Below are 282,581 nucleotides of genomic sequence, written 5' to 3'. Positions count from 1 at the left end.
AGGCACGGAAACGCTGATTTACATCTCTTAGACCCCCTCTCCCGTGCTGAAAGCTTGTTAACACATCCTCTCAGCAGGAAAAAAAACACTTATAAAAAACCAGAAACATTTTAGACGCTACAAGTTTGCTACAATTGTAGTCATGTCACCCAACTAAAGCTACATAGAGTTGATGCTAAATCTATATAATTTAGATGCTGCGACATAAAGATGATCACATATTATATTGTGTCTCGGTGAATTAAAGTATGTTGGAAAATGTATTTTATTTGAGTGCAGATTCATTCGAAACGTGAAACTCATATTTTGATTCACTACACACAGTTTTTAATAGATAGGTTTGATGATAACATTAATAAACACGCAAGTCTCCAAGATTGTTTTTTCGATCTGATAAATTTGTGACGTAGTGGGCTCCTGAGAAAGTAATTTGTAAACATATTCGAGCATATCAAATAAAACTCAGGACCTGACGGGACAATAGCACCCATTCGCTCCGGTGTAGCGGCATCCTTTTGGTGTCTTTTGATTTAACGTACACTTGAAATGGTGAATCAAATTACAGTACTATACTGTAGTGGTTTTCAGCATACTGGTGGTGCGTATTCTTACCACTAGGTGGTAGTAAAAGCTCAATAAAATAGAATGCAACCACGGTGGGGCGAATTTGCTGTCCACGTTATGCAGGCTACCGCGTTCTAATACGTGATACCACTAGGTGGTAGTAAAAGCTCAATAAAATAGAATGCAACCACGGTGCGGCGAATTTGCTGTCCACGTTATGCAGGCTACCACGTTCTAATACGTGAAGACCGATATACGTGTATGTGATCTATTACAAGAAGGAATGATACACGTGAAGTTATATCAAGGCATCAAGCAGTATTTGGTCGACTCCAGACACTTCTATCTGCAGCAGTCTCCTTGCATAGCTGACACAGCCCTGGACTGGCGCCGATGTGAATTGCAGATAATTGCTGTAATTGTCATGTGTATTTTCTTTCACTAAAGATGTATCCTCATTTTCACTTGGCTGTTGGCTTCATGCAGAACGAGTCGCGGCTTCGTTTATTGCAGCCATATCACTTGATTTATTCGCCCGCCATGTAAATCGCTTTTAATCCGTTTTAATTAAGTTGAACAAACATGTTGAAGAAATTAGAATGTATTTTTACTACTACATCAGAGTCCTCGATTTTGCATTGCAGATCGTGACACGTTATAGTGTGTTCGTGTGTGTGCGCGCGCGCTGTCGTCTCAGTGGCGCCACGAGCCTTTTTGGGTTGCTAATTTCGCTTAACGACTCTCCGCTCCACCCTCAAGTGGCAATAGCAGCCTGATCGCCTGAAGGCTGCAAGGTTCAGTCCGGCGTCAACCTGGCTGCCGGAGCAGGGATGACGCTGCAGGTACAAACACTAGCCACACTTTGGTGACAATCACTCAGCGATGCAGTCAAGCGACTCAATCCGGCGACAACATACGAGCAATGTTTTACTTTGCAATTAAATACAACAATGACGAAAACATCTTGATGGAGAATGACTTTTTCATTTCCAGAGACACGAAAAAGAGAGGAATTTGCATTGTAATATGTGTCAGGACTTGCAGTCGAAGGCCATCATTGGTGCATAACACTGGGAAATAATTGAAACTAAAGTAAACTTTTAACATTTGTTTACTTAAATGATCACTTAGTTTTGTTTTCTCAACAATGAAACTAAAGTAGTAACTGAGCATTACCCACATTTCCCTATCATAGGGAATATGCAGTCACGGAAATTGTCACTATTCAATTAAGCCATTGTTTAAACCACCACCCTTGGGGAGAAAACACATGCTGGCATGCAGCCTTTGAATAAAATATCCAAAGCACGAAAATAAAGTGAAATTACTTTTTTTAAATGTTATTGCCCAGAAGAAGAGACCTAATAAATTCAGTAAGGAAGCAGGAGAACCAAACTGTTCTAACCAAAAAACTTGCAAGGGTACACTGGAAAAACTCAATGAAAGCACTAACAAAGTCACAAAAATATCAAAATTCAAAGTACCAACAAAACATCAGCAATTAAGACACCACTTCAACAGAAACAAAACAGCATGTCACCAACACAAGTATGTGACCGTGAACGGTTGGCGTGGCAGTCCTTTTGAAAGAGAAGAACTAATGACACTACGAGCAACAGGTGTGACGCTGTAGGAGAACCCTCCATTGCCACCTGCTGGTCACAAAAAGAACAAACATGACAGTACGGATGTTTAAGGAATGTGGGATCAAGCTGATGGACCCAGAGAAAATCAAAACAACTAAGGGGAATATATGGAAACACGAAGGAAAACTGAAATTTGAACACATAATCTCATCCTGCACAGGAGGATCTTAGAACATTTTTTTTGTTTGTTTTTCTTTTTTGACCCAGTGCTTTATTTAAAAGCAAATTCTTGTCATCAATTGATACCTTCACCCAATGGATTGGTACTTGAATAAAATGACTTTATTTTGAAAGGAATGCACTGGGTCCAAGATATTCACAAGCTTTCCTGGCGTGTTTATTATTATTATTATTATTATTATTATTATTATTATTGGGGGTATTTAGCATAAAAGGTATTGCACCCACGCACATCATGAATAAACTGACTTTATTTTGAAAGGAAGTAAACGTGCCTGAGAGACTGACCAATCAGCTTGAAGAGGCGGAGTTCTACCCGACCACAGCTATTTCTTCTGTTATATCTTGACTACTTTGAGTCCGTTTATACTGTCTGACAAAACGGGATTGTCCCTCATTTCAACATATTCTCCATCCAGGAATACTGAGATGATGCTTCAACGCTATTGATAACAGAGAAAGAAAGCTTAAACGAAGGACCAGCAATTTGAGCCACATAATTTGACACGCTTCACAACAGGAATATATATTTTTTTCTTCTTCTTTGGACTTGAAGTATACGCCGTGCCTTTTGAGTCAGTTGAAATGCGGAGCAGTTTTTAAAAGCAACTTTTTTTCACCCCTTTCTACTGCTGGCGGAATTGCAAGTTGACTTTTTTATGAGTAGGAATAGCCAGTTTATCTCCGCAGCTCAATGTAAAGCGTGTTATTTGTTTATTTTTCCACGTCCGGCTCTTGGCTCAGGGAGCGACAGTGCTGTTCGTTGTGGACACACAAGCGCGTGTCGCGCATCGACGTTGGCGTCAATGGATCGTCACTTCAGTCTTATTTCGATTTGGCTGCAACTGGAACTCTGCGCCATGGCTATTCTTCTCACGAAAGGTATATATCTTGCGCCTGATCTGTGACGCGCTTCTTCTTTGCAGCTCCCTATTAAAAATAAAAACAAGTCTGAAATCCACTGTTAAATGCTTAATTGACCGTAAATGCTTCATTGGTGACCAATAACATTTCCCCGAATTCAAACACTCGTAAAACATCTCAGCAAATAGCCTTGAAATTATTTGCAGTCATAATCTTTTTTTTTCTTTTCATTTTTACAGCCGAAAACAGTTGTGATCCCCACATCTGCTATTAACAGAAAACTACAGTGTAACTGCAATCTAGCTAACTGATAGTTGTTACACTCGCAATACCATGCACTTTTCTACGTTAATGCATTATGTTTGATAATAAAGAGTCAATGTAGTATGAAGTTGCATTGTCTCCCAAAGGGTTCCTTCATTGGAACTCTGTTTTAAAGCTGCCATTCATATAAAAAGTGAACTGGGCCAAAAAGCTTCCGTGCTCAGGTCGACTCCCCCTCCTCTTCCACCCCCTTCAGCCCACAAAGGGGCCTCTCCTCTCTAATGAAATATTCTCCAAATGACCTGCCGGGCCCTGCTGCTCCAATCATTCCCAGGCAAAACACTGATCTAATGAATGTGCGCCTGCACCGAAACTTGTTGCATTCAAAGAGGAGAGAACTGGCACTGAGATACATTGATTTTTTTCCCCCTTCGCTTGTTAACAACAGTAGGTCACAATCTGTTATAATCTATTGAAGATGAATACAAGAACAATAAAAAACTGTGCAAAAACACAGTCGGATGTATTACTGTGTCACCTTCTGCATCAGTGGCATATCTACAATATATACAGTATATTGTATTTCATTTGACAGTGTAGTGTAGATAGTGGTGGTACAGGAAATGATCCAATTTCACTTACTTGGTCCAAAACTTTGGTAAATACATCTTTGATCATTGATAGTGACACACTAGATGGCAGACGTTTAGATACAGTTATGAACCTATGTAGCCACTTTTTGTGACATTTTTCTTTGGTGGTGTGCTATGAGATTTTTTTTCCATTTAAAAATGTCATTTGAAAACGTTCCTTTGCTCAATAAAGTTTGGGAAACACTGGTGTAGAAACACTAATGTAGCCTCTGAGTGTATGCTGTGAAAGGAAAGAGGTCATAGATGAACTAATGACTGGGTCTGGTTTAGAAGCAGCAGGCAGTCGTAATGATAAGTTAGCTGCACACTCTTGAAGTCGGGACCTCACTGTGTCAGTCACCCCCCACCCCCGCCTTCTCGGCAAGGAAGCCACAAGTGAAGCTTGGTTGCGTGCAAATGGGAAACCGAGTCTCTGCCGCCACTCAGAACCCCCCCCCCCCCCAACTCCCTTTTTATGAGTTTCCATTTGAGTTGAAAGAAATTGACTTTAGTGGACAAACCGCTAATTATATACTAGCTAGTTCCTGTTTGGTAAAAATGCCACATGCAGCTTAATTGATGCAGAAATGTAATATAAGGAACGGGGTGATGTCAATAGAGTTCTGTTGGAGCCGTGCTTCCCAACCTTTACTGTGCCAAGGCACATATTTTACATTGGAGAAAATCTCGGGTCACGCGACCAAAAAAAGTGGACGCACGAGTTAGGTTGTGTATTTTCTGCTTGTTTGTGGAAGAGCATTTACTGTAAATGTACTGCCTGTCTATACAGTACGTCATCACTGGCATTAATAGTTGAACAAAGATGTACTAAATAAATAATTGTTCGCACCAATTAAGTGAAACCGGATAATTTTCAGCATCACGGTTAGGAATTACTGCATGAGTGTGTACTATTGAATTCCGTCAAACCTCCAAAGTCAAACAGTCAGTTGGTGAGGGTGGTTCTCGTCAGGTCAAACAATTATTCTCATAGGACAATGATGTGGAATGACTTGTTACTTGAAGGAACATTCTTAACTCTTATACAAGTGCCTTTCATACAACTGCCACTGTAAAGTGAAATGAAGAAAAGCGACTTCCCATTTGAAAGGTGCCTGACAGGCACATGACACGGAGGGAACAGGAAACAGTTTGTTGGCACTCTGAACTCAAGTCATTCTAAATAATGCTTTGAAGAACTGGAAATGATGCGACTTTGGAGGACCCCGTGACTCAAGAACCCTGAGAAATGTTAAGCTGCCGGATGTATCGTACATCCTCAACCAACCCGTTCTCTCCAATTTCTGTCACCACCAGGAGAAATAAGGTGTTACTGCGACGCGCCGCACTGTGTGGCCACAGGCTACATGTGCAAGTCTGAGCTGAACGCCTGCTTCACCAAGGTGTTGGACCCGCTCAGCTCAAACTCTCCCCTCACACACGGGTGTTTAGACCCCATCGCCAACGCCGGCGACATCTGTAGCAACCAGAGGGGCGCAGACGCCCTCGCCAATGCCGGCACGCTGGACTGTTGCCATGACGACATGTGTAACTACAGAGGCCTGCATGACCTGGCACACACGAGGGACTCCACAGGTAAGAGGAATAGAAACACTTAATGTTCGACAATGTGCGTTTGCCCTTGAGGGGGCATGTTGTGACAACAAGCATTTACACAAATGCTCGTCATATGTAATAAGATTCATTTCATACACGTCCCTGTGTAAAAGTCAATGGAAAAAGATGATCACCGGCTCTTTGTTGTGAAGCGGAGGTGTCACCATAAAAGCTGCTCATCGAGTAACACACGGGGCTCTACCATATTCATTTTCCATCTCTGTATGCAGATCACAACCGCTACCAGCCGGAGAGCAACAATAGAAACCTGGTGACGCGGGTTCAGGAGTTAGCCTCGGCCAAGGAAGTGTGGTTCCGAGCAGCTGTCATCGCAGTGCCCATTGCGGGTGGCCTCATACTGGTGCTGCTCATCATGTTGGCGCTGCGTATGCTGCGCAGCGAGAACAAGCGGCTGCAGGACCAGCGGCAACAGATGCTGTCGCGGCTTCACTACAGCTTCCACGGCCACCACACCAAGAAGGGCCACGTGGCCAAGCTGGACCTGGAGTGCATGGTGCCCGTCACGGGTCACGAAAACTGCTGTCTGACGTGCGATAAGATGAGACAGGGGGACCTCGGCAATGATAAGATATTATCCCTTGTCCATTGGGGGATGTACAGCGGCCACGGCAAACTGGAGTTTGTATGACTTACTGTCCAGGAGTGGCCCTCACGTGTTGCAGACTTGTTTTATTTTAATTTTTTTTTTTTGCTCTGGGGGAAAAAAAACAAAAACCATTCCCGTATTTTTCTCCCGTTGGACTGTTGCGTCTGTGTTTTCATTTATTTTTACCAGTGGCAAAAAAAATACGAGACTGATCTCATGCCGTGTGGTTTTTGCTAGAGGAGCACTTTACTTGAAAAATGAAAAGGCAAAGCAGCGAGGAGCAATGTTTCAACCCCAGAGGGCGGGACTGTGAGGTGCAGTGAGATCACCCGGGGATCCTGGACTTGTACACTGAGCGCTGACGGATTCCACGTCAATCCGAATTTTGCACATTTGTATAAAAAAAAAAAAAGTTGTTGCTGACAAAAGAAAAAGAACTTTTAACACTGACACCAGGGTACAAGAACTTGTTTGAGGAGTTAAAAATGGACTGTAGGTGCTCACACTCCTCTTGTGTACATTCAAGTTTATTGTAAATAGTTTTTAAAATATATATATATATTTTTTTCTTTTTGTCTGATTCAAAACTGACCAGTGTGTCTTGTTTTAGATGAATGTTTGCATCGCTCCATGTGATCAGACTACAAGCTTGATTGTGAGCGTGAAAGACTTCATTAAAAGTGACTTTTTATTTATTTGACTTAATGGAGTATTTTTTTCTCTTTTTTTGTGCATAGCTCCTTCCTTAAAATGTTAAAGTTGTTGTGTAGGGGGTTACACATACAGCTGTGGTCATATTTTGGCAGGTCAAGATGTGTGTAAAGCAGGATGCAAAAGTGTGTAGCAGGATGATGTGTGGGGGGGCGGGGCGGGGCAGTCACTGAACAGTAAGGCCTTGTTTTGTGGTGAGGCTGCTCCTACTCAGTCTCTTTGCCTCTCAGAGGTCAAGGATTTTTTCCTCCTGTACTGCTGGCATTAGTAGATATTTGTTCGTCTGTCGACTGTCCCTGCTATTGCAATATCTGCGGCTAATACAGTTTCTGACCTCTCATATGAGATGTGTATTTATTTATTCCCTCGAAAAGAGAACCCGTTTCTCAGGAAAATCATTAAGCTTGGCTCAGGAAGGCTTTTTCAACAGGAAGTTTACAGTTCTACCTTGAGGCTTGTCACAGGGTATTGCTTTTATGATCTTGGGACCGTACCTAAACTTAATTTACTCTTAAAAAAATACGAACTGAACTCCAGCCGTCAGTCATGCACCATGGCAAAGAGAAGTGGGCCTTATTTTTGTGAATGTACTACATGGAGTTGTTTAATTAACTGAAAAGAAAAACACAAAGAATCTGTCGGTCACAATTGTAAGTTAGTCGGTCATTGAATGTTGAGTCTCACTGAATAGTTTTCTTATGTGCTGAGAACTGACCCTTGTTTCTTTCCATTAGGACAGGAAGACTCTATTAGCAGGTAACCACTTAAGCGTCAGCTTGCATTCGCAAAGGCTCAGCCGATAGTCGGGGCCTCCCGCAGGACTATTACACATGTAATCATAACAATGTCCTCTGCTCGGCCTGCCTAATGTGACTGCTGTTTGCTTTAGCCTCAGTCCACTTTGCTGGCTCAATCTGAGGTGTTAGGGTGGCACTGAGACGGGACAATGAGCGGGTCCGCCTTAAGCCGGGTGTTACGTTTGCATGATAACAGTGAATTTAAACAAGCTTATTTTTTCCCCAACATGCAACAATTTAAAAACAACATTTCTTCCGTCAATTCCCGGAAGAAATCATGATGCTGTTAGATCATTTGTGTGTAACGCAGAGGGCAAACCACTCTGTTCCGATAAAGGCCTATCAAGTCAAGCTTCTGTGAGGCAAATGCATCCTATGAAGAAAGCAGCTGTTAAAAAACGTGTTACTGAGTAACCCTCTAATGTGACCACTTTTTTGGAGGGGGCTGGGGGGGGGGGGGGGGCGCGACGACTAAACATGTTACTATTTCCAGACGAGTGTCTCTCACCGACTTCCAGCAGTCATTTGGGTTATGACAATCGCCCAAGCCAGCAGCCACGGCGAGGTCATTAGCATCGACCATTTTGTGCAACACTAGGCAGTCAAGCTGTTTGCATTCACATGCAAATTTAATGAGGTAGCCGACCGGCGGCGGTCAAAAGACCCCCAATTTGTTCAGAAGCGACACCGCTGTGCCCCACCACGAGCAGCACGGCACTTACTGGTGACTGAATTTGCATTGATGCAGATTTTAAACTCCCAACCCAACCATTGAGAACTAGAGTGGGAAAACTCAATTGCTCAAAAAACTCAATTTTGCAGGAGAAACATTTTCAGTGCTATGGCTGTGAAAAGCTCTGAGTTAACTTCTGCTGTCCTTTTTTCTTGAATTCTCGCTATATTATATTAACTACCTCAGGACTGTATATTGAAGACTGAAGACTGTTGAACTCTTTAGGCAACAGTTGACCGAGCTCAAACTCTATCAATATTTCATGAAAGATTATAAAATAATACTAACCCCCAGATGTGTTGGCACCCAGGCTTAAAAACAACGTAATCTCCGAGTCTTCTGTCGAACTCACTTTCTGGGATGTTTTGTAGCTGCGGCCATCTTGGAAACGGGAGTTGGCTCGATTTTTCACTCAATTAGGAAATCCATTGAGTGCAATAAAAGGATGTCCCCTGTTTGTCAAAAAATGGAGCTCAACCATTACTTTGAGTAATATTTATCTGGAAAATGTGCCTATTTTTCTGTTCTTTTCAGCTCAGCACTAATAATGTCATGGAGACAAGTTGCTCTGCGTCGTGCGGCAGTTTGCATTTGTAGCGCAGGAGAGGCCTTGTACCCACTCTGGCTGCAGTTCCATGTTGGAAGAGTATATGAGGTGTAAACACACATGGAACCTGTTAACACTTCCATATGGGTAGACTCGTACAACTCCCAATGTAGGCACATTTGTTCTTTTTTGGACCTGACCCGAATGTAACCGATACAAACAGTTACCTTTGAGTTTCGTGAATTCTACAGTGTGGTAGATTGCAGTCTCGTGTGTACCCTTATTCCGAAAACAGTGCTGGCCTTTTTAATGTCCTCCAGGCAAGAGTTTCACAATTCTAGGAAATCTCCTTAAAGTGTCTTACAGATTTGATGCAAATCTTGATGCACTGTGTATCCCTTCTTAAGTCAAAAAAGCTTTCGACATATCATTAACAAACCTCCGCACTCATTTGGTACAATGGTTGCATTCTGTTGAGGCCTTCGTGTGAAGTATCTGTGGCGTAAATAATATCGCGGATGCTCTAGGCTGTTTAGCCATTCCAAGTTGCAAACAAACAAAGAATTCATGGATATAAACAGCTTGGAACAAAAAGTACTTATTCTTTTTGTCAAAATCGCATGCCTGCAGAAATAAATATTCCCCTGCTCAAAAAAGACATCCACCGAAAGAGGATATGCTCTAAATATTTAGCTAATTCACTTCCTTCCAGGGGATAAAAAGTGCCTCTTCAGTGCTCGTCCTCCATCAGCTCATCCCACCCGTCGCAACATTCACCCCAGAATGCTGCTAATGTTGGGAATGTTTACCAGCCGGTAAACTCGTCAAGCAAAATGTTTCAGTATCATGACGTCCAACGGCTTAATACTCAGTTTTGGTTATCACTGTGAGAAACGTGTTTACGCAACGATATTTTGATTCCGGAAAAGTTGTAAGTGCAGGAACAAAGTTCCAAGCCTGAAACGGCTTTGTTAACTCCGCAAGCATGATTTAGTGAGAACACGACACCGTTAAGATTTTAAGCGCATTTTTCGGCTTGATACTTGGCAACGACGTCCGCAAACGCAAATCCACCATGGCAACCTGAACACTTGTAAACTTGCTCAACTGACATCCCGAGCAGTATGAAGGGCACCCAGAGGTGTGGTCACCTCCCAAAACTCGTGTGCGTGCTGGAGGCCGATGAGAATAGCTTCCACCAAGACATTTGGCTTGGCAGAAGGCCAGCGTGCCTTTCTATGGAATGGAGATGTGCACCTTGAGCTGACAGCCTAGCCTTGGGACGGGATAGTTGCCTGTTTACTCTGATGTGTGTTCATTGTGGCTGTAGATCCCAGGGATTACTGGGCCTGGAGCAAAAAGGCTCTTATCCCTTCATACACAAGCCTCAAGTTACATTTGGATGCGAGCGCTATTATACAACACCCTTTGCTTTACGGGGGATTACCTGCAATTCTAAAGTGCGGTCCATCTGAATTCAGGGTCATCTTTATCCTCTGTATCATGTGTTCAGTTATATATATATATATATATATATATATAGACAAAAGATAAAGGCTACTGTGAAACTTTGCTTGTATAGTCAATGACATTTTACGATGGAACGGATTCATTCCGTTAAAAAAAAAAAAAAGAACATTTTGATTAAATGTACCTCCAGAGACAAAGAATAGCAGGCTAAGTATGGTTTGGATTAAAAACGGTGTGATTCATCGCCGCGTGCATTTGTATGCCATGTTCTTGCCTTACTAATTTTTCATCTAAAGAGGTCAGAGGTTCAGAACAGATCCTATTTCCAAGAGCAGGGATGACGACAGCCAAGTATTTACGAGCCTCAGTTATCTCCTGCAGCGCAACTCTGGTACGTTTGACTACAAGAACCCCACAGACTAAAGAGCAAAGCCTGACTTTGTTTCTACATATTTTATAGCCCCCCCCCACCCCCCCTCGCTCCCCCTCTTCCTCTGATGTTTATTCTGGCCTTGTCAATTCAAGCCATACAGCATGTTGACATATGTTGCCAGAGAAGACCTATTCCTAGTTTGTATACGATAAAAGCAAGCGGAGCACTAAAATTCCCTGTTCTTGACAAACGCAATGGCTCTAGTTGTTGATGTTCAAGCCTTCGTTTAGTGACACGGCAACCGCATGTTCAGTGTCTTGCCCGGGGGCGTGTAAATTCACACATAGGAGCCGCCGTATGTTAGGGAACGTTGGGTAATTACTCCTTTGCTGGAGCGCTTTACATGACATTTCCTTGGGAATGTTTTGGGAAAAATGTCTCGATGGCCATGAGAAATTGGGGAGAATATTTCAGTGTCTCCTGACAAATAACGAAAGCAGAATGCGTGGAATATAAACGGGGAAATTCAACAGCCATGTTTGATTTGGCGAAGCTGATTTTTGTATTTTACATTTGAACTTCACCTGCAAATTACAAAGACGGACAACAGCATCATTCAACTCTCCATCGTGAGAAAGCATGGCTCCCTTTTGGGAACTCCCAGATACGTATTTAAAATATTTACTATCAAAATAAAATCATCTGGATCCAGATACATTTTTTAAAGTAGACTATACATCTGCTTAAAAAATATCAACAAATCCAGATGATTCTATTCCGTGCAGCCATCTGATAAACTTGAGTAAATTCAACACATTTTTTTTTTCCGATGTGGATCGATTAGGTCTGATATAAACCCAATGGATAAGCTCCCTGGAGAGCCTCTTCTTTCCCGAGAGGTTCGGAAATGGACTTCCAGATGTAAATATGTTAAGGCAAAGATTTATCTGGGAGGATTTCATCTGAGCAGATCAAGCAAAAACAAAGAAGTGCTTCCTCTCCCTGCTCTTTGACGTGCTCCGGCTGAACTGGAAATACCAATGTGATCTTAACAAACAATGAATGTACTGTGCGACGGGTCAAATTGGATAGTAAATGATGCCATGCCAATAAATCACCTCTCACTGGGGCGTCAGACATAAAAAGGGAGGAGACAATTCTGTCTCGGCTAATTAGGAGTCGTCGCAGACAACATCTTGGGCTCCAGTCAAACATAACTTGCATTGTGTTTCTTTACAAATGGGACACGCTATTAACCGACAAGTATTCATGATGTAGCAGTTCCAGTGAACTCTTGATCTGCTATTCATCATCAGGTGGGAACATTGTTTAGTGCTGGGGGTCAAGGTCTCAGGCACGTGGTTCCAGGCTCTCTGAGAAGAGCCATTGTTGTTCCAACGTGCTGTGTGCTCGCCACGGGTACGGTGAAGATCATCTCGAACAGGGGCCATCCGCCCTCAGGCAAAAAATGTCCCGTCCTTATCAGATTCGGAATTTCAAGCCACAAAAGAATATTTAAAGCACTTAAGAGTTCTCAGATAAGACATCCGCCACGCTTTGTTATCTATCTCCTGGAGCTGTTTGCGCTTTTCGGGCTTGTTTGTGCTGAATGGCGCCTAAATGTCACTTCATTTGCCCCCAAGAAGTGAACATCACATTTTGTGTGATGCATCTGCGGCTATTTTGTACAATTCTTTAATGTATGATCTACGGGTTTGATTGGTTGTGTCCCCCCCCCCCCCCCCCCCACTGTGGGGGATTCTGCGGCTGCCCTGACTATTTTTTTTTTTCTTGATTCTCCCCGCTCCACCATTAAAGAGATCTTTGTGATTATTTCCCCCCAACTCTACTCGCTTGGCTCCCCCGTGCACAGGGAAATGTTTTTACTGCGGCCTGTACTTCTAGTTTCTTAAGCCGTCACTTTTCTACTCGACGTTGTCCAATTGAAACTTTTGGGACCGCAGACCTGCTCATTTCAGGAGCCGGGAACGTCCTGTGTGGTTGAGGCGACTGTGGCGTCCTTCATCTGTGGAGCATTAGAACTAGAAGCAAATTAAGGCTGTCTCCTCAACACTGGGCAGACCTCTGCTGTCTGCAGTCAGGACCGGTGGGGGAATGAGGCCACAGTAAAAAGAGCTACATTTACATTCCTTATTTGACCAAGGATATTTTTTTAGCAGTTGACATAAATGTTGAACATTTTTCTGCCGAGTATGCTGAAAATACTTTGCTTTTCCGAGGCAATGTGTCGTAACCTATAATTTTCACACACCTTTGTATGGAAAAAAAAAAAGTATGGATCTTTTGCATAGATGTGCCCATATAAGCATTTAGATATGTTTTATACTTTAGTAAGGTCTGTTTTTCCCAACTGAGTCTTGACTTGCCATTACATATTAATGAAAGTAGGAGATCAGTTGCAACATGTTTATTGTCTTTTTAGCTCCACTGTGGGAAATGATCCCAAGTGTACCTCATCGAGTGGGGTATCTGGTACTCTTTAGGGGCATTGTGACGGGGTGGAGATGAAGGCAATGTTGGCAAGAGGGGAGGGGGGGGGGGGGGGTTTAGTGTGGCAGTCTGGGACATGCAGACATAATTTGGACCAGAGGTGGAACCTGAGAGCCCCGCAGTCTTACAGGAAGCACTGGCTTAAATCCCGTTCCATTTAGATGACAGGAGGCCCGCATGGCCCAGCCTGGAATGGCATGGCTTATAGCTCAAACCTAATGGGACTTAACTCCTCACTAATACCCCCTGCCCCCAAGATATTCTTCTATTTTCTGAACATGTGCGACTCAAGATGATGTTTTCTATAAGGTTGACTTAGTGTTGTGTTGGAGGACATGATCAGTGAAGCCCTTGTTCATACTTTAGAGCTCTGCGATGTTAATGTCAAACAGGCTGGAGTCTGTAAAGTCTATTGTCTCATTCTGTGACAAACCAAAGTAACGTCTATTAAACCACCTCTGTTTAATATGGCGTAGCGGGTCCAACACAGTCCTACTAAATTAAAAGGCTGCTATTACAACCTGAGCTGAATCCATTCCAAAGACTCAGGGGTCAATTTGGCTTCAGGGATGCCGGAGTTATATAAAACGCGGTTTGTGAATGTAAGTGGAGCTTTGTTAATGTTAGACGTTCGTATAAATGCTTCCCGGTTGACAGCCCTAAGCGTGATGTGATGTTTCCTCCTCTTTAACTTCCTCGCCTGGTGATTTAATATTTATCAATGGAAGTGTAGAAAATGCACAAAGGGCCTCAAATCTGTAGAAGCACATTCATCATTCAGTCGGCTTGTACAGCGTGCGCTTGAGCGCTCTACATCTGCGAGGGAGAACTTTTCCTGAACAGATGAAAAAGACATCGCGTGCCTTTTCACACCGCATCAACGTTACGTTTCACACAGCAACGGTCCAGGAATTTGTCATCACCGGCTTCTCGTGACTGACACATTGCGGACACGTTCGTACCTTTTCATCCATTTTCTAATCTGCTTTTCCTCACGAGGGTCGCGGGCATGCTGGAGCCTATCCCAGCCGCCTTCACGTGCATCCACTTTCAGATGAAATGCTTGACAAACCCGCTTGGCCCCGCATGACACATGCACATTAAATGGACAGTACACGCTACAGTATTACAAGATTCAATCTGATCCGTCCATCGTTCATTAAACAGCCGACGGAGGCCTTCCAAATATTTTGTTTACCTCATTTGGCTACCCGCCCCCCCGGACCTGAGATGTGTGCGCTGAACTCCATCATGAGCTCCACGAACATCTCATCTGTTTGCGTTTGAACTCAATGAAGACCACATTGTCTTGAGGTTGTCTCTGCGCGTTTGCTTTGGCTCCAGGAACGGTTTTAACTGCATGAAGGCCCCGCGTCCTCTTGTGGTGTTCTAATGAGAATGCATGTTTGTGCAGGCAAATTAATGTGTGTATGGGGGTGTGGGAGAAACCGTGCGTGGGACATTGCAGCAGGCTTCCAAAGCTGCAAACAGGAACCAGATGAGGTGCGATTAACATGGACAGGCTGAAAGACAGGCTTCCCTCTGTGTTCCTAAGGAGAGAGGAAGTGCGATGTGGTCTCACCACAGACCTGAAGCCACCCCCTTTAAAAGACTTCATCTCTATCTGATCTCCCCGACGAGGAACACATTCGTTAAAATGAGGAAGTCCTTTGATGGGGATGGAAGGACATTCTATGAAGTAGCAACCTAAAGCCAACGGTGTTTCCCTTGCTTGGAGCTCACAAATTACCAACGTGAAACATTGCATTCATGACCACAGTCTGGATCAATTTCCACTTTTTTCCTCGCAGTTCCCATGACCTTGTTACAGCGAGGTTGCTGCATTCTCTGAATGGTGCAGCAGTTTCACAAAGAGGGGAGCGGGAGTGTGGTCCAAAGTGCTTGGCTGGACGGTCCAAAAGCGAGAGCTCCCGCGCAGCCGGCTTCCAATTCATTCGATTTGAGAATGGGGATAATGTGACTCTCATGACCTGCTGCTCAGATCTTGTGGTGCGTAATCAGCAAAGTTGTTTGCTGATTTAAGATCTAATGGATGTCAATGGCGGTTCGGCCGAAAAATGGACTCTGAAAGGACAGAGGACTTTCTGTCTCGTTCGACTGCATTGCAGCTCCTTCACGGGTCTCCAAAGTGAAGTGGCTGAAAGTGGTGAATGTGCACATTGACTTTGAAGCTTGTTTTTCTTGCCGTGTTGATGATTAGGCTCCCTTATATTCGTCTCGTTCTGCATCGGCGGCAGAGCAACTGACAGGGGCCTGCTGAGTGCTCAGCTAATGAAACTCATTCCCCTGCATGTCTGTCTCCACGGTAGCATGACCCCCACCAATCCACCAGCTACCCCCCCCCCCCAATTCCCTGACGAGACGGCATTTTAACCCAAATCTCCTCAAATACTTTCATTTGTATACAGACAGTGTTTAGTCACTGCAGGTGGTACATTCAAATAGGAGCCTTTTGCGCTGTCGCAACTTGATTTATACAAGTTGGACATCTAAGGAACACGTGTACCGTTTTAGACCCGATATTTTAGAGTCAGTTCATCGGTGGTGTGGGGTCCATTAGGGTAGGTTACACCTCAAGGGACAGCCATGGATCTTTAGTCTACCTGTTGGTCTGTGACATCTTTGGATCAAGTTCCTTTTTTTGACACCGCGTAGTTTGTTTACACGGAAATAAAATCCAGAAAATGAATTGCGTGCCAAAGAAAATGTTTCAAATAAAGTAAGAGGAAGGCAAACGAAGCGCTTGCGGTAGCTTCTCTGAGGCAGAGCAGAGACAGGAAGAGATGCCCGGTAGGAGGGCTCACTCATTATGATATCCGGTTACCGCCCGAAGCAGCCTACCACTTACAGTTTAGTTAACGTTTACATCTCTCTCCTTTCCCCTCCCTGTGCTTCCTTCGACAAGGGACACATGCATGCCTGCAAACATTCTAAGAAAAATATGATGAGAAACAGATTAAAGGTTTCTGGGGTCTGTTTCTTTTTCTCAACATGATGATTCAACATCACAGTCGGGGCCTGAGCTGTTCATTTCCTCACAGCTCGGCAATGCTCATCAAAGATGGGCACGGGAGGAAGGGCAGACTCGGGGACAGATGCATCGCTTTGGTTACAGTTTGCTCAACTTGCTGGTGCGGAGGAAGCGAGCCACAGGAAAGCTGACGGGGTTTTTTTTTCTCTGACCAAATGATAAAAGGCAGTCTTTTCCAGACATGACATGCAAAATGGCTGGTCAAAGAATGCAGTAAAAAAAGCCTAAACCAGATGTGGGCCTTATTTCATGTATTTCTTTATTTACTTTCAAGCAGCAGACGCGCCATCTTCTTTCGTTTTGAAAAAACAAACAAAACAAAAACAAAAACAATGACTGTGTACAAAAACATGCGCCGAAAAACTTGAAGATTGACATTAATAGCTAGAATGGCCTTAATGACTCCAAGAAAGCATCACTAAATAAATAATTTAAACCAAGAACTGCTCAAAGGCTAAAAACCCCAACAACTTTATGAGTTACTACACGTTGGGAAGGCGGTGGACTTTTATAGTGTGTGTTGATCCGTGCATGTATTTGGAATAAGTATAAATTCCATTCTGCCTGCCCTCATTTGTTACCACAGACGCCATGCTGAAGTATAATGGCATTCACGTTTATGAGAGGATTTGGCAGGGTGGATGATTTAGCGGCAGGATTGCAAATGAGTCTCCTTACGCAAATCGAGTATGTAACAAGCTACTTTGGATTTAATGAAGCCCTTATATTGTGAAAGAAGAACTGTACACTTTATACCCACAAGATGCAAACCACTCATCAGCAAAAAGAATCGGAAGGCCGGATTGAATCTTGCAAAGGAGGAAAGCAATGAGCTGTTGACGTTTCACAGTCAATGGCTCTGGTAATGCATGGAGATGACAGGCTAGGTTGATCGTTTGATTCCTTCAGGCATGAAGCTCTGCGTTCTCGATTACGCAAGCCACAATTCCACTGCATAACGCATTAATGTCACATCGGCCATGTAGATGCCAGTTCTTCACTCCGTAGGACATGTTGGTGTGCTGCGGCCACTGACGCGTGGCCATATAAAGTCACTCTTTCCATTCCAGCGGAGTGGGATGATGTCATCCCGAAGTGCGAAGCATAAGCATAAAAAAAAAAAAAAAGCATTCAATCTTTTAAATCAATTAGAACCCCCGAAGCACACGTCGGCCTCTGACACTCAAACACGGAATCGCATTAACACTTCCTGATGGAGCACACGTGACTTCATATTGAAGTCATTAAAAGGTCACAGCGAAAGACTTGGGACAGTGAACGCGATGCTGCTGAAGCAACCGAAATGTAGTGAGGTGCGCTGAGGAATTTTTGCCTCTGGAATTTTGAATGGCAATAGAGAGATTTCACCCGGGAAAAATGGCTGAAATCTTGCATAGTTTAATAAACTGAGGGGCATTCAGTTTGAGCATAAAACGTTTTGGGGTTCATAGACTGGACTATTACTGTCAGGTGACCACTACATATATTTGGTGGCAAGAGCCGCCGCATAGATCAGAAAAAGGTAAGTACCATAGTTTATTTGACTCCAATTATGTTAACGTTTGCTTTTCAAAGTCATTCGTTTTTCAACCCTGTTGAGAGAAAAGCCTGTTTTTGATGGTTTGGCCTTTACGATAGCCTGCGTCAGACAACATGTTCTTTGAGCATTGTCAGGAGAGCAGCTGCGCTACATTTGTGTATGACGTGTGTTTTGTGTTTGTGTCTGTTGTGTGTGTGTGTGTGTGTGTGTGTGTGTCACCGACAGTACATCTGCGTGCGTGGCATGGATGCTCGCTTAACAAGCAGCTCTTTAAATGTTTACCTACAGCGTTTTGTTCGCCCCTGCCGCCTCGTCGCTTTCATTCTGTGTTTGCAGTAGAAGGGAAGACGCAGATGGTGGGATGGGACTGGAATCTTTGGGGTCGGTGTGGGCGCGGGTGTGGTGGGAGGCGTACGACGGAAAGACCAGCATCGGCTTGTGAGAAGACAGAGATAAGGAGTAAATATTTACCGGTGTTGTCTGGTCGACTCCCCAGGAAGTGTGCTTCATGAAAGGTGAGGGATGTTTGGAGAAGGGTAAGGGGGCCCAATTAGCAGACAGTAGCGTGTGTGTACGTTGTGTACAAAGACTCAGCTTCCGAGGAGGGGGTTTGTTGTGCAATTGCTGGGCGGGCGATGGCGTTGACTGGCAAAATCTGTAAATCTTGATCGCCCCTCGTACCCGTGTGAGAGTACGGCAGACATCTGGTTCGGGTAGGAAGCCAACAATTAAGGAAGAAAAAGTCCAAAACCTCTTTTCAGTCCCTGTTCTATGCAGTCATACGGAGATCTCGATGTCAATCATTATGCGGCGCACCAGATGGTTTAGAAAGGTGTTTGCGGAGAAAGTTCCACAGAGCCCAGGGTAACTGGAGTCTATCCCAGCTGACTTGAGAGGTGCGGGCAAAGCAAACAAAAACCTCAAGAAATGAAAGAGCGCCAATCCAAACGAAGCACTCGAGGCACAATTTGGAGTCCAGGTCTTGCATCTCACCTGATTGTTTAGGCGTAACTAACCGTCAGGGCTTGTTGTGTTCGAACGTCCGACTGCATTTACACTCCGCTGTCATTACCTTCAAGTGAACGGCAACACAACCTAGCAATTGGCACCAGAAGCCAAACAATGTGCAGTGTGTAATCAAAGGCACCCTGAAGCCAGAAGCAGCAAATGAACGGCAGCCAACATTTGAGGAAAAAAAACAAGAACAAAGCGACTGGACGAGTCATGTCATCGCCTCGGGCCACATTTTGACATCACATTGCAGCATTTCCTCTTGTGGTGATCATTTTAGCAGTTGTTGCTGTTGTTGTTGGCACTCACGACAAAGCAAGGTGACATTCATATCAAGAGCGAAGCCAGAAATGTTCATTTTGGAGTTCTTGAAGGAAACACTCCATTGTTTTTTGTTCACGTTCCTGGAACGCATTGTTTGTCACTTACTGGCATCATGAACTCTTCTTCCTTCCTCCCTGAAACTTGAAAGATACTGACTACAACGTGTTTGGAGATATATAGATATATTTTTTATGTATATACATACACACACACACTTTTTTTTTGTACGTGAGTGACTCAGCGGCTCACAGACATACAAAATACACATTGAAAAGCGCAGTCTGAAGCCCTCAGGTACTCCAAACACACACACGGCATGTTGCGTGCTCTCAATGTGTTTAGTCTTAAAAAGTGCAGGAAACACCCCTTCTTTGAAGCCCGAGTTTGCCTTCCGGCGCTTCTCCTGCTCTGACTTTAGCGCTGCTGTTTCCTTTATGGATCCACTTAAGAGCCGCACTGTTGCAATGATCATATTTTATCTCGACAGTCATGTTCAAAATACTGTTTATGTGAAGAACGCACCACAAATGGTCAATCAGACATCGTCGTCTCCCTTGTACATCTCCATCCAGCGCAATGAATAAAACAAAAACCTGATGTAGCTCCTCATCTCCGTTCCACTAATCAAAGGCGCTGCGTGGGCTGAGAGAATCACTTAAGTGCCTTGAAGTGGATTAGTTGTGTTGAGCCCAAAGGAATTTTTCTGCTAACCTTGAAAAAAAAAAGAAAAATCAGTGGTGTAATTATATGGTGTGATAGTGAACTAGAAGCGGTCCGCACGGCATCAGAAATCCATCCAGGATTTGTGGGTGAGGCCAGGGGACCTGGAAGAACGATGACCTCAGATTCACCTCTCCGTGCGCAACGCTGGGCCCACTCCATCCCGATAATGAGATCATTACCCACAGTTAATTAAAAACTCTGCGTCTTCTAAAGCTATGCCCCATATCGCATTGTGTCCAAACAATCACGTCCCTTGTGGGTGTCCGACGATGAAAGGGTGAGCCAAATGGAGGAGAACACCCATTGTCCTCCTCCTGAGAAACTGTCTTCCCCTGCCCGTTGCCTTTCAATGAATGCTTTGTTTCAATGCCGGGGTCCGGGACGGTCCGACTGAGTTCTGATGGACAGCACTGTAACCGGACGGAGATTCGCCAGGCTGCATCCCCGGTGCGGAGCGTGCGGATGAACACTTACTGTGGATTGAGACCAACATTTTGCAACCCAGAGAAGGAGTTTGCCAATAAGGGTTTGAATCCCAGCTCGGACATTCTGTGTGAAGTTGGTATGTTGACATTGGACCAATACTCTCAAAAGTGACACATTTGAATAACGATCATGCTGTCTGATGGACATTAGTTGGACTTGTGTTTACATGGTGCATTTTTTTCCCCCATTATGTGATGCAACAAAACCCCTCTAAAATAAAAGAGCCACGAGTTCCCCAAGGATATAATTATGATTTGTGCTAGAGTTGGTTTGCAATTGGTCTCATTCCACTTCTTTGGTGTGCACTAAGATTCAGATGGTTGTCTTCCTGCGAGATCAAATTAACTGCTATAAAAACTTTGTTCACCACGAACACACAAATGTGAACACAGCATACCACACTTTTTTTTTTATTTAGCCGTGCAAACCTTTTCCTTTTTTGGGTAGTCCTAACACTGTAATATCAACATGATAAAAAAAAAAAACAGTCTCATATCAGTATAAAATATGAATGCTAGCTTGGAATAATTAATGCTCACTTGATGTTTGCATTGTAGACCTTGGACACATTCTGCTCATTTATTATTTGCTTTGTGTACATTGTTGATCTCCAAAAGAACTTTTAAAAGGCTAACATGCCATCGAGACAGTTATGGGCCGCCACCACTGACATGTCTCGGCTATCCTGTGTGTATAACCTTTAAAGGACCCTGGAAGGACACACATACAGTATGTGCACCCACGAAAATGCTATAAGCAGCAGGGGAAAAATGATCACAAACCAAGCGATGAAATAGTTCTTTATTTTGGACAAAAGCTTTGGCGGTTCTTCATCAAAGACCGGCATTATTTACATTTGTTTACCTTGACCCGTTTCATATTTTCACATTGCAGTTTTGGTGGTTGACATAAGCGTTCAGGTTTTGGAAGGAAAAACTTCCCTCCATCCAGTGTCGGGTCAAAGGGAGGACCGAGGCTTAAGCCGCTTTATTTAGGGTAAGAACACACTGGACCGATCACATGTCGGTCAAAGTCCCGGAAAGGATAAATTGCGGGCAAAACCAGATGGGGGCTTCGTGGACAACTTGTCCTACGAGCAAAGGAACAACAATCTATTGTTTTCATTTCGAACGAACGTTGCGTTTGTCACATCACCCAGCCTGTTCCTGCCTAGAATGATGACGATACCTCCCTCGTACCCTTCTGTCGCAGACGTTCGTCATTCCTCGCATTCTTCTTCATTAGCTAAATGGACTCGAAACTCAGCTTGGCGCCTCCGCGCCCTAAATGGGTCTGTAGGTGTGTAATTACCGCTAGGCTTAACCACCATTAAAAAAAAACAAGAACTGCACAACATGCACAATGATATTGCTTTACAACAACACAACACACTCGAGTAATTAAGCTTAAGCTCGAGTTTGTGGGGCGAGGGGGGTGAATAGACAGTCTACTTCTTTTTTTTAACACATTTAACAATTTGACAACTAATTTACAGGATAAACAGAGCAAAATATTTTAGTACGAATATGAATACTGTACACTGTTAGTATTAGTACATTAGTCTGGAGGCAACTTAAACGATGTTCAGTGAAATGATTTCCACTGTTCTGAAGTGGCCTTCTATGAGCCCTGATCCAAATCCGATTAAGCATCTGTGGACGGAGCTGAAACATGCGATCTGGAGAAAGCGCCCTTCAAACCTGGTGGATTAGGTCACATGAGTTCCCACTCATGTCCCAGGTTGAAAACTCACCGCATGCTACTGATCGAAAGTATATTTCCCCCTTCAAGACCCGGCAAGCCTCTCAACTCTGTCTCAGTGGGCTAAGGGATGACATAAACCACGTTATTCTGAGATTTACTTCCAGGTGGGGAGTGGCAGCCGCAAGTGACAATCTTCAAATATGCCTCGAGCTGGTTTGATGAAAGCCAAAAGTAATCCAAACCCATATTTAGAAAAACAATGAAACACAGAAGTAAACATATTTTGTGGCCGTTTGGGACAGAAAGTTCTCTTCTTGTTTCATTTTATGTTGTCCCTCGTCGAGACTAAACATCCCGTTTTCATACAAATACCTTTTTGTTGAACTTTTCAATTAAGTCATTTTTGTTGTTGTGGTTGTTGTTGCTGCTTTTTTTTTTGTTCCTTTTTGAAAAGCACATGTGCGTTCCATTACTTAGTCTCCACAACATCTCGAATTGGGCAAAAGACAGCGTGCCCGAGAGTCGGAATAGGAGGTCACGTGTTGCGTTCAACGTGACAAGATGGCGACCATCCCGCATCTGTCATGGTTTGACCCTGTTTTCACACCCAGTAACCGTTAGCAATTTGCCATGTAAACAGACAGACACTGAGAGAGCTTTGTGAATCATATTTCGGGCTTTGATGTTTGCCAGGCCAAAGAACGATGTCATTATTGATGAGGATAGGCTTGTTCATGAATTAATTGGAAAGTAGTTGATTTGAAATGAAACTGCACTTTCCTGATCTAGTGCAGTCGATTGAAAACCATTCACATTATTTGATAGTCAACACAGACGTTGGAACTATAATCACAATAGTCACTGCACAGTACAGTTTGAGTAAAATGCATTTGTGTCGTACACGCCACTCCACCTTTACCCTCAAGCCCAGAAAACCTTTTGGTTGAACCCTGAATGTGCGGTTTATGTTCCGAGATCGCGACTGTAGTTACAGTTTGACGACGCTGATGGCAAAACAGAACTCAAGTCGGCGTGATTGATCTGGAGAGGCACAGCAGACAGCTCCAGCTGGAGATCAAAGCGCATCGTCTCCTGTGCAGAAGAGGGGGAGGAAGGAGGGAGGGAGGTTGGAGGTGCGTTACCCCCCCCCCCCCCCCCCCCACCTCCACTCGTGCCAGATGTTCTCGTCTCTCAGTGTCCCATCATGCTTGATAATTGCAAAGGGCACCCTCGGCTCTGTTCGTGCCCCTTTGACATTAAAGCGCAGTGCCTGGCGGGATGCTCGGTTCAGCACGGCTTTGAATTAGTGCGGCAGTTACACAAGCTCCAGAAATTTGTTGCACACATGTACTGTGCGCTACCACATCCCTGCTTACCCCCGCGAGTCTGCTGCAAGTCCCCAAACACAGCAGGCCCCATCCTCGGTCATTTACGAATGAGCACGGTCGATGCTTGCACTTTGCTCAATGAGTCTGTGCTCGCGTGATTTGGTGCCACTTTTATGACCTAAAGTCCAGCTGGGGTTGCGTGTTCAGCCCTGGTTTTTGTACGGTGAGTCACCATCATTGCTGGCCCCAGGGCTTGTTCCACTGACATCGTCCCTCCTCTCTGCCATCATTATAGGTATACTCGGTGCGTGAAGCCATGGGGGCTGAAATTAGTGCATTCGGGGACAGATAATGACAAGGTACGGAGAAGCTGCAGACATGACACTAGCTTTTAGTGAGGCAAGCTGGCTCCATGTGTCCAGAGTCGGGCCCACAGTCTGCAGCGTCCGGCTCTTCATCACCTGACCCCCTCTCTCGAGGATGTCTGGGCGAGTCAGGTGCCTCCTCCCGTCTGTCCGTCCTCCCGGGCCCAGATGAGAGATAAGCGACCGCATGCAGCAGGTGGTGCACGTCTGCAAACACTGGGCTCCTACTATCTGTAAGCACACGAACGCACACACACACACACACACACGATCTTCTATCATCAGTAACCTTGGTCAGATCCAGACAGGAATCCTATCTCCCTCCCTTTGACCTTAACCTGAGTGCACCTGTTCTGCTGAGGATACAGCAAGATGGCCAACCTATTTGTTCATTCATTAACTCTTGTGTGTGTGTTTATGTGGGTGTATGCATGTGTGTGTGTGTGTGCACGATAGGAAGGAGATGGCACAATTCAATTTTAGAAGTCATGAGCCAAAGCTCAAACATGCAACCGGTCGTTATATTTATCTTTCATCGAGGGCGATACAATATTTATTGTGGAGAAGCTGGAACTCTGGCAATTTGGAACATTTTAAATTCAAAAGTTAGCTAAATAATTCATTGATTTGCAAAAATAATGATTGATGAATTTGATAATTGATTAGCTTTTGATTATTGGATTTTGACAGATTTGGAATGTGCATCCCACACAACTCAGCCACATTAGTCTAAAACGTTTGTCAATACGTGCACCGTGATTGACTGGCAACCAGTCCGGAGTGTAACCCGCCTCTTGCCCAACGTCAAATGCAAGGGGCTCCAGTATCCCCGAGACCCCGACGAAGTCATCCGACTTGTGCTAAAAGACGACGGTAGCCGTAATCCTTGGGGTCAGGTCAATCGGAGTTGTTCCACTTCTTTTGTAACATCACGCCACACGGTGTCACCTACAACCTGTAACCATGATCCAACTGTGTGAGGAGGATGTGTTGACATAACCGCTCTACTGGAGTTCTGTCGTGATATTTTCCACATTTCCCGTATTGTGTTCCCAAGGTCATACACCCCGTTCAAGCATTAACACAGACCATAAACGCTGGCTCGGAATCCGGCGTGAAAACTGTTCTGCCAACTGTTGGCACGTTGCTCCCTTCCGACTCATGAATGGACACTAATTGAATAAAAAAAAAAAAAAGACTTCGAAACAAGCCTCCCTTCACGCTCATCCTGTTCGCTTCTTTCCTCCCCCTACACACGCCGTGCTGACTTTTGTGAATGGCAGAGGTGTGAGGGGAGCCAAGCATGTGCCAGCGGCCGGAAGAGCTCTATAAAGCCTCGTCTTCTCTGACATTTCCGTCCGAGATTTGATGATGTTGTGCTGACGTTCCTCTCATTGAGCGCCATTGACAACAAACCCCGTAAATGGCGGTGATTCGACATCAACGTCTGAACGCAAGTTATGCAGGCCAATCACTACGATGGCAATTCCGTCAAAACGACAACCAAAAAAATGCTGCTTTGTTGTGTTTTTCCATGCAAAACAGAGAGCGAAAGCGAACCAAATAATATTCAATGCCTTAAACCTCTTTTCAACATACCCCGCTTCCAAACGGTTCACGCCTTTAACCTTCACATTTCGACATTTCAATTTCACGTCCTTCATCCAAAAATGAAATGTCACAGTCACTGTCACATTGAGAGCGTACAATTTTTAGTCGGAAGCATTTTATTTGTCTTTGTGAGCGCGTTCAACTCCACCGCCGTTTGTGTCCGACACCCTTTACCTTTGACCCAATCAGCGCACAGACATTATCTCTCTCGGCCGTTGGCTGTCTGCATTCCATACACCGTGGCGTCGAATGCTTTGCTGTTGTACGTCACTTGTATTGTGGAGTTTGTGGCGCGACTGTGTTTTTGAAGCGGTCGGAGGGGAGTTGGGGTGGGGGGTGGGGGGCGGTAGTCTCTCTGATCTCACCATAATCACATTAGTGGCGTTTGAACTTTGTTTTGCTTCCCTTCGCAGGGAATGGCTCTAGGCAAATAAACTTCTATGGAATATATTTACAGAAGATGACAAACTGATAGACAGAAGATAGAAAACAGGGAGGATTTGTTTCATGTCAGCCACCCACCTTTGCTAACTTTGTCTTTTTCCACTACTTATTCAATCAGTCGCCCAGTGTCTTTTGTTGCTTTGATTTTTTTTTGGTTTTTTTGATGTGTGAAGTTCACAGCAGAAAGACACGACCACAATTGTGGGAGACATTTGAGTCAAATGTATTCTCTCCTTAAAAATGTTCATTCACAACATTGCGTGAGGACGTGAATAAAATGTTGTCAAGTGGCCGCACAAAATAAAATCATGGCGATTCAGATGCAATTTTAAGTGGATGTATCGTCTACTTCAAAAAAAGTTTTCTAAATGTTGATGAAATAAAACGGGGTAAAATTAACCAAAATGCCCCCCCCCCCGAGTGCAGATTCGCAACTTTTCACGAAATGTTCTACGAACTTCTCATAAGATTATTTTGCAGTTTGATACATCAACCGGGAGCCGCCCATAATTCCCTCCCCTCTCCAAAGAGCGGGGATACAATATCAAAAGAGAAACACACCCACACAGTTATAATTTAGCCTTCAGAACAAGCCCTGCTTTATTTACGAAGTAGAATAAGGGGATGGGGAGGGGTGGGGGGTGGTGGGGTTGATGGGGAATAACAGTCAGGAAGCCAAAAGCCTTTCTGAATGATTTAGAAGTCTCTCCATCTTGGTGTGGCCATAATTATGGCTGCGTGAGATTGAAGGGTAGGAGGTAGATGCTGGAGCCCAAACTAAGATTATAGTTCAGAGGGACAAGAGGGAGCGCGGGTGAAAATGAAAGAAAGAATGGAAGGCCGAGGGCTCCGCAGCACGAGAGATTTAAATAACATCATTTGCCTTCAATTTTTCTGCACCCTTTGGTTACTTTCTCTGTACTCTCCCTCTACTTTGGCACAAAAAAAACAAAAATATCCGGTCGAGGAGATTTAGGCCGTGGCAGGAGAATGTAAATGATTTCGCCATTCATGGCTAAAATGAGATGGTGTCAAGCGAGTGTGGTCAAGGACTGCTTGTATAACGTTTGCTCTGTGAGGGCACTCCGTCCCACGATCCGCAAATTCCTGGTCCACAATCGCACACAGCAAATGGAAGCTACGGCGCAAAGAAAATAAACACACCAACGAACAGTCTCACACTTCTTCTGCCTTATGTTTTCGGAGATTTTGGACTGATGTTCTTTTCAAAGAAGGAGCGGCTTCCTTCTGATATGGCCTCCTATGAGTTCAGGTTTATGAAACCCAAGAAGTCCCCCCCCCCACCCCCCGAATTCCCGTGTTTCTGCAACGGGGAGGGGTAGGATTATCCTTGACTCTGATGGGAGCCAGGAAGGCCTCCTGCATTATTTCGATTAGTTTGGACAGTGAAACGGTGGCCGATTATCGAGCTTTCTGACAATGAAGGAAGACTGCGTGCGCCAGCAAGTTAAAGAAGAGGGGAGACTTGGAAAAATGTGAGAGGAGCTTCCTGGAGATCATCCTCAGATCACACCCTCAAGTTTCATGTGCCACATATTGAAGGTCTTTTTCGAAAAAAAAAAAAAAAGCACACACACCTTAATATTAGAATGACCGCCATGTGCACTGGCTGCTCTTGGTACAATTTTCATTATTTTCATACGACTCATTATTATTGCAGGCATGATAAATGCACCCAATTATTTACAGTGAAAGTTCCACAAACCAGAGTTCTAATAGTTGTTTATTTTTTTTTCTTTATATATATATCATGGTTTAGTTTAATTATGACTAGTTTTAGTACAATATTGCTTTTAACTTTTTAAGGATATTTGTTGAGTGCAAGATTTTAAAAAGCTATATCAAAATAAATGCATCTAAAGACAAAAACAAAGGACCTATTTTCACTCTATAATTTAGTTTCGTTAATTTTCTAAATGTAAGCTGTACTTTCAGTTCGTATTTTAAAATATATATTTTTGTTCGTATTTTATTTCTTTCATGAAAATGTTTTTTTTCTACTTTCAATTTCTTTTTTTTTTTAGGGGGGGGTTATTTTTTGTCAACCATAATAACCTTGCCACACACTTGATACATCTGTTAAGTGGAGGGGTCAGCAGGTCTCAAAACAATGTCCCAGACAGACACAAGACGATTTGCACCCGTGAAATTCAATGTTGTTGACATGCCCAAGACCAGCCCAAGACCACAGGAGGGAAGACGATGGAGAACGTTACCAAAAAGAAGAAAATTGCTCAAGGCCCAGGACAAGGGAATTACCAGAATTGTGAAAATCCGGAGAGGCCCTGCAGGTAGTTGCACGTGTTTTTGTCAAGCATAATGGCCCATTAGTGCTGTGTGTGGCTCTAGTTTCTGGCTGAGATTAAAGTCTTATCCGAGGGATACCTGAACGACAGCACTAAGTCTGCATTGCGCGGAAGGGAACGGGCCTGAGGGTGGGATGGCATCTGCACGGAGATGTAATTCGTCTTCACGTTACTCATCTCTGCCCGGAAATCCAATTTCAATCCCAAACAATCCACGGGAATCCATATTATTATCCTGGGTGTGGCCAGTACCACGAGTATCACGTGGTGGTACGCGCAACGTTGTTTGTGTCCGTTATGACTTAAAAACGCCACAAGTGCCGTGTGACCCACTCAGAAGGATTCATCATATACCGTTGGTTGCCGAAATATATAGCCTTTACTATCGCACTTTTCAGTCTGCTTTCATGAGGGTATCTTTTGAAGGGTGGCCAGAGACACATTGATGCCCGGTGATCGGTCAACGGAAAATCATCGCGACGTCACGACACATTGTCACTACTCGATCACTTCCTTCGGCAACCATTCAAGTAGGTACTTAATATTTACAGTTTGACGGTAGGTGTCGAGTTTTGCTTTTTATTTCATGGGGTGGAATTTGAGAAGTGGCATGGACAAACACAGTCACGCGATTCTTTCCTAAAACTTCATCCTACTAACCTGATATTAAAGCAGCAGCGTGGATTACTGCACAGATGTGCCCGTTTGCGCGACACGATGTCAAAAAGAGAGTTCCGGCGAAAACTGCAAACATTCATTTTGAGACCACCATTCAAACTGCATCATTAAGTGTGTCAGTGTGAGAGAAGGGTGTGTAATTTGAAAACGCTTGCGTTTTTTTTTTCTTCTGCTTTTGTTCGTGATCCCTCCAAAAAGAATTTCAGACATATTTTCCCAAGGGCAATAATCCCAGTAAATCTTCGCATTTCAGAGATGTATTTGTAGTTCATACATGCAGCAAAATCCCCGTTTGGACCTCACGTACTGACTTTTCCTCGCACCGTTAGCATGGCTGCGAGGGAATTTGAGTTTGTCACTGGCAGCTCCTTTGTCTCGTACCACCAGATGAAAGCGAACTCCCTCTGGCTCCCCCGCATCCTGCTCCTGTGCGGTAATCCTCCATAATCCCGCTCCTGCAATTTTCACCCAACAGCTCTCCAACTTCTATTTGCCTCTTCCTTCTTGATGCACCCTTTTCCCCTTGAGACATCTACTGTCTGTCCATCACTGCATGTGTGCAGTGACCTGTTTGTAACATTGATGCAACAAGTGATTTTAAGAGAGCTCATTGTGCCGTAAAATGTACACTGAGTTTGTTGATCGTGGGGGGCGGGGGGGGGGGGGGGGGTTACATGTTCCAGACTCATCAGCGATGAAAATCTGGGATTTCTAAACATATGAAAACACCCGGCGGCCCGGTAGTCCAGTGGTTAGCATGTCGGCTTCACAGTGCAGAGGTACCGGGTTCAATTCCAGCTCCGGCCTCCCTGTGTGGAGTTTGCATGTTCTCCCCGGGCCTGCGTGGGTTTTCTCCGGGTGCTCCGGTTTCCTCCCACGTTCCAAAAACATGCATGGCAGGCTGATTGAACTCTCTAAATTGTCCCTAGGTGTGTGTGTGAGCGTGCGTGGTTGTTCGTCTCTGTGTGCCCTGCGATTGGCTGGCAACTGGTTCAGGGTGTCCCCCGCCTACTGCCCGAAGACGTCTGGGATAGGCTCCAGCACCCCCCGCGACCCTAGTGAGGATTAAGCGGTTCAGAAAATGGATGGATGGATGAAAACACCCATACACCTCAAACACACTTTTTGGATCGTGTTAAGTGCAAAAACACTTATTCAACAGACTTTTAGTATTTAAAAAGATGCAAGTGACACAAAATAATTTCAGGGAGTTACGCTACGTGCCGGATTAAAAGTTTTGTTTAAGTTGTTTATATGAGTGGTCAGGATGTGGCGTTGAGTGATGAAATGCTGGCGTGGTTGTGGCAAAGATGATGATGCGACCCAGAAGTCAATCTTCTGTGGCTGCATGCCGTGAGAAGACTTTGAGAGGAATTAATAAGGCTTCACCTTTAATGCGATGGTCACTTGTCTTTCAGTCACGGTGTTGTGGTTGACTTGGGAATTTAGCCATCGGGTAGGGTCCGTTTGCGCAACGGCAATCAAGTAGAACGGTCTCTTCATACAGACAGCAATGTGTTTGTCAAAAGGATTCCCAAAAACTTGGGGCCAAAAAATACTGTCATAGTACATGTATCCAAAATATTTTAAAAATGCCCAAAATAAAAGTGTCAAGAAATATAACTGAAGTGTTGGTTCAAATAAGTGTCTAAAAATCCTTGATATAATACAGAAGCTATACTGGAATGAGAGATCTACATACGGTTGTAACAATCTTGGTGAGACCGGATACATTCATTTCTTGATTTATTTTTTAAATCAGACGTGAAAAATATGCCCGTATATAGCATGTCAAGTGCTGTGGTGGCCACTTTGAGATCAGAACAGGAGCCAAGAAGCTGCACTGTCACTACTGGAAGAGGCTCTCCAATAGCGAACCTTTGTAATTAGACAAAACAAATAAAGTGGATACCATTAGCCGTTTCCTTGTTGTGTTAGCAAATCGGCAACATCTGCTCCTTCTCCGCTCCTCCGTTTCAAGTGCTCTGAGCCTAATAGCTAAGACAGACAGTTCATGTTCAACTCTGCCTTAACAAGCACTGATGCCCTGCATGTACGCAAGTTTTTTTGTTTTTTTTTTTGTAAATGTGTTGAATTTGTGTCAGAAATTTAGCACCACAATAATTGTATGGCTCCATTCTAGAGAACAAATTTTGAAGACATGTTAAATCAATAATGACTTGGTGATTGGTGACTGGAATCAAACCTGGTCTCATGAAACTCTGATTAATTTCCCGGAGATTTAGAACACAAAGGTGTGTCATTACAAGTGGGTTGTATGTGGTCTCACAAATCACAATGCCAGAAATACCCAAATACCCCCAAACCCGACCCTGCACACACACGCGCACTTGCTGTTTCATCGCCATACCTTCCTGTCAATGCTGCATTTCTCTCTGACTCTTCAAGGCATTCAAGCCCGCATGCTCTGCATTCCCAGCTGTACGTCTGCCCAGAATGAAGCCATAACACTGCTGTCTCCAGCAGCCAGTTAGTACTGGAAATACTGGCTGCGTGTGCTGGGGTTGGGGGCGGAGGGGTTGGTTGGGCGGCTCAAGTGCGGGAATGTATGCGCATCTCTATCCAAGTTCTTGCTTGTGTGTTGATGACTTCATCCTAACTGCAGTCCCAAGCATTAGGGCATATTTTTAAACAACATGAGAACAAGTGTGTGCGTGCGTGACTTGTGAACGAGAATTGCCGTTGGTGGAGGTCATCGCTGTTTCAAATTACAGGTAAGCTGGAGTTAATTTCCTGATGACGGACGGGCTGGCGTGTTGATAGAAATGGGATCGAGATGCTCAGCTGTTAAGGAGGTAAGACTAGTGGGTGAAGTGTTGCATTAAATCGGAGGGATTAGGACAACCGTGTCTACAGGTAGCGGCGAGAGTCGGCACAGCCTGAAAAATGCTTTACGATATATCGGAAATGGTTCGGATTGCCGTTTTGCTGAAAGGATGATTTTCTAATGGTTCCGACAAATGGCAAATTTCTTTGAGGCTGCATCGAAATGGTAGCTCGCCACATGTCAAGTAACTGGAGTACCTTGAGAAACCCCACGCATGCAAGTACATGTAAATTCTATGGAGCCACCAGCGCCATGATGTGGTAAAAGGGTGTTTGATGGACAACGCCGTGCGGCTACGGGACGTCTCCCGCGATGACAATGCAGAGCCAAACAAAAATATGAAACCGAAACGGTTTTGTCGAATGTAATGGCAAGCCACATTAGCATCATGAGAGGCTTTCAAGGCTAAAAATCTTCATCGGCACTTCCGTTCACTCCATGCAAACACCAACCAGGAATTCCCAAAAGGGATTGAACTTTGCAAGCACAGGCTGCTCACGTTGAAAAGTCGGACAGGACATTGCACGAAGGGGACGGGGGCGGTTATTATGACCATGTGGATGACGTGGTTCTTTGCAGGAACGCCGTAAAAAACGCTGACTGACTGGCCACTTATGCGCTCTAGGTAAGACTTGAGTTGAGACTTGAACCCAGGATCTCCCGACTGTCAGGCAGGCTGTGTAACCAGCACCGCCGCCGCCGCGCTGCCATATGATCCGTATTTATGGAGGAAAGCGTCACCGCTTGACACAAGAAAAACAGTTGTCCAAAGTTATGCAACTGTAAAAAGGAAACCTGGTGCAAGGATTGATATGTTTGGTTTATTTTTACAATGATGATGTTCAAGTTGCCCCTTCTGAGAAACTACGCAACCACTTGAAAGGATATTAAAAAATGGTCTGCTATGAATCGGTTGTTTTGCAACTTTTGGCAATGGAAACACTTGCAAAAAAATATGTCGCAGATGTACCAAGGATAGAAACGGGCTATAATGCCAACATATATTCTGACATTTTTCACGGCATTCATCACTTTGATGTGGGCCCTGGCATGACGGTAACGAATGTTCCGCGGACAGCACAGAACATGCATGAATTTCTCCCTCGTCTGTCGTCTTGGAGACGTCGGAAAGGAAAGAAAGAAAACAAGCTGCTCAAGTTCTACTTTATTTTCAGGTAAGTTGCAAATCATAAAAAATAATGACCCGGGTGACTCACATCAAAGTTCGAATGAGGTTGCGTTTAAGTGCGTGAGCGTGTCTTTGCACGGCGTGTGAAGCCCCCGTCTCCATCCGACCAACGGCCTTAACCCACAGTCTCCGCCACAGTTGGCCCGCAGTCTTTGCCTTGCCCCCGCAGTAGCCGCCCCGCATTTCTTATCCATCGGCTTCCGCCGCTTCCCCCTCATTCCGGCGTCTCTCGGCCATAAACAACTATTATCTTAATGGTTACAAAAATCATTAAAGACGCAACATCTGTGCAAGCGTTGTGGCCAATCAGAGGGCTGCCCACTCGGGGGAGGGAGAGTGTGGTTGGCTGCCTCAAGTGGCTGCACCCAGTTTAGTCCGTCCCACGATAATTGTATGCTCTTTATAGCTGGCGTTATGGGAGGAAGAAGCAGTTGGACGGCCTGGAAAAAAAACATAAAGCGAAGGCAGGGTGGGGGATTGAGTAAAGACACACAAACACATGGAAATGTTTAGCCTCTCCATGGTGGCAAGGCATCGGCCCACTCGCTTCTCTCCCTCTGTTCTTTTGCTTTTTCATTTTCAATCTTTTTACATCCTAAAATAAGAAACAGATTCTCACTGCTTAATTTGGTCTCCGTCACCATCTCCGGAAGTGACAGGAAATTGAAGTGGAAAACATGAAGGGCTGCATTTAAATGGGAACAGGTAGCGGCGAAGAACACAGCGTAATTACAGGCATGAATGCTACCTGCAACATGACTTCTTAATAATGACGGTTTGAAGTACAAGGCTGTGTCAAGTATCTGCCGGGACAGCGATAGCTGGCAAGCCACATTCATTTACACTCATTATCTACTGGCGACTAAAAGTACAGATCTACACTTCACACTCAGTATGAGTGTAGTGCCAAAATGGATCTGTTTACACATTGTGCCCCATTCCACAGTCAATCATTTAAAAAAAAATAAAAGCAACGTCCCAAAAATTAAAAACATTGGTAGAGTTGATGGCGCAGGAGTCAACGTATGATATTTTGATAAAAATCTGAATAAAAGATGCAGCTTTTTTTTTTTTTTTTTTTTAACTCTGATTGGCACCCATGTCTGTTTTTCCCATCCTGGATTTACCAGCATTGTTTCCACTTTTATTCATAGTTTGGCCTTAGCGGAGATGTCTGTTACACCATCAGCTATTTTAGTTGAGTTATAGTGATAGCTCGCAAACCACGGACCTCGGAACGTTTGGTTTTAAGCAATCTCGCCACCCTTGAGCTACTTGGGAATACGACATGAAAGGTCAACTCAATGAAATGATTACAAAGGCAGCGCTGTTTTCATGTGCAAGGGACCCGTGGCCGCCACTGCTTTCCCTCATTGCAGATTGGCTCTGACAAGCCCTTTGACTCATTTTTATCTTCATAACAAGTGTCCCACCAAGGTCTGAAAGCATTTTCCACCTTGCATAATGTACGAGACAATAATATGCGTACTGTGGAATTGGAGTGCTGAAACATTAGAAATGTGTGAACAAAGAAGCGCTTGTGCGAGCCTCAAAGCCACATCCTAAAAACACGGTGCGAGGTGTTTCCTCGGACCTGAAGCAAAGGGTAGAAATGGTGTCCATTTTTCCCGACTGCTTTTAATGATGTGTCAGAGTCGCTGCTGCAGGTGAGGACAGCGCGGGGAGGAGCGGGCTTGTGTGGGGCTTTTTGTGTGACTGCGTGACCGCCGATGTATACTCTTGGTGGTGAATGAGTACGTGTGAGCGCAACAGTGTTTTCTTTCTAACCTCCCTGCTTCGTTTCAGGGTTCCCACGCTGCTGGATAAAGACTTTCCTGATGTGTCCGATGGGAGAGTTTAAAGCGGGAGAATTGAAAGCGCGCTGGAAAATGGCAACTTCTTTCACCAACATAAACAGATCATAAAATGGCTCCTCAGTTAGACTGTGGGAGCTGAGTGTAGTTTAGGGGCAAGTGTGTCACCCCCGATTTGGGTCACATGTATGTCAGTTTCAATGCAATACATATATGCAATTATTTTAAAAAAATTGAAAATTGATCGGGGGATTTCCCGCATATATCTACTTCAACTCACACTCCCAAAACATTTGCATTTCTAGTTTGGTTGTACAAATAGCAGCGGAAATGCTGTTATTGAATTATATCCATTTCATTGAATTTAGACACACCATTAAATTGCTGAAAAGAACAATTCACATCACATTGATATTTAAATAAACCTTACCTAAAGCGCGGAAAAACGAAAATGCCGATGAATTTTGAAATGCAACTGATGCGGTTTTGTTTGTGCCAGAAATCCTCCAGCTCTTTTTTGGAAGTTATACCAATGGGTTTTGTCATTGCTATTTAGCTCGATGAAAAACAAATTGAAGCAAACCACAGCAAAGAGCCAAATCCACTTTGATTGACAGAATTCTGAGGTGGACACAACCCAAAATGTAATTAGATGTGGTGAGGAAATCCAGCGGGTCAGGACAACACGAAGGCCTTCCACGACACATGACATCACTGAAGGAGTCAGAGTCTTACACAGGACATTCGAAACGTCAGTTCAAATGATGCTTGCTTGCACATTTGCTGACCTTGATCTTTGATTAGACATTGGGAAGGTTCATCTTTGTAAACACATTCCATGCAAACTGTTCCCGAGTGTGCTCTACGGTTAAGTCCTGGATGGGAAAAGCAACACGGTTATGTTTGGAGCTTTCCGCTATTGACACTGGCACCGTGAGATGTAAAAACTCTGCCGTTAATTTGGAGATTTGTATTTTGGAAACTTGGATATGACATCCACTAAATTGCCCAAGAGCATCTGTGTGTGGGGAAATGGCAGGGGATATGTAAAAGGTCATAAAAAGCCAAGAACTGCCCCATTACAAATAATGGAATCACTTCAACGACAGCAGCGAATGACAAAGTGGCGTAACGTTGTTTTGAGAAATACTAATACAAATATGCCCATGACGAGAGCTTGAAAGCAGATTTAATTAGTCCCACGTCCATCCATTTTCTTTCCTGCTTGTTCTCTCAAAGACGTGGCGGAGTCAACACCAGCAGGCAAGAAGCCGAGTACACACGCCCTCGACTGAGTGCCAGACAACTATCGAACACACACACAGTGATTTAACTATGAATAGGTTGTCATCAATTCATATTAATGCCAGTCCAGGATGTCGTCGGGTGGCGCGTCACCCAAAGTCAGCTGGGATCGGTTCAGCGCGGGATTAGCAGGATACAAGATGGAAGGAATATTTATTTTTAGAAACATTTTACCCTCAATATTCACGAGCCGTTTCACGGAAAAGAAGCAAATGAAACTCAGTGAGGAAAAATATTTATTCGCCATCGTCGGCTTGAAATGTTACACGCAATAAAGGCATGTCCGATTTATGGCATATGTCATGATCGTATCGGAATATTTGAGGACCAGAAAACACAAAAAAGCGAAAGCCGTGCTCTGCCATCCTCTCTCAGCAGCAGCAGGAGACTGCTGAGGAGCCGTAAAACATGATTAAGTTAAGGCGCGGCGGCTGTAAAGTTCGTTCCAGTCACTCCCGGATGAAAAATGACAGTGAGCTAAGTTACAGCATGGGAACGTGTCTGGAATCATTGTAATGATTAAACCCCTGTTTTGGATAAGCAGTAGCAGACGGACTCATAGATCTGTGATAACGAGGAGAACCGAAACATCTGCTCCATCCTGACCCGCATCGTTGGGTTTCACAGTGAATGATTTCTGATATACAGTACACGGAGGTGGTACAAAAAAAAATAATAATAATATATATATATATATATATATATATGTCAGTCAAAAAAAAGTAATATACAACAGGAGTCAACGGGAAAAGCTGTCCTGTTAAAACAAACAAACAAATAAATCAATAGATAAATAAACGAACATGTACATTCATGTCTTTGATCTGAAAAAAAAAAACTCCATAAGTGGTTTAACTTGTTTTAAATACATTTTGGGAGAAAAAAATGGTGGTGTGCCGTGAGGTTTTTCTCACTCAAAATATGTGCCTTGGCTCCCTAAAGGGTTGGGAATCACTGATGTGGCCAACAATGACTCATTTAGACTTCACGACAGTAGGGGGTGCTCCGGAGTAAAAATAAATATCCCCTCACAGAGAATTATTATAAATATAACAACTTCATTCAAAGCGGGACTCAAGGTTCAGCTCTGCAACCAGAGCAATCAACCCCTAACGGGTGCTTATAATTTCAATAATCCCGAGCGGCGGTTCTCAACCACAAATTCATGGCAGCCAAGAGCAAAACAAAAGTATCGTCACACTCACTTATAACTACAAAGTGCGATTCTGCTTTCCGGTTTCCATGTATTCCAACACCCGGTACGGTAGTCGGGCGCTGACCTTTACAGCAAATCGTTTCGAATCAGATTAAGAGCCGGAGGTGGCGGTTCTTTTGTCAGGCTTGGTAAATGGCAGGAATCATCACGGATAATTGGTCGGACAAAAAGCCGATGGTGCGTGGAACAGTTGAAACAAGGGCAAGGCTCGGCCCAGCCTACGACTGGGGGAAACACCCTTACCTCACTCTTTATTTGCAGTCACAATCCAGTGGTCAGAATTAAGCGAAGAATAAGATGTTTGTGGAAAGGAAAAGCTCCGGCACATCAAAATCACATCACAAGTGCAGGCTTCGTTTCCCCCCACCCCCCACTTCAATGTTTATTTGCTCGCTGCCTCACCATCGCAAAGCGTTTTATTACAATCAGTTCGCTTGACGAGAAAAATAGGTCATCGGTACGGAGCCAAAAAAAAGTTTGGGAGCCAGAAGAAAATATTCAAAGAATTGCAGGTACAACGTCTGAAACGGTCCAATTATTCCATTTGTTCTTTTTGGCAGCGCGGCAGTTTCTTTCCTCACTGTCTCACTCGTGGTTTGCAGTTAAGAAAACAGGAACGCTGATGTTTTTCAACGATGAACTGCTAAAATGGAACATTGGCCACGCTCCGCGTGTGGGAAGTGGCTCAGGAAAATGCATCTCAATCGGAGCACATTGATTGCTTTGCGGAAGGGCATACTGGCACGAGAATATTTACGTTTATGTCACACTCGCTGCGATTTCCTCCCTCTTCCCGGAGCTTTCGGATTTTGGCGCATTTAGGTCTGCCCTCACATGACTCAACACCATACAGCAACTTCTCTTGTGCAAGGTGATTTTTTTTCCCCAATCCCGTCATTTGAGGTCTAGTCTTACCTCAGCAATGACCTTTGCTCTGACACATCGCAAAGCCCCAACTGACGACCTTTCTCCTCAGAGATAAAACCCAATGCTGATCAATCCCTTAGCACGGTGTTAATGATTCGTGAGACGGCACATGTTTGACCTTCACGTTTATTGATTTTGATGATTATTTCGTCTCGTGATAAAATGACATTCTCAATGCCTTCCTCCGACAGTAGGGGTCACGCTGACAAAAACATGGGATGGATACGATAAGTAAAAAGTCGCCAGAACTTCCCTAAAAGCAGCAACTAACATGCCAGACAGCGTTTTGTATTTCAATCTTGTTTAAAAAAAAAAATCCAACATTCTTCTTCATCTGGTGCTTTACATGACTGTTTATCAATATTTTGACGAGTAAATTAAAAAATACAGCTGTTTGCAGTCTGCATGGTGACATCTTACACTTCAATTCAATGAATGATGAGGGTGAAACATTTCCTTGAGTCGTTACCCCAACAATGTGGGGAATACTTTGACTTTCGTTCAAAAAAAACATTTCTGTCCTTGAAAACTGGGAAATGAAATATAGAAGACTCATTCAGTGCGTTAATCATTTCAAATTCAACGTCTGCAAAGAAGAGATGAATAACTGTTTGACCGCCAGCCTTCATGCTTTCACGGTCATGGATCAGCAAAGCCAATGGAGACGGTCGGATAAGGAGACGTCAACGGCCGTCGGGGCGATTGGTCCTTCGTGACGTAAACAACACGCACACAAATAGAGCCACGCAGCCCTATCGGAAGCTGAAAGGTCACGGTGCGTCGTCGCCGTCGCCGGTGAAATGTCACCAGTTTGGGAAGTCCCTCTTCAGCTTGTTTATCTGTCACGTTAATTTCCTGGGAACAAGAACGCTACAGTTTGGCCTCTGAAGTGCATTAAAGGCCGCATGCGACAAGCAGAGGTGAACGCGTCTTGGACAACGTTGCTTTTTATGTCATGACAGACAACACGGCACGCGAAGGGGATTTGTAAATGACTGCAGTGAATAGAAAGCACAGAAAGTCTTTCATGGAGACACTTTGTTTACTGAAATCAAGCGCTGAATAATACACAAAAAGCGCTTCTGTCCCAAACGTCTTTGACGCCGTCGTTGCAGCAATAGCGAGAGTGAAAAGTGGGAATGAAAGGAGCCCTGTGAGAGCTGCGTCAGAATACGGCTGATAAACTGAAAGCTATCTCTGAACATTTGGAGTCGTCTGTGGGAAAGGGACAGGCCTCAGTGTGGGAAGTGCGGGAAGTCACTTTCTCTTGATACCAGGCGGCAGATCAGCAGTTTGCCATTGTCTGCGACGGAAAAGATGAGCCTGCTTTATAAAAGGTCAAATTTGAAACCGAGTGTTTTGGTCTGCGGCCGTTGACCCCTCGTCATCGCCGTGGGCCGGAGTCAGAAGCGTAGCCCTCGAAAGGCGCCTGATGAATTGCGCAGATAAGTGCTTTGATACAGATCTCTTGCCTTCTCTTGGACTGGAAATCAAATGAATAAACGGAAGCAATGTTGCGGCTCGTGTGTGTCTTTTCCCACTGTCTCCCGGTGTGTCTGCCTGTCTGTCTGTCTGTAGCCTCGAGTCACATGGTTGACTGATCAAGTCAGGGGTGTTGAGGCGAACTCTGCGGGCGACGCGCAGGAGCTCAGGCTGGGCTGAAATGAGTCTAAGTAGGCCAAGCCTTCATACATAAACACCCCCCCAACTCCACCCCTCCCACTATGACCCACCTCTGCCCTTCCACCATCCTCCTATTTTGCCGTGACCTTCAGCCCCCCCCCCCCCCCACCCCTTCATCACACCAGCACGGATGGATGGATTGACGGAAGGAGCCCGATAAGCAGCAACAAACAGTTCTGGTTAAACATTGTGACAGCTCCATTCATACGGACACGTCTTGTGCTCTTGGTCTTTAAATTCTTTCTGATTCGTTTTTCTTTTCGACCGACGGTCATATCCGTTCTGCACTTTGCTTACCTACAAGGAACCCCTGTAACAACCTGCGCGTGCACGCAGACGACACGGGTAAACAATGACAAGTCTGTACAGAAACATGGACAGCAACAACAGAGACGCAAACAAGCATGAAAAAAAATTCTACATGGCGTGGTTTGATGTGCATCCGTTGTTCAAATGGCAGCATGATGTCATTTTAAATGACGAATGCACCACCGAGCACTTTGATGAGGTCTGGCTCGCCATTTTGCTACCGTTCTTACTCAAGAGGGCATCTCACCTTCATATATTCACCATAGTGATGAGATGTCACAAAAAAAAGTCATAAGAAATGGAGGAACCAAGCATATGCTTAAGAACTTGACCTGTCACATTGTCATCAAGAGAAATCCATCAGTGGCAAGTGTGACATTTTCGACCTGCATTCCAAGTTGGTCTGGTTCTTGCAAGGAAAGGACAAGAAAGGGGGGGATTCGAAGGTCGTCCTTGTCTGGCCACCCCCACCCATCCAGGCTCATTAACTCACTTCATAATCACCCCTTTTGCCCCCGCCGCCCCCGCCCTTTCTGCGGAAAAGAGGGGTCGTGGGGAAGCTGTTGTTGGTAGAGCTCATTAGCACCACGGCTCACCTCACTCAAACGAAATCCGTTTGCACGGGCGCGGGCCACCTACAGCATATTCCTTTTCCACATCGCGCCTTCCTGCGGCAACTTTATTTTCTGCTCTTTTCCCCCCTTTTTTTTCCTTCTTCCTGGTAGCTTGAAGCTGAGCGACTAAATGGAGATAATTGGGGGTAAAACTATCTGCCGCTTGTCCGACCAGACTTGTAGCACAACAATCAGCAGATTGTTCCATAGGACCAGTGACACGACAAAATGTAATTAGCAGGCATCCGCCAACAGCCATGTCAGATGTTGTTATGGACATCGAATCAATTCAAAATGACCTCCCCTGCCTGTTTTCGGCCAAACTCAGACTTCACTTCCGCGGACTTGGCGTTCACACTCATGGGCAATTGCAAAGGACACTTGATTCATGTCGTCACTGGGCTCCTTTTGTTTGTCGGTTGTCTCTATTCTCTCACGGGCATCGGAATATGCATCCAAGATATTTCTGTCGATTTTCTGAGATTTTGTTCTGAGATCTTTTTTTTTTTTTTTTTTTTTTTAACCATAACGTCCTTTTTGGAGCAGGTCAAAGACAAAACGCGAAGGTCAAACTTGACTCGTGTGATTAGCAGGAAGCAACTGTTCAAAATACGAGGATACGGTTTTGGCAAAAATGTAAATCCTTGCCAGTTTAAATTTCAATTCAATATGAAAATAGTCAACTCATGGGAATGCAGCAAAAGAGCATAGATTGTATAAAGTATGGACAAAACTTTCCAAAAGTAATGTCACCTTTGGAAAGAAGTTTTCGTTTGTTGGATTGTGGTGGCATCAGTTTGAGATAACTTCCCTTCATAATATTATGAGTTTCTATTTATATCTGTTCTTCTGTTTGTGTGTCAGTGCATGACCCTCCACGTAACAACCGTGTTTGTTTTGCATTCCCAGCAAACTTTTCTTTAGTCCCACCGATTCGCCATCAGCGGGTGGCTTGTGCCACTATTTATACAAAACGGTGCAAAAATATAAAGCACTCTCAGCGAACCACAAACACAGATGATGGTCATTCTCTGATATGGAAACATTCCCATTCCGTACCTCCGTCTGTACACACATCCCAAAAAAAGATACATCGGAAAGGTCAGTCTGGCCCCCGAACATTCTAAATCATTTCTTCGAAAGGAGCGGCTTTTATCGTCGCATGTCGTGGAGATAGAGAGCAGACATGACTGAAAGTGAGATAGCCATCAGTGGCTTTGTGAAGTGATACTGCTGAGCTGAGAGGAGAATGTCTCGTGTCCTCCTGGCCTGGAAGCGATGACATTTTTGCTCCTTTTTCTTTTTTTTTTCCTTACCTGCAATGTAACCTTTAATGGCAGTATGGGAATGACCTCCTGACAAGTGAATGACCGCCATTAACAAGTTGCGCGCTTATGGTTGAGCAAACGCAATTTTACGAGTTTCACAGGCGACGAAAGGTTGTGTTTGTGTGTGTGTGTGTGTGTGCGCGCACGTGCATGTGTGTGCATGTGTGTGTTTGTTTTGAGTTTGGAGCAGTGAGTAGGGGAAGCCAAAATATCAAAGGCCCAAGAGTCAAGCACCGGTCGCGCAGGAAGTCGAACATGGAAATCAAACATCCCATTAAGTTGTCAGAGACGGCCAAATGCAACAACACAGCAGCTGCACCTTGGTCTGTCCGAGGTGAGTGAAAGAGACGGACGGACATGCACACTGTACTCCTTGTTGAGCCGCAAAGGGGTCCACAGTGTCACTGCCCAATTGGTTTCAAAAGACTGCTTTCATTATGCAAAATTAGGGGAAATTTACACATCTCTATTCACATTCAGAAACACATTCAACATTTATGTCACAGTTCAACTTTTCGTACAACATTGAAGTGTAAATATGACCACATTTCCAAACTTCCAAGAAAGGGATCACTTGTTACGGTGTATTTTTGAACAATAGAATGTAATGAATTTAAAGAGTGGGTGCACACAGTTCTGGGGGGGTTGGACAATTGTTTACATCATTTTTGTTGTAGCCTGCTAACAAAAACAATCAAACCAACATAAAGACAATTGCTTTCTTCTGTGACAGAGTGAGATTATAAAAACGAATAAATAATAACCCAGACAAAAAAGAATAGGCAAACTCATTTGGAGTATCCACAGACCAAGAAACTTTGCTCAAAGCCATTTAAAATGCTTTTTAAAGCTTCCAAAGAGACTGGCTAGTCCCGAGATATATTTACATGCCTCTTTACCCAGATTTGTACGGTGCTGTGGAACACACAATCAAAACAGGCCCTGGGACAGACGACTGTAATTTACTGCTTTCTGGCAGATATAATCTTGGAAGATAAGACCGAAGCCGGCCCACAGAATTGCATGCGAGCACATGCCGGCGATTAAGTCTCCACGCAGACAAAAGTATATGAAACGATGATTAGTTTGGTCTTTAAAATTCATAAAAGCCAGTGCCCCATAAAGTACGCCAATAAGCACATGGAGGCGTTGAGAATATGCCTGTGCATGTATTTTGTCATGGAAAACTTCTCTCTTCAATGGCAGATCGCTAAGAAAAAATGCATGTGGATAATCGCATTTGACAAAACAATAAAAAGAATCCACGGTGTTCTCTACACCTGACACCTCGGGGACTTTGGTCGCTCCCCACCAGGGAGTCATGCACGCTGCACATGGAAGGAATCGGGTGAGCCAAAACACTTGCAGGGTCAATTTTGCATGTGACCGATGTTCCGTATTTAATGAGAGCCGCTGTCACATCGCGTCAAGGCAGTCAGCGTAGAGAGCGAAACGAAGAGAGGAGGAGTGAAGGGAGGGAACGAAGGAGGTCGACGAGACATTCAAACAATAAAAAAGGTTGAGCATATTAGAACTCAACTCAAATGTATTTATTGAGCAATTAAATAAAACGGATAGACGGTGAGTGAAAAGAAAAGTGTTGGCTGAACTCAAAATTTCAACAGGCTGTTCACCTGAGTGGTTTACGTTTTGGAGCTGTGAAAATTGGTTTCCCCGCATTTCACAACAAAGAAAAAAAAAGTCTTTTATTGAACCTCAACTTAACGATAGAAGCAAAAACACAATGTGCTTGCTTTGTCGCACTGCCTAAAACTGTCACCATCGAGATCAGTCATTTATACTCTTCGGGTTTTCCATCTTAAATGACTGTTTTCGGCCAAAAGATACAAGTGGTGTTTTTTTGTTTAGTTTTTTTCTCAACAGTCTGTCGCCACACCTTTAAAATGTGAATATGTTCCAAGTCTCAAAGGCCTCTGCTCACCACTGCATAGAAAGTGTGCCCACCTCCTCCCACCCACATTCCCTCACTGGACCCTCATTAGCTCATGTGTACTCAAACCGTTTGCTCTTGCATCCCTTAATTTCCACTGTTATGGGGACAAAGAGAGGCACAAAGCGCATCGCGGCCCCGGGTCCTTGAACTCGACCTCATTCACTCATTACTGTCGCCATAGCAACCCCCTCCCCTCATCACCTCCCGACGAACCCTCCCACAGTGAGACAGGCGGATTTTATGAATCACGTGTGTCACTCATGATGGACAAAAAAGGCTTGTAATATCTCTTCTGGTTCAACCCAAAGTAGTTTGATGGGCCTTGAGGTCAGGGCTTTCAAGTTCCTCCACACCAAACTCATCCAAGCACATCAAATAAGTCAAATAAATACAGATACAAAATTAAAGAATGTGCTGCAGTGTGAAAACAGACACTTTTTTTCCAAGTACTTCACATCCACTCCGTAAAATTTATGACCATCTGGGGACAGCCATCATTTAGTCACATGAACACACACACACACACGCCCACGCACACAAATGCGGGCGCACACACACACACACACACACTCGCACAAGGGCTCCCTCTGCTGAGTTGTGAGATCATAGCTTCCAGCCAGACCGCAAAAACATCCCACTCATGATGACACAGAAGCATAGGACAATGAGAGGAGACGGGGGTAGTGATTGAGTGCATGTAAATGAAAAGTATATAAATGGAATCAATGTAATTTGGATGTGATGTATTTTTTTATGAGGCACCAGTTCTGCAAGGGGTGAGAGCAGAGTACAGAGCGGTTATGGGAGCCAGTCAGGACACTATTGATCACAGGGCTGATGGTGGGAGGCCGGCACCATGACCAGGCCACGGCGAGTTTCAGCCAGCGCAGCCTCACTTCCTGTCATCAGCTGCCCATTAGGAATACTCCTTCGTCATAGCAGCTATAGACCATGACCCTCCAGAGGAAACACGCGTTTAAACACTTTTAAAGTAGGTTTCCTTCAGCCGAATGAGAGAAACTCCAGAAGTGAATCAGTAGTTCCAACTCTCGTCTCCTCAGGTGTGATCAAGACATTCTTCACGGCACCTGAAGTCTAACAGCATATCAGCACAGTGACAATGGAGGGTCAAACCAGAACAGCGGCAGTAAAGCACCTTAGGGTGGATTCTTGACTAGTGTGACCCCCAGAGAGGGTGTCGCATCCTCTAATCATTAAAGAAGCAGGAAGTTATAGTCATAGTGACGTCCACCTCACAAGTGCCGTCACCATTCAACCCCCTGGTCTAGCTCCCTGCGTAGCCTCCAGCTTCTCAAGCTCCACAGTCCCATTGCAGCAAGCTTTGCTCCCACCAGTGGAGACAGACCAGTGTCTCCACTGATAATCGATGTCTGCGGCCCCCTTGCGCCCTGAGGCTCAAATCTGCCTCGACAATTCCCGTTAAAATATGGCCGATACAGTGAACATAAACGTATGTGCATGTAGTCTTATTGAAAGTACGGAACGATCACGGACATGACATGAATCCACAACGTTTGGGTGCGTGTATAAAGTGCGTGGTGGGCGTCCTTTCTCAATGTGCAGACGCACACATTGACGACTGGATCACAACCTTTTACCTGAGTCAATAAAGTCCCTACAGAGCATCGATTTGGCAGGGAAAGAATGGGAGTGGGGACAGGGTTACGGAGGCCAAGCAACGGGACGCCAAAATCCATAGATGGATTTTTACCCGCCTCTGACTCAACTCGACCGGTGATTATAGACCACGGCCGCACAGTCGTAAAAATGACATCACATTGTTCATCTCCTTTCACCCCTATTTAAAATGTTGTACTTTTTTTTTTGTTTGTTTTAACTTTGAAGATGATCTGTTATAGTTCTTCTTTCTAGGAAGTATGACAACTTTATTCAACATGCTACACCCTGTGCTTTTTGCACAATGGATGATCTAACAAGAAGCTGAACGGCCAAATTCACAATTACATAATACAGCTCAGTATTATCAACAGGTTCCAACTGATATTCGAAGAGAGACTGGGAGAGTCACAGAAAGGCCTAGAAGTGGACATCCTTGGAAACCTTCAGGGATCAAACATCTGCTCTGAAATTTGCCGTTCAGCTTTTTGCTCGAGAACAAGTTCACGTGGGCGTCCCTTCAAGTCCTTGATTGTAACCCCTGAAATGACTTTACGAGTGGCGACAGCTTATCTCTCCCCGCGGATGCGATCAATACACTGGCACTCTCGCGTTCCTTGTTGACGCAAAACTTCAGAGAACGGTTATCGTGTGCACTGTCGTCCGCCTGCTTTTGGGTAAACAAGTCTCCATGATACACACTTAGGAGGTCACAAGGGCCTGAGATGTGGATGATTTTGATGTAGCAACACATTACTCTCTCTGTTTAATGCATAACGTGATCGCAGTTGTCTGTCTGGTGGGGAACCGCAGCGGAGACAGGACGGCATCTCGGTTATCAGTCCATCACAAAGATGAACTATTGTGTAAACAGTCTGAACGGCGCGTTGGCTGCAGGCGGCTTGTTCTCTCTCTTGTGTCGCAACTGCGTGACCAGCAGCACATGTGGGTGTCAACAAGGCCCGCTAATGATATTATTTTTAGTCACTGTTGGGAAAAGTATTTTGGACGGGATCAGTTTGCACACCAGAGCCATTAATAACAGCGTATCGAGCACAATGGTTGCTATATTTCTGGCTCGTGCAACTTGTTGGAACAGTCGTACTGTTTATTTAATAACAGCAATATTGACACGACTGAAATACACCAGGATATTTTGTAAAGCACATTTTTCACTCTGATGCAACGGTTATATCTTTGAGCTGTTATTTGTGTGTTTTATTTAGGAACCAAGCACAATTTATTCGGGTGAGGAAGAGTGCTGTTTTGTACTGTCTGGAACCATCCATCCATCCCTTTTTGAATCCGCTTATCCTCACGAGGGTCAGGGGGATGCTGGAGCAGTCGGCGGGTACACCCTGAACTGGTTGCCAGCTAATCGCAGGGCACACATAGACGAACAACCATATAGACACCACATACCCCATTTACAGAGGTATGTGTTGTTGTTTTTTCTATCAGCATCGCTAAATACAATCATGAAATATATATCTGTATGTGTGTGTATACGTGCGTGTGTGTTGTAGTGTGCTGGAAATCATCCCGTGCAGCTGACTTCCGGCAGAAGGCAGACTGCACTCTGGGCTGGTTGCCAGTCAGTCACTGGGCACATAGCGACAGACAACAATTGACGCTCACATTCACACCCTCACTAAGTGGGAGCCGAACCACTTATGTATGTTACATGCACAGAAGTCAGGCAAATGAACACCGCCTATCGGGAATTCATTTTAAAAGTCCCAGATGAGATGGTTCGGATTTCCCAGTATTTCACCTTACATCCGTATCATGAAAAATAAATGTCATAAAATGCAGATTTCCACACATGTGGATCTGTGAAATTAATGGTCACTGGTCGATGGTACGAGAAAGGTGAGGGACCATCGGGCTGTCAAGACTTAACATCTCCGATGAGCAAAGGCTGGTAAGAAATGGGGTTGCGAGGGGAGGCTTACAGGATCACTGTGGGTTAGTTTTCATGGTTACAATAACAACACAAACTTAAATTTAACAGCCGTCTGTTGTCTCACGGTCTCTGTTATTTATAACACTCGACTTTGCGTGGAAACAGTAGCTAACAGTCATCTCAGATCATGTCTCAATCGTGGCATGGTGTCACGTTTGTGCGAGTCATATCTTGACTTGCGGTGAGATTAGGCGACATTCTATGCAAGCAGACAACATTCCCAGCAGACAAACGCGGCGGAAAGTCTCTTTATTGGCTGGAAATGACAGCAGCTGCCATCGGGGACCAAACAATTGCCTCCTGCTGTAGTTTCGGGTTGATTTATGCAACAAATGTTCCCACCCACTGTGACTTAACCACGTCATGTTCATATCTGGGCCTGTTACGAACGCTTGGACGCTTTCTTCTATAAACATATAGTTACTCATTCAGAGATTGTGCACAGAAATGACGAAAGGTATTCCAACGATGATATGAAATATTGTCTTATTCGCCACAATAATGACTTTAGAATGCCATATAACGTTAGTCTATTGTAGGGGGCGCAGTGGCCAACATATAATATAATAATTTTCCAGAGTGGCCGGTGTATCGGCGCACAACCCGATCCATATCACATGAAGCATTGCGTGATAGCACAAAAGCAACACTGATAGAAACTTTATTGCGTGAGTGGTCACAGAACCTTTGTAGGTTTTTACTCGATTTTTCCACACTCCCACGCAGAGACACGAAATCACCGGCGACAAGGAAGAGTCACTGTGACCTCTTTAAAGCACACCGAAGTAGACTTGCGTGTTTACACAGACGCGCATATACCAACAGCCAAGATAAACACATAAAATGAAGAAAGCTCTTGTGTTTAAATGCGAGCCATTTTGTCATGCTCACAATGTCAACCCGAGGTTAACAGTTCTGGTGAGTGCTTACTAATTTATAAGTGCCCTTTGATTACGTTAACTTGCTTTTTTTTTTTGCCTCCGCATTTGGATGAGAAATTCTGGACTGTTTATCTTTAGGATTGCCCTCTCTGCTCTATAATGTCCAAACAGCATTTGTCATTGGCTTTAAATACCCCTTTCAACTGAAAACAAGACGGCGAGGGATTTAAATTTCTTTCCGCGATCGGCACAAACAACAGATGTCGAAGCTGTTTTGACCACCATCATGAGTATTAACATTTTACAAAAGCTTTTACCTGTAATGTACCTGTAAAACCACTTTTACCTGTAATGCACCTATAATTTGGGTGTGCATGCTTACAACGGGATGACATACCCACTGGAAATCATGGTTTAAAATGTTGGCAAAGGTAGAAAACGTCCTTTACCAAAAGGTCATCCTCCAAACTGAGTTGAGGTCCCACGTTCAGCGCTGTTGCACTTCCCAGTATTCTATATGTCCCTTTTGTTGACATCACTTTGTTTACCCCTTGAACATGCCCACTCGAGGTCATGTTATTGTTTTTAGGGTAAATAAAGCTCACGTATCTTTACTTCCATCATGACAATGAAAGGGAATTGTTGAAACAACATTATGCTCGCGTCCATGGCTGTAACGCCAAATCCAAACACTGCGGTGTAGCCTTGATATGGCAAATTATTTTTCAAACAGAAGAGCCCACAGACATGACAACAGAACATTTTTCACTGCTCCCAACTCAATATGACCCACACAATGTGCCGGAAATTTTACGACCCGTCGTCCAATATCAATCGCCTCGTCCCCAAAAACGGAATTCTTATGCAATCAAACGCCACCTGGTTTTTCTGTGTCAATATTGAGCGTACTGAACTTGTACCCATTATCTTGCTGGAGTCCATCCAGTTGACTTTGCCACCATGCCCGCGTTGCCAGTCAGTCACAAGGCACATCATAACCACATTCGCATTCAGACTGCATGTTTTTGGAATGTGAGGAGGTTGGATCAACCCCAAGCAAGCAGAACTTGCAAACTCCACACAGGAAACTGACCACGCTTCCACTGTGCTGCCTCCATTTTTTATTTTGATTTTTTGGGTAAAAAATAATATCACATCTTAAGCACAGCCAGACCTTGTACTTCAGTCAGGTTTTAAGCAGTGTAATCCCATAAAAATATTCATATAATTTATTTTTAGCAGAAAAGCTCATTTTCCAAGTGAAGCATTATACCAACTCATTAACTCTTGCAATATTCCTCTCACATATCTTTTCCACCACATCCCAAAGTGGCACCATGAACAGGAGTTCTTTTTTTTTTTTTCTTCTTCCGTCCTTTCCTCTGGGACAGACTGGTGCCAGGGAGTGCTGCGAGGGTAAACCTCTCGTGCCCACACCCCGCCTGCAAACAAACCACAAACACACCCAGCAGGCCTCCAGGCACCAAGACAACCACGGGCCCTGGCCCCCTCAGACTGCTGCTGGAGTCAGCTGGATGTCTGCGTGGGCCTTAATATGTTGCTCATTGTTCATTGTCATTCATTGGGCAGCTCTCTGTGCATGAGATGCACGTGTGTATGTGTATCATATACACACATAATATATATGTGTCATTTATTTTGTGTAAGCCTGATAACATTTCCTCTGTTATCTACGTGTGGAGTATGAGTTTGTTTTGCCTGTATGCTTTCTCAGCAGCACTTTCAAGGTGACTCTTCAATGCCCTGAAAGGTTGTGTGATTGAAATTTGAATGAGAATTTTTTTTAAAAAAAGTTTGAGAAAAAACAACCAAAAAAAACAACGGTTTAATTTCGATCTCATCACGTGAATCCTTTGCATATCTCATGAGATTTCAGCTCAGGCAGAGTGCCCCATGACTACAGTATAACAAGTGTGTTTTTCTTTGTAATTGTTCGGGTTAATGTACAAGCAGTCTTGCCTCCAACAATTCCCCTGCTCTGCTTCCATATCAGAATGAGTAATTTAATTGTACTTGATAAGATTGTGAAAATATCTCTGTCTAAATATTTGAAACAATGAAACAGGATGAGACAACGCTGTTCTACGCCATCGTAAACTACAAACAAAATAGCATTGGTAATACGACTGCAGTACTTCTACGTAATGTGTTAGATTTGTAAAAGTGACACATTTTACGACACTTGCAGTATTTTGCATGTCACTTAGTTGCACAGGTATCTCTTAGTCTTGAAAATAATGACATGCTTGACACGGTCGGGTTTTTTTTTTTTTTTCTTCAACACAAGTTTTCGCAGCGTGAATCACATAACACGCCACAACTGGCAGAGAGACTCCACAATTGACGATTACCTCTGACTACCGGTTGGGGTAATTATCTTTAATTACCATTGACAGTTGCTTGACACCTTCTCTTGTATGGTGAGAAAAGAATCAAAACACTTGCAATGATGTTTGCTCCTTAGGCAGACATCACAAGCGAGCCCCGGGGCGCTATAGGCTTGGAAAGTAACGCTCACTTGGCTTCCCTAATGGGAATGTAGAACAAGCGTGAATCATGGAGCAATTACTGTAAACTGCGATCCCGCTTGTATGAGCGAATGGATCCCGAACTGCAACGGGACCTTCAAGGAGTCAAGGATGCATGAAGTAAGGTTTAATGTCGAAACAAAACAACAGTGTTTTTGTCAGCACAAATTGTCTGTGATGAGAAGGTGGAGGCCAGATATGCCACAGTAATAATTGCGTTTTGTTTGCCTTCACCAACAATCGTGGGAGGCGCAATACAAATCCAGGCTTAAAAGCGCCAGAACCGTGTTTTAAAAGCATTTGCAAGCAAATTCATACGTTTTCCACCATGACCTTATGTTTACGTAGTGCATATGCGAGGTGCTAAAACAACAACGGGCACATTGTTGTGATTACTCTTTGACACATTCCATCATTTTGGACATAATTTGTGTCGGCCCCCAGCGGCACGTTGATCTTTACCTCACTCCAATGGAACCAAAGCAGAATACATCAGAACATATGGAAAAAGAGCTTGCTAACACCGTCTCATTGCCAGGAATATTCAAGCAGTGACAGACATCCTAATAGGCACTTCCAGAGTTTGTAGAGGTTGGAGTAGATTGTTTTTTTTTTTTTTTTTTGCTGGATGATTTCTGCACTTCATGTCATGAAAGGGTATTGACCAAGACTTATGTCTTGATCACTTTTATGGTAGGGAATGAAAATAATTAGTAGAATAAACAACCTGGTGCCCGCATGTGGGGCCATGCAAATGTGATACGAGCGTTGAGGGAACGCAAACATTTGGTACGTACACTCTATTTAATACTTTTAAATACCATTTTCCATATATTAATGCATTAATATGATCATATGACTAAATCGAAAGCCTCAGGCTCGCAGAAGAATATTTAGGCAAGTGACTTGAATTATCTAATGAAGTCATCAGCGGCCACTTTGCCATGATTATTGATTTATTTTTATTTTTTTTCGAAAATGAAAAATGACGTGTGTGGGCCATATTCAACGGTGTGGCATTTGTAGGTTTATCTCTGGCCTTTTACAAAGATAAACATCAGGACTTTTAGTGCTGAGGACGGCTCTCTACTTGCCAGTCAGTTTTTCATTTGATGTTTATGTGTTTGCAGTGAGCGGCAGCGTCACACTCAGCTTAGCTCAGCGTGAGCACGGAGCCACTCAACTCTAAAGTGCTCTATCAACCACATTAATGCGCCTAATATATATTTAGACAGTGTGTTACTTTTGGAAAAATCTCTGCTCTGATGTATAACGAGGGCCGGATCAGGCAAATATTTAGATTTGGATCCACAAAGTACCCAGTTGCTGCAAACATCCACTGTCCTAATACTGGCAAGAGCCCAATAAACTATCCTGTCATCTCATAATCATATTAATGCAAACATCATTAAAAAATGTCGATCTATTTATATAAAATTGCAATGGACATTGATGAATGCTGTCTGAGCCAGCTCTTAATTCATCATTTAAGGAGATGCTGCAGTATCAGGCGTTAGACATGAATGAGGCGGGGCAGCCATGGCTTGAAAACAAAGGCGGTGTAAAGTCGCGAATCAGTTATCGGCTCCGGCTCAGCTATGCGAGGCCTCCAGACAGGCCTGCGTTGATGTGAAATTGTTGCCCCCCCCCCTTCAGTGACCCTTGAACAGAGGGAGGCCACAAGGGGCCGGTGGGGCACACCAAAAGCCCAAGGTGCGATAGCTATCTCTGAGGTAGAGTTACAGCCAGTAGTCAGGGGGTGAGTGGGGCGGACGCACCATTTTCCCTCCTTGTCCGTGAACAGAAGGAGCCACTGTTCCTCCAGGGGTCCTGGCTTTGGGCTTGTGTACATCCTACAACCATTTCCACTCCCCTACCCGCCAGACAACCGCAGGCTGCTCTGGGGAAAAGAAGAATTTGCATTGGCAGCAGGCTTCAAGCAGTGCCACTTGTCTGTCATTAACAAACTCAACATAAAGTCTCCGTTTAAATGTTGTCATCGATGCCAAGGAGAGATGTACAACAATGATGTGTTTGCACAACCGATATTGACAATTTCGGCGTCATTTTGGAGCAAAGTGGTCAGGGGCAACAAAGATACATTACGGGTCCAGATCTGTGTCGTGGTGCAGATATACAGTATTCCTAATTTTGTGTTACAGTCTACTTGCATTGGGGCCAAGTGAGATAGTGACCCAACAGATTCAGCAGATGGAGCTGCCGTGAAAAAAAACAAAAACTGACTGTGTGTGATTGTTGACTGGCGTGGAGTGACTCAGAAAAGGTCGAACAACCTTCCCATGCCAAATTCGACCCCAGTGACGTGTATTCAATGTGATGATGAAGTCTGTTGTATGGAAACAAAAAAAGGGTTTACATAATACACCGTTAATAATAAATGTCAAATACCAGGTGGTCTTCGTGCGTTACTCGACATAAAATTCCATTTAGCATATTCAAAGGACTTTGGAGTTCCAATTTATTCCATTTTCAGAACTGCTGTCGAGCCACCAATCCTGTTCCGCCACAATATTTTCTTGGTAGGTGGGTGGAGGTGAGTGAATGTGTGTTAGGTTCTGTTGCGTGTCAAGGCCTGTCCAGTTGGCCAGTTGTCTGTGGCGTCTGCATCATCCAAAGGAGGCATTTTATCTTTCTCATCACGACACTCCTCAAAGGAAACTGGAAAGGGGAGTGTGTCATACACGTGTTTGGTTAACCCAGCCCAGCAAGCTTCACCATGCAATGGTGCTGTTGATTGTTGAGCAAGCTACTTGGAAAGTGGAGCAAGTTAAGTGACAATAAAATAGTCAAAAGTTGCTAAACTACATGGAAGCTACTTAAATTGGGTTTAGGGCTGGGGAAAAAAAAGTGTGTGTCTGTGTGCGTGTGTGTGTGGGGGGGGGGGAATATATACTTTATTGCAGTGCCGTTGGTACGGTAGTTTTATCCCAATTAATCCAATAAATCAGCGTGCATATCCTTCTCCAGTATGCCACCACAAAACACACATTCACAGACACACTGGCTGCTTCTGTGACCCATAAGCCTCCACCCGTGACCAGAAAGCAGTGATCTAATAAAGCCTTACGCTGCTTCAGTGGTCAGCAAGAGAGTGAGGGTGACAGAAAGGCCATCATCTCATTGACCCGCATTCCACTTTATACAGCAACATTTACTCGGCTGACATTTACAACAAGCCATTGACACCAACGCATTCACTTCTGGACGTTCCTGCTTACCTTTCATTCATAGTTTGAGCAGGAAAAACATTATTCACTCATCATGCCCGTTCCGCAAAGAAATTGCATGTTGTGCCAAAGCCTTCGTGTTTAATGAGAGAAATGTGTGTGTGCATATATACCTTTGCCATATCCAGAGTGTGACTAATGCCGCAGTGTGATATTGTTTCCAGAATTCTGACAGCAACCATACCGGCAGAGTATTCAAATCTAATCCGTCTAAATATGAGAACGGAGCCAATACTTAAGCAGCCCGTCGTTCAACGATAGCCTGCAGATAGAGAAGGTTTGCTGATTAGATACGCCGAGAGTAAGTGCAGACTCAGCTCAACACACTCTGGCGCCAAAGTTAGACTCCCAAATGGTGCATGTTTAAAAACCCAAAGAGGAGATACGGCTCTTATGGGTATCTGAATAACAGACTGAGCTTGTGTCCCTGATTCTTTCCAATATGTGAAATAGGAAGTGAAAGTATGTTGTAGGACAGTTCATCCTGTAGAAATACCCCAAAAGAGCGTGTGTCAAAGTGTTAGATTACGTCAAAATGACATCACAGGTGAAAAGCCACGTAGCTAACCCTGGTTCATACGGAACAATTTTGAAGATCTGAACCTTTTTTTAAAAATAGGAACAACACCACACATGACAAGAAAATGATCTGCAAGTTACTGCCCCCCCAAACATGTGCAACGTACTCGAGATGCCCAACACACACACAGACACACACCACGCACATTCCGTTTTCTCAACTGACAATCGTGAGTGTCCTTCCCCAAACCAGATGTTTGTTGTCGTATTGCAAGAAAAATAGAGACGACGCAGAAAAGCTCAGGCAACTGTTAGCTCAACGCGACCTTGTTTTCACCACGCTGGCCGATTATTGCTTGGTAGATTTCATGGGCGCAACCATATAAACATCCCCTGGGTCAATACAAGACAATGTGCTAATCCCACGAGGATGTCTGAAAGACAAACTACATGCTAATGGTGCCATGGCCCTGGACAGAGAGTCATCATGGAATAGGAAATCACCTCAAAAGTCGATCAATGAGCGCCCGGTATGACAGAGGCAGAGAGGCGGCATCACATTTGTGTGTCTGAAAATACTTCGATAATATGAAACAGCCCGACAATGATGATGAATACCTCTGATGCTGCGTCGCCAGTGAACCCTTTTTCACATTTTTTTTTTCCCAGCCAGACAAATAACAGTTGGAACTTTCCACGCACAAACCCACACGCACACGCACACACGCACATATGCTTTTGCCCTTATTTTGTGTGGGTCTTTGAGCTGACCTGGCCCTGCGGCTGAACTTGTCAGAACCACAACTCTTAAGGGCTTTCTTGTTTTAAAAAAAGAAAGAAAAAAAACTCCCTCCAAACGATTTGATTTGTTCAGCCACTTTTCTACCTCATTTCCTTTCAGTCTTCTCTGTAAACTGGGTCACCAAGAAAATCGACTGCCACACGCCAAAGAGCCAGCACAGGCAAGAGTCGGTATGTTCGAGCCAGTCCATTCACTCCTAGGTATCTAAAAATGGGGATAGGATCGGACACCAGAATAGCAAGAAAGCGCAGGACTGCCACCAATTCAAACGACTCCATTCAGCATAATGTGTGCCTAATTATGACGATTCTCATTCGGTTTCTCTTATTTTCCATGTCTGTCCGTCAAAATATGTCTTACACGTAGGGGTGGAGGTGAATGATTACAATCATGACTCGGCCAAAGTCTTGTCATTCAAGGCGGGGCTATATGACAGCTCACCTCATGCGGTGCCACTCGGACACTTTCACGATTGCGATACGAAGAGTAATGATAGCCATCGCGCAAAGAAGCATGATGGGCTATTTTCATGTTTGTTTTCACTGGCTCTGACTCCCCATAGACAGTTTCCATGTCAGGATGCGGAGGTCCTCTTTGTTCCCTCTCAGTATTTAGCAAGCCATCCCAGTCCTTTAAATAAGATGCCTCAGATTGGTTTTACTGTGGCCTATCATCTCTTCTTGGCAACGGCCGCAGAGGTCTGGATTTTGCTTTGCCGCGATGAGGCCATTCTTGTGGAGATTTCGCTTCTCCATCTTCTCTCCTTTTTTATTGGTTCAGAGGCCGCAGCAGCTGTTTCAGGAGGCATTCGGTCATGTGCCTGAAATGGATTTCCAGGGTATGGTCTTCCGACCCCTCCCCCTCCAAAAAAAAAAATGTATATCTTTATATGACACATCCGTGAAAAGCCGTTTTCCTTTGCTGTCAGTTCTACTCGTAGCACTCCCTGTATGGATGTCAAACGCTGAGGCCCTCATTAGAAGGTGAGTGTGATGGACGAGCTGGAGAACGAGATGCAGCAAGAACCTTTTTTTTTTTTTGATACACATATTCTAGGCAGATCTTTAAACTTGGCTTTCATGAGTGTAGCTAGGCAGAGTGAATTCTGGGATACACTTTATTGCCAGCGGTAGTTTTATATGAATAACTGATAATAAAGGTATAATAAAGTAGACCAGATAAAGAGGATGTCATGTCGATTGCATTGTTGGTTCTGGAGGGGAAAGAGAGGCAAGACAAGGGGTTGCGTTCACTTGGCTGCCGCTGAACTGCAGAAGCTCAGTAGCACCTCACAGTAAAGACTTTATCTCGAGTCCCCCAACCCCCCCTTCAACAAACATGATAAGCACGCCTGCGAGACATGTTTCAGACATGCGCATACATGAAGTCATAAAGAAAAAAAAAAAGACTTGTTGAAGCTCAACCATTGTTTGGAATACAGTATCACAAAAAAGCCACTAAAAGTCAAACATGCACACACTTAGTGCTGTTTGCTAAAATTGTAATGCAAGACCTTGTGTTATTTACTTGTGTGGCAACGTTTTGAATTCAGAGGTGCCAGTGTTTGTGTGTGTGTGTGTGTGTGTGTGTGACCTCAGTTGCTCCCGACATCAGAGGCTCCACTCTATAAAGGTTGGAATGTTCGAATGTCCAAGCCATGATCAATGGTCTCTTGGTATATTGATTGTTTTTCCCCTCAAACACTGAGCTGAACTGTACATTTTCCCCTTGAGCTATATGTCACCTTAAGACTTACAATGCACCCAAAAGCCATGGCATTAATAACATGACTGACATGTATGGAGCAGGGGATAGACCGAAGAATTGTTTGCGCTCACGCAGCTGCTCTCTGACTCAACGCAAACCAAGGATGCAATGATCCAGGATTAACTCCTCACGTCACTCTCTATCGGACAAAACGTGCAAATTGGTCAAAATCCAGTAAAACGGCGGCCATTGAAGGGTTTGCCCCAGTGAAAGTGGGTGCGATTCAATGAGTTAAAGGGTCTGCTCGTCGATTAAGAAATGTATTTGATTTCATCATTTCTGCAAGAGAACTGAAATGTTTATTTGTTGCAGACATAATTACAGCTGCTCTTTTAATGCAAAAATACCCAAAGCCCCTATTTGAATACTTGTTTAGAGATGTTAAAAGTACCCCCATAAGAAGTTCCACAGGCCCCCTGCTTGTCACTTTCCAGTCCGTATGAAAAAGCAAAGGCTACACTTGAACCATTGCATCACGCCCGAGCTGTCAACTTTGATGATCCTGGGCTTTTTTACATGTTTTTTGAGACTTTAAAGCTTGGACGTTGGACATTTTATGTTCATTCATTCAAATGACAGCAGTGGCACCCTTACGTCTGTTTTTAAAACCACATTTATGTCCAAATGATTGAGGAAATGACATTTCTATTTCAGTTTAAGTGCCAGATTGAGGCTCTTGGGTTTTGGGGCCGAGGCGGAAACTTGGCTGGAGCGTCCAGTCTGGGTGAGGGAGTGACAGGGGCTCAGGGACCCGCGTGGCACTAAGTTGGATGAATCTGATATTGGGCATCCGGCCCACTCCGTCCTTCCCTCCCTTCCTCCCAGCGTTGTCTCGCTTTGTTACTTGGCGAAGCAAGAGCAGGAAATCCCACAGACGGGATTTGAGCAAGGCTTAATGAACACGTTGGCTTGAGAGAGCGTTCCTCTTCCTGTTTACTAAAAGGCAGACACAAAATTACCAGTAAACAAACATACCCTACAACCTGCCCTTCTTATCTTGGCATAGTTGTTCTTTAAACAGAGTATCGGTCATCTGTATCATCTTTGATTTGTTTTCAAACAAATTCTCCCAGAAAAACAAAAACACACAAATAATCCATTCCAGAAAAAAAAAAATTGTCACTATTATTGACAGCGTCCGAACACAGACCAGGTAGATCCCAAAAATATAGACTCAGATAAATGCCGATACAAAAATATTTATTTCAAGAAAAGCAAAAGACTGACAACGTGTCAACACAAACGTTGGCGACAAAAAGACAGAAAAACCAAATGAGAACCATAAGTGCTTGCAAACAACGAGGCAAAGTTGTTGACAGAAAATACATGTATCAAAATGACCAAATGGTCCAAACACACAAAAGTAAAACGAGTCCCAAAACAACTTGATAACAAATACAGTTACAAAACCAAAATCTATTGAGAAAATAAAGCAACTCTAAGCGAGAACATGAGGTCTAGAAAACAGCACTTGGGCACCAACAGCAAACAAGGTGAATGAATCATCCAACACAGCCCTTAAATAGCCAGGAGCTTGATTGGGAAACGAGACAAAGGTGCGCCGCTGAAGGGTCACGCCCAACACCCCAGCTAGTGCTGAAAACACAACAAAAGGAAAACAGAGCAGAACATGACAATTATGAAAGATTTAATAACTGCAGACAGCCAGGCTTGATTTATATTGCACGACTCCGATGAAACTTTTTTTTTTTTTTTTAACGTTCCCAAGCATGACAATGTGGATGTCAAGTCCATCTGAATCAGGCCCATTCCATATGTGGCTAAAAATATGATGTGAAAATTATAATTCAACCCATGACAGAGAGTTATTAAACAATGACACCTGATGGGGGGCATGGGGGTTATGTCAAATTCTTTTTTTTTCCAAGAACATATTTCAGTGCTTATGTTTGTGTAGTGTTGCACATAGGCTGCAGTGTATCACAACAACTGGGGTCCTTTGCTCTAAGGGTGCCCAAACAGGTGCCTTAACTAAATGCAATGTCCTAACAGTTACGACCTAACTGGATGGACTTTAAATATGTTTGCTCTAAATTAGGGAAAAAAAATGAGACGATAGGGAACATATCATACATATCCAAAATCTGCGAATGTGACTGCACCGTGAACGCACAGTTTGGATGCGCACCATCAGTTTGAGCCTGATGTCATGGATCATACACACATATGGAACAAACAAAAATAAACACATAAAAAAAAAGAAAACATCCGTGTGGATCATTAAATAAAGAAATGACGATCATTGTTGCAACTTGGGTCTGTACTTTAGTGATATTTGCTCCACTTTAGCGTTTCTTCTGTTCTCTTTTGAGTTCATGAAATGCAAGTGCTGCAATTCATTAAGGAAAAAAAAAAAGCAAGAAAAGCACAACCTAAATGACCTCTTTAGTGATGCACAGCACATACTTTCACAGGTTTAAATTTAGCCAGCCCAAGTAATTGCCTTCCCTCCTGCATCCCTCCATCCTCCAAGTCCAAATCACTGAGAATGAAAGTAATTGGTGGTCTCACCTCAATTTCTGAATGGAATGAAGTCTGCTTCGAAGAGCCACAGCTTCTGGCAGGCTTCTCCGATCTGTCCCCGCACACTCTTCGCAAGAGAAGATTTGACCAAGACAGGGTAAACATGCCACACATTTGACCGATTTCGCTATCTCTTCCGATATCTCTGACCAAGTTCAACCAGTCCAAGCATAGACATAGAATCTGAATTTTGATACCCAGTGACATTATTGAGAGCTTTTCAACCATAATCAGGACTTTTGAATCTTAAAAAACAAATAAACAAACAAAAACAGCAACACAGACAGTTTCTCGATCATTTCTCCACACACTTTAAGACAAAACGTGTACTCTTTGTTGAAGTGGTTTTGAATAAACTGCTCAACAGATTAAAAAAAATATCTTAGGTCATCCAACAGTAACTTAATTTGATGTTACTTTCTCAAAAACATCCAATTGGACGAGGGCTCATATGTGGTTCTGTTGATTGGCAGTTTTATTCTTTCATCGCTTCTTTTGTTTTTTTAATCATTAAAAAAAACGATTTCTTTGCATAATTGCATTAGGTCTTGGTAGGTTCTGACCCACAAAACTTAAAGTGAGTGTCAGTGAGTGATGGCGATACCACCACTAGTAGATTTTGAAAAATCTCCTGTATTGCCCAAGCGAGTTCACTACCAAGCAGCCTGCATGCGTTCGTGAAAAGTATGTAGCTCGGTTGACCGGCGACCATCACGTCTCTTTTGGCCTGCTGAGGAAAAGCCTCTGGCAGCCAAGCAGTCTGGGGTTGAAATTTCATAATCACGTGCTATCAAATGTCCTCCATTGAGGCTGATGAATCACTGGGGAAACGGAGCATTGTTGTTCCACTGCTGCCACCCAGCCGGATCCGAAAGCCGTTCTCTTGGCCACTACGATCCCGTTGGAGGTCACGCCACCTCACTCTCTTCCCACCTAGGTGTCCCCGTTTCTGTCGAAAGACGTCTCGCCTCCCTTCCCAGACGTATTTGCTGCTATAGATCACGGGCTGCAGCGCCACAGTGACAATCTGTGAACTAACCTCCGCTCCCCGGGCCATGCTGTAATTAAAGAAGTAAATCAGACAATATTCATTAAAGAGCACATGTGCCTGTCAACCATGTTTCTACTGGAAAAAATGGAGCGTTACGAGCCAGGGACAGTTCTGGGTCAGTTTTTTTTCTGTTGTCAAATTCTGCGAGCTATTTCATTGTCAACCAGGCGCACAATTTCTAAGCAGATCGCAATTTGCTTGTTGTAATAAATACACGTCTCCTGTGTTGTACATGTCAATGTTATGGCGCTACTTTTCCATTCAGTTTGGGTCTTGAACTGAAAATGTTTTGTAAACATGCCCTTGGTAATTCTAAATGTTTATTGCAATGTGCAGTCCCGACCTTCAATTTGCATGTTTTGTTGGGAAAAGCCTGAGAAAGATCCTCGTCAGAAAGGGGAGATGACTCTGATTACAGTCGGCCTCCGTTCACGTTGCTAGACTTCTGCACGCTGTCAGTTGACTGTCCGCTAAGTCAGCTCAGGGCTTCTTCCAGACTAGTGCTGCTGTTTTGTCTGCTTAGCGAATGTAGAACTTTCAGCAATTAGGATGGATCATTGGAGTTGTGGTTTTTTTCACCCCCTAAAATAGGCAATAATATAACACAGACTGTTGAGTGTAGACAATATGAAAGAGAACGACACTCAGTAAAGCACAGAACTCGACCAAGGCTGAACAATTCTGAACTGACTCCTCCGTCTCTGCCTCTACTGACTGAAAAAAAACCCCTCATAATGTGCTGAGTGATATGCTTATGCGCGGTGCCAACTGTTTTTTGCTGTCTGAAGCTCCATCTGCTCGATCTGGTGGCTCACTGCCCTTAATGCAAGAAGGCTGACACAATATAAATTCTAATTTAGAGGAATACCAAACAAACTAGCAAACCAATAAACAGCAATTTAAAAAAACATTTTGCCAACTGTTGTTTACCCTTAACTAGAGGGATTTCATTATTGGACAGTATTATTTTCTATACAGAGAGGTGCACTGGTTTCTTTTTGATACAATCTGACAGGTTTCGTATTAACAGTAAGCTAAAAATACCGGTGCAAACAAAAGAGATGAATTTTCGAGAAGAAATAAAGTAATCAAAATCGACGTGAGTAGTATTAAAACAGAAGACATACATACATACATACATACATACATCATTCACACGACAAACCTGCCATCTTATTTCTTGTGAATTATCTTCAAAGTGTCTAAGCTAACACCATTGTAAAGGATTTTTTTTCTCGTGTTAGTGGTTCAAAAAAAATACGTCTGACTGTGAGCTCAGCATTTTCTTTATTTTTATTCTCTCTCTCTCTCTCATATATATATATATATATATATATATATATATATATAGAGCTAGAACATGTTTTTGGGGGAGTGGGCGGGGTTCTGGGGTAGGGTGGAAAAATTTTAATAGTTCATAGATTCTGTTACACAGCTCAGGAAATATCCCGTGTAGGAGCATTTTGAAAGAAAAACAACCAGAAAAAGTCCCATTTCCTTGTCACACAGCACGGCCGAACCAGTTTGAAGTGAGTTACATGATCCACAAGCCCCCCCTCCCAGTTTCCTACTCCAAACAGGAGTCTATATGCGGGTGGCAGAGAAACGGAAATACTCAAGCAACTGCTTTCTCTCACAGTGAGCTATGCTGGCGTTGTAATATTTATGTGCCAATAGCGCATGCCCAATATAAACCACCGACTCAGCGTTTTCTGCCAGTTCAAGACAGCTACAGCTATATGCATTTCAAATGCAAACACGCTGGCCACCACATGATGTATGTGTCCTCTAGCTATTATCCTAATGGTTTGTCCACACAAACAATCGACTTCAAGACATCATCCAGTGCCTTGCACTCGGTGGTGACATGAACCGGCAGGCTTTTAAATTGGAGGTCACATGAGGAGCTGAATTAGGGCCCAGAAGCACACATGACACGGAATTTGGAAAGGAAAGTCTTTTATCGACGAAAATACAAAATAACCGCAGAGAGCAGGGCTGGCGGCCGAGGACACGGAAGGGAGCTGACTCTCTGGCCGGGAGAAAGCTCGACATACTGACGCAAAAATATGCAAAAATTGCTCCAAAGCCTGCTGAGCTGTTCATCATTACAGGAATTCTGCCAAAGTCAAACTGTTAAATTTCTTCCAAATGTCCAAACTCGCAAATTGGGCTTCTTGTCAGTCAAGGTGCCGATGCACCTTGTAATCCGATTGTTGATCCAAACGTGTGTTGTGCTGATGGGCAGAAAAGGCCGACACGGCCATTTGTATCATCGGCCCTCTGCTTTGTGCAAGCACGCAAAGTCTGAATGACTGCACATGTTCATCAACGTGTCGATGCTATTGCCAATCCCAGCCTCCCTTCTGAAAGGCGCTCTGAGTAGCAAAGCGGCCCAAGGAAAGCTCCCCTTAGACTTTGCTTAACATGGGGATTGATTTCGTGACTATCGAGGAAATGAAGGGAAATCACGCAGAACTAAGTCTGCGATTTTTAATTGTGGGACGCGCGAGAGGAAGGGCCGATAGACGGGCCGACGATTCGGAGACGATGGGGGCTCGGGGGAGCTGTGCCGCCTCTGATCGCCTTCGGCGTCCGGACCTCCTCCCTCGCCGCAGGAACCATGAGAAACAAAGACCAGTGTTTTCGTGAGGGAAACTTTTATATTTCAGACATTGTTTCGAGGCAAGAGTGGGCTCACTTCAGCGCAGCAAACACCATTTGGAATGTGTACATAGCTTATAAAAACATGCGAGGAGTTCACTTGGCTGCAGTTTGAGTCCTTTGTGCGGTTTTCGTACACAATGCACTGTGATTTTAGTGCTCCGGGAAGAACTTTCCTCAACCTTTCCTCCGTATCTATGCATTATTTTTGGATATTGGCCCTTAAATTTTCATGACTTAGCCATTTTGGTTTTCTTGGAGAGAAGGGATTCAGTCGCTAGATGATGTACTCTGTTCTAGTTCCATTTGTTGTTGTATTTTTTGCATAATCTCCGTTGTTTTCAGAGACTGACTTTATCATTCACATGAAAAGATTTTCTTACGATTTGGCAACCGGCTGGCAAAAATTCAAGGTGGACCTAAGGTCGGCTGGGATAGGCTCACTAGCGATGTTAATGAGAGCAAGCTATATCGGCAATGGTTGGTTGGATTGCATTTCAGGCGGCAAATTGCCTTTGTCATTTGGACAAACTTGGTGCAAACTTTTTCCATCTGTTTCCAGTTAATTGACAGCCTCGTGTAAACCGAACCCCGTGTCTGTCTGCCTTAATATTTTGGCGTGGGTTGCGTTTGCTCGAAACATTTTGCACACTAGCAAATGTGTGTGACGAACCCAAATATTCTGCTACGGCCCCAAAAATCTTCACCAACTGTAAAGTTTGCATGTCGACATATTCTGACATGCTTGGACCCAACTTCGACACTTTCTATGAAGACAAGAGTGTTCCCCTGTCCAGGCTTATAAACACAACTTTTATGTACGCAAACTGCAGTCAGGGAACAACAAGACAGGCAATTGACTCAATTTTACAAATGGGGTGAGGAAGCTGTGATCTCACAGCGACTGAAGCCAATTAATGTGACCGACGAGGACTCAAACTAATGGGGGCAAGGTATGCCGCAGCCTCTTCATCTTCCCCCCTTGAGAAATAAAGTATCACAAAGACACGCAAGCATGCAGACATGCACCACATGCGCCATCGCCGCCACGACTCGGCAGTTTGGCACCAGCAAGGCAGCGGGGAGGGGGCGGGGGGATTGGTTGGAACGCTGCACTCCATCTTGCTCCTTTTTTGCTCTCTCGCTCTGTTTGATTCTCTTGCTCGTTCACTCCCCATTTGTTCATGGGGAGGGCGGCTCAGGGCTCTGCCCGGTGACACAGTATTGGGGATGCTTGTGGTCGTCCGTGCTGACCACCACTCAGTCACGCGGACGTCAGTAGGAACAATTTTAGGCTTGTGTGTCACTCATTTGACCTGAGCTTCAGTTTTTTTTGGGGGTGGGGGGACGTTGTCCGCGTTCCCATTGAGCATTAAACAAAATTGCTTGATGTGTGTTCCTCACCCAGGACAGACTTTGGCTTGTGTTGCCTTATTCCACGCACAGTCGAACCTCATTACAATGTACCTCGAACCAGTAGTTCGTTGAAACCATTTCCAATAAAATGGCCGCCGACTCTGACGTACGATACAGTATGAACATTCATAGATGTAAAAACATGGAACATGTAATACAGCACGACATGTTAATTACATGTACGTATACAGTAGGAAGAAAAAATGATTTTATAAGACAATATTCAGTCAGCACCTTCGGCAGTTCAGGATGTGCCGCGCCCCAAAGCCGCTTGCGATCACCTGTTGGCCTCGAACTCTGCCGTAATTTTGTCACCAGATTTGCTTCCGTTTACCGGACATGTTTTCAGACATTGCGCCCAGGACCACGCCGTGTCTCAGGAAGTACAACAAAGCGGAATGTAAAATTTGCGCTATGGCAGAAGTCAGCTGATTACCACTCCACAATTCAAATGAAAATGGTCTCCAAATGTGTTTCAATGGTGCAAAAGAGAGGAAGATTTGGCCTTCAACAAAACTAAAGCAGATGGCGTCTTACCAGGCGCATAACAAGGAGCCAAAAACTTCACTTGACAGGAATGCAGAATGTAATGTTGCTCAAGTGAAGATGTTCATGGCAGGGAATATTTTCATGAGCCATCACAGGAAATGGGCCAATTTTAAAAGAAGTGATCCTGGGTTTTCGGGCTCTGCTTGTTTATTCAACAATTTAGTTCTTGCATAATCCCCCAGTCAAGCATCAACCACATTGAAACATTCTGTGTGAAGATTTTTAGACGGTGTCTCCCAGAGTCATAAATGGTAACAAGAAGTATTTTTAAGATTTGTGCTGGCGAATCCACAAAAGTTGTTTTAGGCCCAAGTCTCTTATGATGCTGGCCTTCCTCTGCTAAATTTGCCAACATCCTCATTTGAACACAGTGTGCAATTCTACCTCTGAAAGGAAATTGTTAATATTCTGTATTTCATTCAGGTTTCTTTTGTTGTTGTGTGTTCTGAAATATATATTTTTTAAATATGACTGAGGGCATCATTTTTACAAGGTGCCTATGGAGTAGAATCCAAAACTTTCTAACCATACTGGGTGCACGGCGTATGTATTGCTGTGAGTGCTCTGCATGACTCAGTCTCGTCAGCGCTGACACAGCATGTGAGCATGGAAAGACAAGTAAGCGAGTTGGCGCCATGTGGAACAATAAAGCAGCAGCCTTGATAAAGATTATTCATTTTTTTTGACCGCTACTCTGCAATTTATTTCCTTTCCTGTCAGACTTTGTCCCCACAGAGGGATAGATGGGTTGAGTGACCAGCGAGGAAAATTTAAAAAAAAGCATATTCTGGTTCCAATTGAAAAAAACCTTTATGATCTGTTTTGTTTTTTGCAGACAAGAAGAAAATGGAATTTGTTGAAGGAACTTATTTCAATGCATCACTTTGAAATCTAATGTGTGTAAGAGACAGATCTTGAGAAAAAGCACGCCATCTGAGCTCGTACTGTAATTCAAATTCATGTTAGAATTTTAACCCCTCTCCAAAGTAAATGTAATAGGTATGCGCTGAAGAAAAAGACACAAACATCAAGCTGTAGGGTCACGCATCTTCATGAATAAAACCAATGACGTAAGCCGTCTGCGGAGTAATCTTTATGAATGGAGCATGGGAGCTGGACAACTGAGACACGGATATTTAATCTAATTCATTCAAAAAGCCGCCTGCAGAGAGAGCTCCATTCTTCTTCTTTTTCACAGGAACACTTTGTCCAACAAAACAGGCAAGAAAAAAAAAAAAACTTGACACGACTTGAAGTTCATAAATCAAATCAATAAAGCACCCGCGGCCCCAGAGCACTATATCCAGTTTCACTGCTTGTTATTGTATAGACAGACTTTTTGGGGCGCATGCAGTTCTTTGGAGGCAATCGCTTCCGACCAGGGCGTTTGGATATCCATGTCAGAAATGTTGAAGTTTGCAAAACTACCTTGTCGCAATTCCAGTGGCACGCCTTGTTTACGGTCTGGGGAACAAGTGAGGGTCACCTCACTTGTTTTTTTCTGCCGGCTCAGAATCTGAAGTTTTACACCGTGGGTGCGCGTATACATAGAAATGAGAAAACAAGGCCCCAAATGGTCTCCATGTGTGCGTGCGGTCAACGGTGGCAAAGTCCCAGTGAACGTGGCAAATGTCCACACCAGGAGGACGCCATTTTGTCCCCTGCTGATAAATAAGAAAGGCAAGATATCAGAAACACCTCTCAACGTGTTGCAGTTTAGGTCTATTCCACATCACAGTACTTGCACCAAAATCCCATTCTTCAGTGAATACCCAAGCTGTTGCACGTGCACTGAAAAACGTATGATATTAAGAGCACATTTTGTCCAAATTTCAAATCGCATTGTTGTCGTGCATCTGGTTAAGCATCACGTGGGCCCATGTGCACCCCCGGTAGCACTCATGAAAAATTGTGGCCCCTTCTAGCATTTACTGGATCTGTTGTTGGCGTCATTCTGGTCCTTCAGACAATCAAGTGAATTCACAATCAAACGCTTCGTGTTGGATGATGCTCCCGTGACCTAACTGGTTGATTAAGTGTATGGTGCAACGGAAACGCCAGCACATTTTAATCCTGTAAGAAGTCAAGCAACATCCTGTTTGTGTTTCTGGGAAAAAATGCAGCCAGGCTATATTGTATCAGATGCCTGCACAAGGCATGCTGGAGATATCCCAAGCATGTGATCAAGCTTCGTGCCTTGATGAGACATCTTTTGTTCAGTTTTCATCTTTGCGTCACAGACATCAGGCTGTGGGCATAAACTGATAAAGTATTTTGTCTGTTAGTGTACGTTTCATACAGGCTCGCGATTCTGGCAAAATACGAAGAAGCGCTCGGAATGCACGAGAGAGGGTGACCGTGGTGGTACAGTTTGACGAAGACAGGAAAGGAAGAATGTGAAAAGCACAAATGTTTTGGTAAATATTGTGCTCTCGTGTGCGTCACGTCAGATGCAATCGGCAGACTTGAGTCGGTGCCAAGTCGCACGGAGATAATGGATGGTCCTCCTTCCTGTCCCCCCCCCCCCCCCCCCCCGGCTCCCTTTTTCCTTAAAATCTCCAAATTAATGTTACAGAAAGAGTCATTGGGTAGAAGGAGCAAAAACAACAACAACAAAAAAAGGGAAAATAAGGCTACGAGAAAAGTGCATGTGTGTGGAGGTGGTTTCCGAGGAAATGAGGCCCTATCTGCTCGTCTGCGCTGACAAACACGCTGCCAGGTCGAGGCCTGCTCCTCGGCAAGACCCGCAGAAGCCACATCTTCTCCTCCTCGCTCCGATGTTATTTGAGGCTTTTCTTGGCAGCGCTCAGGCGCAGGATGCAGTATGCTACAGGAAAGTACAACCGCATTGTCTGACTTAGGACAGCCTAATCGGCCCACAACAAACACCAGTGTAAACTGAAGCTGATTATAATTTGGGCCCTGGGCCTCAGCCTGTTGATTGTAGGGTGAGGGGTGGGGGGTGGGGGGTGGCTTCCAGCATCGACCCCATTAAGACTCTGGGGCCACCAGACTCTTGGAGTAGGAGCTCCTATGAGATATATTTACCCACATTTCTTGTGCCGTGTGGTCAAGGAAAGGAAATCACTTTTTCTTTCCGTGCGCTGCAGTAAATAAGTATGTCATGCGAGCGCAGCCGCGGACTGCGAGTTATCCAGCGGCGTGCAACGTGTGCGTCCAAATCAAGAGGCGATAAAGCCAACGACAGTGTCGGCGGCGGCTTGCATGCTCTTATTACTTCTTCGTGTTCTCTGCTGACAACCCCGAGCTACATTAGAGGAGTAATTCAACCAAAGATTGTCAATAAATTCCACCGATAGCGCTCAAGTGTCCAGAGAGTAAATATCGAAGAGGTCAGGCAAGTTTGAAAGCCTCACCTAGAGCGGACATGCCTCTGTCGTGTGAGGGCTTTTCCTGCCATCGCTCCAATTCTCTCAGGGGGCTATTATTGGTCATCATGTTATTACTCAAGCCACATCGAATCCCAGCTCCTGGACCAGATGAAAGGTCTGCCTCCGAGTTCCGCAGACAACAGGACAACGGATCAAAGCTTCGCTCTGGTAATATCTGCCGCTGTCTCGCTTTGATACTGTCCTACACAAAGGCAAGCAGTCCCCGGACTGATGACAAAGTCTGATTATTATTTTAAACCGATACCTTTCTCGCGATGCCGGTTTTGTTATCATGTGAAAGATCCTGAAATGTCTCTTCAAACGTGACACAATGGAGACAGGAAATTGTGCCAAACAATACATCACATGATGGCAGATTTGAGTTGTGGAAAACCCCACACCGGCCAGGGGGGGAGAACATGCAAATACTATTACGACGACTTCTACTGTCCAACTACGAGGTTGGCCGTTGTAGCAAAAGCAGCAATAGGATTTGAAGCCTTTGAAAATATGCAAGCACGATTCGCTCACAGGAGTTTGTGTCCCAAAAAGGTTTTTTAGGGGGCGAGGGGAGGAGTTTGATACCCACCGCATGTTTTGGGGAATACAGTGTTCACAAAGCCCGTTAGCCCCGTTAGATAACAAGGAAGGCCGCGTTCTCCGAGGTGCATACTTCACCGTCTAGACTCCAGACAAACACGATACCTGCTTTGATATCGTCGCTCTTGTCTGCTTTCTTGTGTGAGGGCTGTTTGGCTACCGGAGGCTCGCAGGCGGGAGAGCGCCTCCCTCCCGAGGTGCGGCGGTGTGAGGTGTGAATGAGCCTCTGTTATGACCCGCTGACCTCTTCCTGTCTCAGGACCTGCAGTCACTTGGGGGTCAGAGGTCATCGCTTCCTCGATAAAAACCCCGGGGACACAGCGTGAGGATTGGCTGCCTTTGATCGATCGCACTTTGAGTTTAGAACAGGAAGCGGGAGAGAGAATTAAACTGTAACTGGTCTTTCAAACGTAAAAAAAGAAAGAAAGAAAATGACAATGATCATGATTGACACTGCAAAGTCTAATTACAGAAGCAATGACATGCCAGGACACGGTCCACACGATGTCTGTTACGAACAACAGCAGTCAGCCTGCGAGACAGGCATGTCAAATCAAAGGGAAATCCTGCGTGTAAAGTCACACAAGTGATGTGGAGGTTGAGAAATTCCCTTTGTCTCTCACTGCCTGAGAGGCACGAAATCCTCTGTGCTTATGACTGCCCCCAACAGGTGGGAGATTTTAATTGCATACGTAGTGGGACACTTGCATTCCAAAAAAAAAAAAAGAAAGTCAAACTTATTTTCCATGACATTCGTTTTTTTGTTTTAATTTCATTAAATTAATGATGTGAATGGTTCACTTGTCTGACTTCTTTGCAAGCAGCGGGGTTCAGTTCCCACTCAGCGAATGTGATTTTTCTAATTTCTTTTTTTATCCTTCTCTATATGTGCCCTGTCATTGACGGGTGACCAGTTCAAAGTGCAGACAGGGGGGTGGATTACGTTTAGCAATGCGATAAAATTGATTACTTTTGTGATACAGATTTTGTATTGGATGTCTTTAGATTTGAGATAAATACATTTTTGGTGTATTTTTTATTTTTTTGGATTGTTTGGTTTTTTTAAACAGCAAGATGAAAAAAGCGGATTCACTCCAAACTGTGGAAGATTAAAAGGCACCGCCATATAAATGAGAACTTCAACACTGCCGTTTGCACATGTGTATTAATTTCCAGTGAGGCAGTGATAATCCAACAGTTTTTTTTTTGTTATTTGACTACGACAGAGCTTGCGAGACAAAAGGGGGGGGGAGAAAAAAAATTCCAAGTATGATACTCAGTTTGTTTCCTGAGGAAGAAATGCAGAAATGGAAATGATTACTCTTAAAGCAAACACATTTTGTTTTCACCTCACCAATCAAATAAGCCAGACAACTGACAGGCTGTGTGGTCAGCCTACTTTGCTATCTGCTCAACATCAGCTGTCAAATACGGCAGCAAGCGAGCTGTCGAATCAAGTCATGAATATTAAAGATGTGGCAAAAAGAAATAAAGCGCCAGTGGTGGTTTCCAACGTTTTCCATGTCAAGAAATACGACCCCAAATGGACGGCAATCTTCCTCCCGTGATGTTATTCCAATCATGCGATTGGTTGAAACGTTTGCTCTTATTGACAAGAAATGGAATTTGAAATGGCATACTTATGCGTTCATATTATTTAAAACATGTACTGCAGCTTCCAAGTACACCGCAACAGAATGAGCCATCCAGGCAATTGAGAGACGACTGACATTGTTCCACATCAATGACGAAGCGATACGTTGCTGTCGGGGATCCCCCGCAAAGGGCTCCCTTGTGGCAGACAAAATTAAACAACTTTATCATTTCAGGCACACGCAGGCACAGAAAAAAAGATGAAAAGAACAAACGTGATATTCATTCATATGTTGATGTGGCCGAAGTTTGTTGTCTCTATTTTTCTGAACCTGACGACACGACTGCAATATTTTAGAATACATTTTTTGGTGGGGCATTGTTTCTCTTCAGGCTGTTGCATAGGGAGGTGACTTTGGTTAAGAGGAGGGACACCCATTCACAGTCACACTCAAATTTTCCATATCTATTCCAAAATCACAAAGCAAGTGAAAAGTTTCTATACTTTTCCCAAGAGGAATAGTATAGATCTCAGCCAAACCGGCATTTGGCCGGATGGTCATCTCTTTGGACTCCTAACTGCTGTGTGAGATGAAGACAGCCCTTGTCTGTCCAAAGCCCTTATTTGAAAAGAAAAAAAAAACACAAAACACACGCGCACAATGACACGACGCTGATGGAAAGTCACAGCAATGTCATCACCAGACTGTACAATTTACTTTCACATAAAAGCGGCACACTCATGCCTCAGATCTTCTTCATCTTGATAACCCTCCGCACTCACTAAGGTCATGATCCCGCACCCCTTCCCCCTTCCGCAAGTCTTTTTTTCCCCTGACATGTTTATACGATGTGGCACTGTGACTTCTCCACTCGACGGTGGAGGCACAGCAATGACCGCCAGAGTGTTGCCACGAAAGCTTTCTGGATAACTCGAACAAGGCCGATTTGTTCCCAGTAGTAAATGAGGAATATCGGCACCGAGCTGCTGCCAAAGGGTTTTCTTGTGAATGGGAGGCAGCTGCACCGTCTGCACTGCACGCAAGGCTTGTGTGTGGCACAGCTGAAAGCAGGGCCGGGACTCAGGAAACTCAGGTGACCATGTAGCAATGTATATACACCGATAGACATAAAAGCATATTCTCTCTCTGACACACACACACACACACACACACACACACACACACGGTACACACACACAAGGGAGTCAACGGTATGGGTTGCAGGGGTTGAGGCAGCCCAGCTGCCAAGGCCCCCAGTGAGGTGAGGAGGTCAGGAACATTACCCACCATTTGTAAAGGAGAGAGCAGGCATGTCCAACAAGTCCCACCTGCCACTATATTTATGAAATTACTCATTGGAGGCTTTGGCTTCCATCAGGCTTTACGTTGGGAACCCAAAGCAACTTTTTATTTGGAGCCATGTCTTGGGAGCATTCTGGCAGTGAAGAAACTTTAGAAGTCAACCCCTCCCAGCTTTACAGGCATGGTGTGATATCAACAACAACCTCATCTGCTCCAGCAATACAGTATAGTTCTGTAATATTGTAGAGATAGCCAATTCCCCCAATGTTAGGGGTCTCTTACCCTGTAACAATGTGTTTTCCAGAGGTTATTCTAATTGAATCCGTGCACAGTAGGTGCACGGTTGGTATTGCTGCTAAATTCCCACTAATACAAGAGCTGCCGGTGTGAGGGGGGGCTATTCACATACTGATCCTATTCGAGTCTGCTTAATTTAACAGAATCACTAAATGCTTCTCACACATGTACACACACGCGCACACACACACACAGGTTCTCACAGCGTATATTTAGACATGTAATCCTCTGCGAAGCTCACCGTGGACTGCGCAGCTCAAAGACCTCTGGCTGCGCGTACAATAAGGGAGACTTATTGAAACAAGGCTGGCACTGAGAGCTCAGCGATGGTGGGGGGGGGGGGGGGGGGATTTATTTGGAGAACAGCAGGCCACTGGCTAAACTTTGATCAGCCCTTGTGCTCTATCAACCTCCCTTTTCTCTTTCTCCCTGCCAAGGACTGGCCAGTGAACACCGAGGCTCCTGGGGGAAGCATGGAAGGGGTTGATATTTGTTTCGTGGCGACAGAGACAAGCTTGACTCTAACGTCGCCAGAGGGCAAGCAAAGTTATATTTTGATGACCGTGCGTATTACTTTGCAGTTAGTAGGGATTGTCTAAAAACGATTAGAGGCAAGGGTTGTATTGTGAGGGTGTGAGGGAACATGATGATCTCAATAACTGACTTCGACCATTAAGACAACGACTTTTGAAGCGGTTCGAGATACTTCTTCACCTCTTGACGTGGCTTGAAAGGGGACAGACCGCGAGAGAAAAAAAAACAGTTCGAAAAGTACAGAGAACAGGTACAGCAAATCCATATTTTATGATAATGAGCCAACCAGCGCTTCCAGTGTGTGGTGGGACTGGTTATGACACGCCATACACCGCTCTAAAGAATTTGAGTGCAAATGAGAGGACAGTTCAGGAAGTTAACATCATCGTAAGAGCTCTGCGTAGCAATTAGAGATTGGCCCTGCCCCAAGCGACTGGATTCCATATTCGTGCCTCACTGAGACCTGCTTTTTAATCAACACATGCATATCCGCACATATACATTAGTGATCAGTTGTCCAGATTTGCTGTGCAGGTACAGTGAGGACAAACAGACACCACCCATGGCCGTGGAGGCACCACAGAAGCGCGACACAAGCGCCCTAAAAGGGCCCCTAGTTAAACCTATAGGTTGAAAAAAAAAGTGAAACATGAAGCCATCTCTGATTAATGTTTGCTGTACCTCACCCTTCCCCTATCAAAAGCCAAAGAAAATGTAACCTCACCCATGTCAGTTTTGCAGTTTGTGCAACTTAATTTTTTTTCCTGAAACTCGGGTCCAATTCCAAATTCCGAAAGTACAGGGGTAATCGACTGCACTGTACTATATTTAACCTTTATGGCAGAGATTGTATGGCATCTTCAATCATGGCACCCCACAGAGAGACAAAAAAAACTCCACCGGCACATCAGCGTCTCTTAACCTCCCTGAAAAAAAAACCTATTGTGCAAACTTGACCTTGTGGGTTCTTAGTCCTGTAATGACACCCAGTCTCTTTGTTGTGGGCCAGACCTGGCGGTGAGCTTAACCGGAATGATACTTATCAGACTGCGGTCGAGATAGACACTTCATTTGGAATTTTCCCTCCAAAGAGAGCAAAGGAACAGAGGCAGAGATCAGAAGGTCAGAGCACTTTGCAAACTCCTAAAGCAGCATCGGAGATGAAAGTTAGCCTAAATAATCCTGTAAAGTGCTCAGACGGAGCAGAAATTCCCCCGAGGGAGGTCTCCACAATGTGACCTCCACCACGCAACTCTTCCCCCAGCGGCTCCCATAGACACAAAGACGCTTCACTTCACATCCATTAGAAGAATTAGCAATTAGAAGACAAGTGAACGTAGCCAACCAATGTTCATTTCGACTGGAGATCATTGGGGGGAGTGTGTCACGGCCAAGAGGCTTTCTCTGACATTTTCGACAGGATGGCTTGTCACTAATCGACTGCTGAGTGACTCGTTCTGGCATGCTGTGTTTCATTTGCCCTCCTTTCTCCCAACCCTTCCCTCTGTGTGCCCCAGTCAACATAGATAAACACTCTCAGACATATAAAGGGCCAACGTAAGAGACTAATGGAGCTAAAAGCCCCAATGAAAAAGAACACCAAGCTAATAAATGTCATGCTATAATGAGTCAAGCAAACAACGGGCCATCGACAGTTGGATTGTGTTTGCTTACTTCTACTTAGGGACAAGGGATGCATGCCGCAATATGGAGTCCCTTTAAAACTCCTCGTAAAGCGTGCCTAAAAGGTTCAATTGGAGGATGAGTCCATTGGTGCCATGACTGGGATGACTTCATTATTTTGAAGACCAAAGGAAGCCACTGCCTTATATCCAGTTGAATCCTTCAACTTAGAAGCCATTTCAGAATTCAATTGAAATTCAAACTCAAGTGCGTGTGATCTACTTTACACACATTGTTTTTCTGGCTTTTGCAGATTTTCTTTTGATGATCCAAAATAAGGAACTCAAAGAGGACAACTCAACAGTCCTAAAATGGTTCAGGCCCTACTTGGAACAAAGGAGTTACTTTATGACGATTGGAAGTTTTGAATCTGAATAATTGACCATGATGTATGGGGTCCCTCAAGGGTCAATGTTTGGAACCTTTTTGTTCAGTCTTATTTGTTACATGTGGGGCAAATGCTTCAGAACGACAATGTGTCTCTACTTGTGTGAAGCACATTGAGTTGCCCTATGTATAAATGCGCTATACACTGAAAATAAAGCTGCCTTGCCTTGTCTAGTGCATCATGGGGCCATTCCTTTCCCACAAAACAGGGTACAAAACCCACCCTGGCCTTTGTTCCCAGGAGCATGTCTGTAGCCCAAACAACTCAACTGCGTTGTAGCCAGTGTGGTTTTAATTACAAGCTCAAAGGATAGTTCAAGTTTATGTGGACGGGGGGTTAAGAGGTACAGAAAGAGGGGGTTTGGGGGGGGTTCCTTGAATCACTGTCAGATCTGGGCGACCTGTCTATTTGATGTGTGCCAGGAAGGCTGGTTCTGTCACTCAGCCTGAGTAGGGCGTCCTCTGAGAGGGGCTCAGCTTCAAAGACACTCATTCTGAAAAGACCACCGTGGAGAAAATGGAGTGGGGGTTTGTGGGTGGAGGCACGATGGCACCACAGGTGAGATTCAGCTCACTCCCCCTATGAAACTTTACCAGAATGATCGTCCGTTTGGAAATACTGAAGGTTCGATGTTGGATTGGATGGCAGAAATGGTGTTGATGGAAAATGTGCTAGATTCTTCAAACCTCAGGATGGTGACGACGGGCTCTTTAAAAGGCCATGTTTATAAAACTAGTCGGCTGTTTAGTTTTAATATCTTTGGATGAAACACTTTGAGACATGAACAAATGCCAACACTTTTTCAATTTTTCAAGAATGGAGATTCTCAACTCTGTACTCTTTGTCCGAGCTCTCAAATCTCAGAGATATTGAAGCGTACAACATTTTTTCAAAAATGTTATCAGCTGTATGGGATTGCATTTTTTTAATGGAATAAAAGGCCAACCTGAAGCCTGAAAACTAAACCAAACGGTGACATTTTCTCTTCCCAGACTCCCAATAACACGTGCACACCGACTGGCCTCAACAAACGGCACACACAATGGGCACTTTCTTCACATGAAAGGATGGCAGAGGATTTAAAGGACTTGCGCGGGGGGATGACAAAGTGCTGCTTGGAGCATGTGTCGTTTTGGGGGAGGAGGGTGGCAAGCACCTTTGAGAGATAGAGTCAAGGCCTGCGCAAGCCGCACTTTGAATGGAGATTTAGTTACATTGTCTATGACTCCCAAAGAGTTCAGAGGGAGCATTTATTTTGCGAATATATGAATGCCTGGCTTGTTTTCCGGATAAAAATAGACGTTTTTTTGCTTCTCTCTTTACCATGGGTAAAAGTTTCAGAGTGATAAAATTGACTCCTCCGCCTTTCAAGCCACATAATAAACCCAGGATGAACTTGTATGTATACACACGACTTCTGTTCTGGTAAAAGCTTTTTTTTTTTTTTCAGGTCAGCAGCAACCATGAGTAGACTTTTCCTGATGTGGGGAGAAGATAACGCCTCATATGGCAAAAAAACACAACGGCAACATTATTGGACAGTTTCACCTCTTTCCCTCTGCCCCTTTGAAAAACAATGACTCTATTCATTTCTTTCTGTGTTCAAAGCAATGTTGGTCACATATGAGCTCGACAAATGAGGAGAGACATTCCATGTAACGCGGGAAATCAAAAGCCGGGATTTATCAGGGAGATATGGACGCATTCCTCAACGAGTCCGTGTATGTTGTTTTTTAAGCACAGGCGGCGAGGGAGGCTGATTGCGGCGCGTTCATGTTGCGCCGACGAGGTATATTCAATATTATTTGAGTGACTGCTTAGATTAAGAGGGTGGGGGAAATGGTTTGATCACATGAAAGGAGGGAGTTGTTCTAATTAAGTGAGAAAACCTGACGCAGACAAGCTGCTCTTTGTGTAGAACTGCTGCCGTTGTGGAAAATTGTTTGATCATTGCCGACAAAAGCGTGAGATGAGTTTGATGTGCACATGACACTGTAAGAAGGATTAACTTTCCAAAAATATGGTAATATTTTGCACTGGCATTAAAGTGAAGTTTACAGCGGCATCCTGAAAAAAAATACGTTCAATTCAAAGTTCCTGATGTTTGATCACAGGAATTGAAATAGTCACTGCCCTTCTCACCTGACTGATGTTTTACTGGTAATGAAACATGTTGACAACAAGTCCCTGGAGCAACAGGCAAAAGTGAGTGAGAGTGGATATGAATGTGGACATATCGTGTGCTGTATTGACGTACGGTATTTTCCTTTCCAGGCAAAACACAGCATCGCCAAAAACCCTTTGGGCCTTGGAAGATTTTAGTGGTCCAATAAGCAAATATGAAGCACAAATAATTGTGTTATTCATTGTTTGAGAACCTGACCTGGCCTCGGGGGGCCATCTCCTCCTGACACCCAGACAAAGATCTTATTAAAAAGACTGGGAGGGTAGAGAGAAATGAAGGAGACCCCCATCATGTTGCGGAGACAAGCCCAGCTGACGCCATCACCCAGGGGCATGATTCCATTTGGACACGTCAAGTTGTTCATGCAAGAGTGTAACTTTATAGCTTTTGTAAAATTTCAAAATGGAAATGATCAGTCATGTGTTATGTATATCAGTACTGACCATTATCATTATAAAAGCATCATCTGTCTTGTACATTTTTCAATGGGAATTAGTTATAATGTAGTACAAATGCAAATTTTGTAGGAAGAAAAAACAATCGTTTACACAAACCGACTGCATGTAAATTTTCCCTACTTGCATTGTGCATCTATCAGCCACATGCACGCATTTCTTTATGTTCATTTTTCAAAGACTTGCATTTGCAGTTTAGAGCAAACAAACTTGGTCACCTCTCAGGCCTGGCTTTTCTTTTTCTTTTTTTTCTCGGCACATATGCCTCTGCCACAAACACTAACGCTCAAGAGTGTTTTTTTTTTTTTTTTTAATGCCCAGTTTTCAGTGGATAAACTGTTTTTAGCGTGGCTAGACTGCTGTTCCGGATTGAAAAGATGACTGTACGTATTATGGACCCAAACCGGTGTATTTACCCTAAGTTCTATATGCCGTGTGTGCATTTCTTTGGTTTTTACTGTCACTGGCCTCTCTGTCTCTGTCTGCCTGAGACACTCGAAAATACACATGACAAAGCGAACAGGGTTCTTGTCCCAACTTAGATTTATTTCATACTTGACTATGCACTAAAACAGCATCACTGAAAGCTCCTAATCACATCCATCTGAAGACTCGGAGAATGTATTTGGATCATGATCATCATTTAACTCCGAATAGATTTTAGTACCCAAAACGATTGCACTTGAAATGTGGTTCCTTTGAGGAATAAGACAACTGGAGTGTTTTGGTTGGACTCTGCTGACTTTTGTATCCGCATTAACTTTCCCCAAAACACCAAAGGAAGACCTGATATGGAAGTGAGTCATCCCAAAATACACACAGCACAATGTCCTGAGCCAAAAGACTTCCTGTCCGTCTTGTATTGAGTACTCGCCTCATTCAAGCCACTCACACTCCTCACAAGGGCTTTCTCGACGTGTTCCTGCGTATGCCCAAGACACGTCCCTTTTAAACATCCCCTTCCCCTCTTTACCCCAGCTTCCTTCCCGAGGAAAACAGACAAGCCTTTAATAAAACATAGTCTCTTGTGGTATTGGGATTGACTGAATAAACGAGGCCATGGTTTCAATCTCTGACCACACACATTCAATCTTTTCCACCCAAATTGTGGACTTCTTGGCTGATAAACTCAATAAGCACTATGGGCGATGTCGTGAGATGAAGTGGAGGAGTTGGCTCAAAAAAAAAAACCCCCACATGAACGGTAACCATTACATATATCTCATAAATGTATATCCATAAATTAGAATATTGTGAGTGGAAAACAATTTGTTTTAGTAGTTCATTTCAAGACGTATCCTCACATTGCAGGGTTTGATTCTGGTTCCGGCCTTCCTGTGTGGAGTTTGCATGTTCTCCCGGTGCCTGTGTGGCTTTTCTCCGGGTACTACGGTTTCCTCTCACATTCCAAAAACATGCACGGCAGGTTGGTTGGACACTTCAAATTGTCCCTAGGTGTGATTGTGAGCACGCACACCCGCGACCCTCATGAGAAAAAAAATATATGTACAGTATACATACATACATTGAATCAACTGGTCCAAAACTAGCTAAGGTACTGCACATGAAAATAGAAGTGGAGCCGACTGAACGAATGACTTCATCGGCTGCCTGGTTTTCCAAAAGAAAACACACGGAAAGAAAACACACGGGGACCACGCTTTGCTGTGCACAGGCGCCAGTTGTTTGCATGTACACATGAGACAAACAGTCCTGTGTGCTGTCACATGTGAATGTGCATTTATGCCAGCAAACAGCGGGGAAAGAAGACAGCCTCCTCTGTCAAAGCCGCGTGACCCTCCTCATACTTGAAATAAAAGGCAGGGAGTAGCATTGTCAGGGGAGGTCACAACCCTTGTACAAAAGTGAAGTGAATGTGCCGCTGTGTGAGCTGAACGTTTGCTTAGAGGGGGCGGGGGGGTGGAACAGGGAGCACCTGCATACAATCATATTTTGGGTTGACCAAACCAATGAAAAACATGTCAGGCAGACAAGATGGGAACCTCCACCGATGGGAGGAATTTTCTCACAGGTTAGCAGAAGATGTTTTTGGGGGGTTGCAAATCCTAATGGCTAACAGTGTGCCATCTATTCCGCCATCAAAATAGTCCTTGCGATTAAAAAAAGTCAATGAGCAAGATCCTGAGTGCTCACGACATAAGTCTCAAATGCTGCCGTGTCCGCTTTTAAAAAGTAATTTCAACATAATCAACGGAAATTAAGGCTGGCGTTTTGTCTCCCTCAGAGACCATTTTTTTCCCCGAGTAACATTCTTGCCGAATGACACGTCACCATGCCATGTGGCATTATGAGACCCGTCACAGGTCGATCTTACTATTATGGCAGATGGGTTTTATAGCTTTTATGTGCGCAGTGCGTTAGCCATCTCAAGTACAGTACAAGAGCAGGAAGACGTTAGATGCATGGGTGATGTTTCTATTTTAAGAACCGGTTACACTGCGTAACCGTAACGAGTGAGGATGCAACAGTTTGTGTACCCGCAGTTATGTAAAGACTGGAAACAAGTCCAAATGAATGTTTACTCCTATTTTATCATTTGGTCCTGTTTTCAAAGTGTGCCACTTGGCGCTTCATGCCTGGCTGCTGGTGCTGCCAACCTTTTGGGGAGGTGGGTCAAGATAAACGGGGCTGATGTCAAGTCCGTGTGGGTCGCGCCCTCCTGGTCTTTGTACCTTTCGGCAAATGCCGCAGTATATTTTTCCTGCTCACCGTTTAAAAAAAATAGCACATTTTCAGCCGGTGTTGAGGAAGTCCTCAGACGGCAGTTGGCAGAATGAATCTACAACAGCGTGGTGTTGTTTAGATTTCTCAACTGCAAGAGCAACATCACTCCAAAAGTAAACCTAATCTGTCTGCAATTGTAAACAGTCTGTCGCAGTAATGGCCACCGGGAAGAAATGAGGACCTCATGGTGAGGCCTCAAGTAACTTACCCCACTCACTAAACACCCTCAAAGGCTTCCCACCATCCGTCCTTGCCTCTGTACATCTAAAAACCAACAACCTTCATGCAAAAATGCTTCCTGTGTGTCTTCGTTTGGGGAAGGAAGGAGCTCCCGGGAGCTTCCTGTCTGCGCAACTCTTTGGGAGGTGGCTATGAATAAAGTGTGAGGCGCCTAACTTCAAGCGCCCCCCACCCCACCCCGACTCTGTCTGTGTGTCTATCTGTCTCTGCACAGAGGGGGGGCGAGAAGAGGTCTGACACCGAAGTAGGCCAGACTCTTTGCACGAGATAAGGCAGGCAACAGGAAGGAGACAACCCAGAAGCCCACACTCCATGACATGACAGAGCCACTATTCATTTTTCAGGAAGTACCAAAGAAAAACAAGATCAACAATATCAGATGCTGCTTCGGAAATGGGAAGCAAAAGTTGACTTCGCTTAATAAAAAAAAAGGATTCAACTCTTTAGAGTCTTCGGATCTCAGCGTTTCGAGATCTCCTTTCAAATGTTTGCTTTTTTTTAGGCTCCAAAAAATTGTTGACATGGACTGTAAATGAACAACTAAAAACAAACAAACAAACAAACACACTTTTTGACAGTTTTGAAATCTAGTTGTGAAAATAGCCCCGTCGTGCACAAGCACCAATCTAAGGCTGATGTCAGGACGCCAACTGATTCGACTAAAAGAAGAATCCTATCGGCGCCCCTTTAGCCCAAACACTTGTTGTCACCGCACACATAAATCACTTGTTTCTCCTCCATCGCCACACAGAAGCTCAGAACAATCGTGACTGAACGAGGATGACAGTGGAAGAAAAGTCTGTTTGCTCAGCCCTGTCCTGTCCCACACGAATTCCAAACAGCCTTGTGTGTCTTGCAACGGCGCGCGTAAACGGTGGCGGCGGTACCGCTCATGTCAGCACCAAGCAAACACGCCGGACAGACAAGAGCAATGAGTCGCATCGCACACATGCAAATACAAATAGTCACCACAAGAAATGTCAACAAAAGAAAATGGAGGTGGATTACACCCGAGATGGAAGTTCACATCTAGACAGACAAAACATTTCTATCAGAATTGGAGTGAAATGTGCACCTTTCTCCCCATCCAGAACTGTTGCTGTGGTCATTGCGTGATGCCTAATGAGCTGTGTAGGACACTCCTTGTTTCAGGGAAGGTAATTGCAACCACCTGGGAATGGCCAATTGCAGCTCTGACCTGATTGGCTTGCAGCTCAGGTCAACTCCTTTGAAAAAAGGGATTGCATCCATATTTTCCATGTATGCAAATGTTTTTGAAGTATATTCACTTGAACTTGGAAAATCACATTTAATACGTCGGTCGCATATGATTAGCGTAGACTTGTGTGATTTTTTTTTTCTGGACTTTAGATTCAGAATATAGAAGAGTATCAGTACATTTTTTGACCAATTTAAGTTTTAATTTCTTTTTTATTTCTTGAATAGAGGATGAAAGAAGAATGACACAGAAGGATGTTTGAATTGCCCCGCTGGCACAGCTAGACTCCAGCTCCAAGACCCACCTTTGAAGTCACGCTCGGTGGCCCTCATGCGGCGAACACAGGATGTCAGGAGGGCGGCTAGAGAGAGACAAAGCGGAGCGGTTGGGAGGAGGACGTCTGCATTGTCAGCAGCGGGGTTATCTTCAACGCCACATGGGTTCAATATGGTTTTGGTCCCATGTGTCATGTGAACGCACCCTGAGTGGCAAGATAGAAAAGGCACCACCTTGTTGTGAGGTCAAGGGTCAGTGGAGGGCTAAATGCTCATTTATGTCCAATGCAAGGATGTGATTTTATAGCCCGTAGTAATTGACAGCCCATGAAACAGACGGACATAAAAGTGGGCCACAGAATCAACATTTGTCACGAAAGAAATGCCATCGATGACTCCACTTGATTTCTTGAGCACGCATGGCTACACAAAATATTAAAATAAGATGATCCTTGAATTATCCCGGGGGGCGGGGGGGATTCATATTCTCACTGCAGCAAGATTTTCGGGGGTTATGAAGGCCAAATCGAGCCGAGGATGCATCGACTCTAAAGGATTGTGTATGACGGGGCATCTAAAAACTGACACATGCAGTATAAGTAGCAATTTGGTCAGGCTCAAAAACATTCTTCCATGAACGCTTATTTTACTAGCGTATTGGCGAATAAAATATCTCATTGGGGTCTTAATAATAGAACAGAAATTGAATTTCAATGACTTATAACAGCATTATACAAAACTGTAGACTGAATCTAGTGTCGCGTTTGCTTTGCAACCACGTTAAAAGTCAAAGTACTACAGCGCTCTCTTGTGGATGATGGTGTCACTTCAGCTTGCCGTCTGGTTCCAAATTCCAGTTGCATGACTTTCTTAATTAAGTATGCCAAGTGTTGACTGTCTCCCATCCACGGGGAGGAGAAACACACACAGGACATTTTTTTCATGCAAAGACTTTTATTTATGAATGGTCTGTAATACTGTACAATAGCACACATTTGTCTCTATGCATGATCATTCTAATTGATCTATTTCAATGTAGACAAACATTGTGCCTTTTATAATTAGTTCCCTTTTCACAATCTAAAAATACCATGTTCTGCTTTAAATATGTAGAATACCTTTTTGAAAATAAAATATACATTATATGAAATATAACAGTTGTTTATTGGGTAGACTATATATGCCATAGTACCAAATTAAAGTACCGGTACTTTATATTCAAATACACTTTTCCGAAACTTGTTACGCGTTTCACGTGAGCGCGCGCGCACACACACACACACACACACACACACACACACACACACACACACACACACACACACACACACACACACACACACACACACACACACACACACACACACACACAAACTAAAGATGTCACACATAAAAAAAGAAGCTATACATATATTGTCTGTATGAAAATAGAAAATATCAAAGCAAGATGTGCACCAATCAATCTATATGTTACAAGTAACTTGCAGTACAAAAGATTAACGAGAATGACCTGGAAACAGGAGGGACAGGTGTGGAGCCGAAAACAAGACCAACTTCGGATTGAGCGTCCATGGGCTTAGTCCAGCCAAAGCCACTTTTCCATATATGTCTCAAACCAGACTAAAATATCATGGATCAAAATTATCCTTGTGACAAAAGCAGAAAAAAACCTGGCAAAGGCCAGACACAAGAAAAACTTTGAATTTTGGTATGTCGATGTCCAATGCATAGCATAAAGTTTGGTTTGGTATACAATATTCCCAAATGTCTTGTATTGCTATCCCAAAAGCAAAGTTACTTCTGCCCAAAACCTGATAAATAAGCACTGATATGTCAACGTAAAATGATTGAACATGTTCACAATGTTGTGTACATTATCAGGAATTGACAAAGAAGTATTAGGGTGACACCGAAGAGGAAAAAACAATTCAGTGACTGAAGTCTAAAGTCGATTGTCAAAAAGAAAAAAAGTGGCAATGTCATTGTCAATGTCACATGAGAATTAAAAAAAAAAAAAAGTTCCCCCGAGTAGGCTAACTTTCTCCCTCTCGTGGCTGTAATAGTCATTCAGAATGATAGGATTTTAGTTTACAATTCATTGTTAACGTTATTGCCAACACCGTCACACCAGAGTAATTGATGCAAACGTTTAATTCATGGTAAAACGACTGATATTTTTACACATAAGTTAACCAAGAGAAACAGTGTGAACAGGTCACCTTTCATTCAACATAGCTTTCACATCATCATTTCCTGCAGAAAAGCACTTCTGAAATCACCGATTAACAACGGCAGTCCAATATAAACCTCCACCTGCCCAAAATATACAACACGAGTTTTATAGTGGTTGGCAAAGTGGCACTGAAATCAGACACTTGTGATACGCATTGTGTGCCATTGGTTAATGCTGATGCTGAAAGCGACGGATCACGCCACGATGGAAAAAAACTTTCTGTATTCGAAGTGATTATCGGTACTCACGAAGACGACACGAATGACCTCCGAATTTGCAAAATCACACGCGCGTAGTGTAGACATTGAACTGAGATCACCTCATTCAATTAGAGACGTACCACTCTAAATTTGTCCCCGAAACAAAACAAACAAACAAACATACAGTCACTATATTGCTCTTGAGTGAAACTATTCAAAGACCACAGTGTTTCTCATTGCAATCCAGACTCGCTGAGTACATTCGCTATCAGACACGTAGAAGAATAAAGACTACAGGGGTCCATATTAGCGTGACACTCAAATATCAGATTAAAAAAAAAAACTTTAATTTTCCGAACATATATAAGAAAATATACATTTCTTAAACTCATTTTTATAATCAAGATAAAATGGTATACTTCTTTCAATATATATTTACATTTGGTGAGGGTTAATACTGATTGTAATGCAATACTGTTGCCTTTGTTTTGAACTTACCTGTTACAATTCTTTTGAGGAGCAGAAGCACTTTTACATTCATGATTCAACACTGGGCCGGATGGCCGAGTGCAGGAGGAAACGACGACATGCGCGCTAACGGAAGCCAAAAGAAGAAGATTTCAAAGGAAGGCAGTTTACTTGGTGGAGCAAAGAAACATTGGAAGGGTGGCGGGAGGGGAAGGGCAAGACTTGAAGAAGGCTCGGACAACTGACCATCCATCCTTCTGTTTTCTCCATCGCTTGTCCTCCTCCAGGTCGCGAGCGAGCTGGAGCCTCACCCGGGTGGTTTTGAGTGAGACCCTGGAGTGGTCGCCAGCCAATCGCAGGGCTAGGAGAATTGGCACCACTTTTTTATTTGGCTGGGAAAAAATGTTCCCGCAGCACCAGGAAAGTCCGATTTGTGAGGGGGTGATATGTAACAATTCTGGAAGCGTCACGGCCGACCGAGGCCGCAGGATGAGAATGGCCGGCTTTTTGTTTTGGTTTTTTTCTCGTGCCGAAACTTGGAGAAGGAAGATTTCCACAGTGTTAAACACAGAGTCGCAGGTTACACTCGTTCCACTCGACTGGGGTCGTAGGAGTCTGATGAGAACAAGAAATGACAACACAGATTACTTTTGCACCGAGACAGACAACTTATTTTTTTTTTTTTTTATTATGGAATATGGGGTAAAAATTAAAACATAAATAAAATTGCCCCCATTATCATACCCTGAGACGCACCTGAGATACTCAGCATCTCCTCTTCCTCCATATTTGAGGGAGTCAAGGTCCCGGGGCTGAGACCGAGCGGTAGAGTTATTTCTCTTTTGGGAACACTTCGAGGTTTAGGGAGCAGTGGAGGCTTCTGGAGCTTCGTACGAAGCTTCGCTTTGGGTAGCTTGTCTACCTCAACATCATTTGTCATTTCACTCGGACTAACTTCTGCCGCTTGCTGTTTGTCCGCGTTGTGGCCAATGTCAAGCTCCACTTTTCCTTCTGGCTCTTCCGTCTTTGCTCCGTCGACTTCTCTCGCTCCTTCCTTTATTGCTTGTAGTGCAAAATCATCATCAGTCTGTTTTACCTCCTTTGATTTTCCGTCTCCTTTGCATATATTTTCATTGTCTTCACCGGGTTGACAAGCTTCTTTGGGAGGTGCTACCTCGTCCTCGGTTACACATGCATGTTCACGCTTCACGTCCTCTTCTTTCCTCCTGAATGCCCTGATCTGGGCATTCAGGCCTTCTTCGTGTTCTTGTTTCTCCTCAACCTCAAGCGTTGCCTCTCCTTCAACTAAGTTTTCCCGTCTGTCTCCGTCTCTCTCCTCAGAATTACAGTCTCTGCTTGAATCGGAACCTTTTAGGCTGAGGCGTCGAATTCGAGACACCGATTGCAGTTCTTTGAGTCGGGCTATTCTGTCTGTGGTCGACCTGCCCAGAGATGTCCCGGATATATTCGCGGAAGAGCTTAGCTTATCTTGCAGGGCTTCAATGAATTTTCTCGAAGGCTGTGTTGTGCTGCACTTCTTTTCTCCTTTCCTTAGTGGTCGTTTCTCATCGGGGCTGACGGGTAGGGACAGTGAAAGACGACACGGTGGGAATTCAGGGAGGTCCAGCACCACTGCTGACTGAGTGACGTCCTCTTCGCTACGTTCGCCGTCATGTTGATTGTTATTGTGCTTTTGTTTGCCATCGTCATTGCGGTCTTTGCCTAATTTTGACACCTGGACCTCTTTCATCTGTGTTCCCAGCAAAATTGCCGATTCCTGTTCGACTTGATCGGGCCCCTCAAACACATTGCGTTCGCCTTCACCTGGACCGTGGGGTGTCTCATCTACGGGGGTTTCTGCATCATCATTTTTCTCCGACACGCCCAAGGTTTCCATTGGGACGGGAATACCCAAAATTCTGGCAGCTCTCTGCTCAATGGATTCATTTTCAGGTATTCCCTTTGCACATTTAACTTCGTACAGGCTACTCAGGTCCTCTGCGGGTAATGCGTTGGCTTTCTCTTGGGTAAGCAAGGTCTCAAGGTGCACGTCTGCTATTGTCGACTCGTTTGTTTTGTATTTTAGAGGCTCAGAGTGGCAGTATTTGTCATGACCATTTTCCTTGAACGCATGGGAAACCTCCTCGGTCAGCTGGGTGACAAGTGGAGAACTATGACTCTTGGACAATTGGAACATTTCGCTCCTGCTTCCGTTGATGCTCAAATTCAGCTCACTCTTGCTTTGCCGCATTTTGTCCAACTGAGCCCTTGTCTCAGTCTCCACTTTATCTTGAAGCTCCAGATCAGAACTGTGCTCTGCCCTGTCACAATTTTTCACATGCACTGCGCCGCACTCGCTTGAAAGCTGAACTGTCAGGTCGGTGTGATGCAGCGAACGCGAAACCGGGAGCGAGCGCTGCGTCGTCTCCCCGCCACCACTGGGGGTCTCTGTGTAGACGGTTAGCCCAACATCCCTTAGCAATGACTCCCGAGGGACAGGAATATCCTGCCTATAAAGCCGGTTTGAATTACTGTGGTGAGGCAGTGAGGGCACGGCTCGTCTCCCGCCTGGGCTGGGGATTGCACATATCTCATTTGTGAATTGTATGTTGGTCTGTGGTCTGCAGAAAGTCTGCCGTGTGCCCACCGATTCCAAACCGTTGGCAGAGGGAAAAGATTTTGATCTGATTTTCATCACAGTTTTTTCTGTGAGCGTGGGGGGAAGACTCCTTGCTTCTCTGCCTGCTTCGAGGCCGGTTCGAAAATGCGTTCCTGATCTATAGCGGCCATTTCTTTTATTCATCCCATCCAAATCGTCAACTGACCGACCGACGTGACGCCTCTTGCTGATTGTGTCTTCCATCTCCTTATTGATGGTCTCCAGCTCACCAATGGCATCAAATGGCCGTCGGGTGACCGGCTTGAGGAGGAACTGACCAAAGGCCACTTGTTCGGGACACTCGGGAGGACTGGAGTTGCTCTTCTTTGGAGAGGATGTGTTCGGGTCTCCTGAATCGTGTTTGCTTGGGGAGGATATGCTTTGCTCCGACGTTTGCGACGCTTGCTGTGGTGTTGGGCTGCTGCCTAGTCGGGAGAAGGCGCTGTTGCTGGAGGGATGGAGGTTTTTCTGGCCAGCCATGGGATAGCCATAGGAAGAACCGTTATTGGTTCCTACGCCGCTGTCGGTCGGTGTGTCCGAGGCAGAATGGACGGGCTCTTGTGCTCCCGGTGGGCTTTGGAGTTCTGGACTTTTCACCACTGTCAAGGGTGAGCCCGTTTGGGTTTCCTGGTTACGGTATTGGTTTCCCGGCCAGGACCCCGAATAACACATCTCCTTGTCCTCATTGGCTTGAAGCGCCCAGGCATCGATGATCTCCTTCCTTAAAGGAGCCCTCTTGGAATTCCGCAGGGAGGAGGTGCTGGTGGTATGAAAATGCGAGTAGTGGACACTGATGGGCATCTCATTCACTGACTTACTTCGGAGGCTGCGGGTCTCTTTGAGGCCGACGGCAAAGGTTTCTGTATTGGTCCTGGGCAGACTTCGTGCTGTGTCGTTGTTGTTCTGATCTGCTGATACATCTTTGTTAAGGTTAGTTGGTGTGTGGAGGGGAACGGACACAAGGCAGAAAATGGTCTCGCTAACTCTTCTCTTTGTATTTCTGTTGTTGTCCAACCCTGATTCTGGGACAATTTTCTTGACTTGTGTGATGGTTTCTGCAAAGACCTGATCTAAACTGGACCCCTGGCGAGACGCTGCTCTTCTGACTGGGGCCTGAAAGGCTGAAGATGGCGATGGAGGAGGACGTCGGTTTTTGGAAAAAATGTTGCAATTTTGGTCAGTTGCTGAGAAGTGGTCGACAGTCGCTTTGTGCAAATGGCTGCGCCACCTCTTATTGTCATTGTCAAAGTCACACGAAGACGTCTGATTAGCATCACTGGCCAGTTTGGCAGCGATAAAAGCCCCCCCCGGCGGGGGCAAAAAGGCACTGTTACCGGATGCGGGCTCCGGCGCGGCGGTGCTGGGGAGTTCGTTGCGGATGTGACGTATCTTGTCAGCGTCTGTCAGGGAATTACCACCAAGAGCTGAAGAAATGTGCCGTATGCGGGGGTCATCGAAGGAGATATATTGCACTTTTCCGCCTGGATGCTCTTGCGAAGTACATACAGGATGGAGCTGCTTGTGGCCTGCAATGCACCTCTCTCCTGAACCTGCTGGATGTCGAGCGATCCAATGAGTTCCATCCGGAGCCACGTGTATCTGCTGGTACACGTCACCTCTGTACCTAAAAGCAAGACAACACCGTTGGATCGCTACGCGGGGGAATTAGAAACAACTATGACATCATGAGGAAATTTTCATGGATCGTATCGTGTCAATATTGTAAAAATCTATTTGAGATCCAACATGTGTCGACACGTGGCTGTAGCATTTATTTCAAGCGGTAATAGTCTGACGTGTCAAAGAAAAAAAGATGGTCCAAAAGAGTACGGTAAGCTCAGCCGTCCACTGCTTAAGGTGTGTCTTTGAAAAAGTCATTCGTCTGGGAATACGGATGTTCCCGCGAGGACAGTCGCAGCCATGATTCTGCTGTCATTAACTGTCATTTAACCTGATACGAACATCGACAAGGCAACCCCTCAAGCAATACTGAATTTGAATGAAAAACAAAACAAAACCCAAACATTGTTTTTTGATTAAATCGCACATACAGTGTGTAATCTAGCATTGCTCTAACACTGCACTGCACTTCTTTTTATAATACACTGAATTTAACCATCGAAATGGGACACATTACCTGTAATCAACTGCAATCTCACCGTATCCCCGGCGCCCTCCGATAATCACAGGGGCTCTCTTATACGATGGGGGAGGGATGTATCCTGGAGGTCCAGAATCCTGTGCAAAATAGTCTAGTGGAGCATCACCTGTCCGTATGATGGGTATGGGAGTCCTGTCCCTGGTATGGGAAATAACCGAGTCTCTCCCAGACAACAACTCACAGCTTCCCCTAATCTGCTGGTGCATTTCATAAGAGGGAGGTCTGGGGGGTCGAGTGAAGCGGGGCTTTGGCGTTACTGATAACTGGTTGGCACTCGCTGGCCTGCCATTCTCCGGCCAGCGGGGTGCCCTGTAAAGGTCCTGGTGTGACAGTGGGTGGCCATTAACCCGCCTGTATAAGTCCTGACCGCACGAGGCCATGTCCACATATTGCAGGCTCTCAGGTCGCAGCATCCTGGGCATGGACTGGGACTTGGCTTTGGTCCTGGAGTGGACTACCATTCCCTCCGGTGTCCTGGCGTGGAGCCGCTGCTGCTCCTGTGCCCAACGTTCACCCTCACTCTGCGACATCTGGCGACTAAAACTGACAGCTGGACGCCACTCCTCTGTCCCCAGGCTCTGGCACTTCCTCTCGGTGGCCATTCTCCACTGTTTGAGAGCCGCCTCCCTCTCTTTCGCACGAGCCTGTACCTGGGCCGCCCAGCGTTGCCGCTCGTGGGCTACTCTCTGACTCTCCTCAACGGGCAACTCTTGACCTTTTGCTTGTTGAGGTCCCTCTGGTCTGTTATATTCCCCATGCGCTCCCGCGCGGCACTCTCTGTGGTCAGCATAGTCCAGCAGCACGGTGAAGTCCTGGCCTCTCCTTCTCCAGAAGGACACGTCTTTGGACTGCATCTGTTGACCTCTGGTGCCATCACAGAACCTAGGAAGAAAAGTCAAAGAGTGAATCGAACAGAATGGAACACGGGAGGAAGGTTGGCATCAACTAGAATACAGAATGCATTGATGAGATACATTCTGGATTCATTGATGGAATTCAACTTCCACTAGATGGCGACAAATGTATTTTTTTTCATGGAGACGCACTATGACGAACATGTTAATCTTATTAGGACATTTATATTTAGCAACATTCGATTTTCCCTCCCAAGAGATTCAATATTTCTACATTTCACAAAAACAATCAAATTTGTTGCTGTCACAACTGTTTGGGGATGTTTTATGGCTGACACTGGGTCCAAAGACAACTCCAAGGGGTCTTATTTGAGCTGTTTTCAAAATGACCGTAAACAAGATGCAAGTATATGTGCACCCTCCCTAAGGCTGAAGCCATTGACCGCCCTTGACATTTTGAACTATGATCAGACACGTGCGCTGCGGGACAGGCGGCGAGATCCATGCCAAGCTGCTAAATAAAAAGGCATAATATTTATTAGGAGTTAGAATCATTAGTCTAATTGTGTCACTGCCTAATGGGAGAGCAAAGACAGGCCATTTATTATCCAAACTGAAGCTGCCAGGATAAAGTCCTGTCATTGCGTCCCACACATTGACAATTCCCAGGTTCCCACTGGCCAAAGTCGTGGTATGAATATGCCAATTAGCCCTCTCAAGGGAAAAAGTAAAAACAGTTACTTATTTTAGTCAAACACGTGACAATTTTACAAGATGGTGGCAAAAGAGGATTTAAAAAATACCAAACAAAGTATAAGGACAGGAAAAACAAATTATGAACAAACATATCTAATTGTTTGGACATAAGCTGTATTGTCTTTGTCTATGTTACAGCACACTTGCTAGTGCAAATAGGAAAAGAGCTCTGTTTAAAATAACAAACAAGCAAACAAACAAACAAAAAACCCTCCAACTGCATTATCTGCAGACCTATCATACAGTCTAACTGTGCCTACCCAATTAGGCCCTCAATTGCATAACACCAGACTAAGCTAAATATAGCCCATTCTCCATCTCCATTATGTATTAAACCCTATATATATGCTACATTATTGATGGAGGGTGTAATCTATAATGAGCTGTAATTCCGGAGTTTTCATGTAAGACAGTCGGCCACATGTCGTGGGCTCCACAAAAATGACATCCCTGTGTGTATGCTTAAATGAAGGCACTCAGGCGTGACCCTGAGCTGTTTTGATTACGACTAGTAGGAGTCCGGCACACATTGAATCACCTCCTCTTAATAGCTAAAATTGAGTTCTGAAAAATTGCAAAAGGTAAAATAAAGGCGGAACACACGAGGAGAAAAAAAAACCATCGAAGTGATGCAAAATGAAAGTATTGAGTGGCGAGTTAGTGTCATGGATTTGTTTCATCAAAGCACTAGAGCAAATAATGTGCCGTCATTATTCGCTAAACGGTGAAGTGAACAAGAATTAGGACGCTTGGCAGTACAATCGGTCAGCAAATCACAGGCGTGATGTGACAACACAGAATTTAAACTTACCCGCTGTCTGAGGTCAGCGACTCTCCAAATGACGGCGTTTCAATTTGGCCCTGGATTTCACCCTCCTGCCTGGATTGGCTCCTGTCCCCGGGTTGGACGTTGTTGTTGGGGCAGCCGCTTCCAGTCACGTATGCTTGAGGGCGCCTGCTCCCGCAGTTGTTTGCGTATGTCAATCTCGAGCCTCGTTCATAGCCATTCACTGTCCTGCTACTGGGCCTCTCGTGGTGTTTACCGTAAGATGGAGGTGAAGAGGGGGGCGCCTGTCGGGATGTGGATGCAGGGGTTGGGGTCGGGGCGGTGGAGGCGGTGCTGGGCTTGGGTAGCTTATATCCATGAGAAATGAGGAGATCCTCCACGCTGTACATGTTCGCATTTGATTACGCTGGTGTGTTTCCTCTGCCCCCACCCCCCTTCCTCCACCCCCTCTGTGTTTTTTTTCTCCACGTTTTGGGGGGTAGAGAAAGGTAGGTCAGTTGTCAAGGCGTCTCTGCTTCTTCCTTGTATGCAGCGGCAGGATCACCGGCACAACTGTGCAGCCGAGGCCATCACTGAGTGGAAAAGAAAGAAGAAGATGACATAAAAAGCCAAAAGAGAGAGAAATCAATCTTACGAAGACCAGATAAAAATGCTCCAATCGCAGGTGTAACACAGGAACGGGTATTTCATCTCCATTTGTCTGTAATTAACTCATTCAGTACCAGCTAATTCTAGACCAAGTCTGAAAAGACGTTTAAAAACGTCTTTGGGAGTGAATGAGTTAAACAGCAAAGTGGGATGCTGCCACAAATGTGTGCCCTTTTTCAGGGGTCCAAGTTTACAACTTCTCAATAGTCTTTCCCTCCCTTCTCTTATCCATCTTCCGTGCTTCACAAAATGGTCTACATCCAGAACTCTGGTGGACAAAGAAGTAAACAAATGTTCCTCAAAAAAATAAAATATAAAAAAACGCCATCATCAGCAAACTGCGGGATGCTAAATGTCAGGGATGAAACTGGTGCTCAGGAATATCACGACGACAAATGAGGGCTCGTATTTCTCTCTGCTCCACATCCACATCCTCCGTCTTGGTTTCTTTTTGCATCTCTAAAGCATTTCCTTCATCTTGAGAGAATAAGCAGCATATTTTAAAACTAAAAACTGGAATTCCCCAAGAAATTGCAAGAGAGTGCCCAGAAATGCAGTCACGGAACTGAAATGTGGAAGAAAGAAAGGAAGTGAGGATGTGGAACTTCACAGCAATCCCAAGATATCATGCAAATATGTGGAGCGGCGTAGTCATCATGCGATCATAATGCGGTTGCACAAGTGTGTACACCCTCTTTGAACTGTGGATGAAACTGTGTTCAGAACGAACCCATTTGGATTGCCCCACCGCGTTCATGCAAAAATCTCATTTCCGTCCATAGCGGATGGCTGTATGTGTGCGAAAGTCCCACTGATGATACGCAGGGTACATCTGCTAATGACGCAATGCCCTTGATGAAGTCATACTTGCTGCCGTGTCAACGGGACAGATGCTGCGGCCCATTGACTCGATATACCCTCCGGTGGAGCCGACTGCCAACAATGTGGCTTTTCCGGAATCAAGAAATGGCATTCGGGAACAGCGGAATGAGACTCGTTGCAGTCGTCGAATGCCGTTCAGAGAGCTTAAAAGCCATATGCACTTTGATTGTCGTCGAATGGCGAGGCCCAAGAACTCATTTTCAGTTTTGACAGCCGCATCGCTGAGCCAGCCAAATCCGAAATGTATTCATCTGCAACTCATGCGCGTTTGTTTTGCATCTTAGCATTTGTTTTGCCACGATAGTCTCACAGGGATGAAAAACAAGGATTGACAATAAGAGAGCCTTGACTTGGGGGGGCAGCATGGCTCTCCTCACTGCATGTCCTTGGCCCATCCGTCCGTCTCTGTTCCGTGTACCTGAACCTTGGAAGAGCCGACTACGCGGTGATTAAGAGCATCCGAGACCATGAAATGCCGCTCTTTGTATGCGTGGTTCCTTAATAAGATTATTTTCCCCCCACCACCATTTAAAACCTTAAACCTGTTAGCTTTGGCGGATTGGCCCTTGGCTCCTACCCAGTTAATACTTTCGTTAAGTTTCACTCCTTCCATTTGCGTAATCTCCTCAAGGAGAGACGAGCTGCAAGTTAGCCGGGTATTCTGTCGCGAACAATGTCAAAACAATGACACAAATCATTGCGTTTGGCTTATTTATGTGGCCCAATCCTTTTTCTGTTTGAAGGTCATGATTCACACACACCACAAAACAGTAAAAGTCACTGTGGTACAAATGTGAAAAAAATATATATATATAAATAAATGGCCTAATGGCTTTGATGATGTGCACGTTTCGAACTGTTAACACAAAGCGTTTCTGAATCTCAACATTTGTTCGATCGTTAAAAAAAATTGGAACCCTCGCTCAAGCTCTGTTCTTCATTTTCAATGTTCGGACTGAAAGAATATTAAGAGCAGATTTAATATGTAAATGAGGTCATTAGAAGCGTGTCAACCTCCACTTATGAGAATCAGGCTATTGCTTGAGGTTCTACATTCAACTGAGACGAGGATTTTCAAACAGAAATAGGAAGGCGGTGTCGGAATATTTCTGTTTCCTTTCGGGATTGGACACAGGGGGCAGTTTCAAACGGCGTCAATGCCGAATTGGTCAAACTCAGAAATCAGAGTGAGCTCATGCATATGATATTTCATGTGATAATCCACTTCACCTTGTGATAATGTTGTATTTGCATATCAACCTGTTTTAAGTGAACCGTATGCTGTCTGATCCAACCGAATTCTTAATATGAGGCAATTGCTCTTGGTGACACCAGTAAATGAGGATAATCTCCATCATCGGTCAAAGTCAGGATTTCCCCCTGTAAAATGATCTGCCTTTGCGCCAACCGCGCCCCAACTGCTCCTTTCCCGTGACAAGCTGCATTTAAATACTGCTAATGCCGTTACGCAACGGAATTACTCATTTTATATCAAGTAAAACCTTGGATTGAAGGAACGCGATGGCAACAATGGCGGCGTTCATCCCCCGCTACACAAAAACATTGTGTTCCGTGACAATACTCCTCTTGTGTGGAAAATAGATGGCATTGTGGTTGCTGGAATATGGAAACGGGGTGGGGGGGGGGGGGGTGCAGATCTACTGTGTTTTTCTCGAAGGCGCTCTCTTAGGAAGGGGGAAATTAATGAAATAGTTGATATGGATAACATACGCTGCGAAGCGAGCTAAAAATAAACAGAACCACATGAGGGCTGGCATTTCCCCACAGACGACCCTCGCACCACCCCCACGTGCTCTCATATCATCAGCCACTTCGTTTATACTCGCTACGCAGTCAAAGAGACGTGTCTGCTTTTCAGGTCATATGGACTAATGTCAAGGCCAAAAAAAAAAAAGGCAAAAAAAACAAAAAACAAAAACAATTACAAACATTTTGGCTAGGAAATGAAAGTGCACACATGACTGGCTGCAGGAGCGTGACGGCTTGCGGGTTGACAGTTTGGTGTCACCTCCTGACTGTATTTATGGCCAAACTAAGATGAGGGAGAGCAAGGGTGGCACACAATACCGGATGGAGTCTTTGTTCAATTGGCCATGTCACAGGCGTTACAGTCTAACATGGAAAAAAAAAAGAAGAAAAAGTTGCACAGAAATGGTTAGTAAGCGGCTAGATTGTCTACGAACACTTGGCAAAGAACTGCTCTGTGGTCAAAACAAAGTCAGTGAAAGTGATTTATGTTGCCCCGAATGAGATGCAGATGTGATCAAATGGCACAAATCACCCCAAACGGAAAGGAATATGAAACACCCCCCCCCCCCACCCCAAAAAAAAAGTCTACTACACCGAACCAAAAAGACAATCACCCACCCTGTTTCCGAAAAATATTCCACCAGAGCCGCACCTCTACACATTGTTCCCCAGTCTCCTCAAATCTAAAAAGAGAGTCCCGAGCCGGGTGTGTACTTGGCTGTTCTCTGGTCCCGGATCTGTTTGGCCCATCACATTCGACAAACAGCAAAGATCTGCCGATTGTTTATCTTTGTGACCACACCGTGTTCATTGAAGGGCCCTGGTCTTCCTGAGGAAGTGCGCGGCTGTGGGGATGGAGGTGTGCCGACTGTGTCCCAAATGTTTCCAATCAGTCTCTCGGCGGGCTTCTGTTTGTCCAGTGAAAACATGTCAGAGGCATGTTTTTCACACAAGCCCGGTGGACAAACAACCAAGCAAACTTTAAGGCTTATTTTCACAAATGCCGAAAAGCCTAATGCCGAACTTCCCTTCACGTGCACGCTAACTCCACAATGCTAAGCTTTGACGTATCTCGCAAGTACCCCACCTCCCATCCACCGGCAACAATCCAGTGGATCAGGAGTCACACGTCTCTAATTCAACTCGTTGCGTTCTTGAAAGCTGCTCTCCATCTCTTTAATTGTCTGGAAAATCGATCAGGAAAAAGGACACCGGCTTCGTGCATTTTAAGGAGACATTAGATATTGCCGGAAAATTACAGTCCTTTAAACAGTGAAAGGAAGATCTGCTACATAAGGAGCCGTGCTATCAGTGGGATTGGTCCACATCCGAATTAGATTAGAATAGAAATAAACCAACGAACTTGGTTTTGATTAGAGATTCAAAAGTGCAAATAAGAAAGTGCCCACAGTCCCACTTCCACCAAGAAATATGGTTCGGTCCACTTCGGTACTGCAACATAACAAAGTCCCCACTTCTGACTATGTTTGAATCAAACTTGTGTATGGTGGGTTGACACACTGCCGCCCTTTGATTGGTCCTCACAGATTTCAAGAACTGTTTGCAACTTGTTTTTCGATTACGACCAGCTGCGTGTGTTGATTGTTTACAGAGAAAGTCAGCGTGCAGCAAATCCTCGCATCATGTGTGTCTTCTTTGATTTATTGGTGCGTCAATTTCTTCATCTGTAGTTGACATCATCATCCTGCCTACATGTGGCGGAAATGCAAATGTGATCAGCATTTATAAATCCGGACTATATCTGAACTCAGCGACTTGGTGGAAACATGTCTTCATTCAGCGCAACCATCGACTTCGAATGTCATGGCATCAATGCTTCTCGTCTGCGGTCTCCTTTGACAAAATGTCGAATCGTTCATTGCGTGTTTGGATTGCTAAACTGGAAAGCTCACCAGTGCCAAAGCACATTTTGTCCTCGGATTGAATTTAAAATCAGTTGAGAAACGGCAAACGACATGCAGCTGAGAAGTTAGTATGGACTTTTTCGCCGCGGAATACAATGCGAATGCTCGACCCTCTGAGCATTCGCACGATGATAAGAAATAACAAGAGCACCGACAACAAAGCACATCACCACATTGCACGGCAAACGTGCTTTCGCTTGCATGTTGGCCTTCGTTGCCCTCTGCATTGTGAGTCAATTAGCTCATAAAAAAAAGGTTGGCCAAAAGACATACACTTGAATTATTTTGTTAATCATGTCCCATGGCAACAGTTGTTTTGCACTGGCTCATGCGTGGGCTGCTAACATATTCCCCCTTCGTTGCTCCAGTTCAGAACTTATTTTAGTCGGACTCCGCTGGCAGCGAAATTAAAGGCGGGAGACTATTTTATTGTTTTAATTCCACCAATACATCACAGGGTACAACATTCTGGTCTGGCCCCGATTCTTTTCGTACTGGGTCTAGCCAAATAACTGTCCTCCAGGCTTAATGTATGACAACAGCCCAGTGCAAAGCTGCGCAACAACTTTGAACATATCAATGAACTAATTTTACATTGCTGACCTCATCAGCCATTGCACGTCATGAGATTTTCGGCTGAATGCACTCACATGTAAAAGGATGTTCAGGGCTGAGCGTTTGTACCGCAGCCAGCATTTTAAAATGAGAGCGGGTGGGGGGGGGGGGATAAATACAAGGTCATTAGGCACGCTAACCCACGGACACACTGTTGTGCTACACAGTAGGCTTCACCTGTACTTAGCTATTCCCAATCCATGTCGTGTCCTAATTAGTGTCTGTCAAGGTCCGGGGCTTGCTGGAGATGACAGCGGCATGTTTAGCGGCCAGAAGCGGGCTGATCAAAGGGTTAGCATGCTCTGGCCTTTCGCATGGCTCTTGCCCAGTGACGCAGAGGTCAACAACAAATAACCACCCATCCATCCATCTATTTTCCAATCCGCTTATCCTCACGAGGGTCGCGGGTGTGCTGGAGCCTGACCCAGCCGTCTTCGGGCAGTAGGCGGGGTACACCCTGAACCGGTCGCCAGCCAATCGCAGGAACCACATCGACAAACAACCGTCCGCGCTCACAATCACACCTCAGGACAATGTGGAACGCCAAATCAACCTGCCGTGCATGTTTTGGATTTGTATAGTCTATATATTGTTTTCCTTCAACGTTGCTGCAAGATACAATCAAGCAGATTCCTGACAAGCAATTCAATGTTTAATCTTCTGCAATTCTTTGGGGCTATGTATGATACCACGGCATCGCAATCAGGCGGGACGATCACCCCTCCTCTTCTGTGCCCTGCTCACTTGCCTGTTTAAACATTCATTTGTTATACAACACTACATTACATTTACTTCTCGTTTGCAAGTGACTGTTATCATTAGCAAGTGGCCAGAGGACTGATCACATTAGTCATAACACGAACACACGTTACCGCATGACTGAGCAGGATGCAGACTTTTTTTTTTAAACATTAAATTATTTCTGGTTATCCCGCTCATTTGTGATTTTGAATTATAGGCTTGCGTGTGTCTGTAAGTGTGACTGTGCTTATTTGTCATTACTGGCACAAATACAGTCAAAAGAACAAAAAGACACTCTTGCAAGTTTCGACTTGTAATTTTCATCAGATTGGACGACCATCAGGGTGTTCACGTTTCGGAGATTCCACAGCATGTTTCTTAAACAGCCAGAACTGCATTAGGAGCTCGGTGCATACATTTCAATGCGGACCGAATAACAGGTGGGATGAAAGGATTCTCACACACTCATGAGGCATAGCTGTGGAAAACTGCGATGTAAACAAGTGAAAACAAATAGTGGGTTATCTCACCAGAGCCTGATTGCCACATTGGAATAAATTGACGCTAAGGAAGCGGCGAGCAGGCAGATGGCCCAAACATATGGCCGGCATCCAATCAGAACAGAACAATATACACACCAAACGTTTCACATTTCATGCCGCGACACTCGCTTCTCACTCTCAAGAGGCACGTTGGCAGATGTCAGTCGCGTTCACATGTTTCTGCTTGGCTACATCCATGAGCCTCGTCCTGCCTGCCTGCGTCACCTCCCCTCTGACATCACGCGTGACATCAGACAGGAGCTCCGAGGGGATCCCTGTAGCTAGGCAAACATCCGGTGACTTTGAAAAAGACGACGCTTTCAGCCAGCCAATGGCCAGACTCATATTCTTTGTGCGCTTGGCCTTGAAATAATGCTGAAGACAGACAAAGTGAGAAGGGGGGGGTGGGGGGGGTCAGGGGGCTGGGAAATGGGATCGTCTGACAGAATCCTCAATGAACCAAGAAAAAGTAATAATCTGACGGAAGGGGAAGTTCATGGATATCACACCGCCTTGCAAAAAAAAAGCATGAGGTTCGCCCACCCGACACTTATCGCTGGCTTGGGTTTGGCCCACTCATAAGAGTTGGACTGTGAAGGGCCCCTCCGAATACGCTGAGCAAACCTTTCCTCTGCTGCTGGAAGGAATTAATGAGCAGCTTCCTCCTTACTGCCGCCCCTCCCCAAACTCACCATACCTCACCCCCTGAGGACTTCCAGTAGGGCCTTCACACGCCAGTGAAAGACCGACAACATATGCCTGCAGAACCGTACTTCGGATTTCTTTCTCCCCTGTAGCTAGTCTTGGAATATTTGCTGACATTTACTAACTAGCTTTTAATACGCACTCACTGAGCTATGAAAGGTCAAAAACCAACAGCGCTTGTTCTAGGGCAACAGCATAAATACTATGTAAACAACAATACTGAAAGTAACAATCACACCTTAGGCCACGCGTGGCCAACTCAAGAGAGAAATATTTGCAACATTGTAGCTGAACTACTGTACACTTTACATACAGTACAGTGACTCCGTACGCAGACATGCACTCAAAGGAAACATCTTGACTGCGACAATGTTTTGTAAAGGTCCCAGACAATTTTCAGAATGTGCAAGAGCCTCTTAAATTGAAACCATTCAGCACATGCAAACATAGTACCGTGAATTATAGCCAGGCAAAAGAGCAAAGTACAGGACCATGACATTTGAATGAATTGTCTATGAAATAAAACCACAAATGAATTCCATTTTAATTCAAACAGTAGTTAAGGATGGCCTCACATTGCAAGCTGCTTGAGAGGGAAGGTCATCAATACCAGCATGCTTGCAGGTGAGACAAAGTGACAACATGCAAGCATCAAAGCAACCATTTGTCATTAGCCGAGCTCCATTTCATGCATTTGGCACTCCACGAGAAGACTGTGAGCTGCACATGCACGAATCCGTGTGTTGTGACTGCTATGTTATGAAATGGACTGACAGGCATCTCTGAGGTTGCTACTACAACACTCGTCCAGCTGAAACGCGCACGCACCAGACTCCCTTCAACGACTGGCTATTTTGACTTTTATTGATGTCTGGTTGAAATGCATTTAAAGCGTGACGCTGTCTGCAAACGTTTAACTAATCGCGGGTGTCCTTGGCTAAATTCGGCGTTCACGTGACCCATCATACACTAAGTGATGGCTCAGTTGGTTCAACTCTCCTGTCGCCCACCCACTGTGGATGAAAAATCACTTATGCAATTGAACAACTTCTACAGGTTCCTAAGCAATATCTGGGGATGCACTGCATTTCTAAAACAGAAATTGGATTAGTAGAGTATAAAAACAATTGCGTCACATTCCTTTGTCATATTCGTTGTCTGTGCGGGGGTGCTTTCGGACAGTGAAAATTGCGTAATTTGGATGGAGTTTGGCCTCTCATCCACGGAACAGAACACGAAGATGAGCTAACGTTAGCCTGGCTAGCTCCATCACAGCAATCTTTAACCTTCAGCTGATAGGAAAAGAGCGCGTCCCCTTCGATAATAAGAATAATAAAATAATAATAAAAATAAATACCGCACGGCGCCCGTGACTCCTCAAGTTAGAAATCCAACGAATGCATGCTGTGCTCGTCCACATGTATGTCAAGTCTGAAAAGTGACCCAAAAACTGAACCGAATGGCCCCCTCCGACGGTACGAGCTGCAGACGAAGCCGGGCAGGAGAGCGTGCAGGCGGCTAGATTGAAGTTGAAAGGACCAATGGAAAGGTTGACTGATGCGCTGATGCGACTCAGCTTTCGACTCTTCCAGCGAAATAATAAACGCACAACATTCATATGATGTAACGCACTTTTTTGGGGGGAGGGGGCGGGTATTTACCTGCGGAGCGTGTCTTCGCGTTGGCGCCTGGATGCCAAGCTCTCATCCCTGCCGCTGCTCCGGACGGAATGAGCGAGCTCGGATGTGCTGAGGGAACAGCCCCCTCACCACGAACGGCGCACAGCACCGAGGGAGCATCCCGCCTCCGCTCCAGTGGGCAGCAGCTGGATGCAGCGGCGCTCACTCTTAATGTCAATGACTGTTCTCTCAGCGTTTCACCTCATCCATCCGTGCTGCAAATGCTTATAGTTCACCTTTTCCAGCTACTGTCGTGCAAATCGATTCACAGTGCATCGGGGACATCTTTGGAGACCAACAGCGGTTAATGAATAATTAACCTCCACACATCCTTGACCATGAAACTAATGTAGCCAATCAAAAGGTAGCCCATAGCTGCACACGCATACAATCTGGGTGAAAAAGGTGCCTTTACGGAGATGAAGCCTTTCATTTGCTACCCTTGCCAATGTAATCCATATCGAATTACCACCATCATGTTGCAAAAAAAAAAAAACATCCTTAAAGTGAACCCCCACCTAGTCGTTATTTTGGAGGTGTTACAAGTGCACGGTATTCACTGAAAAAAAAATGACCTACTCGCTCTTTAGGTGCTCAGCCTTTGACAAAAAATAGTTGGTGCCAAGCATGAACTGAGAGGAGGAGGCAGAGCTTCATATCATCAGGCCATATCCTTGTCTAATTGAAAAAAGTGCATTCCTGCTGTTTGTTCAGTTCCTTCACCCCGTGACGAGCAGGGATTCACTGCACAACAACAGCACACAATTGTTGCACGTGCTGTAAATCATCCTAGAGCAGCTCGGAATCAATATTTATTTTGACAAAACAAATAAAAAACATCATACTCACCAGAGATGGTGATTATTTCATGTTATTATATGCATATTGTTGTTGGCCACAACAAGTTTTGTTCCAAACAACCAGTCAGATGATGGAAAAATGTGGATGGCATTGATTGGAAAATTTTCAAATGTGATTGGTTAAAGACATAGTACAAATGCTCATATAGTCTAAATCAGATTGGCCAGAATGAATGAATCTGAAGGCCCTGGGCAGATCACACCGACATGGCATCACATCAATTGGATGTGATGCCAGCGCAACTAGAATAAACACCGTACTCACCAGACAATATCCACCCAATAATCACATACAAGAGCTGGAGGGTCCGCTATATTGAAAACCCCCCTGTACTACATCCACAATAGTAAATGTATTCTTAATAGCAATCAAAAAGAAGCATCCTAGCCACTGTGTAGATTATTTTTATGCAGCTCTTGTAATGGATCTCATCAGAATCTAATGATGTACCCAACATTGTGGTCGCTGAGTGTATGTCTGCATGCAATATGTATTACATAACAGAATTAATCAATTGTGACATCTTTTAAGAATTCACAAGTTCCTTTCCTAGACTCTTTCTGCTGTTTCCATATTGTTGCTGTAGCTGTGTCCTTGTCAGTATGATTTATTTCACATTAAAAATCAATTCACCAGCAATTTTGTGTGAGTATGTGTGTGTGTGTGTGTGTGTGGTGAGTTTTTTTGAATCCGATATCCTTAATTTGTGTAGGAGGAGTTCCTCCATCAGCAGAGTGTGTGGGGGTTAGCATATCTGCTTGTCTTACTCTGTTGAGAGGTCCCAGGTTCGAACCTTAGTGCAGACTCGCCTCAGTTTTTACATGTTCTCCTTCCAGCTTCCTTCCATCTTCCAAAACATGCAAGTTGATGCTAAGATGAAGACTCTACATTGTCCATAGGGGTGAATGTTTGTCTACATACTGTATGCGCCCTTTCGTGCCCAAAGTCAGCTGGGTTGGGCTTCATATCACCAGTGACCCGAATGGAGACAAGCGCTGTCGAAAATGGATGGACAAACGAAGTCCATAATAACCCGTCGTCGTCTAATACATACTGTAGGTCTATTTTATGTTGCTTTGGTAGTCTCCCTGAAGACTGGCCAAAACCCTTCTTTTACACTTCTGGCTGTGTGCCTTTCAAGCTTATCCTTTTACTCCCTATCCAGCTCTTAAAAAGAGCAAGACCCTCCACCTCCATAATATTGACACAGATGTTACATATGAGTGCATTCCCCTGAAAGCAAAGGATTGGAACCTACTCGGTGCTGTCAACTTAGGCCTGCAAAGTTGAAATTATTTCACTATTTTCCCCTTTGAAGTCAGTTGACTCTGTAAAATGTTCTGTCCACTTTGCACAATGACCGCATGTTTACATGATTCATGTTTGGATTATCTAATTTAATCGTTTATTTCATTGAATTTTGGGTTGGTTTTTTTAACAATAAATCAGTCAAAGTGTTGACAAGTACAGTATATTAAGCGTCCGGATGATAGAATTTGGCATTTGAACACGCCACAAAGCATTTTAATAGAGTTCAGGTCATGACAAGACAATGAGCAAATTGGGAAAGAACGAGAAGACTGAAAAGCACAAATGGGCTCTGTGAGGAACAGTGTAACTTTTGTTTTTATAGTTTTTGGCCGTAGACTCAACAGCACCTGCTGAGTGTCACGGAAGGTCACCACTTCTATCCTCCTCCTGCTCTCTGTTTGAACTTCACTGTTATTGCTGTAAGCTTGGACAAGTCTATTTTCCAGGAGCCATCCATTAGCCACTCAAAAGCAGTGCGATGTGGTGCGGAGACAGTGATGTCACCGCTCCACTTGCCAAATGTGGTTTGGGGGTTGAACGTTTCTTCGCTTGCAGAGTCGTCATGACCAGTGTGGGCCGCTGCAATTGGACTACGCGTCCTTCAATTCTTTTAATTCACTCTGAACGCGTGGGTGAGGCTTTGAGAACATTGTTTCATGCTTCAATACCGCCAAAAGAGAGAATCGCTCTAAATTGTGTGAGCAAAAAAGAGAAAGGACAATAGTCTGTTTCTCGGGGTTTAAACAATGCCAAGACACAAAAGTTGTCGTCAAAATTCATCATTCATCATTTGACTGCTGTACCTACAGTATATGACCCAGAAGTGCTTTGTGTACAAACATTTAATGTAATTATGCCTTTACGGCCGTGTGAGTGTAGGTTAGTGAAAGACTAAAGCGCATTCGATACAAATTCGGGTTATGTCTCTGTTTTGCTTGGGATACGGCTGATCATACATTTAAGGACTATTTCAATTCGTATGAGAAAAAAAAGTCCAATCGTCAACGTTCGTTGCAGGTGAAAGGAGGCATGGTGTCATTGCTTTGAATAGATCATCAAGTCACGGGCTTAGGAATGCGCTAATTGCGGCAACCTTTGTGGATCAAGTGCAGCCCCCTTCTAAGTGCAGCTTGCTGATGAAGCTTGGCATTGGTCAGAGGTTCGGAAACCATTTCCATATTCTCTCCAAGGAAATGGAATCAACTTTCTTCACTTTGGCTTGCTTTTTCGCAAAATGCTTTTTTTTTTTCTTCAGACAGAAAGAATGTGCTAAACTTGGCGGGCCTATAATAACCACACATCTGTGGGCCGCATAAGCCCAAACCGTGCATTTCCCATCAGACTCCATTTGCAAACCTGTAATTAGAATTATTTTAGGAGTATCGAGTGGTCAGTGCATCCTCTATCTATTCTAGCAGAGCCACAGGAGCTGCAGTGAAACCCAAACAATTGCACCAGAGTGTGACATAAACACAGGAGCGGCTCAAGCCGTCACCACCCTGACCGCCTCAACATAAAAGGACTGAATCAGCATCAGGAACCTGTGGTCACATTTCGCAACGTGCACTTCTTTAGTACATCTCACACGTTACGTGAGAGGTCTTTGGAAAACAAACACATTGACGGTGGCGATTACTTTTTCAAGATACTCTGAAGAGACGTGAGGGTACAACATCATATCCCAACATTGGTTATCTTATTGACTCAGTTTCTTCCTGCGGAAAGCTTGTTTTTTTTTTTTTTAAAGCTGCAATCCGACTGCACAAACCATGAAAGAAAAAAAAAAAACAAGAGTGAGAAAACAAGCTCCTTTTCCCATGGAAGTGAAGCACCTTCACAAATGCGATCCTAAGTTCTATTCCGATCATGAAAAATGACCACGATCAAACCAGCTCCACGTCAACAAAGCAAATCCTCGGACAGCTGGGCTCTGGCGTTGCAAAGTGCCTACCGTAACTCGGCACAGATGTGGAAAGGTCTTGACGGTCTGAGGTTTAAGCCACCCTGGTAGTACACCACCCAGAGGCCTCCGCTCAGGAGATCTGAAGTGTTTTTTGTTCTGCCACGGAGCACGGTTATTGTTATAACGTAAGAGATCTGTGGGGAAGAGGGCACGGAGGCCAGGCGCAACACATGAGAAACATGTAAAGCCCCTTCACCTTTGAACCAATGGTGTGAACAGCTGCCCGATGTTGACGCTGAGATTCACTTTGATCCGCTCATATCGGGATTCCAGACAACGGCTCGCATTGTGTCGGCGCCTTGCTTTCGGGAAATCGCACCTCCTTTCGATACCATCAACCCGTTTCAAATAAATAGCCTCCGACCGGGGTGGGATTGTTTTGCTTCGAGCCGCAGGGCAAACCAGTGAGCCGAGGGCCCCCGTGAAGCCGCCCTGCTCCTCAGCCGAGTGTTGACAATAAAAACAGCTTCCGTTAAGCTTTTTATGTCAGCAAATTACTGCAAAATGGACCGATTTTCCACAGAAGAAAGACGTTTCCCCACCTGATATCAGCTGCTAACATTCATAAGCACCCGCTCCGAGTTGCACAATTGTGATTCACCCACAAGACCCAAGGTCAGCAAATATGCATAAATGAACACCTTAGAGGCTTTGTGGGGCCACATTTCACGACAACGTGAGGTGTTTAAAGAAGATTAATGTGAGACGGACGGCAATATATGGCGCGCGCGTCTGGAACGATTCAATATCCTTGATTTCCAGTTTAAGACCCATTTAAGGCCAAAACAATTCAGCTGGCCGCCCCATCATCAGTAGCCGCGTTTGAACAGTATTTATTTTTCGTGGATAAAGTCTACCCAGAAGCTCCCTAAATTGAATGACGTTTGAGAAAAGAGAGACTCCAGTGTGCTGAGGAGGCGCTTTGAATCTCGACAACCCTTCTTGTTTTATTGCTGCTGTCAGTGAATCTCGGATATTTAGCAGAGGGCTGCAAAAGAGTGAGCCATCTGGCTGCCAAAGTCTTCCCTTCGTCGCTAATTCAGCTTTAAGCCACATTGAAAAAATGTTACCGTAATTGGAAGAATGTCAAGATACTCTGTCTTCAATCTAATTGGTGACTGAATGGATTCCCTCTGATAATGCCAGATAGATTGAAATACATTTTTGACATCTCCTTTTCATTACAGTGAATTTTCTGATCCAGTGGCTGAGGCATTGACATCTCACACAAAGTAGTGAGTGCCGATACTGGTCTACGTTCACTGAAAAAAGTTTTTTTGGATTTATACTTTTTATTTTTTTTTTGTCGATGTAACACTTTTCTAAGTCTGAGGTGGGGAATTTCCCACCTCCAAGTTGTCGGGCCCACAGCTGCAATTGTAATTAGAGCTACCATGTGTTCCGTTTTTTTTTTTTTTTTGAGTGGCACGTAGTTGCTGACATACCTAGTAATGAATTGGCGTATGCTACGGATTACAGCACACCACTATTTGAGGACATACTGCAGTAGTCCCTTTATAAGCATTTCATTCATGGCAGACTCTTGGATGATGAATAATTAGTGTTTGTTTGCTCCAAGGAACAACAGCGCATCATTGTTTTAACCTTTGATCCTTCCAAGTGAGGCTGGTGATGCACACCCCGTCACAAGTCACAAGTCACACCGTACGCAAAAGTATGGCTTTTATCAGAATAAGATATGGGTGATATGGGAAGCTAGGACACAGAGTGGCCCTGGGTGAAAAAAAAAAATCTCTCTGTTTGGCATATGAGTCAAACGTATCAGCGCTTTCATGCAGACATTGTCGCTAATTTGAATCGTCCACGTCGGGAGCGCTCAGGCCAGCCGTGACGGGATAAAGGCCGCATGACCGATGGCTGTCGTCTTTCATGCTTTAACAGGGAGAATGTCAGGAGGTTAACAGCAAGGTCGCGATCCCTTTCCAAGGGAGTATCTGCGACCGGTTCAGCGAATGAGACGGTGCGGAGCGGTTGACTCAGTCGGTCACATATTTGGACCATGGATCTCTGACTACGCACACCCAGCGCAACGCTCGCGATACTTCGCCGAGCGAATGCGTACGTGTGCTTCTGATGTCGTCTCATTGTCATATTTGTGCTCGTCCAAAAATCACCGGCTTGCGATACGGCAAAACATACAATTCCAGTCGCACACAAAACACACACGCGCACGCTTGGCTGGAACAATGTAGTCTGTCCCAGATTTCTCACGAGACCCAAGTGGAGTGCAGCAGACAGCCACGGCGAGGCATGCGGAGGGAAGGAGGATGGAAGCACGCCAGAGGGAAAACACAGAATCTTTTTGTGTGTGTGTGTGTGTGTGTGTGTGGACAGCCCACTATTTGCAATGCGCAAGAAGTTTATACGTTTGCAGTAATGTGCAATTACACCCCTGCTAACCTAATTAACCGTCTGACAGTGAAAGAGTGTTTTTTTTTCCTTTTTAGCTTCAAGTGGTAAATGCTACACTGCAGACAGGGGCGAATAAGTCATCAGAGACACGCTATCTCTTGTAAAATGGTTGATAGAGTGTAGGTATGTCTACGCAATCCTTTCTGCAAATGCGGTTATAATGCTTCGAGTCCTATTAAAAAGAAAACCTCCATTTATTTTCTGAATGAATGTTCCTCTGGATGCCTTTATGTTTGCTTTCAAACTTCATGACGCATTTCTGCCTCGCATCTGCACAATGAATCTGAGATATAGCAACTGTGGAGGAATCATTTATGGTGAGTAGTTAAGATTACGTATGACCACGTGACTGTTGTCAGCTGTTAGTTTGCCATCCTCTGCTCAGAATGCAAAGCACACATGGCTTAACCATAACGGTCCGATGATTGTTTTTTTTTTCTTTTGTGGGACTTCAAACTAAGAAACAATTTTAAAAAATGTCTGTCCAACATTCGTTCATTTTCTATTCTTCTTATCCACAGTAGGCTACATTGACACAATGTTGCAGGCAGTCATGGCAGCCCCAATTTGCGCGGCCGGGGATTTGGGACATTTTTGTCTTTTACTCTCTCTTACACGCACACACCTTTCGGTGAGCTTGTGTCTGAGTCCAAACGCGTCCAAGACACTTTGGCTAAAGAGGATGACGCAAGCAGCACTGGGCTGTACCAGGCATCTCTCTTTTCCAGTCACCCCCCCCCCCCCCGAGTTTAACCTCCTCCCGCTGCATAGCATGATGATGATGTGCTGGGCCTCTGACACGGGATGAGATAACACACATCTGGAGCCGTGGACAGTCTGCAGCATGAGTAAAGCCCTCAAACCGAACTTGCCTTCATGCTTTTCCTTCCTCCGCCCGAGTTCCAAAAGAAAGCGGGGCCGCGGTTGTGTTAAAACAACACAACAAGCAACGCTCAACATGGAGGAAAACCACAGGATCGCGGAATGGTCTGTGGAGTCAAAAGTGAAGTGGAATTCCGTACAAGTGGAGGACGTACTAGAGTGAAACCTGCGGGCTTTTTTCGTGCCACTTGCTCCCGACAGACGGCACGTATGCAAAAGAAATGAATTCTTCTGCCATGCGTGCCGTCGAGCCGAAATCACTTACGCACGTCGGCATGCGTGCGCGCAAACGCGCGTAATGGCGTCCGTCGCACGTCGGCGGTTTGATGTGCTCAGTGGAAGCCAGCAGGCATGAGAGATGGATGATCCACGCACACACACGTGCACCAGTACGCGCCGTGTGTGTCACACGCGCACACAATCATGTGGCAGGGGTTCCTCAGCAGGTTCCCTTCCCTCTCTCAGCGTGCTACTCGGGGATAAGGAAGTCTCCTCATTCCTGCGAGCCGAAGCTTCGCAGCAGCCACTCGAGATTTTTTAAAGAGGGCCCTTCCAACGGCTAATTATAGTGCCAGGCTAGCCTCCCTCCGACCACACTTTTCCATACACAACACAGCGTCAGGAACAAGACGGAAACCGCATTTGCTACTTTATTTTAATGGATTTTATCTGTGGGGTATGAGCCGGAGCCGACGGCAGGAAAAGCTTCTGATAAGCTTACGTAACGCTTGCTGCACTTTCAAAAAGTGCCCTACCTGTGTGTCCAGCTGCGAGCGGTATTGCTCTGACACCCTTGGCACGCTACAATGCTGAAGTTTGCAAGAAACTCCGCCAAAAGAGGAGAGCGTTAAATGGAACGAGAAAGTGATTTGAAGAGAGACACGCGGAGGTGAAGCGTGGAAGGAGCGAGCGAGCGGATCAAAACAAAACCCACCCAGCGTTTTCGAGCTCCATCGGACGACAGAAATATGACACGGTGTTATTTTATCGCCGAGCTCTCGTGCATGCAAGTTGAAGAGGGCGACTGCAGGAATTGAGCCAAGAGGTCGTTTTACGGCACGTTGATCTTGAGCGGGGGTCAAACCTGTCCGTTTCGCAACGGTGGAGGTGTGCGGCGGCCGAGGATAAAGTTTAAGGTTCAGTTGAGAGCTCCCAAGGGCCGCGGTTGCCTCTCATTCTTTCGACTTCCTCACTGCGCTGCGCTTGCCACAGCTCGGGAGGGAGTCATCTGCGTCCGATTCATAATTCATGCATCTGGCTGACTGCTCCTCTCTGGCACGTGTAAACAGCGTGACAAGCCCAGCAGGTAGCTCGAGGTCTAAATCTGTCTCCTCCGTTGTGCGACCCGATTATTTCTGCTCATAATCAACAACTTAAATAGAGCCTCAAAGAAGCAGCTTCGTTTGCGCAGGACATGTTGCACCCTGTTCCAGCTACTAATTTGTTCGCCTTATCAGCAGTGGCGCAGTTCAGAGCGAGTCCATCGACGAGGTAGGTCAAGCATGGCGTTTCCGCATTGAATCCTTCTTCCAGTTTCCCAGCATCGAGGCGAAGCCTGGAGAATACAGATGGAGTCGTCCTGAACTTGTGAATCTCCAACCTCAAATTCAACTCTTCACTTTTTCAACTTTTAAAAGGTTCCCACGGTGTTAATCAATGTATACGATAATAGGGAAGTACAAAATCTGTTCTGGGATATTACGTGGAGATTCTGGACCCGGAGGTTCTGCGCTGTGTCAATAACGTTGCATCAATACTTTGATGATCTCATTACACTTGCAAATGTCGGCAGGTGGAATTATAAAGGGCGGTATTTGAACAATCTGACCTAAGAGTCAGAGTGGCGTGAGGAAAAACAGTAAGCCTAACCTCTGTCCTCTTGTTTACGCTTGAAAGTAATGAGTCATGTATTACCAAACTTGACTTGCCAGAAACACAGATTTCAACCCCATCAAACACCTTTGGGAAGAACTCATCTGTGACTTCTAACCTTGCAAAGCTTCTTGAGCAAAGACAGACACTCTCTAAAATCTTCAACCATATTCCCGGGGGAGTGGAAGCTGTTACAGCTGCTAATGGCAGTTCTCTGCTACATTTTCGTCCATTTCATTTCCCGTAGGTGTCCCAGTTCTTGCCCGTGCGCGTTTACAGAATCATACATGATCGCCTGTTAGGTCAAAAAAATGTTTTTCCATTCTCGGTTGAAAGTGTGACAGGAGTTTATGTTCAGTGCCTGCAGATGCCTGGCATGATCTGCTGTGTTCTGTGATTTGAAGCCAGCAACCAACAAATCAACCCACTAAGCTGGCGGCCAACTGCCCCTCTTCATTCTCTGCAAACAGCAGTAAACTGCAGTCCAGGTGCAGCTCAGTAACAGCAGTCACGGGCATGATATGGGCCTTTTAGGACCCGAGCCAAATTTAGACTTCACGATATTTCCTATGAGACGGCCACCGAGAACTAGACCCCTTTGTCCCTTTTCACACAGTCCACTGACGGATCACAATCTTATACTTCCATCATACCAAAATGTAAATGAATAATACTGTAACAACCTTTTTCTGAAGTGGTTGTCCTACTTTTACCCCAGCAAACTGTGCTACAGCAAAGGGAATCAGTCGCTGGCTACTGGCTCTGCATCAACTGTGGGAGGTGATGTCTGCTTCACACACTACCACGATTGGAAGTGGGCCCTTACTTAAATTAAAGACCAACCTTACTTGTCTAAGAACGAAAGCGCCTAGCCATAAAATCAGAGGGAGGCAAGACCACCGACATAGCGAGGCCTGTTACATGGCTTGTTTAGCACCCAGTTTGTCTCCGCCGCCTATTCGCCAGCTCTTTGCCGAATGGAAATTCACTTTCCATCCGCATTCACGTCACTGCTATCTGCGAAGACAACTTTAAGACAATATTGATCTAAGTGCTTCTGGCTCGTGCTCCACAGCGTGCGGGATTTCTTGCTTCTTGCTCGCTGTCCTCCTCTCCTTTCAGAAGCTTTACTGTACAAAGTCATACTGTTCTATGAGAAAAATGGCAACATGCCTCGCTTGCTCGTTCTTGCACATTCAGCACGGGCAGTCTGACACGCAGGCGTCAGTGTCACCTTGTAATTTAGCAGGTAAACTGTGTTTTTTGCACTTTTTGTTTGTCCTGGGCAGCGTTGCTTGTGGGAGACACACCCTTGTGTCAAAGTGGAAAACGGCCAAGTCTCGAACTACATTCCAAGAGATAGCAGCATGGGGAAAAAAAAAAGATAGCATGTTCTCGTGATTGCATTCCTACACAGACCTGATAGTGCAACATGAGTACAAGACGTCAACACAGCTTGCTTTTCTCACTAAAAAGCACAACACAATCAATGAGTGAACTAGGGGGCGGGGGGACATTTTGGCCTTTTTTTTTTCCATAGAAGGCGTTTTTGTAGAAAGAAAGCACAAGCATGTTGTTGTAGTACATAGAAAATACCCATTAACGAATCCATGCTCACCATTGTTGACGGCATCTCTTCCAAAACTTTGACCGCAGTTTTGACAAGGCCGGTTGCTTGAGAGAATGTGGAATTTTATGTCATTATTTTGGTGGTGACAAGGCCATATCACTTTTTTGGAAGACACCTCGAAACATTTTTCATCGACACATGATGACTCATTTTTTGTAAACAGCGTAGTAGTCTCAAGACCACACCAAACAGCCTGTCACCGCTTCTTATTTTGAGAAAAAAAAAATCAATCATCTATGTGATTTAACTGTTGCTTTGCTTGGTTATGAAATGAAACGGGATTGCTGTCCCAGAAGAGGAGTGGAAATTGTACAGATAAATTGCTCTGGGACGAACAGCCCGAGTCAGGCCTTGAAGAAAGTGGCTCGTGCATACACAAGAAAAATGGCGTGCTTCCCTCGAGTGTCTGTTAATCAGACGGGCTCCCAGAGACTCGCTCATCTGGACGAGGCTCTGTCATGTCACTCTGGGGGATGCGTTGAGGTCAAAAAGTAAAGGTGTGGGTCAGAGGGTAATCTAAGAGCGCTTGGCCGGTCACTCATGGGTCAGCACTCAGACTATCTGCATGCCTTGGGGGGGGGGGGGTGAAAGCGAAGGGGGTCAGACTCAGGGGGGCGGGGGGGGGGGGGGGTGATCAGGGTCAGTAACTTTTGTGATGGCGCAGTGACGTCCTTTAGAAAAACAAACAAAGAGGTCACTGGACATCATTGCAACATGTTGAACATTTCCCCTTCAGCATGGAGGGCAAATATCTGGAAATTCCTCAAAACAGCAGACAATAGCTCTAGCTTGTTCATCTACACATAGTCGTCCCGACTAAAGTTTCCGTTTTTGGTTTCGTGCTATCCAGTCAACAGTCTTTCATCTGTATCACAGATCAATAAAATGCGATGCGCATCCAGAGCAAGAGAGGCTGAGTCAGTACACAGCTGACTGTTCCTGACGCAGTAGGAAGCAACATGACAACAAAGACAAAATGCATCACTGTTATGTTCTTCCCCGACTTGCCAGGAATGATGCACACCGACAGTTTTCTCCTGCTCGTGCTGAAGCATCACGAAATCCTCAAAAGCGTCGTTGAAAAGGTACGGGAGCTCTCTACTGCAGCTCTTGCTATAGGGCACCAAATACACTGACCCACCAGGAACACAGACTTGATTTATTCTAATAATTTTTCAAACAATATTCAACAGTGATGATAAATCGATTGAGAATGAGGTGTGTCGCAATATGTGCTACACGAACAAAAAAGGAAGGTTTGGAGAGCGCAAATGCCACGTTACAGAAAAACCTCCTTGCGTCCTCCACGGTTCATCCTCCAGTGACCTTCTGTGTGGTTATTGATATTGACTGCTCAGAGGCAGATGGCAGTGTCACCTCCTTGAGTCTGGAGAGTTCAGGGAGAGGACACAGCAAGCTGCGCGGCGGCTCAGACAACACCAAATCTTCCCCAACAACCAAAAAAAATACTCCCTTTAGTCTTGGCTCAATTATTCGAGTCGGTGTCTGCCTGTTACCCTTCTAATCCTGGCCTTGATTGTCTATCGCCTGCTTTTGTCACCACGATCTTGCGACGTATCTCCCACACGCTCTCTTTCTCTTGATGATGCGGTGAGTTATCTCCAAAGTTGGGGAGGAGGAGTGAGGGTACGTAGCAAAGACAAGGAAAAAAAAAAAAAGAGGTTTATTTTCTTGGCTCCTTCACTCCTTGACACACCCGTGTTTTCATTTGCAGCGCAGGGTGGAGAACACGAGTTGGCCAAACGGCAAGGAGAAGGCTTCATGCAACTGAAACTGCTGCAAAGGGGCTCTGAGTCCCGCTCGCCTTGCTTACTGCTAATAGCTCACTGCGGCAAAGTCAAATGCTGCGCAACCATAAAAAGAACAGACTGTCGAGCGGTTATTGAACCCAGAGGATATCCTTTCCTTTCCTTCGTATTGTATTTCAGAGCGTAAACCAACTCCGTCGCCAGATGCCATCGGTCGTCTTTGGAGGAGTTTTTTTTTCTTGGATCGTGACACGGGTGAAGTTGCGATGTGGCTTTCAAACTGCAGTGGGGCCACCAAAGAGCAACGCGGTCGGTCACTTGTTCTATGGTTTCAAAACTATTTTTTTCCACGAGTAGATACAATGAATCAATAAGTTCCAGACCAATGCCAAACCGATTTTACACAGACAGGGTACGATTTCGATCATATCGTAAGATTCTAGAGGATGGCTAGAGGATAGCTTTTGGACAAAGAAGAATAAAACAAAGTAGAAATTCATTTCCGTATGAGATGAATATAGAATTCGTTGTATTTCTCATATTGTACCGAGGAGACAAATTATTTTGGGTTACTCAAATGTTATCCTTGGTACATTTCTGAGCATTCGACATCGGAGGTTTGACTGAACACTTGTGGGCATAACGCCAATTCTCGATTTCGTTGTGCAGATGTCATTAACTGAAACAGAAGAAGCCTTTCAATAGATTCTTTATCAATTAGTGCTTCAAAATGAGGCTTTCTCTCGGATTTTGTGGGCGGGGGCGGGGAGGCCTTTGTAATGAAGATCTTTTTGAACGTCGATGTGGTTATTATTCCAGAGAATGGGAGCGTCTTTTCTCGCTATTGGAGCTCTGAGAATAGGAGGCTTCATCACTTGTTCCCAGTTTCCAACATATCAAAGTGCGAACGTAATTACTATTTCAAGTTGAAGGGACCCCACTGTTTCCCCGCACATCTCCGCCATTTCTTGCAGGAACTTCAAAGGCCTGCGACACGGATGTTCTTTTTATAACCCAGATCTTTCTTCGGCAGTTTGACAAAACCACACCAAGGAAATAGAGAAAGAAGAAAAAAAAGGCAGCGCCAATAAAACACTGCCACTGATCTGACATAATCTGTCAGATAATCGGTGCTCTCGCACAGATAAGAGAGAAGAGGGCCAGTAGGATGAATGACAAGCTGTTTTGTGGCAGATAAAGAAGGCCAGCCATTCTTTTCAAACTGTAACTGCGGTCTCTAATGCGGCGGGCCGAAAAGTCTTTGGAAAGTCAACTCGTCGTGAGGAGCCTGCTGGGAAATCATTCTCTAAATTAGCGAGGGCGGAAAAGGAAATCATGAGCAGAGATCATTTAGCTTTGGAATATGAAAGGGATCGTCAGTCCATCCTCACTGCTTCGAGTTCTCCCCCCCTCCCTCTACTGTCACTCTTCCATCGTTATCTCCCACCCGAACCCCCCAAAACAGAGATGGGCACCACATTTGCTTTTGCTAAGACAGCAAGCAACCTGTTATTTCAATCCCATAACACCCCCGGCTTTTCTTTGCCTCCGGCGATCCTATCGGAGGCGAGAGCGGGGGTGGGGGGGGGGGGACAATTCCACTGAGGTAACATAAATTCACCTCTTTTTGAAATTAAAAGCATGTGTGGAATTTCATGCCAGTGCTCTGACAAGGAGAAAAGATGTGGAAGGCACGGATGGGAATATAGGACAGGAGTCCCAGAAAGAAACAGTCTGCCTTCCCCCACTTCTCCAGTTCCTCTCGCACCTCATCTTCCTCCATCTTCCCTTCATCCCACGGTAAATAAAGGCATCGTCGAGGGCTCAACTCTGGTTGCGCATGCCTCAAATGCCTACTTAATCAAAAGAAAACAATCTTGGCCGTATCCACATGTTGTGAGTCGCTTGGAGAATTGAAACCTGCTGTTGGGAGTGTGGAGGCACATTTTGTGTTACCTTCACGAAAGCTTCTGAACACTGCGGAGGAAGGCACGCCCTGCTACTGACTCAAGAGTATCGTTAAAAAAAGATTTTAAAAAAAATGGAAATGAATCTTTCAACACAGATAACTTATTCACCATCAACCTGCAATGAAAGACTTTTTTTTTTAAATAAGCAAAAGTCTTGGAATAGATCCACTGAAAACAGATTCACGTGAACAAAGACTTCATATTGAAGGAGTTGTGACATGTGCCGTAGACAAGGAGTGAAGTGGCAACCGAAGCAGTGCTGTCATTGCGATTTTATTTGACTCTATGTTATCTTTTATTTTCAACGTAAGCTTTGATAACATTAGCGCTACCTACGCAGCCAGCTCTATGCTTGGGGGAATTCACATGGCGTCTCGCCGCGAGGCCTGGAATGACCATCTTGACTCAAGGTGAAGTCACTGAATATGCCCTGAAAAATGTGGAAAACTTTGCTTGAGGTTTTGGCGTACATCCCGAATGTTTCTCTCAAAGTTTCTCCGTGCTACGAGTAGCCTACTTATTTCCGAGCTGGCTCTCGACCTCCACATCAGCCGAACGCATACAAAGTTGACACATGGGCGAACGTTTGTGCCTTTGCGCGGAGCCACAACGCAGCTCTCGGGCTGGCTATTTGCGGGAAATGGCCTCCGTCCAGGATGGAGGCTACTACTTCACGCTGCTTTCAGCCTTCGACCGCGTGGCCTCTCTGCTCCATCATCCCAGACAGAACTATCATGTTACCATAATGAATCCCTTTAGAGTAAAGACCCATCACACTCGGGCCTCTCAATCCCCTTAGCACTTCGGTCTCATCTCTCTAATTTTTCTCACCGCTTGATCCATTTTCTCCAATCTCTTTGCAGCCAACGGTGCTTGCAAAAGAACTCAACGCAGTCATCGGCAAAACATTTAATAATAAGAGCCATCAATTGTTGGTTCCGGTCCGCAGACGGAATGCCCGTTCACGAACGGGGGGTACGAGGTTAAAACTCGAAACGGCAACGGAGGGCTAAGGACTGAAACGAATAATAAGGTGCTGGTTAATACGCTTGTTTGACACGGAAGCCTCGGGGAGCGTGACCGTCATAACCTTTCTCGGTGTGACCTATTGGCTTTGCTCGAGGGGTGTTTTCGAGAGGGGGACTCCAAATTGATTGCTACTATCAAAGAGTAGCAGCAGGATGAAGTGAAATGTGAGTGTGGTGGCTTGGCGTCCATTGGAAAGGGTTTCATGACATGGCGCTAAGCACATCAAGCACGGAGTGGCGGGTTGAGTCATTGCGTGATTTTGCAGGATGACCTTGAAAATGTGAAATTGAGTGAGGCTGAACAGATACTGTCATTAAGTGGTCGCACAAAATAAAATCATCCGGATCCAGATACATTTTTGAAGTCGATTTAAAGTATAGCCACACTAAAAACATTGAGATTATTTTATTTCATACAACCACGTGAGAATATAAAATGGAATAAATTCAGCACTTTTTTTTTCGGTGTATATTCCAAATACACGACAGTTTTTCTCGTAATATTCTAACATAATACTCACGATCTTACAACTTCATGCACATGAAAGTAAATGTAACTTTTTTTCATGAATATGTATTCTTTCATTATGACAGGAGTGACTTTAATTTTAACCACCACCATTTGTTGTGGAATGACTAAGTGTGCACAAAACTGACGACAGCACATTGGCCGCAAAATCGAACACACTTTTGATGTCATTTGACGAACAAAGATGCACAAATGATTAACGACGGGCCGTTTTATCTCGGCTTTCCAGTTTCCCCATTTGTGACTGTAGCCAAGGAATGAGCTTCCACTCACAGCCTGGCTGCTCCAATACATTTTCCACAGGCATGAATGGAATCCGAATGTAGGAGATGTTCTGGAGATTATATTTGTGAGTATTTAGGTGACTCATATTTATTTGAGCCAGATGATACAGTAAATGGAACGGAGCATTAGGAAGTTGACTATTTGGGCCATTTGTATCCACCAGACAGAAACACACCGACGTGATGGGCTATTGAATACATAATAACGGAAATAAAAAAAAACATGAAATCACTTCATTTTAATGCACATTGCATTAAGACGACTTTATCCCCGACCCATCAAACAGAAACAGACCTCAGCGCATGTGCTAGTAAAGTGCAAAGTACCATGCGGCGAGACGTAATGGGCCATGGAACAATGCGATATGAGACGCTGAGAAACACTTCTCGACACAGTTCCTTTTGAACATTTTCCATTCGTTAAAATGTATCTCATTTAGACATGTTTCAAATGGATACAAAGTGACTGTCTGGTTGCTGAGAAAAAAAAAATTGCTTTTTGTAAAGATGTCTTCTCTCCCGATGCGTGGCAGAGAGAAAGAATGGCCGTTTCTAAGAACTTTTGGTTCCACGCATCATCGAGAAAACGGATTAGTAGGTCTTTGCATATGGCACATTGGCACTGGAAGTTTTTTTTTTTTTCCTCTGCCAAGTGCAAAAGCACGAGGTCGAGAGAGGTTGCTCTGATCGCATTTTGTTGTCTGGTTCGTTGGCAGGATTACACGACTGAGTTCCAACTGAACCTAGTGGAGGGGTGTCACGAATGGCAGACGAAACCCCGGAGCGACACATTTCAGGTTCTGAGACTCGAAGCCTTTTTGAAGCACAACGAACACCCTGAACTGGTTGCCAGCCAAAAACAGAGCACACAAAGACAAACAACCATTGACACTCACGATCACACCCAGTGTCCCTAACCTCACAGTCATGTTTTTGGGATGTGGGAGGAAAGCGGAGCGCTGCACAGCTGTACCGTGAGGCAGACGTGTTAACCAGTCAACCACCGTGCCGCACAATGCCAATATTATGGCCTAAAATGTGTCCATGAGATTTTCAACTTCTAATGGTAGGATCAACTCTTACTTCCTCCACACTGATCAGGGTTACTGAAGATGAGCATAAAAAACACCACTAATGGTCTGTGGGATTTAAAAAAAAAAAAAAAAAAAAAAAAGCATATGCCATTAGAAAGATTTAAAATGCACCGGAGACCCATAAAAAACTTGACAGGAAAGCACTTTTTAATAATGAAAATAATCCTTGCTGTCTTCACAGACTTTTGACAGTCAGTCCAAGTCGATGATTATGTGTGCCTTATCCTCACTTGCATTCCTCGGGAGGAAATGAAGAATACACGAAGCACGGCAAACGGATACAAATAAGTTGAGACAATCAATCTGCCGGCGTCACTGTATCCACCAGCCGCGCTCCCGTGTCAGTGGGTGGCAATAGATGTTCTCTAATGAGCTGGAAACCTCTGATCCATCGGGCCTCGCCGCATTCCAGCGCCTCTAATAAGACCATGGCCCGCTTTGCACGATGATCGCGGCTTGATTAACCACAAGATGAACCTGCGCAGGAAGCCGATGTGGCCGCCTTTCCTGGGGTATTATTACCTGAGGACAACTAGGACCGTTTGAAATGCAAACAACCAGTAAAGGTGCAAGGTGGGGGCAAGTGGGGTTCATCTTCTTTGCCTGATTTTGAGGAAATCGGAAGGAGGAGATGGATAGAAATGTGCCCCCAAAAAAAAAAAAAATAAGTAGGACAACACTCAAGAGGATGAGCTTAGGTTTGTTCCCTTTTTCTCATTCTCACTCAGCTAACCTAAATCCTGTTGTTCAGATGTGGAGAGTATCGGCTGTTTCAGGTTCGACGTTGAACCAAGCGGGCCATCTGCATTTTCAGAGGCGAAAGCAAATTGGCTTGATTCGATACATCATTGCCATTCTTGGATCGGGTTCTATATTTGGCCTGCATCTTGGTGTCGACTTTTTTGTGTCAGGGTGCAAGAGCGGAGCCATGAGATCAGCACCGCCAATTTTAGCTGCAAAAGATAAAAAGGACTCGTAGGCTTATTTGACTGCGATAGCGGGCATTCCCACACTCGCTGCAATGACAGACACGAGCGTGACGGTGCTTTCTTTCAACAAAAGTCTGATTCCCGTATTTGGGGGAATCCACGCGACATCGTGGGGGTGCGACCGAACATCCTATCGACGATGTGCGACAGCAGACATGCTCAGAGCGATGAGCTCCCGACATGGAGCTGCTTTTTTTTTTTTTTAATCCCACGCTCGCATCCAAATTGTCCTCATGTCAGCCCACCACGTCTGTGCTTTTTGTTGAATTATCGAAATGTTCTGGGATTTCAGGGGTGTGTGGGGTGGGGGTGGGGGGCAGTGTTTGACATCACCACATCCATTGGAATCTCTGTCAGCTCAAGAAACTTGTTTGTATGGAGTAAGAGAATGGACTTGGGTTGAGCATTCCTTCATTGTTCCTTGTCTCCCACCCATGCGCAGCCGGTTGCTGTGTTTAAAAACGGGGAGTGGGTCTCGTTTCACTTTAGTGGGTCTCGCCTACGCACTGATCTCCAGTTTGTACATCAGTGCGAAAACAATGCGGAGGACAAAAAACCTCCAGTGCCTTTTGGAATTCACTCACCACCTACAAGTGACATCTGAAGTTAATTGTGTGCGGAGGAGTGGAGGGTGGGGTGTTTTCCAGAAATGGGAATGGTGCGGAGGTTGCAGTCGATATTGCGTGAGCAATCTCTCAGAAGGAAAACAATCTTTTACAGTCAGAGGAGAATGAATTACTTTGGCTTTGATTGGAAAAATAATGGAAAACCGAGGAGCCCATAGTTTGTGATGATAAAAACAGAGCCCTTTGAATGGTATCTGAATGATTTCCTGGAATGAATGTCATTATGTGGGAATGGATGGGAGCCAAAAAGAACCCAGACAGAAAAGAAGAAGGTGCCGGAAAGTTGTTAAAGGGCAATGCTCCTCACATTACGCAGCTATGTGTTGGAAGTATGGCTATGCACCCCCAAAACATGAAATAATAAACTCACGGAGCTGGAACCCCATTCTGAAAGCTTCTTTGGGCACTGTGAGGCCAGTACAGTACTGTTTTTTATTTAATGACCTTAAAAGCATGAATCTCCAAAGAACACCTCCTTTCAGAGAGGAGCGTGAATACGAACTAAGCTTGTGGTTAGGAATATGCACGCCGACACAAGTGCATATTTCCTGTCCAGCCAAGCGACCCAAGCCTGGAGATGACATGTGGGCTGATAACTCCGAGAGCTGCTGCCTGTAGATTAGGCTCTTATAGGGAAGGGACAAGAAATCTGGCTCATGAGGATGAGGGAGGGAATGTGGGATGTTGAGTGATCACCCCCCGCAACCCCGGCTCCCCCTTTCCAGGCGCATTGTTTACCCCCTCCGCACATATGCATGTGTGCTATCCTGGGAAGGGCCTTATCTACAGTAGACTGGCCTTTAACGGGCCACCTGACATTCTGGACGGGACGAACGTTTCAAGATTACCTCCACGGCATGAAAGGAATTGAAAGGACAGCCGCACGGGACATTCATATTACATAAGAGACCAGTGGACACGTACACCGGCCAGCCACAATGTTCTATAACATTATGATAAGTAAGCAACAGCTCAATTAAATATTCTGCCTTTGCGGGGCTAATGTTGACTTTTGATTGACAAGGTCAGAAAATACTTATTGTGGATGGATAATAAATAAAAATGATGTTCGAACATACTAACAGCTCTGACAGTATTGCGCAATACTGCGGTAAGACTTCATATATCCCGAAAGAATTTCCATTCAGAATCAAACAATGCCGCGTGGAAAATCTCATGGTGGGACATCAAGTTTGACATCTCCACAATGCCGGTCTGATCAAACTTTCAATAGCGTGCATTTCAAGCAGGACACATCAAAATGCAAACAGTGTTTGTGGAAGACCTGGGTCCGCAAAGTCTGGGTCCACAATGGCGTCTGCCAAAGGAAGCAAGTGGAAGGACTTCTTACCACGTTGCTGGGACAATTAGTGGAACTACAAGAGGAAATGCTTTGGAGATTATTTCTCTGCGGCTTGGTGGAGTCAGACGAGGTAAAGGGAAAGAGTGGTCTGGAGTGGGGAATGGGGGTGATCAAATGTCGTGATAAAACAAGTTATGAAACTGCCGGTCGATAAGGTCTCCACATCAAACACACACACACACACACACACACACACACACACAACAAAACAAAACAATGTGCTCTCCCTTAATGCAACGAACACGAACAAACTGCTATAAACAGTTTATGGTCTGTCGCAAATGTATGCCGGGGTCTCTTGCTTGTTTTTTTTTTCCTTCAATTATTACCCTCTCTTTTGCACTCTCTTTTCTCAAATTCTGTTTTCAAATACCCAAACCACCTTTTTACATTGCTTTGGGTTTTGAAAGAGCCCTAGAAGGCCAAAAATTAAAATAAAAACACAGAAAGACACGAACATTGCTTCTTGTATCCTGTGTGCCATGTAAAAAAAAAAAATATATATATATATATAGATTCCTAATGGTCTGGCTGGATCATGCTCCATCATCGCCACATAAAACCTTGAATTTTCATTAAAAGCAAGATCACAAAAAAGTCTTTAATTTAGCCCGTGGCACAATTTTAGTGAGAGGTCAGTTTGGGTTTAGCACCGTAATTATGCAATTGCTGCGGAACCTTAGACGTCTTACAAAATCAGTACCACAGGACCGCCCAAACTCCTAGTTGGGTAAATTTAGAAAAATGTTAAGGAGGAACTGTTTCTGATTCAGTTTTTCCCCTCTCGAATGAACCGAGCATCACCCAGCAGTGCCATTTCATCAAATACTCCCGAGGTGTTGATTCTCCACATGCAATGCTTCACTAACCGCGGCATTTCATAATTGCTCTGCTGCTCTACCAGCGCCGGGCCCATCAGTCAGAAAGTCACTCATCGAAATAAACAAACTCTGCAAACATCAAAGAATATTCTGAGAGGAGAGAGATGACGGAGACAGATAGCGAGGCAGACTACTTGAGTCAAAAAGAAAAAACGAGGTATTGGGACAGTGAGACGAGTTCAAAGCTGGGGGGTGGCACGAATGGGCTCCGTCGACCCGAGGGACATTGTCTGCCATCTGTGCTGTGGCCCTGTGGTGCTGTATGGCAAAGGCTGTACGGGTGGTATAGGAGGTTGTTAAAAGTCGATACCATCGCCCTGTGACCTTGCACAGCAATGAGTGGAAAAACAGCTGTTGGCTGCATGCACATCGCCGTGCCATGGGCCTCAAACATTCACAGGACGCATCCCCGCACTCTTCAGGGCCTTTTCCCTTTCCACTCATATTTCAAGGTTATGCAACCCAAACAATGGATATTCAAATCCACTTTGGAATGTGTTCGGGTTTTTTTTAATAATAATAATAATAATGCATTTTATTTAAAAGCGCCTTTCATGCCACCCAAGGACACTGTACAGACAATAAGAAAATACAATGTAAAAATTAGTAAACGAGATATTATATAAAAACAGGACATAAAATCATAAAATCATAAAAACATAGGAAATGGAAGAGCTATGTGTTGTAGGCAATCCTGAACAGGTGTGTTTTTAGACGGGACTTGAAAGTGGAAAGAGGTGTGCAGTTTTGGAGGTCCGGAGGTAGGTTGTTCCAGAGCTTTGGAGCAGCGTGACTGAAGGCTCTGGCTCCCATGGTGCTCAGTCGGGCAGGGGGCACTGACAGGCGGAGGGAGGACGAGGATCTGAGGGAGCGAGAGGGGATATGCACCTGGAGAAGGTCGGATAGGTAAGGAGGGGCCAGGTTGTGGATGGCCATATATGTATATAGAAGCAGTTTGTAATTGATGCGATGTTGAACAGGGAGCCAGTGAAGCTGTTGGAGAACGGGGGTGATGTGCTGCTGGGAAGATGTTTTTGTGATGATGCGAGCAGAGGCGTTTTGGACCAGCTGGATTTTATGAAGGGACTTTTGAGGTAGGCCGAAGAGGAGAGCGTTGCAGTAATCAAGGCGGGATGTGACAAGACTGTGGACAAGAATAGCAGTGGTGTGGGGGGTGAGGGAAGGGCGAAGTCTGGTAATATTGCGGAGGTGGAAATAAGCAGTGCGGGTGATGGTGTTGATATGCGAGTGGAAGGTGAGCATGCTATCCAGGATGACACCCAGACTCTTAACCTGGGGGGAGGGGGACACTAGGGAGCTGTCAATGTTGAAGGAAAAACTGTTTACTTTGGATAAAGTGGATTTGGTGCCAAGAAGGAGGACTTCAGTTTTATTAGTATTTAATTTAAGAAAGTTTGTTGTGAACCATGTTTTGAGTTCGGAGAGGCAAGAGGTGAGGGAGGGGGGTGGGAGTATGGAGTTTGGCTTGCAGGAGAGGTAGAGCTGGGTGTCATCAGCAAAGCAGTGAAAGTGGATATTAAATTTGCGGAGGATATGGCCAAGAGGCAGGAGGTAGATGATGAAGAGAAGGGGACCTAGGACAGATCCCTGTGGTACACCTGTGGTGACTGGGGAGGGCTTTGAGGTGAAGGATTTGAGCTGGACAAACTGAGTGCGGCCAGTGAGGTAGGAGTGGAACCAACTGAGGGGAGTGTGGGAGAGACCAATGGAGGAGAGTCTATTGAGGAGGATAGGGTGAGAGATTGTGTCAAAGGCAGCGCTCAAGTCTAAGAGGATGAGGATGGAGACTAAACCGGAATCAGATGCTATGAGGAGATCATTCACAATACGGATTAGGGCAGTCTCTGTGCTGTGGCGGGGGCGGAAACCGGACTGAAAGGGTTCATAGAGAGAGTGAAGGGACAGGTGGGAGTGGAGTTGAGCAGCAACAGTTTTTTCAAGGATTTTCGAGATAAATGGAAGGTTGGAGATGGGGCGGAGGTTATCAAAGTTGTTGGGGTCAGAGCCATGTTTTTTCAGTGTGGGGGTGATAGCAGCAGTTTTGAGGAGTGATGGGACAATACCAGAAGAGAGTGAGGAGTGGATAATAGCAGATATGAGAGGAAGCACAGAAGGAAGGCAGGATTTAACAAGGGATGAAGGGAGGGGATCAAGCTGGCAAGTGGTGGGCTTGGATTTGAGTATGAGGTTGGATAATTCAGCAGTCGTTGGTGGAACAAAACTGGAGAAGAGATGACAAGGAGAAGAAGGTTCAGATGGGGGGGGAGCAGGCAGGTTTTGATGGAGTTGGTGATGGATCTTAAGGATTTTGTGATTGAAGTGTTCCATTATGGAGTTGCAGGTTGCTGTGGAGTACAGGTGGAGGGGGAGAGAGTTTGGTGGCCGGAGGATTTTGTTCATGACGGAGAAGAGAGTTCTTGAATTTCCTTCGTTGGAGAGGATGAGGCCGGAGTAGTAGCTGGATTTGGTTTGTGCAATTTGGTCCTTGTATTTAGTGATATGGGTAGTGTACATGTCCTTATGGATGGTGAGACCGGTTTTCTTATAGAGTCGCTCAAGTTGGCGGTTTTTTGATTTCAATGATCTAAGAGCGGGTGTAAACCAGGGGGCAGATGTAGAGAATGAAGCAGTCCTGGTCTTCAGGGGGGCGAGAGAATTTAGAATATTTGTGAGGCAGGCATTGTAGTGAGCGGTGAGGTCATCCGGGTTTGAAAGGGCGTCTGGGGGCGGGGAACGGTCGATAATGGAGCAGAAGGTGTCAATGTTGATATTTTTGGTATTACGAAAAGAAATGAGGCGGGAGGTTTTGATTGTAGAGAGACGGAGTACGATGTTAAAAGTGAGGAGGAAATGATCGGTTTCAGGAAAAACATCAGCAGCGGGCTTGGAGGGGGAGAAGCCAGAGCAGCAAACCAAGTCCAATGTGTGGCCTTTGATGTGGGTGGGGAAGTCAGTAAGACAGTGTATCGCGAGGCTCTCCAGGTAGGATGTGAAGTCTCTTGTGAGTGGCAGGTCGGGGTTGTCCATGTGAATATTAAAATCTCCCAGCAAAATTAAATTTGGCGAGAGAGTGGATAAGTGTGTGATTAAACTGGAAAATTCATTGATGAAATCGCTATGTGGCTTCGGGGGGCGATAAACTGTGGCAATGATGGTTGGCGTGGGTCCAGGGAGTTTAAACACCATGCATTCAAAAGAGCTTGATGCAGGAACGGAGACTGGTAAGACTTTCCACTTCTCGCGGTGGATTACCGCGAGGCCTCCTCCACGGCCGTTGCCACGGGGACGGCAGATGTAAACAAAGCCGGGAGGAGTGGAGTCATTCAGAGCAGCGAAGTCGTTTGTTTGTTGCCAGGTTTCTGTTAAAACGAGGAAGTCAAGTTTGCGTTCGGCGAGGACGTCTTGAATGAGGTGACCCTTGTTCGTAAGTGAGCGGATGTTCAGCAGTCCAAAGTTGACAGCGGAGGTGTCATGTTTGATGGCGGCAGTGCTGTTAGCCGACCTAGCCAGGCGGGCTACTGCATAGTAGTTGGTGTTGCGGCCGCGGTTTCTGGGAGGACGTCGAGAAGTGGACCAGGTCGAGTTGATTGAGCCAGGATTTTTGTAGTCAACATGTCTACGCGACCCGCGGTGAATGTAGCGACGTCGAGGCAGGCGAGCGATGTCAGGATGATGGTGCAGTTCCGGCGGTGGAGGCTCCGGTGCAATCCTCCGGATCCGGAGAAGATCCGCGACAGAATAGTGGAGTAGTCCTGTCACTGGATGATGGCAGAACGTCAGAAGTATCAGAAATAACCCAAAGGCGGCGAAGTTGTGCCGCCCCATGACGAGGGAGAAAGGCCGGTGCGGTGACAGCCGGTAAGTTTAAGGTACCGGCGTTAGCCCGTGGACTAAGTTACGATTTGGGGTTTGATTGATCGGGTGAAGCTATGATTTGTTACATCAATCACAGTCCAAACAGTCCAAAAACAGAAGGGCAAAAGAAAAATCAGAAGAAATATCTGAAAAGTTTTGGAAAAGTTTGGAGTGAGAAGCGGCGACATACACGCCAGCGTCCTCTCACCCCGGAAGTCGAGGACTTTTGACTATCAAATTTGGGAGTGTCACATTTCAAGCATTTTTAAAAAAAAATTGATGTATTGCAAGAAAAAAAAGATCCCCCCCCCCCACGGGAAAGAAATAATAGTTTAGCCATTCTCGCGACATCACCAGATCACTGACTGATGCAACCAAAAAAATATGAACATTTGCTAGCATCATGTCACAGCATTAGGTCATTTGCTCTTACATAATTCAACTCAAATATAACATTTTCAGCAACTACAGTCATGTGTTTTTCGTATTATGATGCTTGTTTAAAGGGAGCTCAAGGCCCAAAAAGGGTCAACTTGTATCTCTGCTAATAATGAAGGACAGAATAAAATTTGATTCAGAAAAACCTGTTAACAACGTGCACTACATTAAGTATTACAATTGCATCTTTTTCCACAGACCTTAGTGCAAAAAAATTGCCCTTTAGTCCATTAATTAACTGCAGAGCACCATCTGCAATAGAATTACTGAAAGTAAAAGGAGACGATGCAATGGCCATGAATCAAACCCAGGTCAACTGTTTGGAAGGCAGCTATGCTTGGCAAATGTACTCCTCCTTGTGCATACGCACAGGTTCCTCCGGTTTTCTGAACAAATCTTATACTCCAGTTGAGCTTTGTTGCTGTACGTTCGACTTAGAACAAAAGCTTTCAGTTTCATATGGTAACATGGCATCTACGTCATAGTTATTTACATTTGTACCCCGCAAACATTTATGACATTTAAACCATTTGCAATGCGATCCTCCAGCAAAGCTGTCAATCAAATTTTGAAATGCTTACATAGTAAAAATTGGTATTAGTTTGAACAGCATTGTATAGTAACCTATGTTCTTGAATAAAGGTCACAGTACTTCACGGTTGCCTTGCTCATGGTTGCAGGACTTAGACTTTCAAGTCTCGGTAGCACCCTCCAGTGCTCTTGTAAAGAATTACATCCACATCAAGGTGTCTCTTAGTTTATTGTGGCATAATGGTGTCCTTGAGTCAGACTAATTAAGATAACATGAAGTTCTTTTCCGGGGATGTCAAGAGTCTTTAGCTCTTTGGCTGATTTTTCTTTTTCAGGGATTCTAGCAAGCCCTTGATCCGCTCGCTAGCAGGCTCTCTTTTCCTCTTCTTTCGACTTTTGACCCCCGCAACCTGCAAAGGCAAAAGGAGGGTCGCGAGTCCCCAGGGTGTGGGCGTGCGGCCCCCTTTGGGTACGGTGTTGTCGCTCTGCTGGAGGAGCCAGGCGCTCTCCTGACACAAAGCCACAAATCGTTCCAGTTGTGTGCCATTTACGTTCTTGCTGACATTCAGGGCCGTTTCAAACGGGTTTTGGATGTGCAGCGGGGCCACCTCGGGTTTGTTCTGCTCTTTGCCCTGGAGAGAGGGAAAGAGGAAAGGCTGGCGGGTTCAAATATGCCGGCGATCAGTGCTGCATTTACTGTATGCAACGGTCCGTCTATCTTGTTGGTCATGCTTTTTGCCTCCTTGCACCAGTATCCGGGGCACATAGGGGCCAAAAGGACCAAGTCTCCCCAGGATAGCAAAAGGGAGAAATAAATATGGATGAGGCCTCGGAGGACACTCGGACATCCAGATGGAAATAGAAGATTCTCACATCATGTGGTAGAAAACCGATTCAAGCATGGGCTGAGGCTCTCGTCTATAGGTCCTGCCCATCAAACAAATCATCCATATGAGGTTAGGGGGAAGTCAGACAGGCAAAGCCATTTGTCAAAGCACTGGAGTCAACCAGAAAATTGTGGCACGGTAAAGCTGATTTACAGCTGTTTCTCCAGCAGCGAAAGCCGACGGGCTCGGGTCATGGCCACCTTTTACCTGCTAAACTTCCTCTGTTGTGTCAAGACTCATATAATGGACCACGGGGTCTATGTTTCTCGACATGATCAATTCATGAAAACACCAAGCACAAGTGTGTCTTGGCCAGCGTGTGTGGTAGGGGACCTAACGGGTTAACGGATAACAAATGAATGACCCGGGACAGGAATACAGGAACAAGTCAACGGTGATCATTTTTCATGTCGTGTCAATTGGAAACAGATTCCCAAAGCTTTTGGATTTCATGACAAAACGCACCATCATTAGTCAAAAAAGATTTCACACAGATATGACCTGTACAGCAGGATATTCAGGAGACCACAAAGTGTTTTATGGAACGGCTCAAGGTTCAGTGACAGTTTTCAGCCCATTTTCCACTGCATGGAGCCTATTGGGCCTTTTCTTTTCCACTGTTAAAAAAATGCGCACGGCTGTTTCTAGCAGGCTGACCATGTACAGTAAGTGACATAAATCCTCACCAAGTACGTTATTAAAAGAGAAACATTTGAGGTAATTTGGAGCGTTTTTTAAAAATGTTTTTTTGTTGTTGTTGGTTTTGAATTAGCATCGATGACAGCACTGGCTTGTTTACTACTTGCGATTTACGACACTCCAAAAAGGCAGGGGTTGTCGCAGTGTGACCCTGTTGACAGACAAGGCGATACATCAATGCCAGTAAAAAATAAAAAAAAACACACCCTCCTTGGTCGAGGTAAATAATGCTTTGCAGCCTGATGGAGTTCCTAAATTTGATCTCGGCTCAAGGGCATCGGATCTGACTGGGCCAGCATCAATCAGGCAAGACAAGGGCAACTGTCATCTGCGTGGGCTGACAGCCTCCATGCAAGCGGGCTGCCTTCACTATCATCCCATCTCCTGATAGAACTGAGCACAGAGGATGTAATGAAGGGATCCCGAGGGAAGATTTCTGGGTTGCGGTGGATGCTCACCTCGAGGCAAAAATCAGACCATTCCATCCTACGCTTGGTGAACTTATCATATGTTGTTATTGAATTTAAAAATGTGGTGAGAGATCTTTTTCCATCTTGTTTTTTTTTTTACACAACAGATAATTAGAAGATAGGAATAACTATTTCCGTATTAACTCATTCACTCCCAAAGACGTTTTTAAACGTCTTTTCAGACTTGGTCCAGAATTGGCTGGTACTGAATGAGTTAAGTGGCCTGGTTGTTGATTTGCTCAGCAGAGAGCACAAAGTGCCTACTCAGGGGAAAGGAACTTATTATAATTTTTTTTTTTACACATACATGATGATGCAGCAGCACCGTGGTGTAACGGTTACAATATCTGCCGCACAGTCAAGCAGTACTGGATTTGAATCTGGGCCCTTGATAGTCTCCAGGTACTCCTGCTTCTTCGAATATTCCACAAACGCGCGTGTGAATATTCGAGTGAAATAATGATGCTCAATCAATGTAACAAAGGAAGTGAAGTCAACCCGTGAATATTTATGTTCCTGCATTTGCAGGTTTAGAGCAGTACTAATTTTGAGCCGTCTGGTGCCAAAGAGCGGCTGCAGTGAGTTGACGGACTTTCGTTTAGTCTTTTGTCAAGATTTGGTGTCAGCACAGCAGTCATTCTTACCTTTCGGATATTTATGGACTTCTTACTGAATGCAAATGTGGCGTAGAACTCAAAGAATTCACAAAGCAGTTTCTCTGCGACAACAAAAAGTAACATCATGTTAGCGTCAGGGTGGATTCGGGAAAACAACGAGATTCAACTGGATCCACGCAAGCCGGCCTTTGTGCTCATGCTCTCACCGAGTGTTTCTGTGTTGTTCTGGAGCTGGATTCTGTCAAAGTCGCTGACAAATGTGCAGTCGTTCCCCTCGATCACGCTCTTGTCCGCGGGACCTTGTGGGATGAAAGCGGGGAGGCAAGGTAAATGGCAGTCTTTAAACATCTATGATGGTTATAAATAAGGGACTGACGGATGGTGTTTGCGAGGAAAAGAAGTGACAGGAAGGAAAAGTGGCGGGAAAAAAAACAGAAGAGAGCATGTATCATGTCGTTTCTGGACAGCCCGGTGATGCCCTTGTTAGCAGTCACCTTCATGAAGCCGATGCTGCGTCTGTGCCGTGTTCATGCAAGTGTATCCTAAGGAGGCTGGGTCATCGACCTTAACCAGAGTGATGGGCCGTTTATTGTCCTGTAAGCACTCTGTGTGATACAGACTCTGCTAAACGGAGTAAAGGCAGTGAGGCAGGTGGTGGTGGTGCCGGCAAATGTGGGGGGAGTGGGAGAGGGGGGGGGGAGGTTGATCTGATTGCTTTTGGAGGGTAATTATCGAGCAGCCAAGGTGAAAGCGAGGGAGAAATATGAGGAAGGTTGAGTTCTCTTGCGGCAGTCTGCTATGGTGGCGCTTGGCTATGTTAGCAAAAGATAACTCTGGATGCAGACAATGACGTTTTAGCGATATGGGAATGTAGATAAAGGAAATGGCCAAATGACCAAATAGTTATGTACGTGCAGTTATTGGCATTGTGCTATCAGAGAAAACCCGCAGACATAACCATCATTTTAAGTAATGTAGAGTCTAAGAGGGGATGCACTTGGTGAATACTCTCTTCATCTCACGATAAATAAATGTGTTGCTAATGCTCCGCTGAGCAAATGCATCTGGAATTGACAGTCCAGACAAGTTCTTTTTTGTCTACGCAATGCCATTTATTATTCTGAATTTGATGTCTTAAACTGCATTTTTTCAACACAAGGCTCGTTGTCTTTTTAAAGTGATGTCTGAGTTATTATGATCATGTGCTAGCCAACATTTCCATATTAAAATTAAACTGCAACCAAATGTGCAATCTAGAAGAGATCCACATTCAACAGGTTTCCACATTAAAGGCTATGCATCAACATCAAACTGTTATTCGGTTTGGAGAGGAGCTTCATTCATTTTTTTTTTTAATCACTTGTCCTGTTCGGATCATAGAGAAGCTGGAGTTCTTTGACAGCTGTTGCTGTGTGGTACCTGCGAGGTCTCGTAGGTGGTCCAGAGTGGGGATGATAGAGGGCTGTCTCCCCTGCAGGAAGAACAGCACCATGACGGTGAGAGAGAAGTTGGTGATCCAGGCCCCGGGGATGCTGCTGGTCACTCCGTGTGCTCGGGCCCAGCATCGCACGGTAAACACAAGGTGACGCACCCTTGGATCCAGTTGGCCATAAAGGTAAAGAAGCTCTGAGCTCTTCATCGCCACCCTGTGGACAACAGGCTGGATGACTACTGTTGTCTGATGATTCGATGCAAAAAAAAACCAATTTGTCTTTAACCAATCAAAAACAAAAATCATTTTTACGCCCCCAAAATTGGCCGGTGTATGACTATAATTGTATTTACTGGACCATAAAGTGACCATAGGTATTATATTTTCATTGAAAGAATGATATCCCATCGAATGTACGAATGTAAATATTATGAGAATTTTATCAACGTTCCTCTAATTACTCTTATTTTTGTTGTGTATGGATACTGTGATTACAATTTTCACCAACCATTTTAGTGACTGCCACTCTTTTCTTCTTGTTGACACATTGACTTGCACAAGCATAGCCACCACAGCGCAGACAGGAAGTTGTAATGGCCAAAAGATATCGAAGCAAGAGTTGAGAAAAGTCCCCCCTACACCCTACCCCCGCAAAAAAAAAAACCATCAATCCACCCACAACAGGCACCCTGCAACTAGCTGGTTGGTTGTGTGGGTACTAAACGTGTCATGAAAGAACAGGATGTCAAAATTCTGAAGTGTAAACGGAAATTAAAAACACAAGCGTAGTTTCAGTTACGCAAGCACTGGACTGAATCCCCACCGCCTATCTGCTGTTTTCAGGAGTTTTACTACACCAGTTGCGGTTAGAAGATCACAAGAAAGAATGCGCTTTGACATTTTGAGTCCTGAAGTACAAATGTGAAAGCTGCCTCTGAAAATGTGCAGAAGAGGGAGGGGGGGAAGACCTGTTGTTGGCTGTGAGGTCACACTGAAAACCAGATGGCTGGTGGGCAAAACGGACGAGGGGGCATCGGGCGTTCAGGATCTTCTGCACACCAACGCAGCCAGGCCCAAATTGGTCCACGCATTCACCAATGACAGTCAGGATGCTCTGTGTGACACCACGCTCTGAAGTGGCCCGCTTCATCTGGTACTCCAAGGTCAAACCAGATTTTGGCTACACAATGAGAGATTTTGCAAAATTATTTTTAACAGATTAAAAAAAAAAACATTAAAAACTCTTCGAATGTTCTGAACTCCTGTTTCTACTCCTGTATATTTAGTAGAATAATGCTACCTGAAGGAGTTGCCATGGTTACCCTGGTCTACACGGATGCAGCTCATAGCTGACATTTTTGAAACATGCTGATTCTATCAAAAGCGTCTCTACTGGTTACATTGACTTATCCATTCTTTCATAAAATATTTCAATAACTAAATATAAATGACACTTTTAACCGCTGATAAAGACCAACTTTATCTCCAATTATATGATATGTGATGTAGAAATCATTCAACCAATAAAATTCAGGTGCTGTTCGTGATTATGATGAGTGCATTGTGATCATTGCCCTATTTGTCTTCACCATTTTTAAATTCCTTCCACTGATGCCGTCCAGGTCCAGAAACATGTCCAAATCACAGCCCAGCTTTCCAAAGCCATTCACTGACGATCCAAATGGTTTAATGGAGCATTCTGGAAAATAAGCAGCGGCAATGTCTTTGAGCAGAGAGCAGACGAGGAAACGCAGTCGGCTGTTTTCCTCAGTTAGCTGGTAGGCTTCTGTCAAGGAGATTATTTGTTGGTCTATCTGAGGGGAAAAGAAGAGATGTACCATAGTAAACATTTTTTTTAAATTAGAGTTACAGATATTACAAACGTAATCACACAAATGGACAAGTACTAACACTCTCCTCTTGAGAAAGTCTCTGAATAAGCTCGTTAATGGGAATAGTGGTTTGTGGGTGGCTCAGTTTACTGGACTGCTGGTTGGTTACTTCCGTTAGACCTCGCAGAGTCATTAGTCTTGATTTATAAGGAACCATAGATTCATGGTTGTTGCTGGGGATGCCGGCCCCATCGAGTAACGACGACACGCTGTCTTGCGAAGCAAACTCAACCACTGCATGCATGCCCTGGGAAAGAATCACACAACAATCAATCTTGGACATCAGTTAGTAGAGCATACTGTATTTTCATAGCATTTAGGAGTTTACTTACATAGCTTTCATAAGTGAAGCACTTGTTAATATCACCATGTGATGATAAAAACTTGAGAATCTTTTTCTCACTGGTTTTGTGTGGGCAGTTGATGAGAACGGATCTTTCGGCCTGCTCTTGTCTTTGGACTTGGACAGCGTAAAAAGACAGACGTCCATCCTTTTCACCTGCCAAGAACAGAAGGAACAATTTACCAACTACTTTGCACCAAAATGCATTCTCTTGTTTATTACCAAGTTTCTTTTCAGCGACAACGAGAACTTTTGCTAGTTTTTGTTGTTTGAAAAGGTGCATATTCATAGGCCCAGTGGTCGACTAGTTAGCATGTCGGCCTCACAGTGCAGAGGTGCAGGGTTCGAGTCCAGCTCCTGTGTGGAGTTTTGCATGTTCGCCCCGTACCTGCGTGGGTTTTCTCCGGGTACTCCGGTTTCCTCCCACATTCCAAAGACATGCGCGGCAGGTTAATGGAACACTGTAAATTGTCCCTGTGAGCACGGCTTCTATGTGTGCCCTGCGATTGGCTGGCAACCAGTCAGGGTGTACCCCGAAAACAGCTGAGAAAGGATCCAGCACGACCCTTGTGAGGATAAGCGGATCGGAAAAGGGATGGATGGATATTTCACGAGATGCCGTATATGGTCACAGCTGCATTCACACAACTTCGCGTGTTCGATTGCTTTTGAAAAATTGACAAGTTAACCGCGAGGGTTACCGCGGGCGCGCTAAAATAATTTGAACACTGTTCTACCAAACTCAACCTTTGACGAAAGCTGGCTTATCTGATTGAAGGAACTTTAACTTTACTGACTGGTTTCGTCCTTTGTTGGTATGTCGACATGGGCTGGAACAGCTGTAGTTCCGACACCTCTGTGAAAAAAACTGTCCACCTTTTGGAGATATTTCACGAAGTTGCTCTTTCCACTCATATGTAACCTGTGCGCAGCAATGGAGGACGCCATTGTTGTTGACCGATGACGCATGCGCAGCTTCCGGCGTTGCCCTTACTACGGCAAACGAGAGACACCAAATTTAGGTTTATAGCCATAAAATTTGAACACAACACTTATTTTGTAACGGAGAATAAATATGGTATTTGCTTAATAGTTGAGACGTAATTATGTTTTTTCATTGGTATTGTGAAGCAAGTAATTGACAAAAGAACTGTAAGTTTTCGAGTAATGCTCATCGTTTAACTGTTTTGCTTGTTTCAATTAGTTACCAACAAGCAATAGTAAATCGAAATGCTCGCTGTGAGTGTCAAAAGAAAAAAGAGAAGGAAAACGAAAGCCCTCAAGGTCACGTCAAAGGCTGAAACATGCGCAATGACACATTTTCGATTTTCCACTGTGCAGTTCCTCTCAGCAGCAGATTGGTAAACAGAAGCCATTCTCCGAAGCGGACGCAAGTGACGCACTTATGGAGAGAAGTCGCTCTTGATACCAACGGTAATTACAATCTCTCTTATTATTATGATGTTGTTTTTTTCACTTTGTGTGTAATCTAACGTTATAATAACGTGCTCTCAGCAAATTTTACAAAATAATGGGGGTTTTTTTCCGTTTGTTTGTTTGTTTGTTTTTTAACCGAAAGCTTACATTCCATTCAAGCGGGCCTCTATACGTCACTTGGTATTTTTGTAGCTGATATAACGGGATTTGCTGTGCATTATCACCTGTTTTGAGGCAGTGATTCGTTGCCATTTTGTTGCCATTTTATTTTTCCATTTGTTTAAAGCAGGGTTAATGCTTGTGTCATTCACATTATTAGTGTACTTATTAACCTATCTACAGTATTTGACACATACTTTTGTTTTTATGTTACAGCGAGCGGGACAATTCCATGCCACCAAAATGGAGTATAACTATGATAACCACATAAAACTGCTGTTGGCACATATGAATATCGAGGACATCATTGACGCTGCAGAGACTCTCTATCAGCTTGAGGAGGCAGAAGAGGAGGAAAGCAGCTTGTTGTCTGAAGGGGAAATTTTGTCTCCTGTTGCAATGGATGGGAATGAAGAGATTGAAAACTTTGTGAGTCAAGAGTCACAGGAGGGTTACACAGGTGGGGCAGGAAGTGTCCGGCACGGGACAGTGACAGACCTTCTGTCCTTTGTCAACTTGCTCTCTCACATGCAAGCAGCAGCACTACAGCACCTGCCTGAGGAGATGGGAGTACTGCTGAAAGTGAGTATACTTCTGTCTTTATATCAAGATGAAACATTGCCGGACATAATATCTGCCTCACATGATGTCAAGCTGCCCAGACAATAAACACATCATTTAAAAAAGATTTCTTCATTTGTGCGAGGATATTGCAGTTGTATGAGGGACCAGACCCTTTATCGTTCTTTTTAAATGCCATATGATATGATTTTATTTGCAGAATGATATGGTCGTAAAGAATGGGCGCTATAAGATCAACAAGGATGTGCTCCTGTTTCCCTGGCAATTGACCTACAAGAATCGTGGCTCTGACCTCGTACCTAAAGGCTCCTTCGGGAAAGTTCACTTAGCTCAGGACATCACGACTCGGAAGAGAATGGCATGCAAACTGGTACGTCCGGCTGGGAGGTATTTGCAAGTACTGTGACCCCCCCCCCCCCCCCTACCACCCCCCCACCCCAAACTAGTGTCAACACGTTTCTCTTAAAGCAAAAGAGGAACAGAGTTCTTTGAAAAACCTGCGGTATTGCAAAATGAGCAATGGAAATTGCATGAATGGAAATATTGGAACCAATCACACAACTGCACAACTGTGAAACAAAATCTATTTGCTTAACTTTTATTGTAGCACACACATGAGCATATGTATATTCAGTCATCTCACATGGGAAATATTTACAACCTGGGCTTTCCCAGTTAGATAAAGCTGTTGACCTGGTACACCCACACAGCCAATACAGTGGCGACAGCTTATTGGCACTGGTATGTATTTTAACACGGATTTCCCAGCTATCAGCTGACAGTGTTTTGCAATACTGTCATCATTTCATTATGATCTGACGACTGCCATGCTGGTAGTCAACAATATGAAACCTCATGCTTTATGTTGTAATCTAGTAGTTAAGTGTTATTAGTTTATTTATACTTCATTTAATCATTAAATGTCCTTGACAGGCAATAGAAACTCTCTACATGCTTATAAAACACACAAACACACACACACACACACACACACACACACACACACACACACACACTACGGGTGGTGGTGATTCTTAAAACAAAATGTAACATTCCAAATTGAAGGATATCAACATATTGTGTTTTACAGATTCCCATGGAGAACTTTAGAGGGGCCGAAATTGAGTTCCAGGCTCGCTTTTGCCATGAGAACATTGCCAAATTCTATGGGGCTTTGCTGTGGGAACAGAACGTGCATCTCTTCATGGAGGCTGGCGAGGGCGGGTCAGTCCTGGAGAAGATCGACAGCTGTGGGCCAATGAGAGAGTTTGAGATTATCTGGGTGACCAAGCATATCCTTCGTGCCTTGGAGTACCTGCACTCACACAATGTCATCCATCATGACATCAAACGTAAGTGCAAAAATGACTGACCTGTTCACATTTTGAGAAATGTATCATGGTTCTAGAACGCATGCAATGCGAGGTGGTATTTTGTGTTTGTGTTCTTTATTGTTGGCATATGGTTATTTATTAAAACAAAATGGCTTTTTTGGGGGGGGGGGATAGCCACATTTTGTGTCATCTTCATTTAATTACCCAATAACACTACATAGGAACGAGACTGTGGAATGCATTGGTAATGCTCCCCTTGAGGACCCCATGTCATATACCTTTGTTATCTCTTCTCTCTTTAGCTAGTAACATTGTTCTGATGTCAGACAAGGCTGTTCTGGTGGACTTTGGCCTGACTGTGCAAATGACAGAAGACCTCTATATTCCAAGAGACCTGAGAGGAACTGAGGTAAGAAAACAAACCGGTGTGCAATCGAATCCGGTGACTACAGTCCCAGTTTACATTCTGTTTTCCCTTGGCTTGACCCATGTGTGATTCCATGGAAAGGTCCTGTAGTCCATGCACATTTCTTGGTGGAAAGTCCCAAAGTGGGCTCGCAGTAGAAATAAAATGAGACATCATGCTTACAGTCACATTTTTCTGTTCAAGCCAAAATTACACAGCAGGCTGGAATTTCCAACACAGAAAGAGAATCTGCTACCGTGTTTACTTTCCACACACGATTACTTTGATGCAGCTTGTGTGGGTCCAAAGGTGCATTCATCTTTTGTCACGGGAAAATACTCACTTTGCACCGCAAGCACGTGTTTTCCTGTTTGTTGTTTAGATTTGAAGACAAATCTTTCACGTTCTTATGCAGCACAATTCTTGTTCTGGTGTCCTTCACATAAAGCTCCCCTTATTTTGTTCAGATGTACATGAGTCCAGAGCTGGTTTTGTGTCGTGGACATGACACCAAAACAGATATCTACAGCCTGGGAACAACCATCATTCACATGCAGACTGCAAACCCCCCCTGGGTTCGAAGATATCCACGCACTGCCTACCCATCGTACCTTTACATTGTAGGTATTTTTATTTTATTTCACGATACCACAATGCTAGCCACAAGGAATGTCTTCATGTCACCATATGTGGGCCGACATCTGTTTTCCATTCCTCACGGTCGGTTTCAAAGAAGATTATCAGATATTTTGAATGCGACTCAGTTACTCACTTCCTCTTGAAACTGTTGACAGAGAACAAGAAAGCCGTGTGATTCATTGAAGTGCCTATGAATTCATTTCATCTCGCTTTTCAGCAAGTTTAATAAGTTAAAAGTTAGGGCATCATTGAGAAAACAAAATCTGTGTCACTGCTTTGTTGTTTTTTTTTTGATGGGGGGACTATCATCAGCCTCGAATGTCTTCACTACATATCCCGTCCCCTAGATCCACAAGCAAGCACCCCCCCTGGAGGACATATCAGACGACTGCAGCCTGGCCATGCGGTCTTTCCTGGAACGAGCTCTGGAGAAGAACCCGACACTCAGGAGCTCTGCATCGGAGCTGCTGAAGGATGAGGCTGTCAACCCGCCCAAAGAGGACCAGCCCAGATGCTGGAGTCTCGACTCAGCCCTGGAGGAGGCCAACCACGCGATGCTGTACCAGCAAAACCAGCAGGATGACACCGCACAAGGTACTCTGCCACTGAATGGTATCTTGTGACTCTGTTTGGCAAGCAATGTAAATATCACTTGATACCAAGAGCTATTAAATCCTGATTATTTTTTTTCCCCGGTTGATCAATTTCTGTACCAATTAATTGGATATGTTTTTCACGTTTTCCTTGCAGACTTTTCACTCGATGCTGAAGTCTCTGGCCCCCTGAAAAGGAATGGCTCCTTATACCTCGACCTAGGGGCCTTGACTAGCTTTTGCCCGCTAGTGACAGGACCCCCTACTTCAGAATATGGCTAACATTTCCACTATGTCTTTATGTACTGTATGTGGGCGACCATTGGTTTAGGCCAGCTAATAATATACCAAAAAATCTTCTTTAATTGTCCATTTTCACTGTTGCGGACCAGTGCCTACTGTCAGAGCAATGGACTGCTCCAGGGGACACCGCTCATTGATGAACTGTTTACGATATTCACAATGACTAATTAGCTTGTCCTTCAAGATGGAGTTGACACATGTGACTCACAACACTGCAGGACAGTTGGATGAGACACATTGCTATCTATTTGTGCGTGAATTGTTGCTATCATTTAGGAAGTTTTAAAGGCTTTTATATGTGTCATGTCTCTTAATGTTTTTGCCTGGTCGTCTCTCTGTTGTATTTTCTCCGTGTGTGCACTCTGGAGTCATGACTCATTTAGTTCTTCATGGACTTCCTCATTTTAATTCCTGTGGAATATCAACAACATCATCATGTGATACCCAATTTGTGTATTGTACATCCTGTGAGATGAGCACTTTTGTGCTTTTTATTGCATTCAAGTATTCAAAGCAAATGTTTAGTTTTTGTTGCTTCACAATCAGATGGAGATTGTTTTGTGAAGGAGGTTAATTTCACCCTGCACTGGTTGCCAGCCAGTCGCAGGGCACGGACGAACAACCGTTCCCGACGTTATTTATATGGCGTATTTCATACACAAAGTAAGTCAATGTGTATTCCGGTTAGTGTATCAGGACCAAAACCATTCAGCAATTTATGGACCAGTAGCAGAATGTCAAAATCTTATCTCCAGCTAATTGGGAGCCAGCGTGGAGACTTTAGGAATGGAGTAGTATGTTTTGATCTCTCTTTTTTTCTGATCGGAACCCGAGCTGCAATGTTCTGAATGAGTTATCCTTTTTTTCCGCAATTGAGGCATTTTATAACAAGAATCATAAAAAAAAAATCCAAGATGTAAGATACTCTCCCTTGCAAAGTTTGGCTGACTCATCGCTGTGCAGTTTTGTTGAAACTGGAACCAAAAGTTGAGATTCAGCTATAGAGAGCTTTTCAGCTCAAAGCACTTAATTCAATCAACGTGTTCAGGCTAGTAAGAATAAATTACAATGTCATAAGAAGGTTCTTTTTTTTTTCAAATGCTCAATTCGTAAGGTGAAACTCATCAGTACAACACAATAAAATACATCTTGAAAACGACTACACAAATTCATTAAACATATTGGGAATGAGAATACAACTCAACTCAACCCAACGGAAAACACAGGAAAATACTATTCCAATTCCTACTTTTATTTTTCAAGTAAGTACCAAAACATTTTATAGTAGCTTATGAAATGCACGTTGTATGGGGGGGGGGGGGGGGGGGGATAAATAAAAGCATTGCCTTGTTTTTGATGAAAATTTGTTCCTACTTCCACGTTGATTTATTGTAATGTTGGTCATGATGTTGGTATTTGGAGAGCTAATTGTGCTTTGAGGTGGAATTTGATGTGTCAGCTTGAGACTGTTCTAATGTATTGAGACGTGTCAGCAAATCAGTGACACGAGGAACCGAAATCCGATTACAAAATCATGCAAATCTTGTCTTGTCCTACATTTACCGTTAGATGGCATGCAAGTCAAAAGCGTTACTGTACTGCGTTTTACCACCTGAACTTTACGCAGTACTGTACTGTACATTTTAAAATTCAAGCTTTTAAAATCTCCATTCTCTGTGTCCGGGAGCAGCGCAGTGCCAAGCTTGGGGTCAAGGACACTTTTATTTCCAATGTTTGAGTAAGGGAATTTGAACAATCCTTTATCCCTAAAAAAAAACAGAGGTAAATGCCCCCCCCCCCCTTTCGACACACACATGCACACGCACACTTATGAATAAATATAAACAATAATTTTACACGGAGACTTCGAATATCCTTCAATATAACTAACGAAAGGAGTAATAAGCATTTCACGGTCAACGCTATGAAAAATAATTCCAACGGATAGTCTTGCAGAGAGGAAAAATATACAGAACGAGACAGTTGGGACATAGCTGACGGATATATTGTGAAAATCATAACCGGATGTTGATATTATTTTACGACTGACTTGACTAGTCAAACACGGAGTACCTGTTGTTATTGAAGAAGCACGCGCTCACATAAACACAGTCAGTCATACCACATTCACGGTAAAGATAACATCACTCGTAAAAGGGGAGGCAAAGGCAAGTCCCCTCTGTTTAGACTCGAACAAGGACCGGACTGGGATATTTTCGAATTGCTTCGCTTCCTGTGGACTATGTTTTGTTTCATTCATTACTAACCTTGGACCGTCTTTTCGCGTTTTGGAACTTGCAATGTTTCCGGACTGTGCATCAGGTTCGTATGTGCTCATATGATGAACTTCTAGTACTTCATCCATAAACGCTAAGGAATGTTTTCCAAATGTATCAAGCTTATTTGTTTTTGTATGCGCTATGCACACAAGTGAATCACATACTGTAACACTTTTATTTGCTTTAATTGATAGAATAGTGTGTAACATTGTTGTGACCCCGCGGCATTTTGCACGGACGTATAAAAGGATTCAGAATGCAATTCCCTATTCGTACGAACAATTCTCATCGTTCATGCCAAAATGTGACGAACTCTCGTGCAGCATGGACCACCAATACACGGACTAACACGAGACACAGAAGATTCAGGCATTCGACTTCGCGTTGTTGACAAGCGTATACCTTTATTTGTCGACGCCTCAGCAAATCTTAAAAGTAAATTTGCATAATTAAAGCGATCGAACGGTGGAAGTGATCGTTTAAACGTGCTCTGATTTATTTCGTGGTGTCAGACAGTATTCAGCAATGTGTTTTAATGATAAATATTTCCCTAAGGTGTATCAGAAACACGACTGGCAGCAATTTAATCACAGCTTTTAAGCCGAATCTAAAAGTAACACTACAATACTGTGCCTGAAAGCCATTAAATCCAGGTTTTGGCATTGATTTGTAAATGTGTTACATCAGCAACATCACCTCACCCCTCCTAACCTTCATAAGCAGCACTTGTGAACTACTGCAGATGACATTGTTGCTGATAAAAACAATGTGACACCATGCAGGTTCTTTGTTCTGTTATTATACTGAACTTCTTTTGTAAAAACATGCTCCCCCATGGACTATCATAACACTCAGTCTTGTTCACTCTTGCTTTGCAGAACCCTTGATCCTTATGGTACGCCTGTGTTCAGTTTGATTCCCGAGTAGAACCACGGGGGCACAAGCTTAAAGGCCTAAGGGCCAAGAAAGCATGCTTGGGGCCATGCTGCGCCAGAGTACCGGCGGAGGATCCGGAGGGGGTAGTGGCAGCGGAGGAGGAACCAAACTCCCTCTGGGCATCTCTCGATTTTCCAGCTCCAGTTCTAACACTGTCACTTTGGGCTCCTATGTGTCGGACAAGATGTCCAAGGGCCGCCCCATGCATTCGCCCAATCTCGAAAGCTTCACCTCATACTCGAACTACATCATGCAGACGGTCAGCGATGTACGCAAATTTTCTGATGGGTTGATCCAGTTCAGAGGTGTTTTAGCCTCCAGAGGTATGTTCGGAAATCATGTCTTTACGAAATGTCTTTGCTTTTTGTGTGTTCTTTTTTTTAGTAAATGTTACTATATGCACTTTAAAAGTAAATACAGTGTCAGGCCATAGCCTTGTCTAATATAAAAGTCAAATTTGCTGCCATCTTTTGGCGTAATAGGCTATTATCAACCCAATTATGCATATGTGTGTGTGTGGGGGGGGGGGGGGTTGCTATGTGCTGGTCAGTTATTTGCTGGTTTACTGCCATGGATCCATAGACTTATGGTCTATGGATCCATGGCAGTGGTTACATTTCTGACCGCCCACGCAAAACGTGTAATAATAATGTAATAATACTAATGAAACACAGAAATATTGTGCAAACAGTATTCAAGAATAGAGTAACAACAACTGTTAATGATAGTTTGGCAATTTACAAGGATTGTGAAAACTGAACTGTGATATTGTCAACCCAGTGTTGTGTACACACTGCTGCTTTCATCGTAAGACCTGCTTTGTCCTGTTGAGACCTTGGCTGCGGGGCCACTCAACTAACCTTATCTGTTTTATTTGGAGGTTATTGCCCTCCTATTGGTAATAAACCCAAGAAAATCTGCTGCTGACAAAGCATCGTGAATAAAGCATCGGGTTATGCATTTTCCACAAAAAAATAAATACATTGATAGGCATTACAACAGAGTAGAAAATGCCATTTCCTTTTTCTGTCACTCGCACTATTTCTGCTGTTGGGGCGGGATGGCTCAGCGGTAGAGCGATCATCTCCCAATCCAGAGTTGGGGGTTTAATGCCTGGCCATTGCGACCTTATCGAAGTGTCCTTGAGCAAAATAGTGAACTCCCAATTGCTCCTGATGCTGCATCATCAGTAGCGACTGTAAAGCGCTTTGAGTACCTGAGGTATAAAAGCTCAGTGACAGCCCATTTATCATTACCGTGGCGCCTTAAAGAGAAAATGTGACATCAAGTTCCTTCGCTTTCACATTCAGGTGCATTGAAATTGTGTTCTTCCTTGTTTCTCTTACCAACCAACAAGTAACGAATTGACAGCAGCACATGATGTGTCATGATTGATAATGTGAGAGAGCCTGCACATGTTATTAATGTGGCTTTAACATTTTGCCCCTCTTGTATCAAAGGTGTATAGACCTAGAATTGTGCTTGGTGAGTATATGTGGGGTTACTTAGCTATGCTTGCTCAAATTTGCAAAACCAGATGTGGGTGGGCGGCATCTAAAACGAATAAGTAGTTGCTCTCCTTTGATCGATTGTACAAAGTGTGAAGAGTCTGACGACCTGCCTCGACTGAGAGCAACAGACGCCTCTCAATGTAGAGAGACTTAGTCAAACAAAACGTAACTGCTTAAGATGACAAATGTGACAAACCCTCTTAGCTCGACAGAAAGAAACCGGTTCATGATCGTTGCTCTGCTCGCTCCAAAATATAATTGCTGTGAAGTAGGAGTGGTAGAAAAAAAAATATTGTTTTCCCTCATAAGCAGTTTGTATAAGTAGGCAGTTCTTAAATGCTGGAAGAAAGAAAAAAGTAACCGGGATGTGTAATGGTTACCTTTAATTTGGTGCACATGCATCACATAACAGAGCACCTTAGTGCGACTAAGCAATGTTGTACAGTCCATGATCATCGCGGCATTTATTTTTCACGGCATACAAGAATGTCTTAAGTATTTTGACGCAAGTGAGAATGCATATGGACACACACAAGATTCTATCACTCATGCACAGCAATCATGCCACAGCGTCTTGAGAGTAGAGCAACGGGATGATTTTCTTTAAAAAAAAACATTCATGACTTAATGCTGCAAAACCTTTTTTTTTTTTTTTTTTAAATATTGGCCAAAAGAAGTGAATTCACCTGTCAAGCTTCAAATTGAAATGTCTCGGTTATATAAGGGAACTTGTTCCGTAAACATGGGCTCAGTGACGCAGAGGCGGACACTTATAGTAAATGCCAACATGTGACCGAGTATTCCCGTTGGGGCGTGTTTTAGCTAAATACAGGAAAAGACAGATTTGACGAGCCTGATTTGGATTCGGTTGTTGGGGGGGACGGGGGGGAGACATGTGGCAATATGCCTTGATAACATGACAAAAGTCTTGAAAAAAAAATCGAAACCAAGAACGCTCATTCTCTAGGCACGGGTATGATATTTGCATAGCGGATTTATTGATTTTTGTTGAGTAATTATCGATGAATCCTGTCTTGAATCAAATCGGGAATGCACTACTTGTCTGCAAGCATCAGAGCCACTGTTGATTCAGTGCCGTCTGAAGAAGGCCATCAAAAAGTCAGCGACTCTAAGATCAGCTCCATCCAAGCGGATCACGGCAACGGCAGCGTTATTCCGGTCCGTGCGCCACTGGTGTTGAAGCCGGACTTGACACATAAATTGTGCCACAAGCTAAATGCAGTGGTCGAGGTTTGTCACCTTGTCCAAAATAGCATATGGCGTGGCTGTTTAATTGTATTTTATTTTAGCTGCAGTCATCGAGGAGCAACGTTTCATTTAGTTCTCATTTCAGTGGGAAGACGTACACAATGCGTCATTGTTTAGGTTTAGTATGGATACTCGCAGACAGCTAACAGATCGCTGGGAGTCACTGACTTGCATTGTGATGGAAGTGATTTAAAGCCCTCTTTAATTTATGGCCATATTGTCCGCACGCCGCATCACTAAAGTTCAAACCTTTCATTGCTGCGGTCACTCACTAAAAGTGAACAAAAAAAACTCCCCTTCCTCCTCCGTTTACCACCCGGTGCCAAGCAATACTTGGCTTTTGCTCTGAATTCACAGTCAGTGACATGAGTTTGACACCCATTGTCCCCGGTGGCATCCCCACACTCGCACTCTCCTGCAAAGCAGCGGCATTTTGCACAAAGTGATCCTTTCCCAAGTCCAGAATAGCTGTGGCCTGTGAGAATGATCCCCAAAGGGGTTTCCTCAGCCAAGTTCTCCAAATAAGACATTTGGACTTTGTTTTGATTAGTGGTGCATCCTTAGATGGTTATTACTGCATGCTGGAGCGTGTGGCCACAGCCGGTGACGCACGCATGACTTCTTTCTGTCTTCAGAAGTTGTTTATGTGACTCAACTGGTGTGAGGTCAGAGTCGAAGACTCGCCCTCCACCGTCCGCACGGGCAGCTGCCGCTGCGTTGTGGATATTTTCATTCTTTTGCAAGGTTGACCTCGTCCGCTGCACACTTGTGAAGGACGTGTCAGTAATTGGAGGAGATTATTATTTCGAGGTTGGTCCTCACTGGGGCTCACTGAGGACATCATGAGACCATATGAGCAGTGGAGGTGGTCTCTCTGGTCCTTTTGTATGTCATGGTGAATAGACACTCGAAAGCACTTTGTCATATTAGAGGAGCAAACCTTTGGCCGCAGCTGGGCGTCACCCAACCCAAAGGATATTTATATTTCTTTCAAATCCAGTGCAGATTTGCTGTTGAGGGTGTCAGCCAGGGCGTGTTGTCTCCAAGGCTGCTTGTTTTAGTAAGACAGGTGTGTCTTCTGCGTTTGCACCATCGAGCTCTGCCAAGCAGAATGATGGCCAATTTTTGTGTCAACTGCACAGGCATAAAAAGTGAACCAGCCAGCACTGACAATGGAAAGTAAAGAGCAGGGTGTTGTTTTCAAGTACTTTTCCTCCCCGTTTATCAAACAACAGGCAAATGTGACACAAATCTTTTTTTTTTTTTTCCTCAAATGTGACCTGTATTATGTATTATTTTTCCCCCCCAATGACAGTCTGAGTGGCCCAATTGCATTCTTTTCCCTCCCAAATCCAACCGAGGTCACTTTCATCTGTCGTCCCAGATTGGATACGTGTCAGATATTTCGCAAATAGATCCAAGTCGAAATGTTGCTTGAGTGCGTTATAAATGAAGCCTTAAAAAAATGTATGCCATTTAAATGCAGTGCATTCATATTGAGCTGAAACTGGATAAGGTTAATTGTTCTTCTCCAGAGGAATCCTGTCAGTGGCACATCAAGTTTTGAATGCTGTGATCAGCTGAGTGTTCTTTAAAAAAATGAACCTTTGATCATGTTGAATGCCATCATTTGTCAAAGTTTCATATGTCAGTGTACAGTATGTGCATGACTCACCCCTTCCCCTATGTCAACTCAACTATTTGCTCTGAGTCATGAGGAATCTTTAGTTAATAATTATCTTCAACTCAGGTGTTGCATCATGAACATGGGAACACACCATAGCTGCATTGTGAGTAATAGTTTAGCTGGGTTTGAATGGTCTGGAATAGTTTTTGCGTCGTCTTGTTTTGTTTGTATCTTGCTGTTTATTGTTTTTTTTTGGGGGGGGGGGGCGGTGGGGCGTACTCTGTAATTACAGTTAAGCATTCTGGCAAACTCTGGCGTCGGTCCTCAGCGAAAGCCTAAAAATGTTTTCAGTGATTTGCTTGCAAATTTAGCCCTACTTGGACTTTTCAGCAACCATTCCAGACTTTCTTTAAAGGCTCTAACTCTCCTCTGTTTAGACAGACTATCCCGCTGGGCTTTCTGGGATCAGCTGTAAAGTCCTCCAAGCAGCTTCTTGCCTCCAAAAAGTTCCTTTTATGGTTCTTGTATTTAAAGACCAGTGTAAACCATCTAAATTGTCCTTTCTTTCCAATGTGGTTAAAAAAAAAAAATATATATATATATATATATATGTATCGTCTCTTATGCATCAAGATACTTGGATTGTCTTGGATGCTCAAAGAATATCGTCTCTATTTAATCATAGTGAATACGAATCTTGCTCACTAAGCTGCCTAAAAGGATTTATTACATTACCTTAATTGCTTCTTGTTTGAATCCACTGCTCGTTATAAACCGATGCTGTGCTAGAATTGGATCTCAAGGGGGTGGGTGGGGGGGGGGATTAATGTCCAATGTTTTGAGACATCCGGCAGTTGTCCTTTTTGTCTTTTTAAAAGGAAACCTGCACGAAGCACCATAGGCTTCAACTCACAATTATTGTGCAATGCACAAGGTGCACAATGATGGCACCTTGTATTCAGGTGGCAAAGAAATGCTCACTTGTCAAGTTTAATAGCCCTGAACTGCCTGATTTGTTAGCCGTTTTCAGTTGGGAATCCGAGCGACCATCCTCTCCGTGTCTTCCCCCCCCCCCCCCCCTCCAGTGAAAGATTTACACTTATGGGTGCTCTATTTTTCCCAAAGCAGCAATCTGCAACACATTTCAATGTGATCTAGGATTCCCACACTTGAGACTTGACAGATAAGGATCTCTGCTAAAGAGCTGCACATGTTTTGAAACTTCATATTCATATCCATGTTCATGCCCAGCATTGAGTCTCGCGCAAAATGCAGTCGAACTGCGCACGGGTGGAGTTTTCTTTCTTTTGGTATTTTCGTAGACGGGTGCACGTAGAAATGGGCGAATGCGCTTTGTGGGAATAAACACAGCCAACTTGATCCCCGTCCAATTCAAGCGTCCTCTATCATCCGTTTAAATGAAGCGCAGGTGAAGCATAACTGACTGGCTCGCCGGAGTCAATCCAGGAGATCGGCAGGGGCCAACGACATTTATAAGGAGCTGCAAAACATCTACACTTGTGGATGATGTCAAGTTGTCCGCTGAAAAGCGGCCACTTGTAGACTGCTTTGCCCTCTCGATCACACAGCTGTCTAAAATGCTGTAAATGTCTTTCTCTTTTGGATGATGAAATATTAATGGATGAAAAAGCATGCTGTTTTTTGCGGTCTCCTGAAAAGGATTCCGCGTGACGCCAGCGGTACTTGACCCATGTGGGAATGTCAACAGAACAACCCTTTTCCTGGAGGTATTCACATTTTTAAACAGGGGCGTCAGTTTGATCATTCCGTATCATCTTAAGTAGCTGCTGAATTTGTGGCTTCTGTCCCGGTTTTGAATTGAAACCAACCACAATTTAGGCACAAGCACAAGAAGTCAGCAATGTGTATTTTCAAATCTGATAAAACTACTTTGACCGCTACATTTGTCTTGTGTCTTCCTATGGACTGATGAATCTCAAGGCTTTGATACTTTGAACTGATAACTGGAGTCTGCTTCTTGTGCCGCAGGGCAGCCGTAAACAACACCTCCGACCTCGTCGAATTAATTGGACTCACGGTTGGCTGACTCCCAATTCCCGATTAGCTCATGAAGTCATTCACCTCAGAGGTCACATACTTTTTCCACCTTGCACAGTAAATGTGTCCAATTAAAACATGACCTCTGATGGCTGTTTGTGCGGCGTTAGTAATGGCAGACTGTATTTGTCATTTGTTGTGAGTAATAGCAGACTGTAATAGTCTATTGCTGTCAGATGGAGCTCATATCAGCATAATGTAAAAATCAAGGTGATCCCACATAATTGACATACATTTTCTTGCTACTTTATAGAAATATGTAAGCGAATAATTGAACCTTTTTTCCTGTCAGATGATATTCACAGGCATGTTTGCATGTTGCAAGGGCAGCCCGACACTGGTTATGAGATATGAAAAGCCAGTCAACTTGATAGGGAAGGCGAGGGAAGGACAACTGGACACACTCATCCAGCGCTACTTTGAATTTGTTCTGGAACGTTGTTGTTGTTGTACTACTGTGGGAAGAAGAGAGCCTGGCCAACTGGAGTCCATCATGTCTTGTGAGTCAAATGAGGTCTCACTGGACTGTGGAAAGGCAACAGAGGAAATTGGGTCCATTGATGTGTGAATGAACATGCCAAGCCATGCGGCCTAGGAGCAACAATGCCCGCAATCACTCTTGATTTTCTCCAAGGCTTCATGCATTCTTCAGAAAAAGAAGACTCTCAATGAGTAACATTTTACTCCGTAGGTATCTGAGGTTAGAAGGTAGGCTTTCAAGTTCACAAAGCCCATTCACTCATGGTCAGGATGACAGTAAAGCCAAATAGCCTCCCTTTGTGTTGAGATTCAACCCCTCACTTCCTTCTCATGCCCATTGACAGGTGCACTAAAAAGGGGGGGGGGGGCGCGTCTTCGCCTCCTGGCCTGCTGATGTTCCTTTGCGTACAATACACATTGTGGAGAACAAACGTAGGCTTTTAGCGCCAACGCTTGACCAGTTTGGCTGGCAGATCAAGGTTGCGCAGTAGGGGTGGGGTTGGGGGTGGGGGGGTCTGTGTTTCTCTTCAAGAAAAGAGCGAGCGTAGTTGGAATGCCAGCTTTCATGGCTTTGCATCAACAGTTGGTGAGGTGGTAATGTGGGGGGATGTCAAAGCCATATCTGTCTTTCCTCACGGCCCGTGAGCAAAACGGTGTTGTGGGGCGGGGGGCACATTCTTCACTTGAAACCGAGTGTCACATTTCGATGCGAGCAACGCGAGATGCAAAACAAGAATTACAAACATCAACAAACCGATCCTGGGAGATTAACATCCTCTGGTCACTCTTGGGTAATGTCATATCATTTGGTTTGCTGCTCTACAAGCGACCTGCCAGGTCTGCCGGGATGGGCGCGATGAAACTCAGTGATCAGGGCAGGGTCCATAATGAGCCGGGAGGAGACCCAGCTCCGATCCTCCATGCCGTAGTTTATTGAAGAGTCTTCGCAAAGTCCCTCAGGGGGGAAGCACGAGGAGTCCACAAGGAAATGTCCACACAAGGAACAAGAAGCTGCAGGAGATGGCAACAGAGTCCACTGGCGTGGTGACGGCACGAACTTGCACTGAGGAATGGTCTGTGAGTCAATGTGTACCAGTCCAAATGAGCAGATAGGCAACAGATGGGTGATGAGCTGTCGAGTCTCAGGTGTGAGGTGCAGAGCACCCTGGCTGAGGAGGCTGCCTGGCTGGCCCCTCCCTAACAGTACCCCCTCCCCTACGGGAGCCACCAGGCGACCTGCCAGGTCTGCCGGGATGGGTGCGATGAAACTCAGTGATCAGGGCAGGGTGCACTGAAGAATGGTCTGTGAGTCAATAGGGGTGTTCACACGGCACACATTTGCTCCGGCGCTGCACCGATGTATTTTGTTGCGATATATTTTGCACCGCAGCAAATTGTGTGGAGCGTTCACACGTACAAAGCCGCTGAGCGTGTCTGCACCGGCACAGCGTCAGTGCAGCCCCACTTGCGTTCACACGGCAGTTTCTGCAGCGGAGCAAAACGACAGAAAACAAATGAGCTGTCGTGTTGGTTGTTTTTAAAAAGTATACACAACTCAAGTGACTACTGGACAGGCACGTCCTTCTCCTTCTCGGTCTCCGTGCCTTCTGCTCGAGAGTGACCGCCCCCGAAAACGTAAATCAACGATGACTTCAATGACACTCAGAAAAGCAAACACGTAATGCGCCAAACAGAAAATCAAGAGAGGAAATCACAAAATAAATTATATGGGGGGCGGGGGGTTGTGAACACACAAAAAGGAAAAAACTACACAAACAACTCCGAGACAGTCCAGTCTCCTACAAAAGTCAAGTCAAGTCAAGTCAACAGTATTTATAGAGCACTTTCAAACAGCCATCGCTGCATACAAAGTGCTATACATGGAGCAATTTAACATGCACAATAAACAGTAAGACAAATCGGTAATAAAGGCGGTAGAAAACACCAAACAGTAAAACCAAGAACAAATCTAAGTCATGCTGAGTCGAATGCCAAAGAATACAAGTGAGTTTTGAGGAGGGTTTTGAAGATGGTCAGCGAGGAGGCTTGCCGAATGTTCAGTGGGAGGTCATTCCAGAGAGAGGGACCAGCAACAGAAAAGGCTCGATCCCCTCTGAGCCTCAGTTTAGTTCTTGGTACTTCTAATAAGGTCTGGTCCACAGACCTGAGGCGCCGGGCAGGTGTGTAGGGGCGGATGAGCTCAGAGAGGTAAGGTGGCGCGAGATTATTCAGAGATTTGAAAACAAATAAGAGGATCTTGAAAATAACTCTAAAATGAATGGGGAGCCAGTGAAGGGATGCCAGAGTAGGAGTTATGTGCTCCCTCTTACGAGTACCAGTCAAGAGGCGAGCAGCGGCATTCTGGACCAGCTGAAGGCGCGTAATGGAGGACTGGCTGACTCCAAAGTAAAGGGCATTGCAGTAATCGAGCCGGGATGTGACAAAGGCATGAATTACTGTCTCAAAGTGTTCATGTGAGAGGAGAGGTTTTATTTTGGCCAGCTGTCTAAGGTGAAAGAAGCTGGATTTAACAACGGCACCAATTTGCAGATCGAGTTTGAAATCACTGTCCAGTTTAAGGCCCAAGTTTGAGACTGTTGACTTAAGATAAGGAGACAGGGGGCCCAAGTCTACAGGATGGAATGTACAAGGGCCACTGGGACCAAACAATATCACCTCTGTCTTCTTTTCATTGAATCTCAAGAAATTTTGTGCCATCCAGGTTTTGATTTCTTCCAGACAGGATAGGAGTGGCCTTAATGAGAAGGTGTCTTTCTTGCTCAGTGGGACATAGATCTGGCAGTCATCTGCATAGCAGTGGAAGGGAATACCATGTTTCCTTAAGATGGAACCCAATGGGAGCAGATACAGTGAGAACAGCAGAGGCCCCAGAATTGAGCCCTGTGGAACACCACATGACAGGGGAGCAGTGCGTGACTCAGAGCAGCCAAGGCTGACACAGAAGGTTCTGTCAGCTAAATAGGACCTAAACCACTCAAGAGCACTGCCACCAATGCCCACCTAGTGCTGCAAACGAGTCAGCAGAATACTGTGATCCACTGTATCAAATGTTGCAGTTAAGTCCAATAAAACTAGACACACGTGGTCTCCAGAGTCATTTGCCTGGAGGATGTCATTAGAAACGCGTAACAGGGCTGACTCCGTGCTATGCATCGTCTTGAAACCTGACTGGAAGACCTCCAAGATGTTATGTTCATCCAAGAAAAATTTCAACTGCATGTGCACCACTTTTTCCAGAATTTTGGAAATGAAAGGCAGTTTGGAAATTGGCCTGAAACTTGACAGCACATCTGGATCAAGACCAGGTTTCTTGATCAAGGGTTGGACCACAGCATGTTTAAACTGTTGGGGAACTACACCAGAAGAGAGGCTGCTGTGTATGATATCCAAGACTGATGCGCCAACACTCGGGAGAACCTCCTGAAAGAAGTGCGGGGGAAGAGAGTCGCAAGGGGAGCCAGATGGCTTCGTCTGGCGAACTACATCCTCCAAAAGCGCCAAGGACACAGTTTCAAAAGAATTTAGCACAGCTGAACATGGAACATGGACAGAGGGGTCAGATGCGGTATTTGAGACCGGAGTCCTAGCTGTAGAGACCTTATCAATGAAAAACTGAAGGAATCTGTTGCACATCTCGGGTGAAGAATCCGAGCAAGTAGGCAGAGGGGGTTTGAGTACAGAATCTATCGTTTTAAATAGTGCGCGTGGGTTGTGACGGTTAGCTTGAATAAGGTCCGACAGATATTCTCTTTTGGCCTCTTTTACTGTGAGCTGGTAGTTACGCCAGCAGTCTTTCCAAATTTGATAAGAGACATGCAATTTGTCATTTTTCCACTTGCGTTCGGCTTTGCGACACCCCTGCCTAGCTGCGCGGGTAATGTCGTTAAACCATGGCTCGGGTTTAGGTTTTGGGAGCACAGTTTTTGAAGGAGCCATCAAATCCAGGATGGCACGGCATGATGAGTTGAACCAAGAGGTGAGTTCCTCTGTGTTAGACGAGGGTACGCAAAGGTTATTAAAGGCATCAGAGAAACGACTAGCAGTGCGAGGGTTAAAAATTCGGCGTTTAAAACTAGGAGCGGCAGATTTCACAGCAGCATGCGATAAGACTACGTCAAATAAAACTGCCATGTGATCAGAAATCCCGATTTCAAGGACTTCCAGATTTAATATAATAATAATAATGCATTTTATTTAAAAGCGCCTTTCATGCCACCCAAGGACACTGTACAGACAATAAGAAAATACAATGTAAAAATTAGTAAACGAGATATTATATAAAAACAGGACATAAAATCATAAAAACATAGGAAATGGAAGAGCTATGTGTTGTAGGCAATCCTGAACAGGTGTGTTTTTAGACGGGACTTGAAAGTGGAAAGAGGTGTGCAGTTTTGGAGGTCCGGAGGTAGGTTGTTCCAGAGCTTTGGAGCAGCGTGACTGAAGGCTCTGGCTCCCATGGTGCTCAGTCGGGCAGGGGGCACTGACAGGCGGAGGGAGGACGAGGATCTGAGGGAGCGAGAGGGGATATGCACCTGGAGAAGGTCGGATAGGTAAGGAGGGGCCAGGTTGTGGATGGCCATATATGTATATAGAAGCAGTTTGTAATTGATGCGATGTTGAACAGGGAGCCAGTGAAGCTGTTGGAGAACGGGGGTGATGTGCTGCTGGGAAGATGTTTTTGTGATGATGCGAGCAGAGGCGTTTTGGACCAGCTGGATTTTATGAAGGGACTTTTGAGGTAGGCCGAAGAGGAGAGCGTTGCAGTAATCAAGGCGGGATGTGACAAGACTGTGGACAAGAATAGCAGTGGTGCGGGGGGTGAGGGAAGGGCGAAGTCTGGTAATATTGCGGAGGTGGAAATAAGCAGTGCGGGTGATGGTGTTGATATGCGAGTGGAAGGTGAGCATGCTATCCAGGATGACACCCAGACTCTTAACCTGGGGGGAGGGGGACACTAGGGAGCTGTCAATGTTGAAGGAAAAACTGTTTACTTTGGATAAAGTGGATTTGGTGCCAAGAAGGAGGACTTCAGTTTTATTAGTATTTAATTTAAGAAAGTTTGTTGTGAACCATGTTTTGAGTTCGGAGAGGCAAGAGGTGAGGGAGGGGGGTGGGAGTATGGAGTTTGGCTTGCAGGAGAGGTAGAGCTGGGTGTCATCAGCAAAGCAGTGAAAGTGGATATTAAATTTGCGGAGGATATGGCCAAGAGGCAGGAGGTAGATGATGAAGAGAAGGGGACCTAGGACAGATCCCTGTGGTACACCTGTGGTGACTGGGGAGGGCTTTGAGGTGAAGGATTTGAGCTGGACAAACTGAGTGCGGCCAGTGAGGTAGGAGTGGAACCAACTGAGGGGAGTGTGGGAGAGACCAATGGAGGAGAGTCTATTGAGGAGGATAGGGTGAGAGATTGTGTCAAAGGCAGCGCTCAAGTCTAAGAGGATGAGGATGGATACTAAACCGGAATCAGATGCTATGAGGAGATCATTCACAATACGGATTAGGGCAGTCTCTGTGCTGTGGCGGGGGCGGAAACCGGACTGAAAGGGTTCATAGAGAGAGTGAAGGGACAGGTGGGAGTGGAGTTGAGCAGCAACAGTTTTTTCAAGGATTTTCGAGATAAATGGAAGGTTGGAGATGGGGCGGAGGTTATCAAAGTTGTTGGGGTCAGAGCCATGTTTTTTCAGTGTGGGGGTGATAGCAGCAGTTTTGAGGAGTGATGGGACAATACCAGAAGAGAGTGAGGAGTGGATAATAGCAGATATGAGAGGAAGCACAGAAGGAAGGCAGGATTTAACAAGGGATGAAGGGAGGGGATCAAGCTGGCAAGTGGTGGGCTTGGATTTGAGTATGAGGTTGGATAATTCAGCAGTCGTTGGTGGAACAAAACTGGAGAAGAGATGACAAGGAGAAGAAGGTTCAGATGGGGGGGGAGCAGGCAGGTTTTGATGGAGTTGGTGATGGATCTTAAGGATTTTGTGATTGAAGTGTTCCATTATGGAGTTGCAGGTTGCTGTGGAGTACAGGTGGAGGGGGAGAGAGTTTGGTGGCCGGAGGATTTTGTTCATGACGGAGAAGAGAGTTCTTGAATTTCCTTCGTTGGAGAGGATGAGGCCGGAGTAGTAGCTGGATTTGGTTTGTGCAATTTGGTCCTTGTATTTAGTGATATGGGTAGTGTACATGTCCTTATGGATGGTGAGACCGGTTTTCTTATAGAGTCGCTCAAGTTGGCGGTTTTTTGATTTCAATGATCTAAGAGCGGGTGTAAACCAGGGGGCAGATGTAGAGAATGAAGCAGTCCTGGTCTTCAGGGGGGCGAGAGAATTTAGAATATTTGTGAGGCAGGCATTGTAGTGAGCGGTGAGGTCATCCGGGTTTGAAAGGGCGTCTGGGGGCGGGGAACGGTCGATAATGGAGCAGAAGGTGTCAATGTTGATATTTTTGGTATTACGAAAAGAAATGAGGCGGGAGGTTTTGATTGTAGAGAGACGGAGTACGATGTTAAAAGTGAGGAGGAAATGATCGGTTTCAGGAAAAACATCAGCAGTGGGCTTGGAGGGGGAGAAGCCAGAGCAGCAAACCAAGTCCAATGTGTGGCCTTTGATGTGGGTGGGGAAGTCAGTAAGACAGTGTATCGCGAGGCTCTCCAGGTAGGATGTGAAGTCTCTTGTGAGTGGCAGGTCGGGGTTGTCCATGTGAATATTAAAATCTCCCAGCAAAATTAAATTTGGCGAGAGAGTGGATAAGTGTGTGATTAAACTGGAAAATTCATTGATGAAATCGCTATGTGGCTTCGGGGGGCGATAAACTGTGGCAATGATGGTTGGCGTGGGTCCAGGGAGTTTAAACACCATGCATTCAAAAGAGCTTGATGCAGGAACGGAGACTGGTAAGACTTTCCACTTCTCGCGGTGGATTACCGCGAGGCCTCCTCCACGGCCGTTGCCACGGGGACGGCAGATGTAAACAAAGCCGGGAGGAGTGGAGTCATTCAGAGCAGCGAAGTCGTTTGTTTGTTGCCAGGTTTCTGTTAAAACGAGGAAGTCAAGTTTGCGTTCGGCGAGGACGTCTTGAATGAGGTGACCCTTGTTCGTAAGTGAGCGGATGTTCAGCAGTCCAAAGTTGACAGCGGAGGTGTCATGTTTGATGGCGGCAGTGCTGTTAGCCGACCTAGCCAGGCGGGCTACTGCATAGTAGTTGGTGTTGCGGCCGCGGTTTCTGGGAGGACGTCGAGAAGTGGACCAGGTCGAGTTGATTGAGCCAGGATTTTTGTAGTCAACATGTCTACGCGACCCGCGATTTGACACCGGTAGACCATAAGCAAGGAAAAGGTCTAAAATATGACCTTGTTCATGTGTCGGGCTGGTCACATACTGCACGAAATTAAAAGAGTCGATAAGTCTTAAGAAGTCCTTTGCTAGCGTTTTTTCCGGACAGCACACATGGATATTAAAATCCCCCATTAGGAGGATATGATCATATCTCAGCCTGATTTCCGCAAGAAAGGTTGAAAAGTCGCTTAAAAAGTCTGTTGTATTTAGGAGGACGGTAAATGACAGCACAGAGCACCGGGAAAACACGACCGACTTCAAAGAAGGTTGCTTCAAAGCTGGTGGCCGATGTGGTGAATGTGCACCGTTTACATTTAAAATTGTTCTTAAAGATGCTCACCGTTCCTCCACCACGTCCTGATGTCCTCGGGGTATCGAGGAAACCATAGTCAGGTGGCAACAATTCAAGCAAAGCGTTGTACTCACCAGTACCTGCCCAAGTCTCTGTCAGACACAGGAAATCCAAGTCATTGGAAAGGAAATACTCCCTCAGAATACGGGCGTTTAACAACGCGATCCTTGTGGGAGTAGCAACGGGAGGGATTGCCTCTTCCGATCGCCGAGCCCGGGGGAATTCCCTCAAAAGCTTTCGCTGGATTCCTCCCCGAGAAAGGCGTGGGTGGTAGAAATGCCGTGGCGCGATGGGAGAGCCAACGACTGTTAGCAAGCACGAGGCGACGGGGTCGAGGGCACACCACGCCGGAGCGATCGAAGTGTGTCTCAGATCCCGTTTTAGCTTCACGAGCTGACCGCTACGTTTGCCGCGGCGACGGCGGCGGCGCTTCTGTGAAGGGGGCGAGCGAACGCGGAAGAGATTAGCCGGCAGGTTAGCCAAGAACGGAGGTAGCGTCTTTTCACCACCGTCTTGCCAAAACGCGGCCGAATCTCCGACGTGTTGTTGAATCAATAACAACGATCGGCGATCATAAACCAACCGAGACGCTGTTAGGGAGGTAACAAGCATTGCGAAAAGTAAAAAAACCCGAAATGGCAGGAGCGTCGCCGAACACACTGGCGCACAAGCGGCCATCTTGGGCATCCTGCCAGGTCTGCCGGGATGGGCGCGATGAAACTCAGTGATCAGGGCAGGGTGCACTGAGGAATGGTCTGTGAGTCAATGTGTATCAGTCCAAACGAGCATCATTACAAGAGGCAACAGGTGGGTGATGAGCTGACGAGTCTCAGGTGTGAGGTGCAGAGCACCCTGGCTGAGGAGGCTGCCTGGCTGGCCCCTCCATAACAGTACCCCCTCCCCTACGGGAGCCACCCGCCGACCTGCCAGGTCTGCCGGGATGGGCGCGATGAAACTCAGTGATCAGAGCAGGGTCCATGATGAGCCGGGAAGAGACCCAGCTCCGATCCTCCATGCCGTAGCCCTCCCAGTTACTGGAATCCGCGCCCCCGGCGCCGGACATCCAGCAGTTCACGGACCTTCCACTGGGAGTGCAGGTCCACAAACTCGGGGGGAGGTGGGGCCGGCACAAACTTGCACTGAGGAATGGTCTGTGAGTCAATGTGTACCAGTCCAAACGAGCAGATAGGCAACAGGTGGGTGATGAGCTGACGAGTCTCAGGTGTGAGGTGCAGCGCACCCTGGCTGAGGAGGCTGCCTGGCTGGCCCCTCCCTAACATTCTCAGGTGTCTTGAACCATCAAGAATACGACTCGTGATTTGCAGTGCAGAATTGAGCAGAGCTCGGGTCTCAGCTAATAGAATGTTGCCAAGTCATATTGTCTCAGGCACTCCCGGCTCAATGATGCAACGTCCCTAATTAGTAATACCCCGGCTTCCTCATGTGGTTGTGCATTCTAGTGTGATTCCGCTGCCATCTTCTTGTGTGGTGGAATGCATGAGACAATGCAGAGAATATTTAGTGAGATGGAGTCATCAACTGCAAAGATCATTTTCGAGTGATACTTGGTGCCTGAAAGATATGGCTGATATCTGGAGATTAGGGCTTGGTCAAGTATGAGGTTTTGGGAGAGAATGTTTGACAACTCTTACCATTCCGTGTGTTATAGCGTAACGCATAATTCCTGACTTTCGATATTTTTTTGAGAAAGCCGGCCCGGAAGAGATTTCGGAATGTTTTATTATTAAGGTGTCGTTTTGATGGTGAATGATCTGAGAATGTTTTCATTATGGCTCCCCGCGCCCCTTGCTGCCACTGCCATCCCCACGACCAAACAAGAGGCTGGAATGTTGGGTTTCCATGACGCTAATGAAGTAAAAGCCTGGCAATGTGTTTCTGGCAGCCTGCGAGGAGCTCCTGATCCGCGGCCTCCTTCTCATCAGGCTCAAGGTCTGATCCCTCTATCGCTTTCATTCACCAGGCCTTATTATGCCCTGGAATGTCTCTCACTCCTTCTCTCATAGCGGGGATATGCTGTGCAGGGCTAAAGTTGGGACAAATCCCAATGAAAGAGAACTACCCCAAATCACGTACAACCCCCTTCTCCTTTCATATTTTACCTCCCGTGCTCTCTACCACTCCTCCCCTGTCATGCCTTACCATCCTCCCACCAAAAACCATCAGACCGTGAACAAAGACTGACACACACACACACACGTATATGCATATAATTTATTGTTCCATAAATGCTTCATGTGGTCAAGTCCATGGGGTGACCTGTCTGACTGTTTGCTATTGGCCCCAGGGACAATACAGTTTTGTTTTGTTTTCTGCTCTCAAACAAGTCTGTTCTTCAAACTCTGGTTTTCCCTGTCGACTGTGGACAGAAATTTCTTCCCAGAATCTTCTCTTAAAACTGAACGTCCTCTCTTTAAAACAAGAACGCCGCTGCCGAATCTCAATTTGTGTTTATCAGATATGCCTTGAAGAGACCCTTCCTGGTGGGAACCGGCTGTCTCCGCATTGTGAGAAGCAGCACTGGGGTTAAATAATCGTTCTTTTTACTTGATGCCTCGCTGTGCCGGTCCACACGGCCATAATGTTGTGCTAATTAGCCTCAATTTGGGACGGTCCAATAGGCTAACACATCTGCTATTGTCGTTTGCAGCGCATGGGACCCTTTTAAAGGATACCTCTCTGTCTTGTGGGCATTCATGGCTGAGGGTCGTCCATAATCAACTTCAAACTTTATGCCTCCTTTCCTGGGGATGCGATTCAATGAATGAATGGGTTCGAAAGCCTGTGCCAAGATGACGCGAGCTACTTTGTCATTTTTAACCAGAACGTCCGTCTATCTGAACTGACTACGAACAATAAAGGGCACAGAGGTTGAAGCGGCTTGTCAAAGACTTCTAAACGTTGAGCCTACGCACTTTATTTGAATGCAAGGTTGATGCCTAAATGAACGGCACTGTTTTTTTGCCAAAGTATATTCTAAAAAGTTTCTGTGATTTTAACTAGGCAAATTTTAATGCCTAAATATAATCCTCATCCATTTTGTTTTATAAAGTCCCTCCCCAAGTACCCGAATTGAGAAACGGCTACTGAAATGGTGAGAAACAATTCTTACAGTAGATCCCCGCAACTCAGTCTTTGCACGTTTTCAGCAATTACCTTCAAACGTACGTGTGATGTACTGTATTTTAGAAAAAAAAAACAGTGTGAATTCACTTTGCAGGATCTTTGAATGATGTCTTTGATGCTTTACTTTGTTTTTTGTTTTGTTTTTGCAGCAGCAGCAGCCGTCTCTGTGTAGCTTTTCCTGTAAACCTGGGTTACCTTGTGGTGGGAACTTGGCACATAATGTTTAGTTGGCTTGATTTTTCGGATCACCACAGAAAGCATTGTCAATATGTCCACGCCGACCCAGCTGTATTAGCCCCGCTGGTTGCACTATTTGTCCCACTCCAAAAAGAGAGCTAATGAATAAAAGGAAAAATGGGCGACGGCTAAAGTCTTTCTGATCCCCATCTCCATGAGGAGATAATCCCGGGGTGATCATCAGCGCAAATGTGGCTTTGGGCTGTCAGTGGGATGTGGTTTTGTTGGGGGGGGGGGGGGGGGAGTGGACTGTAAGCAACCCGCCCGTGGTTGTGTAACACCAATGTTGTGGCTTTCCAAAAATATCAAGAAATGCATATCAGTAAACTGCATTTTTTTTATCCAAACATATTTTAGAGGAACTCCATTTTGTAGAGCACACGACAGAACAGTACAAAGCTGCCAGTTGTGCCTTTTATACACAGACATGAGCTTTGTTCTTTGAGCTTGCCGACTTGATGGCAGAACATCAATTCCCACCCTTCTCACAGGCTGTGTTTTTAAACTTTCTTACCTCATCATTTCTGTTTAAAAAGGGGCTCCTGATTAACAGACTTGCAAACTTCTGTAGTGTAGTACGATCACAGTAGATTGTGGCTGTTTATGCGCTTGGCTTTCAGGTATGAGTTCGCTTTGTAAATTACTGAGCGGAGTGCAATCCCACTGCCAGCCTTGCTTTATGTCCTTGTTGCCTAGACAGGCCATTGACTGCTTTAGTGTTGACCACAACCGCTGTGAACGGACGGTCGTTGTCTGACGTGGCTGCCATGGCCACCCTTTAAAACAGCAAAGGCGGAATGTTATGTAGTGACCCTGTTGGCAGTAGGATTTGTTTGTCGGAAGGCTGGTTGGTAATTTTCTGCACTCTTGACCAATTTCTCTGGGGGAATCCCCAATCGTCACTGTCTTGTCATGCTTCCTGGTTAAGGATTTTTTTTTTGTCCAAGCTTTTGCCGAGCAACATTTCACTTGTTTTATGACTGCCAGAGTGGCCCCTAGCCAGTGTACCAGCATATTACGTTCAACCCTGTATAATAAATCCATCGTACTTTTACTTCAAAAAGGGATGAAAGTTGACTCATGAGTCAAATCGTGCTGTCTTTCAATTGCTCTTCACATTTCCTACACCACAGTCAAGATATTCAGGTCACACGTAGGACTAGTTGGTCAGATGAATTCAAGCGGTCAGCCTGCAGGATCACCAGAAAGCTTCTTGAACTCTCCCAACTTTGTGACCTCACAGAGCACCAAGCTTGCCTGCACAAAGCGATCCACGAACGTCTCGGGGAAATGCTGGCATCCCTGATGACTTTCATCAGCAAACACCAGACCCTCAACTCGGTTGATATTCTCAGTTCAGTTGGGACTGTCATCACTTCAGTGAAAGGTAAGATGTGATGTCTTGGTAACCCCACCAAGTCTTTTTAACAATACAAGCCAGAAATTTTGTTTTTCTATGTTGGTAATTGTATTTCTTAATTCATTAAAGAAGAAAATGTTCTGCCATTAGCTTATTTGTAATGTGACACTGGTCTGCATGCATGAGCCATATATTCTGCCACTAGGGGGCTGAGATAGTTTACTTCTCTCTGAAAAGAAATGAAATGTCAACTAAAAAGAACATACAGACGCAAATCCAATCAAGCAAAAAGTTGTTGAGGGGGATTCTTTGTATGATCATCCTTATGTTCTTGAGAATAGGCTAGATATAAGTCATGTGCCGTTTGATAATACTGTAATCCTCAATTTCCAAATACATTTGCACTGTTTTACCATTTTTTTTAATCACCTCAAGGTACAGAGCAATTTGGCATATTTGTTGCGATGTGTGGTACCTGATAGAGCAACAACAAGGCATCATTTGGTTGCCTCCCCTTCATGTTTTTGGTCAAAATCCTACCCAGATAACCGATTTCAATCTGAGTTGTGTGTGCAAGAGTGTTGTGCTTTTCCACTCAAACAATACCATTTTTTCTCAATGATGTAACTTCCGCATTTGGACCACTGGTTGGGGCCTGTGCGAGCACTGGCATTGTATTCCAACAAGGCTCAGGATGTCCTGTTGAGGGGTTAGGGGTTGGACAGAAGCAGAGACGATGCGAGCGCCTAAGTGAGTTGCGTGCGTTCACTGGTGACGACAACACGGCTCATTGGACATTCCAAGAGAATTGTTGGACCGAATCTACAAGGCAGACCATACTTTCTGGCCCTTTTATTTATTTTTATTTTTATTTTTTTTGATACTCTACACAATTTTGCTTGCTGAGGATTATACGACCAGACCCATTTGAGAGGAATGTATAAGTGATCTAATTCAGTGATCGTCATAATATATCAAAATAGGATTGTCCGTTGAACAGGACCAGGGTTTAGGCGGGTGGGGGCAAAAAAAAAAAATACTACATTCCAGGTATGTATAGCTTTTCAGGGCACAGGTGTCGTTGACATCTATTTGTTACAAAACGTGTCTTGGCATTTGGTGCGATCGATGGATGTCATGGTGTCTGAAGCTTCCTTCACAGGTTTCAGAAAAGCATTTGGTTTTCGTTTGTCACCAAACTAGCATCGTTTTCCTGCGTTCTTGGAGCAAATTTCAGGAGAAATTGGTTGGTTTGAGTCTTGAACTCTAGAAATATCCACTGTTCCAAAGGAAGGAAAGACGAGTTTCCTCAAGCAAGTGGTGGAACAGCCAGTTACATCACTGATTTATTAGGCTTACTTTCTGAGCATCTAGTTTGTTTTTTTTCCTGCACGGTCAAGACAGGAAGGTTATTGTGAAGACTGATTACCACCATATTTACATTGGTGTTTTTCCCCCATTCTGTCTTCAGTCATCACCGTGTTTTGACTTGCTACAGGAAACTACTGGATTTCCAGATTACAGCCCATTTATATACACTTGCAATCTTGGTTTACCCTTTCTGTGCCAACACACAAAGTTGCCTGTGGCGGACTTTGCAGCGGGTTTTATGTTTACGCGGGTCTGTTATTTTGAGACAGCATAGTCTATTTTGTGCATGCAAAAACAGTGATTCTGAATGTACAGTATGTTACGGCTGGTAACTTGACTTCTCATTTCCATTTGACAGGAGTGAATTTTGAGCAGGTGAACGAAGAGAACAAGCAGAGTCTTTTGAGAGACATCTACTCTGCAATCGACAAATTGGCATTCACGGTTGGCGATGTGTAGGTATCATGATGATCATTCCACATGACGAGACGATGTAGATGATTCTAATTTTAAGATGTAACTTTCTTTTTTTTTTTCCAGAGTGTCTGACTTCCTTATGGGAGATGTAGAGAATGGATCAGTGTTAGGGCTCCCCCTAACTAAGACGCGCGGGGTAAGTGGTGTACAGAATGACATGGTTAGCAGTGAAGGTCACCCGCAATCAGATGCTTGGAATTACTTCTGCACAATAAGCATCAAAGGGGGCGAGTGAAATTAGAGTGGGTTATTTGCACAAAGTTCATGCATCCACAGGCCCATTAAAACCAGGATGTGCCCTACTGGCCTGAATTGTCAAGCTCAATGGTCTGAAGAATCGGGGGCAGAGTTGAGTTCATTGGGGTCGCATAAGTAACTTGGATGTTGTTCTCGACAAGGCAAAATGATATATCGATAGCATGTTTCCTTGCAACCCCGCTGTGCCTACCTACCTACTGGTGCCATTTGGTTGGCCGAAGACATCGAGTCGTTATGTTGTTATTGTCTTTTTATTTTTATTTTTCATCTGGTTTCAGTCTTTTGACAACCTGCCTGTGGAATCTGGAGGATCCGGCTCTGAGAAAGATGATCCGCCAGGTAAGATAGCGCTCCTCACAGAATGCCTTTTGCTTTTGCACGAAAACAAGCGGGTATCCAAGAATGTCTCATGTTCATCGGGGGGTGATCATTATTAATGGGCAGAGTAATTCTCGCTGATCAGATTTTCCACTTAATATCCGTCTGAGTGGCTGCACCTCTTGAGTTTTGGATGACCACTTCTTAATCCATGCAACACTCAGTTGGCCGTAATTATTTTCCAATGGCATTCGCCTGTATCGTTCTCACTCACGGTCATTGTGGGCTACGTACGTTGCTTCACAGGCACAGATATCGCCAAACACATGTAATGCGCCGAAGCGTTGAGGGAAACCTTGCCAGCCATGCCTCAGTCCATATTTGACAATCTCCCTCTTTCAGTTCCCGTGCTTGTAACAGGACCGCCATTTCGGGTCGAAGAAGTGGATAGGACGCTGCAGCAGCACGTCAGCGGGGTGGAGTCGGCACTTGGCTACGCCAAGGCCTGGTCCAAATACACCAAAGAAGTGCTGGGGTGGGTGGAGAAACGTCTTAATATGGGTGAGTCAAGGAAGGCTTGTGGCTTGGACGGGTAATTGTGAGTGTTTCATGTTGCCGCCGTGCCACAGAAGCCCAAATGTGCCGCTATTATCGTGGGAGGTGGCATGATAGGCGCTGAACATAGCTGGCCAAGTTAGACTCTCGATCTATCGGTCTTTTCTTACCTTCTTAAGTTCCTATTCTGCAAATTGTATGTCCTCAAATGCAATATTAGTTCTAAAAATAACCACAGGTGCCTATTACATCTTAATTTCTTCAGTAATAAATCTTGCATATTCTTAAAAATAAAATTGATATGTAGATGCATTATACTTTATAATTGGAAAGGAAATTACTTTTGTTTTTTTTGTTTAACCCCTATTATTTGTAAATCCCATCCAGATATGTACTGCTAGGATAACATATTAAAAATTGGAAGAGGAATTTGAGGTCAATTTGTTGGTATGTTTTTCCACTGTGGCCTCGCCTAAGCTGCGCTCAAAAGTGTTGCATGTTCAAGGCTGAGAATGCAGCGTGTGACTTTTATTTTGCGGGGTGGTTAATGAATGGTTTCTCTGTCACACTTAGTCATTCTCCAGTCAGCACGGTGACACAGGGCCCTCTGTAAAGTGGTACAACGTACGCGTTATCTGGCACACCGACAAAGTGTTTATTTAACGCATCCTCTGTGGATAATGGTTTATTGGATGATGAATGACTCAAGGTCATTGCTTGACTTTATTTCAAGTAAATAAATGCCTCTGTGGGCTTTCCTGTTATTCTTTGCAATTAAAAAAAAACGTGTTTTAATTTTACAATCAAGCCCAATGAAGGGCAAGCTGTTCTCTCTATATTGCCACATCATGTTAATACGCAGCATATCGGATGTATTTACAGATGCCGAGTTGGCCAAGAGCTATAACAAAATGGCTGAATCGGCAAAGACCCTTGCAAGTCAGCAGGTGAGTCAAGAACGCTCAGTTTATATTCAGACGCACCATGTTTGTTTTGACCATCTCCTCTTATCTGGTCTTTCCGGTCAAGGATTTCATGCCTTTCCGTGACATCTACATGGCTGCTTTCAAAAATGACGTTGAATACAGCAAGCTCATACTGAACACCACGGCGGTGCTCCAAAGCAACAAATTTATGCAGGTAATTCCACAAAGCCCATTGCCTTCTCAGACTTTTGGTGACTAACGGACGCAACCGCGCTAACGTGGTCTAAGTTGTTGTTTTTTTTCTCTGATCTAGCCGCTGATGACGCGAAAAAATGAATTGGACAAATTACGAAAGGAGATGAAGGAGCAGTGGCAGAGACAGCAAAAGAAAATGGTAATTTATCTACGGTGTGTCCAAAAAATTTTACAACGGAAGTTTGGTCCTTTGGAAATTGTGAAAATATCTGCAGCCGTTAAACAAACACACGTTATGCTGCACTTTGTGCTGGTACAGTTTTCGCTCATTCCGCTTTGCGCCAAATGTTCTTTGCGTTGCAAGCACGAGGCCGACAGCGCTCTGAAAAAGGCCCGGATGCTGCAGGATCAGCGTCAAGAGGAGTATGAAAAGGCCAAGGTATCTACCAGCCGCTTGGAAGGGGAGCAGCTGGGAGGAGTCGGAGGAGCAACGGCTGTCAAACAACTAGAAAAGCGGCGCCGGTTGGAAGAAGAGGCCTTGCAGAAGGTTGGTTGACCACATGAATGTGTCAACACACGATGAGCAGCACAGCATTATTTTGAGGCCGACTCGAGAATTCGTCTTCCTTCCGCTTCAGGCTGACGAAGCGAGGGCACACCGTGAAGCTTGTCAGCATGACGTGGTGGAAAAAAGAGTCGATCTGGCTAACACCAAGAGTGACATCATCACTCAGCTCCGAAAGATGGTCTTCCAATGCGACCTCACCCTGAAAGCGGTATGTCCAAAATGTTTCTTTGGTCAAGTTCATCTTGAAGTGTTGGTAACGTCCCGCACATGACGTCCGTCGTATGCGGAATATGATACGATCGTTGTCTGTTCAAGGTCACGGTCAATTGGTTCCAGCTCCAGCAGGCCCAGCTTGTGTCACTTCCTGCCAGGCACCAGAGTCTTTGTGAAAATGCCAAACTGTACGAGCCTGGGCATCGCTATGTTGAGTTCGTCCGGAGGTTGCCCCCCGAGTCCCACTTTTTGGATTCATCTTTTTCATCAAGCGCAGGGTGAGACATTGCGTGTCATGTCGGATTCCAAGCCAGTACCGCATCACGTCGTCCGTTGCTAGAGCTCTCTTGTGTTGGGCCCAAACCCGAATCATTTGTAAGACTATGCCAGGAAAGGACATCTGGCCTACAAACTGTCAAAACAAATGGTGTGAATGACTGAGCCGAATGGTGACTCCTGCTTTCTTCAGGCTTCATGCCTGGCTTATATGTCACTTGAAAGCTGCACTATTTGACAACCATTTGACTCCTCACAAAAGTAATTTATCGGTTGGGGTGAAGTCCATTTATTGTGAAAAGTCATAAAATATGAGAAGCCCTTCTTTATACTTCCCCGATACTGCCTGAGCGTCTTCTTTTTTTGGACCCGGTGGAACGAAACATGTTCTTCTTGCTCCTTTCGTATGAGAGACATCGGAACCTTTTCAATGCGTCATCTCCTCTGCCAGAATGCCTCTCAGCCAGCACACAATAAGTGGCAGTCACTCGTCCCACATCAACCTGTCACAAGGATCCGTGACATCCGACCTCCTTGGCAAAGACGATCATGACGGGTCCAACAGCACCCAGCAAGCCAAGATTGCGGAGCGGCGGTCCAACAGCACGACTGACATCCAAGGTATTTCCGATCCTGATGATTAGGTTTTATTGTGATTTTGGGTTGAGTGAGGAAAAAAACAAAAACACAACACTGCCATTGACCAACATGGCAAACGTCACTGATGTCGGAATGATCTTTTTTTGATGACCAGCACTTCGGATTCGTACCTGGAATTCCAGTCAGGGTGGAGGAATGTGTAGCGACTCTGAAAGTGTAGGAGGGAGCAGCGAGTCCCGATCTATGGACTCACCCACTGCGAGCCCAGGTGAAGACACGCCGGCATCTCAGTCGCCCTCAAAAAGATAGCAAATACTCATTTGGAATAGACAGCCTTCATTTCACTTGGCAAGCAGTGAACCTCCGTTTGAAGTTCGACCGCAGCGTGACTTGAATGTCACCTGTTGGATGTCATTGTTGTATGGAAGTGCCAAAGAAAGTTGGCTTGAATCGGTTTGAATTGACTGCAGAAATGTGGACTGACTGGTGTGTCCTGTCACACTGTTCAGGAGACTTTAAGAGGAGATTACCCAGGTCCCCCTCGACCGGCACCATGTCGTCTGCTGATGACCTGGATGAGCCCAACTCTCCTTCCGAAAACGGTGCGTCAAAGCTAAACAGTCGCAAATGTCGATTGAGCATTTTGAACATGCAGTACTCAGTTGTATGTTGCACACGTTTCAGGTTTAGGTGATCTTTTAATCGAGACGGCCAGCTCTCCACGTCCTTTTAGAAACACACAGATGTCCAAAGCTGCTCAAACGCACAAGCTGAGAAAACTTCGAGCGTTCTCCAAGTGTCGAGAATGTGATGGGCTGGTCGTGTTTCAAGGAGCAGAGTGTGAGGAGGTAACCATGGTTTCTTCTTTTATGTATTTATTTATTTTACACCCTCAACCAATTGAATTTGGTGCAAAAGGAAATCCAATCATGAGCGGCTTTGGGACTCTTTGAGTATGAAGAATGTTTCAGATGACCATTGCCAAAGCTTCAAAATAACTCATTTTCACTTTTGATGACCCACAAAAAAAAAAAAAAAAGAGAATGACCACCCCTGCACTCATCAGAATATCCCAAAAGGGAAAAGTTGAAACGTGCCACAAATTCCCCTTTGGGTTTGAATAAACCAACTTGACTTTGTCAGGGGAAAAAAGCCAATGGAAACTAAAGACCTTTTGTCCAACTTATAAAGAGCTCATCACCCCCGTGTGCCCCCCCCCCCCCGCCCCCCGGTGCTTTTTTCGGTCAAGTTTCTTTCCATATTTATAAGATACTGTATACGAACAAAGGGGAAAGAAAAGGATTAACGGATTTTTTCTCCCCTGAAATGTGGGTTATGTTGCTTGGGTGTGTTGACAAGTGAGTGATGCAAGAAGGCAAGCACTTCAGTTCTTTGAAAGGCTCCATGAAATGAGTTCCAAGATGTGAGAAAATGGGAAGGCCTTTTTTTTAAATTCAAGAATGACCAGAAAAGGTTGCTGGGGGGAGTGGATATTTTGTCGTGCAAGCTGGAACCAGCTACATTTAATGGTTTGAATTAATTTAGCTTGAAGAAATCTGGGTGGGTTGCATGCTCATAAAGTATATGGGCTTTAATAAGCTTATGAAATGGAATGACGTGTGTGTTTGGCTTGTCTTCCTGTTCCATGTTGTGTGTGATCTGCGCTTTATTCTCGATAACTATACTGTTGAAATAATGAAGAGAAACGTCTCAATGCGTCTGCAGTGCTCATTAGCCTGCCATAAGAAGTGCCTGGAGAGTTTGGCCATCCAGTGTGGCCATAAGAAGCTCCAGAGGAAGCTTCACCTCTTCGGTGTGGACTTCATGCAGACCGCCAAAAACAGCCAGGACGGCATCCCATTCATCATCCGCAAATGTACGTCGGAGATCGAGACCAGGGCGCTCAACGTGAAGGTATTTACAGATCTTGTGCATTTTAACCTTTGCTAGTTTTTTCGGTTGTATTTTTTGGACAATGCTCTCTGTATGATTCAAAAGAATGTGTTGCGTTTGAACTGCATTTCATTTGAATTAAACTGGTTTTGAACCGCGAAGGGTATCTACCGCCTGAACGGTGCCAAGTCACGTGTTGAAAAACTGTGCCAAGCATTTGAGAATGGCAAGGACTTGGTTGAGATGTCTGACCTTTACCCCCACGACATCAGCAACGTGCTCAAACTTTACCTGAGACAGGTAGGCCTGCCTTGACCATCTATTATACTTTCACGTATCATTTGTAAATCTCTCTGAATAAGCTCTGTAACACTAAGGTTGTTTTTACATTGACCTTCTCGTTTACTTGTGATCCTTTGCCCATTTTCAGCTTCCAGAGCCACTCATCCTTTTCCGCTACTACAATGAGCTGATCGGTTTGGCCAAAGAAAGCCAAAGTGGAATTGTGGAGGATTTGGAGGCGTTTCGTCTCAGCTCCTCCCCAGTGCCGCCGGCTCAGGTCGGCGTGGAGCTCAACCGCATCCTCTTCAAGCTCAAGGACCTCCTGAGGCAACTGCCGCTCGCTCACTACAAGACACTACAGTTCCTCATACAGCATCTGCACCGGTAGGCTGCTCCCAGCTGAAAAAAGTTTTGCTGCACAGTAAATAATGATCATATTGGTCAGCATAACATAGAATAGCATGTAAGGCTATAAAGAAAAATCACTTATTTACTGGTTACTGAGGAAACAAGACCATTTGATCAGGAAAAGGGTGACTTTTTTTTTTAAATGAGTTGTATACCTTTCCATCAGGGTTACGGAACGATCTGAGGAAAACAAGATGCCTGCAAGAAACCTCGGGATCATCTTTGGCCCAACACTCATCAAGCCGAGGGAGGCAGATGCCGAAGTGTCCCTTTCCTCAGTAGTGGATTACCCCTATCAGGCGCTCATTGTAGAGCTCCTCATCAGACACTACCAGATGATCTTCGACACCCCTCTCAGTCCACTAGCGGACAACTCAGCCACAGAGGTCGGGGCTCGACCCTTACTCGACACGGGCCCCCCTCACCTGGAAAAGGAGCAGGTTCTTAGCAGGCACTCAAAGTCCGTGGGCGACATCCAAGAGGTAAAGCCGGAGTTCTGATCCAGAATACAAATCAATTATTGATGTGTGTTTCCAAGTCTCCCTGTTGCAACACACCTGATTCAAATGATCAGATCATCAGCAAGCTCTGTGGAAGCCTGCCATTGAACCTGTCCATTTGAATCAGGTGTGTTGCAACAGGGAGACTTGGAAAACATGCAGCACATGTGGTGCATTGATGCTCTGTATTTTCTACTACCCATTACAGTTGAGCTCCGGGGATTTTAAGAGACATTCTTCCACTCCTCTGTATAACTTGATGCACGAGTACTCAGTACCGCTTGTTCCAACTGACCGCGAAGGAAAAGAATTTGAACCCGGTTCGTATTTTTATGTTTCTCATCTGTTTCTCTGCAAGTGCATCTCATTGAATTTGAATTTCATTGGAAAGTAGCTCAATTTGGAACGAGAAACTCCTCCGTATGTCGATTAAAAATAAGGGAAAATAAACAGTGCTAGCCATTATGTACTCCACAACATTCAAATGTATTCACGATATAGAGAGACACACACCTGCATTTTGAGTGTTATTGTATATGCTCGGCAGTGCTTTATATTTGATATATTTTTGTCATTTGAGTCTTGTGGGAAGAGCCACCTCGCTAATTGTGTTGGCTGCAAAAGTTAAGGAAAAGGATTCTGCAAAATCTGCAGGTTGATTTGGATGCATCGTTCATTTTGTGCTTTGAACCATACTCTTGTTGAGCATACTTTGTCCATCTCTTTTTGAAGGCGACCAAGTGGATTCAAAGTCCTGCAATGGTGTCATCGAGGTCCCAAAACCAAGCGAGCGAAGCCTCATCCGCTCTCCACACGTCACACCCACGACCAGGGTGCACCTACGACCGCACCGGAACAAAGCCCCCTCCCGGCCGGCTAGCATGCCGGTAGAACGGAACCACGGCCGGGAAAAAGCCGACGAGAATCCCAGATGGACGAGCTTGCATGAAGATGACAGAAAAGGAGACCGCGGCATCCAGTCCATCGAAGAGGTGGATGAAACTGAGATGACCAAATTGCGAGCCGCCACGCACTACCGGCGCACGTGCATCGACACCCAGACCTTGCGCAGGACTTGGGACAAACAATACAAGCACCATGATGTTGCTTCGAGAACGACCAAAAATGTTTTCAGTACGGACAGTTCAGCAGATGATGCCAGCGGGATTCCCCCGTCTGTGTCAGTATCATCCTCGAGCTTGTCCCTCGAAGACTCCAATAAGAGCACTGTTAGCACCTACTCGAATGGACCTTACAGCATGTCAACGCAATCGTCTTTGCGACCAGAGAGGACATTAAGAAGGGAGGAAAATGTAACCAAGTACAACATAGTGGCAATGGGTTTCCGGCCCTCCAGGACCCTCCAACCGCCACCCGGAACTTTCTATAAGCCTCCGTCGGGGAGTCAAGCTAAATCACTCCACGCATCAGCTAACAGTGCCGAAAACGAACAGGGGGAGGATGAGGACGAAGAGGAACTAGAGGTCTCTGTGGATGAGCCTCTTGCCGAGGATGCGGAGGCAGAGCAGGAAACCGCCTCGCCGTCCCACAGTCCAAGTCTAGAGGACGGGGGCCTAAACCAGGCCAGACCATTGTACCAGAGACTGAGATCCAGGCACCTTCAAGAGGTGGAACATCGAGAAGCTCATTTTGTGTGAGACTGAGGCCGCCAGATGCCAGTGCGTTGAGACACACCTGCTTTGACTTGACACTATAAAAGACAAATGGGCGGTCGTGTGTGGACAAGGAAAAGCCGTTGCATCCCCCAAATGCATACGGAACGCACTTAAAAGGGTGCATATTTTTAGAGACAAAGTCGCCAATGGATTACTCCGCGAGCACTACACTGACATCGGGACTATTTATAATCCTCCTTTAACTGTGCAATTGCATTTTTATGTGGACATTTTGGAATCTTCTTCCAGACTCCCCGTTTGTGTACCAAAAAGTATGTATTTGACGAGTTACAATCGACCATGCAGCCACCACAAACAAAATGGTGCACCGCATCAGTGCAGGAGTCTGGAAGATGTGTTCCCGTCATTTGTTTAGACTGTTACACAGAGAAAAAAGAAACTTAAGCTTTCTCTTCCAAGCATTAAAAATATACTTGCTCTGTCTGGCACCTGTATATTGGGAATGTCATGAACAAACACCGTCTTATACAGGTGAACGTGTGATCCTAAAAATCTTGATTTTTATCACTGAAATGAGTCTAAACCTTACTTTTTTGGGGCGGGGGGTAAGTAAGTAACAGGATCCATGCCAACTGTTGAAATCCTATTTTTTTTTTTTTTTATGGTGACTTGCAAATTTGGCGCAATCTTGAAATGGTTCCTTGTAAAAAGACAGGTACATCCGGACAGCATACTTTGTAAGTTATTAAAATATATCTCACAACTTTCGACCTCAATGGTTTTGTGCCTTTTTTGTTTGTTTGTTTTTTGGATCAGAACGTGCTCTTCATTCGCTCTTTATTTGTTAAAAATTCTCTGAGCTCATTTCCATTTTGTATTCTCTATCACCGGGCAGCTGCTGATTTCTCAATGGTGCGTCACAGCCTGATTATGGCTAGGCACTGATACAGATATAAATGTTTTCATTTAAGAACCACGATTGAACACACCCGACACAAACACGGTGCGATTAACTCATTCAGTACCAGCCAATTCTGGACCAAGTCTGAAAAGACGTTTAAAAACGTCTTTGGGAGTGAATGAGTTAAAAACTTCAATGTGAACATATTGCATTATTTGACATGACATTTCTCACCCTGCACTGCATATCATTTGGCCAAGTAGGCTCATAACAGTGGCAGGATTAGCGGGCCAGGTGGTTGGGTCATGACGGCATCCGCGCATGGATGTGAGGTGTTGGCTGTCTCCCTGCGCCTCGAAAGGAGATTAAATCAATCTCCTTAACGATTCACAAGGTCTGCAAATTAGCTGCGTGAGCAATCCCGCAGCCCCTCCGGCGGAATATGTGGTGTTCTGCTGTATTCATGAGATATCAATCACCGGGGCAAGTGTTCGGCTGAGGTAGGTGTTTGAATTTGATGTACCCATGATTATTTTAGCGTGACATGGCGGTGTGGTTTGATGTACTTGACATGAAGCGTGGCCGTTCAGTGGCAGCGCTGAGAACCAAGTTTGATGATTTATGCAACTGGCCCACTCACCATAAGTGCTTGGGGATCATTAACTCTTGATGTCGATAGATGGAGTGTCAGTTTGATATTCTTTTTGTATTTGATGATATGTGCGGTGCAATGGCGTACGTTTGATTGGATGCAGGCCTGTGTGCATTTGCCCAAGCCCCTTTCCGGGGGTGACACGGGAGTCATGGGGGCAGGAACGCAGGTCAAACTCCTGCTGTGGAAGAACTGGACCGTCCGCAGGAGGCAGAGGGTAAATTCCTTTCATCTATCATTTGCACACTGCCTTTAATCGCTTAGCATGCTGGGAGCCTTCATGCTTTGCTGATATAAGCGACTCTTAAGGGTTTTGTCTGAGTCATAAGATTCTTCAGTTATGCACGATGCACATTGTCGGAATAACATTTGATCAACTAGATTCATGTTTAGATTCTCATTTGCGGAGGAAAAGCAAAATGTGCAGGCAGACATCAAACTGTACAGTGCAATATACTGTATTGCCTAAAAATGTCGGAATGAGCACTTGATGTTTTTTTCAAAGGTCTTTATTTGGGGTGTGGTGTTTTGCTCAAGCATGTGAAACCGAGCAAAGAATCGGGGCGTCAATTAAAGTGGCTGCCGTAACGGCAGAATTACGATATGCTCTCTTGTGGCTGCAATTAGTACAGGAATGATGTCAACAATCGTTTTGGATGATTGGAAAGTGTTCCACGCCTACGGAAAATGCCTCATCATTGCCATTTTGTCCCATTCCTCACCCAGTGAAGCCCCAAAATGTCCAGACCAAGCAATCAATGTTATGTTCTTTTTCTCGCTTGAACTTTTCAACCAGGTGCGCTTCCTCATGGAAATCATGTGGCCAATTATTTTGTTCATGGTGCTGGTGTGGCTTCGAAGGGTGAATCCACTCTACCGTCAGCATGAATGTAAGCTGATTTGCAGAGGTTTTGCACTTCAACACCGTGCTCTGTGAAGCGTTCTGTCTTGCACGTATGGTGCTGTTAAAAAGTAAAAGCCCACTTTGGAATTTCTGTGTTCTTTGTATATTTATCACATGCAAAGGTTTCAGTTCCCCACAAGGAAATCCAAAACCCGGTTTCTAAATGCCAATTTAATTTATTAAGTCACAAAAAAAAATCTAGAACAACCTGTCCGTATGTGAAAAAGTAATTGCCCCTCCTTGTTAAATCACAAAGTAATTGTGACAAATGACGGTTTTGGCAAAGCTGAGCTCAATTTCAGAGGCAACACCCCAGCATCACATTTGTTGAATCCAAAAAATCACTTTAATAGAATCTGGCATACAAGAGCTCAAGAAACAAATGCCGTGATTGAGATCTATCAGTCTGGAAAAGGTGACAAAGCCATTTCCAAGACTCGGGCGGCTCCTGCGAACCCCCGTCAAAGCCGTTATCCACAAAGGGATCAAACTGGGAACAGTGGCAAACATTCCCAGGTGTGGTCGACCAGCTAAGTATACTGTACTCCAAGAGTGTGGGGATGACTCATCCAGGAAGTCGCAAAATAACCTGGATGAACTGAAACCTTTGTGTGTGATAAAATGCAAAGGAGACAAAAATCAGGAAGGTGGCAAATACTTTTCCCGGCACCCAATGTTATGATTCTATCCGGTCTTCCTCAGGCCACTTCCCCAACAAGGCCATGCCATCTGCGGGGATCTTACCATGGATTCAGGGAATCTTCTGTAATGCCAACAACCCTTGTTTCCAGTACCCCACTCGTGGTGAATCACCTGGCTTGGTGTCCAACTACAACAACTCAATGTGAGCTTTATCCTGATGTGTGTGCTGCACTTGGGAGCCAATCCTAAAACAAACCATCATTTGTGTTTTTATAGAAAGAAAAAAAGAAAAATCCTTGCATCAATATAAATGATTAAAAAAAATATGTGAGGGAAACTTGTTTTGCAGATTGGCCCGCTTCTACTCGGATGCCCAGGAGCTTCTTTTCAGTGATCCAAAGCTTCTACCCGTGGGACGTCTTTGGTCTGAAGTGAGAGCCATGACCAATTTCATGGACATGTTACGTAGCCGTCCCGATAAAGTCTCAGGTCAGTTCTTCAAATCCATTCGATGAAAAGTTAGCGGGGTCGCTCTGGTTTCGATGCATACAAGTCATGTCACAAAATCTTCCAATCAGGATGACAATATCTAAAATGGCAATCTGTCTTGAGATGCTGAGAATGAATTGTTACGTCACACAAGTTACCTGTCCGTGTATTTTTAAAGTTGCTGTCAACTGAACTGTGTTTGAAAATGCACACCTTGGCAGAATGTCAAGTTTCACCCGCTCAATGGAAGGAAAGCCCATTACAGACAAAGTATTATTGATATGACATGGGGTTTGCAATAACATTTGCAGCATTTAGTCACCTTACCTTATAGGTACAACCCCCCCCCCCCGCCCAAAAAAAAAAATGTTAATATGATGCACGGTTTGTCTGTGCAAGTGTAAAGAAATGACAACTAAGTGTGTATAAAAAGATGCATATTAGGTCTTGAAGTTCGTGCAACTGACTTTTGCTCGCGCTTCTACTCTTTTAATAGTTCACTGTCATTTTTTCTAACCACCAGAACTTTTGCAGATCTTTGCGCCTTAAAAGGCTTACATCACATGGCTTCAAGAGAGATGCGTATTGTAAGCAGCTTACTTTCACTGGCGGCACAGTGTTTATGTGGTGGGAAAGCGCTTCACGTGCCTCGACCAGTTTTTCTCATGAGGCGCAAGAAAGCCACAGTTCCCATCTCACGGGGCACTCTGCCAACGATACCGTTTTTGGATAAACATGGACACGATACATGACGCCGCGTGTATTCTTAGTCCAAATCTTTACGATGGGATTGGGAAGAGACGACGGGCTTTTCCTCTTGCATCGGTTATGTCACTCCACTCTCATGGCGTTAACGTTCAACAGGCTTAACAGAAAAGACGAGGCCACATTTCATCAGCGGTTCGGCTCCCATGAGCACCACAGGAGAGAACATTAGATCATACCAGGAAGCAAGTTATGTTCGTGTGGATATACTCAACTTTATTTTATCTCGCGCTTTCATAATAAAGCACTTTTTAATGCCCTCAGGGCCACTCTCAGGTTCACTGCTTTGTGTGTAAGGGCGCGAAACGCTGGAAGAGATGTTGATCAAAGGGCCAAATGTGAGATTAGGTGGACGGCCCGCTCTTACCTCCTGAGCCACGGCCGTCCCCGTGAACGCAGATTCTTCCCCCAACAGGTTAATCTCGGTTTGAACTTGGATTGAGGGCATACAGCACTTGGTTCGATGTGGGAATAGATTGAAGATTGGAGCATCACATAGGAGGGTCTTTCATGAGAAGCCCCTTGCAGGGAATTTTCAAGCCGAGTAAGCACTCATTGGTCAGCATTCGCAAACACATTTGCAGGACGAGGAGTGCAGGTGGAGGCAATCCTTAAGGATGACGAGACGCTGACATCATTCCTTCTGAGAGACGTTCCGCTCACCGAATCTGTGGTCAATCAACTTGTCACTGCCCAAGTCAGGCCCGAACAGGTTACTACACAGGATCATTACGTGACACGATTTTCATGGGAAAATGTGTATTTAAATGTTATGTTTTTTGAGCAATTACACAATTAATCACAATCCAGAATTTTTGAGTGGTTTTTTTTCATTTCCCACCCTGTGCCCTTTCCTCAGTTTGCCTTTGGGGTTCCAAAAATGCATTTAAAGGACGTCGCCTGCAGCTTGAACCTCTTGGAGCGATTCCTCATTTTCCCCACCCGCAGGGGGCTTCTCGCTGTCCGCAACGCCATGTGTGTCCTCAGCGCGCAGCGGCTGCAGATCATCGAGGACAAGTTCTATGCCAACGTTGACTTTTTCAAGCTCTTCCGAGTGGTCAGTGCAGATTTGAACTTTCTTTTTTACCCGACGGCCACTTCATTAGGCACGCCTGCACAATGAGATGGGATGCAATACAAACGCTGTGTGGGGGAAAAAAAATCCCTTGACTTGACACCTGACCTCATCTGAGCATGGAATTTTACATCGGCATCCAGTCGCACTCCCAGATCGGTGACTGAGATTGAAGTACTGCCACGTTGTCGCATTTGCTTGCAGGAACACACAGAAATCCAAGCGTGTGCGCAAAATGCATTGTTGAATTTCTCCTCTCGGGATTAACGTTTAGCTGATGTTCACCGTAAAATATTTTGTCGGCTGATGACTACTGTAGTTGAGGTGAAACGTTGCCCTCTTTTTCCTGACAACTTACCACCCTTGAAGCTGGCCGTGAAAGACGAAATGAAAAGTGAGTTGTTGCGGAGCAAACATACTTCAGATGCTTCGGCACGTGTTCAAAACCTGTGAAACGGCATTAGCAGAGCTGTCAGACTCGCCCTCATTCAGTAATTAGCTGAGCTGAAACACTCCCTTAATGATTAAAGGCCATGGCTCGGAAACAAAAGCGGCAGACGGAGGGCGACTGGCTTCCTCTTCATTCGTCCACATGTGAGTTACATTACATTCCGTTCAAGACTTTTTTTTTTCCCTTGACTTCCGCATATGCGCATGCACACACGTTGAGCTCGAGAGATATGTCACAAAGGAAGGATGTCTCCTCTGGTCTTTGTCTCGGCCTTGTCCTGCTTCCTGTACCTTTAGCCTATTGTATGCAAGATCTCAAGCATGTCGTTCCCAAACTTGAGGTCTGGAGCCAAAACGGATCCTCCCGGGTCCGCTTTTTGGAATAAAACGCGCTGAGCTATTACTGGCTACTTTTGTGACCTTTTCATTGGTCAAAGAACTTTTTGATTCATGAATGTGACAATCATAACGAATGTCGGTTGGGGATTAACCACATTTCTCAATTGGGAATCCTGATTTGGGATAAAAAAAAAAATAACTCAAATCAAAGCAAACCACTGAACTGACAGCAAACATCAGTTCGTTCCGGCCCTTTTTTTTCAAACTTGTATTGATAAATGTCCTTCCATTTAAACCATTCTGAATTCCCATGTTATTCCTACCACTCCAAATCACAAGAACCCACTCATCAAAACGCTTCAATTCTTTCAACTGAGGTGCGTTTCAACTGATCTTTTAGTCAGGAGATATGGTTTCAATATCTGCCCTATAAAATGCTGAGGAGGATACACGTTATTATGTGTCCCCATGTCATTTTCTTTCTGTCCCTTCCTCAAGCTTCCTCGCGTTTTGGACAGTAACTCGGAAGGCATCGACATTCACTTTTGGGTCCAGGTGCTGTCCGCCGCCTCGGACAAACTGCGAGAGGTAACGCTGCACTCGTGCAATTCCGTTCAGCCCCATTCAAAAAGTTCAGTTTTCTATTTTGAGTGAGACAGGAAAGGCTTGCTTCCGTTTGCCTCAGTTTGTGCGGGCGGGGGTGGCGGCGGGTGGGGGAGGGGGCTGAGAGGTCACGGTGAATATAAGGAAGGTGAATGAATACTGTACCTGCACTCCGAATACGAGTACTTTTAGTATTCGTGACTATGATGATGCTTCCTATTATTATTCATATATTATGTAAGGTACTGTAGTTTATTTGATTCACTTTACAAAACGGTTTGGAGATGTTCCACTTGTGCCTTTTTTGTATGAAAATGTATATATTATAACAAATAAAATTTGAATTCATGTAAAATTTCACATTCCGGGACATGCCGCTCTGACCATTCCCTTTATTTTCCGAACCTCCTTCCAGTTATTTCAGAGAAGCAGCACAGGGGAGCTCTTCCAGGTCCTGTCCCCTCTCTTCCAGAGCGATCCGTCCTTCAGGCGGGTGATGGCCGCCGCTTCCAGCCTCGTGTGCGGCTACACTGAGGGGGCTTTCTCAAGAGTGGCTTCCTTTAACTGGTACGAGGACAACAACTACAAAGCTTTTCTTGGCATCAGCAGTGGCAGAAGGCAGAGCCAGCACACTTACGACAACGGCACCAGTGAGTATAACATGTCAAACGTGCCGTTTTGGAAGGAACGCATGTTTTCACTTTGAGAGGATAAAACGTGCGCAGGAAGGCCAAAGTCAAGATTCTTTCGCCGGTGAGGAAGACTTGCTCACCAATTTTTCACCGTCCTGCCATCACAGATTAAATGTTCTCCACAAAAGACACTAAAGAGTTTCATTTGAACTGGTGCGGGTATTGTGCACCTTTTAACCTTCATTGCAGCCCTCAAGGTACAATATCATAAACAAGTTCAGGATGCTTGGTGGCAAGCAATGTGGTGGTTGTCTAAGATGTATTTCGAGCTCCCGTTATTTGCGTCCTCTTATTTCGAGGAACGAATTCTTGCACGGCATGAAAAGTGAGATCTACAACCGGTTTGATCATCACTTCGGAATGCACGGTCCATATAATGCACACTTTTACCCCCCCCCCCCCCCCCCAGCTCCTTTCTGCAACGCTATAATGAGCGAGCTGGAATCCGACCCTGCCACCAGGATCGTATGGAACTCCCTTAAGCCCATGTTGATGGGAAAGATCCTCTACGCCCCAGACTCACCTGCTGTCAGAATGATCATAAGAAATGTAAGTCGCTGTTTAGTGTTGCCTGTATACTAATGCAGGCATATGACGGAAGCTTTCAAGATAAAGGACCCCCCCCCCCCCCCCACCCGCCCATGCACTACTTGACTAACTTCTTTGATTTTCAGGGAACAATGCCTCCCCCCCCCCCCCCCATCAAAGGGGGATCAGCTTTCCTTATGTTTTGTCCCAGCCTTTGTATCGAGATGTAGATACTTGTTGGTCAAAGCCCCTCAGGGGGTGGCAGTGGTCATGGATGGTCTGGTTGCAATGGAGGAACACAAGCCGATCGGCCGCCGATGACTGTCACACAGTCTACTGGCGCCATGGCTTTTCTCGTGTTGTGTCAGTCCTTTAAAAAAATAATAATAATACATGCGATCGCACATGCCAACCTTTCGGTCACGTATCAAAATTTATTTTTTGAAATCTAACCAAGACCATTACTTTCACTATCATCAATCAAAGAAATTCAGTCAATTGTCCCAAATCTTGATGCCACTTTTTAAAAGGGGTTTGATCACTTTCTATAGCCACAGTATTTGAATCAACATATCCAAATATGGTCCCTTAGCAGGGTCAAAGGGATTGTACTATTTTTGTCCTCACAGATTCAGGAGGAAAAACACACTGGAACAAAATAATACAAAGGACCATTTGAATCGTGGCAATACAAATCCACATCCATACTGTTATGCAACATCTTAACAAGTACACCCGATGAATGGTTTCCTCTTACGTAAATGGTATAAGAGAGGAATTTACTTTGAATCGGATTATATCAGTGGCCGTCAGCCAAAGCGCACTCATTTGCCTCAATATCAAGCTTCATAAAGGTTGGCAACGGCATACCTGTACAATATAGGTACCTACTGGACAGGATGTGGTGAATAGCAATGTTCACTCAAGCCTTTGCTGGGAACAACGGCACTGCGCTGTGCGATGCCAAACACTTCTTGTGTTTCATGAACACACTCTAACGTAAACACAAATACGTATTTGCTTCAAAGGTGGACCATGTGAACCTGCAGTCAGGCCACACTTGGTTGCGGAATTAGATTCACTGTAACTCGATGCAAGTATGTAAGGAGCCGTACTAGTTGTTAATCGTGGCAAGGAGTGACCTCGGGGAACCCCTCCACTCCATTCGCTGCTTGTGTCTGCTGCTTGAAACTACCGCGGGAATGTGGCAACCTGACTACGATTCACTCGTCTGGGTGAAAGCATTGGACCAACGGCCTCCATTGTCACCCTGGCCCCATTGTCCCTATTGTCGCCCAAAATCAGACACACAGAAGAGGAAGGCGTTTAATTGGGTGTACTCTTGAGCACGTTCACCCCCCACTGCACATGAGTGAATGCTAAAATAGCAAGCGGCGTTTGCTGTTCACACGCGCGCACACAAAGCACTGTAGTGACACATATTCAGGATTTTAACGATAAGCTTGCGGTAAATATTTGACATTTTGGCACTGGCTGTGTTTGTCGCACACTCGCTGGTTATCTGAAGCGCATGGCTTACAGAAATTCTTTGTGTGAGAGCGTGTGTGTTGTCTTTGCAAAGCCTGTTTGGGGAGAGAGTTTGGTGTGGGAAAGTCATGTAGCAGAAGATTAAGAGGATAGCGTGCACGATTGGCGGTGTTTCACACACGTATGGGTACATTTGCATCAGCGCACCAATTGTTAAGTGCCTACTGTACGTACTTGCGCTCTCTTGTAGGCCAACAGTACATTTGAAGAACTGCAAAGGCTGAAGACGATGGGGAAGGCCTGGGAGGAGGTGGCGCCGCAGCTCTGGGCTTTCTTCCAAGATGGAGTGCAAATCAAAATGATACGGGTACGGCGACGGTACACCATCGCGGCAATCCAAAAGCTTGCGTGACATTCGCCTGGCATCCTGTGCCAGCCATGACCAAAATAATTAGGTGTTTTTTCTTGGTGTGTCGAGCAATCCTGTCTGACAACTCAAAACACATTTTAGCAAAAATAGCTGATTAGTGATCACAAAATAAAGGACGTTTTTTTTTTTCCATTTCATGTCACTTTGTTGTTGAAAAAGGCACAATGCACAATTAATCAACATTTTGCAAATGCACCCGAGTTTGCTCATTTTCATTCGCAGTCCCTTGGGCAGATATTTAAAGCGAACCTAAAATGAAAAGCCTGAAAATCATACATTCAAGAGGAGCTCATGGAGTTTGTGTTTGAAGTTTTATATATCCAAGATGTTGCGTGACATTTGCACTTTTTGGCGGGGGGTTCAATTTGTATATGTATTGTATTACCATTGTTATTTATTTTATTTGTTTCAATTGAATAATGTCCCATCTACAATCAGTTTGCTCACAACCCTAATTACAAGTAACACAGAACATGATAGCAAAGTAGTCCCAACGTCAAATAAAAATAAAAAATGAACTTTTATGTGATTAAGACCGTGTAATCCTTCAATTGTAAGCTTTCCTATTATGTTCCAGGACACGTTCCGAAATCCTTCCGTTATGGATTTCATTGACCGCAGTCTTGAGGAGGCTCTGTTCTCCACCAAACACATCCTCAACTTCCTGCACAACGGTCCGCCACAGGAGAGGCCTGACAGCATGCCTGATTTTGACTGGCGGGATGTTTTCAACCTCACTGACCGTGTCATTCGCATGCTCAACCAATATGGAGATGTGAGTGGAGTCTGAAATATTTTCGTACTGTCGCCCAGAAACTTTTGTTGCATCTGTGATTTCAGTCTTCCTGCAGGTACAAAAAAGACCCTGCTACATTTGAGAACTTAAGGGGATGCGTGGGTTAAGCCGGGTTTCCAAATGAAAATACGGTGTCAGGATCATTTCTTGTGGTAGCCACCCACCTCTTTGAACTGTTGACGCTACAATTCACCTGAGCTGTCACATTCTTGGAATGGCCCATTCATGTAATAATCCGAGTGAACACAGCCCCCGTCACTTGTTGATTTCATTAGCCTGCTTGAAAGACCACTGTTGTGCTCCATCTTTGACACGGCGCGAGCATTTGGCTAAGTTGTCTTTTCATTTGGCAATTTGTCCTCCATCGACAAAACTTGGCAACCCCCAGGTGGGACGAGAGCCAGAGGAACAGACGAGCTGTCGGCTCGCTTCTGTTGACTGCTGATGGAGTGGAAGCCTTTCAAAAAAAATCCAACAAAGCCTCACAGACTTTCAATGGTGAGGGTCCTCCATAGCTAAGTGGGCCAATATATTTAAAACAAAGTCCAAATCGGTCCTTTCCCCCCTCCCCTAAAGGGGCCGACTGGGATGAGGGGGTCTGTCCCACTCAGGGGTGACACGGGAAGCACTGTTGGGTGGACGGCTAGCGCTCTTTGTTTTTGTCCGACTTAAAGCTTACAGCACTTGAGTGTGACAGCGAGAGTGGGAACGCCTCAGGCTGATTAGACACAGCTGTCACTTTACCCGCCATCTTTTATGGAGCGCCGACAATGGCTGTATGTTTGAAGGCCGACTGGTTGGCTGTTTGCGCGGCGCTGGCATGCATGCGAATCACGCCGCACACTGGGCCGATAGTGCGGATGTGGAGGATACTCCGGCAGATTAAGGACGGCGTTTGCAGCCGGAATTTCTTGGAACTTTGTCAATTGACAGTGTGTCTTTAGTAGAGAGCAAATCGCACGGGTGTGTCTTATGTGTTTTGGAAGTTTTCGCCTGTTTGCACAATCTAAGTGGGACCCTTTTATGGGTCAAGATAGCAAGTGTTTATTCATTTATTTATTTATTTTTTAATTGTATGAAACGTGTTGTTTTCGAACATTCTTTTGTCCATTTTTGATCCCAGTCGTTCTGATTAGGGTTGCGGGTGAGATGACTTTTGGGCGAGAGGCAGACTACACCCTGGGGACTGACCACCAATCAATCATAGGGCACATATAGACAACCAAGCCTTCATGCTTGACTCACATTCAATTCTATGTTTTGTTCTCCATCTCATCCTCTCCTCTGCAGTGTGTGATCCTGGATAAATTTGTGGCCCTGCCCAACGAGGACACCGTAACTTATCGGGCCTTGGACTTATTGGAGGATGGCAAGTTTTGGGCGGGTCTCATCTTTGTGAACATGCAGTCTTGGACCGCCAAAGTCCCGCCTCATGTGAAGTTCAAGATCCGGATGGATATTGATGCTGTGGAGCGCACCAATAAAGTCAAAGACAGGTTAGCGTGAAGGTCATCGGGAAGTGTGGCAATCCTTTCTTTTATGTATCGATTTAGAGATTAATAACGTATCTCTTTCAGGTATTGGGATCCGGGCCCCAGAGCAGATCCTATGGATGACCTGCGTTATGTTTGGGGAGGGTTTGCTTACCTTCAGGACATAATAGAACAGGGGATCATTCGCACTCAGACGGGGAAAGAGTGGCCATTGGGCGTTTACCTGCAACAGATGCCCTACCCTTGTTATGTGGATGATCTGTTAGTAGACGTGCACACATGCATCGCAACAAAACACACACAGCAACACCACTCAAATTTTTGTGGTCGTTTTGTCTGGAATTGCTCATCTGTCCAGGTTTATGCTGACCCTGAACCGCTGCTTTCCAATCTTCATGGTTCTGGCCTGGGTCTACTCTGTGTCCATGATCGTCAAAAGTATTGTTCTGGAAAAGGAACTTCGTCTCAAGGAGACCCTCAAGGTGATGGGGGTCTCCAATAGCGTCATCTGGTCCACTTGGTTTATTGACAGCTTCCTCGTGATGGGTACCAGCACTGCTCTCCTTACAGTCATCATCATGGTGCGGAAGCTCAGTCTCCCAAGTTTGTGTTTAGGCTTGATAACGTTGTGTCATCGTGTTAACTGCCATGGATTTCACGACAAATGATGGCTACGATAACCTTCGCCTCTCGTGCCTTCCTTAATGACTCACAGAGTGGCACAGTGTTTGTGGACATAATGTAGAAATCATTAACAAAATGACAGCAAAGTCCGTGACATCATGGGAATAATGGCAACTTTGACAGTTTGCAAGAATGGCCAATGATTAAAACTGGACGTCATTCTGGTTAACCAAGTTAGCACGCTGTGTGCTGTAGTGCTCCCTAGTGGCAATGTTCTGAAAAACAATCTTTTTTTTTTCACTCAAATTTTTGCCCTACTTGAAATCTTAGCCTGGGCCAGAGTAGTTATTTTTCCTCCAAGCCACCATTCATGGTAGATTTACAAGTGCAAGATGCCTCTTGGGATATTATGGCTATCTATGACCTTTTTTCTTATCTGAGGAATGTGACGTCACTTTTCGAGATCAGGTTAAGCGACACTTTACATACAAAATGTGCTGTGTCCACGACATTGCGAAATACAGATGCGATTCACATCCCTTGCTTGTTTATGATTCTGGCTTGCAGGGAGGAAGGGTACTCAACTACAGCAACCCCCTCATCCTCTTTCTGTTTCTGCTCACCTTCACCACGGCCACCATCATGCAATGCTTTCTCCTCAGCGTCTTCTTCAACCAAGCCAACCTGGCAGCAGCCTGCTGCGGAATCATTTATTTTGCCCTCTACCTGCCTCACCTCTTCTGCTTCGCTTGGCAAGATCGCATCACCAAAGACATGAAGATCCTGGTGGTAGGCGGAACGGCTGATCACCTTTAAATTCACCGGATATTTAAAAGGGTGATGTTAATACACTGATCTTGTCCCTCAGAGTCTGATGTCCCAAGTTGCCTTTGGTTTTGGGACAGAGTATCTATCCCGGTATGAGGAGCAAGGTCAGGGTCTGCAGTGGGACAACATTCAAACCAGTCCTCTGGAGGGGGATGAGTTCTCATTCCTCACCTCCATCTGCATGATGGGCCTGGACACCTTGCTTTATGCTGTACTTGCCTGGTACCTGGACAACATCTTCCCCGGTCTGTTTGATCGACAAACATTTATTTTTATAAAGAAGAAAAATAACCAGTATGAACATGAATTGTATTCTTGCTCTCTTTGTTATGCGACACAGGCCAATATGGAATTGGCCGCCCATTTTACTTCCCCTTCATGCCCTGTTATTGGCTCAACACAGTCACTCCAGTTTCAGGTCAGCCTTTTCATTCAAGCATTTCCACTTTCCATATCCATGTACATAAACAACAGTACATACATACGTCTCATTATGTTTTTTTAGACAATAAACCTGAGCTGCCTAAAGAAGGTTTTGATAACCTAACATTCAAGGATAAAGGGGAGCCGCAGAAAAAAGAGGAGCAACGAAACCAGGAGAAACCAAAGACTGTAGAAGAAGCTAGCGCATGTGAACACAGAGACCAGCGAGATCAGAACCAGGAGGCAAATGGTACTGGATCCATTTGGCTCTTTGACTTATATGCCGTTCAACTAGATGACCTAAAATGTGTGCAGACGTGCTTCTCATATATCATATCCCGGATATAAAAGCATTGTTTCATCTCGTTCTCCTTCGTATTTTTCCATGGCAAAATCTGTGCGAATCTGACATTTCTCGTGTTAGTATTCTACCTTTTCCCTCCTCTCGGTGTTGTTGTACTGTCATAGCATTGTTGCCACTGTCAACACCTTTTAGGGCAGGCATTCTTTGAGGCAGAACCAGCTGACCTGGTGAGGGGCGTTTGTATCCAGAACCTGGTCAAAGTGTTTGGCAGTCGCTCCAAGCCTGCCGTGAACGGCCTCAGCCTGAGCTTCTACGAGAACCAGATCACTGCCTTTCTTGGGCACAATGGGGCTGGCAAGACTACCACTATGTATGTGTCGCACCTAGATATATTATGCATCCAAAATCAACACGTCGGTTGGGGATCATATTTCATCGCCCAACCGCTTCCTCTTTTTTTTTTTTGTCCTCTATCTTCTAGGTCCATCTTAACTGGTATGTTCCCTCCCACCTCAGGCACTGCTTCCATTTACGGCAAAGACATCCGCACGGACATGGACACCATTCGTCTGTCTCTGGGAATGTGCCCACAGCACAACACTCTTTTTCAGTAGTATGTAATTTGCCAACTAATTCGGGGGTGTCGTTTTCATCACGCTACCTTGTTGTTCTGGTTTCCCTCAAAGGGCCATTGTGAATCATGTCCATGTATAAAAATGCTTTTCATATCTGCACAAACTGAAGAAAATTGGCAGTCTTTTGCACATAATTTCTGTTAAGTTAGCATTTAACATGAATTAGGCCTTAGTTCATCTTACAAAAAAAAAAAGAAAAATTATGTTTGGCGGGCCAAACCTGGCCCCCGAGGCCCTTAATTTGACATGTGACAAATGAAATAAAAATGTCAATCTATCAACTTCATTTCTCCAGTTTTTAAACTATCTTTGTGACTTCATTTGCCCCAAATTACAGCTCAGCATGATTTAACATTGCAATATCTGTGTTTGCCTGCTGTGACGCAACAGTATGACTGTTGCCGAGCATATCCTGTTCCACTCGCTGCTGAAAGGCCGCCCAATAGCCGAGGCCGAGGAGGAGGTGGAAAATATGCTCCAGGATCTCGGCCTTCCACACAAGAGAGATGAACTGACACAAAATTTGTCAGGTCGGTTCAGATACTTGAACTACGTTCATCGGCCCGAGTATGCAATGTATACACGTCCTGCCATTATGACGTTGTTTTCATTCAGGCGGCATGCAGAGGAAACTGTCTGTGGCATTGGCATTTGTTGGTGGCGCAAAGGTGGTGATCCTGGATGAACCCACTTCCGGGGTGGATCCTTATTCCAGACGCTCCATATGGGATCTGTTGCTCAAATACCGTGCAGGTAACCGTCGGTTCAAATTATGCAGTATTGCGGACGTGTATGATGCGCTCCCCTACCATGACCACTTTTTCGAACCTGACACAAGCTGGATGCACGACATTCATTCACAATGTTCATACCTTAACCCGTTGTCCTTTCCCCTCCTCTGCCCCTTTTTTTCAGGTTGTACAGTGATCATGTCCACCCACCACATGGATGAGGCCGACCTGCTGAGTGACAGGGTCGCTATCATCTCCCAGGGGCGTCTCTACTGCTGCGGCTCCCCAATCTTTCTCAAGAATTGCTTTGGTGCCGGCTTCTACCTCACTCTTGTGCGGAGAATGAAATACGGCACTTCGAAGACGGGCGAATCGGAAACTGTATGTTTATTTTATGCGGATTAGACTTGGAGAATAATGAATTTTTTTTTCCCATCCAAACCATTCTATCTCTTCTTCCACCTTCTCCTGTAGGCTGGTGATGTCTGTACCGAAAACTGCTCCTGTGTGTGCTCCAAGTGCCTGAAGTTTAAAGTAAATCAAGAGGACGGTCTGACTCCACACAGACAAATGGACGGTAAAGTCTGCATTAAACTCAGACAGCAGTCATACCGGAAACACGTTCCCTTCAATACATCCATAAAACTATAACAACATACTTAAATATTTTGCATCTCCAGGTAACATCGACCGCATCACGGCCCTGGTGCATCATCACGTGCCTCGGGCTAATCTGATTGAGGCCATTGGCCAAGAGATGACCTATCTGCTTCCCGCTCACGACTTCCAACCGAGGGCCTACGCAAGCCTCTTCAGGGAACTAGAGGAAACACTGGAGGACATCGGCCTCAGCAGCTTTGGCGTGTCTGACGCGTCGTTGGAAGAGGTACATGAAAGGGATCCGCCAGGCTTCATGAGGCTATCATGATTGTGTCGTGCTCTTGGGGACGAATGCGCATGCCTTCACACTCGGGTTGATGTGCATGAAAAATATGATTGCGTGAATGTTTCGAGGAAAGCATTGTTGACATGTTAGTGTCTGTGTTTGGAATTTTTTGAGCTGGGACAGAAATACAATGAAGGTAGAATGTTATATCATTGCCCAAAAACGATTTAGGCGCACATCGAATCAGATTGTACTAAAATCCAATCTGATGTAATCTACTCCAGCAGTCAACAAAATCTCCAAAGCAAATTGAATATCTTCTTTCATTAAATGGTTCTATCTATCTTATGCTTTCAGAATATATTTGATGCTTGTTTGTTTTTTTGTAGATTTTCTTAAAAGTCACTGCTGATGGATATGCAAGCAGCAAGAAATGCATTCAAGGTAAGGCATTGTTTTCTTCTATCGTCATCCTAATATTTCAATTCCTTTTCCTTTTATAACCCCTTGTGTGCCTCTCTCAGACACTAAATCAGTGCAGCAGATTTCTCGAGCTAGCCTCTGTGGATTCAACAGAGTGGCGATTGCTAAGGAGCCACCTGAAGGTGACAGTAGAATTTGCCTTACAGCTTCTGAAGAGATGCCGCGGCTGCTTTCGGGGCGAAGCGCAAACTGCGCATGTCATACAAAAGAGGAATGTCAGCCTTGTTGTGCGAATGTATTAGCTGCAAATGAATGCACGCAGCAGGGAAAACCTTGTGCTGCATATACTGTGTTTCTTTTTAAAAGTGTTACCTTGCGTACGTGTGCTGAGCCTGCTGCAGGTTAGGCTTTGGCACCCCTATCAGTGCAACACTGGTCAACATGTAATGTATTTAGCTCCCCGATTGAGTCACCAAACCTCTGCTGCTTGTCGACGAGCCTGCTGTAGTCCATCACAAATGCAACATGTGCAGATGTGTTACCTGACCATAGCGCTACGTTCCAGGCTCAGACGACCCTTTGGACACCGGCCCATGTGATGGTCCTGAAGGCAACGCGGGTCGCGGGTCGTATCAGGTCAAAGGTCTGTGTCTGGCCGTTAAGCAGTTCTGTGCGCTGTTGATTAAGAGGTTGCACCACACCACCCGCTCCTGCAAAGACTTCTTTGCTCAGGTAACCTCGCTGCATTCCATCCAGTTTCCCCATTTGTATTTTGCCTCTAATGCAGAGTAGCAGTTCAGAAGTGAAGTCGTGTGTAAAGAGCATGCTGTTTTGAGTGAGTTTGAATTCTCTCTGTCTGTCAGATTGTTTTACCCGCCAGTTTTGTTTTCCTGGCACTGACATTCACGCTGATTGTTCCACCATTTGGGGAGTATCCGAGTGTGACTCTAAGTCCTTGGATGTATGGCCGACAGTACACTTTCTTCAGGTGAGACCAATGCTCGTCGGACAGGGAACAAAGTCATGGTTTGGTCCAAAGCTCATAGGACTCATCATCAATTAATTTAAAAGCACACTATTTCAGTTACATTTCTAAATCCGAACATCTCCAATGGTAATTCCTTTTGGTTATGTTGTCACTTTCTCTACTGCAGTAATGAACGTCCTTTGGATGCTCAGATGAGAAATTTGGGTGAAGTTTTGCTGGACAGGCCGGGTTTTGGGACACGCTGCATGGCGGATGAGCCGCTCGAGTAAGTAAATGTCACACTTTTATTGTGGACGCATGATATTTAAAGACCTTTGGAGGACCATTGTGACTTAATAGCCTCCCCGCCCCGCCTGCCTCGGTGGTGACACAACAACAAAAACTTAATTAATTCCGTCTATAAATCCCACTTGATCTTATAAACGTCAGGCTCTTTGCTCTTTTGTTTAACCACATGGGTCAATTTGTGTCCCCGCTAGAGATTTCCCATGTAACAACATCACCACCGAGTGGGAGATGCTCCCGGTTAACCCCTCAGTGATCGAGAGGCTGGCTGACCCAGAGCGGAAATCCGTCAGACCGTCTCCAGACTGCCAGTGCAGCACCGACAAGAAACTCACCATGCTGCCCACATGCCCCGAAGGCGCTGGAGGTCTTCCGCCCCCACAGGTCGGCGTCGCAGAGAGCTCAGAATAGTCGTTGGTCCGGAAGCTTTCGCTTGACGTGTCATTCTGTCTTTGTGCATCAGAGAATTCAGTCAACAGGAGATGTTCTCTTGGATTTAACCGGTAGGAACATCTCAGACTACCTGGTGAAAACGTACCCCGGTCTCATCAGGACCAGGTGTTTACCCAAAAAGTCTATGACTGCTTTGGAAAATCCTGAACTGAAATTTAAGAATCTGAATGTGGGTTTTTTTTTCAGCTTAAAGAGCAAATATTGGGTGAACGAACAAAGGTAATAGACTTCATACATGTTGACATTTAAATGAAACGAGGTTACTTTGAGTACTGTACCATGTTTCACTTTGCATTAAGGGCATTGGTGGAATTCGCGCTCTCCCGGTGTAGAGTGTTCAGTGCAGTTTGGATCTGCAAGCAGGCTGAAGTGACGATGAAGCTGAGCATTCTCTCTGTGGTTTCCAGATATGGAGGAATATCCGTCGGAGGGCAGCTTCCCGTTTTAGAGCTCCAGCCAAAGGACATCCAGGATTCAGCCGCTCAACTGGGACAAATGCTCAATATTACTGGGGTGATGTCTTGAAATAGTCTGATTATTTATGAAATCATAGGGTGTATCGCCTAGATTCTAAAAACACCCGCGTATCAAATATACAAATATGGAACAATGCTGATGATTCAGCTTTATTTGTATTTGATTGTTATTTTGCAGGGTGACCACTGTAAACAAACTCTGAGGGAAATAGGCACGTTTCTCAGGTACATGGAGACGCGGGACAATGTGAAGGCAAGTAATCGGCGTGATATTTCTCGTGGTTTTGCTGTATGTCTTCTGGAGCTGGAGTCAATCCTTGCCCAGGTATGGTACAACAACAAGGGCTGGCACGCCATGGTGTCCTTCATGAATGTGGCCAACAACGCTATCCTGCGCGCAAACCTGCCAAAAGGAGCTAAACTGGATCAATACGGAATCACGGCCATCAACCACCCTCTCAACCTCACCAAAGAGCAGCTATCTGAAATCACGGTGTAAGTGGGCACTTTGCATCCGGTATCCAAGAATGTGTGAGTTTTCATGTTTTGCCGTCTTTTCTTTCTTTTATGTTTCTATTTTTGCCTAGCTTGAACACGTCGGTGGATGCAGTGGTAGCCATCTGTGTCATCTTCGCCATGTCTTTTGTTCCAGCTAGTTTTGTCCTCTATCTCATCCAGGAAAGGGTTACCCAGGCCAAACATCTCCAGTTCGTCAGTGGTGTCAGCCCGCTCATCTACTGGATGGCCAACTTTCTCTGGGACATGGTACCGATTAGAAAGTGATCACGCATCAAGATGGTTGTCCTTATACGTTCACGAAATAAACCGTAAATGTATCGTCTGTGTGTTTGCAGGTGAATTACTCTGTCAGTGCTCTGATGGTAGTGCAAATTTTCATCTTTTTTGATAAGAAGTGCTACACCTCACCAAGCAATCTGCAGCCACTCGTTGCACTACTTATGTTATATGGGTATGTGTGATTTGTTGTTCAGATCAAAAGAAAAGTTTACTACTTGAGACAGGAAGATGAGGATGCAGCGCAGGTCAATGCCACTGTTAAAAAGAAACAAACATGGACATAGTTAAATGAATTAATCTTTAACTGTTTCAGTGTCCAAACTGGCCATTGATGTCTGTCAGATTGTTATATCGAGTGCATTAGATCCCTCTGTAATTACTTGCTTAGTCCGTGCACTTATAAAAAAAAAAAAGATAGTTGCGTAATTGAATTGGAATTCAAATGTATTTTCTCTGTTTTTCTCAGCTGGTCTGTCACCCCCATGATGTACCCAATGTCCTACATGTTCAGCGTCCCCAGCACGGCCTATGTGTCCTTGTCATGTATCAACCTCTTCATAGGCATCAACAGCAGTGCCATCACCTTCATCCTGGACCTTTTTGAAGGCACCACGGTAAGAACCAACAAGCTAAATTCCGTGAAATCTGTCTTCTCTCCGTTCTGTCACTTTAACGTGTTGGGCTTTTGTCAAGGCTTTGTACAAGTTCAACCAGCTGTTTAAGAGCGTGCTGCTCATCTTTCCTCATTACTGCCTGGGCAGAGGCCTCATAGACATGGCCATCAACCAGGCCGTGACTGATATCTTTACTCGTTTCGGTAATGCCTGATTCCACATGCAACCCCCCCCCACCCCCAACCCCCACAGGTAGTCTTTCCTGTGCATTTCCTGTGCATTCGAGTGGCGCTGACCTGCAATATGTCCTTAGGTGAGGATCACAGCCCAGACCCCTATGACTGGGACTTCATTGGGAAGAACTTAGTCTGTATGGCAGTTGAGGGATTCATCTATTTCACCTTGAACATTCTCTGTCAGTATCGCTTCTTCCTTGATCACTGGTAAGATTAAAGGACCCCAAACTAATATTAAACATGTTTTTTGTGGTTTTCTAAGAAGAGCCAGGCGCAGTCCCACGGCCTCCGAACATGACACGCCGGCATAGTTGTCATGCAGTCTCACTGAGTTTTGTCTACATGATTCATCGGCAGGATACCAGATGGCCCAAAGCCTCCCATTCAGGATGAAGACTTGGATGTGGCTGAGGAAAGGGAGAGAATCTATAAAAGCAGGAAAACAAATGACATTCTGCACGTACGCAACCTTTCTAAGGTGAGATCTTTTTTTTTTCTTTGAGTTAATTAGCTAATTTTCTCATCTCTTGGTCACTCTCTTGCTAATTTGTTTATTTTTTTCTTTCGCACACTGTAGTAATATGAAAGCATATCTTTGCTCTTGTTTGCTCCTCACTAGATATACACAGGAACCATTACGCCCGCCGTGGATCAGATCTGTATCGGTGTGTCACCGGGAGAGGTTTGTATCGTCAATGACACAATGAATAAAGGAAAGAATCAATGCACACCATGTCATGTGTTTTATTTCTCTTGATTGCCAGTGTTTTGGTCTCCTGGGGGTGAATGGCGCCGGGAAGACCACCACATTTAAGATGTTGACTGGAGACATTGATGTCACCACAGGAGATGCCTCAATCGCTGGTCACAGGTTTGTTGTGTGCATATATATCATAAGAGCTGAATATTTATATTATTTATTTTTTGCTCTTAGGTTCCACTCTTAGGTCTCCATTGTTTGCGATTTAATTGCATTTTCTGTAGCTTTAATTGCACAATCAGTGTCTTACAAAGTCAATGGGGTTGAGCCAAACATCAGTAACTTTGAGTAGTGTCTTATTTATTTATTTTTTCTTTTGCCCATCAGCATTTTGACCAACATCCTGGATGTCCACCAGAACATGGGCTACTGCCCACAGTTTGATGCCATCGATGAACTTCTCACAGGAAGGGAACACCTTCATCTTTATGCTCGCCTCCGCGGGGTACCAGAAGCTGAGATCAGTAGGGTGAGAGGTGTTGCTGGACTTAAAACCTACATGCAAAACTATTAAACTGCAGTTCATCATTTAAAGGAGGCATATAAGGAAGTTACGGTCTTCAGGATGTGGGGCAAGTAACTGACATGCACCCAAAAATGATTTTAATTGCATAGACATGCCACAAGATTGCGGCGAAGCCCCTTTTTTCTAGCATGACTAAATGAAGCTATTCCCCTCACATCAACATAGTAGCTTAGCAGCGTTTTACTTTAGACATGGCTTTGGCTTTGGCACCAAAACAGCAAAGTTCACTGTAATCCATCTAATCTCTCTAATATGTCAAGAGAGCAGCATGTGGGGGAAAAAAAGTCAGTGACCATCAAAACAATAAAAGCACATTTACACTTTTACATCATGTGCCCTGTGATGTAAAAGAGTCATTACTCACGTCGCCCGTTCATCTTGAATGATTGAAGTCTGATTGTATAGATTGCTGAGTGGGCCATTCAACAGCTGGGCCTGTCCGAGTATGCGGGCCAAAGTGCCGGAACCTACAGCGGAGGGAATCGTAGGAAACTATCCACAGCCATCGCCATGATTGGTTGCCCTGCCCTGGTGTTGCTGGTGAGCCCCAAAACAACATGGCCGTCTGACATACTTGAGCAAACTTGGCTGTATTGTTTGGTGATTGTGTGCGTTCCTTCATGCACCACAAGGACGAGCCCACCACTGGGATGGACCCACTCTCCAGACGCTTCCTCTGGAGCTCCATCGTAAGTGTGATCCGGGACAGACGAGCTGTTGTTCTCACCTCGCACAGGTAAATGCCAACGTGTGTATTGATCAACTTTGGTGTGCACGGATTTCTTCATGGTTGTTGTCCCATCGCAGCATGGAGGAATGCGAGGCCTTGTGCACACGTTTGGCCATCATGGTTAATGGATCTTTCAAATGTCTGGGAACCATTCAACAGCTCAAATACAAGTAGGTCTTTTTAAAAAAAGATATTATTAGTATTAGCATTGTTGTTACATTTTTTTTTACTGTTGTAAACATCATGAATATTAGTTTGGCCCTCATGAAGCTAAATAGTACCATCTGATAATGTTACAATACAACCTGAGACTGTTCTTCTATTGTCACTGGATTATGCGAGCAGTCCGCACATATTGAATCATTTCAGTTAGCTTTCAGTCGGCAATCTTTGAATGACTTGATTTGCCTGAATGTTAAAAACACAGATTTGGCGATGGATATGTGGTGACCATGAAGATCAGGGCCCCCAAGGCAGGCGGTGCACCGGATCTGAACCCGGCCGAAGCCTTCATGGAGAGCACCTTTCCTGGCTGCATCCAGAGAGAAAAACACTACAACACCCTGCAGTACAAGATCGCCTCCTCCTCCTTGGCAAGGATCTTTCAGATGGTCCTTGCTAACAAAGACAAGCTCAACATCGAGGACTACTCTGTGTCACAGACAACTCTCGATCAGGTAAAACACGGTTGGAAAATAAAAACAAATATATCTATTTATATATGTATATGTGTGTGTCGCGGGGGTGTCGCTCCACAAAAGACGATTCGATATTATTCTCGAGGTATTATACGATACTCAAGGGTGTCAGTGGGATTACGATACGATTTGATACGATATGGTACGGTTCTAGCCTTTGTCATGTTTATTCATGTGCCAAACCCAATTTATCCAAGTTCATTTAATTCAAAGAAACGTAAAATCGTCAGCGACGTCTCACGGGTTTGTATCTCAGGCAGACATCTCTCATGAAAGACAATTTGATCCGCATCTCAAGACATAGGGTGTGATATGATTGAAGAGTATAACTGTTTTACAATTTGATTATGTAGTGATCATTCGGTGCGTCAATTCAAAACCGATTTTCCGTTTTCAATTGTTGTTTTTTTTCAATCAAACACAAGTCTGTGTTTCTTTCTAGGTGTTTGTGAATTTTGCCAAGCAGCAGTCGAGAGAGGATGATGCAATTGTGTTGCATCCAAAAGCAGCTGGGGCCCAGCGAGGTGATCATGGCACCCCAATTAAGAGATTAAGGAAATAAATGTTAATTGGTCTGTTATTTTCTGCCATAGTGAACGATCTTTGCTCTGATGATTTGAAAAATGCCAAGTTTTTTCGGCAGAGCCTCAGGATGTTGTCTTCTTTCGGGGTTGCATTTCAACCGTCATAGCTCACTTTTGCTGGATTGACTGAACTGTTAATTGTGTAAACTTGGTCTTGCAATTAAGTGCAGAGGGCAGCATTGATGTGCCTACGATTAGACGCTCTTTTGCTCACCTTTAGGCCTTGCGAGCTAAAAATAGCTCTAGATTCAGGACAATGACATTGACTGAGTAATGACATGTCACTGAGTGGAAGCTTTTTCAAGACTGCATTGCTCCTGTGTAGACTGTATCTCAACTTCCGATGCCATGCCTGATTTTTATTTTTCATTTTTTTGCCTTCATGGTATAAGCACTCACAGAGTCATAAAAAATGTTTGCATTTTATTTATGCAGCGTTAATAGATGTTTTTTCTCACGCAGAAACTTGTGCAGAAACGAAGTGTGTCAATAATCTTGCTGCTAATCAGTGCTTCTCAGCATGAGGTAATTACATCAGGCTCTCATGATTCTATTTCAGTTCTTTATTTCATTACATATTTTTTTTGCGCATTATCATTCGCGTGACGTTGGTAAGCAGTCACTAAGAGAAAGACTCATGCAGCTTTTTGCAAAGATGAATAAAGATATTTTCTTCAAAACATTTGTATGATACTGTTCATTATCCCTTAAAGAAAATAAAATTCTAATGCAGCAATCACATCCATAATTTTAAACCCTAGTTTATGGGCAACACTATATTTGTTTGAATATATAAGTCATTGTTAGAGTGCTCCAATTACTGTACTTGTGCAGAACTGCTTTCTAACGTCTCATGCTTCCGTCTCCTCCATATGCAATACTACTGCTCTCTGCTGGAGAGGAGTGCTGGTGCCTCTTGATCACGTTGGAGTGGATTAAAGTTCCACTAGGACACTGCAGATGTGTCCGAACACTCCCATGATAGCGTGTGCATGATTTTTTTTTCCTTTCCCACCATCAATATGAACACAACGGCTACAGCATTTGCCCTCGTGATGCAAAACAGTTCTCCCCCACAGCAAACTACAACCACAATCATTGTTATGCGTTTCTGATAATGTCAGTCAAACTGAACACGTTTTACCTGCGGTGTATTTGATACAGCTCTCGTATTGGCTATCATGAAGTAGTTGGTGACCACGTAATAGAAGACATTATTCATTCTGTAAAGCGCATTTTGTTATACACTTTAGCACATCGCCCCCACACCCCTGCATTTGCTTCAAGGTTGCTAAATAATGAATCGAGCATTATATTGCTTGAATTAATTTGTGCACAAATGCAATTTTCCTGTATGGGCACGCATCAATCTGTTTTTTTTATTTTGTGCCCCTTCTTGATGTGTACAACCAAAACAGATAAAGTCAATCTGTAGCATAATGAAGTACAATAAAAAATCTCATCATATCCCAGTGCTGTTGAACAACATCACTAATTAAATCCTGTAAAAGGACAATGCGGATAAACCATCCTCTCTCGAAACAGACAAATTAGCATCGCAGAGACAATTGGATGAAATATAAAAAGGAACAGAAGGGAATTTAGTCAGGTCCACAATATGTGGGCGAAAGGACGAGGGGTTCTGGTTACTGGAAGCCCATGAGGGCTGACTTCAAGTGAGAAGTGTTCCTACTTCATTCAACTATTCAAACTCCAGAGAGGAATGCCTGAAGCTCTGCCGATTGGCTAGCAACCAGTTCAGGGTGTACCCCGCCTACGGCCCGAAGATATGTGGGGTAGACTCCAGCACGCCCGCGTCCCTCGTGAGGACTTCAGTTATGGGCACGCTGATACCTGTTCAATGTCCAAGAAAACATTTCACAGTCTATCGTGGCGGTTTAGGGAGGAATAAAATCCCGAACCCAGTTTGGATGAGGTCCTGCTGCGATTACTTCGTGAACAGAATTGAGAGGAAATAACTGAAGAAGAGGCTACAAGTCAAAAGGAGGAAATGGAAATGACCTTTCGAGCAACTACCACGTGTTGTAAATGTCAGAGGAGGTAGAGGAAGAGCAGCAATAGGACAAACTTTGGGAAATGTAAAAGCTGCTCTTTTATGATTTTTCAAAGCGCACGGAAAGAAAAGAAGAAAATGCATGTGGTGCCACGTATTGGGTGAAGAACATGTGAAGTATTGGATTTAGCTCGGATGATAAGAACCTCTAAGACATTTTCAGCCTTGAATGACTTTGAAAAAGGATTAAGGAAAAGGGCAAAGTCGTCCTAAAAAAAGTCACGAATAATTCTACAAAGAAGAGTTCAAAGTCGGCTGAAAGGAAGGCTGTTAAGGAAGAATGAGGAGACATCATTTCAGCATTTCTCAGAATGTGTTTTTTTCCCTTTCTGTTCAGCTCAGACATTAAAAGTCACAAGGCTCAATTTTAGTCTATAACATGAACTCAAAGAGCCGCTGCTGCTAGGAGAAAAATGGGACGTTCCAACTACAGTACTGTACTGCTACTTTACGATCAAGATTTTAGTGCAAGTACTGAATCCTCATAGAGAGTCCAGCTGTAGAGGACCAGGCATTCTTGAGTCAGGGGACTCCATTTATTTTGTTTGTTTACGTGATGAGGATTTCAAGTAAGCCTCTTTTCGATGAAATAAGGTGGTACGATTTAGCCGAAACACTTTTTAGGCCTTTCATGGAGCTTCACTGATGTCATTTGTTGCAGTGTTTCACCATCTAACTTTTGGTATTTTGCAACTTGGCTTTACTCGGATCTCTCATTTGAATGGGTTCCCTTCATTCAGTGTCTAGATTAAAAACATGTTAAAAAACTGACTACTGCAGCGTAAGATCTTGCTTAAAACTTTCCTTTTCATTGCCGGGAATTTCATCACACTGTCCCAAAAAAGTCGACGTGCACTACCGACTTTGATATCATTGGAGCTCATGATTTCAGAACGCGATAAACATACTGGCATTAATAGTCGTGCACAGTCAGAAACATTGTATAGAATGCTAACGGCGTTCATCTTGAGAGACTAGCATCCGTTAAAAATAGGTTTGACAGTTAGAGATCCCTGCAACATTGCCTGAGGCTGCTAGGAGTATGTGTGTGTGTGTGTGCGCGTGCTGAATGTCGTACCTTCCGCACATGGAGAGCGAGCCGGTCACAGCACACAGTTGATGAAAGGGCAACAGTGGTTCAGTGAGGTGTCAGGGTTCGTCACGGACGCGTCTTATGTTTGACACGCCGTCAAAAAATTTGACATTGGTGTGATGTCAGGTGGTTTCTTTTCCCGGCTATGGTGACTTATCATTTGAACCGGCAGCACCCAGGAAAGGCTGAAGACAGCACATTTTTGGGCAATGTACTCTAAGATAAGTGCAGTCAGGCTGATCCCGAAGCGCGATGTAAAATCAAATGACCTCTGACATCTGTGTGCCTTCTGTGCTTGCATGCACCGCACTGCCCCCATGAGACCGATGGGCACACAACAGAAGCAGGACAATCAGTTTTTATGAGACCATTAGGGGGGAGTCTGGAAAATCGAGGGCCACAGGCTACTGTCTGTGTTAGCCTTATGCTAAGCCTGCCCCTGTCTACGATATGGAGTGACGGTCAAGGTGACCTGAGTGATTGCGACCGAGCCTGAGGCTAAACGATTGCTATCCACCAGAACTCTCAGGAAATATCTTTGACTCCACATCCGCACTCCAACGAGGCTGCTAAAACACAGCAAGGGACGGCATAAAAAATGAGCACACTTCCCCGGTGTTTTGCTGCAAATACCTGCAGCTCTACGTGCGGTTAATGAGAGCAATACAGTGAGAAATGGCTTTCCGTGAGCATTCGGATGTTTTTTTTCAGAGGTGCCAACTCTGAGAAATGAACAGCCGAATCCATACTGAGACGACAACATGGTGGCGGGTGCTTTTATGACTATATATTTTTATATTTAATCAAAAATCGAGAACTAGCCTGCTGTTCTCACGCGGTTAGTAGAATGTGAGTGTACCTGAGAGACTGAAGCAAAGAAATAGGATCTCCATTCAATCAGTTTCTTACTTTTCAAACACACCAAGCAAGCAACTTAGCATGGCCCAAAGGCAAAGAATGATGGAAAAGGCTTTTTCTTATTATTCACAAGCTCATATGGTGACAGGCTGGACACGACCGCCTTTTTGTGATTTATTAGCCAGAGAGAGAATTTCGATGCCATACTATTATTCACGGTGAGATGTGTATTAAGATGGAGTCTAATGCCTGCTTGTAAATTGAATGCCGATTCACTACTCAATATTCATTTACTCTCAGATTCTCATTGAAAAGAGATTGTACCAATAGCTCAAGCGACATTGTTGTTTCTAGGCCACGAAGAATGTCACGTTTCATTTCATGAGACTCACATGATGAAAAATGAAGCCAAATGAAGCTCAAAGAGCAGACATTTGGGAGTGGAGGATTTTAGGTGACACGGGTGAGAGTGAACAGGAAGCCGAAACGATCCCTGATTGGCGGATGCCAATGCACCACTAATCACAAAATAAAAAAGAAACCAACAAATGAAAAAAAACCAAATGTGTGCAACTATGAGCCGAGATCAATGGCGTGGCAGCAGCAAGGCAGGAAGCTGAAGACTCAAAAGCTGGAGAACAGAGGCAAAGTGACTGCCCGAGGCACCACATACCGTAACACTTATGGGCCGGTAGTTTTCAGCCTCATCAGGTCAAGCATTGTATCCGATCATAAAGTTCATCATCATGTTTCAACCAGTGTTAAGTTGGCAACAGTATGTGTGACTTTTTGCGACAGTTATTGGTCATTTTACTGGCTGTAATAGCATTTATTCCAAAAACATGACACAGTGTACGTGCGGGTATGCACGGAATACCGAATACACTCGAGTAAATATAGAGTCACATTTAATTAACGGAGGAATTACTCAGCCCCTGTTAATTTAAATACTCAAAGCACCTGTCACATAGGCTGGGATATTATATATCCCAAAATATCTTTCCTCACTCTGAAGCATCAAAACACAGCAACTCGGTTGTCATGAAAGCAAAACAGATGATTTTCGAACAGAAAATCATTCGGCCGTTTTACCCAATCGAAGCGTGCAGTTTTAGATCATGGGCATCCTATGAACTCAAAATGAATTTGAAATAAGACTTAAATTGCTTTCTATGAACATACAGTGCGATGATGTGCGTATTCAAATGCAGTCACTGGATTGATAAAAATGTAGGTTGCGTTTCACAGTCACTTCTTCATGACGTACTTGCAAAGTTCAGTGACAGTGATGTTTCTCAAGTCTTCCATGAATCAGAAACAGAAATCAATGTAACACCATTTTTCAGCTGAGACAGCACATTAAGTCAAAAAATGCTGTCAGGGCGTCCGTGTATGTGAAACATATTGATGTCCTGTGGCGGCTTGCCGGGAAAAAAAAAAAAAAAAACACCGGCTCTAAAACAGTAATACACATGTGGGCACCCATCAATATTTGCAATGACAGGCACTTTTTATATTGGATTGAATTTCGAGGAAAAATGACTGTGTTTTCAATCCTTTCATTTGGCCTTGCTTGTATTCTGAGGAGATTGCAAATACTTCTGCGGGAGGACCCTAAAAATTAAGTGTATGATGAATCTTCTATTCATTTGAATGTTTTGTTCATCCCTACTCCTTCTGAGTCAACCTTCCATTATGCCTTGTACTCGACCTCCCTGTGTCTCATCTTGGCAACCAGACAGCCTATTAAGTTCCTCCACATTGAATGCTAAAAAAATTTTTCCCCCCAAATAAAACAACAATATGGTATGCTGGACAGTGCCGCTTCTGTGTAAAATCTCAGCCAGCCCCACCATGTCTGATTGTCGTATCTTCAGCATTTCCTTCGATTTTTCGTAACACTCTACATGTTGAATCCTTGTTTGATATTGACGGGATGCAAGACAGAGACCAGGCAATTACGACTTTGGTAACATTGGCGTTAGCCATCAAGGTAACATCAAATGTTAATGTTGTGTAATTACAGGCTAACTAAGAATAGAGAAACTTGAACTTGAAACCTTCCTTTCACAATTCCATAACTTAACACGAAAAAGTTGAAGCCTTTGTTGTTCCTGGCATCTGACATCAATGCATTTTATTTTAATGATACAATTATAGTTCTAATGAATTATATTTATATATAGAATTATATATTTTCATGAAATTGTCAGTATATCAGTGGTCTTGTGAAAGAGAAGTCATTTTGCTTGAGAGACGGGGTAGCTGTCTGAGTTCGTACAACGAAAGTGCTTATGAGGCAGGCAATTTAAACTTGCCTCAAGGTGAATAAGTAAGGAGAATAAGTACTCCACTTTTTTTTTGTGCGGCCCCATGTTGTTCAACTGCTTGCGGTTGATCTAAATCTCCACTTCTGCACAACATAATAATCAGCTATGTGGGTGTGAGCAGGCATGCATTCGATGGCGCCTGCAAAGGGTACTTGCCACACCCTTGGCTTGATTGAAGTGCCACTTGAGCCAGTCCCATCCAAAAATCCACTTCTTCTCAGAAAAAGGCTGTCTTTGCGACCATCATAATCAGTGGTTGTCATATTCTTCTTTGTTTTAAGAGTTGAGAATTTGGAAGCCTAAATACTGCACCTAATGCGCCACGTGCCAAAGTCTGCGGCTATGGTTGGCAAAATCTCCACATTTAATATTTCCTCCAATTTAAGCCAGGGGCCTTTCTTTACCACACTCAAGAATTACTGGACATTTATTACAGACTAGTCACCATTAGTACATTTTGATAAAAGGGAATATTCTTGACTTTTTTCCCTTTTTGCTTGATGCTGTTCTGGATGCACCATCATGAATCATCCTGTATGTAGATAGTGCTCTTCCATCACAGATCAACCACAATGCCGCCCTCCAGCTGCTCCATCCTTGCTGTGCTCTCTCTTCTTCACCTCTCATCCGCGCTCTTTGTTGCTCTGAATAGCCGATCACGTTTACTTGAACTCCTGCGCCCTCTCCTCTTCTACTCCATGTCATCCTTTCGTTCCACTGGTCCAAATTGCATTCACACAAGTACTCTATCTTGCAGTGAGTGTCCTTCATTCCTTGTCTCTCATGGCATACCTCTGCGTAGTAGGTTGTCTCCCACCTGCTCTCTACTCTCAGTGCAGATCCCAATGACAACTGCAATCATCACAGTCTACAGAGACTGCTGTCCAACCTCATCTGTCAAGCACCATTTAGCAAGTGAGAAAGGGTTCAGAGTGGCATAAAACGCTTGTGAAATTTTAGAAATACATTTATTATATACTGTACATAATATAATAAGACATGACAGAATTAAAACACCCCCACCGTATTCATTTCGTGACGGCATACCTGTATATAAATTCACCGTAGTTTGCATCAGATGTCATACTTACCATTTTCATCCGGGGAGGACCTGCAGAGGCATTTTCATTCAAATAGGTGGAACGAACAGTTCTTTAATTAGGGGGAAATAAAAGGTTAGATTGATTTCAGCAAGCACGAGAAGCATACCAGGGCAACACGTATACAATGCACTGTAGACATGCATACACAAAATAAGAGGCCGGGCGTTGGCTATACAATACAAAGCAACGCAATAAACACGCGTGTGATCATCGGTTGTGGAAAAAAGTGTGAAAATGTTTTGCTCGAGTCACTGATGGTCCAGAGGTTCACTCGCCTGACTTCCGTGAAGGCAACACACCTGTGTGTTCGGTTCCCACTCAGAGATGCTGTGAATGTTTGACTGTACTGAAAGCACCCTGTGATGTGACGGGCCACCAGTCCAAGATGACCATTGCCCAAAAGTCAGCTGGGAAAGACTGCAGCTCCAATTCCTGACCCTAAACAGCATGAGCAGTCTAGAAAATGGTTGGATGGACAGATGGATGTGTTCCCATGATGGTACTAAGACATGGTTTTCCATGCTCCATTCCAGACTCTTGAAATGAAAATCAGAACAATCAGCACGCGTTTGTGTCACTGCTCACTTTTTAGCACCATCATCTGTTTCTATGACATGGAACAAGGTGATGTTGAATATGACCTGGTGTCCATTATTCCAGGCAAACAGCACTCTCTCTCTGGCATTGTAGTCAAGCATGGAGATATGGAAGTACTGGTTGAGAAATGGAATGTCGACGTACTCATATGTTGAAGTCTTTGTGGAGTATGCGTAGTAAACCTTTGCCCCCGATAGGTGAGAGTTGGTTATGTAGAGCGTCCCGCAGATCATGAAAGACTCCCCGGCATTCCTTTTGGAGTATTCGGTGTTCCAAGTGTTCAGGACCTGCAAGGTGTCCGGATCGATCTGGGCAATGACAACATTCCCGGCATTTTGGTTGGTGGCATATGCGACCCACATGCCGAGTTCATCCGCCATGACGTCGATGTCCGAGTACCCTCCCCACGTGTAGGGGTACATGTTATGGAACCCGGCAAACTCCAATTCTCGCTGGGCCAGCACGGTGCCTGTCTCAAAGCTGTACTTGACAATAATGTTGCTCTGGTACTTGTTGTAATAAAGTGAGCCATTGTAGACCACGTGATTGGTTCCCTCCCATTTGAAAGGAAGGCTGTAAGTGCGAGCGACCACTCCTGCCGTGAAGTCCTCCATTGTCTTGAACTCTCGGACGATCTTACTGTTGGTATAACCGTCCATGTACCAAACCTACACGTCAAATAAATTGAAGAGGTTGATGTAGAAATAGGAGGGTTGGATCGATTGATGGTGAGGTTGGGCAGAAGGAAGGTTGATTGATTGATTGATAGATGATTTGGCGTTGGTTGGGTTGGTCGAGGGATCGATGATTGAGGTTGGGCAGATGAGAGGATAGGTTTGACGGATGGGTGGAGAGTTATTTGCATAAATAGGTTAGATAGGTGGACATTGTTGAACTTTTCAGTGAAATGACTGGACAGAAGTAATATTCAACACGATATGTATCATAACAAAAATGCAGAAATAATATTCTTTAATATATTGTATGTAATGTCTACCTGTCATGTATGCCGTTACGCAGTCAACCAATTATGACAAAATAAAGCAAATAAATCCAAAGGAAATGGCCTCCATTGTGCAACTGACATAAAGAGAAGCTTTAACTCACTCTGTTGTGTCTTGTAGATATAAGTGAATCAGTCATCCATGCCCCAAAGCGGGTTCCAGAGGTCTTTATCGTAACAGGCCCATTGATTTTCATCAACTTTCCGCAGGCTGTTAATAAAGAAATACAGCAGTCAAGTGATTGTGCCGGATGGGGTGAGGTCAGATTTTTCAAGTCCGTGTCTCAGAAGGCTTCCGCTGCAGGAGAGTGTGTGTACTCGCGGCATATCAAGTTTTGCGCCATCGCGGAGATGTAATGACCTTTCCCAAGAATATAAATTTGATATATATTGACCAACTTAAAATAAGAAGACCTGGCAGAATAAATACGTAACAAATATTGCTTGTTGGGGAATCTGAGCGGACTCCTGAATAGCCCAAAATAAATAAATTCCGTTATTAAAAATAAGATGCTGAAGAATCCCATGATCCCGTTGTGCTTATAATGCCCGATTAACGCTGGGGTTAGCAGCATGATATTGCAGACCGCTTTGAACACTAGACGTGTCTTATGTACAGTATAATTCTAATTGTGTGTCACTCACTTAATTTGCCCATACAGCTGCGGAGCCTGTTGTCCAGTCGCAGGAGCCGCCGATAGAGCTCATCGTAGTCATAGACTCCGATTTCCTCCTGAATACTTGTTAACACTGCTGACAGATTCCTGATCTCCTCTTTGAATTGGGAGATGAGTGTAGCGTCCATCTTGTACTGCTCCAACACCGGGATCAATGGCTTCAGCTGGTCCATCTTGTCTTGAAGCTCCTAAACAAGAGACGGTAACGGGGAGGTTGCAGCAAGACAAATGAAGTACAGTTTTCGATCGAGTGATTGGAAATGATTAGCCACAAATTAATGAATTAGTTGGACCTGATAGTTTCTGGCCATGACAGATTTCCTGTTGTCCTCAAACTGTCTGAATTTGGTCCTCAGGCCCTTCATCTGGTTCTCCATCTTCATCACATACTGAAAATCCCTCTGCGTTCGCAGGTTCAGCACCTCGATGGACTGAGACATGTTCTGCACCTACAAGCCATCAAGTTGCAACAAAACTGCCATGGCAAAATGGGCTGATGAAAAAAGGCGCCAAGAAGAGTTTTAAAGCATTAGCCCTACCTTCTCCAGGAGATGGCGGAGCTGCCTGCTCTTGGCATCTCTGGAGCACAAATTTTGTTCTGGGGCCACGACAGTGCAGATACAGCGCCCATCGGCATCCTGGGCGGAGCTGTACACCTGCCAGCCCTCTTTTGGCCCAATGGTCTACAAGCACAAAACCAACACTGACATTTAGACTGTACTGATACCTGAAGAGTCAAATGTTTGGAATATTCTTTCCATTTAATGCATACGAAAATGAAGTCCAACCTACAAATGATTGCGAACGTGGTTTGTGTTTTGTGATTCTTGCTCTGGTACACGCTGTTGATTGCGGAAACTGCAACTGGTCCTGAGGTTGTCGGGCAAAGATATTCAAATATGCCCCATCAAACTGTTTCTTCTTCTTTTGTTAACGGTTTAACCTTGGTCGCGGTCTGTGCTCTATTGAGTGCTATTCTAGTTTCTTTATAATCAGTCCATGTACAGCCAAGGTCAGAGTTTCTTTTCCTCCCTATTATTGCTTTTTTTTTCACGAGGTGACTTCAACAAACAGAACGTTTCACTCACGTATTAAAAAAATAAATAAAAATCAATCTCCTTGACTCAACAAACAAGCCACAGTTACAGAAGATACCGCATGTGCCTATACAACCTGAAAACCTGGATTTTTCTACGAATCCCACTTGTTCATTCAGTTGAGGTTCAATAGTGACAAGAGACAAAACCCACTGCCCACAAAAATATACTGCAGGGCTCAGCCGGGCGAATATTTTATATCGGCAATCTAGTGTGTCTCTTGACATCTTGAACACGACTTAACCTTCAGACAGATCCCAAGAACCCTCACTTCATATCGATTCAGCTGAATTTTGGAATTAGATTTCAAGGAATGATGACTGTCGAGATGATATCTGCATCGGCGTTGATTGCAAGCAAAGTGAATTAACGGGTGAATGTGAATACAGCCCGTTTTGGAACACTTCCACGGTGTTCTCATTAGTGTTGCTTTCTGCCCGTTTTGCATGCTGTTTATGTCCTTTCCAGTAATTCCGCCTTTGTGCCCAAACTTGAATTGTAAAACAAGAGAAGAGCTTCCACTTTTAGCCGGTCTCCAAGGTGGTCTGTCTTTGTTTGCTCACAGTCAACACGCTGCACAAAGGAAGGCGGTCCGATGTGCTGACGGTATGCAAAACGCCTTGCGCTATCTTGCAGCCAAATACCGATGAGCTCGGTGTAACCTTTCGAGGACAACGCGTGGAGAATGCTGCGATCCACTTGTAATTGACCACACTTTTTGTTTGCGCCGACGCTTTGGCGTAACTCCTCATTGTCTCTCCAACTCTCTGTTGTCAGACATCTGCAACAAGCCTCCAAAGGCTCTTCTGCTGGCCAAGAATGCTGCTGCGCAAGGACTGAAAGAAAAGACATTCACTACTAGCTTTGTGAGCAAAGGTAGGATTTAACATGACTTTGCTCTTCTCCAAAGCTCCACGATTCAGCTTCAAGAATACACTCCATAAATATAGACAAACACCATACAATGCAGGACGAACAGAACCCTACACAGAGAAAAGAGCCTTTCCAACCTTCAAGCTGTCAGGCAAACGTGCTAACAGATCAAAAGACAGAGTACAAACCTGCAAACTGAAAGACAGAGACCGAAGCGGATACTATTTATCACCTTGCCCATTAGCCCATCCAAACAGGCCACGGCGGTGTAATGTGCCCCGACTCTTACGGATTATCTCACAGCCCAAACGAGTGAACACTCCAGCTGTGATGGCAGAGGAAGATGAACTCAAATATGCAGCCAGTTCTGTAATCAGACTGAGGCGGACATCGGAGGCGGCAGAGACGAATGGCAACACCCGAAAGACAGCGGCCGCAGCAACACTCGCGACCATCCAACAGGTTGCAGGAAGACGCTGACAAAGGTATGGAGAACAAAAGACAAGATGCTTCCTCTCACACAGACCCTGATGAAACCAGTGCGGTGAGATTAGTTTCCTCGAGGTGTGCCGCACACTTTGACCCCGGTCAAGATGAAAATGTGTAAGTCTGAAGGAAATCGGTCCATTCGGAGAAGCTCTGAGTGAGCTCCGGCAAACAAATTGCATTTTGACTTAACCGTATGAACATGATGATTGGAGCTCTTGCGTTAAAAATCAGTATTCATGTGTGCGGCCGACATGATGGACCCATGAAAGCTGAAGTAGGTTGAGCAAATGGCTCCCAAGTTTTGGATGTGACAACGAGCGGTACATTTTCAGTTTGCAGATCAGATTGGAACGTTAAGTGGTTTCACTACTTGATGTGGGTTGCCTGCACCGTCATTATCCTCCCTCACAGTGTTTATGAGTGCATAACAGACACATTCACTGAGAGTGCGCGCCAAAATGACCCCTTTGAGGATGGGAGAGCATGGGTGAAAAGACATCTTTCCATAAAAGTTCATTTCAGTACCCGCTATCCAATGTGCATCAAGTTTAAGAGCCCCAAAACAATCCGCCCGACAACAATCATCAATCTTGCAATAATAGACATCAGAAACACAGCAAACAAATCCCCCCGCCCCCCCTCCCCCAAGTTTAAATTCATTTGCGCATGTCATCTCTCATGGCTGTTGTTGTCGTCGCTGTTTGTGTGCTAATTTGCAGGATGCTTTCTCGTTTGTGCAGAATGACAATGCACAAGTTAGAACGGTATTATAAAGAGCGGTGCAGGGGGAGCGTCTCCATTATAATTCCTCTATCTGCTTTTTTTATTCCGATTCTTATCAGCGCAGTATAATACGTTCTTGCTCGGCACATCTGCCATCCCATCGCCACGTTGAATTCAAAAAAACTGATGACGTAGTCACAGTGTAGTCATTCAAAATAACTAGCACAACACCTCTCACCTGTGTGCTGTGTTTGCTGCTAAAATGCGGAAAACTGAGGACAGCCTCACACTGTCCAAAAATAGTTCAACATTATCAGTCCATTACTGCGTTTGCTTCCACTTATCCGTGGGCAGCAGTCTAAACACAGATGCCCAGACTCCCACCCTCTTGGTTCCCCCTGGGTCACACCAAGCCGTAAGAGTTTCCCAACCATATACTGTAAGTTGAAAGCAAAACACTTTGCACAACACGACATTTACTGCATGTTCACACCATGCAATGGTGCTTGTATTAAAACTGGGCTGCGATGGCGTGGATATCAAGCTTCCGCGTTCATGCTCGTCCCTTGACGAAACGTGAAATAAACAAGGCCTCTGTCGCCATAACTAAACCGTCGTCTTCTCACAAATTCAGTCCGAGGCTGAAATGGTATGCCTGCATTTCCTCTCTCTCTCCTTGTCAGAGAGGCATGCTTTGAGATGATTTCTTTCAATTTGGGAAACGACTTGACATCGATTACAGCACGTCTTTGGTCTCATAACGGTGATTTTTCATTTTTCACCCTGCCTCAACGTGATATGTACAGCTATCATTTTTTCAGCCACAATGGCTGATTTTCCTACGATTGTGAATGTTTCATCTGAGAAAGCTAAAATTGTACAGAATAGCTTGGTTCTAGTGTTGACCATCGGTGTACACCTACACGTTGCTAAGGTCGGTCGTCTGTGACTCACGTTCATAACAGCATCAGCTGGTCAACAAAAACAAAACTTTCTCTCCAATCCCCCCCACCCCACCCCCAGTCTTATTTACTCAATATCTGTTAAGAAACTCAGTTGAGTATTTTGGATTTTTTGGTAAATTGAACTCGACGCAGCGGTTTCCTCATCTTTTCATCAACATGTCCTTCAGATGCATTTTCTAATTGTGTAAAAATACGCAACAAGAACTAAATTTTTCTTTCCGATCAGGATGCCCTATTAGCAGCCACGGCATAATTACCTGGCTGGCTTGGAGTAGATTGAACATTGTGCAATGCAAATATTTTGATTAGCTCATAAAGTCTACACAGGTGCCATGTCTCTTATTAAACTGAGCATGCGGTTAAGCACAATTCTGACACGTACATTTATATGCCAAAGGTGGAGGCAAGCAAATTGCTTCATTCAATACGCCGAGAAACAAAGCTATGTGCGCAAATAGTCTGGCGGCCTGTGAGTGACAGCTTAATACTTTGCGGCTTAGAGTAATTCCATAAAAGGTTTGCATTTTCAAGTCATCGTCTAGCACTGAAGCACTGACTGTAAGGCACCCCAGCAATTAGCATGCCCTTTGTGCGCCAGTAATGTGACATATTCCCCAAATGGCAGTGGGATATTGATTTGATTTAAAACCAAATCATGGGTGATTATTTTTATGCTTCAAACTTCTATTCTATGGTCAACCTATTCAAACAGGATCAATTCTCTTCAATGGAGATCTAAAGTCTTTGAACGGGGGGGGGGGACGACACGATTGCTGCTCAGATGTTTTTAGCCTTTCAGCACCATGGACAGGGACAGCTCCTCATTTGCCACGGGGGGCAACGTGTTTGTCGGTGTTCATCGAAGCACACCTTTGGAGGCTTGCGTGCATATGGCCACAGTCGTTCATGTTTTATTTGGTAACTAGAACAGATTTTAGATCAATAGTAGCAAAAGTGCAGTGTTAAAGTCACTCACTATTGTCAGAAGTGGCAAGTAAGTTGTGTGTTGCAATGATGATTTAGGACACAATCCTCATGGTGGATCTAAAACAGCAACAGGTGTCTATTTTAACTTGACGACAGACAGGGCTGCCTCAAATTTAACCTGCAATTATTACAATTTGAATAGAATTATTACAGCCACAACACCATCGGCATCACAACTGGATGTATCCCCCTAACGCTTAGTTTCACTTGTCACGTGTCATTTTAATGCCATGTAAGTCCATAGTATTTGGGTGATGCTCAAAAATTATATCCTAGTTGGGGGAAGGAGCAATCATGAACAAGAAACATGCGGCAAGAGTAAGGAAGCGATCAAGTGAAAATTGTGTCATAAAACTCACCATGGATGGATACAATCCAAAGATGGTCAGGGACAGGTAGGAGTACAATATACTCAACAGGAGCCGCATGCTGACTGCCGTGTGCTGCCGCTTTTCTCCCAGCTGTATTTCCTACTTCACTATGAGCAGCCCCACAGCGGTTGGTGGGGGTTTTTAAGGCTCTTGGAGTGCACGGAGAGCTGGGAGAGAGCTCTGCTCTCAAATAAATGGCTGTTCGCTCACTAGCATCACACCCACCTCTCCTTGGTCGTCAATGAGAGCCAAGTAAAGGACGATGGGGGTGAGGGCGAGAGAGAGAGAGAGAGAGAGAGAGTGTTGTCGGGTCCATTTGATTGATCGATAGATAATATTTATCATTCAATCAGTCAACAGAATAATATATTCTATCCTGGCAGTTAGCAAATCTGCATCGGTCACAATTCTCATATAAGTGTTCCAAATTGTCTGCAGGTATGGACGCGAAGGATGAAAGTGCCGCATGCAGCTCTGGAGCCATAGGTTGCAGACCCTCGATTTCAACAGTTAACAGATTGCTGTTATCATTAATCAGTCTACTGGCGTTGTCATCAATTTAATCAGTCATAAATCAAAACCACACTAATCGAGTTTGCATTATTCATGATGTCATGCATTATTATTGATGAATCTGGTTGTACTTTTCAATAGGACAAAGAGTGGTGAGTGTTTTGCATCAAAAATGGTGACTTTGATATAACAGTAGGAAGGAAGAAGGCGTGCTGGTATTTTCACATACCCGTGCAAGTCAGCCCAGTGTGACCCATTTAAAAAAAAAAAAAACAACAACAAAAAAGGGGGCGGGGCGTTTGTCATGTTCTGTCTTGCTTGTGTTTGAGCACCAGTTGGAGTGAAGGGCGTTTCCCTCCAGCAGGCGCACCTGTGCCCTGTTTTCCAATCAAGCCTTGCCATGTATTTAAGGACGGCCAAGCTGCGTGGTCATTATTGGACTTTGCTCACTGTTGTGCTTCATGTGTTGAAGACAGAGAGCGACTACCCCTCATAGTCGCTCTCATTTTGTCATAGACCTTTGTATTTTCATTATTCCTTGGTTTGGTGTTATTGGACTTGATATTTCATTTGTCTATTCTCAGTGTTCTATTGTGTTTGTTATTGCATTGTTTTTCCTGGCTCTTTGTGACTAGCCATTTCAGTTTGTACTTTATCAGTGCGATTCGTTTATTTTTGTAATAAATATTTTTGTTATTGCACTTGTAAGCCTGCATTGTTGGAATCCCAAAACATTATTTGGTTCAGACATGGCCGACTTCATTCCCCCACAAATAGCTTCAATGCTGCACTGTTAACCCTCCACGGGCAGATGAAGTTGGCTGGGGAGATCTGTGAAGTGGGCAATTGGAGACCACGTTCCATCGCGGTCGTTCGTGTCTGTATGTGAAAACCAAGATGCACCAATATTTACGCTTGTGCGCAACTGCGTTGTCTATGAATATAGAACCGATTACATACTTGCACCAACCTTCTTTTGTCGTGATCATGTTTCTACATCATGAGTCGATCGTCTCGTCAATACAGCAGACTATTCTATTTCTTATCAACAGTATTCAGACCCGTTTTTATCTCTCTGCCGTGTAGATTGTGTGCAGGATTTATGGATTCATAGTTGGTTTTTGCTTAAGTGGCTGATAAAGAGAATAAATAACCCAATATCTGTGAAATATAGAGGGCGATCAACAGGAGCGGGCATCACTTTTCCCCACACAGCGCATATTGAAGAACATTCATAAACAGCTCATCTGTGAACATCTAATATAATGCCTTTAGTAGTACTCGTCTTACACTGTTTGGGGAAATCATAGCTGCCATATCTGCCAACAACATTAACAGATACTCAAAAGTAGTTGGGAGAAGTCCTATGCCACCACTCAAGCTAAAAGGTATATGTAGTTTTTGGAACCTGGTTCTACTAACCACGAGAACATCCTTAGGCCGACCATGTATAAAATTCAAGGCGGTTTATTTTTATTTATTTATTTAAGCAGGATTACCCAATAACACGTTTAACCCAATTTATGGGGGAAGCAGCATAACTGTTAATGACTTTGTTACACATTGGTTAGGGGTGCTCATCTTCAATAACAGATGTTAATTTCTAAAAGGATGTGAAGCTTTGCGATAAGTACTGTTCAGTGTTTTGCTTGTCCAACAACCTGGGCTTCCACTTGAGCATTCTCTTCCGTTGCTCCCCACGAGGACGCCCGCACCAAAGCAGGAGACAAGATAAAACGAAAATGACAAGTCAAGTTCATTTACTGCTCAGAGCAGACCTGTCACTTGGCATTAGCTGCATGGACATTTGCTTGCAATGGACAAGAACAAAGTTCAAGCCGAAGCCGTAGAAAAATGATTTGTCCTTCCGTAAGCCATTTACTTTCGATTGAAAATACATTGAATTCAATTAGACTTGGAAAAATACATTGCTTAAAATGCATTTGGGCTACTGGTGTCTTGTGGCATATATTCACTGTCATTTGAAACAGGTGTTTTGAAAATGATGCTAATGTAACAAAATGAGCATCGGGAAGCTGGTCTGCCAAGACCATCATGGCCATAATTTCACCTTTTTTGCACCAATGGCTGTTCTATACTGGCAATCGTCTTTGACCAATACGAGGTGACATTTATTTTTCCCCGTGTGTCAAGAATGAAAGGAAAATATGGTAAGATGGAACTTTATTGGTTTGAAGAGAGATGGGATTGCACCAGCCCAAAATCTTGAGTTGACGTAACATATCCTCGATAAAAAGCATTTGACATGTACAGTAAGTAGGTGGACTACGATTGCAGTCATTTCACACAAACCACTGAGACATGCAGTTCACTGTTGTTTCCAATCCAGTTTTAATATTTAATTGAACTATAAAAAGCAACAATAAAACATTTTCTCTTGAAGGGCTTCTCATTGCATTCACAGAAGGGTTTGAACAGTGGATGTCTAGCAGTTGTGGAATTCTCTCTTTCAAAAAAATAATCCCCATCCAAAATATATAAACTTAATTGTTTAACCAAGGTATATACAGGGTATAACATCCTTGCATCCTAAAAGGTTATCAAGAAAGTCTGAGGTATACAACCAAAATTAAAAGCCTGTCAGAAAACAAAACAGAAAAGAAAAAAACAACAACAAATAGAATTAAATTAATTAAATGAATGCCATGATTGCTACTAGCACAGGATCACAACATTAGTGGGAGATGTCGCTGTGTTGTTGTTTCACCAACGGTCACCAGGGCATAGAACCTCAAGCTATGGAGGGTCAGTATATACAAAGGGCAGAGTCTAAATTTAGTACTGAACAATTGTTTGGATGCTCACTTTATTTGCCTCGTGAAAGGTACACAGTATTTGGTCATCGGAACAATCGCAGAATTCAAACATATGATGAGTCCTTTGCTGAAAAAAAGGAGCCGGAAGCAGAATGGAACACATGCAAGTTTTGAAGGTGGATTCAGAAATAACAGTAATGTACACAATACTTTTTTAAAATTATTATTATTATTATCAAAATAGACCTTTCTTTTCTTAGCACCTCTTTATTCATTTGGAGTGTGTTCTTGAAGTAGCACCATTGATTTACGTACAGCACCTGGAGGATCCAGAGAGGAGGTCCGTGTCCACCCATGTCGCCTGACCGCGGTCTCTCTTGGCTCACTCGGATTTGCCTTCCTCTGCCGCGCTCTCAAATGTCCTTCACCTTTTGCTCCGTGTTGGGGTTAAGCGATGTGGTTCGAGCCCTACAAGGGCAACAAGTACTCTCCTGGTTTATGCATACATACAGTACACGGAAAGGACATGTTTGCAACACCATCTCTTATTCAGAACTTGCATGTGGCAAAGAAAAAGCCTGGGGGTGGTGAGGCGAGTAGTTGGGGAGGGGCGGGGCTAGGGAGGCTTCAGCTTGACTTTTTCTGCTGACCCCATCAAGTCCTTTTTTATTTTTTTATTTTTTCTTGTCTTTTTAAAAAAAAAAAAAAGATTTAGCCAAGGAAGCAGACCGGCCCAACTTCAAACCCGAACTTCTGATTTGGGTCCCCAAAGTCAGTCAACATGACATCGATGATTGGAACCTGATCGATTTTGGGAGTATTAATCTCCATCACAGTCTTTCCATAGCCCTTCCTCGTCTGCAACAGAGAAACAGAAAAACTGCTTTGAGACCAAAAAAATCAACATTCCGAAAGAGAAACGTTTTGTCAACTGATCTAAAAGCATCCTGACGTCAATGAAACCCAAAGTTCTCCATATATTCATTAGCAGTTGACTTGCAAAACGTTGAAAAAGTGGGGGCCGTACCGCACATCCGTCTGAGAGGGCCGTAATGTAAGGGTTGTTGTCGTAGGACATCTCCTCGTCATTGGCACCCAGGAAGCGCAGCGACTTGTCATAGCTGTCACTGGTGGCGTCATGCCATGCCACCGACTGGTGGCAGCTGTAGGTGAAGTTTTGCCTTGCCGAGGCCGTCAGTAGTCTGAGGAAGGTCATCTGCACCATGTTAATGGAGTTGCCATCCGAGTCGACGTAGGAAAGCTGTGGAGGGGAGCAAAGTCCACGTGTAAGCGCTTGAGCTCCCTCTGCCTAATTTCAACCTTGCAAAGCCTTTCTGAAAGCCGAACGCAGTAAATTTGATTCTACAAGCTTACATACGCTTACTGTCACTTGACATTTAGCTGCATAAAAAGAGCTTTGTGCGAGATGGAGCCGATAGGAGATTTGGAATGTCACCCGAGAAGGCCATGGAGAACAATACAAAGTACGTAACAAACGGCACCGTTTTAGTCGCACAAACGCGCCATGCGTAAGTCGGCATCTAAGCATTATTTATGGTGTAAAATGGTATCAATGCATCTTACCTCCCTGAATTGAATTTTCGGGATAATGATAATAAACAAGACACAAACCACAACAGCGGAACAAATGAGCTACTTTTCAAAGACAAAGCGGCGGGCTGTGTGTGGAACAGTCTTACAAAGTTTGTCCTCTTCCCACCCATAGGGAAGCGGTTTGATTGAACAGGACATGCGCTGTTTACGACAGGGAATTTTTACGTGTTCAAGGGCAAAGAGAGGCCGATGGTCGCGTTATATCGTTTTCATTGGAGCTCTAGTTCAGTAAAACATGAGTGTTTTTATTTCCAAAAGTTAGTTTCATTTTTTCATGAGTAGCAGCTTCAGCCTCCAAAGTACACTACATGTAGTTGGATGTATAATGAAATTGACTTTTTAATAGTCTGCAGCCTTTTTTGTTGCGTGCACAGCATGAAGATATTGATGAATCACGAGAGAGAGAGACAACACTTACTATTTTACCACGCTTAAATTCACTGAACCATGACCCAGGAACTTCTTTAGGCCATGAGGATATTCTGACCTGTGGCAAAAGAAAGACACTGTATTTTTATGTCACTACTATGCCCCCTTTTCATGTTACTTTCAAGAAACAATTCTCATTTGCACGTGAGTCTCGTTTGTTATGGAGTTCCGCAAGTAGATGTTTTAAGGTTTTTCATGTGTGGCGCGGCCTGCTCATGGAACCTACCATGATAAGATTTCACCCCAAAACATTTTGGGTATAAAGGCAAAGGCCACTTACCCCATTGGACTTCTTATCTGGGTAGATGCACGTTTCTCCCCCAGCAGTAAAGTTACAATAGACTTTGAAAGAATCCCCTGAGCAACCTTGGTTTGGATCAATCCAGTATTCACCTGAGAAGAATAAAAAATATATATATCAAATGCCATCCATGTGAAAACGTAATTGTGCACCTCTGATGAAAGTCGGAAGTCATGACAGGTGGCCAAATCTGCTTGAATCCTCCCCAGCATTGAAAACTCTTAAGATGCTATTGGGTATGATGTCATGTGACACCTTATAAAGATGATCAACATGAGTATGGTTTCATTTTCTTTTGGGCTTTGGCGTGTATGTTTCAGCGTTTGCACATTTGTCTATTTTTCGCGGAAACCTCACCACCATTATTTGCTCAGAACTCACCATAGCAACATAAGAAAGTAAATTGTGAAATATGGCTTGGTCAAAAATCTTTTGAATAAATGTACCCTGCTAATTGGATTGTGTAACTTCCATTTTAGCCGCCGCTTCTTTTGTGTAACTTCTTTTGACACTTCCATGAGAGAAGTGTCTAAGTGAGCAGTTATCTTCACTTCTGTCACTACGTTGTTGTTGTTGGTATTTTAATGGTGGTTGACTTTTTTTTTACACTTGTATGTTAAAAGCTGACATAGTGCAGTGGATTTAATTGTAGTTGATGCAATCATTTGAATCATGAATTTCTATTGAAAACTGACTTTCTAAATGCACACAAAACAATTAATCGTATTCATCCTGGTCGGGTAGCGCTTTCCTTTTTGGACCTACCATCAGGGAACTCTGGGTGGCAGAGTTGCAGGTCTTTGCATGTTCTGGCTGGGTTGTTCTGTGTCCCCATGGGGTATTTCATGCGCTCAATATCCTGTTTAAGGTTGTTGAGTGAGCTAAAGATGCCCTCCATGCCCTCGCCGTAATCCATGAAGGTACCGGCCGCGTCGGACTGCATATCGCTGGAACGTTTGGTCTTCTTGGGGGAACGGACGGGCAGTGGCTGGATGACCTCACCCGGTGGGCCCTACGGGGTGTGTCATATATGTCCAAAATGGGAATTCTTACTCCAAACACTGCGCAACTGTACAATCCTTATTGACTCACGGGAGGACCTGGAGGTCCAATGGCACCATTATCTCCTTTAGCACCGGCTGGACCCTGAGAGACAGATGTTAACCATGCTCAAAACTTGCTGCATCACCACAGTGAGTGCCGGTTCGTTATTGTCAACCATATTTTTCAAAAAAATCTACTCACAGTTGAACCTTTAGCTCCCTTTGGACCTTGAGGACCCTGAATGAGATGGCACATCAGTTTGGCATTCCCTCCACAGAAATCGAAAAGATCCAATCAGTGAATAGACTTACAGGTAGACCAGGGGGGCCGGGGGGACCGAGAGGACCTGCTGATCCACTGATACCCTAATAAAAAGATGAGATAGATGCGGCCATACATCAAAGAAACATTGAAGAGGAATAGTATTACTGTGAGACTTGAGTAATGGATCAAAAGTTCGATTAGCGTATGGCATGAATAGAAAACAGACACAGAAATGTTATCTGAAGAGAATTATGTTGATGGATTATCAATTGTCATCATAACATTTAAGGTTTTTTTTTTCACTTCTCCATCCATCCATCCATCCATTTTCTAATCCGCTTCTCCTCATGAGGGTCGCGGGCATGCTGGAGCCTTTCCCAACCATTTGCGGGCAGTAGCCGGGGTGGACACCCTGAACTGGGAGCCAGCCAATCGCAGAGCACACATAAGACCAACAATCATCCGCGCTCACACTCACATCTGGGGACAATTTTGAGCGTTCCATTGACCTGACACTTTTGTCTTTTGTCCTATCGGACAGTTAACAAGTTGATGAAAAGTGATGCCTTGTGACTGTGGTCGAAAACTACTTACACCGTCTCCTTTGTTACCAGATGACCCTTGAGGTCCAGGCAAACCTCGGTCTCCCTTTTCTCCTTGTTCACCAGGAGGCCCGATCAAACCGATTAAACCCGGATGTCCCTGAAAAAGGAATATGCACATTTTAAAGTGCAATGGTAAACATGTGCTCCTTTAAAGCGGTACAGGCCAGCCAATTCCATGATTGCTTTCAGTCCACAAAAACATATGAAAAGTAGGCGTAGGCGAATGGAGGCTGACATTTCATTAGAAGTCAAAATCCCCTTACATTCTTGTATAGACACACAGATCAGTTTGAAGCACAACCGTAATGGTTTTGAAAAAGGGATGCTCTAACCAGACACGATGCATTTAAAGCATTGCAAAACACAACACTCTTCCTTACACGCTACTTTTAAATTGCTCTTTCTCGGGCCATCATGTCAGTGTGTGGGAGGCCATTTTGATGCAGTCATGTGGGCTGGCACAATCTCCTCCGTATTTGTATTTTACCAGCAAATTCAACAGAGGCATCAAAGACACGATTCGAGTGATACATCACACTGCTGAATCCCATGACGAGTTTTCCCTGGATTGCCACGGTGGCCCCAAAATACTTGGTGCATCATTTCTTATTTAAATATGTCGTTTTGGACTGCCTCAAAAACATGATAACGTTGTCCAAATTGTTTCTGACCGCAGCCACACTTGGACCCTGAAGTCTTCGTTTCCAAATGTTCTCATAAACGGCAACAATCACCTTTTCACCCTTGGAGCCTGGGTCACCTTTCAGACCAGGAAGTCCAGGAGGACCCTGAGCAAAAGTAGAAATGAAAATGAAAAACCTCTTGGTCCCGAATAAATCATAACAGTGGAAAAAACGAAGGGAAGTGAGTCGAAAAACAGAAATGATGAAGACTGCAGCCCAAAAACAAACTTAAGGACGTCCTCTTTCCGAGGTGAGATGTACTCACCATTGGTCCGGGTGGGCCATCTTGTCCCGAGGCACCGGGAAGTCCTTGTTCACCCTGTGAAAAACGTGACAACAGTCCAGCTTTTGTATTTCCTCAATTTCTGTGTTCATAAGCGAAATGGGTATTTCACTGACATCTAGTTAATATCTTATCGTATTTTTAATTGGAAGGCAAGTCACTGAATGAGCTCCTGTTTTCAAGCCAGTATTGTATTGATCCGCCTTAATTCTGCGTGAAGGGAGTTGTATCCGTTAAAATTCTTACTGAATGCTGGAACTTGATTATCATGATGCGCTGGTGGGGGCAAAGTATGAAAGCACTTCGGGGATACTTGTTGGTATTTAGACTTACAACAGGGCCAGGTATTCCACGGAGACCTTCTGGACCAGGCTTTCCGGCAGGTCCCTGAGGCCCAACAGGTCCGGTTTTACCCGCTGGACCTTCGGAGCCAGCCTCACCCTGTGAAGAGAGAAGCAGGACGTTGCTGCAAATGTGGGAAAGTTGTACAAGTTGGTAAAAGTCACCATGTAACAATATCACTTGAAGCCAAGAAATCGAATTCAGTTTTTGTTACCTTGGCGCCCTTCTCTCCTTGTCTGCCTTCAGCACCAGCCGCTCCCGGAGGCCCCTGGGAAGGAGGGCAGCATTGTTAGCATGTCAACATATAAATGACGTTATTATGCAGCCATTGTTTGCAGACAAGTGGCCGATCGTCTGTGACACATTTCAGAGCCTGCCCATAACAAACGATAGCTATTTCTTTTATTCAATTCAGAATGTAAATGAATGGCTTTGGCATTTTTGTTTTTCCTTTTATACAGGGCTTGTTTTCTTTCTCTGTGACAATTCCCCGTATTTTACACATTTTAAGATCAATGATTTTATTGCATAAACTGTAATCATTGAAGTCAAGTAAAGTAATCCATGTTGTTCTGTTATGGCGTTGTTTTATTGGGCAAACATCCCGCCTAGCGACCAGCGGCCAGGCAAAGACATCTCTCCAGCCATTGCAGAAAACTGATCATCACCTATTTTTGTTCAAAGAGTTCAGAAATTAACCAGGACAAGCATGAGTACACAACTTCAAATGTCTTGAACAGTTGTGTCAACGAAGTCACTCCAATTGATCTGTGTCAAGATCAATTGGAGTGACTTCGTTTTGTCTGATTGAAGTTTCATCAAAAGACAGCGGTGTACTCGTGTCCACATTTGCAGGCTCGTCCTTCTTTCTCTCCTCATTCCACCACCAACTTGCTCGACTCATGTGGCCAGCCAAAGGCGGGGTGCTTATTGATCGAAAGCCCAAATTGAACAATCTAACACCCCCATCCAGCTTCTCCTGCCTTGAAGCTTTCATTAGCTTGACATGTTCACTTCTAACTGGTGCTCGAGTGTCTCTTCATCAGCGCAAAGATATTTCAGTTAAAGCAAAATACACCAGGTTCACAGAGTAGGTGTGTTTTCTGAGCAAACTTGCTCTAATAAGGAATTCAAAACGAACTAAAATGAAAAATCCAAAACCATCAGAGCCATGGTACAGTTCAGTTGTATTTAACTTATAAGTACAGTTATTTCAACAAGGGAGTGACTGGACTACCACTTCCAACTAAAGTCCACTGTAATCCATTTTGTGACTTTTCAAATAGAGAAAATGCCACCTCATTTTCCTTCAGCATGAAGGCTCACATCCGAAAAAGCAGCTTAGTTTCACGCAGATATCTAATTCGAAATATATAGAGCTTTTAGTCCAGCTGAATGTCTTAATTTGACAAGGATTCCCAAAAGACTGCTTTTAATAATCCAATAAGCGGAATCAAAAAATGACCTAATCGTATTCTGTTTAACACTCCTTGATGCAACTCAAAAATCCCACTAGCAATGGTTCCACATCCATGTTATGAATCCGCTTTGCAGCAGCTGTCAGATGGCAGCATGGAATCAATAATGTGCCACTTGAAGTGGCTCTCATTTTGAAGATTTAAAGGAATCAAGGATCAATTACTCGATAAGCCTTTTTTTCCATTTCTTATGCGTAGAGGGAGGGAAAAAAAAAAGGATTCCCGATTTTGAAATCTCACTGCTCATTTCCCATCAGACTGCAGAGCGTCTTTCGCTCACAGCATGTTCGCCTAAAATCTCCACCTCTTGTTATCCCTGCTTTATTTTTTAATGAAAAAGAATCACTCGGGCTGGAGTGCGGGCGACGTGACAAGACCGAGCTGTTGAGGAGGACAGGCACTGTCTCATTTATTTCAAGACAACACGTGACACTCGCATTGGCTCACGGACAACAACTCTCAGACATTGACAGCATTGATATGAGGTCACTTCAGAACTATACATTTTACTATGCGACTTGTAGCGTTGCCTGGATCATATGGAAAGGCAATCGCAATTACCATAGTAACAATGGACTTACTCTTTTGCCAGGAGGTCCAGGTGGGCCAGCTTCCCCTGATGGACCTGGGGGTCCCTTGAGATCAGCAAAGAAACACAATGTAATGTTATCTCACAAAAAACATACAGTGAATTAAAATGTTTGCTTAAAATCTGCGATATAGCGGTGACAGGAACGCTGAGAACATTGTCAACATGCAGATTCAAACCCCGCAGTATAGATGTGAACAACTTACTGCCTGACCAGTTTCACCATCCTCTCCCTTCTCTCCTGGTTCTCCATCTGTGCCCTAATGAATACAAATACGGATGTTGCCGAAAAAATAATAATAATTTCAATGATCGGCCGTACTAAATGCAAATCAACCAACATTTTTAATCATAATTCAAAAGAATTGTTGAATGCCAAGTAAATTTTGCCGGAGGATTTCGATACTCACAGCAACACCTGGCTCTCCGGGAGGGCCAGTGTCTCCAGGGAATCCGACGGGACCCTTTTGAAAGCAAACAAATTGTCATTGAAGGAAAAGAGATGAGATGCGTTGCTGCTGAAGCAAACTACATGGCGATGCTGCTTTTAATGGCAATGTAGCCACAGCAATACATTCCATGAGCAAGCGATCATAAATTAAACACTAAAATAAATCTAAAAGACTTTGAGATCGATATAGCAGGTCTCATGTCAAGCAGCAGATTTGACAATACTTACGGGGTTACCCTTTGGACCATCATCTCCGGGGGGACCTTTGGCACCAGCGGGTCCAGCAGCACCAGGAGGTCCTGCTTCTCCCTTTTCTCCTCTCTCGCCTTTGGGTCCCTGTCATAATTGGGTCAATAAAGGGTAAATGCTGTTAAAATTGACTTGCAAAATTCGCCTCATTCACAAAACTGGAATACCAACTCATGTTTTCCAAAAACGTGTATTCTTGCAGAACACAAATTAATCGCGACAAAAACAGCTGTCTGTGGTTGTCTGAATGGACGCAAAAACCAAAGCTTCACTGTCACGCCTGAATTCCTAAAATATCATTGAGACGAAACGTAACAATTATTTGCAAATGTGTAAACCTGACAACGGGTTGGGCCGAGGTTATGATGGGGGTCTAAAAAGCCAGATGACTTCACTATTAAAATGCCACTGTGCTGGCAACAAAATACAGATAACGTACCCCAGTGCCGGGCTCTCCAGGTGGTCCGGGGTTCCCGGCCTCACCTTGTTCACCCTTGCAGAAAGACAAACCTCAGTGACTGAAATGATTGTTGAGGACAGCACATCATGTTTTGACTCGTACCTTTTCTCCCACTGAGCCAACGGGACCCACGCCGCCTGGAGGACCTTGTGAGCCCTGCAATTCAGACAAATGACTTGCAGTACAACTGTTGATTACTGGAAAGCTCGTAAATCCACAGGCAATCCATTTACTGTTGCAGCTGTCGAGCGCAGCCACTAGTCAGTCTAAGTGCATCAAATTTAATCATACGTACATCAGCTCCACTGGGACCCTGAGGACCTCGAGGACCAGGGGGGCCAGGAGGACCCTAGAGACAGAAAAGAATACAGTTTGGTATCAACTGCGGGCATCTTAACTGTGTCAAAGTAGAGGTTGCGTTTCTTACCATGGGGCCAACATCACCGTTTTCTCCCTTTTCACCAGGAGGCCCTGGAAGCCCCTGAGAATATAAAAAACAGGCCCATGAATAGAAAATCGGAAAGGGATAGGCAATTTCAAGTGACTTTCCAGGAATATTTGATGAGAATTTGTGAAATATATTGCATTTGTCTCGCTGCAAAATTGTGCACAGAGTTTTGTACTTTTTCTGTTCCAAGCTTTTCTCTTTGTCCTTCTCACAAAACACTGCTCACAAACGCTATTGATTGTATCTATCCACCAACAACTAGACCCCACCTAGCTACTTCAACTACCTGCTTGACCTAAGTCATGTTTGTTGCCCTAAAATTGAGCGCGCGCTGCTCGAAAGTCAATTCGGTATGACAAAACCTCTGTGCGATGCATGATAATTCCTCCATGCCGAGATCTCATCTCATCTGTGTCAAGTTGTCCGCTGAGATTAAATCGTTAGTGGCCTAATTATGCAGAATGCTAAATGTGCTAAACAGAAGGAGACGAGTGGAGAAGGTTGGTCTCTGCAATTAATGGAAAGTCGGTGGCAAGTGATTGAATTCTATTTAAAAGTCAATTACATGCAATCCGGTGCAGAGTAACTATAATACATTTGAACAGTGTTTCTAAAGTCAACAATGTCATGCGCTACGACTGCCTTTTGTAAATCATATGAAATGATGCTTCATTCTTAAACCATTAAACAAGGTAAAAAAAAAATCGATGGCAGGACAGCGACTGAGGGAAATGAGTCAACGGCTCTAACCTGCAGGCCGATGGGACCAGGTGGTCCAGGGAAACCTCTGGCTCCTTCATCACCTTTCTGTCCAAACATACCCTGCTGACCTCTGGGACCAGGCTCTCCATCAGCTCCCTGGGAACCAACAGTTTTGAATATGACACCAAAACGACACAAGTTCAATAGCATAGTACAGTAATGTCGTGACAGGTTCGTTCATGACAAAACAAGGACACTTACAGCAGGACCTGGGGCACCAATGGGACCTTGAAGACCTGCTGGTCCGGGCGGACCCTAACAAACGTTACAAAATAAAAAAAAAAAAAAAAAAGCATCTAAATGGTTCTGCATGTAAAATGCCAAATGACGTTTGTAAATGTGAGAGGAGTTCCTCTGGAACCCACCTGTTCTCCCTTATCAGCTTTGCTTCCTTTCTGGCCCGGCTCGCCAACCTCTCCCTGGGAAATACACAGAAAGGTCAATTAACTGTCTCGAAGAAAGGTCATCACCCTTGACAGTCATCAAAGCGATCTAAATTTTAGAGCTCAGTTAAGAGGCCGACCAAGGAGTTCAGCAGTGCAGTGCTTAAACACTGGGATATGGCTGACTGACCTTATCACCATCCTCTCCGGGTGGACCTTGTGGTCCGGCAGGTCCCGGCAAACCCACGGGACCCTGGACGCCATCACGGCCAGCTGGACCTTGAGGACCTTTCTCACCCTAATTCAGTGAAGACATTTGTTTGCATCCTTTTTGATAGATAAGGAAAGAAACTATCGTATGAACAGATGTTCCCCAATACGTACAGGTGCACCTTTCTCGCCAGCGGGACCTGGGGGACCTTGAGGGCCAGGTCTGCCAGACAGGCCGATTGGACCTGCTGAACCGGCGGGACCTCTCTCACCAGGAGAACCCTTCATGAAGAGACGAAGAGATTCAAAGAAGTCAATATTCATTCATTCATCTTCCGAATCGCTTGATCCTCACTAGGGTCGCGGGGGGGTGCTGGAGCCCAACCCAGCTGTCTTCGGGCAGTAGGCGGGGGACACCCTGAATTGGTTGCCAGCCAATCACAGGGCACACAGAGACGAACAACCATCCACGCTCACACTCACACCTAGGGACAATTTAGAGTGTTCAATCAGCCTGCCACGCATGTTTTTGGAATGTGGGAGGAAACCGGAGCTCCCGGAGAAAACCCACGCAGGCCCGGGGAGAACATGCAAACTCCACACAGGGAGGCCGGAGCTGGAATCGAACCCGGTACCTCTGCACTGTGAAGCCGACGTGCTAACCACTGGGCTACCGGGCCTACTGAGAAATCAATAATAAAGGCAAAATATAGCCACAGTTATATTGCCTTCGAATGGAACTTTAATGCTATCCGATCATGATATACACATCTGTTATAAAAGTTGACAGTACATTGACCGATAGTACTTACAACAGGACCAGGTGGACCCTGGGGCCCCTCTCCTCCCTTCAGACCTGCAGGACCCTAAGGATGAAAACAAAAGAAGTACCTAGGTTATTTCCTTCAGCAATACAATACTACCTCTGACAACATTTCACATTAAATCAAAGAGCGAGACTGGTAGACACGCTGTATTTGACATTTCGATTTTTAAAAAAGAACAATTAAACTGAAAAGAACCACTTCAGATAGTGCCCTTACCGTGGCACCAGGTAGGCCTCTCTCGCCTGGAAAACCTCTGAGGCCGGGGGGACCATCCTTGCCAGAGGAACCCTGCGGCCCGGGGTCTCCCTGAACGCACAATCAAACATACCGCTGTAGGTCGGATGCATTTGTCGATCAAAACAACTTCATTGCAACATAGACAACGATCAATCCGATGCGAGGGGAGGCATTCAATGGCTTGGCTATTCCTCATCTTGTATTTATTGAGAATACCATTTTGGTAACTCTAAAAAGGAAACTTATAGTATAGAGTGGTGGTTTGATTTTCTTTTTGAAAGTAGGAATAATGCTTTTATTTGACTTAACACAATTAAAATTATATGCATGTACAGTATATGCAATATATGTATCAGTCATATATGTATAGATACCACATACTGTTCTCTACATTCTATACATTCATGGTTTTTGTTGTTTAAATTAGGAGAAAAAAGGCATAAAAAATCACTCATTTCAAACTATGAATATTTGCAAACTTCATTTAAAAGTTCACATAGCAAGTTTTAGGCCCATTGCAACAGTACAGTGACTGTTTTCAAGCACAATATATTGCTACCGTATTGTGATACCATATGGGGAAAACTGCAGTGATGAGAATGACATTTTCCTTTTTTTTTTTTTTTTAAAGCAGGAAAGTTTGTTCTAGCTTTGTTCTTCCCATTGGGCACACTGCAAACAGGGAGGCACAGCCGCAGGAGAGCCGGTGGGGCTTATAAAAGGATTCAGACTCTGCTGCGTGGACTTCAGCAAAGTGTCCCTAGCATACTAAAACAGAGGCCTGAGTGAAAACGAGGGAGGGAAATGGCTCTGGGAGTAGTAAAGTGTTTAGAGTTAGCTGACAGACTTGATTAGATTGTCTGTTTTAGGGTAGATGGGGGGGTGGAAATGAAAGCACAAGACTGGAGAGAGGAGGGATGCAATGCAGGTTAAGTGTGACAGGGAGTTGTTTCCACAAAATGTCTTCTGACTGTCCGTAATGGGCTCTCAAATGTTGACCGAGGGAAGAATTTAACCATAGCATTTCCAATGATATGTATTGTATCATAAAAATTGTATGTTCATTGTCCGATGACAGCGACATAACACAAATGTATACTTAAGTAGGGAGGCACACCACTATTGTTGTGGAAAATTAGTTGAATGAATTACCACCATCATTTCTTGACATACCTTTGCTCCTTCTTTTCCAGCAGCTCCAGGGAGACCTTGCTCTCCGGGTGGACCAGGAGGTCCAGGGTGGCCTCTCTCACCAACAGGACCAGTCTCTCCAGTGGGTCCCTAAAGTCAAATGTATTTCAGCAGAAGCCCAAGAAGTAGATGTGACTTTACACACAGTCTAATATCGACATGCATTCATCGATGTTTTTTTTCATTTTTATTTTTTAGAAATCCTTTTCTTTCTGGGGTTTTTTGTTTGTTTGTTTTTTTTTTTACCTGGGGCCCGACAACACCTCCTGGGCCCGGCGGACCAGTTTTTCCTTGAAAACCCTGCAAGAAAATAGACACATTGATTAAAGATAAATACACACTCCCAAAAATATTTAAATAAAAAAAATAAAATGAACGAAGAGAAATGCATTTCAGGTAAGAGTGCAGTGATTGCGTGTTAGCATTACTGTGAATAATCATGGGGTTTTCCTAAGCAGCATCACTTCATCACCTACATCTCAATTTTTTTTAAATATCTTTTTCATGTGACAGAATCTCAGGAGGATGTCAGACTGCTGTCTCAAGAACAGTGTGAATGTCACCATTTGTGAAGACACACAAATGCACGGACACAAAGTTCTCTGGGGAGTTGGGTGGAAAATACTGAACAATTAGTTGTGAAAAAAGCTGCAGAATAAATTCACAGTCGCACTTGATTGGTTTATGCAGCGCTGTATTCCCTTTGGATGTGCGTTAACATTCTTTACCCTTCAGAGGGTACGCTACACTTTTGTGAATTTCCCACAGAAAAAAAAATCTATATATACTGTTGTTGCAAAATATATTTCGATAGCACTTGTCCTCATTTGAGAAGGTGGAGTCTCTCCCTGCTGACTTTGGGCTGTGAGTGGCTGCGTAAACTCTGGTCGCCAGTCAGCACCAGGATGCGTCGAACAATGAAAATCATACATTCACATTTAAACCAAAAGACAATCAAGATTTTTCATTTTCATTCAAGAAGAGATTCTGAGTGAAAGGGGCACACAAACAGTAGTGGGAGTGGGACGGTGCCTCGCTCAAGGACACCTTGACAACAATCACTGCACACACTAGCATCTCTCCGACAGCTATTTGCCATGTTTACAAATTTGCCACCTCGGGACTCGAACGAGTGGCCCTACGGCTTCAAATCTAAGTCCTTACCGGTGAGCTAGTGCTGCCCCAAATTACTTATTATTTAGTGGAAAGGGAGCTCCGTTTTGACGCTCTGAAAAAAATCTTTATATGCAATTCCTGCAATGCAACATGCTGGTGGGCCTGGGAGCCCCTGAGCATGTTTATGACTGAGATCCATCCACATATTGGACGCCTGCAGAGCGTGCGCTTCAGCAATAAATCCAGGACCATAAACATTCTAATGATGAGTATGTCTACATTCGCAAAGCAGAAACGGAAGATATCGTATAAGGCGTTGATGTGCGAGTTTTTAGAAGAACTTCTAGCCCTCTGAGACTTGTCCAAAGTGGTGATGCATTTCAAGTATGGAATAAAATTGGCGAGAGGCTCATTCAAATCAATGCGGGGACCAACTTTGCTCTTTTTTTAAAATATTTTTTTTATTGTTGGATTAATCTCATGTCGGTTGGAATATCGCCTCTTGTGTCAAGATAAAATGTCACTATTTCTTGTCATACCAGGAACTCAATCGTAGAAATACGAAAAAAATGATACTGTGTGTCTGATGACATACGGTATGTAATACCAAAGAATATATAATGGAAGTACTTACTGTCTCGCCACGCTGGCCTGGGTGTCCAGGCAGTCCATCCTTTCCAGGTGGTCCCTATTTGGAGGAAATGAACACTCTTATTCATGAGGTGGACACCGGTCGTCATCAGTAAAATAAATAAATATGAAGTTCCAATTGCAGCATTTTATAAGCAAGCCATATGGTGCAACAAAAGAAGAAATATCTGTCTCGACACATCTAATGACCCACATAACTATTACAGGGCTGAAAGAATTAATGGGGATGTTCCTGTGTCCCAACCATCTTCTTTTAAGTTAGACTATTTCATTTGTACGGCATTATACATATGTCTCGGTACCACTAAGGTGGATGAACTTCTCAGATCATCTGATTTTCATATATTGTATCGCCTTTGAGTAGAAGCTACTTACAGGTGGTCCCTTTGGTCCAGGGAAGCCCACAGGCCCCTGAGGTCCTTGAGGTCCCTATAATGAATATATCAACTGTCAGACCAATGACACAGGTGTGGAAATATTGTCTCCTTCATGCAAATCAAAGTTAACAAGATTGCTGATAGTCGCAGCAAAAAGTGCGGTTTGAACAAATTAATGAATACCGTATAAGGTTTTGAGGTTCCTAATAATCCCCAGTGAATAAAAAGAACATTGCAATGACCACCAAGAGGGGCTTTATTAGAAAGTTCAGTCTGTTTAGTTTTAATAGAGTCATAAAAAAGTACTCGATTTAATAAGCGATTGCAAATTGCACAATTATACAGAGGTAGTCAAGGGATGAAATAAAATAGATTGGAGAGAGAGCAATGTGAGAAATAAGGGGTCAAACATGAGCAGGGTTAACGTCTAAAAGGTACATTTAATATTAATAACCTTCAATTCAAAGTACTTTTGAAATCAACTGTTCATTCTGAGCAAGAAGCTGGATCCCAGCGATGTTCGGCCACCACACTCCATTAGACTTCATTTTATCGACACATAAAGTGTATGTGGATCAAGTCTTGCAGCATTTCTTAATTAACTTTTTTCTTTTATTTTTGGAAGAGGGGGTTGGGGTGTCCTTTTTTTACCCAGCAAAAGTGTCAAATAGTTATTTTATCAAGCACTGTAGCCATCTCGATCAACAGAAAGCAAAGGCATAAAAAGGGAACGTGCGTCACAGCAGCATTATCCAGTTGGTAAATCATATGAGCGGGTATTTTCCTACCTGCTCAAACATTGTTTTTAAGGAGGAATAGTGGTTGCCTAATCAACAAATCTAAAATTAAAAGAACGGTACTGCTAAACCGTGTTGCATCAGACTTATGCATCATGGACTTACTCTCTCACCAGGCGGGCCTGGGGGACCGTCATTCCCGGATGTGCCCTGTAAGGCGCAGCAACAATCATCATCAGTCCATCTTTCCAAAGCATTCAAAAATCTTTCCGTTGATCAGATATTGCTCAAAGTCGTCATTTGTCTGACTACTATTCGTTTCTTGTATGTTCTGACCATCCATCACTGAATCATCTACCTTGGGGCCTGGCTTTCCTGTTGGGCCTCGAGCTCCTCGAGCCCCACGAGGACCCTGATAGAGAGAGAGAGAGAGAGAGAGAGAGAAAAAAAAGCAAAATTTTATCATGACACAACCAAAGTAGATACAACCAAATATTATATTTGAAGGTTGAGGAGCATTCATGTAACCTGGAAATGATGCATTGATTGTTACATACCGTTGGCCCTCTTTGTCCTCTTGGACCAGGTTTGCCTGCAACACCCTATTAGAGAGCGCAACAATTACTAAAACATGAGATTAAAAAGTTCATCTGTCATGACCCAGCATTGTTCATCTTATAATGCTCTTGAATGCAGACCAATGTTATTTTATGTTAGATATGATGCTGTAATGACATTATGCATTTCTTACCCTGGCACCTTTCTCTCCGTTGGCTCCTGGGAATCCAGGGAAACCACTGGAGCCCTGTCAAAAGTGGGAGCAAAAGGATCCTATCACATAGATCCCTTGTCCTGTGTTCATCACAACCCTTTGCTGTTACGTTTCATCAAGCTCAAATGTTTCATGATGTAGATTAGATTAGGCTATTAAAATGAGGAACGCATCTTAAAGGAACACATGAGGATCACGTGCAATTATACACCAAGGAGCACCTGTCAAAGAAAAGACAAACGAGCCAAATTGCATTTCAGGAGCAGGCAATGTAAGACCATCTTACCAAAATGTGATGCCCAGTCAAGTTGCATTGGAAACATCAAACAAGTGCAAATGTGTTGAGTCACACAACCTTTGATCATTTCATGTCATTTCCGTGAATTATTAAAACGCCATACTTACATGGATTGTATGCAATGTACGGCATTTGCTTACACTTGCACATCGTGGTTGAATGGCTCATTTTCTAATTTTTTATTTTTTTTTAAGGTAGTTCAGGGTCAATCGTTAAGGTTTAAATTAGTTTTACCTTGGATGGTAAAATGAGTAATTTACCTTCGGTCCTTGTCTTCCTGGATATCCTGGCAAACCCGGTACTCCCAGTTTACCCTGGGGAATATTAAATCATGAAACCACAATAACAAATATTTTTCAGAAAGGTGTAGACTAACACTTGCCGTATTACCTTCTCTCCAGCAGGACCTATGGGACCTGACTCTCCATTGGGCCCTGATCTTCCCTTGGGACCCTCAGGACCATCCTCTCCACGGGACCCCAACATGCCAACCTCACCCTGATGCCATGTTAAGAAAAAAAAAAGAAATGATGACCTCTTGTGACTGGAAAAAATCTATGAGATGGTTTAAGTCTTCCTCACCCGGTCTCCTTTGATTCCCATGTCACCTTTGAAACCTGGGAAACCATCTTCACCCTAGAACCAAACAAGAACAACCTACAGCATGTTTCTAGAATTGCTCATTGCTTCTTTGCAAGCGATCAGGCATTTCACACCTTTCCTTTATCATTCGATGTGATGGATAGTTGAGCTCTGCTTGCATCACACTCTCATACGCTCATACACACCAGGTCAATACCATCCCTTATTCATGACAAAACCTTTACCCCGCAAGGCTCAGGAGTTTAAATCACGTGCGTTCATGATTCAGGAACTACACGCATGCACGCCTGTCACTATGGTAACAACAATATCACACAGTCAGATGGTGTACTTGAACCAATAGAAGTCGTATCGATCTCAAGTGACCGGCCATCTCTGACACTTCAAAGAGTGATTCGTTGAAATTCTGCGTGGTGACACCGCGCACAAAAACTTCAAACGGCTCGAGATGAAGTGAATTGTTCTTTGAAAGTGAGACGCCTTGGGCACGACAGCTTCTCGTTCACACAAGTCTTTGTATCCACCGGAGGAGGCCATCTTCTGACCTCGCGAGGCAAGAGCTCAAAGGATTCAGAAGGACGTGAAGAGGGCCAAGACAGGCCCGAGTTACAGAAGCTGAAGCTTGAATACAGGCGGCCTCCTCAAACTTTGTTTCAAGTGGTCTATTTCTCTCCAGAAACGAGAGAAAAGTGAAGTCGTCGTCATTGGTAGAATTGAAAATGGTGACAAAGCTATCCCCCAATTCACACATTGGACAATGTCACTCTGCAAAAAAAAATGCACCCACTGCTTTTGATAAGCCTTTTTCAAGATGGGGGTCTAAGAGTTGACATATGTACTATAAACAAAGTATCTCCTCTGCTTATGTTAGTGGTGTCATAAATGTAAAGTGCTTTTAAACTCTCTTGGTATGGCAAGCTGGCAAAAAAAGGATACATAAAATGATAACATTATGGTCCGAACAATGAAAAGCTACTTCAGTATTTACCCACAAACATTGAGAATTCACGTCCCTCACTCGGGTTGCACGGTATTGAAAGCGGTTAGTATCTTGTATCTACCTTTTCTCCCTTTGAACCTTTCAACCCTCTCACACCATCAGCACCCTGTTGGACAAGAAACACTCAATCAAATGAGGATACAATTCCGATATTATTCCTGATCTATTAAATTGCCAAAAGAGTTTACCTTGACACCGCGAGGCCCAGGGTAGCCGATCGGACCCTGCGGGCCCACTGGACCCTGAAAGAAGAATAACGGTTCATCAAAGCCTTTGCATACAAATATTTATATGACGATCCGTTCTATATTTATCAAAGTTGCTTTCGATCAGGGATTCCTAAATCGTATCACTTTCTTTTCTTGGCAAAGGATAATATTCTGTTCAACCAAGAAGATAATCATAATGTTGATTAACAAATCCTAAATAAATATATGGGATAGAGACAATGTATTGATTCAGAGGTGGTGAAATAAAATAATACTAACTGTTGTGGTGTTTCCAAATGTGATGAATATTTCTTCACATGAACATGTGCTTAATGTAAGCACATGTTCATGTGAAGAAATAATGTTCATTTTCTCATAATTTAACTTCATTCATCACCGTTGATTATCTTTAGGACATATCATGAATACAACACAAAGTAATTATTCAGGGTGGACTAGTAAAGCAAAGCAATGAGCCAAGTTTAATTGTGTCATAAATCATCATTTTGGTTTATTTAGTTATTTCAGATTCATCCTGGTAAAAAGACAAGACTGGTTTCCAAAAGGCACCTACTTGGGCTCCTTTTTCTCCAGCTGGACCCTCCTTGCCAGGATGACCCTTTAAAAACAACATCAGATTAGGCAGATCACATGAAAAGTGACACAAGGAGATGTGAAATGCTCTGTCAAGATGTGTTGCTTTGTCGACATGGAATGAGAGCAAATGAATCAGTCTGAAAAATGGCAACACTGAAGCATTTCAGCCCTTTTCTGTATAATTTGCTTGTGCACCAGACTTATGAACATGAGTGACATTTAGCTCTTCAGCAATCTCAAACGGCTCCACTCAAAGAGCTGACAATTGAGTGAGAGATACGTACAGCTCTGCACCGAATACAAAGTGGGGGATTTTCTTTTTTTCCAGATAGACAGTTCTAATGAAACAACATTCCATCTTCAGAGACATATGTAACATCACGGTTGTTGAAATTTAAATCAGGCAGACCAGTTGCTGATCAGTGGACCACCGTGCCGTGCCATGAACCATACATGGCAAAAGTTGAAGACCGCAGACACAAGTCTCCACTAGGTTTCAATTTACATTGGCCAGGATAATCAAAATTGAGCAAGTTTCTTCTTTATTGCCAGTTCAGAAGCTCCAGAGTATGTGTACGGAATATTGGTTTTCGGGATGCATGAATACAGGTATGAAGAGCACGTACAGGGGGTCCATCTGCACCAGGTAGTCCAGGCAACCCTGACCTGCCCTGGGGACCCTGCAGATGAGAAAAAAAAATTGGGGAGGGATTACAATACAGTATGTTATCAAAGATCTTTAAAAAAAAACTTTTCCGGCTCAATGTATGCACATAAAACTAGATGCTTGGCATTAAAAAGAAAAATGAATTGAATCCATACTTTTTCACCAGGAGGTCCAATAGGGCCTTGGGGACCAGGAAGACCCTACGAAGTAAACACGTACAAAGAAGTAAATGAGCCTTGGTTTCTATGACAACAAAAACACAATCAGCTGAGGAGTACTGTCAAGAGTTGAGCTGCTGGAAGAATGTTAAGCTCATGTGTACGTGCGCATGTGTTAAATGAGGGGTGATCAGTGGACACATTAGCATTTTGCACTCATGTGAGACTGCTTGATTAAACATTTAATGTGTGCAATGATGTGTAATAAAGCTTTTTTGTGTGTGCTAACGAGTGCATGCGCACACCATTTGAGGTACTTCAGCTTGCAGCAACAGGTGTGACACCCTTGTCGGAATGCCAGTAACATGAGTAGGATGCTATCACATGAACTACAAAAACACCCGTAAAATGCTGCAAAAAAACCCCCAGCAGGTGCGGCAGAGAAGGTTGCGTTCACTTATTGTGTCTTCAAGTGAGAAGGCTTTAAATTTCACTTTGGGATATAATACAGAATGGCAGTTTTTCCACAAGCCCCCCTCTTTGTTTTGACATAAGATTGCAAGACAGAGTGTGATTAATGACTTTACCTGAGTGCCTGAAATTCCCTGTTGGCCCGGTGGTCCTGGTTCTCCTTGTGGTCCCTAAACAAAATGAAGAATAGCGGTCAAAGCAAACAAAACACAACGTCTGCATTAAACTCCAAAATGTCACTTGGATTGTATACGTTAATATGATCAGGCAAGGAGGTGCCGTCCTTTAACTAGCATCGTGAGTGAAGCATGGAATGTAAATCCGAAAATAACGGGAATTATTCAAATTCAATATACGGACGAGAGCAGTATCGCCCCCAAAGTGAAAATCATCCCTCAACTTTATTGTCGACATTTTTCTGTCTCTTTTATAGGGAATTTGCCCTTCTCTCCTGTCCTTCTAAGGGATCCTACAACAAGTCCGTAGTAGTGATGACGGCACTTGTCAAAATGACTCGATATGATGAGAAACAGCGCAAAATGCAAAGGATCCTGCAGACCTTTATTTATGGCAAATGCCATAACAAATATGATATCACTTCAGGATCACATGGTTCAGTGTGAGCAAATGACGGTTCTCCTCCGTAGGTCCTTTGAGGCATGGGGATGACCTCTGACCTCACGGCCATGAATCCCAAAGGAATGTTAACAGCCCAATGTAGACTATGCAAAGTTGCAGAAACGGTTCGGCACAACTCCCGTCACAAATGACGGAGCCTTAAGAGCTGAGAGGAAACATTTGAACGATAAACAGAGACAGCGTTATCTTCTTACCATGTTTCCTTTTGAACCTGGAGGCCCATCAACTCCAGCAATACCCTGTGAGAGACAATTAAGTAAAAAAAAGAAAAAAATGAGGAAAAGTACAAACCTGTGACTGATATCATTCAGTGATCAAATAAAGTATTGTAAAAATGATGGTGGTACATACAGGTGAGCCAGGAGGGCCAGGGGAACCGCGAGGTCCCAGGAGACCTCTTGGACCCTACAAAGAATGAGAAGAAATCAATCATTAATCATACCAAAAAAAAGAAAAAAAGAAAATGCTGATTGATGCTACATCGGAAAAACATGTGACCCTGGTGGACACTTTTGGTAAAGCATGATGAAACACATTACCGGACATGTATTCATTTTAAATACAATATAAACATTTGGGATGCTCGGTTAAAAATAAAAATCAAGTCAAACGTACACTCTCCCCAGCCAACCCTCTGGGTCCGATCTCTCCATCCTCACCCTGTACATAGAAATAGACATCAGTTTTTTTTCATGAAGTCAAGATTTAATAACAAAATACAATCAAAACAATACAAGACCCCCCCCCCTCCCCATACAAAATAGAACACGTGATCTGTGACACTCAGCATTTCAAACTCAATTTCTGTTTTTGTCGAGCAAAATGGTAGTGAACCAAACATGGTCCAACTCAGCCAGGATCTGTATTAAAAATAAGAAGTACTTACTCTCTGTCCATCCTCTCCAGGAGAACCTGGTGGTCCCATTGGTCCTGGCTCACCCTGACAAAAAGAAGTTTCATGTTGAGAACACGTCGCCTTATGTCATTTTATCTTACTTCATTAACATTAAGGGGAAAAGGAAAGTGTCTGGACAAGTTCTGATTCAACCAATCGATGTATCCTCCTATTATTATTTATATGACTTTATTTGTAGTACAGTATTGTAGGAAATGTTACTGTACTTACCCTGTGTCCTTTTTCACCAGGTAGTCCGGGAAGCCCATCAAAGCCTCGGTCACCCTGTTTCAGAACGATAAGACTGTCAACTCACAGCACCATAAGTGTGCTATTGCACCATTTTTGAACCACAAATGTAAATATATTGCACAATAACTGCTAATGGTATTTGGTACTTTGCTGCCTGGCTCTCCGGGCATTCCACGTGCTCCGTCGGCTCCGGCACGACCCTAGAAACAAAAGTTACTTTGAGCATATACTGTACGTACTGGACAAAGTGTAGCAATTTTACCATCAGGTAGTTAGTAGGATTTTGAACAAATTAAATAAAACAAATGCATTGTCTTTTGGTTAAACCTAATGTAATTTCAAAGTAAAACATGTTTTTTTTTTTATTGTGTTCAAAAAACATCACCTAATGTCTCCAACTTGAGTCACTCATTCTTATTAGGCTATTTTTATATTTCCTTATAACTGTTTTCTGTTTATTAGTAATCAATTACGCTTGGCCCGTGACACAAATTGGACCCGCACGTTCCCGATTCGCTTTCTGACTCGCTTTGACATTTTCAGACAGATTAAACAGGGCGGCAATTGATCCGGTGATTGGAAGCTGCACGGGCCTTTAAGCACTTATCAAGCGATTGTTTGTTGGGTTGTAAATAATCCTCTCAGCGTGTGAGCAGCAGGTACAAACAAATCCACACACAACAAACACGGAGATTCGAACAAGCACCTCAGTGAAAGTACCGGGGGTCATTGAGTTCACTCACCCTCTTGCCAGCTTTTCCGGTTTGTCCTGGTGGCCCTTGGATGCCACGGGGCCCCTTGGAGACACATGAGAAACCCCTCAGTCACAAACAGTGGCCTGGAGTGGCTTCCAGTTCCCATTTGCTTGTTGAAACACAAGTTTCTCACCTGAGGACCAGGATCTCCACTTTCGCCTTTCAGTCCAGTTGAACCAGGTAGCCCCTAGACAGGAAACAGAATAAATTCAACAAACTGGCTCTCACATTGTCACCTTGGCACTTTTCTCCAACAACGGGAGGGTTTGTGGAATCGAACCACTAGAGGGAAGTGTTTAGCTACAATAAATCCCTTTGGAATGGGCCTCAACAAGATTGACATGTGCTTGAAGATTGTTACCAACCACGTCCTGTAAATACGAACACAATCTTCAAACTATTTTGCCTAATTCAAATCTGTCTACATACGTGGTTGTTGCATGCATATTCGATACAGCCCCCATGAAACCTTAGAAGTAACAAATTCAGGGCACGCAACAATGTTTTGTATGCTAAATAATCCAAAGGTGACTCCAAACACGTTATAAAGAAAGATGCTTTTGGAGATGATTACACTTGGACTGCAACCAGTGAAAGGCAGATTTTACAGAGGCATTGTGGGTGTGCTATTGGCAGCAGATAATGAGTGGATCATGTATCAACAAGCCCAAATGAGAGGTGGTGGGGTGGGGGGCGGTAGAGAGAAGTGCATTTCCCAGGCAGCCTTTAGCACCTACATAGTAACAAGCAGGTGTTATGCACACTGACACTGAGCCCCAAAATGCTGATGCAACAACATTTTCATACAAACGATTCGGTTGGAACTTTGCAGCAATGCAATGATGCACCTCACGCAATTGCTTAATTTAAGTGGAATGGAAATCGTGCCATAAAAGTTTATCACCTTGTCAAGCCACAGTAAAGTAAAACATGTTGAGAAAAGGACCTCAATTCTGAACATGTTTCATTGCAATTACTTTTGTTGCATGTACCTTGGCGAAGTTTCACGGTTCCGGGATGATATTGGTGGAAAAAAAAAAAGTCATCGAGGTGAGTTGTTGAGATAAATTACTCACCACTGGCCCCGATCTTCCTGTCAACCCCATCGGCCCTGGGGGGCCCCTCATAGCCAGCTGCAAGATAAATACGAAATTAATCATCCTGAAGATGATTCATATGCTGTATCTATCTAGAAGCGTTTAACACAAATCTCTATCGAGCTATCAAATTTTACCCCAGAAAAAAAATGATAATATGCGTTTATGCATTTGTAGTTATCATTTTCATTATACTGATATAGCTGTATACGTAATGTCATCATCATCATATTTCATTAAAACCTTATCATGAAACCTTTCGACAAAATATGCATGTTGTAAAAGTTGTGTATTTGTTATGAGCTTGAGTTTTAGGGATATTTTGCTATTTTTACTCAATGCAAAGTGAAAGCCATTATTCCCTCCTAATTTCTCCCGCAAAAAGCCTGTCATGTTTTCCAGTCTTTCACTTCATATCCTTGTCCGCTTACTCTGGCCTGGGAAAGGATGGCCTGAGCTTGGGCTTCTTGGGCCGACACCACCGGACCTTTCTCACCATCGCCGCCGAAGCGGAACTGTTACACACAAATATATGCGCACAAAGGCCATGAAAAGGTTCCTCGGTGCGTTAGTAATTGTCCCTCATTATACGAGGGGACAAAAATGACTCTGGTTGAAGTGTTTATAGGTTGGTCGAACCTACCGGCAGCATCAGCATGGTACCAGGGGGCCCAGGCAGGCCGTCAGCACCGGGCAAACCAGCACGACCGGGAGGACCCTAAAGTGCATATCAAGATCGCATATAAAGAATAATCAATGAGTCACTGTCCAACGTCAAGTGAGGGAAAATAAAGAGTTGAATTGTGGCGCTTTGAGTAAACGAAAGTGAACGCTAATTGTTATTAACTGTGTCAGCAAATGCAAATACAGCACTGAATGGCGAGGAACTTCTTCAAGCATATCTTGTTTTAATTTAAATTCATACTGTGAAGTCTTGAGCAGGCCCTCGTACAAGGACAGCAGGCCCCTTGATAGAATGCCGCAATAGTGCATCGATAAGCCAACAGAGTGGTTGAAGCCAATGTCATGTCGGCCACTTCAACACAATGCCAAGCACTCAAACGAGGTAAATAGCTGTCGATTTGATACAGCAGCTAGCGAGACTTTTCACTGTACAACGATTTAATTTGACGTGACAAAGACATTTTTGAGGTATTGTGCAAACACAGCAGTTTTGACCTCCGGGTCTCCTAACCGATTAAGTGATTAGTATGCACACACACTGAAATCCTGCGCGAGATGTAATTAACTTTAGCAGTTGCTGAGATCATAATTAACTTAAAACAACATGCAAGTCAGAAATGCGTTTCAGGGCAACAATCGGCTAATTGCTGACCGTGTCAGCGGCGTCAGAATTTTGGCGTCCACATTTTCGCGTCACAGTGGCAATGGTACAGTTTTGGTGGGCACGGTATGCACTTGTACAACATTCAACATACAAGAGCATACACTGCTATAAAGTCCCCAAAGATAACTTTCTGGGCAAGAGGATCACCCCTCTCTGCAAAAATCACCCCTCCCACAACCCTCAATAAAAAAGATATAATAGATCAATAAACTCACTCTGTCACCAGGATCTCCAGCGGCACCAGGTGGCCCTTGTAGGCCTGAGGGACCAGGAAGACCCTTTTCAAAGACAACAGAAAGTTAGCTGACAAATAGCATATTTCTTTCTATATTCATATGTACTCACAGCTGGACCATGGGGTCCTGGTGGTCCTTCAATCAGCATGCCCTTGAAAAAACAAATATTGTTTCACCACCACAAACACTAGCAGTAGAAAAACAGAGCGTAAAAGCAAAACGGGTTGACTCCGAGTCATTGGATTTGACACGACAGCTAATCTTTCCAGAAAAAAATGACTTGGCATCGCGAGTCCCCGATCACCAAATTTGGGGGTCTTACAGGTTCAATCACAGCGGGTTCGCCCTTCTCTCCCTTTTGGCCAAAGGTTCCTCCAGCTCCAGCAACCTGAGGTTAGAAAGACAGCAAAGAGGAAGACATTTTGCTCAGTTTGTCATGACTGTATACTGGGTGTCGTGTACTGTTTATACGTGGGCGCCAGAGGGAGGATTTAAGTGCAACACTTGGGAGTGAAATGACTAAACAGGCATATGTTAGTGATATGTGGAGCAGGGGGGGTTGTTGGGGGTGGTGACCCCTGACCGAGTGCGTTTGATGTGGAGCAATACAGTGACTGCATTGGCATTGTGCAGGGTGGCGAACGGTGATCAACGTGAGCAATATCTGATGCGAGCAAGCTATTGTAGACGTGCAAACCCCGAAGACAGAAAAATAAGGGGAAATGCATTCACATTCGTATTTGTGCGCAAACCAATTTGGATTCCATTGTTGTTGATGGTGTTTCTGGATCACAGTTGTCTGAATCTCATAGAGAATAGAATTAGAGGTCGTTGACCCACTTAATGTGGAATTAATAGCCGGATTGTTATGTATTGGTAGGGCGTACTGTATGTCACAGAGAGTCTGCTTGGTGAGCCAAAACAGATCTTGATGATAGATTAATTATCTATCGCCAAGATCCTGGAGGTGCGCCTGGTTTGTTAAGAGGTTCTACTTAGACCGAGTGGCGGTTCGATGTGGAGAGATGCCAAAACAAACAAGATCATTTGGAATGCTACGCTTTCAAGGTCAGAATCTACAAAGTGAAGCATTCTGTTATGACAAACCCAAACAATGAGATGCACGTGTCATGTGTCACTCTTAGAAGTCAATCAAATCACCAGCAAACCATCAGCAGGATCGACGCCACACGCAGCATGCCAGTGATTCATTACTCATGCCCACTAGGAAAGATGATAACCGGAAGATAGAATAAGCCCCTAAAACGTGCACACATGCACACACCCCTCGGCCTTCAAGTCCGGGTGCGAATACTTACGGCGCTCTCGGAAACGTCCGTTTCAGCAGCCACCCCAGGCCCCAATTCCTCGTCATAGGCGGCAGTAGATTTAGAGGGGGTGGGGCCGTACTCATCATATGCCCCATAATCATACAACCTGTTGTCAACCTCTCCCAAGTCATACTCCTTTAGGTCATCATATTCCTTCAAGTCATATGCTTCCGCGCCAGCGTCCACGTTTTGCGCCGTTTCAGGGACAACGGCGGGCTCCGGCGTAACGGGAGGGGCTTCGGTGACATAGACACCGACAACATCCTCCTCCACAGCCTTGGGTTGTTACAAAAGCGAAGAAGAAAGGAAGCAATGGCCAGTAGAATGTTAGTTGAGCAAATCTTGTACCTTTTTTATTTTTATTTTTTTTGAAGAAGTTATCAGAGCATTTGCAAATGAATTGGCATCATTAACAATGGTAACACCTTGAGTATTCAACGGAAAACAGCAATTGTTTTGGAAAGATTTCTTTTGGTTTTATTGTCATTATTGTCAACCTTTAGGTATCAAATGTCAAAATACCACCTAATACAAAAGGTGTTATCATGATCGCTTCAAATACAGTCACTCGAGTGTTAATGCACACGCACTCACGTCACGACAAAATGAATATTATTTCAGCCTTCTTTTGCTCCGTATCATATCCTACAATTTACTGATACCGAAACAACGAGAGGCAGGGATAAATGTCGAACAGTCATTTCGTGAGCTCAATCATTCAGGATTGACGGCAGATTCACAAATTTGGATATCGCCGCTAAACCACAATCACTTGGCACACTCATTTCTGTCATTCCAACTTGTCGATTCAATTTGGGTGAGCATCAAAAAAGAATGCGATCACACAGGTTTAGCTGGCACGAATCCGTGCAGCCAAATGTTAGCTTTCAAGGCGCCTGTGTCATTGCTTCCAAATCATCAGACGCTGCGGTAGGTAAAGCAAGTCGATAGCTGGCTGTGGCAAAGCTTTGGTTTGTGCTGATCGTTGGGCATGCAAAACCAAGCTTCTTGGATGACGGGAAACGCAGCATATGTTGTTCAATGACACCTTATCAATCGTCGTTCAGACTTAAAACCACACATTTCCCTTGGACATTTTTCAATCTGTTTTTTTTTTTCTCGGTTTTAGGCAAATAGATGTCCGACCACACAGCCTATAAAGTCACGCAGTTTGAAGAAAGATTTTAAGAGCAACCAACCAAAGATAAATAAGAGTTGGTTTCAATCTTTAGACCTCAACATTCAAGATATGCAGGCTTGGTTTTTGGGGTTTTTTTGCATCCCAAGAAGCTATTTGTCCTATGCAGGGCACCACCCAAAAGACGCAGCAATTTCACTGAAATAGTTGTGTCTTTTCATACCAGATACCTGCTTGGGCAAAGTCCTCCCGGACCAAATTTCCCTGACGCAATTTTGCACTACCGGTAATTTAGATGAAATGAAAATGAAGAACAAAGTTACCTCGCTGGGTCCATGCGTGGCAAAGGGGGACTGAGTGTGAGAATCATCTACAGTTCCGTAGTCAAAGCCTGTATTGTAATCTCCTTCTACATTGTTTAGCTGAGGCATGTTGAAAAAAAAAACAGGAAAGAAGAATAAAGCAAGGGTTAACACAAAGGTTTGAACCGGGGGTTATTTGCTCTAGGGGTCCTCCCAAGCTGACTAGAGTCTCTGCTCGAGCTACACGGAAGAGGTTAGGGAGCTCGCGGGCGACCATCACAGATTTTCTTTTCGAAATCTTGATGGGTTTTGTTGCTTCTCTCATCTTGATCGTTTACCCTAAAACTGCCTCGGGGTCGTGCCGGCGCTGTGGCTTGGTAGCCAGGCATCGGTCGCTTCTTCTTAGCGGCAAACTTTTTAGCCGATGATTTTTTGGCAGCCAAGAACTTTAACGGCTTGGCCTTAGTTTTACTGAGGGACTTTCGGGTCCTCTTCTTTTTCATGGAGACACTACGTTTGGTTCTCTGGAAGAGGGGGCGGCGACAAAACAAACACCAAGACAAACATTCAAGGGTGGAAATGATTTCAAGGCACAATCTGTGAATGGTGTCTAAATATTGTAGCCCAATAACAACCCATGACTGCTGCAACCATATATATCACAAAGAAAAAAAAAAAACAACTTGGACTACCATTGCAATGATGCGCACGATAATGCGGATAAGATACAACAATCACAGATGGTGCCTTTCATGAAACACCGACTCCATATTGGGACAAATGTACGATTTTTGGGACAGATGCACATTTGAATATTTGCTTTTCAGCAGCCCTTGAAAGCTATTGCGGCACAAGAAAAAACCTGAAAGTGGTTTTCGCTGCCACTGCTGCTGCAGTTTTTTTTTTTAAACATTCAGAGTGATAAAGACATGTTGGAATGCAAAGACGGGATTCAGTGGCTGAAGCCTCATAATAAAGACAGAGGTGTGTGACACACTGAGTATGTTTACATGCACATTATCAAGTCAAGTTCAACCATGCCAAAACAACTGGACAAATACAATCGCTTCAGGATTAAAAGGGCTCCACAAGTGCTGGTTTACTAAGTAAACAATGTTCAGTTTTGATTGACACCGCAATATATAACATATATGCTGTTATTGTTGTTGAAAGGATCCAGTGGCTACGGTAACTAAACAGTGTCATCAAAACAGAGCTTTCGAAACCGGAACCCTTCTCGACGTATCATGAGCCTTATTCAAATCAATAATCGGAATATCAATGTGCATATAAACATAACATGGACATACAGACAAGACCAAAAAGAGAAACCAAAGAGGGGATTGTAAACAAAGACAGACGACAAGTGGCTTATCCTTTTTTTCATTTACCTGCGGCTCAGAATACTCATCATCGGTCGGAACGATGTCAGTGGGGCCCTCAGCATAATCATAGAACTGAGAGTATTCTAAATCATCGGTAGTGTACTATAGATATTGACATAGAGAAAGAACAGGGAGAAAGGAAGGAACGTGTTAACATTTGCAGCAAGAATGCAGAGGGAGATGATGTTGCATCACAAGCATGTTAAACGCGTCATTTGTTATTATGTTATTCAAAAAATGAATAAATACAGTCAGTTTATATATATTTACGGAGGGGGGGGGTTGCATTTTAGATGACATTATGCATCCACATAATATGCGTAACAGAAGGATGCAGTAGCAGCTTGGATGTGGCGGGCAGATGAATGGGATACGGAAACAAGCTGTGCTGGTATTAGCCTCCAAACATGCTAACAGATGGGATGTTGAAGCGCTCGTAAACTGAAGGAATACAAAAGGCAAACTTCAAAGCCCTATATACCAGCTGCATTTCTGAGCACACTGTAATGGAACTTTCTCATTGAAAGCACGTAATGACACGCTTCGGGGCATCCAAGGTCAACTAAATGGAAGACGAGTTCCAAGCAAAGCGCGCACATCCTCATTGAGACAACATACAAAAAGATTCAATTCACTCATTTATCTGTTGAAGCCATGACGTCCGAACAGCAGTTAACATTTCATAAGCTATATTTGACCCTTGCTTTATCGATGGCCAAACTATAACTCGGACGAGCAGATCATTGATTTTGCTTCAATCCAATATATAGATCTGGGATCTTAAACTCACTTCACCTATAGGTATAAAGATTACAATTGGCATCTTTGGTTAATTACTTATTTCCATGGCTCCTTAAGTATATAAAGGGTGATACCCTTTAGAAACTTTCCTTACGTATGCATGGAGGAAGACATTAGAGACAACTAATTATTATTAGAGACAACCAAGTGCTGTACAGAACTCAGACAGTCTCTTCAGTCATCAGTTCAGCACTCATTTGTAGCCAGCACATCAGAAAAAATATCCAGAATATGCACTAAGAAATGGCACCAATTTTTTTAAACACTTGTCTACTCCCAAACCAAGACCCTTCTACAGTATCATTTATAATCTAGTAATCAATTTTAAAGGAATGACCACATGCACAAGAACCCGCATATAAAAAATAAAAAAAACAACCAAACAAAATTCACCTGGCCACATTTTGGTTGAAGTAAACAATAAGAGCATTATGGTAAACTAGCACACGACGGCCTAATAACAACTGCACTATTTGGAGTGCAATAAGCAAATATACAATTTAGTGAATGTTGAAATGATTACGCATGCTGAAAAGGGTATTAAACCACGACTTTGCAGAACCTCTCCCACCCTCCCTGGTTGGCTGACCTCTTCCTGAGGCTGCTGGGCCTGCAGGGATTCGCCATGGGGGGTGTCACAGTCCGGGCTGTAATGTTCACAGTAGTCGTATGCCGCTTTGGAATCATCAACGATCAGAAGTTGTTGGATGTCGCCCTGTGGAACGCAGAAGAGAACAAAAAAAAATTATATATATATATATACTGTATATCCTCAGGTTAGCTCATGTGAGTGTTTGCTTAGCGGATTAGAGTATAGCACTTTGCAGACAAGACCAGACAAGGCTTCGAGCATGACGATGTGATCTGTGATCTCACGTCTTATCTTGGCCCAATAGACTCCAACGTTTTGAGTTGGCTGATGTAATGTCAAATTCTCAGTGAAATCTCTCCGGAGTCTAGCAGTACTGCGCTGCCATTAAGTGTCTTTCATGAGTTCACCTAGTTGCGCCCGATTACTCGACGGCCACATTTGTCTGTGTATGCAGAAAGTGTTCAGTAAACGAGGCCCTTCGAGTCATCAGGGCAACTAGGTGATCGGCAGTCAAACGTGAGAGGAGAGATGCAGGCTGTAACTTGTCAGGAGAATGTGAGCATATATTCGCCCTTGCATAAAAATGCGATCTATGGATTCTGAGCATGTACCTTCGAATAGACATCCATTTGCTAAGACTTGCAGAGTTTCTTGATAATCTCTTTGTACAACCGTCCGTCAACATCTTGCAGCGATTCAGTTCAACACTCAAGATTCCTCCATGAACGGCCCCGGGTGGGTGTAATGCTATTTTGAAAAGGATTTGATTTTCGAAACAGATCCATCAATTCATGTACTACTGGCCATTTCTGGAAAAACGAATACAAAATGAAACCACATTGTTTTTTTGTTTTTTGTTCTGTTGTATCGTCCGGGTTATGTTCCAAAGGATGGGCACATTTATTATTATCTGTACATCCATGTGCCACACACAAACGGCGAATTTACAAGGACACACACTAAGTCAAATCATGACAAACAATTGGTGATATATTTAATGACGAAAATGCATATCATCCAGTGACTGAAAAGCTTTGATTAGTGGGATGGGATGTTTGCCTGAAGGTTCTGAACTCCAAATCACTTAAAAGGCGAAACTATCCTTCAAACAGAGGCATGACTGTATTGTGGTGAAAACTCAATGGCGAGTCTGACAAGCTCTTGCCATTTTGACGTGTGTGTATGAGTTTGTGGAAACCGGAGAGGAAAGGACAGATCAAGCTTTGCCTTGACTCAAGCTGACATGTATTACCTCATGTGTCACCCTAAGACCAACAGTGAATGCTTGAACCCGGCCTAGAGTCAGTTCTAATTAGCCCACGTCTGTGAGCCGCTCCGTTTGCACACAAATACATTGCGGCAGCTTGGTGTATCATTACACTGCAAAAAGTCATAGAACTATTTTCCAGAATTATGTTCCACATGGCAGTGGCAGTCAAGTCACAGCGAGCAGAAGAAACAATTCATTGGCACGATCATCAAATCTACTCGCTTCTTGGAAACCCATGTGCCACATTGACCTTTCTTTCCAGGGAAAAATAACATTGTAGCCGTGCCATTTGGCAACAACGAGACAATTCACAAGCTCAAGTACAGGCAAGCTTAAAACTGCCAACACTTGAGAGGGAACACCAAGAGGAACCTGGACACTGGCAGTCAGGCAGGGGTTTAGAGAGAGCAGTTGCCACAGGAAAATATGTTTTGTGCAAGGTAACACCTGGGGAGCGTTATGCCGAGGCTTTCGAGTCTGTCTTCCGTGGCGGACTGCTGAGATAAAAGCCTTGGCCAACCTGGAGTAAAGCCAGAACTCCTAACGTATGCCCCTCCTGACTACAGCATTGCAAAATACTGCTCACAAACCATCCCATGGGGCTGTGCTGTTAATGACTGCGGTACAAGAGGTCAATTAGAAAAGGGAGGAAACAGGGTCGAGCACAACAGTGAAGACTTGTGAACCCCGTTTGCAACTCCTTATTAATGCACTGTTTTCATACACAGTAATGCACTCTTTGTAGAATTTACTCTGAGAGCCCTGTGGATATGTAGTCAGTATACTTATAAGTGTGTAGCAGTAATATTATAAAACCGAAATTCGCTAGCCAAATCAAAACACAAGCATTCATCAACATGTAGGTTCTTTGAGGTACCGGTACTTCTCCCTCGACTACATGAAATGTCAATCATGGGCAACCTTCCTTTTGTCTGATCCGAGCCAGCTATCATCAGACATTTAGCCACACAACAATTAGCTGACCCCCTTGAAAGGTCATACACAAACACACCCACACAACCAAAAAATACAAAAAAATGGTTAGCCTTGGTCACTGAAATGCCTGAAAATATGCACACCATATTTGGGCAGGCAGAATTACATATTCACGCAACTTAAAAAGATTTGAGTTTTAAAGTACGCTAGGTTTGTCTGCCCTCAGAATACCAATGTACACGAATGTAACTAAAGTGACTGAATCCACAACGGCCAAGTCACCGGAGTTAATGCAGGTGACACAGACAGTGAAACGGAACACCGGCAGTATTTGACATCTACTTCTACCGATGAGCGCAAGGATCAGCGTGTTCTAACCAGGAAACGAAGGCACGGGCAGCTATGTACACGAAAGTCTTCAGTTCAGCCAAGTAATGTCACCCTTGCATGAATAGGTGGTCTCATTGCTTTGGCACGGTGGGGAGGCCTCAAGGTGGGGGAGAGAGGTGAGGGAGGGGAGGTGGTGGCGGGAAGGGCAGAACACACGGGGAGGAAGTGATGGGGGGGGGGGAATGAAAGACTTCCATTCATCTGAAGCAGGTTCCTTTCCAAAGTCGGTCGCTTCAAACCTGCGCCCGATATGGCATGAATCGACGTCTATGCAAAATAAAGGTCACTTTGCAAAAAACGATGCCCGTTTCAATATGAGAGTAAACGCATGCGAGATGTTCATATTTTCTGAATCACTGTACAAACCAATGAGTAACCCGCAACAGATGTTGTCGATTAAAATACCACAAAATACCGAAAGACCGTTGGACTCTTGAAATGATTTTTTTTTTTAGGCCATTTACCATACACTTGTCATTTGCACCACTTAAAGACATCAGCGCGCCTCAGACCCCAATCCTTGTGACGAACAAAAATGTTTTGAGCGAGCTGCTTTCACTGTTTATTTTCTCATTGTAAGCGTGTGTAGGCTTAAGACTTCGGTATTTCCTTCCCCTTTACATCCCAGCATGCAATGGGCCCTGTGGATTTGAGCAGAGAGCGGCGACAGAGAACAGACAGGAAACCTGTTCCAAAAACCACACAGCGAAGACCCTGTTGGAGGACTTATGGCTCCTATTTTCAGCGCGTCCACTTTGTCGGCCTCTGACTGCGCACACTGTTTCATACAGATGCTGCCGTCTGTGCCCTCTCATAAAGGTAATCCAAACTGACGGGATATGCAACTATGGTATATCTGTTTCGAAAAACCAGGTTTTAAAATTAATTGTGCCTGGATCGCCTTCAACGACTGGGAAAGAAGCAAACACAGCATATTTAGGGCCCTTTGGGTCCCTTTGGCAATGAGGAGGCACACCGAAAATACAAGCAATTCTTTTGCGTCATAATAATGGCTTCCCATAAACAAACCAGCCCTTTCTTCGAAGCAAACATAGCCTCTCTACGACCTTTCCTTCCCACCAGAGATGACCAAGGGTGTCACTTCCATTATTGGATTGTTCTTCACCCCCCTCTATCCTCACATAACCTCGAAAGAGTTACCAAGTCTGCGGCGGCGGATTCAACCATTAAAAGCACTCCCATACTGTGCATAATACTTGCCAAATTAATGCATTCTGTAAGTGTTTCATGTGAGCAGGCAAGAATGTTTAGAGATGCAATAAAACATGAACAGCAGAACACTAAGCTGTTTGTCAAACAGTTTAAAGCAAAACGTAGACAAGACGGACAGTTATTTTTGTTACACTTGCATGTTATATTTAGACAGTGTTGTTTATTGCTTTTAGCCTGCCCAATTCTGTGGTCTTGTCAGGTTATGCTTACATACGGTCCTTCGCACAATGCCCCAGGATGGAAGCAAGCATTAGTTCCAACTCCACTGATTTCTCATGGATCAAATGCTGCATTGCACAGGAAGTGCAATAGAAATATACCACGTCCCAAGTTACACGTTTCAATTTGGAGCAATATTTTTGTTTCGACGTGCTACTTTCCATAGCAACATGTGTGGCAGAATGATGACTATTACCGCGAGCCGAATGTAACAGTAAGTCTTTCTTCTCTCAGAGATGTCATGATAAGAATTGCAAGACAGCATTCGAACACAGTTTGGATTGAACTCTTCTGACAGTTGCAGACGCAGTGGTTTCTGCCATGTTCATCTTCACCAAGAAAATCTGAATGAAATGTAAGAAGCTACAAATTAAGCTAATACCAGTGCAACATCGTTTGGTCACTTCATCCAATTTGCTTCCAAGTGATGCAATTTCACAGAATGACAAAAATACCCCCCAAACAAAATCTAACAAGTGACGATGCAATTATAAGTGGGCGCATATAAGAACTCTGCAGTACTTAAGTGTTTCTAATGATAAGGTAGAGAGAACCAGTGACAAAGGCTCTTAGAAGTTCCCCAAGAGTCCACGTCGGCATCACAAAACAGATAAAACAAACAGGCCAACACAAATATGGTTATTGCGGCCACTGAAATATAAGCAGATAGCACATCATGCATTCAAAAGTAAACAAGCCAACCAAAGCGCTACTACTCTAGTAAACTGTAAATATGATCAGGGACTCTTAAGACCGTAAACAAACACTGGTCTCCCTAATTCTATGCAATGCAGAAAAGAGTAGAAGTTAACTGCTCGAACCTTCTCGGCCCTTTTCGCACACGTGGCATCAAACAGAAATGTGTCTACTAACTATGCACTAGTCATAAAATCAAAGCATTGTTTCATGTCAACTCCACATTCATGGCAGTATTCGGCACTTTGTTATCGGCGCTTCACGTGACAACCAAATGCAAAGTAGTCCAATCGAGGGATTGACAGAGAAGAGAAACATGAATGAATGTGATTTGCAAAATTCCCATCGTTGATGGATGTATCTGCTGATGAGGACAACCTGCTACGCAATTGAAGCCACAGTCCATCTACCAAATCTACTTGTCAAGAGAGTGAATGTAACTCGATCAGTGAAAGCAAGGCATTAAATGGTACCTGGAAAAACTCCTCATCGAGGATCCTGGTGCCAAAGACAGTAATGCCATTGGTGCTGATGGAGGTCTGGTCACTTCTGAGGAGAGGCGTGGTGATCTTCTTCTTGCAGTCCACAATGATGGTGACTGTCTTTTTCTCCACACTAATCGCAACGCGATGCCACCTGTTCAAAAGCAAAACCACAACAAGGAATGGCCGATCAGTATGAACATACCTCGGAGCGAAACATTGATTCCCCGTTGCGCTCTCGTTCAATGGACGGGGATCATTTCGTTCGGAAAGTGACATCTCGAGATACAACGGGCTAACTGGGGTCACACGTGAGTATGACACCTCCTTCCACTTTGGAGCCTTTACCGCCGCGCTTAAGAGCTACTGCATACCAGGCAGCGGTGGACCGCATTCTTGCCCCCACACTTTGGCCCTGTTTAACACAGGATTACACTCATTAAACTCCAAACTTAATCCTCCTTCTGGGTTACTCGGCATGACAGACATGCTGAACATTGTGGAAAGTGTGTGTCAGAATCCAGGAAGACCTGCCTCACCAGAGCAGGAGGCCTACAGTCAAAACATTGTTCCGTGGTGGAAGATGAGACTTGGCACCAATGAAAGCTTCAAATGGAGTACACAAGGCTTGAATAACAGACACAGATCCATATCTGATCATGTAGGGGTTGATTTCCTCTCATCAATCTTCTTTTGAACAAAAACATTCCAGCAACACAGCTTCGAGGAAAATAAACGTGCTGCACCGCACTCTCCGAGCTTAGCTGTGCGGCCGGAAGGATTACCTGTCACATTATATGGTAGAAAAGTAAAGGCTAACTTTGGTGGGTCCGAATCCACTTTTACAAATGGCCGCATTTTATATTGCAATGGAAATAACTATTGAAGATACCACGATTGAAAATGGCATGTGTTGGCCTCAAAATGGAAGACTTTACAAGCATGAACTGGCTTTGTGTGTTTTGTTTCACAAGATGGGGGCTTGCTGTCACAAATGAGGATCCTTTTCCACTGATAATACCTAATTAGGAAGTGGGCTGGTAGGATGTCTGTATCACTGTTTCCAAAAGTCTGGGTTTCCATGCCACTTGAACTAAAATGTCACTTTCAAACCAGGACGAGTCAAGCAGAGTTTCAATGCTTCTATTGAACAGTCACCATACGAGAGCCTGAAAATGTATTAATTTCTCCCCAGCCTTTTTGTTTATTTATTCCCACTTATCCCTGCACAAGGGTTCATGTCAGCTAAGGCAAAGCTCTTTGTGAGAACTCGAGGATTTCTGAACCCGGGAGCATATAATCAGTTTTATGCGAAAAGGTTACAAGCACTGTTCCTGGTTGGGTGAGGTAATCCAAGAGGTAAAAGGGGGGAGGTTGCAGAGGGGAGGTGGAGTTTAGCACTGCCTCCTCCAGCACTCCCTCTAAAATAACAGAGGCAGTGAGTTCATGGATGGGGTCAGGTTGCCCACCGCAGTCCCTGCTGTTCCCCTGTAATCCTGCGTCCCTCGCCTGTCTCTGTGCCCAAAACCCCCCGATGAGATGGATAATCCAGTGATGGGCACCTATGGAGCATCAATGGGAAGACTTGCATTGGTTTCTTGCTTTTATCTAAAAGAGCAAACCACTGGGGATCAGAAAGTGTTTCACGCTCTCTACATGACAACACATAGCTGGCAATAGCACAAAATATTCTTCTGAATAGGTTTTTGTCAGCGTGTACGTGACAGTCCAGTATGCGTGAATGATGACTCATATTGCACCATAACGGGACTCTCTACCTGTGTAGTGCGTATACTTTGCTGAAGAGGCTCTGTAAGTGCATTTTTGTGTATGATGATGGAAACGTTCAGGACTTGACATACTTTCCATCGGCAAGGTTCAGTGTACGGAACAGAGGGTAGTCCTCCGGGGCTGGCTTGCCATTCTGATCCTCATATAGGAAGACAGGTGAGCGTCCAACTTCTATCCCCAGCTGCTGGACCCCCTGCTCATTGTAAATAGACAGAAGGAAGGACTGGAGGCCAGACTTGGGGCGCACTGTCGTCAAGATGGAGAAGTCCTCAGGGAAATCACCTTCTGTAAAGGGAGACCAGTTATTGTGACTTTTGGATAGTCCTGCACTTGCCTCCCATGCAAATCTTCAGGTTGTAATGCAATGACTGCTATCAAAAGATTTATTGAAAAGGCAAAAGCTTGTGATAGCTTCAGTCTTTTACTTAATACAGAAGACAACAATGGGGTAATGTAGCATTCCAAGATCAACTGCAACACCTCTAACAGTAATTTATGAAATTTTCATATGAAGAATTAGCTGAAAGAGGTGAAAGTATGAGTTGGCGTATCTTACCAGGGAATAGCTGCGTGGTGGGCGCACTGATCTGGACCTGCTTGCCAACTCTGTAAGCAGCGTCCGGCTTTGATGCTCTTCGGTTTGTGCAAAATCCTGATGTTTTTGTCACTCCTTCGGGGTAATTTTGAAATTCTAATACTTTGAGCACATCCACTTGCTGTGCTGTTAAGAGATGCAAATGAAACATCAGTTAGGTCTTATCACTGCTATTGTGTTGAGTAAAACCATTATGGGTCCATAATGAAATGACATTTGATTCATATTGATGTTGTACGAGAAGTGATGAAAATGGAGTGTCATGAAAAATTACTCTTCTGCACCAAAGGAAGAATCAGCAAATCATTTTTGTCGTGAATAAAAACTGTATTTTAACGACAAAAACTGTATCATAAAAACCAGACGGAGTCCCACTGGGCCAATATCAAAGACACTAACATAAGCCTTCACTTAAAATGTTGTGTTTTTGCAGAGTATATATGGACTAAGACACGTCTCAGACGACAAAACAACCCGAAACATCTCACTCCTGTTTCCCTGGAAAACTGCAAGGGCACCCATTGGGCAAAATAAACAATGTGCCAACTGAGCTCCATTCTTGCTCAAGTGTAGGTTTACCTGGATAAGAGTCTGATCAAGTTTTCCATTCTCCTCCATCTGATGCCCTGCACATAAGGGAGCACTGTGTGGCACAGCCATACCCACTGAGCCCCATGTGAAAGCACGATGACTTTGCTTCTTCTTCAAAACGACCTCTCTGTGTCAACAACGTTGGTAGATCGACCTATATACAAAGCACTCTTGTCCGATTCAGTTTTCCTATTTGTACGCGGCCAATTCAAAAGTCAACTTAGACGATAAACCTGATAATCGGAAGCCCCCACGCCACTTACCAAAAAGAACAATATGTAAAAAAGAAAAAAAAGCAGTACAAGGAGGGAAAGCAAAGCCGCCCCAACACCTTTTTGGTTGGTTGGCATGTGCAGGTTTAATCCCTGGGTTTCTTTAACTGCCGAATACAAGGAGATCTTTGCAATTCTCTTCACAAAAGCATGTGGTTTGGGCGCAAGTCCCTGTTTCAATATGAAGCTAATCCCAGTGTACAATACGACGGGTGCCACCAGCACTTCTCAGAGAGAGGCGCGGGATCACGTGACGTCGATGCACATTAGCCTTATTTGAAATTTTGCAGTTCTGAGTTTACTTGCGGTACCTTTCCACGAGCCGGGCGCATTGCATTGTCAGAGAGCCTGTTTAAATGTAAACATGCAAACACTTTGAATGAAATTGGGCTCCCACTGCGTTCAAGCTAACAACGTCCCCGGGTGTATATTTCACATTGGAATTGTAGTGGTTCACACAGTAAAACTGACTGTCATACAACTGCTGTGGAATCAATTCCCACTCACTGCTTGCCTTCATAATCATCCTATGATTGAGATGCGACTGCTGCAGAATGCCCGCGAACAATGCATATCATATAGAAAATGGATGAATGGCCCATTCAAAACAGGCAAAATTTCAAGTTTAAAACAACCTTTCGGAAAGGTCATTCTCATATGCTGTGAATAACAAAAAAGGGAGTTTCACTCCCAAGCCAACAAAATGATGAGGCAGCCAAGACATTTTTTTTAATCGTGTCATAGAGTTTTAGAGTAATATGCTGTAAGCTGTTGTATGAACATGGCACACTTTGATGATGCCATGGGAATTACATACTTTTGCGATTGGGTTCCAAGGAAATGTATAGAGAACAAATGCAGAACACACCAGCTCAAAGCAAAAGGAAGGATCTCATCACGCAAGATTGTAACTGAGGATGGACCGTTTACTTACTTTGGAGAGCGAACTGAGGAAGTTACTGTGAGCTCCTGCAGAGGTGCTCTTTGTTCGAACTCCACTGCTCGCTCGGTCCAGATGCGGCCATTTGGCAGGGCGATAGCCCTCACACTAGGATGCTGAGAAAATGTCAATAATGGCTATCTACAGTATTCAGGTGGCACAAGGAGTGTGCTGAAATTTCAAGAGTGCATCTGATGCACTGGTGTGAGTTTACACTGGACGGCGAGTTGGGGAGCTAAGCAAACAGGGCCACGTCGCGACCACCAGAGCTCAGGTGGCATTTAAGGGGAGGCTCTCTGAATAGGCTGGAGGAGAGAGACAAAAGGGCAAGACGTCTTCTATTGCTCAGACATCCTTATGCAAATCTTCGACACGTTGAGAAGGGGAGGAGTGATATGACGCATCATTGTTAGACGGATTTGATGTCATGCCCATTACAGGTGTAATCGCTGCTATTGACAGTCTCATCACAGAAGAAACACAAAACACCTCAGCACATTAAAAAATATTATAATAATAATAAAAAACATGGGTGGACCGCTGTCATTTCTAGGCTGTACATTTTTACAGAAATTGGCTAGTAAATAATGGAGGACCTTTTCACCTGCAGCTCCCTGTGACTCGAATAATATCTTCTACAAGAATGTCTCTATGTCCATACCAGCCCCCCCCCCCACCCCCCGCTTTCTCCTCACCCACTTTCCCGCTTACCCTCTGTCAACTTCCAAACCACCATCCCGACTGTTCAAACAAGACAGCTTTATGCGGATGTCATACCAACGGAATTTCTACCTTTCCTTCAGTTTTGCTTCATTAAAACCCTTCAGAGACGTCTTGATGTTCATGTAAACACATGTCATACGTCAACATATTTCAATAAAAGATCATTACTGCTCTTCTGAAAATTCCAAACGATCGAATCTTCGTCACTTTAGATAACACCTCCAGGAAAGGTAAAACAAGGAGCTGATTAGCGGTTGTTTCCTGCTTGAGCATATTATGTGCAGAGGACTCTGAAAATGCTAGCTTTGTCTTGTGGAATGCACATCTGAACCTGCGCCCCGGGGGCTGAGAAAACGTGTCAGTACACTGCTAGATGGGGAGAGCACCCTGCAGAAACAGCTTCAACTGTCATGACCCCTAAAGGTAGAGAACCCTGACCATACTTGATTTAAAAAAAAAATTATAAAAAGGGGGGGTAATAGACATTAGCTGTGAAAGGAGGTGGTGAAGCCAAGTGTAAAATTATGTTCTTTTCACACCTATGGAGTCAATATGAAGTCCAAGAGCTAAAACTAAAGTAAACTAATTGATCACTTCTCCAAAAAGGAGTCGGTGGAGAAAGCGAACGATAATTCAGAAGCCTGTTACTTGTGTGGCCGTGCCGGCTGTCAACCCAGCCTGTATACAAAGCTGCCCTTTGAAGGCTTTGAAATCATAGGGGAGTGCAACAAGTACCATCACCAAATAACTGCACACTACTTTGAAGGGAAGCATTCCCACACAAGACAAGCGTCGTCCAGTAGGCTGAGTGAAAAAACATCTCAGTGCAAAGTCAAGAGGAAAAAGAGCTGGGCACTGATGGGGAGGGGGGCGGGGGTGGGGAGTTGGTGGTGGTGGTTGTGGGGTGGGGGGGGGGGGTGTTGAGCCAGCTCTTGGCCTTCAGTGTGGACCAGGCCAGTGTGGTGATAGGGTGAACCTGCCTGGCCAATGCAGACATTGTTGAGCTTTCTACTCTTCTCATAACAGGTTACAATATTAAAGAATGACTCCCTATATGTGATGTCAAACCTCCAGATGATCAATAGATCGCATAAAACACACACACACACACACACAAACTGCATTCAATGAGCAACATGCTGTCCGCCACTGACCAGTCTAGCATGACAAATGCCCACAAAACCGACACCAGTTGCGATTAGACAGAGAGCTCAGTTGACCGTCTGAAGTCGATGTTAAACTGCCGGACACTCTTTGAGCATCGTACAACCAAGTGCTTTGAGAATGACTTTGAATTCGGTGAGGTGTTCCCGCGTTGGCCGAGCGCTTTCCAGACACGCGTCTAGTGGCCCTTGATTCATCCAACGAACGAAACGCGCACAAGTCAGCATTACGCACCCATCTCGAAAGTGTGTTTGAAACGGGGCGCAACTCGCATGCCTCAAGTGGGATTCTTCCAAAATGCACACGAGTGCACATGCAGTGTCCGGATAACTCTGATCCTGCCCAATTTCCATCTCGATTGCGCAGCTGTGTTTATTTATTGCTGTATTTGTTGTTGAAAGTTGCCGGTATTCTTACCTGCTGAGACACCGGTTGTCTGCAGAACCAGGGTTAACGTAACAAATGCAGCTACAGAGGAATCCATAAGCCACCTTTTCGTTTTCCACCTTGTGGACCACCTCTGCATCTCCATAGTCGTCAATGAAACTTTGGGGCGACTTCAAGGTGCTTTCAAAGTGGCGTCCCTTCCACGATCCCAAGTGATGATGGAAACTGTGCTACAAAGAAGCCATATGTGATGAGTTCTTTGCCTCTTCTCTCAGCCACCGCGAGGCCCCCCGATCCTCCTTGCCAGTGCCCAGCTTCCCAGTGAGGGTAGTCGGGCTTTAACCGAGGCGCACCGACTGCAGTCGCTACACTTGGTGAGCACACGGGCAGGAGGGCTGGGCAAAATCCACAAAAACCAGAGCTGCATTTACCGAGGGGGGGAAATGACAAGGCAACCAGCCCCCGATTAGCAAATCACGGGGCTGGAAATTCTCCTGTGGGTCCACCCATCAGCCTCGCAACGCGCCCCGGCTCTCGGCGCGGTGCGCTTGAGGAAAGAGGAAAGACAAACATGGGCCGACCAAGTGGTCAAGGAGCTGTAAAGCGGAGCATCGTGGTGGATGATCAATGCATTTCTAAAATATTGATTGACACAACCGTCAGAAGGCGGGGTCGTATTAGAAAGAAGAGAAAGAACAAATGTATGCCTGAAGATATGAAGATATGCCTAATTTCCCTTCATTCATCAAGTTTGTAGCATAGAGATATTGATTGCCATGTCTGCATCCATTATCCCACAGTAATGCGGAATAGTCCAATACAAAATATTGAGGCGCTTGAATGGTTTTCCTGTGGGTATTTTATCTAGTCTGTGTCTTGCTACTGGCAGGCAACCAGTCCAAGGCGTACCCAGCCTCTCACCCAAAGTCATCTGGGGTATGCTCCAGCTCACCCGTCACCTCATGATGACAGACAATACCAAAAAGAAATGTCAGCTATATTACCCCAAGCATTGCGATAATTACAACATGCATAATGCTGATACAGCTCCGTTGTTGGATTTCGATTGAGTGTTCGATCGAGCCTTTAATCAAACCTATGGGTGGGGGGGGGGGCAGTGAGCCCACCAATGAAGATATTAAAAGCATTTTCATGTATTTAGTCAGTGCCACATCACCAAGCTGCTGAATTGCCTTTGTCAACTAGCGTGCCAAACACAAATATTCCCGAGCCCCGCTTCACAGTGCAATCAAGCGTCTGCCAGTTATCAGAAGCTGACACTCTTAGCCTAAGATTATCCGTGCATCCAACAGAACTCAATGAATGTTTTCTCACCTTTATTCAGACAGTGCGGTACAGTACCTCGATCCATTGCTTGAAAATGGCTCTGTATATTCACACAGCCAAGGCATGGGTGGAAAAACTAGTTCTGGAATAGTTATTAATCATTTTATTTTATGTTTAAAAAAAAATACAGTGTTGGGTAAATCACACACAATTTATGTTGTTTAATTTCAGATTTAACGAATGGGTAACGCAAACAATTAATCATATTTTTTCTATATGTTCCCCTTTATTTCCACCATGCAGCCAGTTTCATTAAATGAGGTGATGAGGCATGTTTATCACCGATCTCAATGCTCAGTTGCTGTGACTCAAAGGCTTTTTTTTGTCCACTTAATAATTCAAAAACACTTTCAATGTGTGGCACAGTAGGAGGACTAATACTGCTATTTGTCGTTTTTTATTTATTCCCATTTCTCCACAAAGTTGTTAAAGTTCACCATTTGACCTATTTAAGACAGTCCACTCACGGGGTTCCATGAGTCTCCATGTCAAGCCACATCCCAAAAAATTTAAATCAAACTTATTTTTACTGAACAGCAAACTGATGCTCAATCATTTTCCCCCCACTTTACTCTTTTATTAATAACCATACATTCAGAGGACAAGCACTTTTCACAGGCATGCCAGTCACCGGTCACTGTCTACACACTGCCCATGGGAGAGTATAAAGAGCCCTTTCTCTGCTCTCACTTCAATCCACGGTCTCATAGCAGCAAGAGAAGGTTTGCTAATATTATTTTTGGGCATGCACATATTTCATCGGCATTAACCCTTTTGGAACCCGAGTTTTGTTTGTTTGTTTTTTCAACCAAATATTCTTTTTTGACAACACTATTTCGAAAGGTTGTAGCTTGAAAGTGGATACAGCTCAAGACAAAGGTGCTGCAAATGTGGCTTGGTGCAACTGAACGGAACTGTGAGAGAGAGAGCGGGAGAGCGAACCACTGTACTCTCGATGTTCATGTTATTTTTCATTTTGCATCAGCAGTTCTTGTTGAGCAAAACCAGTTGAGGAATAGTACTAAAACATTTGACTGTGTGCTATATGTGTCTATCTATGGATGCTATGTATAAAGTTATCATAGGATGATAGAGCATAAAATACGTTTGACTCTTGATAGATTCTTTATTCCCTTCTCTTTTCATTCGGTAGCATCAACTACTGGACTGCAGCTCCCGCTCATATCACCCATCCTTTTTTTAACTTTGACCCTGAGTCACTGCTCTGCAAATCTTCCGATGTTATCATTCTGTGGTGGATGGTCAGGAGTGTACAGTTGTGCAGGTAACATTCCTCGCATTCTGCTACATCCCTGGACTGCTGACCTGACTTCACTCCTTCCGCTGCGGGGGACACGTTGTTTGATTCCTGTTCAATTTTCGGGGGCCAGTTCACTTGTCACAAATTTGGCCAGAAAAGTAAATGTGAACTGGTTTAAACGTGTCCAATGAGAAAGGTGTTTGTAATAGCTGTGGCCCCTCATTGCCATTAATCATAGCGAACTGCTCCAGGCGCAGTTGTGTGCACTGGGCAAAAGTGAATGATCTCTACTGACATCTGTTTACATCCATCCATTCATCCATTCACTGCTTGAAACTATTTTATTGGCTCTTTTATTCATACTGTATGTTCTGAATTTGTAGAACATGCTGTCACACTGAGACAAAAATAAAACCTCAAGAAAATTCATTGGGGAAAAAAGAAAGTTATGATTTAGTTTTAATTTATTTTTTGCTAAATACATTAAGTGAATTGCGTTCACATTCATTTTGATTGAAAGAGCTTCTGACCCTGCGGCACACTTGGCACATTTTTATTCTGCTGATTAAACAGACAGTAAACGTTTATTTATTTATTTATTTATTTTTTTGGGGTTCTTATTCTGTACTGAATTTACTGAAAATCCAAAGTCCTTCAGTAGCAGTTAATTAACAATTTCTCACGTCTACGTTATTTGGTTTTAGCTTTGATCTCCTCCTTTCCTCTTTTGCCGAACAGGACTGAGAGCTTTTATTCCCTCCGGTGTTTCTGAGTCATTCTGTCTGGCAAAGAGCACAAGCACAAACTTGCATAAAGGGGATGTGAATATGCAATAAACCTTTTAACTAGAACAGAAACCAACAATGTGATTATAATAAAATGATAATTGTCAATCTGGAACATCTGTAGTCCCGATGAGGCTCAGATGCCCTCACATGTTTTTCAGTACGATAGCTCAGACGTTTTATGGCACGAATCAAGCTGGATTACATTCTCACGAGCGCGTAATATTGCAGTTCCGTTTCAACATGTCTGAGTGTTTTATTTGCAGAAGTGGTCTGGGGAATGGTCTGACTAAAGTACATGTAGAAATTGCCGGCAAAGGCTTAACGTGTCTCATGTTTAGCGCTGAATGACCCAACTTCCTTGTTTTTGCAAACATCTCACCTCTTCAAACAATTAGCGCAACTTGGATGCTTCCGCTTCACAACTGCTGGCGTTTGAGGATCACAGCTGCTGGGTGAGGGCGGAAAGTGGAGACTTGAGACCCGAGTACCTTTTGGCATTCCACACCAATCTGACACATCGACTTTGTCAAACACACACACACTCACATGCACAGGGTCAAGAAGACAGGGGGGGGGAGAGGATGGGATGTGGCCGCCTCCTTGGAATGCATTTATTTCAAAAGCGTTAAATGTGGCTCCAGTTGCATTTACATATTGGCGAATGGATATTGCATTCATACATCACACGCTATTGATAAAATTCGGATGTCTTGAGCTGGATATGATAAAAGCTGAAAATGCATGGTCCGCTCAAAGCAATGCAACTTCCTTTCAGGACAGCGATTTCTCTGTAGTATATGTGGAGATGCTATGATGCATTCAAGACCAGAGAGTTTCCATGAAGGCTGCTGGAAATACCAAGCACATTCATCGCTCCAAATGGTGAAAGAGCCCATTTAAAAGCTTGGAGGTTGGACACAAGTTGAGTTGACTGTCTGGGGGGTCGTCGCCTCCCCTCTGTACACGCCAGAAGGGTTTGAAACAGACTGCAGGGCCCTGTTGAAGGAGGAGGAGGAGGAGATGCTCCAAAACTATGAAAGACGACACATTTGCTTCTATAAACATCCAATATTTGTGTTTCCAGATATAAAGTATTATGGACCAGAATGAATATGTTGTTTTTGCTGTCCTTTGACATCAGACTCACACTCTATCCACACAGTACATACATTTGAAAATGAACGAAGTAAAATTGAACGGAAATTACGAGAACATCTGACTTATTAGCATCATGTAAACAGTTATGTGTTTTTTTGGTTTTGGGAAGTCATTTTTTTAAATCACTGCGCGCGCATGTAGGTGTGCGTGTGTGCATGTGTGTGAGGCAGACAGAGTGAGAGGTTGCTTTTTCAACGTTTGCCAATACAGTGCCTTACTTGTTACTTTTAGGTACTCCACTTGGCACACGTAAGACATCCCGTGTCACATGTCAAAGTGTGAAAGTAACCGGTTTTGAAAAGATTCATAAGATCCTTCTCAAATGTACCAACCAAGTGCTGAAAGACAGTAGTGCACCATCGTCTAATATCCACATTTTGTAAAATATGGTTTGACAACATTTTGACTCATTTATGAATACCGTTGACACTGAAAAGGTTAACAGAGTTCAGTCAGAGATGCTAGTCAACTATGGATTTGTAAAACTTTTTTTTTGATTACTACCTGTAACTAAGTGCTGCTGAGTGAAAGTGCTTAGTGGAGTTAAGCAGCCCGTATTAACATAATTACTGCCTCATTTGTAAAGACAAAAAAACAGTCCACACTCTTTAAAGGGGAAGTCAACCCTCTTTTTTTTTTTAAATGTGGTTTACCTGTTTTTTGAGTTTTTTCATGTGACAGCTGATTGGTCGTTCCTTGAGCAACCGCGATAAATTTTCAGCCGACAAAAAGTAGCAAAATGGTTTTGGTTTTAACCATAATGTAAGTAATGTAATTGTTACTGTACAATTCACCACAACCTTTCTGGCTGCATGTGTCCTTTGTCACCATCTGGTCTGTCATTCAAGGTTCTGTATTCGCCTCATCTGGCTTTGCGTCTGCAGCTATATTCTCAGATAAATATGTATTGATTTTCTGAAATTCCTACCACTCTAGAGATCTCCAATGGACTCATTTTACTCTCTCTCTCTCTCAGACAGCCACTCCCCTTCTTCAGCATCTCACCACTTCCCATCCCTTCAATGCGTTACGCTGGGATAGAAGGAGGATCAAGTGTCCACGGTTCCTCCCATCACCTGTGAAATTTCTGAGTCAGTTCACGGTGAAAGGGGGCATTGTGTCCCCCTGATGAGGAATGCCCTTGCGTCGCTCCTCAAAGAAATGGCTTCGTTTGGCCAGGAATTTGGAGGCGTCTTGAGAAGTGTTGCAGTCTTTTTCTGTGGGCTTGGTGATAGGAAGCAAAAGACTTCAGGCAGCACAGATTGGCCTGCAGGCTGCTACTCTCATTAAGTGCCAGGCCTACTTCCAAATCAAAATTTGCCCGGAAGACGATTGCAATATGTATCCGAAAATAGTACATAATAATAAATCAAACGGATGTACAGTGACCTACATCTTTACATATGTAGCGTTGCGTATTTTCAACAGTTCAGTACATGAACGAGATTAACATGGGTGAGTTTATTTAAATTTTATTTTGCACCCATTAACTTGGAGGTCTCACTGGAGCATGCTGTGTGCTGCTACTGCTGATTTCATGTGCTGGGGTTGACACCTGGTGGTTAAAAACAAAATGAAAGTGCATAAAATACCAATTTCCAGGACCACATAGAATAGTTTTATGTTAAACATGTATAATATAGGTTTCACTTTTTGAATTGACATTTTGAAATAAATGAATGAATATGATGTACGGTATTGTAGGAAGGATGTATTTTACTATTGTTATGGGTTCAACAAAACATAGTTGAAAAATATGTTGTATTTATGTATTTATTAACTCTGAATCTATTTGAAATTCTTTCTTATCACACTTTAATGGCTGTCTGCTGCCCATAGAGATTTGCGTATTAAATTAAGGGACAACAGTGATGATGTTCCATACTTGAACAAAAGGTGGCGATAGCATCCTTTTGTTGCTCAAGGACCACATGTACAGTGTCAAAGGAAGAGCGCTCCGCTCCGGAAGTTTATTTCATGCTGGTGTATTTCTGCAACGGACTAATTGTATACGATTGTAGAAATCAATCATGTATGATGTATGAAAATCAAATTCAACGATCTTAAAAATTGGCAATGTTAGATGGCCGCCGTGGACTTCAGTTCTTGCGACGGCAGATAAGCGGCATTGTTTGTCGTCCATTCATTATAACCCGTGGCTACTCTGGCCAGCTAGCATAGCAACCAGATAAAGGTGAGTTTTTAATAACCTTCATGTTTTTTTGTTGGATTTATAAAAGCACCTACGCGTAACGGAATTTAAATATAGTGTCAGCAGACTGCTCGACGAGCTTGAGTTAATTCGTTAACGTGCATATTGTTTCACATAAGCACAATTGATTCAACATCGCTGCTTTCCATTGAAAGTAAAGCAAGCAAATAACAAACAACACATTTACGTCTTGACATAAATGTTTAACACTTTAATGTTTCCAGGTTTTATGGAGACATGGTTGGTACATGGCACTCACCTCCTTGCGATGTAATTACATGACATTAGTTGCTACACCACAATTCCTGAGAGAATGGACACATCCAAAATAAGTTTTGCACGATATACAATCTCCAGTCACACGACCTGTTTCTAAAATGATTGAAATATTACATTGTTAAGTAAAGCTGCTATGTTGACCTGCAGAGAAATGGACCTGTCTGAGGAATCTCCCAAGAAGCGTGGAAGTAAGACACTGTTGGTGCGCCATTTACCAGCTGAGCTGAGCGAGGATGAGAAGGAGGATCTGCTCAAGTATTTTGGCGCTCAATCCGTCCGAGTTTTCTCCAACTTTGGCCGCATGGTTGGTTCAGTGCAATGCAATAGTTAATTTCATTCTCATGAATTTCAAAAGATGCACAGTTACAAACATGGATAAAATCTCTCAGGTGGCTGTGCTTCTCTGGCCTTTTTTTTATCCTCTTGCTCAGATGGCTGTCTTTTTCAGTAATTCTGTGCCGATCTTTTTTCTCCACAGAAACACACAGCATTTGCAACGTTTTACAGTGAAAAAGCTGCAGAAAAGGTGAGCCTCTAATAACAAATACTGGCACTTGTACCATGCTTGTTTTATATTACACTCAAATAAGTTGTTTACTTGCAAAACATCTGTTCAAGGCTCTTAGCCGGCTCCATCAGCTAGAGATTCTCAATCGAAAGCTTATTGTGGAGTTTGCAAAAGGCCAAGATAACGTCACAGTATTAAAGGATCCACCTGTGTCAGATAGGTAGGCGACTGCATTGCCTCTCAGAATTCCCATGATATACAGTATACTGATTAATGGTTAGAAATTCAATCAATGAGTCGAGCTATTTGTTTCTGTTTTCCAAACAGTAATAAGACTGACAAGGAAGCGCAGAATAAACCAGAAACGAAGCAGCCTAAAGTTCCTCTCATAGAGACGGGAATTGCTCCAAGTCTTGGGTGAGTGTTGGAACATTTTTGCTGATTTAATGATGTGGTCATTTTAAATTCATAGTCAAGGTAGCTGCACTTACCCGAGGAGCTATAACTTTCCACAGTGTCTTTTTTTTTTTTTTTTTTTTTTTCTCGAGTAAGTGTGCCAATTATTTCACAATCCGGGCTGATGTGCATCATTGTGTTGAAGTGGGACACAGGCTGGATTTCCGGTGCCCTGCAGTGCTTCAACTAGTGCATATTTTTAGAATTGAGCATTCTGTTTCTGTTGCTTGATAGTTTTTTGAGAACCTTACAATAGATAAAAGTTTGTCAGTTACATCGCTGCATGACATAATTGTCTTTTTATTGTGTTAATTTTCAACTCTTTCACTGACTGATTATCAGTAAGTTGCTGTTGTTTGTATTCTCCTCTTGTAAAATGTGCATTTTTGTAATCGTACGTTTCTGTCAATTACAGGTTGAAATACCACTCGAATCCCTCTTTGAAGTATTTGTACCCACCCCCTTCCAATAGCGTTCTGACGAATATAACACACGCCCTCTTGTGTGTGCCCAAGTTTTACGTTCAAGTGAGTACATTGTTTCCTTTTGTACATCTTTTTATTTTCTCAGTCTGTAATTTTGTGATATGCAGATTATCTTTTTTTTCTGAACTGTGCATTTTGTACGCTGTACACATTTTAAGCTAAAAGTGGTAATTTGTAACAAAATCCATCTCTGCATTTTTAGCCTTGGGAGACGAGCTATTCTAAACTGAAAGTGGTGTTTGAACTGCATCCATTGCCTTGAAAGATCATTCGGCAAACATTTATCTTTTGAAATTCCAATTTGCTCGTGTTAATAATAAACCATAAGTGGGAAGCATGAGTTATGGGTTTAACATTTCCCTGGGAGCCGAGCCGCCTGGATTTTCAACGCTGCTGTTTGCAGCTTTTGCTTCTTGGTGGCGCTCTTGTGTTGAAGCGGCAGCAGCAGCACCCCCCCCCCCCCCCCACCTCCCTCCTCACCTCTCTCACACTTCTCACCTCAATCTCTCCTTGATCCGTGCATTTCCGATGAAAAGCACAAAAGCTATGTGCAGTCTGTTTGTTGGCGCTGTTTGGTTTTTATTTGCAGGTATTGTATGAATCGAACCATAGCTCCAAAGGGTTGTCCATTTTTTTTTCTAATTTAACAGGTTCTGCATCTGATGAACAAGATGAATTTACCCTGTCCGTTTGGACCTGTCACTCCGAGACCCCCCGTGGTGAGCTTGTTATTTTTTTCAGGCCTTTGGATGTAAATGACTTCTTCTCAAACAAGTCATTAGTTATGTCATAGAGAGCCAGTTAAAAATAAGCTCAGTCGTTTCTCAAACTTGTCTCTTAGTTTGGGCATCTGCCTACTGCCCCACCCATGCCCATGCCTCCCCCGTTCCCTCCTGATCTCCCGCCGACGCCGGCGGAGGAAATGGAAATCTCCTCTGATGAAGAGTCTGAGTATGAGAGTGGAGATGATGAAGACAAGGAGAGGTGAGAAGTCGGATACTCACAGAGTGAGACCACCAGATTGTCCTTCAAGAAAAGATGCCACACACAAGATATTTGGTCATTTTGGCATTATCATGCTTTGGAGACCACATTGATAACCCGATTAGTTTGTCGTTTTGATCATAGAGACAAACCTGTTTGTGCATATAAAACTTCCCCGGTGTTGAAAGTCACAACACTCTGCACAACTGTTTTTGCGTTTCCTACAAAGGCAGAATCAAAAATCCATGCTGGTTTGGTTTCAGAATTGTTCGTCTGATGGGTCTGGTCAACCAAGCATGCAAGCGACCCCTGAGACCAAAAACAGCTTTGAAAAGGAAGAAGCCCAAGATCAAGGATCTCCTCTATGCGCCCAAACCAGACTCTCAGAGGTACAACAGAAGCACTCGCGCGTGTCCTCACGCATCCATTCAGGCTCACAATCTGCTTTTAGAGGAAGGCCTCTGGGATACATTGTTTTTGTCACAAATGCAACTTGTTGCTGGTTGAGGACGGTACCGCCCGTGCACTCGCTCCCTTAACTACACACCACAAATTCTCCCAAACTTGATGTGCTCGGTGTCTGTTGGCGGCTTGTGGGCGGACTGGGAACCATTGACCGGACGACCGCGGGCCCCTTTTGCCATATAGGAGCCAGGTTTTATTGCGGGTTCTTTTTAAAGAGCGCCTGCTCAGGAATGTGGTGTTTTTTTCTCTGCTGTCTTCAGCACTCCGGTCGTGCAGCCATCAGATGTGTTTGAGCAGCCCAACCCCACCGGACCGAAGAAAATAGAATTCCACATTTCGGTTTCAGAGGTGGCAGCCAGGGTGGAAGGAAGTAGGAAGCAGTGTGATGACGGTATGCTTCCCTTTTCAGACCTTGGATAGCCAATTTTAATTTATCCATCACAAATTGATTTTATCGACATACATCGTGTACCGATCACCTACTTTTGCACGAGAATGAGCCGATTCCAATCAGTGGCCGGTGGATCGGCGCAGCACGATGACCACTCTCAACGAGCGCCTCCCCGACCACCTCAACTTTTTAAAATGAATGTCAACATTATTGTGGGAAAGGCACACGAGTTAAAAATGTTTTTGTCATGCATCTCATTGGAATGGCCAAGTTGGCCCAATGTTGGCGATTGAGTGTTTATAATCCTCTAGGAAATTACGATTAGATCAATGTTGTGGCATTTGTTAAGTATGTGCTATCGGGATTAGATTTCATGTAAAGATGTTTCCTACCATCAGATCGGACCAAGAGTGGTTTGATGGATGTGCTATCTGTGGAGGAAGTCAGAGCAGCAATACTGTATATCACACCGAACAGCCAGCTTGCACTGAAAAGGTGTTGCCATTATCAGTGTGAAGAAATGTCATTTGCGGGGAGGGAGCGTCGGCGGCTGTGTTACGTGACGGCTGTGCGCTTTCCTTTTTTTTCCTTCTATATTTATTTGGACATCTTATCTCTCGCTACAACTTGACTCTCCAGCAAACTCCAGAGAAGTAAAATAGATCTCAAAGTCAAGCGCGGCAGATTTCCTTAAGGCATGGAGGGAAGATAAACGGCGACAGGTGGCTTTTTGGATTAGTCTTGTTTTGTCTGATAAACAAGCCATTTCTATGAAAAGGAAAGAGGGGCAGATAAGTCGGAGTAAATATTGAAGAAGGGAAAAAAAAGCCTCGCTCTGGTGCACTCACACTTAATGGCTAATAACTGTTTCTCCTGTGCGAGTTTGCTTATTTTAATTCCGTGTCGCACATCATGTGCTTGTGTGGCCGCCTCTGGTCTATTCTTTCTCCCTACAATATGAAAAAAAGAAACAAACGATAGAGAGACACTCCCACAGCATTGTCACTCCTTGCTTCGACTTTTATGACCGTTGCCTCTCCAACAATGAGCATATCTGTTCCATCTAACTGTTGCTTCGTGCAACTGCGACCCGTCCTTGCTGATAGTATTCACAGCCTCTTCATCTTCACCCGTTTCTCCCCCTGCTCATCCATCTCCATGGCCACCGGGCGACAATTCCCGGTACGGCCTCATCTCTGTCTGGCGTGGCGCTGAAATACGCTAATGATAAGATGGCCAGTCAACTTGCAGCCAGCGGTGGCAGCTGACATTCGCAGTAGCACTTCGACTCGCAATGATTCACTGCCACTGCTGCAGCGGCTCAGATACATCTCCAAAACCTTGCAGTTTTCCATTTTGAGGCTCCATTCATGTTCACAAAGGGTCCATTTACTTTGTTATGGGAAGGAAGAACCCCCAAAAATAAATAAATAATAAAGCATTCTAATTTGAATCCAGTTGCTCCTTGTCCATGCCAAGCTAGTGACTTTTTTTTGGGGTGGGGGGGTGGGGGGTGAAGAGGCTGCTTCAACAGCTCCAGTTTGTCTTTCAGAAATGGATAACACAGAGGTTACCCTCAACAACCAAACAGAGGCCGCAGATGGATTTGGGAAGATCTACCCCAACATCCAGTCGCCCAAGCCATGCAATGAGCAGAGTGACGAAGAGCAGGATCTCCCTTCGGATGTCATCTCAATCAAAGAGCTTGAGAAAGGACGTCTCTCACGAGATGGTAAACAAGGAGATGACAAAATGTGTACAATGTGTACGCACGCATACTCCAATATCTGAAACTCAGTTTCCTCCCCTAAAACAGAGATTAAAAGGATGTCGGTGTTTAAAAATTATGAGCCGGGTGAGCCGACCTGCAGACTGTATGTGAAGAATATCGCAAAGCAAGTGGAAGAGAAAGTAGGTTCTTTCCTGGCACTTGTGTTCTCATGTTTATCGCTGAAGTCATCCGATTGCTTCATCGTTGAATGTCAAAGTAAAACAATCCCATCATTATTAGTCTCTTATTTATTTTCTTTCTGTTCATCATTCAGGACCTAAAGTACATCTACGGGAGATACATCGATCCCTCGTCAGAAACGGAAAGAAACATGTAAGTGTCCTTTTTTTCCTGTATAGGACAAATTACTTTAGTGTTAAGGACTGATTTGATAAAATGTCAGCTGAAGAAACAAGTCTTGTCAACATCATATTGACACCATCTTGAATTCATCGGCTATTTTTGACTCGAGCAATTTGTCTCTCGAGATTCTAGTCATGCATGCTCACTGTGATACATTCTTGAAAATAAGCATCATACTCCAATGTCTTTTCTCATAGTTTGGTTGACTTATTTCGCAACATGAAGGGCCAACATATCGGAACCACCCATGCAGTGTAAATCAACACAACAATTGACGGTGTTAAGAGTCCAGTGTGTGTCCGTGACTCAGTGTTGAAATTTTGTAAAACGGGGAGGATTAAACATGCGGCACCAGGAGCCGAGATCACAAGCTTTATAGCGTCATTCGCTTTGCAATTGAAAGTATCACTCCTGAGTCGCAGGGCTCTCCCCAGAGTGTCGTTTAGGCTCCAGCAAGCTGTTTTTTTAATAGAAGAAAATGTAAAGCTCTTCCATTTGCTGCATCCATATTTTCAGACCTGATTGGAGTGCCATAAAAGACCTGTAGTTAAAGAGCAAACACGCTTCTTTTTTTCACTTTTTTCATTTCCCCAGGCCTCTATTGCTTCTCTAATGCGTGCTTTTTTTGTGTTGCGGGCTAAGCAGATGCATTTTTTTCCCCCTAAGCGGGCACAGCAACCATGAGTGCTAATGATGGTCCCCTGCTTCCCGTTCCTCCGCCAGGTTTGATGTGGTGTTAATGAAGGAGGGCCGGATGAAAGGACAGGCCTTTGTCGGACTTTCCAGTGAGCAACGTGCCGAGAAAGCCCTGCGGGAAACCAACGGCTTTATTCTCTTCGACAAACCCCTCGTGGTGGTATCCTTTTTGTGACTCGCTCCGTTGCGGCAGCTCATGATGTCATTTGAACACAACGTGGTCAGGGTGTCGGCTAATGGACAAAATTGCTGGTCATCGTCAAAGACGATGGGGGATGTTGTTTAGGATGTGCGTGTAAACATTGACCTTTTTAATGTGTAATGGCCTTAACTGTGAATTGCAGCAATTTGCTCGATCGGCCAGGCCAAAACAAGACAATAACGATGCCAAGAAAAAAGCAAAACAACGATAACATTTGCAGGTGAGTATTGTTTTAAAAAAAAATGTATGTCGTAATTTATAGAGTCGTTGATGAAGTATTTGGGCATGAAAATGACAAATTTTAAATAGCCAAAGCAACAACTGAAGTATGTTACTGTAATTCCTCAAATAGCGGGCTTTTGCTTGAATAGACGCCATGCCCCAATGAATCGACTGCGTGTGTCATTCAGTTGAACAACCAAGCACGGCACTTGAACGAGATACCTCCTAAAACCAAACCAAAAAAAAAGTAAATGGCATCACGAAGAGGCCAAATATAAATAGCTGAAGTGTTGAGTTTTTACATTTGAGTTAGCTGCATCTGCATATTTTCATCCAAATATCATCAAAATTCAAGACCTTTTCATATGATTGCATGTGGTCCTCTTTACGCACTGACATGTTTCAAGGTTACCAACATTGCGCAATAACCTAAGTCGTAGAGCAGCGTGCGAATACATTGTAACGCAGGGTTACCCCCTGTGTAAAAAAATAAATGGAAGGAACTGCAGTCGTGATTTCTTTTCCTGGATTGTGACAGAGTTCACATTGTCATGCTTTCTTTTCAATTTCTGTTTACACTTCATTCATCCAAGATGCCAAGGCTTGAATTTGTGGGCCAGCAGAACCGTTTGTATCCTTATGTGAACATATCCTTTGGAGAAAGAAAAAAAAAACAATCTCAAGAATTGAGGGCGCTTCTATTTGTGGCACCAATGGAACATGTAGTATTGACCTTTTAAGCACATTGATCTACATTTACAAGGACAGAGCGCTAGTTTTTCCTGCATTCAGTGACTTGGGTCGGAAGTAAATGCGACTTAAATGTTGTTTGACAGTGTTTTCTACCTCGTCTGGCTGAATTTCAGGTGATGATCATCAGAGGCTGTCTTCATCTATGATTTAATAAAATATGTTTTTCTTAAAATGAGGTCATGTCATCTGTTCAGCACACAAACGCGCATATCTACACGTTACAGGGACGTTTTATTCCGAAGCATCGAATATTCAAGGGGTATGAAATCAAGATGGTCGCCTCTTGGCAGACGCAGGTTTAAAAAAAAAATAGACTGCAAACAAAGCAAATAGAGTGAAGTCAGTGGGAAATTGCTCCAGCCGCTTTAGCTTCCCTTTCCAATCCCAGCTAGCCCCACCTACGTTATTACTGAGAGTAAACCTCAGAGAGTGAACTTTCTCCCTCAACAGCTGTCATATCAGAGGATTTGGAAATCGAATTGTTTTTGTCCTCTGTGGGGGCGAGTAATACTCGAAGTGTATTGGGTAGATTTTGTCAGTCAGATTTGAACTCAACTTGGAGATGTCTTCTTTTGAGATAAGGTGGCTTAGCACTTCCGTTGTTGCTGACCACTGTAAGTATTTGGATGTTAGAAGGGTAGTTTTGTTGTCTGGCCTCTCAAAGCATTCCCTTCAAGAAAAAAACGTCGACAAATGTCGCGCTATTCAAAAAGCAGCACACACTTTGTTGTGGGCTTCATTGAATTTTAATGTTGCGGTGTCTGTGTGTGAAGTGCTTGAATTATAAAAGGGATTCTTAGTGTTTATTTCGCAACAGCTCACCGTTGAGTAGAGTCTCCCCTCAGCTTCTTTTTTGATTATCAACTCAAACAGAAGAAGTGTTCATCCCCTTCAAGTAATTTCCATGTGATCAAGCACTGTGAATGCCTAGTCGTCTTTCTACATTTTTGCTATCGCTCGAAGAGCTTGAAAAGATGACCTTGCTTGAATTTGTCTGAGAATTGTTTTCATTAGATGTCAAAAGCTAAATGCCGGCAATACCTCAAAAGCATTTCAGAAGCACATTACTGCAACAGAAAACACTTTCCTGTGAGCTACAAGGTCATGTCACTTCGCCTCACCACCCACATCATTAGATAAGTAATAAATCCACTGAGAATTTTGTTAAGATTTTCATTTCTTCACCACTGAAAACAGCCATGTGCCAATAATATCTATCAGTCAATCAAACGTGTGTCCTGTTGACTCCATGAAAGCCCCTTGCACTTGGGTCTTAAACTGGGCCGTGATTTTTATTGATTTATCTTTTAATTGGACCGGCAAATTGGTGCTGTTGTCAAATCCATCTTTCATCTGAGGCATCTGGCCAAAGTAAAGCTTCTCTTTTCTCATGAGCACTTTCAAACAGTAATTCATGCCATCGTCACATCTGGGCTTGTTACTCTAATGGACTTTGCTTTGGAATCAGCTGATCCTCCATTAAGCGTCTCCAGTTGGCCCAGAATGCTGCTGCTCGTGTCTTGACTGGTACTTGTAAGAGGGAGCACATAACTGTGTGTGTGTGTGTGTGTGTGTGTATGTGTGTGTTCAGGCGTTTACATTTATGTTCTAAAGGTTTAGGCCATGAACTAGTCGCTCGTGCCAAAGAAGACTGACTTTACACCTGGCAAGTCGAAGTGAACTTAACATATTCCAGTTAATGCAGCTATTCTTTTTAATTTCAATGCAAAGGCAATTCTGCTGCAGCTTTTCTGTTGCATGCAAAAATATTAGCACATTACATTTCTGTGGTTAAGTTCCAAGCAAACAGGGTCATCCATCACATGCGCTCATCTGGTCTGACCTGCAGCCTATATCTCTCGCATGGGGAGGAGTGGGGCGGAGGTCCCATCTGTGGCCGCCTCTCTACGCCTTGCCAACGATGACAAATGCGCACCCCCGCCGTAGAAATATTGAGTTACTAAGGCATTTATCAGGTAAGATTTGAGCAAGATGAACGCTAACCTTTTGTAAGTAGACTCAGATGAAGATAAATGCCGTGCGCCAGCTCTGTCTGTTTCATACTGGCGCTGCATATGCGCGCTTATCATTAGAATATTTAACCTGTTTGGCATCCATTGAACAAGAGAGTTTGCTGTGGTCTCCCGGTCGCCGAATCTTCTCAACTCATGGAAATTGTGGCATCACTCTACAGCAGGGGTCTCAAACTCAGTTCCTGGAGGGCCGCTGTCCTGCATGTTTTCCAAGTCTCCCTGCTGCAACACACCTGATACAAATGAACAGGTGCAATGGCAGGCTTGCGCAGAGTTTGCTGATGATCTAATCATTTGAATCAGGTGTGTTGCAACAGGGAAACTTGGAAATCATGCAACACAGCGGCCCTCCAGGAACTGAATTTGAGACCCCTGCTCTACAGTCAGGCTATCGTTCTCAAAAGAGTTGTCTTGTAGGTTACTACTGTAATCGTAAAAGTGGTCATAACGTACCAATCAAGGACATGTAGTAGAGTATAACAAATTGCTTAAAAAGAAAAAAAAGTCAGTCTTGTTTTATGCTTTACGTTTTCAAGCGGCACGCAATGAGTTAAGGCAAAATAACCACCAACTATAAGAACATCTCTTCAGCTTTTTGAGTAAGTGTACCTTTGGTGCGTCATTCCTAATGCTCTTTGACTCTCATTGAATTGCCTTCGAGATTCGGAGGACCGACGCCAAGTTGACACTTGACTTGTACTGTCTTTGTTCAAGACTTGACGCAAACAGCAGAAGACACACAATGCTTGGTCATCTCATCGCCAGCTTCAGTCCTATGAGTCAATGTCACTTGGAGAGCAAAAGTGTCAATTCTGAGGTACGCTTATTCATTATGAAGAGAGCGATGGCTTCACTGCATATTTCATTTGCCGAAAGCTTGCAAGTTTAATGAAGTTGTCCGAATGAGTAGCATATAAAGCTGAAGGAAAGTAATGTGCTTCAAAAATTTATCCTCAATGTCTTTGGTAAAAATGAAGTCCAAGGTCATTCAATTCATTTAGAGCGGAGTTTTATTTAACCACTAAATTGGCATATTTTGCACCCCCCCCCCCCCCCCCCCCCAGTACAACCTACTTGTCTTTCTTTGCCTATTTTGAGTGTAATAACTGTTAGCAGATATGCAGAGAGACATTCTGCAAAACTGTTCTCACAATGTCAAACTGCCCCGGCATTGAGATTAGATGTTCATCCCCGTGCAAGTCGCCACTTCCGTTTTGTGACTTTGTTCGAGGGGGCCTGCAAATTCTCAGCCTCGGCCGCATCCACAGCAACCTTGTTTATTCCCCACAGAGACATTAGCAAAGCTGTAAAAGTATTTATGGTGGTACAAATGTGGGACAGCCAATCTAAGACAAATCTATAAATCCTGGCTGTTGATTTCTCAGGGCCAGGAGGTGCAGGCCAGTGATCAGTGGGGGTAGAAAGTATTCCCCCGGTGACTCTGTGAGTAACGCGCAGACGCTGAGCAGCATGCCAAACAGTGTTACAGCGACGCTGTTGTGCTTTTAAAATGGCCAAGCTGGCCTTCGCCTCTAAAGTGAGACGCAGACCAGCTATCCATCTAACATGCGCTGGTATCATTAGCCGGCACCCAACTGGGATCCGACTCAGCAGTCGGTGCGTGTGCTACAATTTGCACCTTGTTCTTCAACTGGTATACAATGATGACATCACATGGAAAATGTTCCATGATGCTAAACATGCATTCACTCGGGTGCGTACACCATTCCAGTTGCAATAATTATAATAATACGGGGTTTTAAATCTTGTGGAGGGGGGGGGGCAGATTTTATTCCGTTATTTGCACTTTGTGCTCTCAAAATAAGTTGAAGATTTCTTCTCGGTGTCTTTTCCTAGATGAACTTCCTTCTTTGATGAGATTTGCACAATGTGTAGGAGAGAGTGCAGGGCAGTATGTCGTGGGAGCGCTCCCCTCAATATTAACAAAGGAAATCAATGATGTAAGTAAACATACCGGTACGATTTGCTATCACATGCTAGGCCAAAAGTAATCTATGAATCGGAATGGTCCGGGAGGAATTTGTACATCCTGTCGGAAAGTTAATAACAGGAGTCATCCGGTCCTGGGATTGGAATTGGATATTAATCCTTGAATCAAGAATGATCACCACCGAAGGTTCAGAAAGTGAAATGGCCGAGTGAGCCTCTCTGCTGGATTTATTCAGCAGGCGTCCTGGCGGGTTTACGACGCGTTTGTTGAGGTTGAGCAGAAACTCGCGTCTAAGTTTTTGAAATTTTAATTCATGGGTTTTCTTCGGGTACTCCTGTTTCCTCCCACATTCCAAAAACATGCGCGACAGACTGTTTGAACACTCCAAATTGCCCCTCGGTGTGAGTGTGAGCGCGGATGGTTGTTCGTCTCTGTGTGCCCTGCGATTGTCTGGCAACCGGTTCAGGGTGTCCCCCGCTTACTGCCCGAAGACAGCTGGGATAGGCTCCAGCACGCCCGGCACCCCTTGTGAGGATAAAACAGTTCAGAAAATGGATGGATGGATGAAAAATGCAGACCTTATGGGTTGTAAAGTACCGGCGGTAATCTGCACCGTAGGCGGCCACTGTTGTATTTGACAGTAATGCAAGCGGACTGCAACCTTGAAAAGTGAAGATGTGCCCCTCGCCCGCATCCGTCACGATATGCACCAAAATTGAATGGGTTTCTCCATGGCTCCTGTGCCACGTAATCGAATCCAAACAATACTGTAGTTGGTGCACTTTAGTCAGGCAGGCGTAGTTCTCAGGCCATCAGAGGACCTGAATCGTCACGCTCATGAACATGTTGCCACTGACTTTCGGGCGGAATCCTTCCCTCCTCATAAGCCATCAAATAATCAGCCGCCGTATTACCTTTTAGTGTGAGTAAAACGAAGCTGTCGGCGTGTCGTTGTGAAAGCAACGATTTTGATCTCCTCCTGGCGCGGTTTGTCACGCTGAAAAATGCAGCCGTCAACCTTGAAGGTGAAAACTGTCTGCTGTGTAGATGGAGACCTGTTGTCTGGAGGATTGACAAGGGTTGATGCAACAGGCTACAGTGAGCGAAGGCCAACACACACATTAAAACGAAAACTAAATAAATAAATCACGTTTTCTTCACCGCCACCACCTTCATCCCCAGAGAGGGTATTTTTCATACTTTCAACCACCCAGCAGTGACAAGTCTTTGACATCTCTGCTTACTGCGTCACCTCTCTAAGGCCTCTTGAGGTCTCTGCCAAAATCCCTCCCTTCGATGGGTATTGTGAGAAATATTACACAGCTGGAAGGAAGATTTGTAAAGGAAAACGCGGCTGTTTAGGTGGCCCTGGTAAAATGTGTGATTTTTGATTTTGCTCAAAATACATTGCAAGAGTGCAGTTGGTATTAACTTTCTGTTGCATTTAATGCTCCTTGTTGCCCTGGTGACATGGAGAAAAAGTATTCACTTTTAATTTGCACGTACAATGATAGGTCACTGAGCCCTGCTATCAATTGTGAAAATCCAGCAGTAATTGACACCCCCAAAGTTATGGATTCCCCAAAGTGGTGGAAAAACAATCTCGTTGTCTAAATGAAACTCCTCACCTCACTTCAATATAATTCCCCAGCACCAAGATGCCACAACAAGGCAACAAAGCAGTATGTTTGTCAAAATGAAGCTCCTCAATTAGCTTTAACACCATTCCTTGGCATTTGGTACTTAATCCCACTACATTGTGTATTTGTGCTGGTAGATTCATTTCGTGTTTTTGGACATACCGATCACCGTCACGCTCATGTTGAATTTTCTTCAGTAGTTCTCCAGCTTTCTGTATTTTTGCCCCTCATTTTTCAGTGCCATTTCCGTTGAGCCGTTTAACTATCGTCCTGTCCGCTGAGATGCACGAGGCTGTACAGCGCCGTGCTGCTGTGTGTGTCAAAGGGCAGGGTCTCGCCTGCATCAAGGTGCCACGTCTGTTTCAAATGACTGCCCCGGCGGCACCCGCCATGTGTGGCTTCAGTGCTGCACATCATCTCTCTCTCTCTCTCTTGCTCACTCTGTGACTGAAACCATCCATCCCTCTCCCTGAGCAGGATTGAGAATAGCCTCCCCCAAGGTCAGACCACACCTAAGACCACCTCCTTCTCTTCTCTGCCCTTTTTCTTTCCCAATATGCGGTGATTGGCAATCTTTTTTTTGTGAAACTGGGACATGGCATTGCTAACAAGCAGCCATTCACATTAGGTAAGGCAAGCTGGAAATGCCAGAATCCTGATTTGTTGTCATGGTAACATGGAGACTTGCAAACTTGTTGGCAAAAAAATGCAGCCAGCATCATAAAGCGCAGACCTCCGTCAACGTTTCCGAATGTGCTCCAAGGTGAACACTAATTTCTCTCTCCACGGTGGCACATTTGGGGACAGTCAATAAAGCCGTTTTCTTTGTGTGTATGTGACTGCATGAACCAGTAGACAATGACAAAATAACTCCCCTGCCAGAAGTGATAACGCAAGAGAAATTTTCTTTTAAAAAATGCATTAAGGGTTAGTAATGTTTGTATTCTCCTTGATATACGGTGCTGACAACATCGCCTCATTGACAGTGGTCCAAAGTATTAGAAAACAGAGTGGCAGCATCTAATAGATCTGCGTGTGTGTGTCAGGGCTCCTTTGGGGATCGAGGTGGAAGGTAGCTGTTTTTTTAGACCAGTAAATGTGAGCCAAGTGCTTTGACATTTTCACCAAATCCACATTTGATGGCCGTTACCGCAAGCAGAGGACATTGCAGACATGATTTTGGAGAATCCGCATCCACCTGCGCTCCTCGTTTTCTCCCGCCGAGCCGCCACCTCACCGTTCCTCAACATATTGCTCCTGTTCAATTATTTAGTTGTTAGCCTGAGCTGCAGGGAAAGCTTTACCCGGCGATTAGAACACAGCTTGTCACTGGTGGCGGCCTGATATCTGTTGTTGTCAGGGCTGGAGGAAGATGACTTTTTGCCACATTATGCAGGTGGAAATGTCATTACCTCATTGCGGGCTAGTCATTTGCAGCCTTTGGTCTCCCGGGGGCGGCCAGGATTTGGATGTGTCTGAAGGTGTGTTTGTGTGGGATATGAAGATGTGCTTGTGCTGTCGCCCAACACAAACCAGAAAAGCCCACACAATAGAGAGAGAAACAGTTCAGCCTAGCAAGTTTCGTGGTCATCCACAAAGATGGCTATTTCTGGATAAATCCTCCCAAAGCGTTTTTGGGTGTGATGTGTATTTATAAGACTTTCGCGGAAGTGCATTTGTCGAAGTTAAGTCAACTATCGTCAATGTGATATTGACCACCCGAACGACAAACATTCCATCAAAATGAATCTATTCTTTGCTTTTGGTTGTCGGCCTGAACTGAGAGTTAGACCAGGCTCGACTGTGAAGCAAAATCATAATTCATATTACATGTAACACTCATACACTGTAATAATCTATCCTGTCTACATTGTTGATTCATTATCTTACATAGAATAAATGCAATTTATTTGCAAGGGGCGAACTAATACTTACCACTTGCCTCCATAGCAATTAAAAAACAACCAATTGACTGCCTTTATTGATCCACTGAATGAAATTGAATGGGAAATTGATGAAGTCATGAATGATCCCATTTCCACCCACTAGGAGTCACTGTTGAAGCAATTACATTTTCTTCCAATTTCTTTGAAATCAAAGCACTACTTTGACTTGGTGACGTTGTTTATACCTTATGGAGAATACGCACTCATCAGCACTGTAATTAATCAGATAATATTCACTAAATCAGATAGTACTCAATTTAAAAAAAAACTCCATCTCCATTCATCTTATAATTTACGAGTAAGATCATCATTTAATCATGTTTAATAATAGTCGTACCTGCTTTGTAACTCCTATTTAACAAATGAGTTGAGTTATCATTTGCAGAAGTGCAGAACTGCTTTGCTGCAAGAACTTGTGATGATGTTTTGACACTCCCTTGAAGGTAAATCGAGTAACTGAAATGTTAGAAACAGCTCTCAGTATGACGCAGTTCAGTTCTGCACCATTGCCACCGCGTATTGTTAAGCTCACCGTGATAGTGTGTCTCAACGCATACTTTTCACAATACAATAGTTTGGACAAGGAAATGCTGGTCAAGTAGTCTCTTTTCCCAGGCTTTCCTGTGTTCATTATAGGCCCGACGCTAAGGGAGAAGAGATATCAAAAGTGCTCTGTAAGCATTGCCGCTGAATACTTGGTGATTTTAGCCCAAGAAAAGTCAATCTGCATTCCTTTTCCCCGATACGCTGCTCAAACCACACACGGCACTGTTTGTTTTCTTGCTGGACCGTATGCACTTCCAATGTCTGTCCTTTCAGGCACAGATATGCAAATCACACCGAAGTTATTAATCACGGTGTCACAGGGATTATGCAAATGGCGAAGAGTGAGCAGTCAAGACAGGAAAATAAGGAGTCTGGACATCAGCAAACACCAGAGGTGAAGAGTTTGTCCCGACTCTAAACCTGGTTGGGCTTAACTATAATAACTTTGTGACAGCCCTCGATATCTCATGTACCTAACCCTGGATCATGGTATGCAGCATTTAGTTTTTTTCCAATTATTATACATGGCTTGTTCCAGACACTATTAAATGTTTGTTAGTCATCACACACAGGTATTGAAGACGTACAATTCTCCTTTCTATTGTCCCTAATATACCTGTGGCCCTCACCAATTGGAGACGGCCCACATCAGCAAAGCTCACTCCCCTGCGGTGTTTCCTGCCATCCTTGGTGGATCATTATTGGCAGTTTCTTGGGCATTGCCGCAA

At 44.3% G+C, this 282,581-nt stretch overlaps 9 protein-coding genes and 1 long non-coding RNA gene across 23 annotated transcripts; 6 read left to right on the top strand and 4 right to left on the bottom strand.

The window, feature by feature from the left end:
- The first annotated feature begins 2,749 nt into the window (after nucleotides 1-2,749).
- Nucleotides 2,750-7,069, top strand: bambia (BMP and activin membrane-bound inhibitor (Xenopus laevis) homolog a). The gene is made up of 3 exons (XM_086102409.1): nucleotides 2,750-3,272; nucleotides 5,468-5,746; nucleotides 5,998-7,069. The coding sequence occupies exons 1-3, from the start codon at nucleotides 3,050-3,052 to the stop codon at nucleotides 6,414-6,416; spliced, it is 921 nt and encodes a 306-aa protein (XP_085958535.1). The 5' UTR covers nucleotides 2,750-3,049; the 3' UTR covers nucleotides 6,417-7,069.
- A 77,866-nt stretch (nucleotides 7,070-84,935) lies between these two features.
- jcada (junctional cadherin 5 associated a) lies at nucleotides 84,936-102,507 on the bottom strand. Of its 2 annotated transcripts, XR_015099018.1 has the most exons (6): nucleotides 102,408-102,507; nucleotides 92,943-93,490; nucleotides 90,498-91,403; nucleotides 86,458-89,984; nucleotides 85,948-86,316; nucleotides 84,936-85,827 (listed from the first exon to the last, which is right to left on the bottom strand). XR_015099018.1 is itself a non-coding variant. In XM_086102134.1 (5 exons), the coding sequence occupies exons 2-5, from the start codon at nucleotides 93,305-93,307 to the stop codon at nucleotides 86,282-86,284; spliced, it is 4,833 nt and encodes a 1,610-aa protein (XP_085958260.1). In that variant the 5' UTR covers nucleotides 93,308-93,490; nucleotides 102,408-102,507; the 3' UTR covers nucleotides 84,936-86,281. The 2 variants fall into 2 exon arrangements, 1 of the variants encoding a protein (XP_085958260.1); XM_086102134.1 differs by having other exon boundaries at nucleotides 84,936-86,316.
- Nucleotides 102,508-125,371: 22,864 nt separating this feature from the next.
- LOC147186824 (uncharacterized) lies at nucleotides 125,372-134,407 on the top strand. Of its 2 annotated transcripts, none has more exons than XR_015098993.1 (3): nucleotides 125,372-127,789; nucleotides 132,906-133,043; nucleotides 133,704-134,407. It is a non-coding gene; the product is annotated as an uncharacterized LOC147186824 (long non-coding RNA). The 2 variants fall into 2 exon arrangements; XR_015098992.1 differs by lacking the exon at nucleotides 125,372-127,789 and adding an exon at nucleotides 131,690-131,754.
- On the bottom strand, nucleotides 128,966-136,249 carry mtpap (mitochondrial poly(A) polymerase). Its single transcript, XM_086101870.1, has 9 exons — nucleotides 135,893-136,249; nucleotides 135,085-135,251; nucleotides 134,772-134,999; nucleotides 134,450-134,674; nucleotides 133,829-134,040; nucleotides 132,848-133,074; nucleotides 131,635-131,727; nucleotides 131,456-131,529; nucleotides 128,966-129,387 (listed from the first exon to the last, which is right to left on the bottom strand). The coding sequence occupies exons 1-9, from the start codon at nucleotides 136,062-136,064 to the stop codon at nucleotides 129,061-129,063; spliced, it is 1,725 nt and encodes a 574-aa protein (XP_085957996.1). The 5' UTR covers nucleotides 136,065-136,249; the 3' UTR covers nucleotides 128,966-129,060.
- An 18-nt stretch (nucleotides 136,250-136,267) lies between these two features.
- Nucleotides 136,268-141,707, top strand: map3k8 (mitogen-activated protein kinase kinase kinase 8). Its single transcript, XM_086101871.1, has 8 exons — nucleotides 136,268-136,529; nucleotides 136,908-137,273; nucleotides 137,473-137,643; nucleotides 138,364-138,625; nucleotides 138,910-139,016; nucleotides 139,481-139,633; nucleotides 140,000-140,246; nucleotides 140,403-141,707. Exons 2-8 carry the CDS (start codon nucleotides 136,935-136,937, stop codon nucleotides 140,525-140,527), a joined length of 1,404 nt encoding a protein of 467 aa, XP_085957997.1. The 5' UTR covers nucleotides 136,268-136,529; nucleotides 136,908-136,934; the 3' UTR covers nucleotides 140,528-141,707.
- A 954-nt stretch (nucleotides 141,708-142,661) lies between these two features.
- LOC147186821 (rho GTPase-activating protein 29-like) lies at nucleotides 142,662-174,427 on the top strand. Of its 2 annotated transcripts, XM_086101915.1 has the most exons (23): nucleotides 142,662-142,870; nucleotides 143,706-144,086; nucleotides 163,058-163,201; nucleotides 164,904-165,000; nucleotides 165,086-165,158; nucleotides 165,559-165,619; nucleotides 166,001-166,159; nucleotides 167,036-167,100; nucleotides 167,183-167,293; nucleotides 167,393-167,473; nucleotides 167,639-167,821; nucleotides 167,913-168,050; nucleotides 168,158-168,333; nucleotides 168,783-168,952; nucleotides 169,086-169,199; nucleotides 169,441-169,533; nucleotides 169,616-169,779; nucleotides 170,657-170,845; nucleotides 170,987-171,124; nucleotides 171,255-171,490; nucleotides 171,681-171,996; nucleotides 172,223-172,334; nucleotides 172,747-174,427. In XM_086101915.1, the coding sequence occupies exons 2-23, from the start codon at nucleotides 143,798-143,800 to the stop codon at nucleotides 173,670-173,672; spliced, it is 4,035 nt and encodes a 1,344-aa protein (XP_085958041.1). In that variant the 5' UTR covers nucleotides 142,662-142,870; nucleotides 143,706-143,797; the 3' UTR covers nucleotides 173,673-174,427. The 2 variants fall into 2 exon arrangements, with proteins under 2 accessions (XP_085958041.1, XP_085958042.1); XM_086101916.1 differs by lacking the exons at nucleotides 142,662-142,870; nucleotides 143,706-144,086; nucleotides 163,058-163,201 and adding an exon at nucleotides 163,934-164,224.
- A 521-nt stretch (nucleotides 174,428-174,948) lies between these two features.
- LOC147186820 (retinal-specific phospholipid-transporting ATPase ABCA4-like) lies at nucleotides 174,949-198,582 on the top strand. 9 transcript variants are annotated; one of them, XM_086101768.1, is made up of 51 exons: nucleotides 174,949-175,052; nucleotides 175,308-175,421; nucleotides 176,001-176,094; nucleotides 176,811-176,952; nucleotides 177,100-177,239; nucleotides 178,589-178,716; nucleotides 178,864-179,061; nucleotides 180,367-180,456; nucleotides 180,887-181,121; nucleotides 181,573-181,712; nucleotides 183,430-183,546; nucleotides 184,187-184,384; nucleotides 185,696-185,901; nucleotides 185,983-186,159; nucleotides 186,257-186,479; nucleotides 187,090-187,311; nucleotides 187,391-187,595; nucleotides 187,691-187,768; nucleotides 187,856-188,023; nucleotides 188,270-188,447; nucleotides 188,559-188,690; nucleotides 189,103-189,242; nucleotides 189,328-189,465; nucleotides 189,628-189,824; nucleotides 189,918-190,020; nucleotides 190,124-190,329; nucleotides 190,719-190,773; nucleotides 190,854-190,934; nucleotides 191,318-191,484; nucleotides 191,616-191,740; nucleotides 191,907-192,005; nucleotides 192,220-192,409; nucleotides 192,489-192,583; nucleotides 192,665-192,697; nucleotides 192,886-192,991; nucleotides 193,133-193,207; nucleotides 193,280-193,449; nucleotides 193,542-193,719; nucleotides 193,809-193,924; nucleotides 194,219-194,366; nucleotides 194,446-194,569; nucleotides 194,680-194,809; nucleotides 194,960-195,080; nucleotides 195,222-195,284; nucleotides 195,367-195,473; nucleotides 195,690-195,831; nucleotides 196,294-196,428; nucleotides 196,521-196,624; nucleotides 196,696-196,788; nucleotides 197,046-197,295; nucleotides 197,759-198,582. In XM_086101768.1, exons 2-51 carry the CDS (start codon nucleotides 175,356-175,358, stop codon nucleotides 197,876-197,878), a joined length of 6,948 nt encoding a protein of 2,315 aa, XP_085957894.1. In that variant the 5' UTR covers nucleotides 174,949-175,052; nucleotides 175,308-175,355; the 3' UTR covers nucleotides 197,879-198,582. The 9 variants fall into 9 exon arrangements, 4 of the variants coding, with proteins under 4 accessions (XP_085957894.1, XP_085957896.1, XP_085957897.1 ...); XM_086101770.1 differs by lacking the exon at nucleotides 190,854-190,934; XM_086101767.1 differs by lacking the exon at nucleotides 174,949-175,052 and having other exon boundaries at nucleotides 175,266-175,421.
- A 6,240-nt stretch (nucleotides 198,583-204,822) lies between these two features.
- LOC147186819 (noelin-3-like) lies at nucleotides 204,823-213,235 on the bottom strand. Its single transcript, XM_086101844.1, has 6 exons — nucleotides 213,129-213,235; nucleotides 208,175-208,318; nucleotides 207,929-208,084; nucleotides 207,604-207,823; nucleotides 207,063-207,169; nucleotides 204,823-206,623 (listed from the first exon to the last, which is right to left on the bottom strand). The coding sequence occupies exons 1-6, from the start codon at nucleotides 213,195-213,197 to the stop codon at nucleotides 205,940-205,942; spliced, it is 1,380 nt and encodes a 459-aa protein (XP_085957970.1). The 5' UTR covers nucleotides 213,198-213,235; the 3' UTR covers nucleotides 204,823-205,939.
- A 2,746-nt stretch (nucleotides 213,236-215,981) lies between these two features.
- Nucleotides 215,982-259,770, bottom strand: col11a1a (collagen, type XI, alpha 1a). Of its 2 annotated transcripts, XM_086101842.1 has the most exons (67): nucleotides 259,427-259,770; nucleotides 255,281-255,445; nucleotides 254,796-255,009; nucleotides 252,925-253,087; nucleotides 247,705-247,830; nucleotides 246,321-246,416; nucleotides 244,951-245,049; nucleotides 243,478-243,765; nucleotides 242,481-242,546; nucleotides 242,268-242,309; nucleotides 242,138-242,200; nucleotides 241,218-241,292; nucleotides 241,006-241,089; nucleotides 240,554-240,610; nucleotides 239,611-239,664; nucleotides 239,466-239,519; nucleotides 238,869-238,922; nucleotides 238,702-238,755; nucleotides 238,462-238,515; nucleotides 238,191-238,235; nucleotides 237,927-237,980; nucleotides 237,770-237,814; nucleotides 237,053-237,106; nucleotides 236,463-236,507; nucleotides 236,267-236,320; nucleotides 235,618-235,662; nucleotides 235,023-235,076; nucleotides 234,896-234,940; nucleotides 233,814-233,867; nucleotides 233,622-233,729; nucleotides 233,492-233,545; nucleotides 232,913-232,966; nucleotides 232,719-232,763; nucleotides 232,520-232,573; nucleotides 232,327-232,371; nucleotides 231,423-231,476; nucleotides 231,031-231,084; nucleotides 229,527-229,580; nucleotides 229,263-229,370; nucleotides 228,069-228,158; nucleotides 227,838-227,891; nucleotides 227,200-227,307; nucleotides 227,006-227,113; nucleotides 226,798-226,851; nucleotides 226,634-226,687; nucleotides 226,421-226,528; nucleotides 225,650-225,703; nucleotides 225,518-225,571; nucleotides 225,325-225,378; nucleotides 225,202-225,255; nucleotides 224,742-224,849; nucleotides 224,473-224,526; nucleotides 224,269-224,322; nucleotides 224,055-224,108; nucleotides 222,210-222,263; nucleotides 221,987-222,094; nucleotides 221,636-221,689; nucleotides 221,422-221,475; nucleotides 220,677-220,784; nucleotides 220,130-220,183; nucleotides 220,020-220,055; nucleotides 219,867-219,920; nucleotides 219,540-219,786; nucleotides 218,754-218,866; nucleotides 218,463-218,531; nucleotides 217,458-217,691; nucleotides 215,982-217,288 (listed from the first exon to the last, which is right to left on the bottom strand). In XM_086101842.1, exons 1-67 carry the CDS (start codon nucleotides 259,539-259,541, stop codon nucleotides 217,142-217,144), a joined length of 5,442 nt encoding a protein of 1,813 aa, XP_085957968.1. In that variant the 5' UTR covers nucleotides 259,542-259,770; the 3' UTR covers nucleotides 215,982-217,141. The 2 variants fall into 2 exon arrangements, with proteins under 2 accessions (XP_085957968.1, XP_085957969.1); XM_086101843.1 differs by lacking the exons at nucleotides 243,478-243,765; nucleotides 244,951-245,049; nucleotides 246,321-246,416.
- A 6,128-nt stretch (nucleotides 259,771-265,898) lies between these two features.
- Nucleotides 265,899-273,909, top strand: rnpc3 (RNA-binding region (RNP1, RRM) containing 3). Of its 2 annotated transcripts, none has more exons than XM_086102514.1 (16): nucleotides 265,899-266,144; nucleotides 266,589-266,745; nucleotides 266,920-266,967; nucleotides 267,060-267,169; nucleotides 267,277-267,366; nucleotides 267,821-267,932; nucleotides 268,541-268,609; nucleotides 268,732-268,874; nucleotides 269,138-269,263; nucleotides 269,600-269,730; nucleotides 271,283-271,462; nucleotides 271,547-271,641; nucleotides 271,776-271,834; nucleotides 272,588-272,720; nucleotides 272,905-272,982; nucleotides 273,851-273,909. In XM_086102514.1, the coding sequence occupies exons 2-15, from the start codon at nucleotides 266,593-266,595 to the stop codon at nucleotides 272,971-272,973; spliced, it is 1,518 nt and encodes a 505-aa protein (XP_085958640.1). In that variant the 5' UTR covers nucleotides 265,899-266,144; nucleotides 266,589-266,592; the 3' UTR covers nucleotides 272,974-272,982; nucleotides 273,851-273,909. The 2 variants fall into 2 exon arrangements, with proteins under 2 accessions (XP_085958640.1, XP_085958637.1); XM_086102511.1 differs by having other exon boundaries at nucleotides 273,578-273,909.
- The last annotated feature ends 8,672 nt before the right edge of the window (nucleotides 273,910-282,581 follow it).

This window comes from Hippocampus guttulatus, chromosome 21 (assembly GCF_054856545.1).
Source record: "Hippocampus guttulatus isolate MCC_2025c chromosome 21, RoL_Hgut_1.0, whole genome shotgun sequence".
Lineage (NCBI taxonomy): Eukaryota > Metazoa > Chordata > Actinopteri > Syngnathiformes > Syngnathidae > Hippocampus > Hippocampus guttulatus.
Note: the sequence above shows the minus strand (reverse complement) of the source record. Positions and strands in the feature narration are given on the sequence as shown.

Bases quoted from the DNA above. Each gene is read 5' to 3' on its own strand.
- bambia (XM_086102409.1), top strand. From the start codon at position 3,050: ATGAGTAGGAATAGCCAGTTTATCTCCGCAGCTCAATGTAAAGCGTGT. The intron at 3,273-5,467 runs GTATATATCTTG...TGTCACCACCAG, and splicing joins GGCTATTCTTCTCACGAAAG to GAGAAATAAGGTGTTACTGC. The intron at 5,747-5,997 runs GTAAGAGGAATA...CTCTGTATGCAG, and splicing joins ACACACGAGGGACTCCACAG to ATCACAACCGCTACCAGCCG.
- jcada (XM_086102134.1), bottom strand. From the start codon at position 93,307: ATGTACAGCGTGGAGGATCTCCTCATTTCTCATGGATATAAGCTACCC. The intron at 91,404-92,942 runs GTAAGTTTAAAT...TTTTCTTCCTAG, and splicing joins TCGCTGACCTCAGACAGCGG to GTTCTGTGATGGCACCAGAG. The intron at 86,317-86,457 runs GTGCGTCTCAGG...TGTTCTCATCAG, and splicing joins GGAGATGCTGAGTATCTCAG to ACTCCTACGACCCCAGTCGA.
- mtpap (XM_086101870.1), bottom strand. From the start codon at position 136,064: ATGCGTCATCGGTCAACAACAATGGCGTCCTCCATTGCTGCGCACAGG. The intron at 131,530-131,634 runs GTGAGAGCATGA...TTGTTGTCGCAG, and splicing joins GAACAACACAGAAACACTCG to AGAAACTGCTTTGTGAATTC. The intron at 129,388-131,455 runs GTAAGAATGACT...CCCTCTCTCCAG, and splicing joins AGTCCATAAATATCCGAAAG to GGCAAAGAGCAGAACAAACC.
- map3k8 (XM_086101871.1), top strand. From the start codon at position 136,935: ATGGAGTATAACTATGATAACCACATAAAACTGCTGTTGGCACATATG. The intron at 138,626-138,909 runs GTAAGTGCAAAA...TTCTCTCTTTAG, and splicing joins CATCCATCATGACATCAAAC to CTAGTAACATTGTTCTGATG. The intron at 139,017-139,480 runs GTAAGAAAACAA...TATTTTGTTCAG, and splicing joins GAGACCTGAGAGGAACTGAG to ATGTACATGAGTCCAGAGCT.
- LOC147186821 (XM_086101915.1), top strand. From the start codon at position 143,798: ATGCTTGGGGCCATGCTGCGCCAGAGTACCGGCGGAGGATCCGGAGGG. The intron at 167,101-167,182 runs GTGAGTCAAGAA...TTTCCGGTCAAG, and splicing joins AGACCCTTGCAAGTCAGCAG to GATTTCATGCCTTTCCGTGA. The intron at 167,294-167,392 runs GTAATTCCACAA...TCTCTGATCTAG, and splicing joins AAAGCAACAAATTTATGCAG to CCGCTGATGACGCGAAAAAA.
- LOC147186820 (XM_086101767.1), top strand. From the start codon at position 175,266: ATGATATGTGCGGTGCAATGGCGTACGTTTGATTGGATGCAGGCCTGT. The intron at 189,825-189,917 runs GTATGTTTATTT...CTTCTCCTGTAG, and splicing joins AGACGGGCGAATCGGAAACT to GCTGGTGATGTCTGTACCGA. The intron at 195,474-195,689 runs GTTTGTTGTGTG...TTTGCCCATCAG, and splicing joins GCCTCAATCGCTGGTCACAG to CATTTTGACCAACATCCTGG.
- LOC147186819 (XM_086101844.1), bottom strand. From the start codon at position 213,197: ATGCGGCTCCTGTTGAGTATATTGTACTCCTACCTGTCCCTGACCATC. The intron at 207,170-207,603 runs GTGAGTGACACA...CTTTATTAACAG, and splicing joins CAGCTGTATGGGCAAATTAA to CCTGCGGAAAGTTGATGAAA. The intron at 206,624-207,062 runs GTGAGTTAAAGC...TTTGACGTGTAG, and splicing joins TATCTACAAGACACAACAGA to GTTTGGTACATGGACGGTTA.
- col11a1a (XM_086101842.1), bottom strand. From the start codon at position 259,541: ATGGAGATGCAGAGGTGGTCCACAAGGTGGAAAACGAAAAGGTGGCTT. The intron at 222,264-224,054 runs GTAAGTCCATTG...CCTCCTTCCCAG, and splicing joins CTGGACCTCCTGGCAAAAGA to GGGCCTCCGGGAGCGGCTGG. The intron at 222,095-222,209 runs GTAACAAAAACT...CTCTCTTCACAG, and splicing joins AAGGAGAGAAGGGCGCCAAG to GGTGAGGCTGGCTCCGAAGG.
- rnpc3 (XM_086102514.1), top strand. From the start codon at position 266,593: ATGGACCTGTCTGAGGAATCTCCCAAGAAGCGTGGAAGTAAGACACTG. The intron at 268,610-268,731 runs GTGAGCTTGTTA...CTTGTCTCTTAG, and splicing joins TCACTCCGAGACCCCCCGTG to TTTGGGCATCTGCCTACTGC. The intron at 271,463-271,546 runs GTAAACAAGGAG...CCCCTAAAACAG, and splicing joins AGGACGTCTCTCACGAGATG to AGATTAAAAGGATGTCGGTG.